Genomic DNA, 246153 nt, shown 5'->3' on the forward strand with positions numbered 1-246153 from the left:
TTTGAAAGGTCAGAGTTTTGATAGAATATGAGCATTTTATTTCTCCAGCAAGTACCTGTGAATAGTACAATATTTACAATATTGTGCTTTACATTTATGATTTGTCTAGAAATTTACCATAAAAGCATAGTTTTTAAAACTGCATTTTTTTAAATCAGTGGCACTCAATATATAGTTACTTTTATTGAAGTCTTCCTCATCTAAACCCAGTAAAACCAATTCTAAAACAGTCCGATCAGTGGGTCTTATGTTTATTAGTTGGAAATATTTTATCTTTTATCTAGAGTCCACACTTAGATATCCTATTTGAATGGGATGGTAATTAGATAACTAAAATTCTAGACCTAATTTTTTTAAAGAATCCAAGACAAACTAAACTTTACTAGGTACATACGCTTCTTGGTGAGTTACCATTCTCATTTTTTTTTCCTCTTGAAATGCTCAACATACCTTAAATTGTGCAAAATACTGGGAATAAAGAATGCCGAAGCTTTTTTTTTATATCGCTTACAGGTTAATCAGAGTATCTGAAAGGAATTCTTTTTATAAAAACATAATATTAGTTATTTGTTAAAAAGCATATAGATTTTAATTTTTGTTAGTTAGCCTATTATATTTCCTTTTTTAAAATAAAATATGTCCAAGAGAGCCAAAGTAGTTTTGGCATGTCTAAATCATAAAAGTTGTTCAGTAAGCCTATCCCAAGAATGTAGTAGAGTCAGTTAATCCAATTCTTGATAAACCAGTCTCCTCATTACACATTGTATATCGTGACAAACAACCAGAGCACCAGAGCCCCTTTTACTGTACCCACAGTCTTGCTTTTCCAGTTTGTAACACCCATTTTCCCAGGAGGTTTGCTTTGATGTCTTTATAAGTAGCAGTATGAGCAGTTTGAAGGCTAAGTCTTGGAAAGGTAACAATGGGATAACACCTTTCTAAAGGAAACACGTGTCTCAGCATCATTTGACCTGCCATGAACATGAGTTTAAAATGGCTTCCTGGCCTTTCTTTCATTGACCCCTACACTGAAACATAGGAAGACTCTTTTATCCCTAACCTAATACAGTTACCATTGGCCATGTCATCAGTGCCCATTGTTGTCATATAATTCCTAGTAATTTTTATTCTGAATCTGAAGAGAGGAGTCTAAAGGATACCCAATAGGGCTTTCCTATGCCTGTAATTTGAAAGTAACCTGAAATTTGTCCTTTTTAAAATTCTCTGTACTGTTTTTTATGTATGCTATAACATTCTTACATGTATCATTCTGTGATTAAATCTCCAGGTTACTGTAAATGATACCTAATTTCTAAAGAGCCACTTACATGACTTTAAGTAAGGGAATAAACTTTTTGTGTGCCGTTTTGTTGGACTGAAGTATTTTAAAAAGGGTAAGGTATAAAGAAGAGACAAAGTCCTGAACCTTTCAAAATGGAAAATTAATTTTGAACTTAAAAGTATGTTCCTATTGCTGATACTGTTTTTGCATAAATGAATAAATAGAAATAAAAACTTTTTCCAGAGCATTTTTTGACCTACTTATTTGTCATATTATCCAATGAAATGGTAGGGAGTTGGGTGAGTAGTGACAAGTTTTAGATACTTGAAATTCAGAACTATATATTGTTCAGTTTGTTAATCCGGTAAAGTTAGTTTATGAAAGGAAATTTTGCATCATTGTATTTTTATTCCTTTCTCTTATGGAATTAAGAGGTAAGTATCCATGAGAAAATAATCTCACAGTGTTAAGTTGGAAATAGTTAACAGTGGGTTTCAATGCAGTGCATCAACAGTGCAGTACCTAGTAGGAGTGTTCAAGAATCAGTTATGATTCTGCACGCCCATGGCCAGGGTTTCTCATTTTGGACTGTAGGTGTCCTCTGTCTACTGCACACATTGGGCCTAGTCTCTGTGACCCTTTTACTTCGGGGTATTGTAGTTGTCAATAGGGCATAGATTTTTTTCATACTGTATTTTTTTATGAGGAAGATTCATCACCTCTTCCAGTGCTCCAGTTCTCCTAGTTCTATAAGCTGAGGCCATTGGAGAGGAAATTTTCCTTGTTGGATACTCCTGTGCTCTACTTTAAACTGACTCATTACCAGAAAATTGATTTTGATAACAAGATCCTGCAAGATGAAAAAAAAAGACTTCTGAATGACCAAAGATAAAATTTTGGCATTTAAAGTAGAATAATTGGCAGATTAGTAGTCCTTAAATGTTCCTATGTATATATACACACATATGAACATACCATTATCCAGAAATACTTCATTAGCCCTGATCAAGCTAAAACTAAACTGCATGTAACAAGTTTCTTTAAACCTACTTGTTATTTTAAGCATATTTGCAGTTGAGGATTACTACAAAATTCTCGACACAAAACTACATCTTTGGGATTGTAAAAGAAATCTCATGTAACACATTTTATTTTGAAAAAGTTTCAAATTATGGTAAAATCAAGTGATTCCAAAAAGCTTGGTCACCCTTGTAAGAGGTATATTGTGCATACTTTTTTCTTTGCCAGAGAACATGGTACCTTTGTAATTGTTAGATATAATAATTCAATATCAATTAGCACCCTTAAACTGTGAGGATGTCATTGACTTTCAAAAATAAATACACAGCATTGTAAAACCCTTTTCCCTCTTCTCTAAAATTCTCTTGGTTGTCTTTAAAGGTAAACTCATAAAAATGGGCTGCCACATTGCTTAATTGTTTTGCCAGCTTTCATTGCTGTCATTTGAGGGTAATAAGGAGCAGTAGCAATAAGACAGCATGCTACTCGGCTTTTGCAAATATGGCAATAGAGAGGGTGGGGAACCATAAGGGAGGAAATGTGGCGGTGTTTTCCATTGACCAAGTCTTACAAATAGGCCCAGCTGTTGAGTATGATCATTTGGAATTCCTGAAACAACATCTAGATGAGGATTGCTCCTGTACATATTTTGATAACTGTAATCTAGTCCTTCCCAGCATTATGTGTAATATGTTTCTCTGTGTGTAACTGGATCTTTTTGAGTAATTCCTTACCACCCATCATCAAAGACTCTGAATTTTCCATCTGTAGACATACATTTGGTAGTAGAAAACAATAAACATAGAAGTTCAAACTAGAAACATGCATTCTTGAATGCTCGTGCAAATATTCAATCTGCATAGCAAAGAAATGAGGTAATTCTGCATTGCATTTAGAGTTAAAAACATCTGTCCAATATGGCTGTAGCTGTGGGCCAATCCCAAGCAAATGCAAAAAATGACCTCGATACAGAAGTTGAAACTACCACTGTACAGTTAAGTTCTATGTTAGCTATATTTTACTGTTTTAACTGGCCTGAAACTGGTTTCCATTTGAGTCTCTAGTTCATTTTCCCAAGATACACAGAGACTTTGCATCTTTTGTGCGCTTCTGTTAAAGCTGTGAGCCAGGAATATGCTTTTGCCCACTTAGAATTCCCAGATACCAATTTCACAATAGAACAAATTATTGAATGGCTGGGATATTGGGGTTATGAAAGTACTTTATAAATTTGCAGCAAAGGTAACATTTCAAGCAGTTTGGAAAGTTGGAGGTTTTATCCTTAAATTTTTTTTTTTTACATAGAAGTAGTGAAAGTACGTAATGGCTCTAATCATATCTATTGAATTTCCCAAAAAGAAAATGGATAGACACTATTCTGGCTCAATTTTGGGTGAAACTATTTCCTATAGAAGAAAAACGGGGTTGACACTCATCTGTTCTGGTTCAGAGAGATCAGTTATTTACAGTGAGCTGCTCTGCCCTTGGACACTTGATAAAATTTGTAATATATTCAACCCACCCCATTCCCCAGAATAAATCTGGCTGGACTAGTGAGAACGGAGAGAGATAATTAAAAATACAGAGCATTTTTTCTTTGTTTTAACTCAACCCTACCTAGTGTTTGAGCTGCTTCAGTATAAGTTAAATCTAAACAGTATTTAAACACTAGACCCACTAGAAGAGGAAAGTTTAATTCTGCACCACTTTTTCTGAACATGGCTTGGTTGCTGCTTATTATTATTGCCTCTGACAAAATAAAACACTATACTCACTACACAAGGTTATATCCATGATCAGATAGATCAGTCCTGTATCTGTTGGGGGCAAGTTTTCTCAATCGTATCAGTCTGCAAGGGAAGTCAAAGAACATCATCAGAACCATCGTCTAGGGTGCTTTTCAGAGACTCAGACTCCTGGGCCCCACTCTTGGATGCTCTTATTCTGTGGGCCTAGGATTAGTAATCTACATTTTTAGTAATCCCCTAAGGGGATTCTGATCTCTGCAATACTCACTTTGAGAAATACTGCCGCAGATGGCCATCTCTCAGTATATCATTTCAGGCTACCTTTAGTTTTGGGATAGCTAGGTTTGGAGAACAACCCTCTTAGGTCCATTTTCATTTTCTTATAATGGGTTTTGTTGGCTTAATTAGTCTTTTCCTTGCCAAGCTTTTGTGCCTAGGAGTTCCAGTTGTCCACAGGCAAGGGTGACTGATGAACAAATTCAAAAGTGGATCGAATGAACTCTGAAAGCCAAGACTTACGGCCAAAAACAAATGGTAAAGGGAGTGACTGCAGAACACGTGCTGGTTTCCAAGGCCATTTGCAGGCATGCCAAAGGCAAAGAACCAGGCACAGCTAGGAGGGTGCAGTATGCACATTGTGGAGGCAGAAATACCATTAGTTGCTTCCTGGAGGAAAGAACTATGTCTTTGGCCCACTTGACATTTTAATTTTACTGCCATTAATTTCAGAAGACTATGGTCTGTCATTGCTCCTTTTCCTGCCTTGTAATTAATGTTTCATTCTTAATGAGAATATTAATAACAAATCAATAACATAATATGTTAAATTCCAGAGAAATCTTGGGCATATTGCATACTGAGATCTGTATTGTGTTGGTGTGTGTATAGTTTAAAAAATTCACATATAATTTATGTAGAAAAGTATAAAATAAGTATACTTTTAAAAATATTTTTAAACACTATTTTTAGAGAGAGGAAGGGAGAGAGAGAAACATCAGTGTGTGGTTGCCTGTTGACTGACTCCTACGGGGGACCCAGCCTGCAACCCAGGCATGTGCCCTGACTGGGAATGGAACCAGTGACCCTTTGGTTTGCAGACTGCAACTCAGTCCACTGAGCTACACCAACCAGGGCTAAACTAAGTATACTTTTAAAAAAAGATTTTACTTATTTATTTTTAGATAGAGGGGGAAGGGAAGGAGAAAAAGAGGGAGAGAAACATCGATGTGTGGTTGCCTCTTTGTGTGCCCCCCATTGAGGACCTGACCTGCAACCCAGGTATGTGCCCTGACTGGGAATTGAACCAGCAACCCTGTGGTTTGCAGGCCCGTGCTCAATCCACTGAGCCACACCAGCCAGGGCTAATTTTAAAGAATAATAAAATAAATACCCAAAATAGCTTAAGGAATGGAACATTCATTTATTTATAAGTTTCCTACATGTCCTCTGTGAGTGTATCCTCTTTCTCCTCAATAAGAGGTAACCACTGAATTGAATTCTCATTTAATCATTCACTGAAATAATTTGTTGTTTCTTTTCACATTTGTTTCTTATGGCACTCTTTACCCAACCCTCCCCCTTTCCCTCCCTTCCTTCCTCCCCCCCCTTCCCCTTCCATTGCCTCACTTCCTTCCCTTAATTTTTTAATGCTGTTTCATGTTCACAGCAAACCAAGAGGAAGATAGAGATTTCCCATATAAGCCTTTCCCCCACACATAGCCTCCCTCATTATCAGCATCCGCCAACAACTGGGATGTTTGTTAAAATTGATTAACCTACAGTGACACATCATAATTACTCAAAGTCCATAGTTTGCTTTAGGGATTCCTCTTGGTGGTATGCATTCACTGGGTTTGAACAAATATATAGTGATGTGAATTCATCATTGTAGCATAATACAGAGTATTTTGAACTGTCCTATAAATTCTCTGGGCTTTACCTATTCATCCCTCCAACCCCACCCACAACCCCAACCCCTGGCAACTACTGATTTTTTTTACTGTCTTCATAGTTTCATCTTTTCTAGAATTTCATATAGTTGGAATTATACAGTATGTGTCCTTTTCAGATTGGCTTATTTAATTTAGTGTAATAGGCATTGAAGTTTCCTCTGTGTCCCTTCACGGCTTGCTAGCTCATTTCTTCTTAGTGCTGGAAAATATGGCACTATCTGCATGCACCAGTTTATCCGTTCACCTTCTGAGAGGCATCTTGGTTGCTTCCATGCTTTGGCAATTATGAATAAAGCTGTGATAAGCATCTGTGCGCAGGTGTTTGTGTGGACAGTTTTCAATTCGTTTGGGTAAAGAGTGCACTTGCTTGATTATATGGTAAAAGTATGTTTAGTCTTGACAGAAACTACCAAACTGTTTTTCAAACTGCCTGTGCCATTTTGCATTTCCACCAGCAATAAATGAGAGCCTCTGCTGCTCCATAGCCTTGCTGGCATTTCATGTTGTCAGTGTTCCAGATTGTGGCCATTGTAATAGGTATATAATGTTATTGTTTTAGTTTGCGTTTCCCTGATGACATATGATTTGGAGCATCTTTTCATAGGCCTATTTGCCATCTGTATATCTTCTTCGGAGAAGTGTATATTATGGTTTGGGGCCCATAATTAGGTTTTCTTATTGTTGAATTTTAAGAGTTCTTTGTATGTTTTGGATAACAGTTGTTTATCAGATGTGTCTTTTACGAATACTTTGTCCAAATCTGTGGCTTATTTCCTCATACTCTTGAAATTTTCTTTTGCAGAGCAAAAGTTTTTAATTTTAATAAAGTCCAGCTAATTGATTATTTCTTTCATAGACCATTCCTTCAGTGTTATATCTAAAAACTCATTGCCTTACCCAAGGTCATCTGGGTTTTCTCCTATGTTATCTTCTGGGAATTTACAGTTTTGCATTCTATGTTTAGGTCTGTGATCCATTTTGAGTCCATTTTTGTGAAAAGTATAACATCTGTGTCTAAATTAAATTTTTTTTTTGCATGTGGTGGTTCAGTTCCAGCCCCATACATTGAAGAGATGATCTTTGCTCCATTACCTGTTACATTGCCTTTGCTCTTTGTGGGTGTCTCTCTGGGCCTTATTCTGTTTAATTCATCTGTGTACTCTTTTCACTAATTCTACGTTGTCTGATTATTTAAAGTTTATAGTAAGTCTTGAAGTCGGATAGTATCAGTCCTCAAACTTTGTTCTTCTCCTTCGATACTATATTAGCTATTCTGGGTCTTTTGCATCTCCACATAAACTTTAGAATCAGTTTGTCAAAATCCACAATATAGCTGCTGGGATTCTAATAGAGATTGCATTGAGTCTACAGATAAAGTTGAGAAGAACTGACATCTTAATAATACTGAGTCTTCCTAACCATGAACATGGATTATTTTTCCATTTATGTAGTTCTAGGATTTTACTCATCAGAGTTCTGTAGGTTTTTTCATAGCTCTTGTACATATTTTGTTAGATTTATACCTAACTATTCCATTTGAGAGGCTGATATAAATGGTATTTTTTAAATTTCAGATTTCACTCTTTTATTATTGACGTATAGGAAAGCAGTTGACTTTTGTATATCACCTTGTATGCTGCAAACTTGATATAATTGCCTAGCAGTTTCAGGAAGTTTTTTTTTTAATTTGACTTTTTTTTTTGTATTTTCTACATAGATGATGATGTCATCTGTGAATAAAGGCAGTTTTATTTATACCTTTTTACATATAACTTTTTTTTCTTGTCTAAGTGCATTAGCAAAGACTTTCAATACTATTTTGATTTTTTACGTGGCTTTGAACTTTAAAAGGACTTGTACTGCAACTTGCATTGTTTGGCTGTACATTATGGGGCTCATCATGTTGACGTGGATACTGTTTTTATCTTCACTACTGTTTGTTGTATCTGTTGAGTATCCCATGGTTTATTCATCCATTCTCTTGCTGAGGGACCATTCAATTTTTTTCATTTTTAAATTCTAAATGTTTAACCATACCTTGTAAGACTTCACGGAGGCTTCCCTCTTGAGTCTTGACCACCAACATGCCATCCAGACTGAGGAAAACCTGAGGGCCATGTGAGCCCTGGCCATGGCCGTGTCAGTAACACAGGAAGCACCGAGGAGGCTGAGGTAATGCTGGTGGCTTGCATCATCACGGGATCAACTTCAACAAATGTCACCCAGGTTACTTTGGGAAAGTTGGTATGAGCATGACCGCTTAAAGAGGAACCAGAGCTTCTGCCCGACTGTCAACCTGGATAAACTGTGGACCTTGGTCATTGAGCAAACACGGGTAAATGCTGCCAAAAACAAAGCAGGAGCCACCCCCATCATTGATGTGGTGGGATCGGGCTACTACTGAGTCCTGGGAGAGGGAGGGCTCCCACAGCAGCCTGGCACTGTGAAGGCCAAATTCTTCAGCAGGAGAGCGGAGGAGATCAAGAGTGTTGGCGAGGCCTGTGTGCTGGTAGCTTGGAGCCACATGGAGGGAAGTTCTTTAAATTCTCACTTGTGCAAAGGAAATTCTGAATGTTTAAATTTTACTTACAGGTTGATTATTACAAACTATGCTGCTTTGGACATTGTTAAACACCTTTATGCCTGTGATCACTTTAGAACTCTTCTCAGGCTAGGCACTAGAATGTTGTTAAAAGAATGTGAACTTCCTGAGTAATCTTGGATAATTTTTTCTCTGAACTTCAGTTTCCCCTTATCCAAAACAATAATTCTAGTATTTACCTTATAAGGTCACTGTGAGATTAAATTTGGCAATATATCGACATGGTTAGCTTTCCATCCACCACTCTACCTATCTACCTTCCATAAAAGCCCACCCAGGCTTTTTTTTTTGCCCTTACATTTCAGTGACCAGAACTTTACAAACATTCCATGTACACACTGACCATGGCTTAGTAAATGGGTGGGATGCTGTATCCTGAGACATACAGTATTTCATACACTTTTCTTTGGCAACAGCAAGGAGCTCATTATTTTGAGGTCTCAGTACGTATTCTAGAATGGTTCTCTGTCTCTCTATGGGAGGGCCTTGATTGAATAGAGCACCCAGTACATGAAGGAAGTAACTGTGCATGGACCAGCATTCTCTAACACAGTTTTGATTCCCCCCACTCCAAAAATGCTCAGAGTGTCAGGATTTGTCATCTAGTTTTTTTATCACAAGAATATGCCTTGATATTTGTATAGTCCTTTAGGGTTTTCACAGCTAGCTACTTCACATGTATGACCTCATTGGACCTTCACCAACCCCTTTGAAGGATTGGGCACATCTAGGTTCAAGTATGAGTTCCCTAAATTTATACACGCTGACATTGGGAAAAATAAGAAGCTAGGACTTTACATAGCTGGGCCATTGCTTTTTTCTGCTATCTCATAAGAGAGAGTGGTCTCTCCAAATACAAAGATAGAAGTATTTTCACTATGCTCTGTTAAAGCTACTAACTAGGACCAGAATGTAAAATAGCCAGCTCAGCCTTTGATGGAGGAAAAGATGTCACTTAGAATGGGTTAAGCTAAGACTCACTCTGTGCCAGGTTTGTGCTAAATTGCATTAGGTAGCTCACCTCATTTAATCCTCACAACACCCAAATGAGGTTGGATACCATTCCTGATTTTACTCATGAGAACTCAGATGCTTCGAGTATAAAGTATCTCTCCCAATGTCACTGACTAGTTAGCTGCAAAATCAAGAGCCTGGCTACCTCCAGTCCTCTGTGATTGTCACTTAAGCCTCAATCCTACCTCATGCCACTCTCCATTGAATGTAGTAGTTTACATAGAACAGATCTGGTGGTGTGTTTGCCATATGTGTCCAAAAAAATGCATATATTCCTCTTTTGCAGAATCTTTAAAAAATTTGTCGAGGTGAAATTCACATAATTAACCATCCAGAAGTGAATAGTTCTGTGGCATTCAGTACATTCACAGTGTTTTGCAGATACCACCTATCTAGTTTAGAGACACTGCTATCATTCCAATACCCAGGTGGGCTTTAAAATCCCATATTGTGCTGCTTCTCTGCAATGACACCAGCATTTCCTGGCACAGGGTCTGTCACCTGGTAGCAGGCCACCCCCACGCATGGGCTCCGACGCCATGCTTGGCAGCACTCCTGAATGGACACTCCCCTTGCCCTGCTTCGGCCCTGATACCTGCCCTGGGCCACCTTGCCTCGCCCTTCTCTCCCTCTCAGCTGCTGGTGCAGAGCCTGCCTTGCTCTGTCCCAGGTAATTGTTTGAGCAGAACTGTTTGTTAAGGGAAGGGAAGAGAAAGAAGAAACAATGGTTTTATTTTTAGCTAGTTTCCCAAGTGAATTTTACAATTTTGTTAGTTGGTCATAAACCTTACTTTGAAGAACACTGAATGAGAGCAATGGAACCCAAATCCTTTGATGTTAGAAATTATTTGAGAATGTGATTTAGACTGTGCATTGATACACAGGTGAGAAATAGCTCATTATTTCCTTCAAAAAATGCTATCAGAGTAAGAAAAATAGGTTATATGAGATTAAATAGAATGTCCCAGATGTCAATAATGCACAGGATTGCATAAAAGAGCTGCAGTTACTGTCAATTTTCCTGAAAACTCCATAGAGGAGCTTTAGATGGATAATGCTAAGGTGTGACTTTAGGTGCCTGTTCTCATAAAACGTTTCTAAATCGGATTGTACAAGGGCCACCACATGCCCAGCCTCTACATGGCGAGGCCATCAAAAGAAATAGTAATTCACCATCTGGAAAACACAGAAGGAGTCCTAGTCTCTACTTAAGTCTTATGAAGAAGGACTACTGGAGAAGTTACATCGCATGACACGTAGTAAAAGCCTTCCATTACTCAGCTGTCGCGGTGTGACAGTCTTCCCCAAAACGCAGTGGGGTGAAACAGCGATCATGTGTTGCTGGTCACGTGTCTGTGGGTCACCTGCGTCTTGGCTGAGCTAGGAAAGACTGTTGGACTGGCCCTGCTCCATCTCACTCACCTCCTTCTGGAACCTGCAGGCCAGACAGTGGCCAAGACAGGGGTCACCTCAGGTCTAAGTCTCAGAACTGGCTCGCTTTATTCATCTCAGTCGTTTGGCCAAATCAAGTCCCATGGCCAACCCCCAAATTCAGGGGTGTTGAAATCTATTCTGCCCTTTTATTAGGCATGTCTGAAGAGTCACGCAGCAAAGCCAGTCAATAGTGGGAGAGTTGAAAGGACAAATACATCATCAGCCCTGAAGGCTGTCTCCTTCGTCATCAGCCGTCTCCTCCATCAGCCGTCTCCTTCTTGAAGGCTCCCCTCTTGAGGTCATCTGCTGTCCTCCAGATCTTTATCTTTCCCAAATTTTCTACCAAATAGTTCATTCACACTAGCAACATCGTCTCCTTTGGCACCCTCCTACCACTGTCCTGACTTATTCTCTCAGATTTCCCTTTTTCATTACATCTCTACCCTTTGCCTCATTACTCCAGCAGTGCCCAAGGGACCCAGACTGAACAGGCAAAACACCCATAGCGGGCAGGGGGGCAGCTGGTGAACGCTCTCACACTGCTGCTTCCTCCCTGCCTCAGGCCATTAGGAGCTGCTGGCATGTGTTGGGACTCCAGCATTCGCCTATCCAGATCAGAGCGGTGGAGGAAATACTGTAAATACTGTAAATGGCCTGGTAATTGTACCATATGTCACCCTAATAAACTTAACTGTCACTTCCAGACTAGGTTAGGTCCCCCTCAGGCTTCTGTATTCTGTGTCATGAAGAGCCAGCCTAACTAAATACTTACTTGTGGAAGTTCTAGCTGACTGCCTGTTTTGTCTCTCCCACTAAGCCGTGAGCTCTTCGTGGATGGGGTGTCTGCCTTCTTTCCCCCAATAGCCAATCCATTAACAAGAGCTGTCAGTCCTGGTCCAGTGCCCCGCCCACCCCGGCCATCGACATCCTGCCACTGTAACCGGCCTGATCTGAGGCCCTTCCATCTTGAGCCTGGATTACTGCTGCGGCCTCCTCAGCTGGTCCTGCTGCTGCCACTGTGCCCCCTGACAGTCTATATTCTCCACACAGTGGAAGAGTGACTTGAAAACTAGATAAAAGAGTATAAACTGTGTTTCTACTGTGCTCAGAATCCATCAGCAGGACCTTGTTCCTGGGATCTAACTCCTGATTCCAGTGGCGGACAGTAAATATTTAACAATCATCCCACTGGAAGGACCTCAATTTGTACTGGTGTGAAGGCTCTCATCTTCACCAGTTTCAAGTTTCTTTCTTTCCTCCTTCCTTCTCTATTTCTTTCCCTCCCTCCCCTCACTCCCTTCTTCCCTCTCCCCCTCCTTCCTTTCTTCTTTCCGTCCTCCCCCCCTTTTTTATTCTTTGCCTCCTCTAGAATTTGTATTCCATGACTGGAAGATCCATGTTTTGTCTTAGTCATTGCTTAGAAGTGTCAGGCCCATAATAGATAATAAAACTTGTTGAACAAATAATTGATTAATTGAATGGATGACCCATTCTTAATGCTGCCCTTCCAGCATTTAAGAACTGTCCAAAGCACAGCGTAGTTTTAAAATAACCAAGTCATGTTCAGCACTTTCAAGTTCACAAATCATGGCCTCACCCAGGGTCTCATATGACCCAGCACCATCCTGAGGAAGCCAGGGGAGGTGTTTGCCTCCTCACTTAACAAATGGTGAAACAAAGCCTGAGAGGGTGGCAGTGCCGGCCCAGGTCATGACAAAAGTGACAGTGTCTGTAGGATCTGACTTGCAGTCCAGCATTTTCCCTTGTGGTCACTAGTGACTCTTGGGCTCTCTCAGCAAGGAAGCCTAGTGGCTTTAGGGAGAGTTGTCCCAAGGAACAAGGAAGCAGGAGGTAGAACAGAAAGGGGAGAGGCTTAGGAGGGAGGCTTCTACCAGGCAGGCTGTGCCTCTCCTCAGGGCTGGTCCAATGGTGATTTCAGACCCCGCTCCCTTTCCTGTCATGAGGAGACCCACGCAGCCCCCTCCCAGACCAAGCACCCCACAGAGAGCGGGCTGGCTCCTACCATCCTGTCTTCTTAAACTTCTAGAGAAATGTACAGCAGAGATCACAAGCTATAGATCTTGGGGGCTGAATTCAGTCCCCATGTATGACTTAGCCCCTGTCGTGCTTAAAAAAATGGACCAATTAACAAAGCAGGAGATCCCACGTGGGTAGGTGGTTTCTCTTGGCAAACAGGAAACTGGCTATTATGCTCTGGGCTGACAGTGACCACCCTCTGAATCTGTCTGTCTGTGTGTGTTTGTGCGCTCACTGTTGCTTTCCTTATTGTTGAGAGATACACCTCTGGACCCACATTTCTCCCAAAAGGAGGAAAGCAAAATATATACGGCTTCATGATATTATTTTCTCATGACTGGTAGGCACAGCAGTCTGAGGACCTTGTTTAACATCAAATACACCCTTCCTTAGTCATCCCAGCCATTACACAAAGAAGGGTTTGAGAACTTCCATTCACATGAGGATCCTGGAGCTCATAAAGATTGAGAGGTTTTTCCAAGGTTTTGTAACTAATTATCAGTAGACATAAAACTTGAAGACAGTGTGTCACCCAGCACAGAAATCCATAGGAATTGCATCCGCAGCCATACGCCACCTTTGTGTACACCCCTATGGCTGTGCAGCTGGAGCTCACAGGCCTTATGTAATCTGACACATGACCATTAGGTGGCACCATAACCCAACAAAGGTTTCCAGGACAATGCCTTTGTGGAAATTGGTTTCTTCCGTGATTACAGGATTTTAAGTCAGAATGGTTTTTCCTCCCTTTCTTTCTTTCTTTTTAAAAAATGGTGTTTCAACACACAATTTAAAGTGGCTTTCGTGCCAGGCATAAAATGAAATTTGCCTTAATCCATCACCTAGGGAGAAAGTGTTTATGTGTCACAATTGACATCTGTTAAATTTTAAATGAAGTAAGCAAGCAATAAGAAGGTCTGAAATACATTCTTTGTTCAAGAAATCGTGCAGACACTGATCAGCTGCTCTGTACAATTAGGAATAAAAAAGCACCTTTTTTTCCTCCAACAACCAGTGCTGAAAGCCCCAGAGAGGAAAAAGGCAAAGGATGGATGGACTTGCACTCCATGAGGTTAACACTTCTGTTTCAAGTTCAGGCAAATTGGCTGGGCACAGCAGGGAAGGCTGTGCTGACAGCTCCATTGTACCTGCTTCTGCTCAGAAGGCTGAAAGGGAGCCCAGGCCTCCCCACTCCCCACCCGGTACCTGCTACTGTTTTTGCAAAACGTAAGAAAGTGTGAGGAGCTTCATCTAGAGCAAGCAGATCAGTTTTATCCATCACCATATAATTACGGTGAATTTATTCTTAAATCAAAATAAATTTGTTCTTTTGTGTGTCATACTAGCAAGGAATTTGGAACCCATCCCTCCAGAGTTAACCCTTGCTATTTACCATTTCAAGTTTCATCGTTAAAAAGAGAATGAGAGCAGGTATAATTCTGATATGCAGCTTAAATGTCAGTTAATAATTTGCTCCTTTTACAGATGCACTATCATCAGAAAGCTAAGCCTTGTCTGTAAGACCAAATATTGTAATGGTGGAATGGAGTATTTGGGATATGGGAATTTTTCAATAAACATTGGAATGGAAAGTCCTTTGGTTTCAACCCTTTATTCATTCTTTTCCCGACCCCTATTACTGTGTTAGGTGTCTGTAAGAGTACCAAGTCATGCTTCCCTCACAGCCACACACATCGCCCAGCAGCAGCCTTGCAAACCAGCTGAGCTGTGTGGAGGAGTTCTGGCAAATGGGAATGTGAGTGGAAGTGATAGGGCCACCGTGTGAGGCACCAGTGTGTATCCTCTATCTCCTCTTCCCCACCTTGAAATCCTGGAGGCGGTGTGCCCTAAATGGTGTCCCTCCAGGATGGCAGAGAGACCACGGGAAGCAAGGGCCCCTTTACCGACCTGCATTGGACATGTAACAAGAGAAACCTCTTTTGTTGTGTTGAGCTGTTGAGATGGCTTAACTTGTTGCTGCAGCAGAGCCTGTCCTCTCCAAGAAGGCAGGACCGTGCCTGTCTCTTCAGGGCCTGAGCACTGTGCATGCACTGGGCCTGGTCCATGGTTAGGGCTCAAAAAATGCTTGTTGGATACATGACTCACGACCATCTTTCTTCTGACTATTTGAAATACTTCAGTATCCTTGAATAAACCCTCTGGTCAGCTAATGTGAGGTAGGTGCTTGCAGTTTGCAACTAAGACATCTGTTTAACATAAGGCAGCCAAGAAATTGTTAACATTTCTCCCTCTCTGCCTGTCTCCTGTTCCAGAATCATCTTTTGAGTGGTGGTGGTTTTTACTGATAGATTACTACTCTTCTTTTCAATTTCCTCTTCTTTAGTTTTATGACATACTCATCGGTCAAAAATGTCCAAATGAAGTACACATAAGTATTTATTTTGTGTTTATTTTATTCAGGAAAGTGTTTTCAAATGTAATAAGGACTTTTGTATTTCAAAAGCATGATGAATTTATTGAAAATCATAAAATACATGTGGGCCAAAGGAGGAGGGGGAAAAGTACCTGTGATCTCCAATGCCCAGGGAAAATCACGGTGCATATCTTATTGTGTGGCGATAAAGACAGCATGATTTTTACAAAATGGTATCGCTGTGCACGTCATTTTAAAACCAGCTTTTTTCATTGAATATTTCTAAAACTCCCTGTCAGTAAACAAATTTCTATAACACTATTTCAATGGCTACATAATTTTCTGACTATCTGATATATTTTAAAATTTTCTCTATTAGTTAAACACCATGAACAGCTACCACTACCAGGTCTTTGTCCACATAGTATCCTTGTTGTTTCCCTAAGATAAATAAATGCCCAAACATGGAGTTTATGGGTCAGTGCACAGGTAGAGCTCAGAGACTGTTGATACATGATTCCAAGTCGCCTTCCGGAAAGCCACCACCAAATTATGCCACAGTGCTCGTTTCCCCATGTTCCTGCTGAGTGTTACAACTTTCAAAATATTTCCAGTGTAGTGAAATTAATTTGTCATAGTTTGTACGTTTCAATTGCTAATAAAGTTATTTGTAAAGCTGTTTTCATGTTTGTTGTAATAATTTTCTATTCATATGCTTACTATATTTTTCTACTGAGCTATTACTGTTTTATTGATTTATAAGGGCTTTTTGCATATTTTAGAGATTAATCCTTTGTTGTATATACTGCAAATAATACCTTTAATTTTTATTTACTTTTTAACTTCTTGTATATAGACATTTCTTTATTTTTTAGAGATTTATTTTTTTATTTATAGACAGAGGGGAAGGGAGGGAGAAAGAGAGGAAGAGAAAGATCAGTGTGTGGTTGCCCCTCACACACCCCCTACCAGGGACCTGGCCTGAAACCCAGGCAGGTGCCCTGACTGGGAATCGAAACAGTGACCTTTTGGTTCTGAAGCCATCACTCAATCTACTGTGCCACACCAGCCAGGGCTGACATTTCTTTAAAAATGTTATATAGTCAAATGTATCCAGCAGTCATTTTCTTTGTAGTTTCCACCCTCGGAGTCATGCTTAGTCAGGCCTTCCCCATGCTAAGATAACATAAATATTTATTTATATTTTGTCTAGTTGTATTGTGGTTTCATCTTTTCATTTAAATATTTAATCCACTTTGGAATTTGTTTCGGTATATTGGTTTTTAGTCAATTGTTCCCAGGCTATTTAGTTGTTTTATCTTTTCCCCACCTATTGTAATTGCCAATCGTAGTATATGGGAAATTTTGATTTCTGGTCCAATAATCTATTTTTTTTTCATTTCCTCATTGTTAATAAACTTCCTAAATTATAGTATTTGGGCATTATGTTTTATTATCTAGAAGAGCCTAGATAATTTTTTTTTAATTATGTTAGTTACTCTCTCAAATACGTTCTTCCTGTAAAACTTAAAAATCAATTTGTCCAGTTGAAAAAATTAAGTTCTCTTAAATGAGCACCCCGAGCACCCCGAGCCTTCTCACTCAGACGCGCAGTGCTTCCTGGCACTGCTTGTCTTCTCTGCATCTTGGGGCCAAGTTTTGTATTCCTGCTGTATTTGGTCCTAAGTATCGTACGATTTTTTTGTTGCCTCTGCAAAGGCAATATTATCCTCATTATGCTGTCTAATTTTTTATGTTCTTCCATTGTATGTATATACCACCAATGATTTTCCCATCCATTGTTGGTGGACAGGTGGACAATTTTCCCCTTTTGATTGTTGTGAGTAGTGCTTCCGTGAACATACGTGTACCTGTTGTTATTCGAGTTGCCGTGTTCATTTCTGAGGGGTATGTGTACCTAGGAGTGAAACTGCACGGTCATTTGGTAATTCTCTGTTCAGCCTTTTGAAGGACTTCAACTGTTTTCTATAGCACCTGAACCATTTTGTGTTCCTACCAGCAATGGATGAGTTCCAGTTTCTTCACATCCTCCCCACCGCTGGTAACTTTTCATTTTTTAATTATTGTCATCTTAGTGGGTGAGAAGTGGAGTTTTAATTTACATTTCCTTAATGACTAATGACGCTGATCTTCTTTTCATGTGTTTATGGGCTATTGTGTATCTTCTTTGGAGAAGTCTGTTGAAGTCCTTTGTCCATTTTATAAGGAATTACTTGTCTTTTTGTTATTGACAGGCTAGCTTTTTGACAGGAAAACAGTTAAAGTTGCTGTTTTACGTACACTACTTTCAAAATAAAAAACTGTAAGACTCAACACAAAATTACCCAAATGATAAAAATGTTTAAATGTTTGAGTGGCTAGTATATGTTAGGTATTGTTTGAATATTTTGCACATATTAATTCAATTCTAAAAACAATACCACAGGATAGGTACCATCAGTATCTCCATTTCAAAAATCAGGAATATGAATTTGGACAGAAAAGTCCTAATTCATACAACTGGTAAATGATAAAGTTAAAATTTGAACTCGGAAGGGTGACTCTAACCTCATCTCTGAATGACTCGGTGACTAAGAAAGATTTATTTTCTCATATAATAAGCTGACAGGTCAGCAGTACTGGCATTGATTGGTTTGGCAACAAAACATAATACAGGACTCAGGATTTTTTCGGGGCTCCCTAATATGAAAGGGGCATATCCTACATATCTTGCCTTTGCTTCAAGCTGGCCCCTTCATGGTCACCAAGTGGCTACAACATCTCTAAGAATCACATCCTTTCCCAGCAACATCCAAACGCCAGAAACAGGAGGCCTCTTTGGTTTCTTCTTCTTTTTAAAGTGAGGAAAACTTTCCTAGAGGTCCTTCTGACAGACTTCTCATTGGCCAGAATTGTGTCACATGCCCCATCTCAAACCAATCACTGACAAGAGCAACAGGATTACAGTTTTGGACATAGATGAATCAAGATTTCTATCCTGACTCTTCAGTGGGGACCAGCCTTCCAGAACTATCTGCTGCTCAATTCCTAAACAGAAGTATTTTTTGGATTATGTAGAAGGAGGAGGTAATGGCTCTTGGGCTGGTGACCAACAACTTCTGCCCCAATTATCATTTACCGTATTTTGTCGTGTATAATGAGCACCTACGATTTCAGTGCTGCACATGTATAACATGCATCCTTAGTACTACCCATGTATAATGTGCACCCTTATTTTTCCCTCAGAACTTTGTGCAGAAGAGTGTGCATTATAAACAGCAAAATATGGTACCTCTGTGAGGCCCCAGGTCGGTGACATCTTTTCTGCGGGGCTGTTGATTCCTTACCCTTGATTTCTTCTAAGCCCTCTCTCTGATTCCTTTTGGGCCACTAATGTGATACATACATGAGAATTTGAACTTCTGTTGCCCAGCTATCTGTAAGACCCTATCTGCCCACTTCCCTCCGTCTTATCTGTCCCCCCACAGACCACAGGGGCACATGTTCCTGTAGGCTGACCTATGCATGTTCATACTAATTGCAGATTTAAACTGTAAGCTCTGCCCTGACCTATGGGGTTTAGTTGGTTGGGTGTCATCTCACAAACTGAAAGGCCTCTGGTTTGATTCCCAGTTGGGGCACAGGCCTGGGTTGCGGGACAGGTTCCCGATTGTGAGCGTGTGAGAGGCTACCGATGGCCGTTTCTCTTGCACGTCGATATTTCTCTCCCCTTCTTCCCCTCCCCTCTCTCTAAAAATAAATAAATAAAATTAAAATAATAAACTGTAAGCCCCAATACTCATAAAATCCTAGCTCCCCTCTATAAAAATTCCCTAAAGACGTAGTTAATTTCACGTGCTTGTCAAATCTTATATCCAAAAGCAAAAGCCAATTTACCTTTGTCGAAACTAAAGCTAAACATAGTTCTTGGCTTCCAGGGGCACACACTGGTGTCCTCAGTAGCACCTCACAGAGGAGATGGCGTCAGGAGTTCCTTCGACATTTTTCAGTGTTGTTCAACTGTCCCGGCTAAAGAGAAATGGGCAGTGCTGCCTTCCACACTGTGTCGGTCGCAGGCAACCTCTCTCAACGGTCAAAGTAAAGCGACCCTGAGACAAACATGTGGCCATGTGTGTGCAATGGTCACCCTGCCTTCAATATCTCTGAATCTCTCAATTTTCATTGTCTGAACACTGCCCCTAAGCCCATTTTAATTATTTCTGATAATGAAAACAAAAAGCAAGTGCACTTCACATTAAAAAAAGATGAATTCCAATCACTTCAGAATTTGAGACAAATACCCGTAAACAGTGGTCACCCAAATCTACGTGATGACCCTTTAGCAACGACAGGATGAGGAAAACCCACTGTCCGTCCCATTTACTCCGGAGTGTAAGTGAGGTGCTGTGATGTAACGAGAGCAAAGTCAAGTTGTAAAGCTCTGTGGTCAGAGAAAGTGCCTTTCCTACTGAAGGAAGGATTCGAGCAGCGAGTGCGTGACCTTTTGTCCAGGATTCCAGAATTGGTAGAGGTTGAACTTAAAGACTTTATTTAAGGTCTCTTTCAAAAGACTCTAAGATGAGTCAGGAAAGACTATATTTATATTCTTACAGTGCTTTACAAATCATAAAATGCTTATAAAACATTTTATCTCACTTAAGCTTTAAACAACCCTGTCAGGTAAATTGAGTTTATTACTGTCATTTTATAGATGAAGAAATTGAGGTTAAGATAGAGGTTAAGTGATTTTTCCTAGGGTCCCACATTTAGGAAGTGAAAGGTCTTAGGAACTTTGGATCAGAGATAACTCCATAGTCAAGAGGAGGGTAGACCTGGGCTTGTCACTGTGGCTGAGGCATCCGTGTGGCCGAGCACACCGCCAGGCACAGAACAGTGGCTGCCCTGGACATGGCCCTCTCTCTACGCCCCAAGGCCGGTCCAAGCTGTGTGTCTTCAGGGCCCCGTATGGACTCTTTCTTGGTCTTGGTTTTGATGGATCAGAAGCTGTCCTGTCTCCCCAAAAGTGCAGTTTGTGAAGCCTCTGGTTTAAACATGCTTGGTGTTCCAGCCCATTTCTGGAGTATCCCTTTTTAAAGGCCCACATACAGATACTCCACCGAAGAGGCTGTTAGGTGGGCTCTGGGGCTGGGCCGAGGCGTGGGAGAAGGGGCTATTTCTGCTCAGCAGGGTCTTTGCCGCCATGCCCCGGGCTACTCCACCCAGTCCAAATTGTGTGAGAGCACAAAGGACAATACCCAGCTTGCTGGGGGAAAGAATGCTGGTGGAGGGGAAAGGATGTCCCGTTTCAACCCCCCCACAGCCCCCCGGCTCTGGCCTAGAAGGGAGGACAAATCCCCTTGTGTAAGGGCCTGGGAACTGAGCTTTCTTCCACACAGTTCTTCCTATCAGATTCTGCCCTATTCTGGTAATTCAATGGGAAATGAATCCACCCAGGAGTCCGGGCTGGCCCCCGAAAGGAAGGTAAACATAACAAAGAGAAAGTCATTGCCAATTTTAGAAAGCATGTGTTCACAGGAATAAACAGGAATACAGCCGAGTGGGAAAATGGGAGTTTCACCGTGCGCTATATCTAAAGAGCAATAGTCAAGCCAGAAATGTGCTTTATATCCTTTTCATTTGAGTTGGCCAATGGGGGTAAATGAGGGGTAATAAAGTATCCACAGATTGCTTCAAATATAATATCTCTAGGCTTTTAAAAAACCATTTGGTCTTGTTACTCCCAATGCCCCCAGGAGGTAGTTACATTTTCATTGAAGATTTTCCTCTCTCTGCCTAAAAATCTTTGAACACATAGCATGAGCTTTGGGCCTGTTGGAGAAACATTTTCTGACTCTGAGGACCAGAGGAAATGGATGCTCAGAGAGAAGTTAAGTGACTTGCCCAGGACTATGCAGCATGGAAACGTGAAGTCAGGCCCCTAGCCCAATCTCCTGACCCCGCCCGGTGTCTTCTGGCACGCCTGGATAAGACCCAGGCATGGAGAGGGGCCAGGCACCCCAATGCACAGCAGGGTAACATGTTGATGCTTATTTTTGTAATTATTTTTACCCCAAGGCCTTCTACCCCATTCAAACTACACTGAAGGCACCCGCTGTCCCAGAGGAGGGGTGCTAAGGCATTAAAGAAGAAGTAAGTGTTTTCTGTCCCCTACACCAAGGCTTTAGAGATGCAGGTGCTTAAACATCTGAGGTCTGAGGGAATTAAGGCCCAGAAACAGATTGAGAAGAATAAATGAGTTTACAAGAGCTGGTTCTTCTCACTCCAAAAAGTGGAGAAGAGAAGCTTAGGGCACGGGAGAGTTTGGATGCTAATATATCCCACTGAGGAAGGGGACTGTGCTGAGGGATGCAGGTTCAGAGAGACCTTGGAGATGGGGCAAGGATACAGAAGTGATCTCCATGGACCAGTGATGGAAAGCATGCGACAGCGAGGACATCTCAGGGGCAGACAGAGTGGGCAGTGATTAGGGACCAGGGGCCCCTGCACATGACTGCTCTTCCTTGCGTGCTCCATTACCCCGCAAGGCCCCTGGAATGTAGATACAATGCCAGGGTGATGGAGCCGAAGTACACTTTACAATCGCCACGTTTGTTGTTTAGAAATCATCAAACTGCAGCGATTTCATGTTGTAGGCTAATATCAGAGAAAACTCAGAACTGCCTGCAATTTAGTCTCTCACCCAGCAGAACAGGGGTTTGAAATGGAAATTAAATTTGGTCACAGTTCAACAAAGACACGTGGACTTCCTACGCCCCTGCTTGCAGGCTGCATGCTGTGTTCACTACACTTAATTGCCTCGACGCCAATCAGTTTTCGAGATGCCCGGTGGTTGAGATCAGAGTGTGGGAGGTCTCCAGGACATTCAGCTCTAATTAGAATGGATTCCCCTCCACGTCCTGCCATTTCAGACTTTCCTACAGTTTCCAGTATTCAGATGGAGCATGCGTGGAAGCAGGGATAATTCATTCCTCACAATTCAACCCAGTTTCAAGTCTTGTCTATGTCACAGGATTAGAGCAGCGATTTTCAACCATTTTCATCTCATGGCAGACATAAATTGTGCGACACACCAAAATATATAGTTTTCCCTGATCTGACATTAAAAATAGGTATAATTTTGGTTTATTCACACTGGACAGCTATTGTTGTCATTATTATTATTTTTTATTTGACAGTCTAAAGGAAAAGAAATCAGTGCCCCTGACTAAATATTGCATGTTTTCAAAATTCTTGTGGCACACTGGTGTGCCTTTTGCAGTACACCCAGTGAAAATCGCTGGCTTAGAGCCATGCAGGAGCCTACAAATCGTCACCTTCATTTTCTAAGTGGGTTGAGCTTTGCTCTAGGTAAGTGAGGGTGGAGAAGCTTGGTCCCCACTGCCTGAGAAATGGTAGCAAGGAAATTGCTGGTAAACTCATTAGCACTCACTCCTCTTGGCTTAGCCCCTGGGGTCATATGTGATGACAGGAATCTGGGAGTTGCTGAGGAAGTAAGTGTCAGAGGGGTCAGAAGCCATTGCCCTTCCACAAGAAGCTCTATTTAGGCACAGCACAGTGACTTGTACAGACAGGGGGACAAGGGCAATACTGTAGGGTAGTGGTTCTCAAACTGGGTGCCAAGGAACTCTAAGGTGCCTCAGTAAACATGTAGGAGCACTATAGGATAGTATAGATTGTTGAGGGAACTTCATTAACCACTGTCAGATACTGAATAAAACTTCTAGCTCAAAGGGAATGCACAGTTTTAACATTAGATCATGACATCATGTCTCTGTAAAGCTGGGTTTCAGATGGTTGCTACAATAAAAAAGCAAGCTTTATGCAAAATCTATTGGAATAGGAAATGACAGTGGAGGTATCCAATCTGAGTCCAAAGTGTAAGAAGTTGTGCAGCTCCCAGCAGCCTACACATGCCATTATTAAGAAATCGTGGTTATTTAAAAATGAAATAAAAATGCTGTCTTATTGCAATCTATATGTATTTCTTTTCAAATAGCTACTAGGTTGTTAAATTATTTGGCCCTAATTAATAAACACATCTGAGTATTTCTTTCAACCTGTAAGTGCCAGGAAAAATGACTGAGATGCTAAGGAAGCTGTGAACCAAGAAAATTTGGGAATCTCTGCCCTAGCAGATGAGCAGACTAAAAGGAACTTGGGTCCCCGGACGAATCACCCTGAACTGCTCGCTACCCTGGACAGTTATGCGAGAGTGAAACAAACTTCTGTTTTGTTCAAACCACTGTACTTATGGTCTCTATGTTACAGCAGTTTAGCCTGTTTCTTTGATGATGCAGCTTCTCCACCCTCATTTGCCTCAAACAAAACTCAACCCACTTTTAGAGTAAAGGTGAGGATTTATAGGCTCCTGCATTGCTCTAAGCCAGTGAGTTCCACCGGGTGTATTGCAAAAGGCACACCACTGTGCCTCAAAGAATTTTGAAAACATGCAATATTTAGTCAGGGGCACTGATTTCTTTCCCTGTACATTGTCAAATAAAAATAATAATGACAACAATAGCCATCTGGTGTGAATAAACCAGAATTACACCTGTGATACAGCAGGGCTCAGTAAACACTTGTTGATGATCACACAGCATTGGTTTCCTCCATTGTTTCGGATTTGGATTTGCTTCTGGAACAGCAGTAAAGTAAGAGGTAGGTTACGGAAAAATAAAAAATAGCAACAAGGAGCCATGGGAAATACATAAGAAAGAGCATTGGACGCTTTTTCATTATTTGACCTTCAAGTTGCTTAAATATAAGGTTCTTCATTTGTAAAATGGAATAATTTACCTACCTCGTATACCTATGGTGATGGTAGTTGGATAAGGTAATTACCATGAAAAATATCTTGAAAAGTATTATATGAATAATAGTAGTCTTTTCATTAGAGTAACTTCTATGAAAATACAAACCCAAGGGAGCTTCTTAAAAAGGGCTCATTGGAAGGAAGAAAAATCTGAATTAATGCGGAATACGAATAAAGTTCTTTTTTTTAAAAATTTAATTTTATTTGTCCAAAAGCAGTTCAGAGACATATTTGAACATGCCATTTAGAGGCTAAATTTTAACAAAGAATCACTTACCCCTTGAACATCAAATCCCAATCTGAGGAGCTTATGTGATTTGACTACCAATAAATTCATCAGGATCTCAAAAAATTTAATCCTCTTAAGTAGTTAAGCAATGATACATGTACTTTGTTGATGCCTTTCATTAATTAGAAACCTTTTTTTCTCCCTGTCAGTATCACTGCTAAACTCCAATCTGTCCCCTGTATGAGTTCTTATGATAGTACATCAGTAGGATTTGAATTAACAATAATTTTGCATAAATCAATCAAATCCAAGGAACCCAGTAAAGAACAATGTGAGAGGCAGCCCTGGAGTGAAATGCCTGCCGTGGACACAGGTCATCCAAAGCCCACCCAGCATGTGATCCCCTGGGCAACTTCCCCTTCTTGAGGGACTTTCCCTCATGTGGGGCCTTGGGAAGTAGGAACACAGCCAAGGAATAAGACTCTGCCGCTTGGGCACAGCTTCCCCTGCAGGCTCTGAAACCTGAGGCAAGCGAGGGGGTGTACCCCCATGTGCTGTGATACGGTGCTTTCCAGAGCTCCCTTGGTTCTGGGGCCCCGGCCTGCCATCAAGTCAGGGAGCCCCAGACATCCTTCCCATGACTCCCCTTTCTGTCTGAGACAGCCAGAATCAGTTTTTTAATTTTTATTAAATTTTTAAAAATTTATTAAGCAATAGTCTAATTAACATGATGCCTTTTTCTGAACAGATTTTTTAAAAATCCACAAATACTTTTTTTAGCTAATTTACACTGTTACCAGTACAGAGCGTTAAACAAGAAAGAAATCAGAGTGATTTTAGAAACATAGTCATTCCTGCCTCAGCCTAGAATTCCTGAGTTGGAGAGTTAACATGTACTCGGGGAAAGTCTGTGTTCTCCTAAAATGTAGCCATGTTTTTATCATTGATATACTATGCCTTTGTCATATTCTTCATCTGTGTGTGGCTGCAAAAATTATTTTAAAAAAGTTTCTGTTCCCACAGGAGAATTCCTCTGTGGAAATTTTTTTTATAGCCACAATCATGCTTCTGAGAATGTTTATCTCACTTTACTAAAACATCATGCAATCTGACCTCATGGGCATTCTCTATTCTGACACGTATAACTCTGAGAAAGAGCACCATCCATCTTGAGAGAAAAAGCACAAAGAAAATGTTTCTTTCCTAAATATACTTACTACTCAATTTACAGTGTGTCTGTAGTGGAGAAGGGGAGGAATGAATTTTTCTTGAAACTTTGAGAGGCTAGTTATTCAACACTGTCTATTTTAAATAAACTTTGTCATCTAAAATCATTCAGAATTTAGGTCTTTGGATGTTGACTTTCTCAGCCTGGGAGGTAAACCCAGAGGAAATGGATGCAACACTAAAGGCCACCCTTTGGTGATAATATTTGCTTTGAAGAAGACATGATAATTAGGGCTGCAATTCTGTCTTTTTGTGTACGGCATTATTTAGCTTACTTTCTTAATTTTTGATTCAGCTTTGTCTGTGCTGATCACCACATTCATTCAGTTCCCTCAGATCATCTGTTTCTCTCCATCTCTCTGCCGCAGTCTTGATCCAGGTTGCCAGCATCTCCGGCCCATATCAGCACAGCCTTTCATCTTCTTTCATTGCCTGCGTGCTCACTCGCAACCCCCATGCTCCAACCCATTTTCAGTAGCTAGAGAAATCTAAAAACACAAATCTGGTGACTTTATCTTCTGTCAAATATCATTCAATGACGTCTCATTGTTCTTAGGATGAAAACCAAAAATTTTAACAGGCTGAGAAGGCCAGTACTGTCACTTATTTTTAACATTAAAATCATGCCCAAGCCCTAATCTGTGTGGCTCAGTTGGTTGGAACGTCATCCCATAAACCAAAATGTTTCAGGTTCGATTCCTAGTCAGGGCACATACCTAGGTCGAAGTTCCAATCCCTAGTCAGGGCGCGTATGGGAGGCAACCAATTGATATTTCTCTCTCTTTCCCTTTTTCCTTTCCTCTTGCTCTAAAATCAATAAGCATATTTTTTACAAAAAAAATTATGCCTGAAAGATGAAAGAGTTTTATAGTTTATTATTTTAAACAAATTCACCAGAGCTAGATTTTGAAATTCATTACTTGCACTGGCCTCATCTTTCAATAGCTCTCTATCAACAAATAATCTGTCAAATTTCATACTTTTGACAAAGGACAAAAAAAACCTAAAATGGTGAAGCAACAGAAATGTCTGTTTTGATGGAAAGATGTTGAAGCTAAGCAAAATTGTTTAAGTTGGCAAAAATTAGAGCCAAGAAAAAAAGGAAGGAAACAGCCAAGCTCCATCCATCAAGCAGGGCCTGGGAAGTGCCCACATCCAAATTGGAACAGGCAGTCCTAAAAGTTGAAAAATTTGTAGGCGGCCCCTGGCTGGATATCTCAGTGGTTAGCATGTCATCCCAACATACCCAGGTTGCAGGTTTGATCTCTGGTCAGGACACAGATAAGAAGCAATGAAAGAATGTGTAAGTAAATGGAACAGATTGATGCCTCTCTCTCTCTCCTTCTCTCTCTCTCCCCCTTTCCCTTCCCCCTTCCTTCCTTTCTCTCTCTCTAAAAAAGTCAATAAATAAATTTTTTTAAATTTGTAGGCAAAATGCAACTTTGACCGATAGTTACCTTTTTTAAAGAGGAAGGGACACGTGTGTATCAGTGGGAAATAAAAACAAAATTATGTGATTTTAGAATAAAATTGTTCAGGCTGCAATAGCCTTCTCAGTGGGCAATTGGCTGTGCATCATCAAGAACGCTGGGTGCCAGAGGGATAGCTTTAATATCCGAAGCAAATAACAGCTCTGTTAGCCTCTGACTTCAGAAGAATTGGCCTTTGGGTTGATTTCCTCCAGAGTCCAAGCCTGCCAACAAGAAAGGACTCAGGCAAAACTCAGTTTATTTTTTTGCTTGCCTAGTGGTAGGGGATGGATCAAACGTGCAGATAGCCACCGCTTACTTTAAGTGATGGTTCAGGAGAGTGTAAAATGATGTGGCTGGACTTGCAAGTGCTTTCATCTGTCCTGGGGATGCATGCTTTACAGAGTGAATGACAATACCATTCTCTGGAGGAAAGGTTGGGAGACTGTTGCATATTAGGCACTTCGCATGTGCCCTACTATGTTCTGTATAATCTTGTTAAATTTTCACAATATAGCTATGCTTACTCCCATTTTTCAAATGGAGGGATGGAGTCCTAGAAAGAGAATAGACATCTGCTGTTTCCTACATGCTCAGCATCCTTCCCTCTTTGTCTGGTGCCAGCACCCTGGTTGTCTTTGAAGAACACACCTTCCCCAGTCTGGAAGGGCTGGCAGGAGGCTATTGCTCAGAGAATCGTGCTCTCTTCCAGCCAATCCTACACTCTTCCCAAAGAATCTCAATCTCAGTAAAGTACCACATGGATGGAAAATGGTTGGAACTCTCTCAGTCCTCTTCTAAGAACTGGTCTTCCGTTTTCCTTCTAGTACTTCCTTTCTGGCCTAAGTTGTCCAGAACCAGTGTGTATTGCTTGCAGTCAGAGAGCCGTGGCTGAAACAAGAGAGTCAGCAGCAAGCACTCATCCCCACTGCTAGTCCCCTTACTCTGTCTGCCTTCTCTCCTGCTGCCTGTGGTTATGGTGGTTAGGCACGGGTGCTTCATGCATGCAGGGCCTGGCCCTCTTTTCCACACAAAGAGAGGGAGGGAGGTTATGCATACCGTGTTCCCTGGGCATAGCAGCCCCGGCCCAAAGTTCGGAGTTTGTGTTTCTCAGTAAAGCTGCACAGCACACCAGCTGAGCTCCTGTCTCAGTGTGATGTGAAGGTGAAAAAATGATCTGGTAGTTCTCTGAATTGCTCCTGTGTCTGAAATGTCACCATGAGAATCACTAGCAGTGTGACTGTTTCTCAAAGTCCTTGCCCAGGAGCCTGAAGCTAGGGGTTTAACTCTTACGTGATAGTAGGGGTCTATTTAGTATCTGTTAATTATGTAATGCTTATATCATTCTTTTTAATGAAATGTCATTCATCAAATTAACTTATATACATTTGAGAATTAATAGTATAACCCTGTGGGATACATATTAAGAGACTTGAGTCCATGGACAATAAGACACGCAGATGGATTTTAGGATCTCTTTGTAAATCACTTCATGCCCCCTACAAAAAAAAAGCCATGTAGCCTACAGGTGGGGAACTACTGCATTCATCTGCACAGTATTTGTTGTGACATTCGGACTCATTTCCCAGGGAGCACAGGCCATGGAGAATCGTGCCCACACAGAGAAGTTGTGCTGAAATCTCCCCATTATAGAGACCCACTGAGGATGGCCCACAGGGGCTGGAATGTGGTTCCCTTTGAGAGGTGATCGACTTGAGGGATGGCTGTAAATTTTGCTGCTTTATGGTTTGTTTGTTGGTTGTTGTGTGTGTGTTTTTTTTTGAGCCAACTCTTTTTGAGAATGAGTGGTGGAAATGTAGTAAGTATTGATTTGGGGAACACTCAGTGTTCAGGAGATAAACACTACTTGTAAATCTTCCCTTCTTCCTTTACAAGTTTCCCGGCCAAAACATTCTAATTTGGTTATCTCTGCTTTTATGTATGGACAAAAAGCTGATCAAGCACTTATCTTTTGGAAGTTTTATTTTTTTCCTAGTCTTTTGTGATAGAAAAGTTTTTTTAACCTTTTTTTTAAGTTCCTTGTTGTCCCTGATTTGTTAGCAAAGGAATGGCCCGTGTGTTTCTAATATCGTGATCTAATGTGGCTCTCCCCTTTCCTGCATTATCATTAAGGCCTGTTGCCTAAGGTAAATAAAAGTGATGTCAGTATCATTAAAAAGCGTGATAACTGATAAATCAAAACACACGATACTCATCTTTTCTTGGACTTGAGTCAGTATTGATGTTGATACCACTTTCCAAAAGGCAGAATAGGGTTTGCCACATACAAGCTGTTAGACCTTGGGCAGGTCAGTCCCTTGCCCTAAGCCTTGGTTTGCTAATCCAGAAAATGGGGCTGTGGGGGTGAGAGGGAATGACTGATGGAAGGAAAAGTCTCGGCAGACAGCCTGGTATATGGTAAGTCCACCACCAAGGGTAGCCCTTTGTTGCTTTTTCTATGCAGAAGACTATCAGGCTTTGTGGGAGATTTTTATTAAAGCTTCAAGTTGATGACATGTTTAGCTTTTGCTATAATAAAAAATTAGTGCTTAACAAGATTATTCAGAGTATCTTTATTCATGAATAAATGAATAAATTCCCAACTGGAAACGGCCCAGTCCATCAACAGAAGCGCAGACACACCAGCCTATTCAAACGAAGGCGTACTGCTCAGCAAACAAAAGGAAGGAGCAACTTATCCACATAGCAACTGGGATGACTCTCAAAACCACTAAGCTGAGGGAAAAGAAGCCAGACACAAAAGAGGCCATAATTTATGATTTCACATAGTTGTGGCAAAATTAATCTATGGTAGGAAAGAAAAACAGAATAGTGGTCGCTTCTGGAAAGTGAGGGCAGGGAGTGGCTGCGAAAGAATTTGAGGGAGCATTCTGGAGTGATGGTAATGCTCTGTATTTGGACAGAGGTTTGGAATACCTTTGTCAGAATTCAATTAATGGCACACTCAAGGTTTGTGCATTTCGTTGAATGTGAATGTTACCTCAAAAGGAAAACAGGCACAAACAAACATAGGATGCTAGTTAATAATATATATGCCAAATATTTAAGAGAAAAGTGTACTTGTCTGCAACTTGGCAGTGCATCAAAAAATAGGATGGATGGATAGATGGACGGACGGACAGAAGGACTTATGGCTAGATATGTGATAAAGCAAATACAGCAAGTGGTTGAATGTAGAATTTGGGTGGAGAATATATGTGCAATCACTGTACAAAACTTTCAACCTCTTACTGGGTTGAAAATTTTCATAATGAAATGTTGGAAAACCAATTAGTATTTAAGTAGGAAAAATAACTTCAGACCCTGTGTAATGCTTTCATTCACTCAAAGAAAGAACTTTTAGTAGATTCCTACTATATGCCAGACTCCCCACCCCTCTTTCTCATAGACTGCCTGGTCAGCAGCCTCCCCAACCCCGAACCCGCTGTGCTGACCCACTGCCTTTCTCCTCCTCTCTCTCCACTGGCCCAGCCCATCTTTCAAGTGTCTGTTTTATTTCTACTACTTCCGAACAGCCCTCTGAGCCTGCTCCTGCCTGAGGAGTTCTGCCTCCCTTCTCAAGGTCTAGTCACTGATCCTGACCAAGTGGAGGAGGACCAGGCCAGGGCATAGGGTGGGAGACCAAGATTTGGACAAATCTGGGTATAAGTCATGGCCCATGCTGTTCCCTCTACCCCAAACACTCTTCTCTTCCCTCTCCACCCAGTCAATGTCTATTCTTTCTGATCTCAGATCAGCATCAAATTTCAGGGACACCTTCTCTGAGCTTCGTAATTAAATCCCAACCCTCCTATTTTCAGTTGTCACTGTTCTGAGGTCTGCCACATGGGACCATTGCTCACAGTGGTCCTTTTACCTCTGCTGGTGGAATTCTTTCCTCGAGTCTGTGTCCCCACCAGGAGGCAGGGGCTTGGTTTGGCTCACCACTGTCTCTCCAGTCCCTAGCAGAGTAGCTGGCTTAGAATAGACACTACTTAATGTTCACTGAAGGAAAGAAAAAGAAGGAGGGTATGGTGGCTATGAGAACTCACCCAGCTCATCTCCAAGCTCAGGGAGCATAGGTGGTCAAGGGCCCCTTCCCTGGGCTCTGAGGTCCAGCTTCACATTGGCATGCAGGTCACATCAATGACAAAGCACAGCAGGACACTAAGCCAGTCCTGTTCCTGGGAGATATGGGACCCCTGAGATGGTTAACTTTGTCTCACGGGCTCCTTAACAGAATTGGCAGAAGCTTCTTCAGGCCACACAGCAGTCTAGAATGTTTGCACCCAGACTTCCTTCCCTCTTTCTTCCACTTGGGTCAGACTTGCATCACCACATGACCATTATCCAAGTCTTTCCTAGTTCCCTCCCCATTTTCTCTAGCAGGGCATTTCCTCCAATACAACCCTTGCAAGGTGCACCTCATCTTGACATCTGCTTCTCAGAAGATCCACACTCACACACACAGAGGGAATGAATAAATGAGTAAGCAAGCCAGAACCGCTTTGGCCCAAAGTTACACCCTGACTGCCTAGTGCTGCCTGTGGCTGCTGAATTAGGCTGCTCCTGAGCTGCATGCTATTCATACTTTCACTACTTCAGTGTCTGGCCTCCATGATTAGCTCCCTGAAAGGTGAAGAAAGGGCCCATGTGTTTTGCGTAGTTTTCTCCTATCTCTCCAGGACAGGAAAGCAGCACGTATAATACCTTGCACACAAACAAAGCAAAGTCCTGGGCATTCAGCAAATAGCAACACAAATTATGAAGAGCAACGTTTTTCAGATTGGATGGTGACCCATTGCTGTGTCAGCTGAGTGTGTCTCAACCACCACTAAAAAAAAGGGAAAATGAATCAGACAGAACAGGTATCAGGATATGTCCCAGAAAGAAGGCATCCATTTTGTGTCCCCGAATGTTTTGTTTCAGTTTTGTACAGATACGTGTGTCTGTACCAGGTCATGGAGTGGAGTGTATTTCTTATGGGGGAGCATGGTACAAATGTTTAGAAAACTCTGGTCTACTGGGACCATCTAGTTAAGCTTTTCTCCAGGATATATCTGTCAACCAAAATGTTCCTTTCAAAAGGGATTTACTAATCAAGTTGGTAGAACAACTCTGAGCAAGCAACTGACTCTCATGGAGAGAAAATCTCAGTACACGACAGCCTGCTTGGAGATACATAGGAGTGAAGTATATGTACAGCTTTGTCTGTGTCATTAAATCTATTGAATGCAGGTTTTTTAAACCTATCTGAGTATTGAATGCCTCCTCCCTCTTTTATGTTCAATCACCCCAGAGCCTCTATGATTCTCTCCAGACTCAGCCATGGATAGACGCTGACCCAGCTCATTCTTCCCAGCTCTGCCCCTGCCCACCCAGTGGACTCCTTACTGCATTGTCCCTGTCGGGGTGGCCCTCCCCACCTTGGTGTCGGAAGCTCTCACTCAGACAGTGATTTTACATGCACCCCTTTCATATACTTGGAGATCTACACTGTGGGATTATGGACGTCAAATGGCTTTTTCTTATTATGCCTCCAAAGGCCTGCAGGATGCATTTGCAACTCTCTCTCCTGGCTTTTCCATGCCAAGTGCATTCATTTGCAAGGCAGCAGGCAGTCACCTGAATAACTCCTGGGCCATGAGGAGAAGGAAGTTAAGTGGCCCACACGGGGACTGAGCATATGACCTGGGCCTCATTCTTCATGCTAGGCTATACGGAGTTAAATACTCAGAAAGCTCTGCATCAAATGAAAAGCCATCCTATCAGCTCAACAGAAACCTGCTCCTCTCCTGTAATTCACAAGGGGATTAATCTGACTTACAGAACAATATGGGGGTCAGGAAGTCTTGATTCTAGACTGTGTCCTGGCTGTGCCCTGGGCCTTAAGGGTAAAATCAGTGTAAGTCTAAGTGATCAAATCAACACAGAACAGTAGAGGTAAAAGGGGCTTCAGAAGACTTAGTTCAAGTCTTTCACTGAACAGATAAACTGAAGCTCCGAGAGCCCAAGCAACTTTTACTAGTCCACACAGCACTGAAGTAGCACAGCACAGGTGGGAACTCACATGTCTGGCTCCTATTTCGTTCAGCCCACTTGTATCTGACAAGGCTGTCACCCTGAGAATCCTTCTATAGTAGTGTTTTCCAGAATGTAAGGTAATTATAGTAGAGAGGCAAACAGCATACATAGCTCATCTTAGAGGTTTTTAAATGGCCTCTAAAAAAAGACAGGAAACAATTACAGAAATTGTAATTGTTCAAAGCAGCAGTTGCATACTCTGGTATTTTAAGTGCTTCAGAAATCTTATTAGTGCCATATAAGTACATGATGCATTTCTCCCATCTCCCCTTGGCAAAGTTTCCCCTTAATTCCACATAAATGGCATTTGCATTATTGAGTGTTTGTTTAACCTTTCAATTTATCAAGACTTTTAGGTACAGTGGTTAGAAATCCAACTAAACCAGTTTGAACAAAAAGGGGACTTTATGACTCATATAAGTGGGAGTCCACTTACCATTGGATTCATAGACTTAAGATTGTAGTTTGGTCTCATACCCTTTCCAAACCCTGCACCCCTCTGTGTGGATGTGGCCTCATTTTCTCCTTCTAAAGATATGCTTTCTCCAGTTGGTTTGGAAGATATTTTCCAGCAGCCCACTCCCAGCTCCACCTCCAAAAATACGACTCTTTTTTTCTCTGCCTCTAAATAAAAAAATCCTAGGCAACAACTCTGATTGGCCTTGCTAAGGTCACTTGGCCACTTCAGACTAATCAATGGGACCAGGTGATTAAATTACTATTGAATGGTGGGGCCTAAGTCATGTGCCTACATCTACAGCCAGGACCTTCATCTCCTGGGATCAACTTCCCATTAGAATCTGATGATTAAGTCTGGAGAGAAGCATTCCCCAAATGAAGATATAAAGACAAATGTTAGTTGACTTGGAAAACTGAGATTATGCGTAAGAGACAAGTAACCTGTCTAAGTTCTAGAAATGATGTATTGTCTGCGACAAATATTTACTTGTTCACACTGTGTTCACAGGTCTGTATTTGCAAAAGTAATGCAAAACCATGGATCTAGAATTCCTACTCTCAACATTGTACCTGTAGCTAACTTTCAGCTGGACGTGTCCAAGTTGTATTATTCTGACCAATAAAACATAAATATGTGTTCACTCTGTGGTTCTTGGGAAAGCATCTACATTCCAGGTATAGGTATTGTTCCTCCCCTCTTCCTTCTTCTGATGGAAGATGGATGTGATATTTGGAGTGGTAGCAGCTACCTTGCAACCATGAGGGACAGCCCAAAAGACTTATGAGCTGCAAACTAGGACCAGCAACTATTGCCTTGCGGCTTTTTGGTATGTAAGAAAAACAACCCCTCTATTTGTTTAAATCACTAAAGTCAGATTGTCTGATACTTGCAGCCAAAATATTCCTGGTATAATGGGTAAATCAGATTCATATGTAGCCATAAGTAAAATCTTAAAAATTTATGGAATCTGCTATAGGTCTATGTCTCTGTTTTATTCTTTTTTTTAATTTTTGTGCCCGCCCCATCTCTGTTTTATTCTTAGATATTTTAGTTATTCATCCTTTCAAACTTTGGAGGAAGATGAAGAAGACACACTTCTTTTACCCAGAGAAAGCTTACAATTAATAGAGCTTAAAATTTAGGCCAATGTTTAACAAAGAATTTCTTCTCATGTTAATTCCCCAATGCTGTAATTAAGCCCATTTGCTTTTTATTTCATCCTCCGTAGAGCTCAAGAATGGCTAGTTACCATCTTTTTAAATAGGGAAGATGACTTAATTAAAATCTTCTTTTCTTTTCCATATCTGTGGTGTGTGTATGTGTGTGAGAGAGAGACAGAGATAGAGACAGAGACAGAGACAGAGAGTTTGTCTTCTCTGGTTAACATGAAATTTTTTTGAATTTATTCATAAATGTTTTTTTTCTAGCCTCTAATCTTTATGTGAGATTTGATCAAACAAAATGTTCAGTTAGAGAGTTTAAAATCTTGTGTGGTCATAAAGCTCTCTGGCCTAGCTGGGGAATAAAATGGTAACAATTTTTTAGTCCCTTGGTTCCCAAACCCTCCAGAGCTGGAGCCACACAGCCTCTCCTGGGTGATCAAGTCTTCATGTGTGCCACACTGGCTTCAAATTCTGGAATCAAGATTGTCCCTCAGCAGAGGAATCAGGCGCAACCTAGGCTCAGGGACACCTGACAGTGAAGAGAGTCTCCGCCATGCTCACTTTGGCCTTGCTGCCCTAGTTCACCTAACTCCCTGCATGGTCTTCAATTTCCCTTGCTAGAGGCATTTTCCCCATCTTGTTTTGACCCTCTTCTTCTGGTAACTGCTCTAGTTTTCCTGCTCCTCTTTTACTATCAATCCTTGTGGCTGTAGCGGAACACATTCCATCTTCAGCCTGAAGGGTGAACGTGTGACTCGGGCCTGGCCAATCAGAGCATCCCATCATCCTAGCCACAGTGATTGGTTCAGAGCTCGCCATGTGACCAAGTTAGGTGATTCAAAGCCAAAGACACTCAGTGATGGGACTTTTGTAAGAATGATTGGGAAAGCAAAGTCCTTTCCCCACAGAGGCTACTGAAAGAAGAAGATATGAGGCTGGCATTTCTGACAGCCATCCTGCCACCAAAAGGGACAAGCCCACAAGAACAGGGCCCACAAAAAGGCAGGAAGAGCTAATAGGAAAAGCCAGATCTTGAAGATACTGTTTGAGCCCTGGATCTAGCCTGGATCATTACTTTCCACTGACTTTCTTACTTCATGATCCAATACATTTCATTTTTTTGTGTAGGCCAATTTAAGTGAATTTCTTGTCCTAAACCCTAGTGTCTTCTGCCTGAGTCCCCAAATTTTGTTAAGATTAGACACCTTGTACTGCCGTGAATGTACCCCCCATCCAACCTTTCAACATCTTCCTTCTTAAGGACTGACCTACTGGACCTTCCTGAAACTCAGGCCTTAACCTGCTTGTCCCTTACAGAAATTAGCAGAGGCCTTTGTGTCCCACCCAGATCCCTGTGGCTCTCTCACTGGTTGCTGTTTACTGCTCACATGGCAACGCTGCCCTGAGAAATGCCCTTGGGAGACAGGAGTTGCCTCTCTGTGAGGTACCTGGGAGTTACAACCCCTCGCCTGGGACTGAGGCTAGACTTCACTGGAAACCATATCCTTGATAAGTTTCTCCTCCTTCCTTATTCTTTAAAAAATAATTTTCACAAGAATGCCTATTATAAGCTCTGCATCTAGGGAACCTGACCTATGACAAATTTTAATTTCCAAAGATGGCAACCACGATGTCTCTCAATCCACATGCCCTTCTTACAATATGACTTTCCTCCCATTAAATCTGCTGGATGTGTGAGTAAGAAAGAGTATCATGAAAGTGATGCCATGTGACTCTGAGTCTAGGTCATAAAAGGCAGGGGAGTTTCTGCCTTGTTCACAGGAACTGGTTCTAGAAAACTTCAGCCTTTGTGTGTGTGTGAGCACTCCCATTAGCCCATGAAGAGAGACTACTTGGAGAAGGGAGACAGGGGGTGGGGAAGAGGAGGGAAGATGGAGAAGGGAAAGGGAGGGAGAAAGGGAGGGGGGAAGGATGGAGAGAGAAAGTGAGTTCCTGATGAGTCCGGCTCCTCCAGCCTCCTGAGCCCAGCTTTAGCCACCATCTAGCTATAGCCCCATGAGAGACCCTGAGTCAGAACCACCAGTCAAGCCTTCCCAAACTCCTGATGCACAAAATCCATACGAGATTTAAAAAGTAATTGTCATGATTATTTTAAGCCAATACATTTTGGAGTGATTTGTTGCCCGGTGATAAAATCTGGATCACGACCTAAGATATCAATCTTTAGCCTTTATCCAAATGTACGCGATGGCCTGCTCTCCCCTCAGCCTGTTTGGCAGCCCTCACACGCAGTGTCTGTTGGTAGCCCTGTTGGCAAACATACTTGGAAAGGCTGCGGCTTTCCAGGTTTCCACCATCTGGAAATGGGGCAACACTGGCATTTGTGGGTTATCACTGTCATTCCACCAACACCCAGGAGGGTTTATGTATCAGGAATTGATGACACTCTACTTGCTGTGTGGTCAGACAGATGAGCCAGGGGCTGTATTTCCCCTCCTGAACACGTTTTACTTGTAATATTAATAATGCTTTCTGGGAAATTCCCAGCTGTTAGGCTTTAAAAATCTTGAAGCAGCCGTTAATCGTGTCTTGGTTTTGTTTAAATAAAAATGTTAATGAAAGTTTTTTCTGAGTGTCATAATGAGAACCAAAAATAGGAACTTGAAGGTGAGGTCAGTTCATGGTTCTCGAAAAGTGGCAGGGGTATGATTTGTCATTGTTCCCCGTGCGCCAAAGGGCTCTCTCTCCAAATCGTCTGAGGATTGATGAATGTTAATGTGCAAGTCCACAAAGTATGTGTGTGTGTGTGTGTGTGCGTGCCTGTGTTTTTAAAGGGCTTAGAGGTATTTTTCTTGCTTATTTCAACCAATATGTTTAAAACATGAAAATCAGCATCTAAAAAATATTGCCCTATTAAAAAACTGTATAGTCACAAAACGGGTGTCTACCCAGACAAAACACCACCTGAAATCTTTGGTTTACTTTTGTTTTGTTGTGGGGACTAGTAGGAAAGGCAGAAAGAAGATGGAGGGATTTTTGCTTCAGGTTATTAACTTTACACTTAAAACAGTCTGTATGCTACTTGGATTTTCAAGGTTTACCTTCACTACCCATTTGCCTATACACCTCTGTAGACCAGGAACTCAGCCGTGTGAGCTCTGGGGGAGGTGGGGGGAATCAATCTGGTGAGAGGGTCCTGCTGGAACAAACTATTACTGATCCTTTTCCTACTTTCCTTTGTTCCTTGCTGTTCTGGTTAGCTATCGCTGAATAACAAGTAACCCCAAAACTTAGGGGCTTAAAACAACAACCATTGTGTTTTTCCACAGTTTTTGTGGGTCAGGATTTTGGGAAGGCTAGGCTGGGTGGTTCTGGCTTGGTTATTGGAGGCAGTTTCAGTCAGTGAGGGGCTGGTATGGTCTGCGGCCAGCTGGGCATCCTTTTCTCTTTTCATGTGCTATCAGGTCCTCTCTGCGTGGGTGAGACTGGGCTTCCTCAAAACATGGTGGCCTCAGAGCGGCTGGGCTGCTTGCATAGTAGGTGCATGTTTCATGAGGGAATTCCAGCTATCTGAGTGGAAGCTGCATTGCCCTCTTAGCTACAGAAGTCACATGGCTTTATTTATGCCGAATCCTATTAATTACAAGTGTGTCATAAACTGCTCAGATTAAGGAGAGAGAAACTAGACTCACCTTTTGAACGGGAGAATGGCAAGGCCATGGAAGGGCATGTGGGGCAGGAGACAGGGTTGCAGGCCAGGCTGGAAAATACAGTAGCCACCCTGCTCATGCCGGGTTTCTTCAGTGTTCCCATAGATTCTGTGAACTACCTGAAAGCCTTGAACAATATTCTTTACACCTTAAGGTAATCAGAGCACACCTCTCAGGTATGCAGTAAGAACCCTGGCAGGCACACTCTTGAAGTTTACTTGTAAACTCGGTGTAGGAGAAAGACAAAAAGGGAGGTGGCTTTGGAACCAGTTTCCCTCTGTAAGATAATAAGATCACATAATGACTTTGAGAAGAAAGGAGAGGCAAGAATAAGATTGTGCTTGGTTATCTTTTGACTGCCGAGGTCCTGTCCTGCATGACTTAACTAGCTGTCTTTTCAAGAATGAATAACACTTGTAAAATATTGATAATTCCTTAATAACAGCATTAGCAAAGATGCTCGATACTAATGTCCGGAGAAGAAGGCAGATGTTTGAGTCTGGCCTATTGCCATCCCAGCTGTTGCTTAGCTGAGGATGGGCGCCAAAACCAGAATTTAGGCCAGTTAAAAGTCTCTCGTGCTTTCCCCCTGACTGTCCAGGCTGACAGTCTGTGTCTTGATACTGGGACCTGAAAACTGCAGGCAGGGCTGAGAGAAATGGCCTCGGTGGGGCCTGGGGGAGAGTCTATTCCAGAATCTCCGTTTTGGCGGAGCAGAGAGAGGACTGACACTGGGAAGGAGAAACGTGGGCCTGCAGACACTGACATTTAAACCCTCTAAATGCGTTTCAAAATGGGTTGGGGAGGACAAAATGAGCCAGGAAGAAAGAAAGAGCAAGCTTTGCAAGAAATATAATTAACCCGATATACAAGTATTAGCTCCTGGCATCAATGGTGCTATGGTCTGAATGTTTGTGTCCCTTCAAAATTCATATATTGAAATCCTAAACCCCAAGATGATTGTATTAGGAGTTGGAGCCTCTGGGGAGAGATTAAGTCACGAAGGTAGAGCCCTCAGTAATGAGATTAGTGCCGTTAAAAAAAAAAAGCTCCTAGAGCCCTGGCTGGTGTGGCTCTGTGGGTTGAGCGCTGGCCTGTGAGCTGATAGGTCACCAGTTCGATTCCTGGTCAGGGCACATGCCTAGGTTTCAGGCCAGGTCCCCAGTGGGGGGCGTGAGAGAAGCAACCACACACTGATGCTTCTCATCCTCTCTTTAGAGGGGGTAAAGGATCCTGGACAGGTCCCTTGACCTTTGTACTGTGGAAGGTTATATCATAGAAATGGTCATCTGGGAAGTGGGCCCTGGTCAGGGTAGGGAGGCGGCACAATCTGGGACTTCTCAGACTTCAGAACTATAAGACATAAATGTTCATTGTTTATAAGCCACTCAACCTATGGTATTTAATGTTGGCAGCCTGAATGGACTAAGACAAATGGCATTCACCTATTTACGCATTTATTCATTTCTTGATTTTATTCATTCATTCCTCGAATTACTTTAGAAGCCAGGGCATTCTGAGGAATGGAGAAATTACTGGATTCGAACTCTCGTATAGTTAGAGAAATAGGATTAAATGCTTACATATCAGGCAATGCAATTAAATCTCAGTTAACAAAACCTCTTGGAGGGAAGGTCCTTTAGGCAAAATCATATTTGGAAAGATTTTTTAAAAAGCAGGTATCTTGAGAAGTTGTTCATGCTGTAGAGCTGAACCATATGCTAACAGTTAAGGGGGAAATAACTCTTCACTGTTTAGAGTTTCTTCCTATACAGCATGGAGAGGGGTGCGACAAGGCCCTTATGTTTGCTTGCCAATCATCAAAGTCAACCATCAACTGACTAATACTCCCCTCTCATATCACACACATTTATCATGTTAGCACAGGAGGTACTCCAATGTGCCCAGAATACAACTTAACTCAGGTTTCTACACCATTTCAAAGGGGAATAGAGTATCAGAAACTTACTCCCAGTCAATTTCAGGGTTGGCTCCAGCTCCCCTAGAGCTGTGCCTGTTTGGGGGGCTCCCATTGTGACAAAGCTTTCTTGCTTTCTACTGACTTCAGAGAGTTGCTTTTTTAGATTTTTGTGTTGAGTTTATCTGTAGGAGAGGTGGTTCAATACCAGCTGCTTGACCATGCCAGGGTGGAATTCACCACCCTTCCTTTTGAATAAACTAGATGGGCAAGATATTGGCTTTCTCTTTCTCAGGGACTTACAGTGTTTACTCACTCCTACTTCTTCCTTTTTAAAGATTTTATTTATTTAATTTTAGACAGAGGGAGAGAAACATCAGTTGGTTGTCTCTTTCATGCCCTCAAGTGGGGAGCTGGCCCGAAACCCGGGCATGTGCCCTGACTGGGAATCAAACCAGTGACCTCTCAGTTCACAGGCTGATGCTCAATCCACTGAGCCAGGCTAGCCAGGGCTCACTCCTGCTTCTCCTCACATTTTTCTCCCTCCCTGGAGCCTGGGGTTATGTTACACATCCTGAAAAGTTGGGGAGATTTTTTCTGCTTCTTTATTTTTTTCTAAATTTGGAGTCCCTTTGGACATTTGAAACTCAAAAGTCTAAGCTTTTGAGCTCTCCAAGACTTTTCTTTGTCTTTCTGCTGGAACAACCATTCCCTGAGCTATGGATGTCAGATGGTTTAGTTGGGTCACTCATCAAATACAGGGGGAGAAATAACAGGAAATATTGGAATTGGAAAGAGTATCACCTAATATTTTAAAAAAATTATACCTCCATGTTAGACAACATCTGTGTTTTGTGATTATTTGGCTGTGGTTTAGTATGAGAGTCACTGAGTAGATCTGATATTTAAATCAATAGTTGCAGGTATTTATGCTTTCTTATTTCATTCATTTATTCATTCAAGCATGCTTTACTCATTAAAAAAACATTTAGAGAATGCCTTTTATTTGTCAGGCCCTGTGCTGAGTACTAATTATGGAATGAAAAGTTGTGCTTATTAAAGAAATTTCAGGTATCAGCAAACATTAAGGTGGGAGGCATCCTAGAATTAAATCTTACCTACTTTTTTTGAGCAAATGTGAAATGGTACTGCTATCATTATTTTTAAGTGTCTTGAGAGAGTGAAGAAAGCACAAAATCTGGAGTCAAAAAGCTGAAGTTTAAGTCCTGCTTCACCATTTATTAACAGCGACACCTTGAGCAAACCTCTTCGTTTATCTAAGCTCTAATTTCCTTTTCAATCAGTAAGTATTGAATGTTGCTGGAATGAAAGCTTTCTGAGATAGGAAAACTGCATGTTCCCTTCCTGCGGCATCACCATTCCTAGCATAGTGTTGGGACATAGCAGGCTTTCAAAACAATACTTTAAAATTAAATGAGTGAGTAAATAATAGCTCTTATTGCTTTTGTGATCACAGACTTTTCTAACTGGACATCTTGTGAATTGTGAAGGTTCCAGGTTACAGTGGGAAATGCTCCTCTAATTGGATGCTTCCTTTGTTCTTCCAGCTTCCACCCATGCTCATGATGCCTTCCAGAACGTCTGATGGACTTTATTAAATGCTATCAACCAGGATAGGCTAGGTTATGCTGCAGAAACAACTTGTAGTCGCAGTGGTTAGCAAACAAGTTGTTTCTTGTTTGTGTTCCATAATCCTTATAGGTTAGATGGAGGGCTCAGCTTCTTACAGCCGTTCATGGGTCTAGATTGATGAGTAGCACCACGTGTGATGTTGTTAGTGACCTTGCCAGAGGGAAGAGAGGGCTCTGGAGAATCTCATCCTATCAATTAAGTAATTGTTGTGAAATTGATGCCCGCCACTTCCGCTCAAAACTCATTGGCCAGAGCTAGTTTTATAGCCTCTTCGAACCACAAGGAGCCAAGGAGAACAATGCTACCCTCAGACCATATGGAGAAGATCAGAACTCTTGAAGGAATAGTGCTAATGATCACTGCAGCCCTGCCTTGTAAGGGAAATCATGAGCTGGTCCATTGAGGGCCCTCTAAGCACAGGCCTGATGCAAAATAGTTGGAAACATCTTTCCTACTCTTGGATCTTTTCACTGTCCCTCAGGGTACCAGGGCCCTACTCTCCATCTCAAGGGTTTACCAGCACCCTTAACTATTAAATGAGGGCTAAACTCCAGGAACAGGAGTTAGTTTTACTGAATGGTCCACAGGTTGTGCTTTGGCTGCTGTTGAGGGGAGTTCACTGCCCAATGTCAGTGGGAAGGACAAACACCATTTTCATGTCCTCTACTGAAGACTTACAGTGCTCCTCCTGGGCAAGTTCCAACAGTCGCTGTTCCATTGTCCACAGGGTTCCCAAGTGACATGGATGGATGGTTCTCCCTTGAGTGGAGAGAGGTGGGTGTCTCAGTTCTGACTCTGATCAGTCCTGTGATCAATTCCTCTGATCAATTGCTCCCTACTGACATAGCCCCTCTGTTCCTCCCAGCTCCCCTTGCTGCAGTCCCGCAGCTTTGATCTATTTTTAGAAGGTGTGTGTGTGGGGGGGACAGTGGGTGGGTAGGGGAAGGAAAGACGATATGATAGGGAACAATGGTTCTACTGATTCCGAATTTTTCCTTTCCTTTTTTATTTTACATTTGGACCTTGACTTTTGAAAATCCAAAAGCCAAGAATTTGACTTCTGTCCCTGGTATTACCATGAGGACACTCCCACATGGCAAACGATGTCTTCTCTGGCTATCTAAATTGCTGGGAAGAAGGTTGGTGCGGTGTGACAAGACATACAGTGGGGGACTGGAAATAGCAGAGGTGGAAGGAAAACCATATCAATTCATACATCAAAATATTAGCCCACCACTTATTTAATGATTTATCTGTGTAATTTTCTTTTTTGACGTCTGTGAAATACTTCAGTCTATAGGGCTCCTACATGTTCATGCACATACACTTCGTATCTTTGGTAATAAAGTCTGCTGGCAAATGCAAGTAACTAGATAGGTCCCATGAGTGGAATAACCAGTGAAAGGGGTGGATGTGGATGGCTTCTGGTAAAGCCAGAGGGTCCCTGGGGCTGCGTGAGGGAAACAAGGCTGCCGGGAGCAGTGCTTCACACCGTGTTCCCGAAAGTTCCGTCTCCCGTGGCTCTCTGCTTCAGAGAGCAAATTCTCTCTCAGCCACAGGAGGGCCCCACTCCCCTGGACTGCCCTTTTGACAGACTGGGAATTCAGAGGAAAAAATGAGGAGCAGGTTCAGGAGCAAAATAACAATAATTTTGTTTGTTTTTGGCAATGGATGAATGGAACATTGGGCAGCCACCCAACATTTCCTCAAATTGGTGATGTCTGCGGGTGGCATTCGCAGAGTATTAGTTTGGCTACACTTTGGACAAAAGCCCCTGGCCTTAGCCAGTCAACGAATACATGCATATAAAGTACCCTAACAACTGCCTGCTCCCACCCCAATTCACACTCCCACACTGCAGCGGCGGGGGGGGGGGGTGGTACAGGGCATGTGGGGACACCAGCACAAGTGTGCCCTGCTCCTCTGTGACCATGGTCTTTCCAGGGGTGCCTCAGGGAGGGCCGTGCCTGTCACAGCAAACACAGGGGAGGGGCTCCTCCCCAACCACTGGCTCTGGGGCACAGAGCTCTGGCCTTGGCCACCCCGTCTCCTTACGAGAATGAATGTTACCCTACGAGGGGCCAGCTTCCTGCAACCCATTTAGTATGGAGCAGCTGGCCAAACTGTGATCTCATTGTCGCTGGAAACCCACTTAAAATATTAACCGTGAAGATAAAAACGAATCATTCTTGTACCTCTGGGGCATATCTGAGTTTCCTTATCTCTCCTGTCAGCCCTGAAATGTTGCTGCTCCACTGCCCTGTCTGAGACCTGGGTTTTGTGGTCCCGTTCATAAACAGTTAGGACAATCGTTCTTCAGGGTCCGAAGCTTCTGATGGGCCTGTTTTCTACAAAAACTGTCTATAGAATAACAAGGAGACTGATTTATTTTAAGCTAAAATGGAGGGGAGGGCTCCAGGGTGTGGTAAAATTGCAGGATGGGGGCTGGAGGTTGGAAGAGGTGGGCAGCATAGGTTACCTGGGACTCTCCTTCCATCCAAGCCTCTGTGCAGCTAGGATGCAGCAAAAGTGTTCCGGAGGCTGGTGGCCATGGCCGTAATCATCTCCAGAGTGGGTGATGCTGCTGAGGCCAAGAGAGAGAACTATTCCAGTGGGGGACCCCTTTAACAGAGCTTTTACACAAATTGTACAGTCTGGCCACGGCTGCTGCTTACTGTTACCCAGGCTGGCTTAACTCCTCTCCATTCCACGGGGTGTGTGAGGAGAACCAGTTTCCCCATTAACTTGGGGTCTGTGTTTTATTGACCGGGAATACTGGGGATCCTGGTTCTGGGGCCATCTGTGACCTGTCGTGCTATAATAACTTGGTTTTCCCCGTGTTCGGCTCCCTCTCCAAGTACTTAGTGTTAAATCATAGCGGGAGGAAGTGTGAGCAGAGGAAAAACAGCACTATTACATGACCCCCGATGAGACCGCTGTGATAGAATTAAAAGCTGCCGCCCTAGGACATTCTAACAGATGACATTGTGAGGTTGCCAAGGTAACCCACCAGGATACAGTTCTAGCATCTTTGGGGTTGACGCTGGGTAGGGGAGGTCAGTCAGAGGTGAGGCCCAGCTGCCCAGGGTCAATCCCCTGACTGGCCAGTCCATGACAGCCAAGTGGAAAATCAAGGTTGGCCAATGCTTAACACAAATGAACCCAATGCTGGCTCCTCACTGGATATGCAACGAAGTGAAAGAGACTCAGAATACTACAATACTCCAGATAAGTGTTCAGTGTAGGTCACACAGAGCCTTAAAAGACCTAGATGCTAACAACTCATCCATTCATTCCATAAATGTTTATTGAACACCTACTGTGTACCAGGTAGGAAGTGTCAGAATTCCCAGGGGGAAAGGTTGAGCGTTCTAGAAAGCCCTAAAAAATGCAGACCCAAGCAGGGGGAAAAGGCATTTATGACATTTACAGACCATTAGTACTCAGAAAAATGTTGAGTGGAGGAAAGTGGAAACAATCAGAATAATTTATTAATCCCAAGGACCTGGCATTTAAAAAAAATTCTGTGCAAAATTTTACAGTGTTGAAATGGTTTGTTCCAAGGAAAAATCAACCTCTTGCCCCACCACAACCAATTTAGGCCGCCTTTCCTTTTTTTTTTCTGCTTATCTTTTGAAAACTGCTTCGTGGTTTGTTTGTTTTTTTTTTTTTAAACTGGTTAACACCTATAAATGTTATTTTCTTTCTTCAATGCAGATGCCATGCAAAGATCAGAAAGATTTCTGACGGGCCTGCCTTGCAACACTGGAGGCTTCAGGAAGATTAAAGATTCCTCCCTCTGGCCTCAAAGGTGGGCGTTCCAAACCCCTGATAGTGCCACCGGACACACGTCCCCACACACTGCTATTTGAACCTGGACTTGGGCTGTCACCTGGTCTTATTTTCTCCTAGGTGGCAGGCCAAGGGAGGGCAGAGATCCGGAGAGTGCTGGTGGGTGGTGGTGACTGCTGCCAGCAGGTGGCGGGGTAGGAAGGGTAAGGGGCAAAAAGCAAGAACAAAAACCCAGATTCTGGGAGGGGGAAGGAAAGAGAACTGGGAAGTGTGGAAAAAGAAACACATGGAAGAAAACCTCTGAGAAGCAATGGTAACAAGAAGAATTTCTGAAATGCAAATAGTCCTTCCTTACCTCCAGGGGAGGTGCTATTAGTACCAGAAGGACCTCCTTATAACACCTTTGGGGCTGAATCTAGCCCTCTGTGGACTAGACTGTGGACTCCCATGCCTAAGGCCCTCTCTATGGGCAGAAAAAGCACTTAATTAGATTATGTCTGCTGTCTGTTCCAGTCCCCTTATAATAATAACAACAACGTTAATAGCAAAGTTATAGAATGCTTCCTAAACACTTTACATACAAAATCCAGGAGGAAGTGGTATTTGAGAAATGAGGAAACAAGCCCAGAGAAGTTAAGTCTCTTACCCAAGTCACACAGGGAGTAAGTAGGGAGGCCAGGAGGCCAACCCTGCATGTCTGACAGTAGCGTCCCAGCTCCTAACCCCCACACTGTAACTTTGCTTTGTTTAAATAGTTCCAAGAAGAAAGAAATTTTATAATGCACTCACTGCCCCACATCTTCACTTTACTAAAGTAGCCCTGGCCTGGCACTTTATTTATATCATTTTCTTCTTGGGCAGCTTAGAAGTGCAGGGCAGGATGGTTCCCCAGATTTTCTCAAACCTTCTAGACACCCTAAATTGGTGGCATCGGGTGTGGCAAATAAACAGTGGCAATTATCCCTCTCCCTAAGCACTAACTCCCAAGGAATAAGTTAGGCAGCACCGGGGCCGGCAGGGATGGGCTCACCTGAGGAATGGGGAGGAGGAATGATCCTCAGTTAATGCCTCTCCCACCTTCTGGCCATAGTACCTTGGTAGCAGTCACCCTCCAGAATCCCAGCTCAAAATTTGAGGGATCCCAGTACCCCACGTGCGCTCTCAACACACACACACACACACACACACACACACACACACACACACAGCCTTGGTTAGAAGTAGAGAGGTGGGTACATGAGCTTGGGACCTCTGAGCCGAGGGCACCGAAGGGTTGATGGGTGGGTAGCGTGTGCCGCACGCGAATTGTCCACCGAGTGGAGGCAGAGGCGCGGCACAGAGCGTGCAGAGGGCGCGGGGCGGGCCGCTGCCCCCGCAGCGGCTGTTAGGGGCCGCACGGCTTCCCCCAAAGATGCAGCGCAGCATATTTTGTACATGAGTTCAGAGGAAGAGGAAGTGTAGCCGGCGGACGCGCGGCGGCGGCGGCGGCGGCGGAGGAGGCACCGGGAGCCAGTCGGAACTAGAGCTGGAGCGCGCCGGGCGCAAGGCGCAGCGCGCAGCGAGCGGGAGCGCGGCTGCGGAGGGCTCCGACGGACTCACGGATCGCGGGAGGAACGGACACACGAGAACGCCGCGCCGTCGCCACCCTCCATAGCCCGCCCCAACTGGTGCCCACGCCTTCTCCGCGCCGCCTCCTTTGCATGGCACAAACTTTCCTCCCGGGACGGAACACACTGTCTCAGGGAGCCGGCACCCACACCTTCTCCTGAGCTAGTCCGGAACGGTAGGTAGGCGCGCGGCAGGACTTGGGGTGTACGTGGCCCCTCCGTTTGGCCCTTTGGATCAGGACTCCTGTGGACAGGAGGAACCCTGCGTGGCGCCTCCCTGCAGGTTGCGGGAGCTGGAGAGTGTTTCCCAGGCTCCCGGGCTTCTGGAGAGCCCCTCCTCTAAACCTCTTTCCTTGCACCTCTGACCCGGTGTTGATGGGGTCGGGCCCGATCCATGGGACACAGCAGTCTTGGGCCAACTTTTTCGAGAAAAAAAATCATCCCTGGCGCGCTCTGGGGAGAGGCACCCCAGAGCAGTCTGCTGGGGGTCCCAGGGCTTTGCCGGCTCGGGGTGGGGGCTGGGGTGGCGCCTAAGAAGGAAGCGGAGGGGAAGCTTCCAGGCTACAGGTGGGTCTAGGACACTGCTGTAGGGGGTCCTCTGTAAATATGAGGCGGGAGCTGGCGACAGAGTCCAGGAGGGCACGAGGGTGGGGTGGAGGCGGCTCTGGCTGCCCTTAATGCGTGCGCCCTAGGAGGTAGCTTTGCTCTCTGGGCAGGAATGATGGATGAGTGGGAGCAGACGCGCGGCATGTTCAGAGGAAGCGCTGCAGCCACTGGAGGCTCAGAGACTCTGGGCGCGGGGAGTCCCCGGCGCTGAAAACGGGCATTCCCCCTTTGTAAGGGGGTTTCTTCCCTAGTCCTAACCTACTTAACCTAGGCTTGAGAGACTGCAGTGTGGGTCTGGGTCAGGGTGGGGCGGTGGCGGCTTATATTTCAGGAAACCCAGCAGTCAGGTGTGCAAACCCTCCTCCCGAGCCCGGGGCTCTTGCCCTTCACCTAGAGTGTCACTGTTTTTGGCAGCGAGAGCAGCGTGGAAGCCAAGGTGCTGGACCCAGGCGCGCTCCCTATTGCCTCCCTGTTGCATGCGCCGAGCTGCCTCCTGTGGTTGTGGGTAGTTCCCGGGGACGCTGGGGGTGTCAGTGAGTTTGTTATGGGGCTTATACACAAACAAACAAAAAGTATTTTTTCAAAAAGTCTGGCACAGATCCCTATATTTGAGTGGTTGCCCTGGTTTCCAGCAACAGTCTCTTCTTGTAATTGGTACAGCTGTTTTCAGATGCTGGGCTGGCAGTCAGACTAGGCGTCTTCCAGCCCCTGCCATTGTGTGTCATCTCAGGATAAGCAAGGCTCTGCCAGGAAGGAAGGCCAGTGTAATGTGAGCGACCTCTGGGCCTGTGGGTAGGGCTTGCTGTGCACCCCTCGTGCCCCTAGCCACCGGGATTCCTAATTTGTACCTCTCAACAGCTGAATTCCCTACTAAATTCAAGTGACCCCAGATGTCACCAAACCCCACAGAGGGATTAAGCAACAAGCTGTTTGGGGCTCTTGGTGCGTATGTGCACTAACCTCAGTGAAATCACTTTAACCTCAGAGGAGCTCTGCATCCTCTTTTGCCTTCAGTGGGGTTTCTGGCCTGAGAACTGGGAAGTCATCCTCTGGCTGCATTTGTAAAACAGGTCATTGGGTTGGTCTTTCTTTGTCTTTGGCTGCATGGACATGGGGCAAGTGGAAGTGGAGTGTTGTGCAGTGAGCTAATGGATTTGCTGCAGGAATTGAAAGACAACAAATTGGGGATACAAGCGAGTATGTCCTTTTTCTCCCTGTTGAAAAGGAATTTTTGGCTTACATTCAAATAATTGCTTTGTCTGTAGGGAAACAGGCAGAAAATCTTTGGCATGAGTGATGTGAGTTCCTGTAAAGCTACTCGTGTTCTTGCAATCTTCACTTTTCAGCAGAACCGAAATGATATGAGGCCACAGCTTGGTGGGCATGGCGCCTCGACAAATTTCTAATGTGGTGGGCTAAAGAAGGGGCACCGAGACTCTTTGCCCTGTCCATCTCATTTTAGAATATGTAGAAAAGTTGCAAAAGCTGTGACCATCCAAATACCCACACCAAGAGCCTGTAATTTTACTACGTTGGTTTAATTACATATCTCCCCATTGATTCATCCCTCTATTCATTGTTGGTCCCACTTACTGTTTTATTCATTTTAAAATAAATTGCAGACATTGAGACAGGTCACTTCTAAACATTTCAGCACCCATTTTATTTGTTAGAGTTTAATTGATGTTCATGATTTCCTTAAGGTAAGTTTTATAGACACATAGTAAAGCGCACACATCTTAAGAGTAACATTTGCATAATGTTTTGACAGATGCGTACACATGTCATGTATAACCCCAGTCTCTATCAATAAAGAGAATATTACCGTCACCCCAGAAAGTTCCTTCATTTCCATTTCCAGTCGGTGCCCGCCCCCACCCCATCAGTGGCAGCCGCTGCTCTGACTGTGTCTCACTCTAGTTTCCTTTAACCTGTTGTTGAACCTGATATACATGGAATTCTTCCAGCATTGTGTGAAGCTTCTTTCACTCAGCATGTTTTTGAGATTCACCCACGCTGAATGTTCAGTCCTTTGGTCTTTTTAATTGCTGAGTTATGTCCATGTTATGCTTACGCCACAGTTTGTTTATATAGCCCTCTGTTGATGGACACGTGACTTATTCCCAGTTTTGGGGGGTATTGTGAATGAAGCTGCTGTTAATGTTCACGTACAAGTCTTCCTAAGGATGTATGTTCTCATTTCATCTGTGTAAATGTCTAGGAATTGCTGGGTCATAGAACCTTCTAAGAAACTGCCAGACCTTTTCCCATGTGCTTATACCACTTAACATTCCCACCAGCAAAGAGTACCAGTATGAGATTCCAGATATTACAACCTTATTTTCCTAACCCCAAGTCAAGAGCATCGTTTGACTAGTATTCTTCTGGGGCCAGAAATCAGGACCAACGGAGACATTCTGGAACGTGTTTTCATAGGCGGAGGAGCTGCGAGAAACCCCCGACTCTGCCCGTATGTGGGTTTACACTTAAATCACTGCAGACGATCAGATGAATATTTTGTTTTTTAGAAATCTTCAGAAAAGGGAATTCCATAGGGGAATGTACACTTGGTTGTGGGAGAAGATCGACTGAGTGCATTCTACATACATAAAAATAACCCCCAAGCCCCACAGAATTCCACTAAACTTCTGCCAAGAAGCTCCTGGGGAGTTTCCAGCGCATAGGTCTGGTTGACGTGAACTTGATGGAGAGTCCCGTTGCATTTCACTGGCTTGGGCAGTTAGCTGTTGAAAGGGGTTGTACTTGCTTTGTGAGGAAGATCGGATTTGGCTTTTTGAAGGCTCGGAGAGCAGCTTTCCTGTTAAAGTGATTTGGCCTGTCAGTGAAAACCTGTCGTAGACAACCCCCCTGATCGTCCCTGCTGGGAAAATGGGCTGGTTCCTCTCAATTGCCCTCATTCCTCGACCCCTCTCTGTGGGCCAGCAGCTGAATCTGGGCCTGGCTGATCCAGGAAACATGAAGTGAGCCTCCCAGCCTGTGAGGAACCCCGGGGTGAAATTGTTACCTCTCTCCAAGGTGTCTCAGTGGGGCCCAAGCTTTGCGGATGGTATAGAGTCTGGAGACCTTGCCCTCTGGGGACTGTTTTCATCCATAGCCTGGTATGTGCTTGCCAGAGAGTAGGGGCACAATAAACATTGGCTGAACGATGCTCGTGACTCATGGTAGCCATCTAGGTGATGACTTCTCTGGAGGTGGACGGAGACCTCTGAGTGAGGAGACGTCAGGGCCCCCGATGGATTTTATTAGAAGTCACTTTCTTAGAGCCTGAGAAACAGCTTCAGAGGGATTGGGTGGAGGAAAACTTGGCCCACCGTAAACGTTCATTGTAGTAGCTCCATTCTTATTTTACTACAGATTTTGCTATTGTTATTAACAAAATAATAACTATAGCGGCCACTTGCCAAGTGCTTACTCTTGGCCAGGGACTGTCAGGCCCTTTACCTGCCGTACTCTCTGAATTTAATCCTCATGGGAGACCAGCACTATTATTATCTGCTCTTCAGCCTTGAGGAAACTGAAGTTTAGCGAGGTTATGTAACTTGCCCCAAGTTCACATTTTCGTGTTTCCCAGACCGGGGAGAGACTGTGGCATTCTGGTTTTGCAAATGTGTATTCTGTCTACAAGCACAGATGTCCAGATACGTGAAGCCATAGTATAACAGGACTGTAAACTAGGCAGACAGAGCAGAGTCCCAAGAAATGATAACATTGAATTGCTGTCTTTAGTCTTTTTCCATTGTGTTTTAAGCTTGCTGACTTTGGGGCAGCTGGGGCCTGTCTGGAGGCACTAATGTTGGTGACAATTTAAGATATTATTGGTTGATTACGATGGCAATTTTATTGTAGGAAATGAAAGACATTGCCAGCTGTTCGGTCTGGGTGTCTGTAGCTGAGCTGTCCAGTACAGTAGCCACTAGCTACCTGTGGCTATTTACATTTAAATGTAGATGAATGAAAAGGAAATAAAATTAAACATTTATTTCTGCAGTCTCGGTAGCCACCTTTCACGTGCTCAACATGGGGTCATTGGCTGCTGAATTTGAGCACACACATAGACTGTTTTCATCATCGCTGGAAGTTTGTTTGCACTGCTATTCTGTAGTAAGCGTTTCTCTTTTTTTCTGTCTGAGTAAGAATTGACAACACATTTGGCTAAGGCTTTTTTACTAACAGAGATAAATGTGGCCTGATTTTTCTTTTATGTTTACCTTTTAAAGGGTGTGTGTGTGTGATCTTTCCTCTCATTCACATTCTGTTTTTGACATAAATTTGAGGGTTTTTTTCCTCCTGAGCCCCCAAAAGGGGCTTTTGTTAATATCATTGCTATTTTACCAAGATGCTTTGTCTTAGAAGACCGGTCCAGCAGGCAAGCCATCGCCACTGCTTGAGCCCTGTTAATTCCTTGCTCTCCAAATAAGAATTCAGTTCAGCTTTTACATATGCATTTGTATGGCTTACTCCCTACCTGGGCTGAATTCAGGAAGAAAAATCGCTCTCAGCGGGGCCAGAACCAAAGAGCTAGAAAAATCAGGTCGCATTCTACGCGTAATGGCTACCTGCCAAGACTGAGATGGAGGAGATGCCATTTGGTACTTAACCGCCTCACTTTGGGGTGTTGCTGGTCTGGCCTGTCCCTATGGTGTCGGGAGTCCTGCACGGGGCTGCCAGCTTCTGTGTCTGGCTGCATGGGCCAGTGGGGAAGTGGCTTTCTCCTCTTCTGTGCTGTACACTATTCCAGAATCAGGCTCCGAGGCAAGCGGACGCCAGCCCTCAGGTGGGGAGCACCCGGACCAGCCACAGGTGGGAAGTCAACATCAGCTGTGTTTTGCTCAGCCTGTTTGCTGCTGACCAGCTTTTCAGCTCCCCTGTAAAATGATATTAGATGTTTCCACGCTTTTTCAACCAGGAAGCCAGCTGCACTTCACGGACAGCTTTCTTTGGCTTTTCCAACTAAACTCACTGTTTCCCATTGGCAGGCAGGCCCCTTCACTCTCAGCGTGTGCTCTTTGCGTGTGTTCTAGGGTGTGTGTGTGCGCGCGCGCATGCACGTGCGTGTGTGTTGAAACTCCCTGCACTGTATTTCACTCCGAGGAAACACTTTTTGAGGAACCACTCGAGTTTTATGGAATAGCCCCCACATTCTTCGGATTGGGAGGAATTGTTGTAATGGGCATTATCCATGAACTTGGGTGGAAAGAGATTTGGCGAATCACAGCCTCTGGGGAATGGAACTTGACCATGGCGTGGATCACCAGATTTCGGAAATATCAAGTACAAGGAATCGGACTGTTCCTTTAAACACTTTGTTAACTTAGAGACGTCTTTTTGGGATCTTTCTGGTGTTTTGAGACACTTTATAAGCACTGTTTTCAGTGTGGTGTAATTGTGGGTATAGGCAGGTTAAAAGGGATCTTCATGGTAGATAACAAGTCATGCCAGCAACAGTTAATATAACATATTTATATATATAATATAATATAATAATACATAATATAATAATATATCATTTATCATATAATATATAATGTAATGATTAACATTTATATTGCTTTTTCTATGTGTCTGAGCTCTTCTAAGCCCTGCTAACTATTACCTTATTTAGTCTTTATCCTGCTAGTAGATTCTGCAGCCGTGCCCATTTTAAAGTTGAGAAAACTGAGGTTACGTTGCTTCCTCGAGGGAGAGGCACTGGGACTTGAGCCCAGGCGATGTGGCTCCAGAGGCTTTGCGCCCACGCCCTGTGCTCTACAGTTAAGAAGGTGAACTTGAGAGTGACGGGCAAATCTTCCAAAGGCCCCTCTCCATCCTTCACCTGAGAGCATCCTTCCTACTCTGTGTGTGCCTGTGGGGTAGGGCACTGGGTGTAGCTGCTGGTGGGGGTGAAGGAGATGCCATGGCTGCATGGAGAAGTTTGCTGTCCGTGGCATTGCAGCCCGGCCCCTCCGGCTGCCCACCCACACCTCCACTGGGACGGGGTTGACACACCCAAAGCAAACTTCTGTCTGTTTCTCCCACAGCCAGCCCGTCTCAGAAGGTGGCCACCCCAGCCTTCCTGTTGCTCAGCTCACAAACCCTGGAGGAGTCTGGGATGCCCTCTTTTGTTCTAATGCCCTATTTCCAGTCCACCAATAAATCCCACTTTTTACCTTCAAAACATAGCCAGAATTTGCTGCTCACACCTCATCCTCATCTGGTCTCCCTCCCCATGACCAGCCATGGCCGGAGTGATCATGTCTTCCCCCCGCTGGAGACCCTCCAGGGGCTGCTGTCTCACTCAGGGCAAAGCCAAAATTTTTTTTAAATATGCTTGATTGATTATGACATTGCAGTTATCCCAATTTCCCTCCTTTGTCCCCTACAAAGTTTTCACCAGGCACAGCACGGCCCATACAATCTGCTTCCCACACCTCTCGCTTCACGTGCTGCCTACGGCCGCCACTTCACCAGGCAGGTCCTGGAATGTTCTGGTCGGTTTGCACTTGCCGCCACCTTGCCCGCTACAGCATCCCCCTTACTCCGTGGCTCCCTCTGGCAACTTCAGGATTTTGTTTAATGCCACCATCTGGGTGAAGCCTTCCCTGATCACCCATTAAAAAAATGCATCGCCTTCCTTCATACTTGCTATCCCTCCTCCCTGCCTTATTTTTCTGCAGTTGAACTTCATTTCTTAGTTTTGTTTATTGTCTGTTCGTTTGCTCTTGAAGGTAAGGTCCTTGAGGGCAGGGTTGTTATTATTACTTTTTTCTCTTGTTTCCCTTGGTGTCCCCGGCATTTAAGACAGGGCCTTGCATGCACTAAGTGCTCAGTAAAGGGGGGTGTGATGGTTTTCCTGTGTCAGCGTGGCCAGGCTGGGGTACCTAGTTTTTGGTCAAACATCAGTGTAGGTGTTGCTGTGGGGTATTTTTTTTTAGGTGTGATTAACATTTCAATCAGTAGACTGAGTAAAGTAAATTATCCTCTAGAATCTGGGTGGGCCTCATCCAGTCACTTGAGGGATGTGAGAAAAAACACTGAGGCCCCATGAGGATGAAGGAATTCCGCCTCTAAACTGCCTTGGGACTCAGCTCTGCAGCTTCCGCTCTTCCCAGAGTCTGTGGCCTGCTGGTCCGCCCTACAGATTTCCAGCTTGACAGTCCCCGCAGTGACACGAGCCAGTTCCTGAAAACAGTTCTGCCCCGCCTTCTCTCTGTATGGTTTCTGTATATAGACACCCCCGTGTCCCCACACACCCTGGCCTATAGGCTTTGTGTTTCTGGAAAACCCTAATACAGAGGGTCAAGATGGAAGGGAAGAGAGTGCCAGGTGGTGGGTCCAGTGGAGGTACAGGAATGGAGTGAAAGGGTGCCACGGGCTTAGTCCAGCCTGACTCCGCAGTGCAGAAAGGGGAGCAATGGGAGATGGGGCTGGGAAGGAGGGAGGTTGCGGTGAGGTTCAGGACTCCAGGCTGGCAGCAGATGTGACTTATGCTCTTTGAGCCGCTTGCGTAATGCAGACTGGTTAATCTGGCAGAAGCTGGTAGTAGGAGTCAGATGGATGGGGGCCCAGGGGCAGCTGGATGTGAGGAAGGCCTCTGACAGTCCTGAAATGGCGGGCTGGCCCGAGAAGGAAGTGGCGGAATTGAAAATGTCCACTAGCCCTTGGCACCTGGCCAGGTGAGTGTAAGGACAGGACGATGGCAGGAGCTGGCCGATCCCCTGCATTTTGAGCCTGGATATCATGAGGGCAGCGGTATGACCCACAGAAACAAGAAACACGGGGAGGAACAGGTCGGTTGGGCAAAACGTCGAGTTCTCCTTGGGGCAGGCGTGTTCATCTGGAAGTGCTGGGAAAGTTCCAGGTGAATGTGTTGAAACAGGCGCTTGTGTGTGTCCACCTAGACTTGGAGGGAAGATGAGCTGGGGGAGAGACTGGCGTTCTCGCCTACAGCAGGAGAGTGAGGCCGGTGAGGAAGGCTCCGAGAGCCCTGGGGGAGCTGGGGCGGCCATGCCACTTCTCTGAGCACACGCAGCAGCACCATGTATTGGAGGTTCCCAGACTCTGTACAAAGGCACCCCAAGGTGCTACAGGACACTCGCGGTGGGGGCAGGGACAGGGGCAGGGGATATTTTGCATTTCCGAAGGAAAGACAGTGGTACTTGATGTGTCGGACCCCACACTCACTACTAGCTTGAGGTAGTTCACAGTCCCAACATGAGACAGCAGCACGTTCCTGTGGAGGACATCATGTCTCTGCAAAGCTGGATTTTGGGGGGTTGCTAAGACAGCCAAGGTGGACCAGGCAATGGTGATTCCAAGGTTCAAGAAGTGGTTCAGTGCCCAGCGGAGGCATGCATCCCATGAGGGCATCGTCATGGTAACTTAAGAATGAGGGGGGAAAGTTTCTTTCAACTTCTGGGCTCTTTTTTTTTTTTTTTCCAAAAGGCTACTAAGTTGTTTGGACATAATTATTAAGTTGTTTGGATGTGACTGCTTCATAAGTAGAACTGTAGATATTGTTTTTTTGTCTAGGGAGTGCTGTGAAAAATGTGCTGAGACACTATGGGCGCCTTTTATAGGTCTAGTGCCACCAGAGAGTCTTGGAACCTTTGTCTGCTCTTGTTCTGGTTGTGATACAAGGACTGGAAGAAAGAGTCAGAGCCGGTACTGGAGGGTAGGGGAGCAAGAAAGGTCAGAAGGGCTGCTCTGAAAGGTCGTATTTCTTGTGAAATGAAGTTGTGAAGCAAATAATGGAAAATGTAAGCATTTGTGAGATCCAGGTAGCAGACACGTAGATGTCTTGTTTTTATCTGTATCCATATGCTGTCAGTGGCTTATAATGAAAATAATATTAAGAGAGCGACAGAAAGAGGGCTGGAGAGAGAAATGTAGGGGTGCACCTGTGTTTGGGAGGCAGCAGGGAGTCTGGGAAGGGAGCGTCTCAGCTACAGAGAGTCGGGAGTTGGGAAGGTGGGGAACCAAGAGGATCAGCAGGGCCACGTTCCTCTGGGCTGTGGTTCTCAGCCCTGGTTAAGAGGCTTACAAAAGATCCTGGGCCCCACTGAAGCCTGGGTGCTAGGAATTGGAGATGCTTAGGAATGGGGAAAAGACTGGCTTTGCTCCTAGGGAGTTGGCTCTCCACTCTGGCTGCCAGTTAGAATCACATAGAGGGCTTTAAGAAATACTGATGTGTAGTGTCCACCCCCAAATGCCTGGGCACCAGGACAATAAAACAGCTCTCCAGATGATTCCCGTAGTGCAACCAAGATTGAGAACCATTGTCACGGCCCAGAATTTCTCAAACGTGCCTGGGATTCTGACTTTTCTGAAGCACTTCTTGAAAAGTAGATTCTGACTCACAGGCCTGGGTGGGGCCTGAGTTCTGCATTTCTTGCAGGCTCCCAGGGATGGCAGTGCCACCCATCTGAGCACCACATTTTGAGTGGCAGGTTTTTAGTTGAGCGGGGTTGTGACACAGACTAGGAGGATGCAGAAAGGTTGTCTGCAGAAGAAATCCGCTGGGATGTGGGTGTGGGATGGGGGTGGGGTGGTAAGCAAGTGTTTTCTTTTGATAATGTAAATACCCTTTGTATTCCTTATCTTTTTCTGTGCAACAAATTACTCCCAAACTTGGCAGCCGAAAACAATAATAAACATGTTTTATCTCAGAGGGTTTCTGTGAGTTGGAAATCCAGAAGCAGCTTAGCTGGGTGGGTTCTAACTCAGGGTCTCTCATGAGGTTGTGGTTGAGATGTCGGCTGGGCCCTGACCAGGTAGCTCAGTTGGTTAGAGCGCAGACCTCATATGCCAACGCTGCAGGTTTGGCCCCAGTTAGGGCATGTATGAGAATCAACCAATGAATGCATAAATAAGTGGAACAGCAAATCAGCGTTTTCTCTCTCTCCCCCTTCCTCTCTCTCAAATCAATAAATAAAAATTAAAAAAATATATCAGTGGGCTGAAGGCTACTCTGGAGCTGAAGGATCTGCTTCCAGGTGGGTGCTGAGTTAGTACTGACTGTTGGCTGAGGCTTCAGTTCCCTGCCCTGGGGACTTCTCCATAGCGTTAACAGGGCTGCTCTCTGAGCAATCCGAGAGAATGCCAAGTAGACCCCACGTGTCTCCTGTAGCCTAGCCTTGGCCATCACCCTCTTCCTTTCTGCAATATCCCAATGGCTATACAGATGTAAGCCCTATTCAGTGCGGCGGGAATCTCTCATCAGTACCAGGAGGATTACTGAGGGCCGAGCTGTAATACCCTCTTCCTGTTTTCAACTAGGAAAATAATGCATGCACAACAGAAACCTTGAAAAATAGAGGAAACCATAAAAAGAACGTCATCCACAGTCTCGTGAACCAGAGGGAAGTTCTGTGAGCACTGTGGCCTGTGTCCTGCCAGTTAAAAAAAGAATGTGGATTTTTATATGGTTATACACGTAGACGTTTAAAAGTGGCCTCACACAACCATACGGTTTCAGAGAGATAGTTCTTTTATTTGACATCAAATCAGGAGCACTTTCAATAAATTTTAGTTATCCTTGGGTTTCTGTCTGAAATTTTGCTTGACACCATCTGATCAGTTGACTGAGTTGTGAAGTTTTCACTTACGTTTCTGGGTTGAGAGTGACAACCCTATTCTGTAAAATATTACCCGTCTGGATCATCAGTTCTTACTTTGGGTGACTGGATGATGTACTAAACGCACTCCCGTCTTCAAAGACAGGATTCGAGTGTAGAAATAAAAAAATGAGTTCGCCAGCTCATCCAGCATCGTTGCCCATAATTGCCCTGTCTCTGCTTGCTTGTCATGAGCTGTTGGCAATTGTTAAAATTAGTTTTACAGTTTGCCTCAGATTAGTGGCAAGTGTGCTAAATGAGGGCTCACTCTTAATGAAACTAATTTGTATTTGAAAATATAACTACATTTATTGCCCCCATTATTTAAATGTGTGCACGCTCGTTGATAAGAAAAAAATGAATCTTTAAACTCAGGTTTTTTTAAAACCTCGCTGAAAAATCATCTTTTAAGGAGGCAATCTTTTTTGAAGTGTTTGGTTTTTTTTTTTCAGTGTTTTATAGGCATCTTGGGAAGCATTTCAGAAACAAATTAGAAATCCTTTTAAAATTAAAAAAAATAAATTTCAACATTTAAAACGACACAGGACATTGTGCCCCGTTGCCGATCAGCTTTCTCTGAGGCCAGTCTGTGGCGGTGTGCTCTCTGTTTCTGTCACAGTAGTTCTCTCTGAATGCCCTGCACTCCGCCCAGATTTCCCGAGCAGCCAGCCTCGCTGCTCTGGGTGCATCTATCTGCTCGTTGCCTTTCTCCTCCTTCCACTTTGCATCTCCTTGAGGGCAGGGCCTGACCTCCCCCTTTTTGTATTTCCTAATTGAGCCCCTGACTCAAAGCAGACCTCACCAAATGCACGTTGAATGAATGACTGCATGAATTTGGAACATAAGTTCCCTCTCTCATAGAGCTGAAAATTTTTGCATGAAGCTGGTCTGCTACGTACCAAAGACATACCCCATTCTAGGTTTAATGCAAAAAGAACTGATTTTCCAGAATGTCACCATCTGAGGGGTCTTTGCTTCATGGCCATTTGCAACGTCTAATGTGCATCCTCTCATTGCGGTTGGGTCTCAGGACTTCCTGGTGATGACTTTATTTTCTTCCCTAGTCAGCATCCAGTTCCTAATTACTTTCAGCCAATTTCTGCCAGATGACTCTAAGTATATATTTTTTTAAGATTTATATATTTTATTAATGAAAGATTAACTTAAGTAATACAATTAAATTAATTAAATCAAGCATTAAATAAAATTTTAATTAATTAAGATTTTATTTATTAGGGAGAAAAAGAGGGAGAGAAACGTCAATGTACAATAGATACATTGATAGGTTGCCCCTCACACGCCCCCCAACCTGGGACCTGGCCTGCAACCCAGGCGTGTGCCCTGACCCAGAATTGATCTGGTGACCTTTCGGCTCACAGGCTGGCACTCAGTCCACTGAGTCACACCAGCCAGGGCCTAAGTATATTTGGCTCTTTTCCTACTGTCTTACCACAGGAATGGGAAAAGACCTCCTCTGTGTCCTCTGCCTTTTAAGACCTCATGGATGGTTTTTCTTGGTACCTTGATGCTACCAAGGTACCATGCCATACACATGGCTCCAGGGATGTCCCCTGGGAAGGCAAAGAGATAAAAAGAAGGAAATCATTTGACAAATGATTGTCAAATAATCAAAGCTTATCCAACAGTCAACTCACACATAAAACATATAACCTGACTCACAGTAGGTGTCGATGTGAAGTGACTATAGGAATTTGGAGGGGCAGAGCGGTAGGGGTTGGACGGGCCATGGAAAAGCACTGGGAACATTCCGTCACGCACAGGTGACTTTAGCATGTGTCCTTTACATAATAGACGACAACAACGAAAGGAGAAGTGACTGCGAGTGGCACTTCTGCTCACGTTTTCACTCACTGAGCTGACGCCGCAGAGCGAACCAGAGGCGGAGGGGCCAGTCTGTTGGTCCCCAAGAGGGTCTCATCCTCCACCATGCCTCTGGCGGGGTCAGCATCTGGCCACCCTGAGTGTGTAAAGGGACTTGTTCTTCATTGACAGGACCCTGCACGTACAATACCGCCCAGCAATCCCACTCCTAGGTGTCACCCTACAGAAAAAACTTAACGCCTCATAAAAACCTCTCCATGGAGGTTTATAGCCATTCTATTCATCCACGCAAACTGGAAACAACCTAGATATCCTCCCAAGGGTGAAGAGCTAAAACAGGGCCCCTCTCTGCAGGCCAGCCTCCCTGGGCACTTGACCAAGGAGGTGGCTGGCCGGGGTCATTTTGAGCAAACTTGGGGTGTGAGTTACAGATTGCATAATGAACCACCCTAAAACCCAGAGGCTTAAAACAGCAATACTGGTGTATTTTGCTCAGGAATCTTCTGTGTTGGCAGGTCTTGAAGGAAACAGCATGTCTCTGCTCCCAAAGTGGCTCCCTAAGTGGCTCCCTGGCCAGGCAGCTGGCAAGTTGGTGCTGGCTCTCGGTTCCTCTCCACATGGGCCTCTCCTTGGGGCTGCTTGGGCTTCCTCATGGCAGGGTGGCTGGGTTTCAAGAGTAGACGTCCCAAGATGCAGGCAGTGGGTGCTCCCAGTTCCCGGATCCAGAAACCGGTTCTGTCGCTCCGCCGTGCTCTGATGGTCCAGCAGTCATGGAGCCCAGGCTCCGAGGGGGTGATGTAGACCCCACCTGGGTAACAGCAGTGTCAGAGGGCTTGGGGACCACATTTAAAAACCATCCTGTTTATCATTTACCTTCTGCCTGACTAGCTAGAGGCTTTGACCCCTGAGGAAGATGTGCCCGAATGTTGTCGACAGGAGGGAGTGAGTGCAGCCACACCAGAAATCATCTTGCCTGTGTTGGGCAAGCCTGTTCCCCTCTCCCTTCCCACCTCTCAAAGGCCCAGACCCAGCTTTTGCCCCAAGCATCTTAGGAGATTCTCATGTGAGCATGATTTGGAAACCTCCTATAGTGAACAGTAAAGTTTATGAAACTCGACAATAATGTAAGGCACTATGATACAGTGTCCTATTTTCTCTCTTTTTGTAAGCTACATTTCTGTGACTTGTTTCAGCACAGTAGTGACTGAATATAGTGACTATATTCTTGGACTGATGTAAAAGTCTTTTCTGTTTCGACGGGGGTGGGTGTTGGGTAGAAGAATGAAAGAAGGAACTAAAAGGAACACAGGAGGGTCTTGGACACAAAAGAGTGAGAGGTGCTAATTCACACTCAGGTTTTGGTGGCCAGCAACTTCTTTGCATGTCTCCTTTTCCAGAGAGATCAGTGCTGTAAGAGCAGTTGCTTAACCAGGGTTGCACACACTCCAAAGAAATGAGTCTCTAACGTTTGAGATCCCACAGATTCACTGATATCACAGTTTTGTTACTGTTTGGTACTGTTTATCTTATCTCTGACTGATGGCATAAATGATTTGCCTAGGACTGCATCATATCCTTGAAACAAGCACAGTGCCCTTTGGAGGGAACTTGGCAGAGACCTCAAGTTTGGGACAGTTTGATTGAAACCTTAACTCAAAGTTTCAAATTGGGAGAGTCTTCCTAATGTTCCTTGGCACCCCTCCGCCTCCACCTGCCCCAGCCTTGCCTGAATCTTTCTTACTCATGTGGGTAACCCTCTCCTCCTTTTTTTCTGCTGTCAGGGAACCAGTCCGAAATAGAAGAAATTACTGTTAATCAGACTAAAGTGTTAGTGGCTACCTGGAGCTTAGTTTGTTGCCCTTTGTATGGAGGTTTTTGTAGTTTCCAAAGAGATGCTGTGATAGAGTGAGTCTGGTTTCAAAGCAATGAATCTCTAATGCTAGGACTTCCCTAACAGGATAACAAGAATGGGAGGATTTTTGAGGAAGAGGCTTCTTCTTGGAGATTCTCAAACACTCCATCCTTCTCAGGAAGTGAGTGACTTGGTGAGCCTCTGGGTTATTTTCAGTTCTGTTCTGGTGGTAACAGTGCTCATTTCACCAGGGCTACCTGGTCCCCAGTACTTAGGAACCTCCCCTCTCCATTTTCATTCTGCTTTGTCCAAGCAGATGCCAGCCGGCTTGCTTTCTAGCAGTTAAGTATGCAGCCTCTGTACAAATCAGCCATTAAATTTGCAGAAGTAGAGTATTTTACAAGTAATCAGTTCATGCAGATTGCACATAAATCATGTCTGCTCCGGCCCTTTGGACGCTAATGTTCCCTTATTAAGGCATAAGTAAGCCTTCCTGTTCTCATCCATCCTTCTAGACTTTTACTTACTGAAAAGTAGAGCCTGCTTGTCGCTTCGCCACCCTCTCCCCCCCCCTTTTCTGAGGTTCATTTTGTTTTTTCTGGACTTTGCCAAATTGCCTTAGGAAGCTGGGTACCTTGTGAATGGATGGAGCAAAAGGAAATTCTTATCTCCAAAAGGAAGCGGTTACCACGTTTCTGTTTGTGATATTCTTGGCCGGTGAAAATTTTTGTGAAATATGTTCTGATGGCAGCACCAGCACCCCGGGGAGGGGGAAGCGTCGGTCATGCGTGGCGGTGCACAACAGGAAAATACCTCCTCCCCACACCCCGAAGTCTGGGGAGGGGGAGGGAGAGGGGGTGACAAGTCGTTTTGTGAAAGTCATTCTGCCCGAATAAATAAACGAAGACCCTTCGTTTCCGCCCCCTGGAAGACGGAAAGCTCAGCCACCCTAGTATGCACGTTATTTTAACATTTCCCCATTTTCTTTTCAAACTGTGGCTATGCATCTTCACTCGAATACACACATAGATTTCTGCTTCCAGTTTCTCTAGCCCTGCTATTAGTGTTCAGCCAGTTTTTATGTCGGTCTAAAATGACTCTCTAAGAGTGTGGCAGCGTGGCATTATTCCTGGGGTTTGGTCTAAAAAAGAAAAAAGCGGGACCTGTAGACAAGGCCCATAAAAGTGCTGCCATCTCCTTTTGGACATGTTTCATGAATATAAACTCCTGTCTGAACAATTACTGTTGAGGGGAGAAAGGACTTTGGAGTTTGGAAATTGTAACAACAACTTATCATTTTCTCTTAGCAACCGCAGCGAAGGCGACACCTCTCTCTCTCCCTGTCTGTCTCCCTCTCTCTCTAAGATGGGCTGACACAATAATGCACTGTATGGCTCTTTAGATCCCATTTTTAAACCACACACACAGATCATAGTGGAACTGAGGCACTCGGAGGTAGGATTGTCCTCAGATAATGAAAAAGAGCTGTACAGCAGGTATGCTTTCGGTGACATTTTTTTAAAAAAATCACAGGATAGCTGGTAGTGATGTCTTGAGAGGAGAGGAGCCAGCCTGGGTGCAGAGCACAAGGTCGTCTGGTACGCGGGTCGTAGACACTCTAGTTACCGTAAAGGCTGAGGTCCTTAATGTGTCCTTCAGGGAAATTATGAGGTCTTTTTATGCTATGGTGTTTAAAAACAAAATCTCAAAAAACAAAATCACTCTCCAACTCCCTCCTCCTCCCCTTTTGCTGGCAGCTGCTGAGATGGGTTGCGGATTGAACAAGTTAGAGAAGCGTGATGACAGACGGCCTGGAAATATCTATTCGACTTTGAAGAGGCCTCAGGTGGAAACCAAGATAGATGTGTCCTATGAATACCGCTTCCTGGAGTTCACGACCCTGAGTGCTGGTGAGTACAGGCGCCCGCCCGGTGCTCCTGGTGCCGGGTGAGCTTGGGTCCCGCCTCACACTGCAGCCCCGCCCTGGGCAGGGTCTTCGGCTGAGGCTGCCTGATCAGTGTGGGGCAAGGGGGGACCCAACATGGACATACTGGGGAGGTGGGCAGGGTGGGCCTGTCCCAAGGGGACTGTTACAGAAATCCAGATTTTTGGGGGGAAAAGGGTTTCCCCCTTTCACAATTTAAAAGATAGTGACTAATTCAAATGATAATAAATTAAAACCATACATGAGCCAACTAGTACACCTGAGTGGGCTGAATTTGGCCTATGGGCCAACCTGTTTGCAGACCGAGGTTCATGCCAAGCACGTGGAAAGGGAAACCTGCCTTATCTAACACTGACACCGTCTGTCTGTCCAGCCAAGTTCACCTGCACACTCTTCCGCCGCCTTTCAAGGGTGCTTATCAATCTGGGCTTGGCTTTGCCTCGCCTGAGCCAGAGGGTTTCTGGGTAGCTGCCACCACCAGCATCCCACTGGTGCTGGGGTGACTGGCAAGTGGGGTGGTCCATGCTGTCATCCCAGAGCGTTTGCTGAACACTCATTGTGCATAGCACTCACTGTGCAGAGCATGGGGCTGGTGCTCTAGGGAGAAGGTTCCCTGGAGCTGCTCACCTGGTGACAGAGAAGACTCATACACATGGGGGAAAAAACTCAACACGCTGTTATTGTGAGTCGGAAAACACATAAAGTATGTTTTCAGAAGAGGAAAGGAGCATTCTTCCTTTTGGGGCAGCAGGGGTCGGGGGGCCTGGAAGTCGGGAGCAAAAACCAGGTGCTACAAAACTAAAGCATCTTAAGACACCTCCTCCCTGGGCTTTGAGTGTGTTTTAGGCTTCTAGTAACAGAAAGAGAATTCATGGGACAAGCCCTCATGTTCGCAGGTGTGCGTCCTGGCTCTGTTGTGGAGTAGCTGGGCCATGGCTGGGCCTGCAGCGTCCTCAGCTATCTGATGAGCAAGTGCATATCCACCTCCTAGGGCGGCTGTGATGATTAGAAGGGGCGAGCTCAATGTGTGGCACATAGTAGGGTCAGTGTGGCACGTAGTAGGGTATTACTGCCACTCCTCTTCCTCCTCCTGGACCACTCCTGCGGTGACCACTTACATGCTGAGCAAGGCTCCCGAGTCCAGAGAGAGATGCATATTGGGTGTCTCTGCGGGCACCTTCTGTGTACCCCTCCTAGTCCCCCAAACTGTACCCAGCTACTGCCTCATCAGATGGCTTTCTGCTGGCACCCGTGATGAGTAATGTTACCGCCATCCTCTTAAACAGCTGAACTTGACACCTTCGTCCTCTGTGACCAGGCCTCCTTAGCCACAGTTTCCATTCCGTCATGTCACCCATGCCCAGTAAAGCTGCTTCTGAAAATGCTTGGAATAGAGCTGATATAACACGAACAAATCCAAACACAAAATTATTTGGAGTGTCTGGTTACCCATCATTTATTTGTTCAGTGAATATTTGAGTGCTCATGACATCCTAGGCATTGTATTTAGAATGATTAAGGAAAAACACCACAAGCATGTATAGGAAGAAAGATGGGAAGGAAATATATGGAGATATTACAAATTGATTGTCAAGGTGCTGCAATTATGGAGCAATTGTTTGTATACATATACATGCGTCCGTGTGTGTGTGTGTGTGTGTGTGTGTGTGTGAATATACCTACATATATACATACAGCGCTGTGGTTTACTCCTTCTGTTACTGAGAAGACTGATGGGTGCCGACCCCCTGTCTTCTCACTGCGTCCTTGCCCGAGTTCCTTCCCTACCCTCCTCGTCTGTCTGTCTGTCCGTCCATCTGCCTCGCTGTGCCCCACTCACAGCACCCGCACTGTTTTCTGCGTTGTGCTCTTTTTGATTCAATTGTCTCTTTTTCTGATTATGAAATGAACTTATACCCATTATAAAATGTTAGGGAAACATTTTTAAAAATCCCAACCGACCTCCCTGCATTCAGCGCTTGTCCTAGCGTTCGCATCGCCCTTCTGCTCACGGCCCTGCCGTGGCCCCCTCACCCCCAGGGACCCTGGCTTCCCTCTGCCCTCCTTCTCCCGCTGTTGGTCCTGCGTGTCCTGCCGCTGTGCCTTGATGTTTCCAGAAGTCCCTGGGCCTCCTCGGGGCTTTGGCACTGCCTGTTGCCTCTGCCTGGAAGTCCTCCCAGGTATACCCTTCACTCAAACTCTTATCCCCCTTCTCTGTAGGAATTTTCCCTGACTTTTTAAAATTTCTGCCTAGCCCTGGCCAGTGTGGTTCAGTGGGTTGGAACATTGTCTTGTAGACTGAAAGGTTGCAAGTTCGAGCCCTGGTCAGGGCACTTGCAAGAAAGCAGCCAATCTATGTTTCTCTCTCACATTGATGTTTCTCCTCCTCTCTCTAAAAAGCAGTGAAAAAAAGAATAGAATTGCCATCTATCCTCCAATCCCCATGCCTTCCCCTCTTGATTTTCTCCACAGCACTTCTTACCATCTTACTTGCTGTATTTTGCTCATTGTTATCTGTCTCTCTGTTTGTTGTCTGCTTTCCTTCGAGAGGAGATAGAAGGCCTCCTAAGGAGCACAGTGCAGGGACCGTGTCTGTTTTATCCTCTGCTCCATCTCAGTCCTTAAAACAATGCCTGGCACACAGTAGACATTAATAAATATTTGTTAAATGAATACTCAATGTATATTTTTCTATCCTGCATTTTAGCAACTTATCATTTTATAGCGAGGCGTGCCTCCTGTTGTTCCATATGTTCCAAAAATATGATTTAATGGCTATACATGGTTTAATCATTCAGCATACCATAATTTATTTAGCAGTCCCCTTTCAGTGGATATTAGAGTTATTTTGGGCTTCGGGCTGTTATAAATAATGTTGTGATAAGCCAGGCTGGACATAAATATTTGTGCATATTTCTGATTATTTCCTTTGGAATTATTGAGTTGAAAGATAGGAATGTTAGAACTCTCAACAAATTGCTCTGTGGCCTTCTAGATAGGACCTGTTTGTGCCAAACACAAATCTGGGCAGGCTGAACCCTGTGGCTGGTTCCCCTGTGTGGATGAAGTGGAGGTTCCTGCTGGTGCTCAGGGCTTTTTGAGGCTTGGTCTGGCCCTTTGCAGACCCTCCCCCAACTGTCTCCAGGAGGACATGTGCTGTGGCCTTGGCCTTGTCTGCTTCCCCTCACCCCTTGCCTAGGACCCTCATTTCTCGGCTTCCTGATTAGCCCACGGCCTGCCCCACCCCCTCACTGCTCACCAGACTCCTGCTCCTTCTTGACATCCATCCTGTCAGGATTACTTTTTTCTGCATGCCAGTAGTTTGTCAGGATCATCCTGTGGCACTTTATTACATTATATATTACACTTGTGTTTCCTCGAGGGCTGAGACCAAGCCTGGCTCACCTCTCTGCTCTTCTTTCTCACTCACGCTTCCTGGCTGAGCACAGCGTGTCCGACTGGCCGGGTTCTAGTATGCCTGCAGAGTGAATGCCGCGGATACCGACTGGTTTCCCTGGCGGCCTCTCGAGTTCTTTTCCAGAAGTTCTAACGGGATCATTCGTTAATGCTCCAGAACGGAGCCAACGTTTGTGGGGAGCCTATGATGTGCCAAGTCCTACGATGGGGCATTATATTCCTGACCTGATTTTCCCCCTAACTTTTCAATGCTGTCGAAGTATAATTGAAGCACTGCAAGTATTTACAGGGTCAGCCTGCGAAACCACCGTCTCGTCAAGATGCAGAACCTTCCCTTTCCCCCAACGGTTTCCTCCTGCTCCTTTGCAGTCCCTCCTTTTTCCCTACCTTTCTGTTCCCAGACAACCAATCATCTGACCTCTGTCATGCCTTCTGCCACTGATTTTATTTTATAGAACTTGCTATAAATAGTCTGGCCTGGCTTCTTCCATTCAGCTTACTTATTTTGAGATTCATTTATGTTGTTCCGTGTGTCAGTAGTTCATTCCTGTTTTATCACTGAGTGGTATTCTCTTTTACGGAGGGACCAATTAGTTCATTCCTGTTCATCTGCTGATAAACATTTGGGCCGTTTTCCAGTTTTTTTGGTGTTTACAAATTAAATTGCTGTGGACATTTGTCTTTGTGTGGCTTCTGATGTCATTTCATGCTCATGTTACCCAGTGAGGTATGTGGGTTCCCTCATGTCTTTTTTGCTGTTGAGGGAACAGAAATTCAGAGAGAGTAAGAAGCTTTTTGAAAAATATAGTGCTGGGAAGTGACTAGGGCAGAATTTGAGCCTAGGCCTCTTGGGCATCAAAGCTCTTGGGCCTTATAAACTACAAACAAAGTGCTAGACAAATGGGCCCTAACACCAGTTAGAACATTCTTGATAGGAGACTTGTGTTATCATTGAGAGGAACATAAGAATATTCCTCTTCCATATGGTGGTGGCCACAGGAGATTTTTAAGTAGCACTTGATCTGCTTATTTTTCCCAGAGAAGATGCTCATCAGACTTTTAACAAATTGTAAGTTGGGGAGAGGGTGTTGGCCCAATTCCACCTGGTGGCTTAGACAGGAAGGGGACCATGTGCGCTTTTAAAACATCAAGATGACAGCACCGTTTTGTTTGTGCCTTGCTCAGAGCTCGTGCTGTTGTGGATGACACTGGAACCTGCAGCGTCACTTGCAGGGCTGGCAGAGGGGAAGAACAGCAGGAATCTCGCAGTGAAGCACATGAGCTGCCAAAAATCTCAATTCTGGGGGATGTGATTGGGCCTTATATTTGCAGTTAACGCTGGGCACCAAGGGATGAACCTGCCCTCTGGTGGGTTTCACCGCAGGTGGAGGCCCGTAAAGCGTTGCAATTTCTGCAGAACGGTGCCTTGTTTGTCCCGTCTTACCTGTGCGTTCTGCCAGTTTCTCTGCGCTAGGCCATTCAAACACCACCTGAAAGCCACCTGCGGCGGCTCCGTGAGAACCGGCTGCTCTTCGCATGTGCCCGCTGCCGGGGACAGTCGGCACAGTGAGTGGTCTGTTTAATGAGGCCAGTGCCCAGAGTTCAATCTTTGCTGAAACATTCCAGTCCGGCACTGACCAGTGCAGGACCCACCAGCCATATGGCTATTTAAGTGTCATAATTAACTAAAATTAAATAACATTTAAAATTCAGTTCTTCTGCCACACTAGCCACACTTGAGGTGCCCAGCAGCTGCCTGTGGCCGTGGCTGCCGTGCTGGGTGGTGCAGACAGAGAGCACTTCATCACTGCGGGACGTTCTGTTGGGCTGCTCCAGTCTGTTTTCAAGGGGGGACAATTCAGGTCCCTCCTGAGTCCTGAATCCACAGCTCTAATTCAGATTAATGTATTGTTTTTTATTATGGAAGTTTACCCTTGGGTTTTCTAGGGATCGTGAAAATCAGGTCATCGATACCACCAATATTTACTGAATGCCGATCTGGGGCCAGGGTGTCGAGTCCTACAGGACGTAAGGGGAACCAGACGGGAGGTTGATCCTGGCTGTCTGAGCTCGGCTGCCAGAACGTGTCACAGAGCGGGCGGCTCACACCACAGACGTTTGTTTTCTCAGAGCCAGAGGCAGAAAGAGTTGGAGGTAGAAAGGTCGAGATCAGGGGGCCAGCGCGGCGGGTTTCTGGTGAGGGCTGTCTTCCTGTCTTGCAGAAGGCCGCCTTCTTGCTGTGCCCTCGCAGGGCTGAGAGTGAGAACGAGAGAGAGGGAGCTCTCTACTGCCTCTTCTTACAAGGACTTTAATCCTATGAGATTAGAGTCCCCCCCCTTTATGACGCCCTTTAACTTAAATTGCTTCCTTTTTCCAAATACAGTCACATTGGAGGTTAGGGCTTTTACATTTGAATTTTGAAGGGACACGATTCAATGGCCTAGTCCACTTGTTTAGATTGGTTCAAAATCTCTTAAAAATGAAGAACCAGGTGATTGTAGTACTCAGTGCTAAAGTGCTGGTGATAGAGGGGACGTGGTAGCCCCCAGTCCTTTTGGAAGGGCGTGCGTGTCAAGGAAGGCTTGAGATCTGCAGGTGGATTTGGAGTGAGCTGGGCAGAAGAATGAGGGTGGAAGGAGATGATGTTTTGAGGTAAAAGGGAAAACCTATGGGAGGGACCGGAACCCAGAGACAAACCGTGCACATGGTCAGCTGGCAGCAATTTAGTTTGGTGAGAGTATGGCTTTTGAGAGAAGTAAGTGGGGGCCAGATGACTAAAGGTCTTAGGTCTTGGATTGAGGAGTCTAGGTTCTCTCAAGAGCACTGAGGTTTTTAAAGTGGGGAGAGGTGACTTGATCAAATTCATGTTCTGAAACGCCCGCTCTGGCTTTAGAATGAAGAAGGATGGAAACTATAACTGGGGGAAAGGAAACCATTTGGAAGCCATTGCCATCATCAGTCAAGAGAGGAAGGTATTCTCAGTTGAGTGCATTGCAGCCAGGACCAGAGAAGTGGGCTGGGTCAAGACAGACTAGGACTGGGTCCCAGGGTCTGATTGGCAGGTGAGGGAGAGTGGCTAGTAGAGGAGGACGTGGATTTGCCGCGCACCTGGTTGGCTGGCATGAGGGCCACACAGCTGAATACTCTCGATTCTGCTTTAAAGCATTTTCAAATAACATGGTCACTCAATCATCCAAGTAGCTTTGAGGTCCATAGGGAAGATACCATATTTCTCTCTCTCTCTCTCTCCCTCTCCCTCTCTTTTCCGAATGAAGAAATTGCCTTGACAGATAGTAAGTAGTAAGTGAGACCAGTGTTTGAACTCTCTTCACCCAGAATTCTTGTCCTGAACACAAAAGAGAGAGCTCCATGCCAACCTGTCAGGCCTATTGACGGGTTTTGACAGTATTGTCAGATTTGTTTAAATCGCTGTATAGAGGTATAACTTATCTGAAATAAACATGCCCATAGTAAGTGTGTGGTCTCATGAGTTTTGATCAGTGTAAACACCTGTGTAGCTACCCCACACTAAAGGTGCAGAATGTCTCCATCTCCCCTGAGTATTGCCATCCTTCTCCCCCAGCCCTTGCCCCAGACAGCCGCTGATCTGCTTCCCGTCCCTGTAGATTCGTTGTGCTGCTGTTAGGATAACAGGAATGAAGCACACAGGAGAGATTCTTCTGTGTCACACCTTCTGTTTAACTCAGCACAGTGCTCCTGTGAGTCACCCCTGCCGTTTCAGAGCCCGTTCCTTTTTGTTTCTGAGGAGTATTCTATTGTGTGGTTTTGCTACAGTTTGTTTAGTCACTCTCCTGTTGAACATTTGGGCTGTTTCCAGTTTGGGGCTATTATCAAACAAACTGCTATGAACATTCGTGAAGAAGCCTCGTGAGGACATATGTTTTCATTTCTGTTGAGTAAATATGCAAGAGCGGAATTGCCGGGTTGTTTGATAAGCGTGCGTTTACCTTTGTAAGAAACCACCCAGCTGATTTCCAAAGTAGTTGTACCATTCTACACTTCCAAAAATGTATGAGAGGTAGTAGCTTCGTTTTTTTGTATGTAATAATTAGAGTTACTGTTTATGCAGCACCTAGCATTGTATTAATTCATTTTATTTTTTTATTTTGTTTTTTTAAAGATTTTATTTATTTATTTTTAGAGAGGGAAGGGGAAGAGAGAGAGAGAGAGAGAGGGAGAGGGAGAGGGAGAGGGAGGGAGAGAAACATCAATGTGCGGTTGCTGGGGGCTGTGGCCTGCAACCCAGGCATGTGCCCTGACTGGGACTCAACCTGCGATGCTTTGGTTCACGGCCCGCGCTCAATCCACTGAGCTACACCAGCCAGGGCTGTATTAATTCATTTTAAACCAGCTCACAACAACCAGATGAGGCGGGTGGAGTCGCCTCCATAGTATATATAAATTGAGATCTTGAGTTTGGAGACGTTATGAAAGGCACTTGGCCTGGGCCTCCTGGCGGTTGGGTGTTTGCAGCACACACAGTCCTCTTACCGAGCAGAGGACCCTTCACTTGGGGCTCTCTTAGTCCCTGAACCTCCTGCCCACTGTGGTGAGTTTAATGGAAGGGCTCCGCTGTGAAAACGTTGAAAAGTAACTCATGCTTTATTGCATGTCTTCTTCAAGCTGGTTCCTCTCAAATTCCTGCTTGTAAAGCACTCCCATGACACGCGTTACCATTTCTAGGATCAGTTCTCATTGCCACATTTTTTAAATTCCCATCTTTGTGGTTTTCCTGTCTATGAGGTCTTTCAGAGCTGACCTCTGGGAATTTTTGTTTGGCATTTGCTGACCAGGCTCATACTGGGATTTTGGCTGCAAGCATTTTAGTCTTAAGCTCTGTATGTCCGTTTTGGGTGGTCATGATAATAACAGGGCGACATTCGTTCTTCGAAACGTGCACATTGTGCAACGGATCATTTCAGGGTCCAGTTGTTATTGAACTTCCAGCCTGGGCAACTGGACCCTAAACACAGCTGCAGAAGCAGTTGATAATCATTGTCTATGTAAGTTGCCCTTTTAATCTCTCTTCCCAATTAGGAAAAAAGACTAATATAAGAAGAAGGATCACAACTTACATTAATGTCTAAAAATTAACACATTGAGGTGTTTTGGGGCTAAGACCATGGGTGCCCAATGGCCAGTTATAAATCCTGGCACTGTGGATTTTATGGGTTGGGAAGGGGGCGTGGATAAGCAAGTTTAAACATAGCATCCGAAATAATGTTCACTTCCAGAGGAAAACTACAAGCCTTTAGGATGAATCCTTTCTTTGAAGGAATGGTTCTCCAACTTGAGGGTGATTCAGAATCATCTGGAGGACTCTTTGAGACCCAGAATCCCAGGCTTCAGCCCCAGAGTTTCTGATTCATGAGGTCTGGGGCAAGGCCTGAGGCTCTGCATTTGTAACGAGTTCCCAGGCGATGCTGATACTCCTGGTCTGGGGATCACGCTTTGAGAGCCTTCAAAGACTAGGTGGAGTGCAAATTTCTTTTATCTGAGTGGAAATAGAAGGGAAAAATGATACTGGTGTGTTCTTTCTTTTTAATTTTTGATTTTAGAGAGAGGGAAGGAGAAAGGGCAAGAAACAGCAATGTGAGAGAGAAACTTTGATTGTGTGCCTTACTCATGTGCCCCAGGGGACTGAACCTCCAACCCAGGCATGTGCCCTGACTGGGAATCAAACCAGCGACCCTTTGGTTTGTGGGAAAATGCCCAAACAACTGAGCCATACCAGCCAGGGCTGGCGCGAAATTTTTTTAAAGTATAAAATAAATTCAATAATTACTTTTACACCTAATTGTATGTTATGACCAACTCCCAATTTATTGCCATAAAGTAACTTATAATGAGTTTGGAACGACAGGCCATACTCCTTAAAAATACATACTGGTTGGCACAGTGATTCTCAAACTTTGCTTTAATGATTTCCATGCCCAGGCTGCACCCCAGACCAATTAAGCCAATCTTGGGGAAGGGACACAGACAGTATTTTTGAAACTACGGGTGATGCCAGCGTGCATCGTGGCTGAGAATGAGTGAGCGTGCGTTTGTGAAGGGCCAGGTGATTGGTATAAGTGTGGTACCCCAACTGGTTACCCTCAGGTGGGCTCTGTGCTGAGATTCTGTTTCCCGTCAGCCCCCGGGGCTGTGTGGATCTCCTGCAGGTCGCCCCCACACCCCAAAGGCTGCTTTCTTTCTCCTGCATGCCGAGAGTATGCGTGACATCGTGTTGGTTAGGATGCCTCGGTACAAACAGTTGTTCTCACACTTTAGCAGCATCTGAATCACTTGGTGGGCTTGTTAGGACACAGGTTGCTGAGCCCCTGCCCCTAGAATTTGTCATTTTGTAGGTCTGGGCTGGGGCACAGGGCTCTGCATTTCTAGCAGGTTCCCAGGCACCGTTGCCACTTGCTGTTGCTGTTACGGGGACCACGTTGAAAACCACTGGGTTAGACCCAGGGCAGTGGATGTCCTCCCGGCAGCCAAAATCATCCTCCTTATCTGAGTCTTCCATATCTCCACTGTCACTGAAACCCAGCTGTCCCCAGTGGTCACCCAACCCCCAGGGTGCCCTAAAACGTTACGTGCCTGTCTGTGAGGAAAGCCAGCATTTCTCAAGCTGGCTCCCTCCTATCCTTTCGTACCCTGATCTCCCAGCAGGGATCCCAGCAACCTGCTCACTGTTCCTGAAACGGAACCATGCATTCACTCCCCGCTGCCTTTGCATGTACTCTTCCCCATGTGGAGAGCTGCCATTCTTACCCACCCGCATGGTGTATCTGGGTCCTTGCTCTCCTTCACGGTCTAGGAAAAGCTTCTCTTCCTCCAGGCTCTCTTCTCTGAGAGCCCAGCCCCTGGGGATGGCCAGCCACTGCAGAGCGGGGCAGAGGAGGGCACAGGAGGGAAGGATGGATTTGGGGATGAGAGGTTGCATGCATGGAAACGAGTGTTGACTGGGAAGTTACTGGGCTCCTCTGAAGGAAGAGGAATGAGAGATGGGTCCATGGGACAGTTTCTTGCTGGCCAAGAAGTTTGTGGCCAGTCATCTGAGGTTTGCAGACAGCCCCTTCTTGGCCAGGACCTTCGTTATTGAGTATCTGTGTGCTTCCCAGTTGGCCAGGGCAGGAGGCCATGGCTCAGCTCACGGGCATTCAGAACTATGGCTTTGGCCAGCACACGTGGGGCATACATCCCCATATTGAGATGGACCTTGTTTTCAGTTACGTGGTCCGTCACCCTGTCTCTAACCACTCCACCTTAGAAGCAGGTCTGCCGGCTGTGGTTGGCCCTGACAGTCATGTGGTCCAGCCTCTTTCTTGGCTCCTTTTTGGAAGACTTTGCCTCAATTAGGTCTCCACCACCTCTGTTCCCTACACCACTTTTCTGTTCATTTGCACTGGCCCTGCCTGTCTGATCAGGCCCCATGGAGTGACATAGAGTTGGCAACCCAGCACAGGCATTAAGGGACTGAGCTTGAGTCGGTGCTGCGTCAGGGAGTTGGCTAGGAGTGCCACGCGGCTGCAGGTGCCTTCAGGTATGGGTTCCCCTTTACAAGGAAGCCCCGCGTAGGAAGCTATGGAAAAGAACCGGGGACATGGGGTGGTTATTTGAATGACAGAAAGATTGTTGGTTTAAAGTGGGTTTGACCATGGGGTTCCTTCAGATGGAGCCTCGAGTGCCCTGAAGTGTTTGTTTTGCCATCCGTAATGAGGTGTTTATCACCTCTCTCTAAATACGATACCTGCAGCTTTAGAACATAACAAATTCATCTGTAATATTTGCAGCTCTTCAGCAGAATTGAACATAAAGTCACTGATGTTGATGGCATTTTTTTTCAGGTAAAACAAACAAACCAATTTTAAAGCAAAATGTCAGGGGCCATGAAAGGGAGGTGTGGACAGACAAAAGGAAGCCCCAAGGTAGCCCATGAGGTTATAATGTCAGGCAGAGGGTCCCCCAAGTCTGAGTTGGAGGGGTGACTGTAAGCTCATCCCTGAGGGAGGACCCTCCGGCTGCAGCCCTTCATCTCCACAGCAGCAAGGCTGCTGCTCTGCCCACCTTGGCCTGCTGAGAATCACCCGCAGGGGACAAGGGTGATGAGCAACAGATTTGGATGATGAGGATAATGTTAACATTGTAACAGTAATGACAGTAGTAACAGCTAATGAGCCACATGCCATGATTAGTATAAGTTAATCCTCAGAGGATCCTGCTTTTACAGATGAGGAAATGAGGCTCAGAGAGGTTACCCAATGTGCCCACTGTCACACAGCAAATATGTGATGGGGCTGATCAGAGCCAAGACTTGCCTTCTCCAAATCCTTTGCTCTTATGCAATGTTGGCTGTACCACAGGTCTTTCAGGTACAGCTTTGAGGTTCAGTAGTCTCTGAACTGTCATTCCAAGACCCCAGCTGCGATGGTCTTCCCTTTGATAGAGCTCTGCTTTAGGGAGAACTTACCCATATGTTTGGTGAATTATAGGTTGTGGGCATGAGAACAGCAACTAAGCTTTGTGCTATATGGGTTGTCATGCAGCTTCATGTGCTTTCGCTCAAGTGATCCTTGAAGCTTCAGAGGTGTTTTTTCAGCCTTGTTTTGTGGATGGGGAGGCTCGGTCACATGGCAGACATGGTGTGGCCCTGTAAGGCAGACAGGGCCACACCATGAACTTGGGTCTTCCTTCTCCATGTGGCCTGTCCATCTCGCTGCTGCCCAGGCCCCTTGGGACCTGGGGGTTGGAAGCTACATTGAGATCATGCTGCCTATCACTTGTTGGGAACCACTTTCCTTATTTGCCAAGGTCAAGAAGATTGGCTAATGACCCAGTGGAGTACAGAGTTGGCTTCCATTTGTTGCTGGTTTTAAAATAGGGCTGTTTGACCTCTAGCTCAGACTGGAAGACCCAGTCTGAACTTGGGTACGTGTGGATGGCTGCCACTTACTCCCAGTTTTGTCAGTGCGCCAAGCTCAGAGTTTATCCTGCGCCGAATATAGACACCTCCTCTGCTGAAAATAGCGTGTGCTGTAGGGCATGAAAACATTTTTCTTTCCTAGAAAATCGCTCCTTGCTCCACTAGGTAGCATCGACCTCTGTGAAACCATCTGTTCTTCCAATACAATTCCCAGACTATTAGATTAAACAGTTTCTCCTATTTTCTTTCACTATTCATTAATAAACTGTATTGCAGAGTTCTGTATTATATAGAGAAGATGTGTGTATGTATGTATTTAATTTCAGTTTGGGCAATAGCGATTGTCGGGCACCGTGAATTTATCTGATTTCCTACCCCTGTTTCACTTTTGTTTTTAGTTTCTGTAACTGCTAAGAGTTGTTTTGTTTTTTAAGACTCATGAAAGGAAGTCAGTGGCACGACTTTTAAGTGGAGGTTCTGGGTTGGGACGTATGCCAAAACAGACCCTGTTTTTAAGCAGAAGAGGCAGAGTGGTAAGGAAATCGGTTCCCATAAAACATGCCTCACCACAGACAAATACCCTTTTACAGAGTTGGCGGGGATTTTCAAAGATAAATGAGATAATATGTGTGAAATGGCTTTAAGCTTTTCTGAGCAGAGCAGATACATACATCTCCTGTATTGTTGTTGCTTTTGATAATGCAGCCAAGTCTGCTGTTAGTGTTAATGTTACTGTTAAATATTCACTAATGGAGGTAATGAGATTAGATTTAAGAGGAAGGAAGGCATTCTTTGCATTCCTTTCTTAACGTAAAAAGTCATCTTGCCTTTTTCCCAGCTGCTCCAAATCCAGGCTGAGAAACAGCACTCAGGCTTGCGGGCTGAGCGGTGTGTGTTTGTGTGGGTGCACACGTGTGTGTTTAAGGAGTCAATTTCTGAGACTTAAGTCTGCCTGGATGTAGAACGACATTCCTTGATGATGACTGTTATCTGTCAAAGCAAAATCCAGTTATTTTTTTCTGCAGGGATTCATAAAAGCAGCCCTGTGGTAGTGGCAATAACTTTTCTCTAATTTGGTTAAAATGGAACAGAACACAAGCTAACGTTCTATGCGCCCTACTAATTATTACTAGTGATACTGCTTCAAAGAATGTTTGTGAAGAAGCTTTATCCAGTATTTTGTCCAGATTTCACCGATGCTTCGGAAGAAAGGAGGCCCGTTAAATTTTACCTGTGAAACATTTTACAAAGCAATTCTGGTGTGAAAATGTGGGTGACTCTGGCTTCCAGTTTCAGGTCATTGTCGTTACGTGCAGATATCCTGGACGTAAAGGATTCAGATCTCCTGATAAATAAAAAGTGTGTATGTCATCAGTACCTGCCACACTTAGTGGCAGCCGGGATTTTTTTTCCCCATCCTGTTGCATAAACATGCTTTTCAGATGCATACATATGACTCCGTAGGAGGAGGAGACATGAGTTTGACAGCCTTCTAGGGCCCTCTTAAAAAAGGAAGGGGATTATTTCAGTTGGGCATTTCAGGTGTAAATTCAGAGTGCTTGGTAAGCACCGTACGGAATGAGTATTGCTTTTGATGCAAGATTGGTAATATATCCCTGAGGGAACTGGCGTGCTGGGTGAGGTGGAATTCTTTAATGGAGAAAGCAGTCTTGCCTGACAGATTATACAGCAAAATTAATTCATTGGATATTTACTGAATACCTGCTCCTTTTCAGGCTCCAGCTGGGCGTGCACAGGTGAACGAGAAGGTGAGGTCTCTCAGTGTAGGAACCAGCAGCTGAAACATCCCCCTCGATTCTCTGTTATTAACATCCTAGCCCCGTGTCTCTTCTCCTGTATCTGGAAGCCCGCCCAGAGTGGGCACAGCCCTAACAGAGTCTGTGTTTTATCTTGGGAAAGCGTCTGCCTCCACTTTCCAGGATTTATCTTTGACCCAGCATGGCTGGAGATTTGTATACTGTTTGGCAGGCAGAGGAGAGCCCTGCAAGTCCTCGACCAACTCGGACCTCTGGGCCCACCAAATGGCAGCCTGGGAAATGCCCTGGGTTCGTGCCTCCATCAGACCAGCGTCCTGGGGGTCAGCGACTCATCTGGGCTGCTCCTGCCCACAGGCCGAGCTTTTGGGGACTCAGTGGGTGCATCTGGGATGCCCTGGGCATGTGCTCCCAGGCTTGCAGTCCCTCATGGCTTTCTTGGTGAGAAATGGTCTCTTTGGCTAGGGCGAGGCGTGAAGGGAGTTACTGCTGCTTCTTCCAACCGCCTGGGCTGGGGTGATGCCAGAAGCATGACTAGGGGCAGGGAGAAGGGTCTCCAGGGTTTCCTGGATTTCCTTGCTTTACCCCCCAAACGGGTGGCCCGACGGCTCCTTTTCTCACCACTGTTTCCTGACAATTTGGAAACTAAATTAAAGCAGAAACCTTTTCTTTTCTTTACTCAGTGGATTCTTTTTGTGATGCCATACAAGCGGATTCGACCAAAATAACTAAAATTTAAGAAAACACCTTTCCTCATAATGCCCTGCACGGTCCGTCCTCACAGCAAAGTGAGACATCACAGGTGGCTCCAGGCAGGCTCCAGGGCCCCAGAGAGCTGAGCCCACCGAGGTGGTGTTCTCCAGACTGGGAGGGATGTTGGCGCTCCAGACGGAGCTGGGATTTCGGAGCTAAGTTAACAGAGGCAAAAGCAACTTTAAACCTAACTTCGGCTTCATAGTCTGTGTTATTGAGCAGCATGGTTGGCACCCTCCACGGTGGCCCCCGATGAGCCCTGCCTCCCGGTGGTCACACCCTCGTGTGTGGGAGGACCTAATGACTTGCTTCTAGCGAATAGGGTTCAGCACAAGGGATGGGATGTCGCCTCCGAGGTTAGGTTACCAAAGATGGTGGCTTCCATCTTGGAGTCCGTGTTGCTCGCGCCCTCTGAGCGAAGCCAGCTGCCACGCTGCGAACTGCCCAGTGGACAGAGCCATGTGGCAAGGAACTTAGGGAGGCCTTTTGCTAACAGCTAGTGAGGAACTGGGCCCCTTCCCAGCAGCCCTTGGGACCTGAGTTCTGCCGGCACCCATGTGCTCGGGCTTGGAAGGAGGTCCTCCAGTGGGGCCTTGAGATCCCGTGGCCCCGATGCCACCTCGTGAGGGGCCTTGAGCCAGAGACTCCCAGCTAGGTGAGACCTGGATTCCGACTCACAGAAACTGAAGTATCAAATGTTTGTTGTTTTAAGCTGCTCACTTTGGGGGCAATTTGTTAAGCATCACTAGATAATGAATAAAGGCGGTTTACGTTAAGTGTCTTGCTTCTCTGAGAGGCAGCATTGTGGAGTGGTTGAGAGCACAGACTCGAGCCAGACTTTGAATTCTGGCCCTGCCCTTTGTTAGGGGTATGACCTTGGGAAAGTCACTTAACCTCCCTGTGCCTCCATTTCCTCATCTCTAAATGGGAAATGTAGCTTATGGCTTCCAATCTCTATCTTTTAGGAAGACTAGCTTGAAAGAGGTGGAAATGGGTTTTAATGGACACAAGTCAGAGTTTCTACCACAGTGAATATGAGGAAGTGGCTGTATTATTAGCTTTTGTGACTCAAGCCTCTTAAATTCCCAGACCACGTGGCTCCCATTTGGCTGAGGGCAATTTTCCAGAGAAGGGGCAGCCAACCCGTAGCACCTGGGGGACAGGGTCCTGGGTCCCTTCAAGGCCATTGACAAGAGTGATCCCTGGTGTGACCTGCTAGTATGAAAGCAAATGATCACTTCATTTTTACAACATTCCTGTCCTTTCTTGGATGACATGAGCCGCATCAATAGCATTTCTATTTGCAGGCCACAGGCCTTGTTGAGCAGAGTGCCTCTCTTCTCCAGGCTAAATTATAGCCTTCAAGAAAAGCCTTCTGCTTCGACCACAGTTATTCATCGCCCTGGATGCAAATCGCTAATCCGGGCTTCTCCCTACGAAAAAGATCTGTGACATTTAAACATATTGATGGGATGCAAATGCCCTGTGGTTATCCTTGCAAATGCCCCAGCAAGCACGATGGCCGAGGAGAAGTTGGAAGACGTGGGCATCCAGAGCTCTCTCTTCACCTTGGCAACCATTCTCCCCCAGATGCCAGCATCTGGTCAGCCCACCAGGAGGAAAGTTTGCGGCTCTTCTCACATGTCCCCCGTTCACTGTGGGTTGTATACTTGAAGATGATTAACGAGATTTTTTTACTCCTTTCTTTTACTTTCCTTTCCTCCCTTCCTGTCTTCCTTAAACGAGGTTCCTCTAATTCAACCCCCTACTTTAAAAACAAGCATCAAGTTTTTGTCTAGGGAAAGAATATATATACATATATATGCTCTTCTCAGTTTTTTAGAGTTTCATGTGTCTCCTTGCTGTTTCCACTTCGTCTGCTCTCTAGCAGGAAAATAAAATTGCATTCGATTGACATGCTCTCCCGCTGGGAACTCGAGATGTATTCCACCCTTTCTGTGTGTTCCTAGCTTTGATGAAATGGTGGGAACTCTCTGGCAACCTTAAATGAGATAGGCGCTGGCAGTTTATCCCGTATCAGGGAAGCGTATAATAATTTACTCATTTTTCCCCATTAAAGAAACACCGCGAGAGCTGGGGCAGCTGATGCCCTGTGAACGCCAGTGTGCTTTAATGGAGACGCCATTAATAATTTACCTTAATAGTGTAATAGTTGCCATTTTTGTGACCAAAAATTTGTTTCAACCCCTGCTTTGTGGATGAAAAGTAGGATCAATTAATATTGAGTGATGACAGCCTCCCTGCAGAGAGAAAATAGGAAATCTTGGTGTCGTCATCCGCCTTGTGACTGAAGAAATAGCTTTTCCTAATTGTACGGAACAGAGAAACCCAGGGGGATGTAATTCATTTCTCTCCAGCTTGCAATGTAAATTGAAAGTAAAGAAAAATAACCCCGCGCCAGAGTGGGGACGTGAACTCGACCCCTGAGCTACGTCTGAGTTGCAGGATTTGCTGGAAACAAGGGGACGGCTTTCCCCAGCACGGGGTCTCCTTTCACCCTGGCGTAGCTCCAGGTTCCTCTGATACTGCATGAGCAGCGCGTTTCTCTCTCTGCTCCCAGATCTTCTCACGGCTCATTCCTTCCCCGCCATCTGGGTCTCTGCTTCAGTGCCACCTCCTCGGAGAGGCCTCCTCTTACCCTCTGGCCTAGAACAGCCCCTCCCCTCGCCCCATCCACTCTCAACTTCCATTCCATGTGTTCCTTTCTTCCTGGAACTTGTCATTATCTGACATCATGCTCTGTTATCTTTGTTGTTGTTATTTATGGTGTCCCCCTACCATAACGTTAGTTCCACTTTGTCTTATTCACTGCTAAGTCCTCGGAATCTCAGTGCCGAGGGCGCTTGTTGAATGACTGAATGACTGATGTAAAAACTCCATCATACAGGATAATTTAAAGATCCTTGCATGTTCACACCAGCCTTCCTTAAAGGTATGTTGACTTCAGGCAGATAACACAATCTCCGTTGATCCTCTGAATGTGGTTTGGTGCCATTACCTTTGCACATCAGTGCCAATAGCCAGAAATCCCAGCGTGTAACCCATTCCATTGACAGCATTCCCAGACCTTCTGCAGCATGCTCTCTGAAGAAAGCTGTGCATCTTTACAGCAGTGATCACAGTTCCTTACTTGTTCAGTTTCTTCTCCCCTGCTGGATTTTAAGCACCATGAAGATAGAGGCCATTTCTATCTCATTAACTGCTCTATCCTCTGCATGTACCACCGAGCTGCATGAAGCTGCTTCTGGGCCTATGGAAAGATGTTGGAGGTTGGAACCAGCTAATGCCAGCAGGATGAAGTACTGCAAGCAGGAGCAGGAGGTCCCTTCCCCCTCCCCTGCCATCTGATCTCTGCCTAGAGCCGTCACTGGCAGGACCTGATAGGAAGTCAGCTAGCCCACAAGGAATGCAGAGTCCTAGCTCATGACAGCAACTAAAGGACCAGCCCAGTCCACACCTTCAGATTCTCAGCGTCCCTGCACCCTTGTGCACATTCTTGACGTAACAGAACAGCATTGTTTCTGCTTAACAACATGCAACTGTTCGTTATACAGTGCTTTTGCTCTTTCATCAAAGAGAGGAAACACGAAGTCAGGATGTCCTTCTGCAATGGTGTCTGTCTCTGGGTGACATGAATTATTTTTCTAGTTTAGTCTGTAGATATGGAATGGGGACAGTGGAGCAGGAAGAGGAGTCAGCATTGCTCAGATATGAATTAAATCTTTTCTATCTATCTCATTTTTCATTAATATTTACTCTTGAACATGGAAGTACCAAGGGGCACTCCAGAGGCTTCCCTGGGTTACATGTTTATAGCAGCATCTAATTTCCCTTGAGAATTGGGATCACTCACCCCAGCCGGTACACTAACCACCTTCTTTGCCTTTGCTTTTGCGTCATCCAAAGCGGCCAAGGGACAGCCTCAGCCTCCAGGTCGGTGAAACCATGGCTGTGTTCCTTGGTGGGAGCATTCCTCCCTTAGGAACCAAGACCTTCAGAGAGCAGATCAAAAGTTGTGGGGCCAGGACGCAAAAATTCCACTAGATTTACGAGGAGAGGAGCTGTTTCTGCCTCCATCCTTGATTGCTGGGACTGTATATGCTGGCTACAGAAGGGACAGAACTGATTCAGTTTATGTTCCTTGTCCTGAAAGAGTAAACTCCAACTTATCAGGATATTTGCCTTCCAACTTGCTGTACGGGGAATGTTGGACCAAAAAATGTTGCTTTTGTTTTTTTTCCAACAAAGTACACAATTTTGCAAGCACGGTGGTGGCTAAGGATCTTTTAACTTGAACATGACATTGCATGGTGAATCCATGGTTTAAAAACTGCATTGGATGGAAGCCTATTTTTGTCTTCACCTCTCCTTGAGTGCTTTCAAGTGGCCATCAGACACCCATAGTTGTCCCGTTCCTTGTTCCCGGCATCACTCGCCACCACAGGGCTGGCCAGCTTCCTGGGGGTGTGTGGGCCTCTCTCTCACGGCCCCAGGGTCGGCCTGTGTTTATCTTGCAGGGACGAGGGTCCACAGCAGCACGCACGAGTAATTAATCAGTGGCTATTTATCAGTCCGTCACCCTGCGTGTCAGGGAATATGCCGGCGGAGTGATTAAAAGCGTGGACTTCGGTGGGGCCAGGTCTGGGTCTGAGGCCTGTATACCTGGTGGGAGACCCATCTCTGTCATCTGCTCTGTGACCTCGAGTGAGTTACTCAGCTCCTCTGAGTCACAGATTCTTGTCTGTAAAATATCTATATGTTTGTTCCCTGGGGTGGTTGAACTGAATGAGGTCATCAGATAAAGCACTGGGCAGGCTCATAGATTAGGCTCAGTAAAGGGAAGCTCTTTTTATTTTACCAGTTGCAAAGAAGAGTCAAGTTGGAATTGTGGACGGGAGGTCCTGAGAGGATTTACTACCTAAGACAGGAATGATTTAAATGGTCCTTCCCTAACATGCACACTGAGGTAGTTTGTTCTGATCCCTGTCCAGGGCCCCATCCACCTGTCCGACAGTGGTTTACCATAGTGGGTGGGAAGGTGCGAGGCAGAGCAGTGTGAAACGTGGCACCGCCCAGGCCACGAGGACCACAGGCATCTTTTGGCCGAGGACAGCTCAGTGTTCATAGAGTGGGTCAGCCCAGAGGTAGGTGCAGGGCTCAAGACCCCTCGAAGATAGGGCAGGATTGAGAAAAGTAAGGGGACTTTGAGGAGAAGCTCCCCAACTGAGGTACAGGCCAGCTGGGTCAGGGAAAATCTTTATATTAATTAGAATACTTACAAGAATGCAGAGTGCTTTTGTGGATCTTATCTTATGTCATCATTTGATGATAAGGAACTCTTGAGTTTTACTCAGAGAACTTGGGGTTTATCCACAGGGGAGATAAGATGATCGGCTGTGGCAATCTGCATCTCTCAGCACCCCCAGTGACCTGGGGTCATCTGGCCCAGTTTGGGGACCTGACGTGGCTTACTCTGGCCGGCATTGGTGAACTCACTGTGCTGCAGGGTAGACAGGGCAATTGTGTTTCAAGCTGTTGATGTGTGTGTGCATGCACGCAGGAACACACTGGGAAATGGGTGTTATCCAGGAGGACATTTGTGGCCAACAGTGATTTCCCAGAAATGTTTAGAAGGGAGAGGAGCCTCTGAGGTCACCCCACCCAAGCGTGACCCTGTGCAGATGAGAAAACAGGCCATTGGTTGAGAAAGGGCTCCTCAGGGCCAGTCTGGCTGCTGGTCCCAGCCTCTGAGAGAACCCCCAGATTTCTTGCCGACTCCTGGTCTCACCGTGGCCCTGCGCTGGCCACATTTCTCAGCTTCGGATCGTTCACCACAGTGTTAATCACTTCAGCTTCAGACCTCCCGCCCTGTGTAATTAGAGACCAGTCTGTGGGCCTGTGAAGGTCATCATGCAGTGGGACAAAGCCTGTCTTTTTCAAACAGGAACTCACATTCGCCTGGAGTTGGAAACAGCAGAATTGTCTCTGCCTTGCTGAGGTTCCACGCCACCATAGTCAGGAAGGTGCTCCCTATCATTCCAGAACACTCCAGCTGAGTTCTCAACACCTCCCAGTCTGGTCTCCCTGCTGTACACTCGTCAGAAGTTCCTGTAAGCCTTTGGGCCTCTCCATGTTCTCCCTCCTCTTTCTGGACTTAAGTCGTTAGATTGGAGTCTTATTCTAAGAACTTTTGAAGGTTCTGATTTCTTCTCCACAAAAGAGGACTGGGACAGAGGCTCCTGGCTCCATACCTACTTGGGTAGGTGGCCACAGAGGCCACCTACATCTATTCTGTATTTAATGAATTCCTGACTTCATTTCTTGAGCCCCAGACTCTGTCACAGGAAGAGGGAAGGACAATTGCCTTGCTCAGTGGCTCTTTGCTCCAACACCTGTTGGGTTTTTTTTTTTAAGGCAAAATCCCAAATTTTATAAATAGTTATAACACTCTGTGAATTTCCCAGGATTGCCTTTTTAAAAGGATGGTTTTTTTTTCCTAAGCCACATCTTCAGACCTTTCAAATTCAAAGTACTAAAAGAATATTTAAAAATAAAAATTACTAATTTTTATGCATATTTTTGGATCAAATTTGTGACATGGCAGAGTTGTGCTTTTTTATGTGCTTTATACATTTTATAATTCTTAAGGAACTTGGAATAACCAATTTACAGTGCATTTGTGCTATTTGTAGAATTTTTTTGAAGTGATTTAAAATGGAAGCGTGGACATAGGTTCTGCCTCCAGTGTTGGCTAGCTGGGAAGGGCCAGTCAAGTCGCCTCCTTTCTCTCACCTCCTGTGTGTTCAGCACTTGACCCTGTACCAAGTCCTTACAGAGGCTCTGAATGTAAATTATCGCACCAGCCCTGCAAGGCAGGGACAATTCTTATCAACATTTTCCAGTAGGAAACCGAGGTGCAAAGACACAGCTTTTATGTCATGAGGCCAGGATTTGAGCCCAGGCTGTCTGACTTCTAAACCCACGATGGTAACCTCTATGCCTGCTGTCCCCTCCCTCTGCTTAAAACAGGCTGTGATGTGTGACCCAGTTCTGCTTTTAAAAATACTTTACGGTGGCGTATAGGCATTATAGGCCTCCATTTACAATGACACATTACCTGTCTTTGTGGTTTCTTTAAAAACAGTGTTTTGATCAGAAATTTAGTACTTGAGTATAACTTGTTCGTAAAAGAAAATAAGGCATATTGAAATGGTTTGTTTTATTGTATGGTTTCTAGGGAAAGACGTGAAAATTAGGGATCACTTGCAGTTTTATGTTGTAGGTGCAGCACATATGAAACATCAAAACACTTTTTGCTTGCTGGACCATACTTTAGCTTTGAACAACTCTGTGAGGTAGGTTGGACAGATATTGAGTGTAGTTACAATTGCTTTAAAGTCCTTATTTGTTCATTCAAAACTTGTCATTCACTTGGGATCAGTAATCAGTGATTGTCTTTTCTTAAGAATGAGTCACATTTGTAACCACAGTTTGGAATAATCTTGGATTGTATGTATCCTGGACATTGTCACGGTTATATTGTGGTGACTCTGGATTCTATTATATTCAGATGAGTGTCGATTTTTAAAATAATTTGTTTTAGCAGGCAATTTACTAGACTGGACATCAGCTGCCAACTCTGTCTCTTAGGTGGCGGATCAGAGCTCACTTAGCCTTGTTTGGGCTGATTGGAGAGTATCTCATGCACGCGTGGTTCAGTGGTCAGCCAGAGACTCGAACAGCTTATACACAGAATTTGAGGCTCTCCTTCTCTGGCTCTCTCCTTTCTTGGATTCCCCCTTTACATTCCAGCAGCTGACATAACCCTGGATTCTATCTCCTGTTTCTCCAAGCCAGGAGGGCTGTGGGCTTCTGAGTTTCAGCTGCCCTTACTGTACAGAGTCTAGGACTTGACCTTGGGCTAAAAGCCGGAAATAATAAATGTAGGCACTGAGGGATCGTGTCCCTGAGCTTGTTCATAATGACTGAATGCAAGTTTCTGGTCTGTAGTCTGGTCCCCTTTCTTTTCTGTACTTCCTATTTATTAATATGGATGGCTTAGCAATTGGCTCAGGGAAATTTCTTTTTCTCTTAAATGCCATTGAAAACTTACCTGAGGCCCTCCCGCTGATGTTGATAAACCAATCATTACCAGAGGACAGGCGCTGTGGTGTGCAGTGGAGAGAGGGCTACACTGCATTTTTAGTCTCTGATAGATCCAGGTTCAAATTTCACTCCCCTTCTTGCTAATCCACTGATCCTGAGCAAGTTACGTAACCTTTCTGAGCCCACAACAACTCGGGGTCATCGTCAGGGTGAGATGAGATAAAGTATGGGAGTGCCCGGTACAGAGTAAACCTTTAGGAAATGTCTTTGTGTCAACAGAAGGAGTCCTTGGGGGTTATTTTCTGTGATTCGCTGGTCCGTCTTCCCATGGGATCAGCCTTGGCTCTGTGTCCAGTCCGAGTTGATGTGGAAGGAGGAAAAAAGAAGAAACTTCATGTTCAAGGTGACAAGCATCTGCCAAGTCCAAGGCCATTCTCCTTGGAAGTCTTGGAGGGACCCTAGACTCATCTGTGTGCCCTGAGCTCTGGTCTTCTCCTCCTTTCTCTCTGTGGACATTGTTCTTCCATGCTCCCTGGAACAACATTTTGGGAGTCGTGCTTCTTCTAGGCACCAGGCTTTTGGTGAAGGATCTGCCTTTGCAGTGCATCTTAGCTTGGCTTGTTCTCTCCATTCCTAGGACCAGTGCCCCAAGTCTGTCCTGCCTGGGTGAGTGTAACATCTTTGCAGCTGGTTACTTACAACTCTTGTTATTGTGAAATAATCATAATAATGATACTATTTTGGAGATTTTGATAACAGTGACAATGACAGAATGACAAGAGGCAACTCATATAGCATTTACTATATGCCAGGCATTGTTCAAAATCCTTGACATATATCAATTCATTTAGTCCTCTAACATTCAGTGAACTTTGTAGTCTGATTATACCCATTTTAAACAGTTAGGCCCCTAACAGTGAGAAAACAGTTAGGCCCCTAGCTCTAGAAGCTGTGTCCTTGACCACTTCACTAAACAGCAAGGTTTTTTTTCCCCCTCACATGTCACCCAGGCATGTACCTGTGGGGGTAGGGATGCTGTTATTCTTGTACTTATTTGGACCTGGAGTAGGCAAGGAACTCAAGGATTGCTAGTGGCCTGTTGCCAAAGGAAACTCCACCTTCGTGGCCTGCTGTCGGATGTGGTTCAGGCAGGCTGAGCGGTGGGAGAAGGGGCCCGCCTTTTGCCAGTGTGGAGATGGCTGCACGCCCGCCTCCATGGGTCAGCCACAGGAAGGGGAAGCACTTGTACCGTTTTCTGGCTGTGCCTAATTATGTGGCATTTTCTGTCTCCATTATAAAGATTTAATTGCTCTATTGTACTTGGGTATCGGGGCCTCTTATAGGTCATCTTTTACGATTGGTGATAATTGGCTCAGCTTGAATTGGCTCCAGCTAGTCACAGTTGCTTTATCATTTTTAATCTGAGATCTGATTTCAGCCTTATCTTTTTTTCTGAGTATTTTAACTCCAAATGCTGAGTTGTATGTGAGGCAATGCTTCAGCCTCTTTCTCTGCCCCATCACTCTACTTGGGCTGACTCAGGCATTAAGCATCTAATTTAATCATAGTAAAGATATGAAAAAATATCTGAGAGGGTTTTAGTGGCTTGGGAGTGAAAATACCAGGAAAGGGGAGAGACGTGTCCCTCTTGTTCTATTAGAGCTGTTAGGATCTGAGGCTGGGTCACAGGGTGGGGAGTATTCAGCGGTGTGGGATGTAGACAGACGGCATGTAAAGGACCCTTGCTTATCTACCAGAGACTCTAGACAGAACACCATATATCAGACATTAATGGCAGTAAGGATTTTGAAAATTCTGAAGATAAGTTTCCAAATGAAAAAGATAAAAAGCTTGTCGCCTGAAAGGGAATGAGGTATGAACCACATAAATTAAGCCGACAGGATTTCTAGAAAGCAAAAAGTGTGCTGAGGCATTACCAACTGCAGAATATAAATATATCTCACCCAGTTATCACTCTGGGGTCTGAAGTCTTCATATTGATATTTCTGTGCTTTGAGTAAGCACTTCCTGAATGCTCTAGTCTTTGGGTCTGGCAGGCTTGATTTATGAAGAAAAGATGACCGTAATGAATGGGAATGGTTTGCTGAGGAATTAATTTGGGGTTACTAAGAGTGAGCCTGCTTCTGGTATTGCTGACCAATGGGCATGGTGGGGAGTAAGACGCCCTGTGCTGTGGATTCACTCCCTGCTCTGGCTGCCCAGGCTGTTTGCTATGAACAGTTCTCGTCCATTTCTTCCTTTAGTCCTTCCTTCTTTCCTCCCTTCCTTTCCTTCCTTCAACTGATCTTTGTTTCTGTTTGCTTTTTCCTCTTGAAGTGTTTGTGTTCATGAACCACTGCTAGCTTTGGGAATCTCTGGCTTCCCTTTGTAACACCGTACCATTTGTCTCTTTTGGTGACTTATCATTGTGCTTTTCTCTGTCCCACTCTTAGCTCAGGCATTCCCGGGATTCAGGTCTTGTCCTCCTTCTCTTACAGAAGCTCAGCCTGGGGCGGACATGTGCCTGGCGTGCTGAGGGATGGGACGCAGTCAGTGTGTCTGGATCCAAGTAGATAAGGAAAGATGGGCAGCGAGGTCAGGGGGAGCAGGGGCCAGTCCTACCTGTGAGGAGTGTGACTTTTCCTCTGACTGACGTGTTATCCATTACAGCCATCTGAGCAGGGCTGTAGCTGTGTACTGTACTGGATGGTTCTGTTTGGGAGCTGTGTGGCCTCTGCATACGTGAGGCATCACTGACCTTTTTTTCTTCACCTGCACAAGTTCAAAGATCAAGCTGCTGTCATTTCTTGCTGTCCCCCTCCCTGCCATTTCCAATGCCCACTATCCACTAGATTTTTCTTTCCAGCATCATTCTATTCCTCCCTCAGTCACGTTCCTCCCATGGCTCCCTTACCTAGACCTTTAGCTCAGAAGTGGACTGGGGTAGTGACTTCTTCTACCCGAAACTCCTGCTCCCCCTTGTTGTGTGCATCTCACCTTACAATGAAATTCTGCTCTTAACACATTTTTCTCTGCACCAACAAGGTAAGAATTGGCCTGGGGTCTGTCATTTTGTTTTCCCTCCTCGTTGGCCATCCATCGTTTAATCCCAATGGTCTCGCTTTTATCCTCCCATCCCCCTTTCTCTGCAGGGTGATTACTGCATCTTGCCCTGTGTTAGGCACTCACTGTCTAGAAAGAACTAGACACATACTGTTTCACTTCTCTTTTGCTGTGTCACACACTATAAACAATACCTTATTTCTCATAAGTCTGTGGGTTGGCTGGGCTCAGCAGGGTGGTTCTTCTGCTCCATGTGGTGCCAACTGAAGTCACTCACATGGCTGCATCAGCTGAAGCTTAAAAGCCATTGCAAGAGCAAAGCAGACAAGGTATAGAGTGGCTGAAAATGAGTTTCAGGGGGGACATGGGATTGTGGACCACTGTGTATGCTGTGTTCAAGGGCTCGGATTCCAAAACTGGACCTTGGGGAACCATCAGAGAATTCAGAGCATGAGTGACATGGGATGATGGGTGTTTATAAATGGCTTATTCATGGGACAGTGAGCTAAGTTCTGTTCTTGCCTTTCTGTCTCTGAAGAAACATCTAAGCACTGGGAGAACCAGCTTTGGAACACCATCATGGGGGCCTTGAGAGCCTTTCCTTCCTCCCTTGCTTGCCTTTCTCACCTCTTAGAGAGTTCGTGTTTCTTTTTGAAGGGCATGATTCTCTTACTTTTATAAACCAGTCTTTTCCTTCTCTTTACACCTTGCTTTTCCCTCTCCAGCCATAAACTCATTTTTCCTTGGAAAATAGGGCTCCAGAATTGCAAAATGCAGACATGCCCACTCAGCCTTCTGCGCAAGATGGAGGGAAATGAAGAAGACGAGTGGCACCTCATGCATCTGCCCTCTCTCTCCCTCCACACCATACACTGTGTGTGTGCATGTGTGATTCAACTTTGGCGCTCTCATGACTCTAAAACTGTTAGCATGCACAGTTGACATGGGGTGCTAAACTGCACCACTCATCAGATTGTACAGTTTTATTAAAAAGAAGCAAATTACTCTGTACTTGTATTAAGCAGAGGAGGGGGAAGAGGAAGACAGCCTTTCTTTTATGTCATTGTTAAGTTTGGAACAGTATCAGATTTTGCTTTGTTTTGTTTAATCATGGATAGCCTGTGTGTGTGTGTGTGTGTGTGTGTGTGTGTGTGTGTGTGTCCCTCTGAGCGATCATCCCCTGGTGTGGACATTTTTCCCCGCAGCTCAGGGAACTGCCCTGATGAAAGCTTTCAGCAATCAGAAGGATAAAAATTGAACACATTCTTCAGGATTCCTTTCATTGTTCTGCCTTACATGTTCATTTTCTCAACAACAACAAAGCCCCGTGGAGTAGTAAGACTTTCATACCTCAAAGTGATGTCCTTGAATACTCGCCTTCTATTATTTGCAAGGTGACTGCTAAAAATCCCAGAATATTCCAAAGATATTGGTTGTGTTTGCTGGGGCTTCTTTCCTTTTCTCCATACTGGGACTCTTTGCTTCCAAATCATCCCTCTTCCCTTGTGTGAATCTTTAAAAATGATTATAATAAATTGTGGCAATGGGAAGCAACATAGGAGAATAGAGAGGTGGTTAGAATAAGAATCAGGGGACCTTAGATACAATCTTCTCTCTAAAATTAACTTGCATGTCACTGACTATGTCTGAACCTCAGTTTCCCCCTTGTAAATAGGGGCAGGCAAGCTTATTCAGTAAAGGGAAAGATAGTAAATATTAATATTTGGGGCTCTGTGGACAAGGTAGTCTCTCTCATACCTACTCAGCACTACCCTTACAGTGCAAAAAAGCATCCGTGGGCAATATGTAAATGAATGGGTGTGACTGTGTTCCTGGACTTGGCCTGCAGGTCGTAGTTCGCCCACCTGGAGTCTAAAGGATCTGAGTAATAAATACGGCCCTATTTTCTCCCCATAGATTTATAAGGGGAAAATGAAATATTGCAGTGAAAGCACTTTGAAAATTATAAAGGGAGTTCTGCTTCTGGATAAGATTGAGTAGCTTGAGGTAAACTAATGACCCCAAGAACAACAAGAAACACCATGTGAAACACACACACACACACACACACACACACACACACACACACACATCGTTCTGAGAGGAGTTGAAACAATGGAGACATCAGGAAGGGGAGAATGAGGAGGTAAGCTGAGGATCTGTAGCTACTTTATCTCTGAGAGTGTTTCTGGTTCCCAGTGCTGGCAAGGCACAGGAAATACAGGCTCAGGAAAAGAGACACCAGCAGAGCTTTTGGTGGTCTCATGAGACTAGACTGGGAAGACAAAGTTGGAGACTCAAGGAGCCTCAATACACAGGCAGTTTTCCCCTCAAGACAGTGGTTAAATTCTGAAGCTGCATGGGCTGAAGGGTTCAAAGGCTAATCAGAAAGCTTCTGAAAAGGAGAAGGAGTGTTCAGCAGTCTTGGTGCTGAGGAGATCAAGATTAAAGTTCAGGGACTGCTTTTGAGGGGTTTGGGGGCATGGGGGCATGGTGAACACAGCGGACTCTCAGTTGAAAGCCTTGGTGGGCTAAGTCCTAAGAACAGCAGTAAACCAGGAGTGGTTTGAGTCTTGTACCAGCAGCTCACTGGTTCAGGTGATCAACCCTATCCCCACCCCAACTCCATCTGCCTAGCAGAAGAAAGGGACAGTCATCTTTTGAGAAAGATAACTTGACCAGAAATTTCTTTAATTTTTTATACATGATATTTGGTATTAACAAAAAATTATTAGGCATGCCACTTTAGCAAAGAAAGAGAAAAATAAATTATAGAAATAGGCTTATAGTGACCCAAAATTAACAGAATTAGATTCAGCAAAAATATTTAGAACAGCTATGATTAATATGTTCAGGAAAAAATTTTTAAATGGAGAAAATAGATGAAAGGCTGGAAAATTTCAATAGCGAATTGGAATCTATAAAGAAAAATCAAATGGGCATTCTATTTGTGGAAGAAAACCTGAAATTAAAAACTGAATAGAATGGTGTTTAGTTTCAGGAGTCATATATAGCAGAAGAGAAAGAATAGTGTATTGGGTAAAGCTTAATGGAAATTATTCAAATTGCATTGCAGAGAGTTAAATATGGAGCATGCAGGAAAGAACATAGGGACAAGTGAGACACCACAAAAAAAATCTTAGGTATGTGTGATTGGATTCTTGGACAGGACAGAGTGGGACAAAAGCAGTATTTGAAAAGATAATGGCTAAGAATTTCCCCAAACTTGTGAGAGACATCAACTCACAGATTCAAGAAGTTGTACAAACCCCAAGCATAATAAACACAAAGAAAGAACACAGAGTGCTGAGTGGATAAAGTTGTGCTTTAAAAACAAACAATATACTGGCACTGTAGATCACTGTTGCTGGTGAGTGAGACCTATTACGAGGTGAGCCACCAGCCTCAGGCTTCATGTACTTACTTTTCTGAGCCCATTCCTCCAGCCAAGACTGATTTACTCTTCGTCTCCTGCATTTTCCTGCTTCTCTACTTTTGTCAAGTTCAGCGCATAACACCAGCCCTTGGCCTTTCTCACTTCCAGGCACCCTTACCTTTGGCCTTAGCATTGTCATTGTTAACATCATCAAGACAGTTTAAAGGTTAAACAAGGGCTGTATCCATTAAGGTGGTATATTAGTTTTCTAGGGCTGCTGTAGCAAACTACCCTAGGCATGGCAGTGTAGAGCAACAGAAACGTCTTCTGTCATAGTTCCAGAGGGCAGATGTCTGAAGTGAAGCTGTCAGCAGGACCACACTCCCTCTAGAGTCTCTAGGGTGAGAATTTACACCTTACCTCTTTCAGCTTCTGGCTGCTGCCAGCATTCCTTGGCTTACAGTTGCATAGCTGCATCTCTCTGTGCTCTGTCTTCACGTTGCCTTCTGCTCTGTGTGCCTGCCTTCTCTTCTGTGTGTCTGGCTCAAAACTCCTTCTGCCTGTCTCTTCTAAGGATGAATGAGATTGCATGTAGGGCCCACCTGGACCATCCAGGAAAATTCCTTCTCTCAGGATCCTTAACTTAACCACGTTTGTTGCCATACAAGGTGATATTCAGAAGTTTTGGGGATGAGGATGTGGACATATCTTTGGAGGGGGCCACCATTGAGCCCATGAAAGGTGGTGGTGATGTTATAATGACAGTGCTTAAAAATGATAGTACAGGCCAAGAACTGTGCTAAGTGCATTGAGTGCATTATCTCATTTAGTCCTCCTACCAACTCCTTAAATAGATGCCATCCTTACCACCATTGTAGACATGAAAACTCTCAGGCTTAGAGAGCTAAGTACTTGCCAAGGTCACCTTGAACTTACCAAGTGCTGGAGCCAGAATTTGAACCCAAGTGTTGGGGCTTTGGAGCTGCTTTCATTAGCTGGCATGAGTCAGTAAGTTGGACTTATGGCTGGACTGCTGGCAACAGCTGGCTTTTGAACCTTGAGCCGTGGATGGTCCTTTCTAGATCTAAAATTCTCTCTCTGGTCCTATGAATTTTTGTTAGGAAAAAATAATTCAAATCTGGATTACTAAGAGTAAAACAAATTTTAATCTGATGGATAATGGAGAGAATTTGCTTACACTGCTTATCAATGAAGCAGATGTGAGTTTACTGTTGTGAGTTTTGATATTTGCTGATGGTGGAGGTGCTCTGGAAGGAAAAATTACTTCTGGACTCACAGGCCAAATCTATACTATCTGAGTGGGTTGAAGTAATTACTCAGGGTTTTAGACTCTGCCTGCCAGATAATTGAGGTAAACAGGGTTATTAAGTTGAAGTAGCTAGGTAATTGGGTCTGCCCCCTTTGATAATGTAAACACGGTCATATTGTGTAATTGTGTAATTGGCTGAAAGGGCTCTATTCTTTCTCTCCAAACATCTGCTATTGTCTGTGGCCTGGCCATTGGGTTACTGTGTGTTAGATTATTACAGACAAACCCTGGGTACTTAGCTTGGGTTTTCCAGTGAAAAATACATACATACATATGTGTATATTTATGTATATATTTTTAAATAAAAAATTGGAACATAGGGAGTATTCTGAAGTTTAATTATTGTATAATTCATGTATGAGTTTTTAAGGAAATATGTGCCTCCAGGGTAAATCACCCTATAGTCAGTCTATTGGGGGAGATTGGCTCCCCTTTATAAGAGTTCTTTTTCTTGAGCTGTACCCTGATGTCTGTATTTGAAGTGCCCAGGAAACCCGTTAGAGCAGAGCTTATTCCTCATCAAAGATGGTCAAAGGACAGTTGGACTCAATTCTTTAGGTTCTACCTAAACCTCACCCGATGGGGCCCATGTTGTGGTTTTGCTATTGGGTCGCAGACCTTAGCTTCATCCCTCCTATTCCCAGCCAGCGCTGGCCCGAGCTGTCACTGCACCTGGGCTGCCACGAGGGCCCCCGGGGCCTCCCTCTCTGTCTCGCTTTCTGAATGACTGAATTTTGGAAACCGAGACCTCTCCGTTTTACCGTGGGGCCAAGCCTGCTTTATCCATCATTACGTTTAAGAAGTCTGTTCATCCTAGAGTGGGGGCTGCCGTATGAAGGGTAAGAAGTTCTGGGGAAGTGGGCGGGAGGGAGCAGACCACATCACAGCTGTGGTGGCCACATGGCTCCCATGTTCTGAAACCATGTGATTCTAAAGTCTGTTTTCTGACTGTAGTCCTTACATCCTGAACTTTGGCTCAGAAAATGAGGCTCCAGCGATGTCTGCTCACATGACTCTCCCGTTAGTTATCTGTGTAACAGGCCCCTGATACGATGTTTCTGCCGTGGCCAAAGGGGGAGAACATTTAGGCTAAGAAAACATACTCCCCACGCAGTCTGTGATGGGGATAGGGGGGTTTGGTCCTGGCCAATGGCGCTGGTTGTTGACTTCACTGCTCCAGTTATTCTAGTCCCGGCTTCACTCTGCTTGCCCAGGTGTGGTTCGAAGAGCAGGAAGGCCATTCAGGCAGAACCAGCTCAGAGAATTCAGATGAACACTCTGCTTGAGCCTCCTGAAGTCTTCCCTGTGGGCTCTGTGTTTATTTATAAGCTGGATTGGCCTGGAAGAAGAAAAAAGAGGAGAAGAATTTGTTTCTAAAACGAAAACCAAATATCGTTAATATGCAAGTTCTCCATGTACAACACATCCTGCTAAGCCTTTAATAAATGTACAAATGTCACGGTAAGACATGGAAGATAGAATCACACCCCCAAAAAGAGAAATTGAGACAATTTTGCTGTTTTTCAGGGCCAGAATAATCTATATAGTTTACGCCTTCCGAAATGTATAGCTTATATTCTGCATTATCTGATTTTATGTAGTATTCATGTGTGATGTCTGGATCACCTCTAAAACTCATAAAAATGCAGACCAGGGCTGTGTCCACACAGCGTTGAAATGATCCAACTATTTGGAAAATTCATGCTGTCAAAGACATCTTGGCTTTAGTTATCTGAGAAGAAAAAAGATCACATTTAATTTTCTTAGTTTTTCATTTTAGTCTGCAAGTATTAAATAGCTGGAAGTTAAAGAAACCAAAAAATGGTAAACCTCTTTCAAAACCTATTTTATATGTGTATATATCTATATATATATATATCTATAGGTGTGGTATATATATATATCTATAGGTATCTATAGGTTTACCTATATATATAAAGTATATATCTATACTATCTATAGATAGTATCTATATATATATATAGATATATATATCTCATAGAGTTTACTTTTCCCTAGCATTTAAACAAGTTATAACAGCTGTAATTTCTATAATAATATACTTATTTTTAATCTTTTTTTCTATATCATGATGACATTGGAAAGGTCATTAAAGCTATATGGGATAGCTAGCTCTTCAGGCAAGAGAATTGTGAGCATGGACTACAATTTTTTAAGAAAAATTTAAAGAAAATTTTGGATATATACTTGAGTTCAGTTTTTAATTTTTAGTCTTTTGACATACAGGAAAATGAAAACTAGTCTTTTACTCGGCCAAAGGAGCCTTCAGTAAGACTACATCTATCTGAAATACCTTGTGGACATTACTTAGTCTTTTCTCGTCTGTTAAGACTATTTCATTCAGCAGAAACCAAGTAGTGCTGGTTTGCAACTGTGGAGAATTCATGAATCTGAGCGTTATATTTTAAATTTATTTTTTGGATTTTTGTTCTAATCTGGGAGGAAAAAAAGATGGACAAATTCACTCTGTGTGTGTGTAAAATATGAGTAACTATGGCCTGAAAAACTCTCAAAAGGAAACTAAAGTGCATGGACAGTAGCCATGAGCTAGAGAATTATTTTGGCTTCTTTGTGCTTTCTGTTTTTTTCGCACATGTCTGAGTTTTACTTACTGGAATTTGACATCTAAATAGGGGGCTGTTACTATGATATGTAAATAGAATGTATGGGTCGAAATGCTTGTCATTAGGGATGTTGAAAGGACAATTTACGATTCACGAAGACGGAGAAGCTCAATAAAGATGCATATTGAAGGGCCGGTGAAATAGGAAAGCTATAGATAGCTGGGCTCCTTGCAGATGAACAGAATTAATGACAAGTGAAAGGAAAGTCCACTTCCCCAGTGGAAAAAGAATGTTTTCCAAATGTCAGCAATACTTTCAGAGGCAATACTTCCCCCTTCCCTCCGCTCTAGCTTGGGCTGAGGACCGTACTGCCTGAGGAGCGCCCTGAGGAGCGTAACTGAGTTTGAACAATGCAGCGGGACGCACGCTAGATCAATTTAACGCCACCCCTGCCCCCACTGGACTGTGCGAGCCCTTACTGGCCAGGCACTTTGGTTTCTTTTTATCTTCCTGGCACCTAGTGCAAGCCAGGTATGTGGTAGGTGCTTAATAAATGTCTATTGCATTAAATCTTAATGGCAAAAATTCTTCTTATTTTTTGTACAAATTATTTGTATCTTCCCCACCCCGCTATAAGATCAATACATGAGTTTAATTTCTGTTTCAGGCAGTATTTACCATTTTCCATCAGAGGGATTAAAAAAGTATTAAAATTTTATTATTTAAAATTCACAGAACTTGCCCTGGCTGGCGTAGTTCAGTGGATTGAGCGTGGGCTGCGAACCAAAGCATCGCAGGTTCGATTCCCAGTCAGGGCACATGCCTGGGTTGCAGGCCACGGCCCCCAGCAACCGCGCATTGATGTTTCTCCCTCTCTCTCTCTCTCCCTCCCTTCCCTCTCTAAAAATAAATAAATAAAATCTTTAAAAAAATTCACAGAACTAAATAGTTGTGTGGGTTTTTTTGTTTGTTTTATTTTGTTTTTGTTTTGGTAAGTGTGTAATTCTTGTAGTTCTGAAGTTTGAGCTTAAAACCGCTTTGAGAGTTTTGGAGTACCTTTTATGTTATAAAAGAAGGAATAATGATAACTGACATTTTTGAGCACTTGCTATGTCTTAGGCACTTAACCCTTTTGGTTTCTATATAGATCTCCTCAGGTGAGTACTGTTACTGTCCCTTTTGATACTTGGGGATACAAAGGCACGGAGAGATTAAGTAACTCGCCCAACATCACCTGGCGAGGTGCCAAGCCAGGATTTGCACCCAGAATGCCCCACTTCAGAGTCTGCACTCCTAACCACTACGTAAACTGCCTCTCGGGATGGACCTTCCTGTGTGGAACGTTTGTTGAAGGGAATGATGTTACCCAGACAGGCCGGTGTCTTGGGGGAAGAGACGTTGTGCATCTGTGCAGGAGCCGTAAGTCGTCTGTGCCAGTAGGGTCCAGGAAACAAATGCGGCGAACTGTGAAAGACTGAAGGGCCAGTTTCCCTGTCCGCTACCAGAGAGTCTCACGTATCCTTGCTGAAGTTCTTATCAAACTGGCATCGGTTACATTTTGTAAAGTTTTTATCAATGCACGATACAGAGAGTGTTTCATTTTTCTGATAGAAGTGGTTCTTGAAACAGTTGACATCTCTGTGTCAGCCAGACATGACTCCAGGCCAGCAGCTCTCAGAGTACGGTCTGGGGGCCCCTGGGAGTTTCTGAAGGCAAAACTGTTTTCAAAGTAATACTAAGCTCTTTATTTGCCGTGTTCACTCTTACTCTCTCACAAGCGCACAGTGGAGTTTTCTGGAGGCTGCATGGTGTACGGTGGCATCGTGGCCAGTTAATGTGTGCTTGGATATCCTTGTTTTAAAACTATATTAGTTTAAAATTTTCTAATATAATAAGTAATCGATAGATACAATTTACGTAAGCAAAGCTCTTAGGGTGACCACAAGAATTTTTAAGAGCGAAAGGCAGTTCTGAGATTTTTCTTTCTGTTTGATCACTAGAGGGGGTTTACCATTTTTTAAAAATAATAACCTTACTCCAAATGTATCTGAGTTTGCCATCCCTTTCCAAGGTATAAGTATTTGGGTAAGATGAACTCTGCCTTAGAAAGATAAAACATTCTCCCCTTTGTACTTCCTGGCATTTTTTTAGGGTGCTCTCAATGCCCTGAACAACTTGTTTGCTAAAAGGAAGAGTCTTCCTTCTACCGTAGGTCCCCAAAGATTGGGTCTTCATTCTCACTTGCAGAGCATTATTTTCGAAAGAACAGCCCTAGTTACTGTAATTGTTAATGAGGCAGCCTGCTGAGTGCTCGAATCCATTTTTCTGTGTGATCAAAACTAAGCTGCATTCTTTCTTCGCAACGTTTTATCCGACTCTGCTTGGAGGTTTGAAGAATTAGCTGTTCATTGATGAAGTGTCCTTAATCAGTTCATATCACATTACAATGTAAAGTTTCTCTCACATTCAGCAGAGGACTTGATTTTCATTTGCTCTCTGCGATCACAGAGCAGTAAGTGGAGTCCCAGGAAATTTCAAGAAGAGGAATGATAATGCAGGGGCGGGGGTGGGGGGAGGATATGGAGGTAGTGAGGGATGCTGAGCTAATTGATTAGTTTAGAACCTTCTGATTTCCATAAGGCATGGAGGAGCCCAATTTGTATTTCTCCTCCTTGGCATGATATTCTCACAGATTGTCTGATGTTTCATTATCATCTTGACAGAACAGCTGATGCAGAATTCTGTCAAATAGGATCTCCATTGTGTTTTTGCCATGTGCACGCATTACTTCATGATTAGATTATTTTGACTCTATTAGTTGATTATCTGAGAGCTGGAAGACTGAACTCAGAGGAGAGTGTATCTCCCTGGATCCTGAATTTTGGGAGCCACTGGTCCTTTGAATCCAGTGGAGATGTGACTCCCCTAATGCTAATATATTGGGCTTTGGGGATCTATAAATGACTCGTGTTAATGTTCTCTCCTAATAAAACTTTTGGGCAGAATGCTTCTTTATTCAAAATTTTCCTAATCCTTACATATGGCCAGCTTTATTGTTTTCTGGCTGTCGGCACTGCTTCTTCACCCGGTTCCAGCGTGAATTTCCACGCTTGCCATCCTGTTTGTTTTTTTTTTCTTTTTCTTCTTTTTCTGCTTATAAGACTCTGTTTATGGAGTCTCTTCCTCTGCTCTAAGTGTGAGGATTTTCACATACACATGAAAAGCTCGGGCGAGCAAATTGTGTTCATTTGCCAAATAAGCCTCTGGTGTCCCCCACATGCTAAATGGAACATCATTCCCCGAAGTGATAGTTAAAGAAAATCAGCACGGAGAAAGTTTTTCTCACAAATGCGCACCACCTCACAAACGGGGCGGGTCCCATGTGTCTGTTTCTGCAGCTGTTGGCTAATCCCAGCAGTGTCCAGCTCCCGAGGGCAAGGAGGCCTCGAAGGCTTGCAGGTCTCGGTAACAGACACCCAGACAAAGCCTGGTGCTGGATGGGAGGCTTTGCTGGCTGTCAGTCTTCATTTGTCAGCCTGCCTCCCCTTGCCTTTGGAAGACCCCTGGGGTCTTTTTTTTTAATCATCACCTGAGGATATGTTTATTGATTTTAGAGAGAGAGGAAGGGGGGGAGAGAGAGAGGAAAAACAACATCAGTTGGTGTTGAACCTACAACCTAGGTATGTGCCTTGACTGGGAATTGAACCTGCAGCTTTTTGGTGCACAGGATGACACTCCTGCCAACTGGGCCACCTGGCCACGGCAGACCCAGTAATCTTAATGGGAGACAACCTGGTGCAGGGGAAGAGATGATTTTGCCATCTTGTCCTTCCCAGTAATTGACTCTGTATTTGCTTTATCTTTTTTTTAAACCATGTATTTATTTGCCAAATATTTATCGAATTCTAGTTATTAGCTACGCAAAGAGGAGGCTAGTTATAGGCAGAGCAGAATGAACCACATAAAACTCCTGCCTTCCCAGGAGAGAGACACTAAAAAAGTTATGTTAACATGAGAGTGCTACATGGTGCCTTGAACAGGGAGGGAGGAGGTTGAAGAAGTCTCTTTTAGAAAGACTTGTGAAGGGTGAGCAGAAATTCCGTAAGCAGAGAATGAGGGGAAGAGGAGAAGGGAGAGGTTGGGATCTTGTGTAAGTGTGTCTGCATCATTGCCCCATTTCTGCTGCCAGGCAGACATTACTAATCAGTTGAGAACAATTTCCTGGGGAGCTCCCCCTTGGCCTGTCATTTTCAAAACATGGCCCTCGCAGTCTCTCACACAATCGTTCTCACACTTGAGTGAGCAAAAGGAGTGAATGGCCCTAGTTGTTGAAATGCAGATGGACAGAATAGTAGATCTGGGGTATAGGCTGGGAGTCCGCATTTCTCTTTTTTAAATTATATTTTATTGATTATGCTCTTACCAGTGTCCCAATTTTTCCCCATTTGCCCCCCTCCACCCAGCATCCCCCACTGCCTCAGACAATCCCCACACCATTGTTCATGTCCATGGGTCATGTGTATAAGTTTTTTGGCTACTCCCTTTCCTATACTGTACTGTACATCCCCATGGCTATTCTGTAACTACCTGTTTGTACTTCTTAATCCTCTCACCTCTTCACCCATTCCCTCACACCTCCCTCCAATCTGGCAACTATCAAAATGTTCTCTTTATCCTTGATTCTGTCTCTGTTCTTTGTTTACTTTGTTTTTTAGACTCAGTTGTTGATAGATAAGTATTTATTGCCATTTTATTGTTCATAGTGTTGATCTTTTTCTTAAATAAGTCCCTTTAATGTTTCATATAATAATCATTTGGTGGTGATAGACTCCTTTAGTTTTTTCTTATTTGGGAAGCTTTTCGTCTGCCCTTTGATTCTAAATGATAGTTTTACTGGGTAGAGCAATCTTAGCTATTGGTCTCTGCTTTTCATGACTTTGAATATTTCTTGCCACTCCCTTCTAGCCTGGAAAGTTTCTTTTGAGAAATCAGCTGACAGTCTTATGGGAATTCTCCTGTAGATAACTAATTGCTTTTCTCTCTCTGCTTTTAAGATTCTCTCTTTATCTTTAACCTTTAACATTTTAATTATAATGTGTCTTAGAGTGGTCCTCTTTGCATCCATCTTGTTTGGTACTCTCTATGTTTCCTGGACTTGCATGTCTATTTCCTTCACCAAATTAGGGAAGTTTTCTTCCATTATTTTTTTCAAATAGATTTCCAATTTCTTGCTCTTTCTCTACTCTTTCTGGCACCACTATGATATAAATGTTGGATATCTCTAAGTTGTCCCAGAGGCTGCTTACACTGTCCTCATTTTTTTTTTCTGCTTGTTCTGATTGGTTGTTTTTTGCTTTTTTATATTCCACGTCATTGATTTGATTCTTGGCTTCATGAACTCTGTAAATTGTTCTTTATTTCAACTAGTGAATCCTTCATTTCTGACTGGATCTTTTTTATGCTGGTCCTCACTAATTTCCTTGAGCATCCTTATAACCCATATTTTGAACTCTGCATCTGATAGATTGCTTATCTCCTTTTTGTTTAGTCCTTTTTTTTGAGTTTTGATCTGTTCTTTGATTTGGGCCATGTTTCTTTGTCTCCTTATTTTGGCAGCCTCCCTGTGTTTGTTTCTATGTGTTATGTAGAGCTGCTGTAACTCCCTATCTTGGTAGCCTGGCCTAATATAGTAGGTGTCCTTCCTGTAGGGTCCAGTGGCACAGCCTCCCTTATGACCCAAGCTGGGTACTCGAGGTGTGACCTCCATATGGGCTGAGTACTCCCTCCTCTTGTAGTTGAGCTTTGATTGCTGTTGGTAGGTCAATGGGAGGGATTTATCCAGGCCAGTTAGCTGCAAAGACTGTCTTTGACCACTGACCACCAACATCTGCCCTCTGTGGAGGATCAGCTGTGCAGGGGCAGGGTGGTGGTGCTCTATACACCCAGTGGTCTGTAGCTGTCCACTGGGTGTGCTGGCTGTGGGGTTTCTTGGGTTGCGCAAACCAAGGTCAGCCCCCACCTGTGTTTTCCTTGGGGCTGTCCCACCTGAACTATAAAGAAATCTGAGATGCTGCTACTTGTGCTGGGCTTTGAGATTCCCAGGCAAAGCCAAGCTGTGAATGAATCTAGGCTGGCTGGTGCTAGAGCCAGGCCTGGGGCCACTTAGCTAGAGGTATGAGTGCTGGGGGCTCACTGAGGCCAGCTGTTGCTTGTTTGAAAGGATTTAGGAAGTTGTGAAGTGTGAGCCAAGACCAGCCATTCACATGGAAAAGTCTCTGTTAACACCTTGGACAGGTCCATAAGTTGGAAGGGATGAAGTCTCAGGGGAGCTCCAGGGCGGGGCAAACAGCATTGGCCAGTGTGATGGAGTCTCAGATATGGCACCTGCCTGCTGACTCTGTGGCTCTATAGGGGAGGGTTCAGAAAAGGGACAATGACCTCTGCCCACATTTCTGTCTGGGAGGAAGCTGTCCCCAGCTCTCACCATGATGCCAGACACTTCAGTTCCTCCCTGTATGTCACTGGTAGCTTTCAAGCTGCAACCCCAGTGTTGGGACTCAGAGGGTGTGAGTCTGAGTCAGTCTGTGTGTGAGTTCTTTAAGAGGAACTGTGTGAAACTCCAGAAGTTTCTTCCACTGACTCAATCCTTGCTGGGTTTTGCAGCCAGAAGTTATGGGACTTTTCTTCTTGGAGCTGGAACCCTGGGCTGGGGGGCCTGTTGTGAGGCTGGGACTCCTCACTCCCAAGATATCCCTCCTGAATTTTTATTTTTAATATATTTTTACTATATATTTTTTCCATTACCATTTAGTGTCCTTATACCCCTCTCTTCTCCCCCAAATTTGTATCTACCACGTGTCAGTGTGGGACCAGCCCATTCCACATCTGCACCCCTCCTACCAGTATGGACGGATGTGTTTCTTTAATTCCATAGTTGTCAGACTTCCATCCAACTCGATTTCTGATGGTTCTGAGTGATGGTTATTCTATCATTTAGTTATAATTTTGATGTGGTTGTGTGAGGAGGCGAGCTGTGTTTACTATGCCTCCATTTGACTGGAAATCCATATCCTACAACTTCCTATGGGTAACAATTATCTCATGCCCCTGAAGTCTGCATTTTTAGGCAAACATGCTCTTCTGAGCCCCCAGGTGATCCTGATGCCAGTACTATACTCAGCAACTGTGCGGAAAAATAGTTTTCTTGCAGTTGATCTCCTGTGATTTACACAGGCGTCCATTCCTGGAAAATTCAGTGTATATTAAACTGTGCAAAATTATTTTTTGTTTAAATGTAAAGCAAAGTGAAAGTCTAGTCTTACATAATTATAGACAGACTTTTCGTCTTCAGACAACATCCAGTGGGATTTTCCAATATTATGTCAGACTCGAGACGTTTCTTTGTGAGGCTGCCCTGTGTATTGTAGGTGTCACGTTGGCTTGGCCTTCACCCACAGCAGTGACCTCCCAATCATTGTGGCAACTAATAGTTCCACCCCCAAGTTTCCAAAATGTACTCCAGGAGGCACTACCATTCCCTGTGAGAACCACTGGGCCAGGTGATGGGACCTTGGGGTTTTTGGCAGGGGAAAAGTGGGCCAGCCTTGTGTTTTAGCCAGATGGCTCCTCTGTTGGTGTGGAAAGTGCATAGAGGGCAGCTTAGACATAGGCATGGTCACTAGGAAACAACAGGCAACAGGGGGCTGCCTTAGTCTGAGAGGGTAGCTGGGGAGAGGAAGGAGACTCAGAAAGAGAGTTCAAGAGAGAGAGACTTGACAGCAGCCAGTTGGATGTAGAGATGAGGGAGAGGGAGGTGTCTGTTGTTTTTCAGAATTCAGGCTTGGCTGTCCTCAGTCGTGATGCTTCTGTGAACCTCGGAGCAAGTGTTGGAACGATGGCAATGTTTTGTTCTGAACATCTTGAGTTTCAGTTGCCTATGGGATTTGCAGATGGAGATTTTTCTGAACCAACTGCTGATGTGGGCCTGGAGCTCAGGAGATGGAGACTTAGGAGTGAGTGCGGGACACATGGAATCGACAGGAGGGAAACTGTGGTGGAGCCTCGGAGTGGATGAAGTGTGGTTCACGTTGGTAATTCCTCCTAGGCCAGTTAGGAGAGGGAGTCAGGGAACATGGGCAGCCTTGGCCCTGCTGACTTTGAGACCATGACTCTGTAGTGATTCTCTCCAGCGGTGCCCAAATCCAGGCAGGGAGAAGCCTTGGTTTCCCCTTTTTGTAAAATGAGTGTCCCTTCCAGCTCTAAAGTTCCAATGATGTTTTTGAATTGCCAAGAAAAATATATTAGACATGAACACAAGGAATCTATGGTCTAAATTTGAATAGATGGGGGGAAAAAAGATGTCTTGGTAGTTTTAGAGGGACTATTCTGAAGGCCAAGTATACAACCTGTTGCCACAGATGGAAACCCAACCCAAAGCATTTATTTATCTTAGGGGTAAGTGGCATCACCTTTAACTCCATCTTTAGAGGGAGTTTAATATATAAAGATATTAGCCTAGTCCTTTTGAAATATGCCATGTAACCCAGAAGCCTTGAAGTTTTGATCTCAGACAATTTAAAAACTTTTAGGCAATGAAAAGACAAACAAATTGCAATATATGTAACAAATCAAGGACTAATATCCATTTTATAGAAAATCTTACTGCAAATCAGTAAGAAAAAGATAAGCTGGGTTATGGAAAAATGGGCAGCAGGAATCTTAGCTAGAGAGTAAGAAATATACAATTACTTATTTACATATTTTATATGAAAAGATTCTCACCTCAGTACTGATTACAGAAATTTGGAATAAAGCAACAGGATTAGTTGTTACATGTTGGATTAGTAATGTGGAGAAATAGGCATGGTCTCACTCCGTAGATTGCACTATGAACTGGTAAGATCAATATGTAGGGCAATTTGGCATTTCCTACCAAATCTTAAGCCTGTAAAGTTATATGGACATAGGTTTTAGAAAAGCATTAAAAGTGATTATCATGCCCTGGCTGGTGTGGCTCAGTTGGTTGGAACATCATCTGGTAACCAGAAGGTTGTGGGTTCGATTTCCCATGTGGCATGTACCACCAGTCTCTGGTCTGAGCACGTATGGGGAGCAATAGATCGATGTTTCTCTCGCATCAGTGTTTCTCCCTCTCCCTTCTGCTCTCTCTAAAAGCTATGAAGAAATGCCCTCGGGTGAGGATTTTTAAGAAATGATTACCATTAGGGGAGCAGAGGTGAGAGGACACGCACACCGGGTGTTAGTCGTGCTCTTTGTAGAGGTCTGCCATGACACCCTGTTAACCTGGCTTTGACTTTTGTCCTCTGCCTCCTCCCTCTGCCAGAGGTGTCCAACCTTTGGGCATCGCTGGGCCACACTGGAAGACGAGTTGTCCTGGGCCACACATTAAATACATTGGGACATGTAATCACAAGAAAAATCTCATGTTTTAAGTAAATTTATGATTTTGTATTGGGCCGCATTCACAGCCAGCCTGGGCTGTGCAGCCCGCGGGCCACAGGGTGGACACCCCTGAGTGGTCCAAAAGTCCAGGGCTATGGAGGGAGTCAGTAACACGTCATTTGCATTTGCTCACCTGAGTCACAGCAGGCCCAGAATAGAAATGTTTTTGAATATCACCATTAAAACTTTAATTAGAAAATTGAATTTACTTTTAAACAGTTGTTTTATTTTCAGAGGTCTTATCTTGAAATTCAGCAAGTCTGGTTTTACGGTGGCTATTTATCATCACCATGTAGCTATTCTTACTTTTGTGGCTCTCCCATTACGGACTTCAGTAAACGTGTTGTGCACATTCATGCTGCATTTTTTTCCCCAATCATGATTACAGTGTCAAGTTCAACTGAGAAAATAAACATTCCATTTTTTAAAAATTCATTGAAGAAATCAATATTCCATTTTTTAAAAGGTTTCGTTGTGGTTAGCCTTCCAAGGAAAACACTAATCCTAACAGTTGACTGTGGGTGGAACCTAAACAAAAAACATCAGGAGGATGCGTCTTGGGTTTGTATCTCCAACCCAGAGTTCTTCTGGCCTGCACACCTTGTATCCAAACATTCACCTAACTTTTCCTCTCAGATGTCCCAGAAGCCCCTGGCAATCACCACAACCAAACCAGGCACTAAATATCACCCCCATCCATTTAAGTCCCCACAAACTTTACACCTAGGAGCTGTTTTTATTTCCAGCTCGCTCTTCCTCCTTCCAGCCATTTCTTTGGTTTTGTTTTCTTATTGGGAAAGAAAGAAGAAAAAGACATGAATAGAGTTTCCTAAGAAGGTAATAGAAGACCAAATAACATGTTCTCTGATTGATGTAGAACAGATACTAGGTTGGTTTCTTTAGCATTTGTTAAACCATTTGTTCTAATCCTGGGTTAAGAGGACCTGTCCTGTCTCAGGAGCAGTTAGAGACAGGTCGGGACGCCTACCTCTTGGTGTGTGATGAAACCAGTTGCCTGTGTGAGTCACCTAAGGCAGCATGGATATGGAGATACGAACCTGAACAGGCTGCTGGCAGATGTCAGGTCCTGCAGCATCATAGTGCAGTGGGAGAACTCTGGGAGGGGTGTCCTGAGCCCTGGGGGAGTAGAGGCCTCCTGTCCCCAACCTGCCTGCCTTCCTTCTCTGAGGCTGCTCCCACTGTGTGCCTGGGTGTGGCCAGGACCTATCTGTTCAGCTGCCTTTCTTTGCTGTCCCTGAGGACAACCTTTTAGGGCTTTTTTTCCCCTTTCATTTTAAATGTTAGACCTGAATGCTCCCTGGTAGAGTTGCAGGCAGGGCTGGACTGAGGTGGGAGGAGAATTTAGTGTATGAACTTATGTTGGTGGCAGTTAGAGAAATTTAGGGAGTGTGGGTGAGGATGGAAAGTGAAGAGGCTGAAGTTACCCCTGAGTTTATGCCTTTTTCATAGAAATATTTTCTGTTTGCATATTTTACTTTATAAATTTGGGATGGATTTTAAGATGAGCATAGAGTGTGGTCAGGGTGAAGGTGACCTATTCCTGTCCCATCTCCTGCTTGGCATCTTCCTCATTTCCATGCCCCCCCTTACCTGCCTTTTCTTGGTGTGCTGTGTGCTGAAGGCTCTAAACGTATTCTCACCTATTCCACCTCTTTCCTCATTCTCCTTCACTCTTCACATTTCCTTCACTCTCTTGCTCCTTTTGGAATGTGGCATATGTACCTCACTGGGGCCTTCTGCTCTCCTTCTCCTCAGAGCACTATTTCCTAGAGCTGGCTCTCTAGGCTTCTCCAGGCCCACTGTACCCTCACCCCCTTCCTCCTCATACCCCATTCTCTATGCATTACAGAGTCTGTAGTAGAGTCTGGTGCAAATCATGGAGATAGTAACCCCTCGACATGTCTTTTGCCTCAGTTATTTTTACAAGTCTTTATGTTCTAGACCCACTTTTGGTTCACATTCAGAAATGAATAGAAGTTACACCAGTATTTAAAAGCGGGTCACAGCACCCTGGCCGGGTATCTCAGTTGGTTGAAGCATCATCCTGTACACCAAAAGGTTGTGGGCTTAATTCCAGGTCCAGGCACATGTTTAGGTTGTAGATTAGATCCCTGGTCAGGGTGTGTACATGAGGCAACCAATTGATGTGTCTCTCTCTCTCCTTTACCCACCTCTCAAATCAACAAAAACATATCCTTGGGTGAGGATTTAAAAAATAAAATAAATAAAAGAGGGTCACAGGAAGAAAAATGCTGGCCTGTGGCTTAGGCTGAGAAATTAGAGTCATATGTGAAAACTAAATATTGATGTAGAGCTGGAGTGGATTCAGACACAAGGATCAGCTTACAACATGAAGATCTGTCGTGCTTGGTAACAAGTTAGGAGGTGATTAGGGTTATTAATAATAATAACATTGACAATAATGATTTTAGCAGCTCCCACATAGAGAAGAGTATGGGTTCCAGGCCCACTTTTAGTGCTTTATGTGCATTATCTCACTTAATCTTCATGACAGCCCAGTGAGAGAAACATGACTTTCATCCAACATAGACAAAATCGAGGCCGTCATGGAAGGGCTCATAACTCACTCGAAGTGGTGCTGTTAGTAGGGGGTGGCATTGAGATTTGAACCCAGGTAATCTCTCTTTAGAGCCAGAACCTTGGCCAGTACACCCTCCTCTCTTGCCTGAGCCAGATTTAATACACCACCAGCTTTTGACTTTATAATTCAATACCAGATTTTGTTTTCTAATATTTGCCTGGCAGGATCTACATCATTTAAATTCAGACAAATTATGCTGCAGTTGTAACAAAGCAATAATGATACTCACTTCTTACTGATATGTGGAAATCCAGAATATCACAAAGCCCCCCCCCACCCCCACTAGAGGAACCAAGCAAGGAAGTACAGAAAGGGAGACAGCTTTGTTAAGTGGAAACATTAAGACTGCACGGATGCATTTATTAAGTGCATGAGGCAGAATTTGCATTTCTGGAATGTAACATAAATCATCCGGAAAATCAGTACAAAGCACTTGCAGGGACTCAACAAAACAGACTGAAGGTCGGTCCACTGTCTGTTGATATTTCTGATCTGAATAAATCCCAGCCGGGATGCCTGCTGGCTGGTTGCCTCCAGCAGCTCTTTCCAGTTTTGCCCAGAGCAGCGAGTTACAGCCGAGGTTCTGTGCTCAAGATTCCCTGTGTGGCTTGGGAGGTGTGATTCAGGATGGTGTTTGGACATGCCACCTGAGTCAGGGCAGAAAGAAGTGCTGAACCCACGTTCTCCAGAGAGGTAAACACGTTAGAGGCTGGTGTGATGGTGTTACTAGAAATTCTCCAAGATCAGGCTTTTCAGCGTCTCAGGGACCCAAGCATCACACATGAAGGCAGTAAGAAGTTTCGCCTTCCCCCTCCAGTTTGGCATGGTGACAAGTAAAAAGAAAAGATTTAATATGCTTGAAGGAAAGTTACTCATTTAATCCCATGCTGTAAATATTTTGGCAGCTTTTCCCCAGCCCTTGGCGTTACAGGTTTAGTTTGGGAAAAGAAGTGACTTTACTCGTAGCTGTAGCTAAAGGATGCTTTGTAAAGAATTAAATTGGCTCCTTCATAAAGGTAGGAAAAGGATTATGTTCTTTTGGACTGAAATGAATTAACAATAAAGAAGTTTAAATAAATACATTTAAAACAAAAGGTTCTAGAACAGGACCGTCCAATAGAAATGTCATGTGAGGCATAGATATATTTTAAATTTTTTAATTAACCACATAAACATTTTAAATAGGTAAATTAATGTTTACTATATATTTAATTTAACCCAGTATATTCAAAGTATTATTTCAACATATAATCAATAAAACATTCTCTTTTTTAAGATTTTATTTATTTATTTTTAGAGAGGGAAGGGAGGGAGAAAGAGAGAGAGAGAAACATCAATGTGCAGTTGCTGGGGGTCATGGCTTACAACCCAGGCATGTGCCCTGACTGGGAATGGAACCTGCGACACTTTGGTTCACAGCCCATCCTTAATCCACTGAGCTACGCCAGTCAGGGCTAAATAAAACATTCTTATTGAGATAGCTTACATTCTTTTCTTCCAAAGTCTTTGAAATCTTGTGTGTATTTCACACTTTTAGTGTATCTCAATTCACACTAGCCACATTTCAAGTGAAAAAGAGGAAAGAGACAGGGAGGGGAGGAGGAGGAAGGAGATGTTAGAGAAAACCTAACGATTCCTTGTAAGCACCTAGATGCCTGTCAGATCCTCGTGGGCAGTCTCCAAGTTCAAGCTTCCTGGTGGCTCATTTCAATGCGTTCTCACTGGCCAAGTCCAAAAAGTCCCATGTTCTGCCTGGTTAAAATTCATCTTTCCCGTTCAGTGCCAACTGTCATTGATAAATGACATTTTTCTGAGTGTAAATACATATTTTTTTAACCACATTTCTTCTCTGTTGTATTGTTCTAAAGAATCCCTTGGCCATTCGTTCTCACTTAACTTTTCTACTGATCTCATTCTCAAGCTTTTCTTCCCTTCTGCTAAAATCACTGGGAAGGCAGCTTGGAGGGACATACAAGGTCTGTACAGAAAGCATCCAGCTGTGTAATGTACAAAATAGAGGCATTTACTGAAGAAGATACAAGAACATTGTACATAGGACAATGACACCTCAGTCCCCTTCAAAAGTAGGCACCTTGGGACCTCACACAGTTCTCCCAGTCGCCATCAGCTATCCCATTGTACTTTCTTGAATCTCATCAATGGCCTGAAATCTCCTCCCTTTCAAAGGTGATTTTAGTTTTGGGAAAAGCCAGAAGTCACAGGGCACCGAATGTGGGTTGTAAGGGGCTGAGTCACCTGCACGAGATGGGACGTGTGAGTGGGTGCGTTGTTTGATGAAGCTGCCAATCACCAGTTGCCCATAGCTGCAGCCTTCTGAATTATCCTAATAGTTTCTGTGGAGGAATGTTGAAGCTTAATGCAAAATTTGAGTAGATTCACTGCTCTACTCCCTCAGTCATTTTGAATGTGATGGCCACACAGTACACATGCTCACTCAATGGCATCTACTACCCACTGACTAGCACAGCGAAGTCATCATTGTTCACGCATGTGCATTCTAGTCCACTCTCCTTGGCTGCCAGGTTACATCTATGCCACACAAACCTTCCTTGTTACATTAATAATGGCTGGGCTTTTTCTGCACATGCCTCATATATGCATGCATAGATGCTAAAAATCATAGGGATGACTGTTTTTACAGTAGGAACCAAAATGCCTCTTAAAGTCGGCTTCCCAATGCATCTTAGACCATCCCCCGCCCCCATTCTCTTAGATGGGCAAAAAATAAACCGGAGAGTACTGATGACAATTTTGCATGCAAATTGGTAGCAGAGCCTGGTGATGTTCAACTTGGATGTATGATTTTCTGTTTCCATGCACCAATTTGGGAGGTTGCACATGAACGCAGTAATTGTTCATGCAGAGCTGGAAATGCAGGTGCGGAAGCCTTTTTAGAGCACGAGGACTGTCTGGCCCTGTTCTCCTTTGAGCTCTGTTGAACCTTTTGTGATGTCCTACACACAAGAACATTATTTGTTAAAACGCATTCACATGTGGAACTTCTTGTAAGCCTTGTGAGAGGTTTATGTGACTGTGCCACTGAATACGTGGTGTGTCTCTGCTGTAGCAAGAAAAAGGAGAAGCCACTGATGCAGACTTGCTGGTGTGTCTGGGGTAGTGCCTTTGGACCAACCAATGGACTTCCTTTGTGGGTGGAAGTTGTGCTAAGCCCCGAGAGAGTGAAATTCATTCTGGCATACACTCTTGGAATTAGTCTTGCACGTGGTGAATTTCATAACGATCTCCACAGTCCATTATTTTATATTATTATATTCTAACATTTTAAAACCTTCTTCTAACTAAAGACTGTTGATATACCAAAGTGAAACTCTGTTATACAGTTGAAACCTGATAATAATAACTCAGGATAAAAAGAAATAGTAATATTTTCTTGTGTCCTGTGTACATGCCCAGCTGAAGTGTGCTCATGCCCTTGGGGCATGATAATTTCTGGGTAATGGCTTTTTTTCCCCATTTTATGCTGTTTGGGATTTAGATTCCCAGTCTCTTCCTGCATACCACCACAGTCTCTTTTTTGTTATTTGACCATCTCTGAAAACTGAAATTTTTACATCTTCCTTTACTTTCATTGTCTTATCAACCTTGGATTTTTTCCACTGGCAGATTTTCACATGTGTTAATTGTGGTGACTCTTAGCAGCTTCTTTTTTCTTCTTGCTGCTCTTGCAACCCCTGCTCACACCAGAGGGGTAGAGAAAGGAAAGATGGTGAAATGGAGGTGAGGTGTCCTCTCTTCTTGGGTAGCGGACGTAACAGGTTAGGTGGGAGGTGCAGGTGGGAGGTGCAGCTGACACTGTTGGTTAAAAGTTTTCCTGGTGATAGATGGTAGTGGTGGTTGCACAATATTGAAAATATACTAAATGCCATCAAATCATACATTAAATTGATTAATATGGCCCATTTTATGATATCTATATTTTGATTCCATTAAAAAATAAGGGTTTCCAAGTTCCCACTGAGTTTTATGCTGTTTGATGGTTTTCTAGAAACAGTTATGGTTCTTTCTCCTCGCCTGGCTGATATACTTTGGAGTCCACAGTGTGTGGGACCTTGAGGTTCACTGTCCCCCAGAGTAGCTGTGGGTGGCGGTTTGCATTGAGTTTTCTTTGATATGATGATCTGAGCCTCGACCATATTGGTGGAGAACTTCCTTTAACCGTGAATGTTATAAGCCTTCTTCCAGGTGCTCTGGGTCATCTAGCTTGTTGGTGAATCAACCAGGCATGGGCTCTGGCCTGGTGGAACTTACTTATTGGGAAAGACAGAAAAAGGAGAAGTAAATCAGTAATTTGTGTAATTAAAAATTGTGATAGATGCTATGAAACAAATGATTGGTAAGTAATGGTATAGAGTAGTGCTGTCCAATGGAAAGGTACCACCAGCCACACACGTAATTTCTGATTTTCTAGTAGCCACATTGACACAGGAGAAATTAGCCCTAGCTGGGTGACTCGGTTGGTTGAAGTGTCATCCCATACACCAAAAGGTTGCGGGTTTGATCCCCTGTCAGGGCACATACCCATATGGGAGAAAGAACCCATAACAGGTTGTGGGTTTGATAGGAGGCAGCTGATCAATGTTTCTCTCACATCTCTCTCCCTCCCTCTCTCTCTCCCTCCCTCCCTCTCTCTCTCTCTCTCTCTCTCTCTCTCTCTCTCTTTCTTTCTCTCTCTCTCTCCCTCTCCCCGACCCCCTAAAAATCAGTGAATATATCCTCAGGTGAGGATTAAACTTTAAAAAGGTGAAATTAATTTTAATATTTTATTTAATCCTAATATATCCAAAATATTGTCATTTGAATGTGTTATCCATGTAAAATAAACTTCTTATTTAGATATTTTACATCTTTTTATCATGCTGAGTTGTTGAAATCTGGTGTGTATTTTACACTCCAGGCACACTTAGTTCGGACTAGCCATATTTCAAGGGTTGAATATTTTCAGTGCTGATGTCTTTTATACAGAGTCTTGAGACTTTATCAGAGAAATCTATATAGGGTCCCATTTACATTCTGAATAGTTTCATTTCCATATTGTTTGTACATACTCATTAGTGGCTAGTCTTTGATGCAATCAGCTTATTGTCGTACTCTCAGAATCAAAAGAGAACTCCCAGGAGCGGTAGCTATCGTGCTATCGTTCTGTCGTGCTCAATTAGGAAAATAGCACAAAATATGGAAAACTAGCTTCCCTTCTGATTTACACTAAGCTCTTCTTGGATTTGGGGTGGACAAGTTTGGTTAGAAATCCTGAATACTTGGTGATTTCTTGTCTTTTCTATAAAGAGTACTTTTTACTGTGTAAAATATTTTGTTAATACTCTGGGTTCTGTTTCAAGCTGGTTGCTTTAAATATTTGGGTACCCCCACTATGAAACCTAAGCCACACAGCGCCTGGCATTTCTTGAAAAGTTTCCTTGATGAATCTTAGCCTCTGTCTTCTGTGATAAAATGGACTGGTGAGATGAGCAAAAATGCCATCATTTGGGTTTGATCACTGGACATGGTCAATAGGAATTACTCAGGCATCTCCTTGAAAACACCAGTGAATTTTTGACAATACAATATTGTGTGTGTATCCTTCAGTGACTCATGCGTGACCCTTTGAAATGACTAGCAAACCAATAACAACCTGACTCCTCCCCACTCCCCTTCACACACATGCACCCACACACCACACATGCCTCATGGCAGCCTGGCAGTCTGATGCTTCACATCATCGGTGGCCTGGTGGCCTGCTTCTTAACAACTCGTTTGGTGAGGCATCTGTTGTATTGTCAATTTTTCCCTGGCTTCCCTGGAGAATCCTAGGTTTATATAAGCCCGAAGTATAGCCTTTAGCCTTACTGAGATATCCCTTTTTGAGTTTCTCCATGATCTAGAATTGTTAAGAATTGTGTTTTATGAAAGCAGATTGGTAGTCGTCAGGGGCTGGGAGGAGAGGGGATGGGGAATAACTGCTTAATGGGTGCGGGGATGGGGTTTCCTTTCAGGGGGATGGGAATGTTTTAGAGCTAGTTGAGGTGATGGTGGCACATTGTGAACGTACTAAATGCCACTGAAACAGTCACTTTAAGATTACTAATTTTATGTTATGTGAATTTCACTCCAATTTTAAAAATAAAAAAGAATAAATAGTATTTTAATGGAGTGGTCTCCTAGCCTGGATGTATGTATCCTTTTTAAGTTTCAGAAACATGAATTTACTTAATAAATAGATGACATAAATCTGAAATTGAGAACTTCTGAAATGAAAGTTTTGTTCCATAGATTTAGAAATGACACAGAAGACAAGGGCTGTGAGCATCCTTTTAAAAACTGAATCCCTATTCCTTCCTGATACAGTGAAAAACCCCACATTGAAAAATGATTGATTTTAGTGTTTCTGCTAAATTGGATCTACTGCAATACCCAGGCAAATTGATGTTATAGAAATAGTGGCCTTCAGGAAACTTTAAATTTTGTTTTGGCTGAACAATGTCATTATCAGCTTCACCTGTGAGGGAAATTACCAGCCGGCGATGCTGTCTCTCTCTACACTCCTTGGTATTGATAGGTCCATTAGTGGTTGTAATTAGAAAAGCAAAGCCGGACTTTGATAACTGAGCTAGAATCACTGATCTCTGGACACAGTGATGGGAGCTGCTGTGTAGTCCAGCATGCCGTTGCCTGCTGTAGCGAGCGGGGTGTCCTGTGCTGTTGCTGGGTGCAGCGTTTTCTTTCTGGTGCTGGAGGCTGGTACTTTCCCACTAATAAAGTTCGAAGCAGCAAAGACATTGCTTTGGCTCTTCTGCAAATGTCTGAAGGGCTTTGTTCCTAGGGAATAAATGGGGCTGTGGAATGTTTTTGCTAAACAAAACATTGTCATAGCAAAAGCAAAATCTACTTTATCCCAGGAGTGTTAAGAAATGTGTGTGTTTTCCTTCTTTTTTAATTCCTTTCTTTCTTTTCCTTTTCCCCCCCTCTTCCTGGAATATGGTTTATTTATATGAAGTTATTTTCTGGAAGAAAAACAAAGCATTAACTTCAAAAATATCTTTGGACTCTCATGCCACCCAAAACACCTTCCAGCATACCTTACTATTTTGAGTGGCAGAAAATAAAAGATTTCCAAGGGTTTCAAAATATTATGTGCTTCTAAATGCTTTGTTCATCTCTACATCAGTATGAAAAAGGGAGGAATTAGAAAATAGAGGCTGATGTCAAATACCTACAGATGTGTTCTTGAGAAGACTTTGTTGTATGTTGTGATGATGTGGTGATGAATGGATCGCAGGCTCTTCAATACGTGACTGTTGCTCACACTGTGTCTCAACTATGCCGAGATCAGAAATAGGAAGAGTGCGGGGTCATCCATCTCTCCACTCTTATCAAATGCCCCCTCCAGGCTCTGCAGCCTACCAGGTCATGGCTTTGGGCCACATGGGGTTGAAAATAAAATGGAAATTGCTTGCCACATTTAAAGGGGAGTTTCTATGAGGATCAAGATTTCTGACTTCTTGAAGGTAAGAATTAGAAATTAAGGCACCATTGAGCACGTGTGCCCATTGGCATTAACCAGGCTGGAAGGACAAGATGCTGCCCCCTTGGTGAGGTGGGGCTTTGGTGTTTATTGTACTTCCTTATCCACCTGGCCCCTGGAAACCCCTGTTCTGGCTTTGAGATCTGCACCAGACTCTCTCCTAGTTCATGAGATAAGGCTGGTGGGAGAAGCCAGCTGGAGAACTGGGCTTCGCACAGCAGTAGCATGAAGTTCCTGTCTAGGACGAAGAGAGGGCCCCCTGCGTGGGAGCACAGGGGTGTCCAGCCTGGACCCTGGGCTTGTAGCCTGACCACTGTGGGTGAAGACTGTGGAACATGGTGGTCTGGACGGTGGAGAGACCAGTATGATCTTCAAGTAGACACCGAGCCCTAACAGTGGTGTTTCCTCAGACAGGGAAGTAACGCCAGCCAAGACGACCTTGTCAGTGTCCCCCATCTTCAGCATACGAAGAATTATAATTAGAAACTTTAACTTACGATGGGGTGACTTCTGTGGTTCAGTCCTGGAGTGGGGTCCTAGTGAAAGCTCAGGAAGCCAGAGTAACTTCAAATAACTCCCAACATTTTCCTTTTAGCTGTCTGCTAGGAAGACGGAAACCCACAGACACTTCTCTCTCCCCATCCCACAAACATCTCTTTCCTGGGACTCCCCTGGACAGCCCCCTGCACTTCTGGGGACAGTCACAGCAGGCAGAATCTCTTCTCCTGCCTGGGATAGGCGGAAGGTTGGGACTCTTGGACAGCAGAGATTTTTATCATCCATCCTGGCAACAGCTCATTTCTTGTTTTCTCTTTCCCTGTCTGCACCTGTTCACACATGGGGCTGTTCCACGCTCCCATTTCCGCTCTGGTTTGGGGCAACTCTTTCAGGTCACATTGAAAACATTTATTATGTTTTTCCAGGGCCACTTTTAACTTAGAAGTTCGTGTCTTAGTGTTGAACTTAAAATAACAAAATCATTGCATTTTAAAGTTGGAAGCTCCTTTCAAGTGGGAATTATATGACTTGCCCAAGGTTACATAATTTATAAATGAAATCAGGCAAATATTACAAAACAAAAATAATGGAGAGGTAACTCTGGTGGGTGGGGTGAGAAACAGACCAAGAATTTATAATTGGCATGTCCGTCCAAACAAATACGTCATCCCTTCGTTTATTTTTTTAGTAATAATCTTTGGGGGGTTGGTCATGTAAGAACTAGGTTTTTTTTAAGGTTAACATTCAAATAGCATCATGAAATCAAGGCCTTTAATCATGTTTTTGCTCATTTTTTTATTGCAATAAGATTATTGAGATTCAATTTTTTTAAACCTTGAGTCTAAACTTACTTTGACAGTATGCATACCAAAAATTAAAGCCTTAAACTGCTCAGTTTTGATGGGAGATGTATCTTTAGATTTTAAGATTAAAAGGTAGAAGGTATTGTTTTATTTAGGGAGCATTTAACTATAAAATGGTTGACTGACTGCGATTTCCAGTGCCCTGGTTTGGAGTGTGGAGGGTGAGGGGTGTGGAGGTGGGTGGGAAGGATTTAATGGCCTCAGTGTTGTGCTGTCATCTCCCACAGCTGACCGGTCCTCCCCCACCCCCGGCCAGCTCCCCTTTGGCCACTGCCAGCACCACTGCCTGGAGTAGCTTTGAGTTTTATCAGTCGCACACCCATCATTGCATTTGATTCTCACAACCACTCTGTGATGGAATATAGGCTCATGTCATTATCTCCGTTTTATACGAGGAAACCAAGTGCTCACGAGCCCCAGATTAATGCCAGTGAGGAATGTAGCTGATACTAAAGTCCCAAGTTTCCTCAACACATTGACTCCTTTTATTTTTTATTATACTGTGATGAGTAAGAGGAAACGTATATAAATGATTAACAACTTAGTAAAGCTTCATTTTATTACAGCAGTAAGGATTTAAACTATGCAGAACATTTACAAAATATTGAACTATAGAGACCAGCTGGGTTTGACGTCTCAGATTTGAGGACTCACAGAGGCTCTTTCAGTCTAGTTTTATAAAAAAAAAAAAAAAGAGGGATCCTCAGTGGATTGAGTGTGGGCTGCGAACCAAAGTGTCGCAGGTTCGATTCCCAGCCAGGGCACATGCCAGGCTTGCAAGCCACAGCCCCCAGCAACCGCACATTGATGTTTCTCTCTCTCTCTCTCTCTCCCTCCCTTCCCTCTCTAAAAAATAAATAAATCTTTAAAAAAAAAAAGAGGGATCTTAGTGCTGTGTAGTATTTTTAGGTCTGGTCATGACCGTGAAATTACCCTACTAGAAAGGTTTACACCTCTACCAAGAGTTCATTCTTTTTTTCCAATGAAACATCCATGCCACACGCAATCATGCCCTTTTGTTTGAGTTGCTTTGTAATCTCTTGACAGCAGAGGAAACCCAGCCCTGGTTCCCTGGGCACAGCCTGCACTCAGACCTGCTCTTGTCATTTGCAGGCCCTGGGACAGGCCTGGAGGAGATGCGGGGCCTGGGCCAGCTCCAGGGCGAGGCCACTGAGGCAGTGTGTTTCAATAGACGAGATCAGCAACGGTGCCATTCGGAGCCATGCTGGAGCTTGAGAGGGAAGCAGAAACCCATACTGATCCTATCTCTTGTCCAATGTCAAAATTACAACTTTCAGTGTTTTGCTTATTATGGACTTTGTGCATTCATTTTAACTTTTTGACATATTGCATGAAATATTTACTAATTGTGGTTTGTGAGCTTTTGATGCCCCTAAATTTCGCAGCTCTGGCAAGTGTCTCCTCACTTACCTCAGCCTAGTCTCTGTCCCACCTCGGGCCTCAGGACGCACACAAAGGGGACAACGTCCACCTGGCCACAGGCTGGGGAAGAGGTCTGCACAGGCTCCCCCAGTGGGCCCAGGGCTGTCAGGGAGGGGAATTCCAAGGGTGTGGCTGTGAGAAGTGGGGGTGTGGCTCACAGGTGGACAGGTGCCCTTAGGTCCCCTGTTCCTTGCTCATGGAGAGGAGAGTGGCTGGAGGAGGGCCGAAGCAGAACCCTCTGGAGAGCAGTGCTCAGCCTCAGACTCTCTTGGAGGGCTTGGGAAGACTCGGAGGGCTTGGATTCCGGAGCAGTAGGTCTGGGGTGGGGCGCAGGAGTCTCCATGTCTAACGCATTCTCCCGTGCTGTGGCCTGAGGAGCACCCTTGGTAGACACCTGCTCTAAAACATGGGGTTCAAGATGGGGGGACCCTTTTACCTGATGGGTTTCTGTGCATGGGAATCATGAGGCAGCTCAGCATCCTTTTCCAGACTGACTTCTAGGTTTTTATCTAGAATGTATCCTTCAAGGGAAAGAGTGCAGACTTTTCTGCTTTCCTGGCCAGTCTTTGTCACTGTTATTGATGGAGGTCTCTCTGGGATGCTGGACACTTGAGTTAGTGAATCATTGCTATAGATTTTGTTTTCCCGTACATTTCTTGCATGATGTATGGGAATGAGAGCTACAGCGTCTGATGTTAAGTAGTATTCCTAAGTACTTCTCGCTCTTGTTTTTGAGTTTGTTTTAAAATGACATTATTTTTTAAAGTACATTAAAAATTTTAAGTAATATTGTTTTTACCTATAAAGGAGAAAATTAAAATGTCTCATGATTCTTCCACCTGAATGATCCCTGTTGATGAAAATAGTATTGTAAGTACAAGATAAAACAAAAACCACCTTTCCATCTTCCCTTCTCTACTCCAATCCCTCTCTCCAGTGTTTCTCTGCTTTTTTCCAGAAAAAAAATATATTTATGTCTATCCTTCTAAGAGTATCATATGATAATACTGTTAGATGCCTTGCTTCCTAAGTTAGTAGTTTATCTTGGGCACATTTCCATCAACAAATAACAGACTTACCTTAATCTTCCTAAATGGGCCATAGGACTGATTCATCGCTGGGATGTCCCAGAGTTTACCCAGCCCTCCAATGAAGAGCTCTCTGGTTCCAGGCTTTTGCTGCATGAACCACCCTGTGGTGAATATCTTTGTTGATAGTATCTTCAGAAACATTTTATTAGTCCAGCTGTCGTCGGTGTGATGCCTAGTAGTGGGGTGGTCAGACAAAGGCTATGTGCCCTTTTAGCTTTGAGGGCATCACTGTCCAGAAAGGTTCCCCGAGATCAGCATGCCTGTTTGCCTGTTTCCTTAGGATCCTTGCCCACAGTGGATAGCACACAAGTGAAAAGGAAAAAATCTGTATTCCAATAACAATGAAATACAAAACAACCAGGAATAATTGTTTAATATTCATGTGAAGAAAACTTCAATATGCACCTGAGGAACCCCAAAGAAGTCTTGAATAAACAAAAATTATGCCATGTTCTTGGATGGGTACTCAAAGCCTGATGAAAATATTCATTCTTCTTCCATTAAGCTATAATGTGAACATGATCCAATAAAAATATCAACAAGATTGTTATTGGAGGGGGAATTTGGTGAGCTGATTTTAAAAAGTATTTGAAAAAACAAGTAAGAATAGACAGGAATATTCAGAAAGTAAACAGGAAGATAAGAAGAGTCAGGAAATAGCTTAAGCAGATATTAAAGCATAATATGAAACTAAAATTGTTAAAATGGATGAATGGATCATAGCCATAAACTTAAATATATTCAGGGATGTACTATGTGATAAAGATGACATCTCAAATTAATGAGGAAAAATGTGTAAACCTTGGGGGAAATATTTTAATTCATATTGCATACATTCCAAATGGATCAAAAATTTATACGTAAAAAAGGAAATACGCACTACAAGATATCACAGGAGAATTATCTTATAATTCTAGTTCTTTCTGCTCTGACATGAAACTCAGAAGCCATTGAAGACAAGATTGATAAATTCAACTTCATAGAAAATTCTTCATAGCAAAACCCCACCTTCTGCAAAGTTAAAAGACAACAAATCGAGGAAAGATATTTGCAACTGGTATCACAAATAAGAACTATATTTCCTAATATATAAAGAGGTTTTACACACCAAGAGAAAAGGCCTATAAACCAGTAGAAACTAGGCAAAGATTATGAACAATTAACAGAAAAGAACACAGGTAGCATTTAAACGTGAAATATTCAATTGGAAACACAAATTACATAATAAGAGAACTATAAATCGACACCTCACTGTGAGATTAGCCAGTGATTGTGTATCACTGATGAGAGGTAGATTTATCTGAGCAACCCTCAGCAATTCCACACCGAGGAATTTGCTTTTCAGAGGTATTATATGAGCGATAGTTTTCATTGTGGCATTAGTTATAAAAGCAAAAGTATGAATAAATTCTGGTACATCGTACTGTGATACACTGTGCATCTGTAAAAAGAACAAGGAAGAGTTCTCTTTACTATTGTTGAATGGACTCTAAGAAAGCTGTGCTGGTAGTTGATAAAAGTGATTAAAAACCAAGTGCATTAATGTTATGCTACCAATTGTGTAAAAAGGGAGGGAGATAATGTAGACTTCTTGACTTTGTGTGTGAATTCAGTCATTGTCAACATGTGTGTAAGAAAATGGACAATACTGATTGCCTGAAGGGAAAAGGCCTGGGAGGCAGGGGCTAAGGCTGGGATACAGTTTTCACTGTATATATGCTTGTGCCTTTTGAATGTTGAATTTTGTTTGGTTTCTTAAATTTTTTCAATTCAAAAAATGTAAAATAATTCAGTAAGTGAAAAATATTTGTTTTGGCACATGTGGTTCTAATGTTTAGTTAATTTGGGTATCTTTTCAAATAGTGATTCGATTTTTATGATTTTTTTAGTCAATTGCCTATTCATATATTTTGCCCATTTTTCTTTGCTTTTTGGAGGGGAGTGGTTTCTTTGCAAATCAAGAAAACCACCATTTTGTTATAAATATCACGGAAATTATTTTCCAGTTTGTCTTTTGAGCTTGTTACTGCTGCTTTTGCCACCCGGCAATTTTATATTTCCTCACAGTTCTTGTCATCTCCTCCTTCCTCTTCTTTTCTTTCTTTTTATTTTTTTGAGGGAGTAGAAATGGGTTTTTCAGTATAACTCTTAGAAAATTGACTCTAGGCTTACCAATTGCCAATGTCTCTGGATGAGCTGGAAAATAGCCAGCTGCTTAGAAGTTCTCTTTGAAGACAGTAGTGAAGACAGGAACGAACTCGTTTTACCAAGGGGTGACCGACAGGCTCTCTGGAAGGGCCAGGGCAGACGGACTGGGGTGGGGTGGGGTAAGGCAGGCGGTTCTGGTGTGTGTCTGATGGACCTTTCCTCTCTCCACTCCAGCCGAGCTCCCGCGGTCCTCAGCAGTGAGGCTGGCCTCCCTGCGAGACCTGCCCGCCCAGCTCCTGGACCTGTACCAGCAGGGCTTCCTGCTGGTGGCCCTGCACCCTTTTGTGCAACCAACCCACAAGCAGGAGAAGACACCCCTTGAGCACATCTTCAGGGCCATCCTGATCAAGAAAACCGACAGGTAAGGCCTCTGAGGTTGGCACCAGGAGGTGGCCAATGTATATTGTCAGGGCCTCTGCCCTCTGACAGGTAAGACGTTAAGATGGACAGCCAGAGAAGTCTCCTTGTGTCCTGTCCACGCCTGACTGCATGAGTAGAGCATCCCCTCTTACACCCTTTCCCCCTTTAACTTAATGGATTAAACTCAGCTGGAAGAATGTCTCTTCTGAAGAGGTGCACTTGCAGAATGACACAGCCAATTAAAGTATAATACTACAGCCAGAAATGCATGGCTACACAACACACTCATTTTTTAAAAAGCTACGTACAAACTTAATGTCTTTCCCCAAACTCTAGAAATACTTGACCATTTTGACCCTACCGTAAGTTCTGCTACCCACTTTGGAGGAAAACCAAAATCCACCTGAATCTAGTGCTATAATTGATTTGGTCTTGATTTTGATTTTCTAGGTTTCGAGGGTGTTTTTCAGGATAGCTTGCTCAATGGAATGCTTACTTACTCTTACTGTATTTTTATTGGGTCTAATAAGGAAAAGAGAGACTAATGTTGGTATCTCAAAAGGAGCTATAAATAATGGTCTTAAATAATTTTTAAACAGGGAAGGTGGGATAGAAAATACGGTATGTTTTTGCTGCTGCTGTAAAAATAAGAATTGAAACAAAGTCTGGCAGAGGAAAATAGATCTGTCCTTTGACCTTCTATCATGGGAGGATGACAACATGGGCCATATTTTAAAAACAGGGAGAGTGCAGCATGACTCCTTGCTTTTCTCTCTTTTTACAAGTTGCTTTGCCAGGTAGACAACAAACCCTGGGCTTTTGAGCCCAGGAGGGACAGCTAGAGGCAGGAGGCCGTGTGACTGACTACCTGGGCTCCTTCTTCCTGGCAAGCTGAGTTCTTCATTTCTTCATGGCTGACCGAGCTCTGGGGCTCTGAGTCCGAGTTGACATGCACTAGAGTCTGAAGTGAAAGATAGCATGAGCCTTTGCTCATGTGCGGATTCACCACGGTATTTGTAGAATGAAACTTTTTCCTTAACATCTACCTTTCTGACGTATTTGTTTCTTTATGTTGATGGGCTGTGGATCACTATCTGGGTCAATCCCAAGAGGAAGTTGTTTGGAAGTGGTTTCAGGTTCCACTGACACAATGAGACATACATGATGACTAGAGGTCACATTCATTGAGCACTTACTGTATGCTAGGCCTTATCAGTGTCATTATCCTCATAATCAGCCCACGAAATGGATATGATTTTTGTTTCCATTTTAAAAGTGAGGAAGCTAAGATCCAGACTTGGAGGTATTTGTCTAGGTCATTAATGAGCCTCCTTTCTAGAAGAGGAAAATGGGTCAACATATTAAGAAGGATGAGAGATAGGTGTGCAGGCAGGTTTTCAAGAAAGAGAAGGTGGCATTCTCCTTGCATTTAAGTTCGCTCAAGACCAGAGTGCCCAGATTACCGGCCTGGATGACCTTAATGAAGATTCTAACTCCTGGATGAACAGATACAAGAAGGAAATTCCTTGGATAACTTCGGGTGGGTCTTCTTTGAAACTGCACTCCCCCACCTTGTTTTTTTTTCAGAAGTTGCAAAAGCTTGGTAATTTACTAAGGGTGGTGATGAGAATGGCAATATGCCATTCTTATTGCAAAAATGACCAAGAGAATTTACACCACTTTCATTTCCTGTTAGTAGCGTGTGGGAGGAGCAGCTGGTGATAGTGGGAAAGCAGGCATTCATTATGCAGTGTCATTTTAAAGCACAGGCACTCTGTCTCCTAGGAAATGCAGTAACCATGTTTTTGCATCGTGGAGAAAATATTCCATACTATTAAAATTAAACAATCAAAAAACCCCACAATAGAACCTTTTCTGTAGAGAGTTTAAGTAGTAGAAACAAAACAAATCTTCCGTGATTAATTTTTAATACAGACAGTTATGATATTTTTCACAAAGCCTGCCAGAATTCTGACAGCTTTAGATGCTATTAAATGAAATGATTTCATTGTCCAAGAGGAAATTAATGCCTGCCTAATATTTCATAAATAGGCCATATTGAAAGAGGTGCAGATACTTTCTAGATTACTGTCAGTCCAGATCAAGTTCATTAGCAAGAATCACCATGAGATGACTTGGATATTAAGTTTAATGTGTTTGAAAGGTGAATGTAAAGTTTTTGGCAAGTAACTAGGCTTTAGGGTATACAGCAAGACCAGGAAAAAGAACAGAACCCTACAAGCTTACATTTATTCATTCACTCACTCATTCATCCATTCACAAACACTTACTGAGCTTGTATTCTTTATAAATGACATACCAGGAGCTCTACTTTATGGGAGGATAGAGAGTGCAGATGGAAGTTTTGCCTGGGCCTGGAGCCTACCTTCCAGGCACCTATAGTTTAACTAAGAAAATAAGACAGTGCACTCCAGGCCATGGGAGTGTGGGAAAAGGAGAAGTTACTTCCTGCTGGAAAGGAAACTAAAGAAATGTTTCCGGAGGAAGTAGCTTTTAATTTGGACCTGGTGTTAGGGGCAAACATAGGGATAATGCACATGAGGTGAGAGGATTTTATTTGTCTTATAATGAAATGTTTTCTAGTGGAATTTGAGTAATTTGAGAGCATCATTGACAGTTTAATTGGATTATTAATGAGTCATTCCCAAAGCTCAGTGCAGTAACATTCCTCTGAACCCTCTATCATTTTGACAAATTTCACTTAAATTCATGAAAAATTGCCTGATCTTTTCTTTTGAAAATTCTTTTGAAATGTCATTATGGGATGCATGGCAGGCCAAATCACACATCCAGCTATAAATCGTTAATCCTAAGTGTGTTGAATTTAAAGTCAGTTACTTTGAAAACTGACTCCAGATGAATAGAATAGCTGAATGAGATACTTTATAAGCAAGTAGAGAGTCTACTGCCTTCTCTCTAGTCTTTCTTCAGAACACGTAGTGATTTTCACAGACAATATTGTTGCATTCACTCCAAATTCTAAATACAGTTGTCCTTCATTTTGGGGGGCAGTTTTCCTTAGAATGAGTTGCCAGAGATCTCAAAACGTGATGACTAAGAGAAGTCAGTTATTAAAATGTCACTTATGGTGTTTGATGAGTGTGGGCTTAATTCTAGGTCATTCTATGGCTGTAGACGTAAGTACAAAAATGCTTTGTGCTGAGTAATTTTTCAGCTGTTGAATTGTCATTGTTCACACACAGAGCTAGTTGGAGGTGCCAGGGATGTGTTTTTCATCACTAATAAGTTGAAGTCATATGAGTTCAGGTCCCCTAGAATAATACCCCTTGGGTGGTATGGAGGATCAGGATATTTGTGAATTCTGTCCACATTTTGGCCTAGGGTCTGGAGGTGGGGCACACAGAGGAACTGCAGCTAATGGAAGGGGTAGGATTCTGAATCCCCGTTTCGAGGTGGAAAAGTGCATATAATCAAAACTGCCCTTGAAAATTTCTTTAATTGCCCGTGATATGTAATATGATGGCATCTCTACCTGACTGATGCATGTTTTCCTTCCCAGCTAGATCAGATTGGTGTTTCCAGCAATGAGTCCCTTGGGGAAGTAGTTGGTTCGGGTTTACTGTGAGTGTTCATTAGAATCACACCGAGGGTGCTGAGATGCTTGCACCTAGAGAGGTGTGTGTGGGAACTGAGATTGAGAAAACAGGATCTCCACGCCTCCCATCTCACATCCATTCTGGGGCACATCTGCCTGCTGAGGAGAATAACTGGCACTGTTTTAAGTGGTAAACGTTCCTCCCTTTCAGTTAGATTTTTCTAAGATAAGCATGTGCTATAGCTTCGCTATGCAAAGATGATTCTAAAGAGCAGCCAGATCACAAGAAACTTATCTACTGGGGGGGGGGGGTGTAAAATATATGTGCAAATTAAGTGAATGTCCAGCCAGATCTGTGGGTCTCTGTTCTCACCTCTCACCTGGAATTTGTTAATGGAGGTTCCCTAGAGGGGGAGGCTCTGAAGTCTAATTTGCTCTGTGTCTGGAATGATGGGTAGATTTTTGAATGGGGGCACAAGTGGTGAGAAGGGTCCCCCAGGCGGGCAGACTGGCCTAGGGGAGCTGGGGCCTGGGAAAGCAGACCGAGGATGATATGGGGCGACTGGCGCACGAGGTGCAGAGGAAAATGGGGAGAAGCACGGGGCCTGGGTCAGGAGGCCTCTGACGGCTGAGCAGAGGAGTTTGAACTTCATGCTGAAGGCCATGGGGAGCCAGTGCAATATATTATTTTTTGTAGAGGAACAGCCACTAGAGGAGCTGAGTTTTCAAAAGCTTAAGAGGGAAAGCATAAGAGGGGAAGAAAATGGAAGCTGAGAAAACGTGGCGATAGTTGTAGTGGGAGAGGATCTGTGACGAGAGTAGGTTGTAGTAAGACGATCAGGAAGATAGATGTGAGATTTCCCATAGAAGGAAAAACTGGATTTAACGTTTAGGAATTTAATGTGAGGAAGGAGATGTGTCTGGTGGGGTTTTACCAGAAGCAGACCCTGATAGGATCCTTAAAGAAATGCTTCCAGGAGGAATCAGGAGTGAGGACATGGGATAGAGGGGGAGGAAGGTACCAGGGTTCAGTGTCAGCCTCAGCCTGATCCTGGGGGAAGTGGTGAGTGCACCTTGAGGCTGGGCAACTGGCTTTCACCCTCCTGTACCTGAGAGCCATTTCCCATGAGCTGCTCCAGACACTTAACAGGTCTGTAGCACATCCAGGTGGAGCAGTGCCAATAGCCAAAGATGACCTCAAGTCATGCAAAGGCCGAGGGTACACACAGAACCGGGAGGGGGACTCTGAGGGCATTTGGGTGGAACATGGACAGCATCTACCACAAGAGAAGCGTGGACAGCATTGGTTTGGTTGTATCATGTTTGTGGCAGTTGCTGTCAGTAGGATGTCCACTGGGAGGTGTCCACAGGGCACTCAGGAACCAGGAGAGAAGTCTGAGCTGTGTGAGGCTATGGTGAGCCCTTGAGGACCAGCCCACTTCAGTGTCACTGACTGAGCCCAGGCTGTGGTGGTCCTTGCTTTCTATCCCAGATACCTCCGGTGATTCTTAGAGATGCAGTGCCTTGCCGAGAGCTGTGCTGAGTTGCTCTGTTCCAAATTGACCATATGCTGGGAGTCGGAGAAGTTTTTGTTCTCTGACTGTATCAGCAAGCTGTGCTCTCGAGTACTAGGAGCAGCACAGATTGCGGAGTGAGTCAGCTCTGGCCACCCAGTGTCAGGTGATGCAGAGAGAGACATTTCTTCTGGCTTTTTGCTGTTTTATTTCCAGGAAAGCAAATCTCAGAGAGTGCTCAGCTTTACTGCTTGTTTCCCTTCTGGGGGATTAGGAATATGAAATCCTGAAGACGCTGCCTTTATTCTAAGACAAGGCTTGCAGACTCAGGTGCCGAGAGGGGCCAGGCTTCTTGAGTGGGGACTCCTGGACGTTGGAGGGCCAAGGCCTACCTCTGCCCCCTTGTTGCTAAGTATTGCCAGATCTTGTACTTTTTTCAAGAAAAGCCAGAAATCTGGATTTTATGTGAAAACTGGCCTTTTTAAGTCATTACCTCACTTTTCCAAAATAATGTTGTGTATCTTCAGTTCACCCCACTGGCTGCCATCTTGCAACCTTGACGATTTCTGACACTTGCGCTGGTGGAGCTGATTTCCTGCCCTTTGCACAACCTGTTCTCCCTTCCACACAAGGCACTCATCGGTCTTCTCAGCTGCTCTTGCACTTGCTTCTTCATGGGCTGCCCACCTCCTCTCCCCCTTGCTAAATCTCCTTTCCTCTTTGGATTCCCATTGCTTACTCCAGGTGTTAAGGTGCCAGGTGCTAAGTAGATATTGCTCTACTTAGCAATTCTATTGCTCGATAGAATTTTACTATTCTATTCCACATTGAATGGAATAAAACCGTGCTCTGGATTTTGCTACCATCATTCATTAAAAGACCATACATTATGGTCAGGTGGATCTGATTTTGGTTTACATAGTTACAAGTACCCTGAGTACACCTTTTTTTTAATCTTTACCCAAGATATGTTTATTGATTTTAGAGAGAGAGGAAGGGGGGGGAGAGAGAGAAACATCCATGTGAAAGAGAAACATCAATTAGTTGCCTCCCTCATGTGCCCCGACTGGGGATTGAACCCGCATCCTAGTTATGTGCCCTGAGCAGGGGTTGGACCTGCAGCATTTTTGTGTACAGGACGATGCCCCAACCAACTGAGCCAGCCGGCCAGGGCCTGAAGTGTGTCTTGATAATATAGTCATACAGCATGGACCCAAGTGATGGGACCATATCCACACAGGCACACACGTTCCTCTCCTTGCCCAAATAACAGTGATTTGCCTCAAAGTATGTTATTTTTCACTTTTTTTTCTTTTTAAAAATCATCCAAAGGATGGCCTTTAAAGGAAAGCAAATCTTTGTGGATCTTAAGTGGAGTACAAATGCATTACATCGCCTATATGATAGCCCACAAGATAGTACGAACATTTTCTTTGGCATTTGAAAAGGGCAAAGCAGGGAAAGTACAAAATTATATTGGAACTAAAATGAAAATTCTTTCAAAACTCGTAGTCGAAAGTGTCCTCTTTAAGTGGTTTTTGTGTCTCTTCATGTCTAATTTCTACCAATTACCTTGACTCTTGGGAGAGCTATAGGGGCTTCTGAAAAGAGGTTTCATAATTAAACGAAATACACAGGGGGTGGCAGCGCCTACCGGGGTGTGCCCTAGAAAATGCTCAGACGCAAGGCTGGGCTCAGCCCTGGAGCGTGCTGATTGTTGGGATCACACATGGGGAAGGAAAGTAATGCTGGGCTTAGCAGTGATTGACATGTGTTACTGCGGTGGAGAAACTGCAGCAGCTGGTTAATTCCCAGGGAGCAGAAATCGAGGAAGGTGGATTCTAAGTTCTTTTCTTAAATCAGAGCAGGGAATGAGAAGGTGTTGTTTTAGCATGGAGGTCTTTATTTTGGATTTATATATAGGAAGGACCCCACTCTTTTCTGGCAACTGTCCCTCCTCGCTGGAGGTATCATCCTCAGTTTTCTCAAGCTTCCCTAGGGTTTGGAGAACTTGATTAGCTCTCTGGGCCGCCACCCTCCCTGCCCCCAACGCGTGCACACACGCACACACATGCAGAGCTGTCCAGCCTCACCAAAGACTACCTTAATGTATTCCTCCTATTTTCCCATCTCACATGGAGTGACACTCTTTTCTGGTGTGTTGGAGTTTCAGGATTCACTGTTAATTATTGTGTTTGCACTTTCCAATGTAATATGCCAGCGTAAAGCCACATTCTCTTGGGGAAAGAGAGGTTGTTTTTTTTTCAACCCACACCCCTAAACAGCTTGCCTGGTTATTGTTATTCTCTTTCTCCAAGGTGGTGGCAGCGGCCTTTATCCCCGGTTCAGAGAAGGAGAGTCATGTATCGTTTGCCTGAAACCTTATTCCTCCCCAGCCCCAGCCTGTCCTTGATTGCCTGCGTCTTTCCCCATGTTTGATTGTTTATTTATTTATTTTGGTTCCTCAGAGAGAGCATTAGCAAACTAGTGATGCCAGTCTTTCCCCAGAAGTAGCTCGGAGTGGCAGAGAACAGTGAGCAGGGTCCCCAACCGAACGCAGAAACATGGCCCAGAGTTTCTTTGAAATTTCCTATTGATCTTAAAACGTATGCAAGTGCTACGGTGCTGTGAAATGTCTGTATTTGTTTTATCGTAAAATAGATAGAAGCCCCTTCCTCCCATGCATACTACCTTTACACAGAAGTGGACTCTCTAGGAAGATTCGTTTCCGTGGCATTGCAGGTGGACTCTAGGGACACGTACTATTTTGAGGTCCTTATGCACACAACGTAGGTAATTTGGTTGTAAACAGCTTTACTACAGTGTTGGGTGTTTCTGTTGACACAGCTGTCCCATGTTAAAGTTAGGAACTCAGACCGTCTTACTTTAAATATTCTGGCAAAGTCTTTTCTGTCTTGTCTTTGTCAGTCAGAGGCAACTTGGGTTGTGCGTGTTTTTCGAGCCCAGAAAGATGTAATGGGTGTTTCCACGTGGCAGGTCCTAGAAAAGACTAGTACTACTTGAATTTTTATATTTTCAGCTAGGAATGAAATAACTTTTGGATCCATATAAGTACATTATTAGTGGTTTCAATGTCTTGAGTTTTTGATACAATGATTATCTCTATAATCTAGCTATTTTCTATAATTTTTAAGTGGTTGAAATATAGAACCATTTCACAAAGAGGTAAATGCCGTAAATAGGATTTAGTGGAGTACGTCATTTCATTTGCTTCCTATTCATCAACTTCTAGTTGGAACTTAAAATGGCCACAAAGACTTTACACACCAAATTAGTGACTTGCATTCATACAACACCTGTTTTCTGAGGGTCTGAGAGCGCTTTTGCTTCATTCCTTACGTGTTAAGTGTTATACCTTATTCTGCATCCTCATGATGGTTGTTTCTGTTAATATTTGTCGAAAACATTATTAGGCATTCATCAGAGGTTCAGACTTACACTGTTTTGTAGGCTGAAAGGTACCATTATCTTCCCTTATGTGGGGACATTCCATTCTATATCCCAGGAAAATTAGACTGAAAAAGTGATTAATGACTTCTCAGTACTGAAGTGTGGGGGAGGGGTGAGTGAGACTGTGTGGTGGGTATGTGGCTTACGTTCCCTCTTGAGACTCATGGCTCAGAAATACTCCATGTTTCAGCTCAGGGTCCCAGGAGCTAGAAGGGTCCCCAGAGAATTCCCAGAATCCTCTGGGCTTTTCAGCATCCCCGGTCCCTATGGTAGCCTGTGGGACCATAGGCCAAACTGGTTTCAGAACATAGGGCTGCCACTGCAAATTATTCAGAACAGACGGCTCTATTCAGCAGGTTGGCTGAGTCTTGTCAGTTTTTGCACTAGACTGATTCTGTGCAAATGATGCTTCTAAGGCCATTAGTGCGTCATTTTCCTTCTGTTCCCTAAAGACAAAATCAAAATGTGTTTATTAGGTGTCTTTGTCTTGTGTGTCCTGAGGTTGTAGCCTTTGTCAGAGATAATGAGATGAGCACAAGCCCTGGCTCTAGGAAGACTTACAAACATACCCGACTTGTTAAAACTTTTATTCTCAAACTCGTTGAAATTTTCATTTTCAAACTTCTATAGGTTAAGACCCCCAAACTCTGAGTAGTGGCCTGGATCTTAACTAGAAACAAAAAGCCCACTTTTCTTGTAAAGAACATTGATATGTTGGCAGGCACTTCCTAATATGATTTATCAGTTATGGTAATAGTCAGAATTGCTACCCTTGACTTATTGCTGTGGCTAATGAGAGTTCTTGCTCACTACTTCATGATGTACATTATCTTTACTCCTAAAAGCTGTGAGAAAGAAAACGAGCCTCAGAGTGATGACCTGTCCAGACTCACACTTTTGATGAGTGGAGGAGCCAGGATTCACATCAGGATCTGTCTACTTCTAGTACTGTTCCTCTTTACTTTCTTAACCATTAGGCTGCGAGTTAGAGTAGGATTTCGCAGCTGACATAGTTTTTCACATTTGACATTTGGGGCTGGATAAGTCGTTGTGTGGGGGGTTGTCTGTGCATTGTAGGATACTTACTTAACAGCATCCCTGGCCTTTACTCACTAGAGGCCAAGCAAACATCCCTCCTCCCCGCCTCTGCATTTGTGACAATCAGAAATGTCTCCAGACATTAGCCAGTGTCTCCCGACAGGCAGAACTGTCCCCACTTGAGAACCATGGGGGTAGAGTTGAGACGTGAGGTTGAGGGGGTCTAACTTTATTTTCTTCCATTTATTACATTAATCTAAGTGCCCTTGATTGAAATGCCACCTTTATTATAGTTGGATTTACATATATATATATATACACACCCTACCAGTGGTCCCCAACTGTTTTGGCTCCTGGGACTGGTTTCCTGGAAGGCAATTTTTTCCCAGATGGAGGTAGGGGGATGGTTTCAGGATGATTCAAACGCATTGCATTCAAGCTCACCCCCTGCTGTGCAAACTGGTTCCTGACAGGCCCGCACCAATACTGGTCCCAGGCCCAGAGGTTGGGGACTCCTGCCTTAATCTATTCCTTATTCTTTATTGTTCCTTTATTTGTTTACTGATTTTTGTGCTAATACCATGCTATTTTGATTGCAGTAAGTCTGTAGTGTATATTACAGGGCACTAGTCTTTTTTTCCTAGATCTTGGCTACTTTTGCACATTAGTTTTTCCGTATAAAGTCTGAAGTGATTTTCTTCAGTTCCCAGTAAACTCTATTAAAATTGCAACTTTATCTGCATACTAATTTAATTTCAACCATGTGTTTTCAAGAGTATAGAATTCAATATTATTGTTGGAGGTAAGTTTTTATTACAGAGCTTTGTGGTCATACTGAAAATTCTATATACTATTTACACCAGTTGTCAAAGTGAGGTGGACCTACCCTTGTTGAAGGAGAATTGAGGTTTCTACCTGTACTGAAAACTAGGAGAGGAACTGTACGTCACTGATATGTAACATTCAGTTAGACACTAGCATGTAACATTCAGTCTGAAGGCGGTGCCTGCCTGGGTGCAGATGTCCGAGCTCACCTGTCCACATGGAGCAGGAGGGGTCCTGGGGGAGGCTGAGTTCAGAGGAACACTTTGAATCCGAACTCGGTGAAGTGGATTTGCAGGATATTCTTTTGTAGCTTTAACTAAATGAACTCTCATGAAATATACAAATGACATAAAATTTTTCTGTAAAGTGATTGCAGATTGAGGAGAACACCAGTACTATAAATGTAAAATCCACTCCTCTCTCTCTCACACACACTGAAAATTGCCACACTGACCCATCTCCAGCTGTTCATAAGGGCTTTATTAGTGAGAGCTAAAAAAAAAATCAATGCCTCCCTATTCAGATCAGACAGATAACCAAAGAACCTTGGACTCATCAAGAAGACATTTTGAAATGTGGACTTATTTCCACTCTTGTTAACAGTGGGTCTTACTTCAAGTGTATATGATGCCTTGAAATACTAGTTATTAATAATATGGAGTTACTGAGATTATACTTTTTAAATATCACTTACTTCATCTCTATGATCTTTTAGAACTTCTGTTTCATATGTATTGTGTTATAACGTGGAAAATGCTGGTACAGTAATACTTGGTTTCTACTGATGGGGTGTGTGATCAAAGAATTTGGAGACCACTGATCCACGAAGTTTCTTGGTCACACTGACAGTTCCTGAGGCAGGTAGAGTCCTGCTACTCAAAGTACACTTCATGTACCAGCAGGCGCCCTCAGGGAGCGCCCTAGAAATGCAGATTCCCAGGTCCCCCAGACCTGCTAAATCAGAATCTTCATTTTCACAAGATCTCAGGTGACGTCTGTGTGGACATTAAAGTTTAAAACAGAATTATAGCTGTCCTGTTCTATTAGGTTGCTACTTGCCACATGTAGCTATTTAAATGTAAATTAATTAAAATTAAACAAAAGTAAAAATCCAGTACCTGAGCTGCTCTCGCCACATTTTGGGTGTTCAGCAGCAACATGCAGGTGGTGGCCGCTATAATGGGCTGTGCAGATGCAGAACATTTCCATCCTCTGACTCAACTGAAGGGTGTAGGTGGGAGGATCTAGAGAAGAAGGAAAGGGTAAGCAGACATCAGTTAGGACACGTGCATTAAACACAGATAGGAGAAGAGGCTTCCTGTCACTCAACTGGACGTGGCCCCTGAGAGAGTCTTGTGAAGAGAGTTCCTGTGTGGAGCTCTCACTGTTATTTTCGTGACTTTTCTGAATCAAAAACACATCAGGCAGACCTGCTTTTATTCAGTGTTATGTTTGTGATAAAATATGATTTATGTACAAATACTAATATTAGTTCTTTCCATATCTTTCAAAGTAAATGAGGGGCCTCACAGGATTCCAGAGAAAGCAAGATCTTGACCCAAGTCTCGTTCCTTATAGTTGTTCTCTTTTCGGGAGTTCAGATTGGTGAGGGTTGAACCTTTCCCAGGTACATTGTACAGGGACACTGGGATAAAGCTGGTTTGTTTTCCTCTTGCCTTTTAAGGCTCATGGCAAACTCATTGTGCTCTGCAGTCACTGAAGTTTTATCTCTCGGGGAGCCGGTCCTAGCTGTAAACAGCAAGACAGGATGTGGCAAGATTTCTCTAGAATAAAGAACAGTTGGTACGGTGTAGTTAGATGCCCGTGGTGACTTGCACCCATTTGGCAATGCTCTGCTCCCTAAGAGAGTGTGTGGTTAGGGTGTCATTTGCACATCTTTCCCCATACTTTCCAGAATGTTCCCAGTTAATACCAAACCCTTCTCAACAGACCTAGTGAATGCCTGTTGATGAATGAGGAAGGGAAATCAGAAGAAAGGGCAGTGAACCCCTCAATGGGTTAATCTTCTACTTCCTACTTCAGAACTCTCCTGATGTACTGTATAGTTAGGTGCTTTATTTAAAGGTTTACTAAGATTTGTTTTCTTGACTATGTTTTCTTTAAGTATTTTCTAAGCTTCATTATTGGGGGTAACTTTTGACTGCAGCAGCCTCATTTTTTTTTGGTAGATTTGGTAGATTTTTTTTTGGTTCATTTTGCAAAGAAGAGGTCATAAAAATTCCCTGAAACCATCTCCCTGTTGTTCTGAGAGCATCTTTGGGAGGCAGCTGTTTATTCCCCTTTCTCCCTCTGCATCCCAACCACCACCAACTGCAGAAAGAAGAAATACCTAAAATCTCTCTCTCATTCATCCTCTCCCTTTACAGAAATCTTAGCTCTTGTTTCTGCTCTCCTAAAATATGCTTTCCCTCTTCCTACATCATATATAGTGCCGCTTTAATCTTACTGAAATCTCTACTTTAGTCTCTTCTTTATCTCAGACTATCCATGACTTCCCTTTACCTCAAAATGAAGTCCAGTCCCATCCGGTAGCAACACCCACCCATCCTTTCTTTCTAACCTCGTTTCTTACTTTTCTGCTCTAGCTACTGCACAACCACAATCTCAGATTCATCCTAACAATGAATTCACCCATACAGTCACTAGGCTGATGTTTACTAATGCAGCTGAACTGTATAATAAGCAACCTGCACCTTCACGGGTCTTTCACCAAACTGACCTGCTTATTTCCAGCGTCTAACCCATGCTACATCTAGATCCTGACTAATTTTTGTTCTTGGCGCCTGCAATGTCCTTTGATCCATTGTCCCATCACTAATTTCCACACAGCTTCTGAAACTGCGCTTATAGGCTCCTTATTTTTTTTTTAAATTTCTCTGGTCCCTGACAATGGAAATAACTGAACTCTCCTAGCACTTTTGTTTATATAGCAATTATCTTTCCTTAGACTACAAGTTTCTAAAGAGGAGACTCTAACTCAATGCCTTATATGTGCTCAGTGATCAAGAAGGTGATGAATAGATGAATAAATAGATATTTTTGTTGTTGTTGGTTTTACACAAGCTAGTGAAACCAGAGAAGGCTTCTTTTTCTTTTATCGACAGATCTTTTTCAGATCTGTAGATAATTCTCCCTCCCTGACAGCCCCCCTTAAGTAAAAAAGAAAGCCATTCTGATCATTATACTTGAGCCTGGGGTTGCCTTGGGGGAATATCTTAACATTTCTTCCTGTTTCCCAGAGATAGAGAATTTGTTTCTGTAATTTGGCAATATTTTTTTTTAGTTGGAGAAGAGCCTAGTTATCTAAATCTGTGTTTGTTACTATTTTTTTTCTGATTACTCCTAAATGAAACAAAAATAGTCTTATTGATATCTGCACATTCTCTCTCTATTCTGTTAATAACTCAAGTTCAAACTATGCTTAGCATCCTGGGAAAAAGAAGATGTTTAAACTCATGGTTTTTGAAGCTGTCTAAGTGCTGTGTGAGTTGAAGTGATATCTATTACATGTTTATTATTTGAAAGTAATGTTATGATGTTTCTCTCCAATGTTTATTATTTAAAAACATAGTTTATAATAGTTTTTCCACAGGCATTTGTTTTTTAGGAGCCTGATCTCACATCTACCATGAGACCAAAATGGGTGTTCAACTTGGCTTTTGTCAAAATAATTTGAGGTTCAACCTTTTTGCCTGCAATAATTTTAAATATTAAAGTGCTCCTAAGCATTGCAATCTTTGTCTGCAGACATGTTCTTGGCTTACTAAGTGGCTATGACCGGCCACTGTGACTGCAGACCGGGCTGTGGGAATGTCCCGGCCAGGGTCTGGTTGGATCGTGGGAGAGCACCAGGGGAAAGAATCTGCTGAGTCACCGCAGGGAATGAAATTTCTGGGTTGGGTTTAAAGGTTAATTATTCTGATTATGACACAAGTAGATACTATCTGTTCGCTTTTACCTCTCCCCTGACATTCAGCCTTCTCTGACTGCTATGGTAGCTTTGGGTGTGTAACCCAGAGGCTGGAGACCGAGGGCTCAGAGGTCAGATGCAGTCTCAAACATGTTGGCCTACATAACATTGTTTGGAGCCAAAATTTGACAGTGATGGCTGACATTAAAACACAATTTAATGACTTTAGCCCTGGCTGGTGTGGCTCAGTGGATTGAATACAGGCCTTCGAACCAAAGGGTCACTGGTTCAATTCCCAGTCAGGGCATGTGCCTAGGTTGTGGCCAGGTCCCCAGTAGGGGACACGTGAGAGGCAACCACATATTGATGTTTCTCTCCCTCTCTTTCTCCCTCCTTTCCCCTCTGTCTAAAAATAAATAAAATCCTTTAAAAAACCACCCACATAATTTAATGACTCCCTTTAAAAAACATTAAGAAGATTTGGCAACCCTGGCCTGGAATTCCTGGTACAGGCTGAGATGTACACTGCCCAGTTTGCTGTGGTTTGCACTGTTCTCCTTGTCTCCCCAATGTCACAGTGACTTGGCACTTGACAGTGCACATCACTCCTGCCCTGTGACTTTCCTTGCAGAGGAGGCAGGTTTCTCTGCAGCCACCCTGCTGTCAGAGATGGGAAAGTGAGAGGGCGCCTGACACTGACTGCGTTTGAGGGGAAACAGGAGAGAGCATATTCCTGTGTGCACACGAAGACCAGTCGGTCCTGTATCTTTTACTGAGAACAAAGTGTTTAGGTTATGTGTTCTGGTCAAAAACTATCTTCTTCCACTCACTGTTCGTGGGCCTTTAGGTTTGCTTCCCTCAGTTGACCTTAGGACCAGCTTCCCGGGGAGGGACCGCATGACTCTTGGCACAAGTGAGGGGTGTAATGAGCGGGGATCTCCAGTACAGCTCTGGGTTTGCACACAGTTCTCATTACCGTTGATGTTCGCATATGAGTAATCAGGTCAGTGTGACACTGAGCAGGTGGTCTTTGTTACGGTCTTAACGCTGACATCTGTGGCCAGGTGTGCTGCCCTCTGAGGCGCTTTAGCACGTGGGCTCTTTGCTCTCCTACCCTACCCTTAGGAAAGGTGTGTGCACACATGCTCGGTATCTCACTCTGCTTTTACAGGTTTGTTTGACAAGCACTTATTTCAATTTTCTACTTACTCGCATTTTGGCCCAAGTCCCATTCTGTAAGGTGTCAAACAAGCAAGGACTGTTTGGGGTGATGACAAAGTTCTGGAAGTGGATAGTGGTGATGGTTGCACGACATTGTGAATCTACTTAATGACCTGGAATTCCACCCATAGAAATGGTTAAAGCAGTAAGTGTTTTGTAAAAAAAAGTGAAAATAAGTTGGAAATATCTTTTAGTTTTTCCAACCAAAAGCAGCATAGAAAAAGTCTCTATCTTATGTTTCCTTTATCTTTGCTTCTTTCTTTGGAGGTTTGTCTTTCTCCGAGGGCACAGGAGCCTGCAGACTGGTCTCGACCAGTCATTCTTACTGGGTTTTCTCCTTTTCATGACTTGTTCAGTCACCTCCCAAGGAAAATCAGAGTGGCAGTTACAACATGCCCTCCCTAGGCAATGACTCTTCACTCTGATGGCACATTAGAATCACGGGGGAGTTTCCAAAGACCCTTTGCCCTGGATGTACTTTACACCAATTAAAGCAGAATTTGTGAGACCTCCCCATGGGATCCCAAGGCTGGTGCAGCCAGGGCAAGAATGCCTGCTCTGTGGGAAGCCCTGTCTGGTTCACAGAACACAGGGATTGCTTGCTGGATTGTGCCAGTGCCTAGTGTTGGGGTGCATCAAAGGAGGTTACTCTTTTCTCCCCCAGACCCAGTTATTTCAGTCCTTGACCTCATGTGATTTGAGAGGTCACATATGAGAATTATAGTCACACAGGGGTGTAGGTTAGTTTAAAACTAGAAATACTGACTCAGAGAAGAAATACTATAGACCAGGGGTGTCAAATTAATTTTCACCGGGGGCCACATCAGCCTTGCAGTTGCTTTGAAAGGGTTGAATGTAATTTCAGGACTGTATAAATATAACTACTCCTTAACTAGGGGAGAGGAGCTCAGCACTGCCGCCAGGTAGAAACAAGGTGCCGAGCTGGATAAAACAAGGTGGAGGGCTGGATTCGGCCCATGGGCCTTGTGTTTGCCACCTGTGCTGTAGAATCAGAACAAACACAGCCCAGCTAGGTAGCTCAGTTGGTTGGAGCGTGGTCCTGAGGTGCCAGGGTGGCCGGTTCCAACCCCGGTCGGGGCACAGGCAAGAGTCACCCAGTGAGTGCGTGGATGGTGGAACAGCAAGTCGATGTTTCTCTCTCTCTCCCCCCTCTCCTGTCTGTCTCTAAAAAAATGAATAAAAATAAAAACAAACAAATGCACAAATCTCCCCAGTATATTATGGCTTTTCTTCTTTCATTTTGAAAAACTGAATTCTGTTTGGGGATCATTTTAGATTCAACAGAAAAGTTACAAAGGAATTATAGAGAATTTCCATACACCCTTCACTGAGTTTCCCCATCATTAATATTTTACATTGCCATGGTACATTTGTCAAAACTAAGAAACTGACATTGGTTCATCACTATTAACTAAATAGTGGGTTTTATTTGCATTTCATCAGTTTTTCTATTAATCTTCTCTTTCAGCTTCTGGATGCAAAACAGGGCACCACACTGCATTCATCGTCATGTTATGATGGCTTTTTAAAATTTGATGGGCTCTGAGGTCCTGGCTGCTTCTCCAGTGTCCTGAGCAGCCAGGACTAGTGTGTTCTGGGCTTTGTTAGCACAATGTTTCTGCTCTCTAGGCCAGCAGTGCTCAACCTTTCCCAAATCATGGCACACATAAACTAATTACTAAAATGGGGGAGGGGGGTAGTGATTTACAAAGGGGATAAATGGTAATGAAAAACATGCAGTAAAAAAATTAAATAAATAAAATTCTACAGCACACCCCCAAAAATACATCTTTTGCTGAGCTGACCAAGAAAAACAGGCATAATTTTGGTTCATTCACACTGGATGGCTGCTGTTGTGTTGGCTGTTGTCATTTTTTTATTTGACAGTCTAAGGGAAAAGAGGTCAGTGCCCCTGACTAAATAGTCAGGTACTGCATGCTTTAAGAATCCTTGCGGCACCCCAGTGGGCCATGGCACACCAGTTGAAAGCTGCTACTCGAAGCATTGAACTCATTTCGTCTTACTCATGCTTGGCTTCCAGGACATTGTGCGTCTGCTCAGTGACATCCTTCTATTCCCTCTTCCTTTCAGAAAGTCCCTCTGGAACGGCTGGAAGTAAACCCCTCTCGACTCTCCCAAGCTGCGTACAAGTGAGGGCCCCAAGATATGAGATGAGTCAGAACTCTTTTTAGTTAATTTTTCCCTTGGCTCTTCCTAAGAAATGACCCAGCAGTGTGAAGATGATTTTATTCTTCAAGGGGCCACACTGTTCTGAGGTGGATCCTTATCCTCAGGGCCCGGCTGGATCGTCTGGTTCTGGGCCTGCACCTGGCCGCCTGCGGGAGGGGAGGCCTGTTCTGAGCAGGAAGCTGTCTTGTTTTCCTCCTCAGCAACTATTATTCATTTTCTGGGCTGTGTAACAAATGTCCACAAACTCAGTGGCTCAAAACAGCATACAGTTATCATCCCAAAGTTTCTGTCATGTCTCTGGGTGCTCTGCGTCAGGTCTCTCGGGCTGCATTCCAGGCATTGGCTTGGCCTGGGGTCTCACTCAGAGGCTGGACTGGGGAAAGCTCTGCTTCCCTGCTCCCTCGGGTGGTTGGTGGAATTCATTTTCTTGCAGTTGCAGGACCGAGGCTCCTGTTTCTTTTTCTTTCCTTTTTTTAAAATAGATTTTATTTTTTTTATTTTTAGAGAGAGGGGAAGGGAGGGAGAAAGAGAGGGAGAGAAACATCAGTGTGTGGTTACCTCTTGCGCACCCCCTACCTGGGACCTGGCCCACAACCCAGGCATGTGCCCTGACTGGGAATCGAACCAACAACCTTTGATTCATAGGCCTGCGCTCAGTCCACTGAGCCACACCAGCCAGGGCCAGACTCCTGTTTCTTGCTGACTGTTGTCCAGGGGCTACCCATAGCTCCTTGCCACATACCCTCTCACAACATGGCAGGTTCTTCGAGGCCAGCAAGGGGAGTCTCTAGCTCCAGGCTCACAGCATAATGTAACCCTGGGAGTGACATCCCATCCCCTTTGTTGCGTTCTGTTGATTGGAAGCAAGTCTCAGGACCTTCCCCCTCTCAGTGGGAAGAATTGTACAAAGGCTTGAACTCTAGGAAGTGGGGATCACTGGGGGTCCCCTCAGGGTGGGTTCGCCACAATAACCGCCCTTACCCCTATAGTGCCGAGGAGCCCAGAAACTCCTTCTAGCAGCCCTGCAGGCAGTCCTTTGCTTGTGTTTGATGCTGTTTTTCACAGGGTTTGTGGCAGGGGGAGGGTTCTGTGTGACTGTGCCCTCCACCCAGCACTGGCCCAGCACCCTCACAAGGGCGCTGACTTCAAAGGCTTGGGCAGCCAGCAGCTCTTCTGAGAGGATTTCGAAGTCTTTGCCACCTCCTCTCCCCTCACACACTCTTTGGTGTTACTATCCCTTCATTTCAAACAGTGGAGGTAATTCCTAAAGGCAACGGGAGACTTGTTGGTTGCTCATCTATTGCTCCAATGTGCATCGGATTTGCTTTTTCAAGAGACCAGAGACTGAGATACGATTTTTCATGTTTCATCTAGAAAACTTACAACAATGCTGATTTTTGTTGCTGTTTTATACCTCTTTCAGTTCAGTTGTAACCGAGATAGTTATCTGACAGGGTGCCCCAGGGCTATCTTTCTTCCTATAGAATTCTCGTTCCAGAAGCAAAGAAGGTCATTGTTACATCCTGTACTAATGGAGATCTCTCACAAGTCTGGGTGTGAGTTGCTTAAACACAGACTCTTCCCTCCATTCATTGGATGGGTGTTTAACCAAGTAAATCCAGTCTTGACTTACTTAAAATGATCACTGTTTTTCAACCCAGTCTTTTAAAATCCCAGTGGGTATTTATAAATAACCTCCTGGAGTCCGATGTGAGTCTCGGTGTGACAGAGCAGCTGGGATTTCCCATCTTAGACCTCTCTGCCTCCCACGCCTCTCCTTGTGGTTTGGGACCCCACACAAAACATCTGATGGTATGTCATGGCCAAGTCTTCCCTTTCGAAAGTCTGGAATCTTCTGCCTTAGTTCCTCTTAGTATGCCTTTTGTTTGGAGGGGGTGGGATAAAAAACATAGGGGGAAAATGAGAACAGGAACCTAGTCTTTGATGAAGTTTTCAAGGCAAGAAGAGTGGAGCGCAGAATTGGCTTATTCTTTTGGAATTAGTTTATCCCAGTTTGAGCAGTTTGGAATCAGTTTATTCTTTTATATTTCGAAAGTATGTGCCTGAGTCTCTACTCCTGAAAAGATATGTTAGGAGGAATAATAAAATCAGAATATGCCCTTGCTGTTTGCTCACCCAATCACAGTTGCACACCTGGGGAAAACCAAAGCCCCTTTAATATTTTCACTTTTGAGTTTCATGTAAATCATACCCAGATGGTTAATAGTAGCATGAATTGCTTTGAATGATATATAGGAAGCTTAGAAATTCATTTAAAAGTATTATAGCACATACGCACGTGAAACTTTTCAGTGGGATATATGTATCTCAGGAGTTCAGTATGAAAATGCTCACTTCTTAAGAATTTTCTGGCCACATTTGCTCTCACAGAGGCTGGCCTAGTGGAGCCCCTGGTAAGTGGACTTCTCAGCCTCTCAGCCAGTGGAGAGTGGCTGTGCATGTGGTGTGAGTCGTGGACAGAGCCCAGGGCCTGGGTCTCTTAAGTCCCACTCCCCATGAAGAGACAGTGTGTTCTGTCGACCCTTAACTACAGCCCTACTTCCCGTTGCCTTACACCTGCCTGGGCCAAGGAATCACCAGCCATGTGGCTTTCAGGAGTTCCTAGACCCAAGTTAGTGTCATACAGGTGCTCCTGAAAGGGATGGTGGAAGTGGCAGAATGTCCTTCTCTTGAGGACTTGCCTCTGGTTCTGAGTGTGCACAGCATTGCACCATGCGCATGTCCACATGGTGAGAAAGGCAGAGAGAACCACCCCCCACCCCCGCTGTGTGGGGCAATGGCAGGGGCATGCTCAACACCTCTGCACTGGCCGGAAGGCTGCAGGGGTTTCCCTCAGCCATCCAGTTGCTTTTTAATCCTCACCCGAGGACATTTTATTTTCATTGCTTTTAGAGAAAGCGGAAAGGAGAGAAGTAGGGAGAGAGAAACAGAAACAAAGAGAGAAACATCAATTGTTTGCCTTCTCGTATGTACCCTGACTAGGGATCGAACCCACAACCTTTCAGTCCACGGGACAGTGGCTCCAGCCAATGGAGCCACACCAGCCAGAGCCTCAGCCATCACTTTTTTCCCAGAATTTCTACTTCAGTGGCCTTATAGTCTTTTCTTAATGCATCTTTAATTTTGATAGATTTTGCCAGATTGCCCTCTATAGGGAGTGAATGCTTTAAAAGTCTTAAATATTTTTAAATTTCCTAAGTGATGAATATATGAATATATTCTCTTCAGAAAAAGTGGGAAAAATTAGAGATACAGGGAAAGAGACAGAGCTAATGTATTAAAGATACATTACTGGAGACTGCGTGTGTGTTGTTGAATGTGTAAGCTGCATACTGTGCTCACCCCTTCATTCTAAAACGATGTCTTTGATTTGATGGCTTGTCTGGGAGGCCTTACTGTGATGTGATCTCTCTATATGATTTGAGTTGTTTACCATAAATTATTTTTCAGCTGTGCACTTTTGGCATGTATTTGCAGGAAATAATGTAGGGTTTTAGTAAACACCTACACCTTTTTTTTCTTAATATTGTGAAAACGGTAATCTTTGCCTGTGTGTTTTTCCTTTCTCTTCAGATCCCAGAAAGCCGATCTTCACAATGAAGCCTACGTCTTGGAGTTAGATTGCTGTTCCTCCTTACTTCACCTGACGGACCAAAAAATCATCCCGGAGTTCATTAAGAAGGTGAGCCCTGCCGTCAGGGTACAGTTGCAAAGGTCCTGTCCCCCGAGAGAACAGGCAAGGGGCTGGCTCCGGGTAGGTCAGCCATACCCTCTGCGGGCTGGGCTGGAGCCAGGCGTCTTCTGACCCGGGCTGACCCCACGGGGATGCAGCTCCCTCCCACACATTGCTGAGGCTGAAGCTGACTCTGAAGGGATGTGGCTTCCCCTTCCTCCCCGGCTGGCAGGACCCTGGACCCTGCCTTTTAAGGCTGGAGTGACGTTAACGGCTGCCAGGCCTGCAGCCCCTCTGCTATGATTCCCCTCAAATCCTTGAGGTGGTGTAAACCCCCCCAACATCCCACCTTCCACTCACCCTGGGGGTCTCCATGGCCACCAGTCCCCTTCCTTTCTTAGCATAGGAGTGCACCAGAGTCCTGTGGCTGCTGGCATGCAGTTGAATCAGGGAATCCCCTAGTTGCAGGGGATTCCTTCTCTGCTCAGAAGCGGGTCTGGTTTGAATTCCTCTTCGTGCCGTGTGAGGTTTCCTCCCAATCGCAGAGTGCGCTTGATGATGGCATTTACTGCAGAAGGACTGCCCTTGCCCAAATGGGGCTCAGTTCATTGCTTCATGCTTATCTTGTTCTCCCACACCCAGTCTTCCACAAGAACTGGCCATTGCCCACCCTGCAGAGGTGATTATGATTTGTTTGAGATCCAGTCGGTCAACTAGTGAATTCACTAATAACTGTGTTGGCTATTTCTAACTTTGGGCCAGAAATTGGCCTTGGTGCTCGGATACAGAGGACAAAGTAGGCGTGGTCCCTGCCCCTCTGCCCTCCCAAAAGGCAGGTAAACCCTGAAAGGGGTGTCACGAGGACCTGGGGCTGAGACGAAAGGGTGAGGAAGGGTTCCCTGGTGCTGGGCTGGGCAGATGGGGGGCTCTCCAGACAGAGGGAGCAGCTTGTGCCAGGGCCCGAGGCAGGAGGGAGCGGAGGGAGTCAGCAGATCAGAGGGTCTTGGGGAAGACAGGGAGCGTGTGTTAGGGGTGGGAGAAGGGGCCAGGACTGGCTGTAAAGCAGTGGGAGGCTGTTGAGAGGAATTTTGCAGCAGAGTAAAATAATTAGATTGTCCCTTTACACACCAGTGATTCTTTTTTTGTTGTTCTCTTCCTGCTTCCCTTCCTTCGACATTTATTGAGTGATCCGGCTTTACAAGGCCCTGGGAATAACCACTCATGCATGGGAGGGGCCAAGGCTGAGGACCAGGAATCACATGATCTCTTAGGTCAAAATTTCTGGTAATTTTACTAGGATGGTGCAGACTCTTTCTACTCTGGTAAAATTCAGATTATTACCTAGAAAATGAGGGGAAAGAAATTTTTGTTCACATATGTATAAGCCTGAGAACACGAGTGTTTGCGCAAAGTCCTATAGATGTCTGTTTAAATAGGACTGTCCTCTTCTGATTGCTGCAAGTAAAGTGTTCTGATAAACTTGGGTAGGGACGTTTGAGGGGTGGGATTTATGCTGTGATCTGAGTACTGGGGGAAAAGTCATTTGGGAAATGGTTTTGTAATTAAGACTGGGATGCTTGTATGATTTGAGGGTAAGTGGGTAAGAAGAGGGCATGAGGCTCTGGCCATACTATCAAATGTGCTCTTTTCAAAACATGTGCTTTAGTGCTTTGGTCTTTACCAAGCCTGACCATCGCGTGGCTGCCCCATTGCATGTTGCCCTTATCAGGTTTTAAGGAGACAGTGTCCTGATTAGCAGGCACTCAGATGCTGTGTGGGTCTCTCGTGTCTGAAGTGTATCTCTGATGGGCAGCTCTCCAACAGAGGAGGAGAGAACATCAGAGGTATGCTTTATATACCCCGAAGGGTGAACCAGTTTCTATTTAAGACTTTAACTCTTATCGCACTGGTCTTTTTCCCCCACAGTAAGTGTGTGTGCACAGCAGTATCTGATGGTTCATTCCATAATTAGTTAGATGAGCCATTGACTCCTGCTGATTCTGTTTGTTATTAACGTTTTAAAAATTAGACACTTTAAACCTTTTAAATTGATTTGAGAGAGAGAGAGAAGAAGATGGAGAGAGAAAGACAGACAGACAGACATTGATTTGTTCCACTTATTTATGCATTCATTGTGATTCTTGTCTGTGCCCTGACCGAGGATCGAACCTGCAACCTTGGTGTATTGGGACGATGCTCTAACCAACTGAGCTACCTGGTGAGGGCCAAGAATTATATACTTTAAAGCCTACCATGTCATCCTGTACCTACCGTATACCTAGTTTTCCAGTAAAAACTATTGGATCCAGACAGACTAGACAACTTGCCCAGTAGAGCAATCCTGAGATTTCTGACCCAGAGTTTGTCTCCAGATGTGTATGCTGGAGCCTCTCATCTCTGTTCTTGTCCATAGAGAGGTGGTTCGTGGTCAGGGTCAGCAAGGGAGGACAGGCCTCCCGCCTTGCAACCCAGGTGTGCTGAAGTCGCCCCACCATTCGCCCCTGCACTCTCACGGCCGAGGGCTGGCCCTGGAAGTCTCCAGCATTTGTGGACTGTCAGTGCTGGCTGCGGCTTCAGTTTCTAGGCCAGTGTCCATGACAACCAGGAGAAGAGAGACAAATGGGCCCCCTTTCCTCTGCTCCTCTTTTCTGTCATTGGACAGGATTTCTGGAGAAAACACCTCCTCAGCGTGCAAAGAGCAGAGGGGAGCCCAAAGCTCCTCTGTACGGGCGACAGCTGTTCCAGCTGATGGCAGAATTTTACAGGTTGTAAATTTTTCTGTCATCACACAGGTAGATGACCACAGGAGCTTCCTGGGAAGAAATACACTAAACACCATTTGTGTTTTTTCAGTGAATACTTGATGAATAGGTTGGTCCCCATGTATGTATATGGTGGTGGCACTTGTTAATTGCCATTCACTTAGGCCAAGATGAAGCTGTGTCACTGGCGGCTACAGCTTGCAGTCATTACTTTTTATCTGGGTCATTATTTTGTGTGAAATAATGGCTCCTGTTTCTCTGACAAGTACATCTGTCTTACGATGAGTTGGTAATTAACTCATTTTGTCATTGTACCATCACACAGGATAAGCTTATGTTCTCTGCATATTAGAATTAAACTCCAAGTGATTAGAATTTTTTTTCCTTAAGAACAATGCCCCAGTATTATTTTTCCACCAAATGTTTTAAATTAGAACCTTTGGATAGAGAACATGGATAGAAGGAGGGGAAGGCGATTTCATTCTTTTCCACAATTAGGAAAAATAAAGTCGTTTGTATCTGTGTCGTGTAAAATTAGCTGGAGATGCCATAATTTACAGCCCCTCTACATCACGATTTTCACAGGCGGCGAAGGGAGATGTAAAAAGATGCTCTGGTTCCTTTTCACAGTGGACTAAGGATTTCTCTGTGCACTTTGGCTGCTCAAATTAAATCTGGGCTACTGCATTGTGTTTTCCCCTCTTGGATCCTGCTGTGCTCCTTCCAACCAGCCCCTTATGCAAATGACTTATTGCGGACCACAGAACATTTGAAATTCAGATTTATGGGTAGACTTGGAGAGGGTGTTTTCCAAGTCCTGGAACCGAATGCTCTAGGGATGAGGAGCTGAGAGGCTGCGGGAGCGCCACGGTGTCGGCTCTGCTCCTTTGCGACAAAGGTTCAGCTGCCAGGTACTTCTGGAGCTTGGCTTGCATGGCTGGTGGGTTTGTGGGGCCCCCTGGAATTTCCTATTCTTCAGAGTTCCCAGTGGATTTTAAAGGAGACAGGGATATGGAATAAAGAGGCTACAGGTTCATTTTCAAATTACTTTACAGTCTTTGGAGCATCTTGGGAAAGCGCTTATGTGTTTGGAAAGCACTTTAAAGTTTTCAGTCATTGCACACATTTTCTGGTTTGTGCCTCACAATAATTCCATTCAAAAGGCCGTCCTGGCAGTGGTATCTCCCTTCTGCACAGGTGGAAGCTAAGCTGGGAGGAGACAAGGGCTTTGCTCAGCGGCTGGGGCAGATAGATGACGGAGCCTGGGCTGGTCCTTCCACAGCGGAGATGCCAGTGGGCGGTAACTGGACTTGGGCAGCACTGGAGGGTTCTGTGGCCAGGTGGCCGGGTGGCCTGTGGGGAGGTTTGGGAGAGGTGTGGTGCGGAATGAGGACTCTGAAAAAGCAAAGGATAGACTCTTGTGGAAATGGAGGGGCGAGGTGGATAGTGCTGTTCCTGGTGTGGTCAGGAGCATGAGGTAAAGGTTCAAGGCCGAGAAAGAGTCAAGTCCTGCTTGGCTGGAGTGCGAGATGGACGAAAGGAGAAGGAAGACTGTTCTGGGCAGGGTTCTATCGATTCCATGAAACAGGAACTCTCCTCAAGCCAGCTTAGGTGAATCAGGCAGGAAATGGCTTGGAGCCCTAGACTCCAGCGGCAGGAATTTCCCTGGGGCAGCAGTATAGAAAAGCCAAAAGATAAATAAATGAATCAATAAAGATTGATCTCTCTGGCTGCATTATATACTGCTGGCCCCTACGTATATATCTATAAGTTTATTTGAATTTTAGATGGAACTTTACACCCCAGAGGGACTCCCCCATGGGCCAGGCAGGCCCTGTGCTAAAGGGCTCCACACCTACTGTCCTCTTGACCCTCATCTCACTCCTCCGAAGGCATATTTCCACTTTACAGGGGAACAGACCGAGGCACAGGGAAGCGATGCAGTCTGCCCTGAGTTACACCCAGGAAAGGCACACCTGGGATCTGAACCCAGCCTGTCTGACCCAGAGGCCACATTTGTGACCAAGGGGCCATGCTCTCTCGTCTTCATAGCCCTTGAAGACTGAGAGTGGGGCGTCCCAGCCAAGAGGCCGGGTTGGGCACGGGAGACAGATGGGAGCAACTGGGTCTGGTATGTGGGGACAGATTTGAAGCACCTCCCCTCAGCGGAGGCTGGGGCTCAAGGCCTCATTGCTTACGGGAGAAGGTCGCACTCCCTGCCATTGTCCAGGCCAGGTGGGGGCCTTTGCCATCAGCTCTGGGCTCTGTCCCTTAGGTTCACTCTCTGTTATGATGGCGGGGTGGCACTGACCTGCATGATCGACTTAGAACTAGGTGCATTTTATCTCGCCCTGGACCATGGAGCCTTTGGAATGAAGACAGTTAAGGGAACCACTACCGTGTCCTCTGGGGGTGTCCCACTGTATGGTCAGAAACTCAGTGACCTTGCTTAAACTAGATGCATTGTCCATTACAGAACCAAGTGATTTTACTTATACCATGACCTCTAAAGAAAGGAACTTGACAAATTTTAAAAATCTCATTGGCTTGCCCTTGCTGGGTGGCTCAGTTGATTGGAGTGTCCTGCTGTGTACCAAAAGGTTGCAGGTTCAGTTCCTGGTCAGTTTCCATACAGGAAGGAACTGATCTATGTTTCTCTCATATATTGGTGTTCCTCTCTCTCTCTCTCCCTCTCTCTCTCTCCCCCTCTCTCTCCTTCTCTCTCTCTCTCTCTCCCTCCCCTCCCCTTCCTCTCCCTCTCATCAGTAAAAAGCATATCCTCAAGTGAGGATTAAAAAAAAAAACCTCATTGGCTCCCTTTAATGAAACAAAAGATCCCCAACCCCCAGGATTATGAAACTTTGCCTGTGGTATATAAATAACTTATCAGTTATTTGATTGATTGCTGAGTATTCCAAGCCCTGTTACTACGAGTGCAGTGCGGAGAATCTAATTTAATTAGTGCAAATTCAGAGTGAAAGGAAAATTACGTTTAGAAGGCTTCCTTTTCCTCGCTGCACCCCCGTCTCCTCCCAAACCAGGAGAATCATGACATTTCTAAAAGGCACAGCTGGGTGGGAGGAGGCCCCACGGTGTGCGATTCCAGCAGGGAGTGTGCCCTCAGTGTGGAAGAACATGGGCCGGGGGCCCGGCAGAGGAGAGGTGAGGGTGAGGAGTGAGGCACTCTTCGGGGACAGGGCGTCCTGGTCACTGTTGTGTCTCCAGAACCCAATAAACATTTGTGAGTGAACAAATTAAGAGAGGAGTGCAGAGGGGGAACCATTCGGATTGTGTGTCACAGAAGGGGAGAAGCCTGAGATGACACCCAGGTGACTGATGTGTGAGGTGTGGTCCTTCGTGAGGATAGGGAACACCGTGTGAGGAGCCATTGGGAGCAGAGTGGTGATGAGATTGGTAAGGGGCTTGTTGGGACTCAGGGAACAGTGGGATACTCAAGGGAACATTCCAGAAGGCAGTCGTGGTTGTTGGGCTGGAGCTCAGGAGGAGGCTAAGAGTGGAGATGTGATTGAGGGGCAGACGCAGAGGCCCACGGGGGCAGGCAGGTAGCAGCAGTGAGGGAGTGGCTCGGGCGGGCACCTGGGTGGCACGTGGCCTTCTCTAGGGGGGCAGCCCCTGACTAACCATCAGCTCATTGTTGCCTGGTAGGAATATGGCCCCAGTATCACAAGAACTTCTGTTGTCTGGTTCACTAGTTGGCTTCCTTTGTTTTAGAGAGGTTGATAAAGGTTTTATTTTCTTATTGTGAAGCCTCTTGGTTTCTCAATGTAAACAGATAGATCATTTTTAAAAAATGTAAGGCCTCAAATTATCTGTGGCAAAGAAAGGGCCAGGTTTTGTTTGTTTACTCATTTGTTTGGTTTTCCAATCCATAAAGGAGTAATACTTTTGTAAAATATAATTAAAATATGGCAGCCATGCCGAATAGGTAGGAAGGTGCCTAAATGCTTACTTTAACTTTCTGTACCTGTCTTGTCCTGGACTGGTAACAGAATGTCTGTGGACCTGCAGTGGGCCAAGGACCGCATTTTTCGGAGGCACCGGTGAGCTGGCCAAGCCATGGGACAGGACGAACTCATGATGTGACTCACCGTGCTTGCTAAGCGGGGAGAGGAGAGCACTCTGGCTGGAGCTCTGGAGAGCACCCGGAGCAGGGAGCAGGAGAACAAGAAAGAATTTTACAAAGCAGGGGAGCAAGGAGAGAGCCTGAATGTTATAGAGTCTGAGGGAAGAGATGAAAACAGTATCAAAGCAGGGAAGAGGTCAAGTTGGAGCCCACTGGGCAGCTGGCCCAATGGTTTGGCCACTGATACATCTTGCAGGAGCAATTTGCATGGGGTGGAAGAGGCGGAGGCCTCCCTGTGTGGGTTTGAGAGTACACAAGTTGAGGAGAGAGAGGGTATGGTGGCTAAGACAAGAGTACAGGTGAAAGGAAGTTTTGTTTTGAATAGGAGATCTGAGCCCCTTTAAAAGTTGAAAGGAACCAGTAGGGAGGGGGAAGTTAATAAAAGTTAGAAGTGATAGAAGGGTGAGCGCACACGACTGGCCTGAGCTGTGTGGGTGGAACTGGTCGCCCTTCCCACCCCCCACCCCACCCCCCCACCCCCCCACCAAGCTGGGGGAGGAAGTGGGAGGATGTTACAGGCTTGGAGTTCACAGCAGGAGGGAAAACTGGGCGATCTGCTGTCTGGAGGTCTCTGTTTTCTTACAAAGTTTCTCTCTGGCCCCAGCCTCTCTTGATCCTCTGCCCTCTCCTATTTTCATTGGCTGGCGATCTTCCTGGTCTGTCCAGGGAGGTTAGTTGGAGTGAATTAGAGCCCAAGGAGAGGGAGGTGGTCATATGCTTGTCTTGATTACTCTCCCAAAATGCGACAAATTCTTGTGTGCCCTTCCCCCACCTCCCTGCGGGAATCTAAGACCCAGAAGCTCTTTGTCGACAGTTAAGCTACCTAAGCTCAGGCGGTAGCGTCCTGGTGGAGAGGCAGGCATTGGATAGGTTTATGAACTGGAGCAAGGCAGGTCACCAGGGTTATTCACGGATTGGATGGCGGCCTGTGGGGAGGGAGAGAGGGAACCAGGCTGGTTTGCCTTGTGTAGCTGGAGAAATGGGGGCTTCTGCTGAGATGACGAAGCCTGAGGAACAAGCCCTTGTTTCTATGTCCCAGGAGCCTGGGCCAGAGACCCGGCTGGCAAATGGTCATAGAAACCATGGTCATGGACAAAAATCGCTGAGGAAGGAACAGAGAGTGAGAAGGAAGAGGACCTCAGACGGAGCTCTGGGAAATTCTAGCACTTACTGTTGTGCAGAGAAAAGAGGCAGAAAGTAACCATCTAGGGAGGCCTGAGGGAAACGCAGAGGGTGCTGGTGACGGAGGCCGAGGGAAGCGTTCCAGCCCGGGAGGGGCCGTCAGCCCTGCGGGTGGCTAAAAATCAGGAACAGGCCCCTTGGTGGTGGTGTGGCCATGAGCGTGAGGTCATTGGCAGCCTCTGTGGAAGCTATTTTGGTGGCCTCCCCCCTCTTAAGTACATATTTTTGTGAGACCTGATCCAGAATGTCTTTGGGTTATAACAACAAACTACGGCCCTTTCCCCCATAGAACTCGGGTGTTTCTGGGTTATTTGTAGGATGGTTCTGAGTTGTTCTTTTTATATTTCCACTTGCAAATTTAAGGTGTTCTTTCCCCTCCTAACCATAGGCTCGCTGAACTATCTTCATTATCCTCTGTAGTGTAATTTTTTATTAAGTGACTAAATTTTAATCTCCGATTAGGGGATAAGAACGTGCCTACGTAAAGTATTGCAATTTTATGTGATGTTTAGCATCCAGAGCACATATCACATGAAGTAACAGTAATAAAAGAACTTGTAGTTAAATAAGAAAAAAAGAACGAACTTGGGATTCCTAAAAATGGCCTTTAGACGTACACAGAACAGAGTGGCCTGTCGTTGGCTCCGTGGGCAGCTGGTGGCTGTCGGGCCTGCGTTCCTCTGTGGTCTCCACAGAGAAGTTGCCCCAAATCCAAGAAATGAGAAACTCTTCTAGAGGTTGATAGAACAGTCAAAAGCCCGGAAGAGAAAGAGAAAGTAAGCAGGCAGGAGGTGGCAGGCCTGTGCCCATGAATGCTTTATCCTGGGGAGGAGTGAGACCTGGGCACAGCTCTCTCTTCTCGGGAGCCTTTCCCCACTCCTGGGTGGCATTTGGCACGTTGGGAAGGCTACGGTCTCCTCCGTACCCTCCTTGTCCGGAGGAGGTTGGTGGTGCCCAGGTTCGGTTACTCTGCCTGAGGCCAGGTGTTGGGGTTGGCTGTCAGCCAGCCCGGGCCTCCTACAGCCCAGGGACAAGTGTCTGCTTCTCCAGGACACAGCTGTGGCAGGGGGCGCCTGAGATGTGCCTCGCTCCCACAGTCATTGAAACAGGCCCCAGAAGGAGCCTGGCCATGGACAAGGTGAGGTAACACCAGGTGCTGGGTGCTGTTGCCTCAGAGCCGTGCTGACAGCAGACAGTGCTGGGCATTTCTGGCTGAGGGTGAAACTGCAGGGATGAAGAGCAAGAGTACCCTCCTTCCAGGCCAGGGCTGCTCGATAAGTGTCCTCCCTGCCGTGCACCGAGGAAGAAGAAGTGGTGTAGCCCAGTGTGTTTGGGAAGTGTGGGTGTTGCAAGCCTCCTGGGGGTCATGATGCTTCTTAAAAAAGTCAAAGCTCTGAAAAGGCCTGCTGGAAGAAATCTGCTTACTTTAACTCACTCGGCATTTCTCAGTTATGACTGAAGTGCTTTCCCCTCGCTTCTCCTCCTCCTCAAATACCTGTGTATACCATGAAGCATCCTTTGGAAAGTGTACCAAGTCAGTGAGGAACCCACTGACCATGAACAATCACAGGCCATGGGTGTGTGGTCAGCACTGGGTTCCTCTTTTCACAGTGGGTTCCTGGTACTGACTCTCTCCAACCACCGTATTTTGCCATGTATAAGGTGCACTTTTTTGCCCAAATTTTTGTGGGAAAAATAAGGATGCGCATTATACATCGATATAATGACTACATACCACGGATACAATAGTGGGTATACTGATCCCATATATAAAGCTCACAAAATATGCGTACCAATTATACACGGCAAAATACAGAAGACAGAGTTTCCATAGGCTCACATGAATCAAGTGCTTTTATTGTATTTTATTGGTTCCGTTAAAACAGATCTTTCCACCCAGACACTTGCTGTAAGTGTGTTTTCTAATCCTCACCCAAATCTCTAATGGAGGGGAGATTTGGAGCAGGGCAATTTAAAACTCCCTCCTCCCTTTTGTGCCCCCACAAAGACATGTGCTTGGTGCCTGTCATTCTTCCTGCCTCTTTAATAACAGACATCACAGTCCTCCACCACAGTCAGCAAAAACGAGGTCACTGGATTCGCTGACGGCTGTGGCATCGCAGATAGCGTTTGCGCTGCTGTGTTGGTCGGTCTCAGCTCAGCAGACCCTCCTCTCTGGAAAGGACGGGCTTCCTGGGCCGCCCCTCCCCCAACTTCTTCTGCCACAGTTATTAATCAGATCTTCAAATACACCGGTTTCCCCAGCTTTGATTTTTTCATTCTTTCATCTCCTCTATAGTCTCTGATCAAAAGTGACATTTTATTTCTTAACCCCACTGAAATATAATTTCAACCACCTCTGTAATTTTAAGTTTTTAGCAGCCATGTTAAAAAAGTAAAAACAGAGGTGAAATTAATTTCAGTAATGTATTTAAATTAACCCGATATATCCAAAATATTACTTTTTCAACATGTAATGAAATACTGTACATTTTTTTAATAAACTAAGTCTTTGAAATCTGGTATATAATTTATACTATTATCACATCTTAATTCACATGCTAAATTTTCAGCAGTTAAGGTGACATATACTATAAAATAAAGTTATATTTAAAAACAAATATTTTATACTTCTTCAGTTTTTTAATTTACATATGATTTTATATTAACTAAAATTTAGTAAAATTAAAAATTCCGCTCCTTAGTCTCTCCAGCCACATCGTACGCGCGGTTGCCAATGTGGATGGATAGTGGCTACCTACCGTCTTGGGCAACGTGGTCTGTAGGATTCACTCACTTAAACAATTTCAGTTTCCCATGTTTTCTGAGTGGATACAAAACACTTGTGATTTGCCCTGGCCAGGGCGTGTGCTGGGGGCAGCCAGTCAGCATTTCTCTCTCCCATCAACGTGTGTGTGTCTCTCTCTCAAATCAATAAACATATCCTCGGGTGAGGATTAAAAAATATATATATTTGTGATTATGAGTCTTGTCAGCCACAGGAAGCAGGGAGCAGTATATAGCTTATATTGGATAACCAAAGCAAATTTTCCCCACGGAAAACTCCGGACAACCGTTTGGGGCCAAAACTTTACTGTATAACTTTTTAAGAATATACTTGAAATAACTAAGTTTCTGTTTTAAAAATTATTAATTTAGTCATACATGCATAGTTTGCAATATCTAAAAATATATATAAATTTGGAAATAATGCTTTTTTTCCCCGTGTTTCCATTTCATGAAACCATGTTATTCCTACACTCTGCAGGCATCTTTGCCTTCACTGTCTTTAGCGTCACCAGAGTGACTTTGGGGGGCATGTGACAACGGTCTCAAGCTCATCATATTTAATTTCCTCCAAATTGGTCAGAATTTGGTGCTTTTAAAATTAATGAATGATGCCATCTCTAAAAACTCTGTCGTAAGTCATAAGTACTCATTCATTTACCATTAGGACTGGTGTTATCCAGCTCCTGTGTGAATGAGAAATCTCCCTAATGCAACCACTTGCGCTGCACTGCTCTTTAGAAACAGAACAATCTCATGCTATTGAAGATAACATAAGTAATAGGAGACTGCATGAATCACGAGTGTACAGCTCAGTGAATCAGTGCAAAATGAATGCCCCTGAGTCACGAGCACCCAGGGCAAGAAATGGAAGAAGGGCTCAAAGCCTCCCCTGTGGCCTCGACCATCCCTTCCCCCTGCCACCCCAAAGGCGGCCACTGTCTAATTTCTAACGGCAAAGGTTGGCTGCATCCTGTTTTGAACTTTATATAAGTGGAATTTCTTATAAGTGGCTTCTTTTGCTCAACATTCTCTGTGAGATTCATTTGTGTCCCTGTAGCTTGTTTATTTTCATTTGCCTATAGAATTCCCACATTCTTTGTAAAAGCAATCTTAAAGTAAGAAGTACTAGAACTATCCCGGAGAAACTTTGTCGAGCATATGATTGCCAAACCACCATGCTGTACACCTGAAACTAATACACAATAATAATATTGAATGTCAAGTATAATTGAAAAATAAAATGTAAAAAAAGCAGATTGCTTATAGCAGCACCCCCAAATTTTGTTTCGTGCTGCAGGACTTATTTTGAATTTTTGTGAAATGCATTTTCCTCCTTTTTGAAAATTAAGTCCATCGATGCCTTCAGGAAACATCCCGGACTGCCTTCGGTTAGTGTGTTTTCCTTGGTAAGCATTTTGCTGTTCAGTACGAAGTGACAGGGTCCTTGCATTGTGAGAGACTTTGTGAAAGTCTGTAAGTATATAAAGTGATGCCCTGTCTTCTGAGCAGTGATAGTTGGGTGGTAAAAGCCCAGGAGACAGTGGAGTCCAGGAGCTTAGCGTGTGGTGATTACGGACTGTGCATTCCCCACCCAGCTTACCCTCAGCCAGGTCAGCACGTGGAGGTTCTTGAATATGGGCTACTGGCAGGTGGGGTCGTTTTGATGGGTCTTCTTCCCCCAGATATCTGCTTGGCTAACTCCTTCACTCCCTTCAAATCCTTGTGCAAATTTACCTTCTCAGCACACCTGCCCACACTGCCCACCCATATTTAAAAAAACACCTTATCCCTTGCCACTTCCCATCCTAGTAATTCCCTTTTCTCTGTTTCTCTATTATCTGTAGCTTTTTTCACCTGCTAAGAAACTTTACTATTTTTACTTAGTTATTATGTTTATGGTTTCCTGTCTCTTTTTTCCATGCTGAGAAGAGTATAGGTCACATAGTAGAAGCTCAGTGAAAACTTACGGGGTGAAGGAGTGGCAGCCCGTGGGGCTCCGGGGCTCGAAAAGCATCAGGATTGTGTGGGAACAGATGCTCCCAGAGGTGAAGCAATGAAGATCAGGTGGATGGGCACTCACACCTCTTCTTTCCCTGTAACTTGCATGCAGAAGCTCTTTCAGAGGGTTTGGAGGGTGTTTGGACCTTATTGTGTAAACCCTCCCTGGAAGTGACCTGAAGGATTATATGCCCCCTTTCTGCTTCATGCTTCCCAGCAGACCTGTTGGCAAATATGGGATGTGCTGTTATCACCAGGAAATGTTCTCAAATGGCATGCATGCATCATGTGTGTGTACGTACACACGTATGTGTGCACGTATGTCTATATGTGTGCATGTCTGTGTTTTTAGGAGATGGAGCATGTCTGAGTGCTCCTTAGTACTGTCAGGGAACACATGTGGCAGTTGACGGGCTCGTGGGTTTACAGCACAGGTTGAACCTCCCCATCTGTGTTGTTCAGAGGTGCTGAACATCCCCGCTCAGTGAGACCTCCTTCCCGTCTGCAGAGCTTGCCTGGCATCCAGCACAGATAATGAATGTGGGAACTTGGATTAACCTGGCGGCACGGAGAGGGCGGGGTGTCTCCTCGGAGAAGTGGAGTTTATCCTAGCAGGCAGTTAGGCTGCCAGCTGTATCTGCTCCGCAAACTGGAAGGTTTCACTTTTTCTCCTCGAAATTATCTGCAGTCTTTTCTGAGGGTGTGGAGAGCCAGGTGACAGGATTACAGCCCGGTTAAGGTTTCCCCCCTCCTGCCTTGGGGAGCATCCCCACTCAGGGAGCGAGCAGATCCCATCAGGATCGGTCAGCAGTGCTGAAGCTGGTGAGGGGGTGGGAGGAGCGGGGGTGGGGAGCTCTTGGACCCAAAGTACTCAATCACTGAAACTGACTTGCCCCCTCAAGGAGAAATCTGGAACTTTAAGAGCCCAATTCCAGAATTTTCTCCTGATTCCAGTAAAAGAAACCTGCTACTTAATTAATAACTCGGGACTTGGTAGTCGTTCAGGCAGGGCACAAAATCCTGCCGGAATTGTTGATTTTCTTCCTGTGAAATGAGGCTTTTGCACATTGATAATCTGTAATATTCTCTGTTTCTGTGGTCGACCCTGGCTTTTCAATTATTTCTCCCTCATTATCCAAAGGCTTATTTTATTTATTTTGTGATTGTGACATGCTGAATTTTACTGCCATATGTCTTCATTTTATGAATTTTTCTGGGCACATCTTAACATTCCTTGTGCTCTTTGTTTGGTAAATCAATGTTTGTTGATTGATAACCACTTTTGTCTTTCCCCTTAAGTAATCATTGTAATTGGGGCTCAAGATAAGGGCTGTCATTTTTTACAAGCTTTTTTAAAGGTTAAAAGCAAACGCTGCCTTCTGATACTCCAGTGGAAAAAAATCTGTGGTGAGGAAAATCTAAACATAAAATGATTCATTTGTTGGATCACTTCTCACTGCTGAAGTGTTTAAAAGACTGAAAAACAAGATAGATCACCATTATATAAGTGGTGCTGAAATCTACCAGCCTAAGCAATAAGAGAAAATAGATTAAACCAGAGTTTCTGCTGTAACTAATGACTTCCCAATCTATGTCTTCATTCTGTTAGCCCTGTAGCAGTAGCATGCCCAGGTGTTGAAAGGTATCCAGGCAGGATGGGTAGTAGGATGTTATTGTTTGTGGTGAGGGGGGAATGTTACCAATGGGAGTGGCAGGGATGTTACATTATGTGAGTTTAAGGTGTACAACAAGAAGATTTGATAAGCCCACACACTGTGAAATGATTACTACATTAAGTCTGGTTAACATATCCATAGTTACCATTTTTTTGTGGTGAGACTATTAGCATGTACTCTCTTAGCCAATTTCAGTTATATAATACAGAATACATCACTGTTAACTGTAGTCACCACGGAGCACGTCATACCCCAGAACATCCTGTAACTGGAAAGTTGTGCCCCTCGACTGACACCGCCCGTTTCCTCTGATTCCTAGTCCCTGGGAACCACTATCTATTCTTTCTGCGAGTTTGACTTTTTTAGATTCCACATGTAAGTTATATCATACAGTACTTGTCTTTCTCTGTCGGACTTTTTTTCCTTTTGCTAATGCCCTCCAGGTCTATCCATGTTGTGGCAGATGGCAGGATTTCCTTCTTTGCAGCGGCTGAATAATATTCCATCGTGAACCTATACCACATTTTCTTTAAGTAGGGATGGGACTGTCGGCAGTGATGGGGCATGATGAAGCAGAAGGCAGTCCAAGAAGCTTGTATAAACAAACTCCTTCTGAGAGAAAAAGGTTGAGATGCAGAGGGTACAGGGAGTAGAAGTCAGAAGAAGAATGCTTGAAAAGATAGAAAAACTTTTAAAGAACATGCATAAATCTATTCCTGGTAGAAATAAAGTTAGTTTTTCATGGAACTCTTCTTCATTATTCAGTTGGTGTGGAAACTTTATTTCGATGACTTCCCTGTTTTGAAAGAGAGAGGCAGTTGCTGCTCTGACTTCTGAGACACTCCCCAGAGGGCAATGGAAGGTTCTCTTTGTGGCACCTAAAGAATAACACCAGTGGATTTTTTCCCCCTAAGCCTCAAGCCCAGGATCCCTGTGACCCTTCCTGACTCTGACGGTGCCAGGGAATGTGGGCATCATTCTGTGTCGCTCTTGAATAGTAAAACATCATCATTAATTCATGGGCTGCACATTTGTAACTTGTCACAAACAATGACTGAGCTTCTGCTGGTTTGCCTACAGGATCGCTCAGCCAATGAATAATGCAGGGCACCCCGCGGGGGCAGGCCTCCCCTCGGGGTACCTGCTCCCTCCAGCAGTTTTGGATGCATCATCACAAACCAGAGGCTAATTACAGCTTGCTCTCACCTCTTTATTAAAGCGTGCCCCTAAAGGCCCATTCCTTGAAAGTGCTCGTGTTGTCCTCGTTTGCATTTGTGCATATTTAAGAGGGCTGCTAACTGCACCCTTTATAAAGGGTGGCGAGTTTTACTCTAAGGAATCACTGCTGTCTGGTGTCTTCCCATAGGTATGAATTAGTGAGAATTACTGTATTTTAAAAGGATCGCTGTTGCTGTGTAACGAACCACTGCAGAACATTGTGGTTTACAACATTCATTTACTCTGCTCACAGCTTTGAATTTGGGAAGGACCTGATAGAGACAGCTGATCTCTGCGGCACATGGGAGCAGCCAGGGTGACTTGTCAGTGGCTGGGGGACCCACTGTCAGGATGACACACTCACGTGGCTGCCTGTGGGCCTCTCCACGAACTGCCTGGGCTTCCTCCTGACGTGATGGCTGGGTTCTCAGAGCAGGCATCTCAAGAGAACAAGGCGGAAGTTCATGGAATTTTTACAACCAGGCCTCCAAAGTCACATCGCATCCTTTTACCCTTACTCATTGGTGGAGGCTGGCACTGGTTCAAATAGAGACGTAGACTCCACTCTTGGTGACGTAGTGACAAGCTTCTAGCAGACGGGTTGTTGAAAAATATTGCTATGGCCATCTGTGGAAAATACAATTCTGCCTCATACATGAATTCAGAGCGTGCTCTGTTCATTCACAGGTCTTTCTGCTAGGAGAGGACAGGCGGGGCTAATATGGAACACATAAAAAAAAACAAAAACAAAGGCAAGAAGTGGAAAGAGAAGTTGAGTATTGCATTTAAGGGTTATTGGGCATTGAATCGGGTCCTTAGGTGAATTCTTAACAGTTGTAACTGCAAAGACCCCACCACCACCACCACCAACAACAAAAAACCCTCTTTGTTACTTAAAGAGATCACATATCTTCATGGGATCTGAAACTCTCTTTAAATCATTTTCATCTTCCAGAAAAACCATTTCGGGGTTCTCCGGGGTATTTATAAAAGAACAATAAAACGTTCATTCTTTGCATATTGTAATGAAAACCATCCCAAGTACTGAGTTGAACTGCCCCGTTTACCACTGGGGTTTCGAATGCCATTAGGACCGCATTATATTTTGCTTGGTCTGGAGTCATGAGAATAGAAAAGGGTTTTTTAACCAAGGGTTAAAACCAGGATAGCATTGGTCCAACTGCACCATCTCAACATTTTGTTCAAGTGCCTTTCATTATTGTTTTGGAAGCCTATGTAAATCAGGGGATGGTGGGAAAAAAAAGTCACGAATACTGGATGTTAAAGCAGTGTGGTGTGAAGGGAAACATCTGTTCCTGGTTAAAGTTCTTCAAACTTGTGTTCTTTTACTTCAGTCATTTAAACTGTGGTGCTGAGATTTGAGTTCCATGAAGACTCTAAAACTGGTTTTCCAGAACATTCACCAGGAGTCTTAATAAACCCTTGGGGTTCTTTGCTCCGGGCTTGTAATTCCAGGGTCACTGGAATTAGCAAAGTATAAAATTGGGGTTGTCAACCTCAGCAGCTCCAGGATTCCGGATTCTTTCTGTTTTTTTTTTTTTCTCTTTGCTCGCTCCTTCTTCCCTCCCTCCCTCCCTCCCTCCTTTCTTTCTTTCCTTCTTTCTTTCCTTCTTTCCTTCTTTCCTTCTTTCCTTCCTTCCTTCCTTCCTTCCTTCCTTCCTTCCTTCCTTCTTTCTTTCTTTCTTTCTTTCTTTCTTTCTTTCTTTCTTTCTTTCTTTCTTTTCTTTCTTTCTTTGAAATACAGTGTTTTATCTCAGGTAGTACCTTTATGGAAGAAGGCCTAGTGGAATGCCCAGTTGTGAGGTGTTTTTTTACCTTGATATGAAATACTGATATTAACAAATTGTTGCTGCATAGTTCCTTTTTCCTGAGGGGAAGATTGACCTGGTTTGCCAGGAGATGGACTGAAAACCCAAGGGCTGCAAATAAGTTGAACAGTGTTGATTTCTTGAGATGTACTCTTGGACCTGCAACCCCCTAATTTCTCTGGGCCTCAGTTTTCTTCTCTGTTAAAATACTGCAAGTAGCAAGTGATGTGTGGGTTTTCAAAATCTCAAATGAGTGTATTTATTTGCGAAACATTACTGGCCCCAGATGGATTATTTCATGAAATTATAGACTCATAGAAGTTTCTACTTAGAAGTAACCTCAGATTCTGCAAATTTAATCTCCTACCTATTCATTCCTTTATTAAACATTTATTGAGTACTTACTAGAGGTGCCAGGAACTGCTTCAGAGGGTGATGATGTAGCAGGGAAGAAAGTGGACAGTATTCCTAGCCTAACAGGGATCTTGTTCAACTGGGAAAGATAAATAAGAAGTGAGTTTAAAAAATGTGACGATATGGGACATGATGAAAATGAAACAAAGAGATGCTGAAATGTGACCAGGTGACCATTTTTTAGACTAGAAATTCAGGGAAGGCCTTAAATGGGACCCTGGTAACAAGGGGAAAACAGCTATGGGGACACTTAGTGAAACAACGTCCCAAACAGAGGTTGCTACAAAGTGCTAAGGTCCCCAGATGGGAACAAAATTGAATGGCAAAGAACACAAAGGCTATCAAGGTGGAGGGGAATGAACCAAGTGTGGAGTAGGACTCCCCAAGGGGGAGGACAAGGTCACTGCCTAGGGGTAGATGGGAAGATTGTGGGTCAGTAGGGTGTCCACTGATGGAAGACCTTGAGCCTTCCTTGTGACCCTGAGTGGACGGGATGGATTTGACATTTGTGGGAGGAGCTGGGCAGAGAGAGCACAGCAGGAGAGTGATGAGAGAAGTGGATCACATACCGGACAGAGAAGGATGAGAGAGAACGGTCATCTGCCTATTTTTTAAAACAGCTTTCACTGCTGGTCATGTTTACCTGGGGGGCCCTAGGTCTCCATTTGCTTGGACAGTTCTGGCTCAGGCCTGTCTTCACAGCCTAATTGATTATTAACAGTTTCACCTTTTGCTTTCAAAAGTGTCCTTGTTTGGACGATCAGCCAGCAGCAGCTGAACACAGCAGAACCCTGTGGCATACCACCTTTTAGTCAACAGATTGCTTGCCATCTCTGCTTTTGGTCTCCCGTCTCCCTCTCACATCCTTTCCCATGGCAAGGCGGGGCTCTTGGTGACCTCTCCCACGAGCTCTGTGGTGACTCCCAGGCCTCCAGCCACTCTCCTTCCCTCCGGTCTGCTCACTTCTGTCACCACCCCCACCTCTCACCTGATTCATACCACATCCTGTGGACAGATTCATTTCCCTTGGAATAGGCCTGGTTATGTCACTGCCGCTCAGAAACCATGATGGCATCTCATCATCTATGGAATAAAATATCCAGACTTTAAAGATTCAGCACTCTTGAAGATCTGGCCCTGGTATTTCACAGAATAGCATGAGTATAGGACATACTCTAATGGCTGTAGTACACTGAGCAGTGTAATAGCTAGAAATATGGACTCTAGAACCAGACTGCTGGGTTGGGCTCCTACCTGCCATCTACTGCTAGCTGTGTGAACTTGGGCACATTTTGCAACCTTTCTGTGCCTCGGAGTTCTGATCTGTTACATAGGGATAAAAAAGAATACTTACTTACATGGTTATTATAGGAATTAAATGCATTAATCCCTGTAAAGCCCTTAAAACGGTGTTTGGCACAAGGTGAACTTGCAGTAAATTTAAGCTGTTGTGACTGTGGATTTTAGTTGCAGGCACATTGAAATTTTCTCTTTACTTAATTATGACACTTTCTTACCTCTTTGCCTTTGTTAGCCTTGTGGGAATCCTCCCTTCACATCATTTCTGGAATTGTAGATTTCACCTGTGGGCAGGGTTATCTCACCAACTGTGGGTCTGGGGAGCCACAGGACAACACGCTGTGAGGTCCGGCACACATTCTGTGACTTTCCCACAAGACTGTGACAAGAGCCTCTGTGAATGCTTTGCCGGCATACTGTCCCGAGATTTAATTTATCCATTTCCTTTGTGGGCGTGCACTGACATTCGTGGAAGCCTGGGTTCTTGCAGACTTGTGGGCCATGGGAGGTGCTCCTGGAAGGTCTTTTCCCCTTAGTGCTCCTGCCTGGGTGATGGCAGCTCCCTTAGGCTGAGGTCTTGGCTTTTGCTCTTAGGATCCTGATCTGAGCACAGGCCACCACATAACCTGCTAAACTCCCCTGATAGGCTTCTGCCGAGAGAGTTTAGGGATCTGAAGCGTCAGTGAAAATCTGCCAGAGGGGATGACACTCGTCTGCTGCGGCACATTCTCTTTCCATTGTGCCCCTCTTGGTCTGGGCGCACTCCTATTGTGTTGAGCCACTCTGTGGAGGGGAATGGTTGGGAGTTGGACATTGATTCCAGAAAATAGTCTTTTTAAGTTGATTGATTTGAGAAAGAAAGAAAGAAAAAAACACACATTGATCTGTTGCATTCATTGGTTGATTCTTATATGTTCCCTGATCAGGAATAGGCCCCACAACCTTGGTGTATCAGGATGATGCTCCAACCAGGTGAGCTACCTGGCCAGAGCCTGTATATATAACAGCCTTTAAAAACTATCTTCAGTGCTATCTCAGTAAAGGTAGGGGGAAATATTTTGAGCAGACCTGATGGACATAATAAACAAAGATGGGCATAATAAGCACACAGAGGTGTGAAGTGGTTAGTGGACCGCTATGTGTCTGCAGACAAAATTACCTGGAGCACGGAGGCAGGAACCACTTGGACCAAAATATAAGGGGGACAGGGGGCAAAAGTAAGTTTGCAGATGTTTATATGGAAAATAATATGATAATAAATAAATAATAATAGAAGAATAAACTCTGTTTTTGCATACTCACATCTAAAAACCTACTTTTTTCCACCACTGTATATCAACATTATGGTGATATGGATTTACTTGGTTAGTTTTATTTGACTTAAATATTAGTTGCCTTATATAATGCTTGGCTTATGTTTTCTTCATTTTAGTACATGTGGGTCCTGAAAAAATTTCAGATTTTATTTCACATGATAATGTATCTACATGATAGATATTTAAATATTTGTTTGGTCCCAAAATTTTGCTTTGTTCCCACAGTGTGGCTGTATAATTTCCATGGGAACCACCCTGCCCTTGGCCAGAGCTGATTGGCCAAGAAGTAAATAACTGACCTAACTTGAGCCAATCAGAAGCCTTCCCTGGGATTTTTTGGCTGTGGGTAACCAGGCAGTTTAGGCCATTTTATCTTCAGTAACTAAGCTGTAAGCAAAATACCCAAAAGTTGGCAATGACCATATTTTCTTAGACACAGAGAAAATTGTTTCTGGATGAGAAGAATGATACTAACAAATAAAGAAAAGTAGTGACAGAATTTGGGAGTAATTTTCTGCAGATGCTTGTTCCAGGTCTTCCTGAGGTACAGGTCTGGCCCTGCTCTGCTGGCCACTTGGTTGCTGTCAGGTACCATTGGGTTATTCCTCACAGATAATAGGCCCTTCCTTTCTTGTTCACCTTGTTTGCATTTTTTATTTAGACTTTTGACACAAGCTGGAGTATCCTGGTTGGTTCATTTTCAGGGGGCACTAAGAGCTAGTTGAAGATCTTTGGGCAGTGGGAGTTGAATGGCACCCCCTCTCAGTCACACTATCTTATACACTACCTTTTTACTGAATTGTGAAATTATAGGCACAATCTAAGTGAAAGAACTGAGTCAATTAACACAGAGTTGAGGGCAAATAAGACTTCTTTTGTTAGAAATGCCTGCCCTGAACAGAACCACCAAAGGATGGGTTCACTGTCTGCTCCCACCAAAAAAATGGACCCCGCCTCTTCCTTTTGTTTTAAGGGAGTTTACAGTTTTCCCAGTTCTTTCAGCATTTCCTGAACTCCAAATCACCCTTAATAGCAGGGAAGAATAAAGGAGTACCTCTTCCCCAAACGCCGGCCCTGCCCATCAGTAGTCCCTCAAACTGAACATGGACAGTTTGATAAGGATGGACCATATTAACTCTTTAGAGTTTCTCAGTTCCCCCTTGAGTCAGACTGACACATATTCAATCCAAGAGGTCAGAGACACTGCCTGCTTGGCTCACTATTGATTTCCCTTAGTAGGTATTGAGTAAGTAGTTGTAGAATGAATTAATGAGTGTTATGTCCCCATTTTATAGATGAGGAAACTGAGGCTCGGGTAAATCAATTTGACTAGTAACATAGCTAGTGAGTGGCAGAGCTGGATCTGAAGCCGTAGGTCTCAATCTCCTTGCCCAGAGCTCATTCAAAGACCTCTCAGTCTTTAGAAGAGAAAACCACACCACCAGATGGTCTACATGCTCTTTCCTTGTGGCCCCAGATGGAGCTAAACACCCAGCAGTGCTTGACAAAGCTTTCAATTCCTGCAGCTAAGTGTTAACACATCAGAACTAAAGGCAGCTTCAGAGTTGAGCTAAAACCCATGTTATTTTTGAACTTTCCTTTTTCAGAAAGCTGTACAAAAGTTTAGGTGACAAAGGATGGGAAGGGTTGTGTGCGTATGATAAAATATTCACCGTAAAGACTCATGTATAACTGTGTAACCCAGAGCAGCAGTTTTGTGCCTGCTCTTGGCATACAGAACATGCCTCTGTTTGTAGGTTCTCTGTATGTGTGTCATGGATCCCCAAACACTTTAAAATGTCAGTAGTCACAGAACAGTGGCCTAAGAGTTATGAGGGAGGGTCAGAGGGAGCAGTGGTCTGGGCTAGGGTTTATTTGGAACCTGTGTGTGTGTGAGGTTTGGTCTTGACCCTTTATTATATGCCTCTGAAATCATTGTTAAAAACTCTTCCTATCACTAAGTATTTTATGTTTTATTACGCTTTATAGCTACACTGTCCAATAGAACTTTTTGTGATGAATGAAATGTTCCATGTCTGTGCTGTCCAGTACGTAGCCACTAGCCACAAGCTGAAGACCTGAAGTGTGGCTAGCGTGACTGAGGAATTTGTTTTTAAATTTTATTTAAACTCAAACAGCCAAGCTTGGCTAATGACTACCAAAGTGGACAGCCCAGCTCTGTAGCTTTAGAAAGTCAGTAAGTTTCTGAGTCCCAGCATTAATTAGCTCATCAGTGATAGGAATTCCATGAAGTTTATCAGAAAGTTAGAAACTGCCTAAACCTCATAGATACGAAGTCTACCAATTAAAGATTTAACTTCCCCAGCCCCAAAAGGTGGTGGGGAAATTTCCTTCACCTGGGCAGCAATGATGGGTGCCAGCCTTCTCGCTGCACTTCAGCCTGCCCTCTGGCACCTGGAGTCAATACGAGAGTAAGTCCTACCGGTTTTGTTTCTGTTTGGGTACGTGCTCTCCCAGTGCCTTATGAGAACTTTTAGGCATCTCTTCATTTCATGCCAAGTCAGGTGTGTAGTGAGGGACCTCCATCAGCCTGCCCTGTGCTACCTTGTTCCCCTCACTCCCTTTACCTGCCTTCCTCCTGGACAGTCGAGTTCTCCAGAGAAACAGAACTGATAGGATTATAGTTAGCCCTTTGTATCTTTACATTCCACATCTGTAGGTTCAAACAACCACGGACTGAAAATATTTGGGAAAAAAAGTGTTATTCGTTGCTGACGTGTACTGTGTAGCGAGGCCTACGATGGTTGCATCTCTGCTGACCACATGCAGACTTTTGGGGTTATTATTTCCTAAACAATGCAGTGTAACAACTGTTTACATAGCATTTACACTGTATTAGGTATTATAAGTAATCTAGAGATGATTTAAAGTATCCAGGGGGTTGTCCCTAGGTTACATGCAAATGTTATATCACTTTATATAAGGGACGTGAGCATCTGTGGATTTTGTTATCAACGAGTTCTTGAAATCAGTTCCCCACAGATGCAGAGGGATGACTGCATCTGTCTGTCTGTCTAGCTGTCTCTCTCTCAAGATATATAATATATAATCTCTATATAATTCATATATTAAGATATATATTAAGATACATAATATATAATCTGTATAATTAATATATATTTATATATAAATATGTATACATCTTGAGAGAGATTGAAATTTATGTACTGTAAGGAACTGGCTCATGCAGTTGTGCTAGCTGGCACGTCCAAAGTCTGTAGGGCCATCTCGCAGGCTAGAGGTTCAGATAAAAGTGACGTCGCAGTGCTGAGTCTAAAGGGTGGAAACTCAGGCCGCTTTCCCGGGCTGCTGTCTGGAGGCAGGATTCCCTCTTCTGTGGGGAACCTCAGTCTGTGCTCGTAAGCCCTTTAGTTGATTGGGTGAGGTCACCCACAGTATGGAGGGTAATGTGCTTTGCTTCAAGTAAATGGAGAGTAGATGTTAATCACCACTAAAAATATCTTTCCAGCAACATCTAGACTAGAGTTGAACAAACACGTAGTAACCATGATTTAGCCAAGTTGACACACAAAATGACCCACAACACCTTCTTTGTTAGATTCAGACAAAATGGTGTTACAGCGTCTGTGACTCTTCACCTATACCATATAGTATGACCTGTGGGCATTCCCATTCCCATCGATCCATCAGCAGGAGTCTCTTCTGCTTCTTTTCCTGTGTTACGTGTAGCTTTCATTTCTGCTAAACCCGGCTCATGTCCCGTTTTTCCCCTGCTGGTTTCACCCTGACTGGTACATGTGCTCTAAGACACGAATACATGGACTGACTGGTCTAGTATATATCTGCACTTACCATTAGCAGCATGGTATTCACTTTGAAAGCAGAGTAACAGACAATATGTTCTAGACTTTCTGGGACTATCCCAGAAAATACCCTGTTGTTATTTTGAATAAAAATGATTCTTTAAATATAACCAAAAAATGATATTTTTAAACAATGCATTGAGAGATTTTATAGAAATAAACTTTATTGAACAATCTTTTTCACATTGTGAGATTCCGGAATTTAGGTTGGGAAAATATCGTTAACTTCAAATTTGTTCTTACTCATTATAGAGCCATTGAATGGGGTCTTGGATCCATCAAAAGTGGCCTTCTTAAATATTTGGTGCCTAAACCAGCAATTATTACTTCTCTCAGTTTTGTGAGTGGGGCAGTTACTAAATGCAGCAGAAATGAGAAGAAGGTGGGTGAGGGTGTAGCTCAATTTAAACTGGTGTCCAGCTGGGCCTCTTGGCGCAGGTTGGGTTATAGAAAGTGGAAAGAGTGGTGTTATTGAAGGAGCTTCAGGCTGGATTTAGGCTGCTCAGAGTCATTCCAGGCTTTCCCTGTGATGCCCTCTGGGACTTTTGACCAGTTTCCTCTTCTGTAAGGTATTGTTTTGAGGCCTAAGGTCATGCATATTAAAGTTCTCTGCAGAAGAGTTGTACAGTGTTAGCAGTCGTTATTTTAACTAATCACAGTTAGAGAAACTTTGTGGGGAATTTTGTAACCAAGGTGACCTGGGTGTTCACGATTTGATTTTCCATGTCGATTTGACTCGATGCTCATGAAGACCTGGTGTAGCTTGAAGTAACGGTGGCAACCAACAGCAAATGTTGAGCACCTAGAGTAAAGTGAACTCAGGTGTACGGAGAAAGGGACAGAGATTCCAGAAACATGTGGGGGGGAGGGGTTAAATCTGTCAGGATGTGGCAAGTGGACACATGGGATCAGAGAAAAGGAAGGGCTAAGGAAAATGCCAGTTTGAGAGATGAGGTTGATGGTGGACCCCATCAGCTAGGGTCACTAGTCGTGTATGTCAGCCCCAGAGAAGAATCAGGGATGTGGGCTTCAGATTTGGAAATAGTCAACATATGTCTAGTGGCTACACCCGGGTGAGTACGGGAGGTCACCATGGGCAGAGGATGAACCCCTTCAAACACCACCTGATCCCCGCCATGACCATGCACTTGAGACTCACTCAGTAAAGGTTGTGAATGAACAAGGAACAAATGAGTGAATGGGACACACAGGGCTCCGTGGGACAAAGACAGTCAAATGACTTTATGAAAAAGAGAGGAGGAAGTGCTTCCACTAGAGTAAGGCAGAAAAACAGAAGTGGCAAGCCCCCCATGGTTTATCCAAATACCGATATTTATAGACTCTAAATGCAGCTCTTCTGGTTAAACAGGACAGCTCACCATTTCTGGTAAACAGTCTGGCAGCCTGTATCAAGCCCTTGTAAAGTTAATACCCCTTGACCCATTAATTCCATTTCTAGGAATCCACCCAAAGACACTAAGCAGAGCTGTGGACAAAGATTTATGCAGAAAGACGTTTCATATTCCCAAGACGTGAACTTCCCTGGAAGGCTTGGGGTGGAGTGAGGACAATTTAACTCCGGCATATTTTTTTAACTTTGGCCTACTTTAAGAAGTTTTGATGCTGTTCAGTGCTATAGTGCAGGATGCAACATTTCCATTAATGTTTAAGATAAAAGACGATGAGCAAAGAAATCTTGTAACTTGCCCCCGACCCACCCCCCTTTCCTCTGCTCTTGGAGTTGCCTTAGTGGGAAAGTTGGGGCCATGCTGGCCTGCAGGATAAAGAGAGAGACTTTGTTGGCATTCGTGTTACGGCCCTTGTGGCTTCTGGTTTGACCTCATGTTGGGACATTGCTGGTTTCTCATGTCACGTTCCAGAAATATTTTGAGAAGTTTCTTGAGAACATCAGGATGTTGTCCACCATCAAGCCTTTGCCCATCACGACCCTTCCTTCTGTCGACATTGCCCTTCTCCAATCCTTTCACCTATCTGGTGCACTCCTGCTCACCCTGCAAAGCCTCCTGTGGATTCGGTCCCCAAACAGATTTTGTCTGGCACGGTGTTTGGGGGGAAAATTGAATTACAATGGTTAAGGTGAGGCATAAACACTCCAGTTCTGCCACACTCCCCTCTTCTCCCCATGGTACTACACCATTTCATGTGTTATAGCCCTGACCTTTTGTGAAAAAATTTTCTCAGTCTCCCCTCAGTCGGACATAATCACTTTCATCCCTGTCATTTGTGTACTTTTATAGCCATTACTGCATTTATCTTATCACTTGGTATGAGAAGTCTGTCACATCCTATGAGAGATTTTTGGAATATGTATTCTTTTTTTAATTTTAAAGGTCACATGCATGTTCATTAGATAAAGTTTGAAAACTTAGACACAAATAGAAAGGTTACACAGCCATCATAATTCTGTGTCTATGAAGTTTAGGATCTTCATTCTTTAGATGACATTATAATATAAGCATTATTGTGCCACCATCTTCATGTAATTATTGTTAAAGCCTCTTTACGATACTTGGCTGCCTCTTCTTGAGAACCAGGCGCCTGTTGTGTATAACCAGCACAGAAGCGCAGTGTCGGTCTGGGCCAGTGTAGGGACTTAGTAAATGTTTGTTGAACTCTGGAGCTGAAACATCAGTCTCCAATCCTACCTTCAAGGAGCTCATCCTGGGAGAGGAGCCATGCATCTTTGCTCATTGTTTAATGTGTTCATTTGTTGACTCAACAAATACATCTTGAGCACCCACTCCATGTGCCAGACACCAGTCTGCACTGGGGCACAGCGGCACACAAAACCCTGCTTCATGGAACGTGTGTTCTCGAGCGGCGACTTCCAACCTTTTCCTCTCATGGTGACAGAGGCTCAAAGTCTGCAGCACACACAAAATACATTTTTGCTGATTTGACAAAAATAGGTATAATCTTGATTGATTTACCAAAATTAATGTAATTACCTACCCTTTTTTTTTGCTCCAAAGTGACTTTTTAAAAAACCAGGTGCCTATACTTGTAATATAAGGATTTCTGGTACCAAGAATTAACCAGTCAGACACGAACTTATTAGGTAATGCGACCAATAAGATGCAGCTCGATTATCTGATGTATACATTTTTTGTTCAAGATAGGGCATTCACACTGGGTGTCTATTGTTGTATTGGCTGTTATCATTTTTTTATTTGACAATCTAAGGGAAAAGAGGTCAGTGCCCCTGACTAAATAGTCAGGTACTGTATGTTTTAAAAATTCTTGTGGCACACCAGTTGAAAATTGCTGTTCCAGAGAAGTAATTCTCAGACTTCAGAGTGTGCTGGAATCACCTGGAGAACTTGCTAAAACATGAATCTCCGGGCCCCACCCTCAGACTTTCTGATTCAGCGGGGCCTGAGAACTTGCATTTCTAACAAGTTCCAGGGGGATGCTGATGCTGCTGGTATGGGACCACACTTTGAGAACCCTGGGCACAGAGGACAAGTTTGCAGCACAGTAGGGCAAAGGGATATGGGGGGAGGGCACATGTTTTATTTATGTCAAAGCCTCTCGGATTCTTCAAGCCCCAGGGAGGAAGGAGATGGTAGGAGAAATGCCCTGTGCCCAGAGTGTCCTCCTCGCTCTGCATGACTGTCAGGCATCTCTGCAGGGCCACGGAAGCCTGGGACTGATAGGAGAGACGGGAGAGCAATAATGCTGGCCACGAGTACCTTCTGTGTGCCCGTCCTTCGGCACACTTGCCATACATAATCTTGTCTTCAGAGCAGCTGCAAGGAAAGTATGGTTACCCTCATTTTATAGATGAGAAAACTGAGGCCCAGAGAACTTAGGTAACATTCTGGTTCCCCAACCAGTGAGTCATGTATTGGGTTCCAAGCTAGGCCTTTCTGCCCTCAAATGCTGTGACTCAAGTTGAGACTGACCTGTAGTTGAGCCCTCAGCGGGACCAGTTCTTAAATGTTTCAGTGGTCATAGTTGTGTTCTTGGTGGTGAGCCACCAGTAGCAGGGGCTATGCACCTGTTCCTCAAGCCAGCAGAAATGGAGAGGCTCAGACTTGCAGTTTATTAGGGAGGATGTCAAACTGAAGTCTAGTGGGGCTTGAGAGCTGAGACACAGGTCTGCAGTTTGGGTGGAAATAGCTGTACCTAGAAATTGATGATACTTTTTTTCAAATTTAGAAATTTGTGGAAGTTCAGTTGTAGTTTACTTTTGCTCCAGGTTTTAATGCATTGGGAATTTGCATAATGTGTTTAAAAGTAAATGAAAAGCCAATCTTCTCAAACCCTTCTGAAGAAGAGTAGGCTGGCTGGCGGCATGATTGCACAAACAGTTAAGACTAGAGAAAAGGCAGGTCACTGCACCGCAGAGGGAATTTGGGAAGTTAGTGCTGAAGCAGCCCAGTTCCCAGGCTCTGACACATTTCAGAATGCTGCCTTGGCCCTGGCCAGGTAGCTTGGTTGGAGCATTGTCCTGATACACCACTGTTGCAGGTTTGATCCCCGGTCAGGGCACAGACAAGAAGCAACCAATGAATACATAAATACGTAGAACAAAAAAATTCTCTCTCTCGAGCCCTGGCTAGTGTAGCTCAGTGGATTGAGCGCAGGCTGTGAACCAAGATGTTGCCAGTTCGATTCCTAGTCAGGGCACATGCCTGGGTTGTGGGTCAGGTCCCCAGTGGGGGCCACGTGAGAGGCAACCGCACATTGATGTTTCTCTCTCTCTTTCTCCCTCCCTTCCCGCTCCCTAAAAATAAATAAATAAAATCTTAAAAAAAACCTCTCTCTCTCTCACAAACCAATAAATTTAAAGCCTGTCAACTCCCTGGATTATTTCACTTTAGCTTCATGTAGAAGGACTTTCAAAGATTTGTGCTTTAGCAAATGCTGTCAAGGGTTAAGAATATATAAGTGGCGTAAGAAAAAATGTCTCCTCATTTTCTATGAAACGAAAGAAGACACATTTGCTCTGTACCTCTACAAGAGTCATACAATAAGTTTCTCTATTCCTCACTAGCAAATTATGCTTCTTTTTTATTGACTGTGTATGTTCCCTCATTTCATTTGTGTATGTTCCTTCATTTCATTTGAGGACAGTAAAATCCATTGTCTTTCCCCTTTTGCCCGTGTTACCAGGAATCTCAGAGCTATTATTTGTATGCGGTAGCTTCCCTTAGCCTTAGGTTCTTTGGTATAATTATCTCCCCACTCTTTTGTTACTTGTGTAACACAAGTTTTATAAGCTTTCCAAAATAATTTATAAAAGTAGGTGGATATCACAGATTAATGAGTAAAAAATGAGTTTTCAGAATGGAAGGATGACTTTAAGGTTTTTTTAAAGTTTTGAAGAGTGAATTGAGCTAACCATGAGCATATGTGTGAACACACACATGTCCAAAAACATGTATGTACTTAGTGTCTTGATGTATCCCCTTAGAATCTTGTGGTTAAGAGAATGAGCTTGGGTCTGAGCCAGACCTTGCTTTGAACACTGGCTGCTCCCTGCTTGCTTCAGGATTTAATGTGTCTCAGTGTCCTCATCTGAAATGGAGATACAACAATACCATGCATAGTCATTGAAGAATTACAACAATTTATAAAAGTGCCTAATGCAGAGCCAGGCACTGCAGTCAGTGGTAATTACTACTTTACTGTTATCACTATTGTTGTGTCCAGCACAGGCTAGACTTTATAGAAAGCCTGGACTGTGCATCGGCAACTGCCCCAGATTGTTTTCTAGAGTATACAGTGCTGAACTAAAGTGCCCTTCTGCTGCAAGTTTGGGCGGTTCATCCAAGGAGGGCTGCCAGGGCTTGCTTCTCCCTTACAGAGAGCAGCTCCATGCTGGTTTCTCAAATGACAGGAGATGATCACCGCAGAGACTCAAGATCGTCCAAGGTCATCCACTTAGGGGCTGGTGACTAAACTTACCCCGGCTCGGAGGTCTCTACCTCCTGACCTGTTTGAGTGTCCTTGCTCAGAAAGTCCCCTAACGTTCATCTTCTAGTTTTGCCTGGCTTTTGCTTGATTGTATTAAGCTATTACTTTCCTTCCTCCCACCCCCCACCTCATGTATGACTGCCACATTCAGTTGCTTGGGGGAATTTTATAGGGAGAGGAGAGTTAAAATGCCAGGGTCCTCTGTGTGGCCATTACGCCCCCGTTTTGCGTGCTCAGGAACTGAGATGGAAAGTACCCATTACCTAGACTGGGTGGTGAGCTGCAAAATCAAAATCACGAGTGTGCTGAGTGATGCCTGCGGGCCAGGCGTGGTCTTGGGGCTCCTCCAGCTTTGCCTGGGACTGAGAGTACCACTGAGTAGGTGTCCATCACACGTTCCCCTCTTGCGGGAACGTGCGCATCAGCTTTCGCACCGTGCTAATTTTCCCCACCTCTGCCCTTCGCTGCCAAAACAATTGTTTAAAAGAGGAAGCTCTTTGGGTTATAAAATGTCATCTGGTACTTAGTATATGGTTATGCAGAATACTGGCTTGTACAGTAGCTTGATTGGCAGGAAGTAGGTGATTCATCAGAAAGGAAAAAAAAAAAAAGAAAAAAGAAACTCTTGCCAAATGAACTTCCTCTTTCAAACTCTCTTTGTACTAGCTCATCTTTTTATAACCTTTTTCTAGCCTCTTAGGAAAAAAAATAAGTAGTAAAGACTAGTGCAGTGTTTCAAAGAGAGGTAATCCCAGTCCCTTACAGCCCAATGCGTTGTTTTTCTGTAGTTAGAATAAGGCCCGTGCCCTGTCCCTGGGTCCGGCCGGCGTGGGAGTGGGTACTGCCTTGAGGACACGGGGCCTCTGCTGGCTGGACATAGTTCATGTTCACACTGAAATATCCTCCAGGCCCGTTGCGGGTTGTTTTGGGTGTTGCACATCGTCCCCCATTTGGTCGAGCATCCCATTCACGTGGTTCCCTTCATCTGTTTGCCTGACAGATCCAGGAGGCTGCAAGTCGGGGCCTGAAATTCGTCGGTGTCATACCGCAGTACCACTGCCCCGGGAACTCAGCAGGCAGCAGTCCCCAGGTGGAGGCCAGAGATGGGAGAGCCGAACCTGGCGGGGGTGGGGATGAGAAGAACCCAGGTGCTCCGGCAGGGGTGGATGGAAGCCCGGAGCCAAACCAGCGCCCAGGAGGGGAGGCACCCCTGGCCGAACAACCCAGCTTGCCTCTGGAAGAAGGGGACGGTGCAGAGTTTTCCAAGACCCTGGACGGACCGGATGGTGACCTGTGTGAAGTGCGTGAGGAAACACTCTCGGGAAGTAAGTATGTCAGCACAGGGACTTGTGACCCACGGGAGGAGAGGCTTACAGCTTTTTAGTAATCCCTCTGGCATTTTAGGAAAAAGAAATGGAATTAGAGTGTGGAGACAGCCATCTGTCAAATAGGGGGAACTTTATCAAGCACTTTTCGGGGCCTCCTGACTGTTTACGTACTGAAGTTGTCACTTCTGAGGAGCACAGAACCGCATCAGTTTGGCTTGCAGTTGCTCCAAAATGTCACGTTTGAAGTAGATTCTAGAATGCGAGTTATTTCACGCCCCTCGCTCTCGCACTGCCCTTGAGTTACCCGGCTCTAGCACAGGAAGTGCTAACGTGCTGGTTCGGGTGCAGAACGGACGCGCCACTTGTGGTTCACTGGCTTTGAGTGTCTGCCTGAAGAAAGAAATGCAGAGAGCCAGTTGAGGCCAGATTGTGCGGGAAGCTGGTGATTCAACTCACTAGGCTGTAAACAACCAGATTTCAGGGAGCTTCGTGTAGTTGATTGACCAGCACCACGGCGAGAACACTCGGCCAAGGATGTGTGAATCCTCTTAATCACGTCATAACGGCCAGCAGAGCATGCGCTTTAGGCTGGGGATTTCACGTATCAGCACAACTGCGGTGATAGCAGCTGACCTTTATTAATACTTCCGGGTACCAGGCCCTGTGCCAATAAACATTTTATATGACCGATCCCTTTATTTTCCCTATAGCCCTAGGGTTTGGGTGAGCTCTTGTATCATTGCCCATTTCACAGCTGAGTAAACTGAGGTTCAGAGAGTAAAACTCTTTGTCTGGGCTGAAAATTGGCAGATCAGGCACGTGACCCCAGGCAGGCTTAGCCACCATCCCAGTTCACCTCTCTACCTGGGCTTTCCTGTATAACACTCTGTTAGGCCAAAAAGATATACTGAGAACCTCAGTTTTTAGAGAGTGACATTTCTCTTTATTTCCCCCACAATTCCCTGTCCTCGTCTTTCTCCAGGAGATCTAGCATCCAGCCATTTCTTGAGAGCCATGTATGACCGAATATGAGCTGTATGGCCTCTTCTAGTCTTTGGAAGATGAATTACTGATAAAACTGCCAGAGGGAGACCCCCGGGCCATAGGAGACCTTTCTCTTTTGCCTTCCTGGGTCATTTCCCTGGTTAATGTTATGATGTATTTACTAATTCTTGAAATTAGCCTTAAATAAATGAAGAACAGTTCATACTTTGAGAATAGAAAAGAAGGTGAAATGAGGGTTTTTTTTGGTTATGACAATAGTTTCTCTTTTTAATTGGTTTTAGACAGAGAGAAACATCAATTTTTGTTGTTCCACTTATTCATGCATTCATTGGTTGATCCTTGTATGTGCCCTGACCAGGGATCGAACCCACACCCTTGATGTATCAGGATGATGCCCTAACCAACTGAGCCATCAGGCCAGGCTTGTCAGTACTTCCTGAAAAGGAAATCTTAGAGCGGATCATCCAGGGGACTTACTTGCGAAGTTGATTTAGAGAGAGATGGGTGCTGCCTCAGTTCTTGGATACATTAGGATTACCGTTTCACATGGCCTGGGTCCCTCTTAAATATGCTCTGAAGTAGAGCTCTTCATTTAGGGGGTTTTTCGCTGTTTGAGGGAGACTTCTGCTCCCTCCCGAGTAGCTAAGAGCCCAGTTAGACCCTGTGTGTACCTCCTAATGAATGCCCAAGTCTCGTTCCAGAAACTTCCCTCTGCTCATCACTGCCGGGCTGTGTGTGAGCGCCCTGAATCCTGAGAAGGCAGGCAGGCCTCCTGGAGGCTCTTCTCTACAATCCAGGAGCTTGAGGGGGTGAGGGTTCAGGGCATGCATTGACACACCCAGGAGAAAGGGGCAGGAGCTGTGGAGGGGCAGGTAGCGCAGTGGTTAGGAACCCAGACTCTGTTTACATGCCAGCCTGCTATCTTCTTGCTAGATAGTCATCTGGCCAAGGTGCCCTTCTGTGCATCAGGGTTACCCTGTGAAATAGGGATAGGACAATCCTTCCTTGCTGAAAGGTTAAAGGAGATGTACATATAAAGCACTTAGCACTGCTTGACTCATGAGTGTGAGCTCTTATTATTGGGGTACAGTCCTGGCCACTGACTTTGGCTTCTACATGGAACCCTGACTTGGAGAAAGGAGGCAGTTAATACTGAGGTTCCCCTGTGCCAGAATCCACTTTTCTCCAAGACTTTTTCCAGATGCCCTGCCTTCTGTGGTCAACCCCAGGGGGAGTTAATTGAGGAGATTTGTCCGAGGACCCACCCTTCCCCTTCTGCTGCCCTGTGACTGTTTACCTTCCCCATCACTCATCAAACACACAGAGACCCCTGGACACCCACATGTCTTGGCCTGTGTCTCGTTTCCTTGAGTCCCTGTTCTCTAGCATAAAACTAATTTCGGCTGCGGAATACGGGTTCACGCGTGTCAGGAGGTGGTCCACCCAGCAGTGGGTGAGCATTTTAGCTGTGGAGGACATTATAGCACTGCCCCCTCCCCTTCCCCCACCCCCGATGTCACTAGGTGGGCAGCTGGCTACTGTCTGCACACAAAGCTGGCCCTGATCCTTCTGCTGCCGATCCTCTGAAATGTAGTATTACCTTGTTTCTCTTTTTGTAGACTAAACGAGCCTTTGGATTTTTTTTCATCAGTGAACGAGCACCCAGGGGTTCCTAGTGCCTGTGCCTGGCCTTGTGGTGGAAGGGCAGACAATGGCCACGATGGCGGCAGCCTCTCTGTGACCTGAGTTCCGCCCATGTGTCGCCCTGACTGCACACACAGCAGCTCTGTGACGGAAGATACTGCTGTTGTGCCCATTTCCATGCCCTCGTACAGTTCAAGTTCATCTCGCAGCTTCACTGTTCAGCCTCCCTGGAGACCAGAGGTCCAGGGACCCTGTCCGCTCTGGCCATGGCCCTCATCTGACTGCAGCCTCTCTCCTAATCTTTTTCCTGGGAAATCTTATCACTTCCTTGCACCACACTGCACCCCCCACGAGCACCACCCTTCATGAGCAACCATCCCCCCACCACCAAGTTTCCCCTCTCTGCTGGCTTGCTCAGATTTCTGCTTGCCTTTCTCTCAGGGACCCCTAAGGAGGGTGAAGTGTTTTTACTTTTCCTTCTGCCAGGTGGGCTTAAATAGGCAATCACAGCAAGACAATTTTAAAATGTCCTGAGGGAGCCTCCCTCCTTTCCCCCTCTTTCTCCTCGTTTAATTTATTTCCTTTATAGGAGGCCTAGGGGAGCCAGTTGGGGGCTGCGGCTGCTCAGGTAGGGCTGCCAGCGAATTCTTCATCCGGAAACAGGGCCGGTCGCCCCTTCCCCTCCCTGTTCCCACAGGCTCCAGGGAGCAGCGGCTCTGGCCCAGAGGTTGTGCTCCTCTTGCCCACTCGGGCCCCTGGGAGGCCCATCATGTGGTTTTCTTCTCTTCCTGCACATTGACTTTGACTTCCCGGTCCAGGGGAATCTCCTGTTGGTCTGGTGGCCTCGCTGTGCAGAGATCACCTGAGCTGGCACGGCGACCGCCCCGTGTCTCGCTGCCCCAGGATGCTTCCCTTTTCCTTTCTCACGCTCCCCTACCCCATGACTGGTCCCTTGGGGGGCATTTCTGTCCCTGGGGAGCGTGTTTTCTTCATGTGTAACCAACAGGCTGGGTGGGGAAGGCCACTGCAGGGAGGTTAGGATAGCGTCACCAGATGTCCAACTGTCACTTCCCACCTTCCTGTCCTGCCCATCCCTCTGCGTCTCTGTGGCTGCAACTTTGGTCACAGAAACAAGGAGGGTGGACATGTTCTCTCTGTCACCAAAATAATAGTAAAATGTCTCCAAAGCCCTGCCCTTCCTACCCTGTACCCACTCACTTAAAATGCTTAGAAACAGCAGCCTGAAACCCGAGCCAGCGATCTCAGGGGAGCTTTTGGCCGCGGGCACTTTAGTGAGTAGGCCACCCTGGTGCGCAGCTCAGTGTGGGTGGGGAAAGAGGAGGTACCCTCCTGAGTCTGGCTTTTCCAATGCGTGGCCGCCTTCCCTCCCCGAGCCCTCAGGATAGTTCTACCCCGTGGGTCTGCCCCCGTCCCAGTCTGCCACCTGCCACTGTCTTTCTGGCCTTCCAGTCCATTAACAAACAGCTATCGAACTCCCACCCATGGTCATCAGCTCCTGCTCCCTGTGTACTGATGAAATTAGCCTCTTGTTAGATTTAGGAGACAGCCCGGGCTTTGGGGTTTGAAAGACTCTTGGCTTTGCCACTTACCAGCTTGTGATTTCTGGGGGAATCCATTTAAGGCTTCTGGGTGCAGAACTGGTGGAGATTGGGAGAGTCACATGAGACAGGGAAGGTGAGGGGCTCTTGTCGATACAGCGCGCGTGCCTGTGGCTGCTGAGATCCTTACCAGCCGGTTCCCATGGAGCGCCGTGCATGCACTGGTTCCCAACTTTCCCCTGGGCAAACAGGCCTCAGCCAGGCCCAGAGGGACCTGCTATTCGTCCCTGAGCCCGATTGAAGCCTGAAGCAGCCTTCTCCCAGATCCAGCAATCCGGACGGGCCCAAGGCCCTCTGTCCTCTCTTCTCACCATGGTGCCCACAGTCCAGTCTTCCCAATGCAAACCATTACAGTTGTTTTATTTTTTTAATCCTCACCTGAGGACATGTTTTTATTGATTTTTAGGGAGAGAGAAACACTGATGTGAGAGAGCTATATCGATTGGTTGCCTCCTGTATGTACCCCAACTGGGAATTCAACCCTCAACCTTCTGGTGTACAGGGACGATGCTCCAACCAACTGAGCCACCCGGCCAGGGCAGAGATACAAGACAGTGGTGATGCTTCTGCGGTGCTCTGCCCTCCCAGGTCTTCAGCCACTCTCAGAACATTCTCAGAAGCAATGACTTCCCCCCTCCTTTGGGACTTTCTGTCCCATGTCTGGAAATATCTTCCATCTGGGGTCATGACAGAGTCACAGCGCAGCTGAGAAAATTTAAACAAACTTGGGGCTTCTTTCTGGAATCCCTGGTGCCTGCTCATGTGTGTTGGAGAATCAGAATATTAAAACATCAAAGAACATCATTCAGGGCCGGTTTCTCTTGGCTGGTTTCCACGTAAGTGGAGAGAGGATGGGGGCCAAGGAGACAGTGGGACAGAGGGGTTTACTAAAGGGTTACGCATTTTAAATCAGGTTTCTCCCAATATTTCATTACTACTAATACTTTGGAGGCTCGTGATTCCAACAGTATTTCCTTTCCTTCCTGAAAAATGTATTTCTGTCTCTGGCTGCGGTCCTGTAGCCCGGGGAGGGCCCAGGCGGGAAGGTGGGGGCGCTGTCAGCACCGCACACTTACCTGGTGTGAGAGTCCCCCCTCCTCCCTTCACACTACCCCGCACTCTCACTTCTTGCTTTGGCCTTCCCCTTTCTCTGTTTCATTACGCACTTGGTAAAGTTGTGTTTTGTCTTGCCATGTGTGTGAGGGATCCTGGGTGACCAAGGGTTGGCATGTACTTTTGGACTTTGGCCACTTCCATATTCCCCACTCACTTCTTCTACGGAAAGCCTGTGACTGATTGTTCTTTTTTTCTTTTTCTGTGTATCTGTGCTGGACTGTAGCAGACTGTAGCAGACTGTGGTGACTGGTGCTCTGGCCCACCTCGGAGTCACCTGAGACCAGCTTTCTCAGCCCACAGGTGTCCCCCGGAATGGGAACATGCCCAGCAGGCCCAGAATTAGTGCCTCAAGGGTGGCCCTCAGTCCCCGAGGATAAAGGCCCCGGTTTCCTTGCCCCTTGGTGAGGCAGCTTGGTGTGTGTGTTCTCCACAGCATCTCAGGGAGGCTGAGTCCCAATGGCCAGGGGGTAACCCTCTCAGTAACGCCACCCTTCACTGGTTCTCATCGCCCCCCTATTTCCCACCTCTCCCCTCTCACTCTGTTTCCTGGGATCACTCCCCAAATAAACTACATACCAGGGTCTGCTTTTGACCAAATCCAAATGAAATCAAGGAGTTATTAAAGCATTGCTTATCTTCTTGCCTTGGTAGCTATGGCTGTTATTTGAACCCCTGGCACTTAGAGCTGGAAAATACCTGATTACGTAGTTCACATCCTATCCCCACCCCAGCTCCAGTCCATTACTTGATTCCCCTCCATTACAAGCCTTGCTTTACATGACCCTGTCCCCTAAGTGCATGTTTCAAAGTCACGAAGTAGTTTAGTGACCGCCAGCTCTGTACACCAAGACCTGGTTTCTTGTGTGAAAGTGCTTGCTGGCTGGACGTGGCTTCCCGAGTCAGGGAAGTGGACTGAGAAAGGGAATTCGGGGTGGGGATAATGAACAGGCCAGAGTCGGTTGCTTGAAATCCAGGTGGCCCCTTGTGAAGATGGGCACCTTCCTTTTCTAATTGGTTCAAGCCAATGGGTTGCTGGAAATGGCCCCCCTTCCCCATAGCTTAAATCGGCTGATGACAGAGGCTCGTGGCCCCGCATTGCTCCCCAGAGACCCCAGCTGCTGCTCACTCACATGGGGCTGGGAGAAGACTTCCTTTGTCCTGAATACAGTTCCTGTGCGGGATAATTTTAGATGTTACATGGATGGACATATTTGGTATTAATGTGCCTCATCACTGCCTCCTGTTTATAGCAAGTGGTAGTTGTTCCCCTCATGATATGGAAGCAGTTTTCTTTTTCTTTTTAAGATTTTATTTATTTATTTTTTAGAGAGGGAAGGGAGGGAGAAAGAGAGAGAGAGAGAGAAACATCAATGTGCGGTTGCTGGGGACTGTGGCCTGCAACCCAGGCATGTGCCCTGACTGGGAATCGAACCTGCAACACCTTGGTTCGCAGCCCATGCTCAATCCACTGAGCTACGCCAGCCAGGGCTGGAAGCAGTTTTCTTTTAAAATGCATTTATTTAAATAAAGGAAAGCGAGTCCATTTATTTGGATAGTAGAGAAATTATGAAATGCTGAAATAGCAGATGCAGCATCCCAGAGCGTGGGTGCAGGCCAGGTGTCTCCTGCAGGGAGCATGGGTGTGTGCTGTCTTTTTCACTAATGTCAGCCATTGTGTATGACCTTTACAATATTTCTTTGAAACAGTGGTGGGGATTTTCTTATTGAAACAGATATTTTTGGAAACCAAAGCATATTCCTGAGTAGCCTGTGTAAGCAGAGCTTTTTAAGCTAGGTGAACTCTGACTAACTAAACCAGTAACACAGAAATAGACCTCCATCCAGACTTAGGTTGGGATCCCAGGTATTTGCTCTCGGAGGCCAGTACCGCTCACTCGTGGCCGGCAGCACGTACGGCGGGCGTGGGTCAGCTGCTGGCTGGTGGTGACTATTGATTTTTGAAGAACTGAGCTATAAATGAAGGAACAGAAAGTCCAGCGCCCCCCTGCCAGTGTCTGCCGGCCTGGCTGAGCAGACCGACCACTCCAGGAAGGAACCCTCGTTTACGGGAACATATTTATTTTTACATATCAATGATGTATTTTTGATGTACTTGATTAAGTATTATGGGTTCGGCCCCAGGAAACACCACTGCAGCTTATAAATAGTGAGTTCAGGGGCGTACAAGGTTCCTGGAATTACAGCAGTATTTCGTGCTTTTATGTGCCTGTGTACATCTACTATTTTTTTTTGAAGACCAGCTCTCACCCAAGTATGTCTGCTTTTTCTTTCAAAACACCGTTGTCTGAATTTCTAGGACTGTCTACTCTGTCCTTTCAAAACCTAACTGTACAAATTAATCCCAGATAAGAGCCGTTCATTCTGCGCCAGATTCAAAACTTAAGTCCTCCACTTGAAGTTCAGCCTTTGAGGCCCGTGTCACTTTTAAGCCACTCTTTTTTTTAAAGATTTTATTTATTTATTTTTAGAGATGGGAAGGGAGGGAGAAAGAGAGAGAAAGAAACATCAATGTGTGGTTGCCTCTCAGGTGGCCCTCACTGGGGTCCTGGCCCACAACCCAGGCCTGTGCTCTGACTGGGAATTGAACCTGCGATGCTTTGGTTCGCAGCCCGCACTCAATCCACTGAGCTATACCAGCCAGGGCCTAAGCCACTCTTAACTTTCTACTCAGAATCAGGTTTTATTATTTGTCCGCAGTGTACGCTCAGAGATTCCACCTGTGATCTCATTGCTTCAGGCTGCTAAGAGATTCCACTAGACCCGATGAGGAGATTCACCGCTGTTGAAACTCTTGTCTCCCTACCCCCTTTACCAATCCCAACAGAAATGGAGATCTTCGCCCTTTTCAACAAACCGAGGAGCCACCAGGAGTGCCGGCAGTACTACCCTGTCACCATCCCTCTGCGGGTGTCCACGAACGGCCAGGCGGTGAGCGGCTTGGATGCCAACTGGCTGGAGCACATGAGCGACCACTTCCGGAAAGGAGGCGTGCTGGTGAACGCCGTCTTCCACCTCGCCATGGTCAATGGTATGGCATTCGCAGCCCTGGGGCGGCCCTTAGGCATTCTGCTTCTCGTTCTTGTCATCTCAGCCCATCTCCGGAGCCTGGGCCGTTCAGAAAGCTCCGCAGCTAATAAACATGCCGCATTTGATTTCTAATTAACACATCTTGAGGAGTTTTCCATAAAGCCCACCGCCTATGCTTTCTAAACCTCTCTGGGGGTCAGCCAGGTATCTTCTAAAATGACAGAGAGAGAGGAGTGATTCTGTGTCAGCGCTGGTGGTCTTGATCTCTGTTGCTTTTCCAGGCTTTGAAGAAGATGAGTCCCGGGTTTTGTTAATTACCCCCTGGGATCATGCCTCTCCGAAAGTGCAAATTGTTCGTAGACGCTGTTACAGTTCGAAGTAGCAGTAGCAGCACCTTGGAATTAACAGCAGAGACGTGAACTGAACAGCCCGGTTGCTGTAAGCTCCATGGGGACACACATTGTTCCTGGGTCTCTGGCATGCAGTGCTCCCTCCCCAATAAAGGGTTATCTCATGGGATACCAACATTGTTGTCAGCTTCTCAAAGGCAGAGAGAAAGTGGGGAACTGTGTCAGGCAAAGAGGGGTTTTCAGGTCACCACAAAGGCAGGCGGTGTCACTAGGGTGCTTCCCATCTGGGAGGCAATTTGGGGAGCGGGGCCAGCAAGCCGGCATGTGTGGACCCTGGGGGCTGCCAGTCACCAGGGTTCCTAAGTGAGAGAATCGTCACACCAGACTTGGCAATCCGAGCGCCACGGGGCAGGGCATGTCACCAGCACAGTGTCTTGGTTGTTGGGTAATTGTCTAAGAATTTGCTGAGTCAGGAACAGAGTTTGTATTCTACATTATGTGCAACCCTTGAAATGCCAGCAAACATTTCAAGGCTTGAGATGTGTAGAAGAGACTTCAGTCTCAATCCTGAATGTACCTTCTGTAAAGCATCCAAAGCCTTAGAACACTGCGTAGCACAGACAGGTCTAAGCTTGGATGCCGTCCATTGTTGTCGTACTAGCTAAATATTGATTCCTGCTGTTAATGTGATGGGAGGGCAGCAGCAGGCACGGTGCGGCACAGTGGGCCATGGCCACTTGTGGAATGGGTGTGTGACACTAAGACTACGTCCTGAGCAGCAGCGGTCCAGTGTTGTAGCCACGCATGGCTGATGACCAACTGAAATGTGGCTAGAAGAACCGAGAAGTGAATTTTAGAATGTAATTATCATTAGTGTGAGTTTCAGTGACTGTATGTGGCTAGTGGCTGGTGTATTGGACAGTACAGTCCTAGAGCATCCATTTCATTAACATAACTAAGAGAGTGCATTCGGTTCTCTGGCAGCAAGGCTGGTAACCTCCCTGTACACAAGGAGGCCTTCCATGGGAGCCTGCAAAGTTCCCTGAAGCTAGAGAATGTCCCCATCTGTTTTGAGAGACACCAGAAGTGAACACGAGGGGCATCAGCCTGGGGGCAGTGTTCTCGGCCCTGATGCATCGGCACTTGGGGAACCCAGGGAAGAGCTCTCCCCCTCCTGCTTCCTGCAGGGACACCCCATCTCCCAGCCTGCACTGTGGTAACGTCAGCTCCTCTCATCTCCTCTTGGTGCCCACAAAGGCTTTCTGTGGCCGTGCATAGTTTTAAATTTCTCCTTGGGGAACTGATGGTTAGTTGTGCTAACATCCTAAGGATGCACAGGGAGTCACTGAAGGTAGCAGCTATGCAGACAGCCACTGGCAATTCCCACCCTTAGGAGGATCGGGGGGTCAAAAGGGCAGTTTTCTCTCTGGCCTCACTGCTCAAGTCTGTCAGGAGCAAGCTGAACCCCGCTGAGGTCGCCTTGGAAGTTGGCAATGGCGTTTACTGTCTCTCTAGCTGTCATGGCTTTGGCAACCCAGGCAGAGTCTCCTCCACTTCTCCTTACCCCATTCTTTGACCTTGAATCCAACAACACAGATAATTTATACAGCTTTTTTTCCCAGATTTGACTCGGGGCAGGGGTTGAAATGCTGTTAGATCCTCCCTTGGCTTTAGCTGCGTTAAATCCAGCCTTCCAGCCTTGAAGGCAGATAGAACACGGAATTTCCCCTGGCCGGCACGGTGGTGAAATCCCACACAGCCTGGGACGTCTCCACAGCAGGGCTGCCCACGTCGAGGGCCCTGCAGGAGCTGCACGACTGTCTCCGGGACACCGGGGAAATCCTCGGCACAAAATTAACTTGAACCCGCTCAAAATTCAAGCCCTTCTCACCCTGTGTGTTTCTGACGGGGGAGAGAGCATGGCGTGGGAATGCTTAGTGGGTTTGGGCGTTTGTGCTCTGGAAAAGCCCAAGGTTTCCTTTGGCCAGGGATGAAATATGCACATGTTCTTTTCCCAGAATTGGAAAAAAAAATAAAAAAGCAAGCTAATCATAATTAGAAGAGGAACCTGTTTCTAAGAAGATAATTAGTGTCCTTACAAATAAACACGGCAGAGCCAGAAGCCCATCTTTAAGCTGTTTACCATCTGGAAAAGCACCCGTCTCGACTTCCATGGGTCTTTGTGCTCCAGAATATTCCCCACAGAGCCATAAAACTTGGGAGAACTTTGTCCTGTGAATGAGGGGATGTTTGAGCCTGAACTATTCAGTTAAGACTCCAGCTTCTGTCTTCGAGGCTTTAATCCCGGGGCCTGGAAAGTCTTGCGTGGTGCTCAAGTTTGGGCTTCTGTTCACAGTGTCCAGGGCTCCTCCCGGGAAGTGACCGGCTGACTCGGCTGGGGAGGCCCAGCCCTGGCGCCCTGGCGAGCCAAGGCCCCAGGGAAAGCGCAGCGTGAGGATGGTCACGGCCACCCAGCAGTGTCTATGTGTTGTTGCCACTCTAAGCCGCTCAAACATAGCAACTCATTCACTCCCCACAATGCAGTGAAGGGGGCACTGCTGTCCCTGCATCAGAGCTGTGCATGCTGAGGCACAGAGAGATCAAATCATTGCCGAGGCAAGAAAGTGGCAGGGAGGAAGGAGGGTGTAGGCAGGGAAAAGGGACATGGGGAGGAGAGAAAAGGGGTGGCCGTGTTGGTGAGGAGTCAAAGCCCCCAACAGGGCCTTGGGTGGCCCTGGAGGAGGGAGGGCAGCTCCAGGGCCACCCTCAGAGAAGCAGTGGGACCAGGGTAGCCGGACGGCAGTGTGGATGAGTCCCATGGCTGGTCAGATGGCAGAGCAGACACTCCAGCCAGTGCGACAAAGGCCAGAATCTGCACTCCTAGAGGGCGGAAGAGGCCAGGAGGGAGACCTGCTGAGCCAGCTGCTGAGGGGTCGGCAGGTACCAGAGGTCAGGGATCGGGATGAGGTGGAGCAGTTGCCCACTGTCTGGAGGTTTACCCAGGAACCTGATTTTGCACCAGGGGCTCCTGGCCCCGCAGAATCCCTACTGCCGTCACCAGCCACCGCGGCTGCTGCACCACCACTGCTCCTTGCCCTGCCCTGACCCTTGTCCTTACTCTCTGTTTCTTTTATTCTCCCCTCACCCTGTCCTTGTCCCCACCTCACTCTGCCCTCACTGTACTCTCCTTGCCCTGTCCTGGCTCTCCCTCTACCCTGACCATGACCCTGAACCTGCCCTCCCTGTCTCCTAGCCCCGAAGTCCTTCCCTTCCTGGCAGTATCATCTTTATCCAGCCCAGGTTCAAATGTCTTCATTGTTTCAAAAACATCCTTTGCAGCACGTTGTCCACACCAGAAGTGACTCCCATGACATGTACTGCAGATGGTGACCATGTCCTCACTTGTTTTTTACTTGGAAGAGTCATTTTTTTTTATGACCCTGTTTGTTTGATGTAACACTCGCCTCTCACCCTGCTGAGTGTCCTGTTTTCTGGACGTGTCTGGTCAGGGCCTCACGGAGACACTGAGCTTGCCTACCCTTCTTTTCTTCTTCTTACCCCCTCTGGCCTCTGTTTCCTAGGAGGCGGAGTTGAGTTGTAAGGCCTTGATACATCAAGCCCTTATGTTCTGAAACAATTCCAGATGGTGGTGTGATCTACACATGTCACGTCGGGAGACACCCCATACCTAGGTGTCTCCGTTCCTACCCTTTTAAAGATTGTCTTCCTGGCGACTCTCCCTGATGCCCCAGCCCCAGCTATATTCAAGCATCTCTTGGTATTTATACCACCTTTTTTGACACCTGGCATAACCTACATGACTTTATATTTGCAAAGTATACATGTCAAAAACAGGTACATGTTTCACATGAAACATGTGTAGAGACATACCTTTCATACTGACATACTTTCACACCCTTGGACAGGCCCTGCGTCCTGTTCATCTTAGTGCCCAGTGCCTGTACACCAGGCCCTGTATACAGAAGGTGATCAATAAAGGTTTCTGGGTGTTGCTCAGCCACGCTGCTGTTGTGGTGTGCATCACCAGGAACCACAGATCTGGGGGATCAAAGAGCTAGGGGTGGAGGGAATGGGCAGGGGAGGGAATAAGAATAAGGTAGTTCCAGGTGCTTCCAGTAGCTGCTCCCTGGACCCCTGCCACCTCCAGGAGTGCTCGTCCTGGTGGTTACAGCCATGGCTTCGCTCTCTGAGGAGCCAAGCAAACGATGTAGGGGAAGGTTTCACTTACACCATTAAATGAATTTTCTCTTGTATCCATAGCACAGGGTTAAGTAAACTTTTTATTGTAGTGTAGAGCAGAGGTACAGAAAGGATGTAGCTGAGTGGGTTTCACGAGGTGCACAATCCATGCACCCGGCACCCAGAGCAGGAAATGCAACATACAAGCCCCCTCGGAAACCCTCCCCAGCCCCCTCGTGGTCCCTAAGTCCCGGGGTGACCGCAGTCCTGACATGAAACACCACAGGTTGGTTTTAAACTATTTTCCTAGTTTCATTGAGATATAGTTGATATGTAACATTGTATTAGTTTAAGTTATACAACATAATGATTTGATATATGTGTGTATTATGAATGATTACCACAATAAGCTCAGTTAACATCTGTCACCAAACGTGGCTACAGATTTTTTTCTTCTGATGACAGCCTTTAAAATCGTCTTAGCAGCATTCAAATACACACAATACAATATCGTTCACCACAGTCACCGTGCTGCACATTACAGCCCCCGGACTGACTCATCTTTCAGCGGGAAGTTCGAGGCCTTGACGCCTCCAGCAGCTTCCCCCCCTTCCTTCCACTGCAGGCAACCACCAACCTCATCCTTGTTTCTAGGAGCTGGGCTTTTTAGATTCCACAAGGAAGTGACATCACACAGTATTTGTCTTTCTCTGACTTACCTCACTTAGCATAATGGCCTCAAGGTCCAGCCATGTCATCTCAAGTGGCAAGACTTCCTTCTTTTTTGTGGCTGAATAACATTTCATTGTATGTATCGCATTTTCTGTATCCATTGAGACACCAGTGAACACATAAGTTGTTTCCAGGTCTTGGCTGTTGTGAAAAATGCTTCAGTGAACAGGTGGGTGCAGAAACCTTTTTGGGGTGATGATTTCACTTCCTTTAGACATATGTCCAGAAGTGGAATTGCTGATACTTCCATTTTTTAAAATTTTTTGAGAAATCTCCATGCAGTTTTCTATAATGAATGCATCAGTTTACATCCCCACCAATAATGCACAGGGGTTCCTTTTTCTCCACAGCCTGCCAACACTTGTTGTCTCTTGTCTTTTTTGTGATGCCATTCCAGCAGGTGTGAGGTGACGTCTCATTGTGGCTTTGATTGTAGATTTGAACTTGAAATGAATGGAGTGTGCCCTTCTCACCTGGCTTCTTCCACTCGTTACGTTTGTGAGATTCATCCACATTCACATGGAATTGCAGATCATTCTTCTCATTGCTGTACACTGTCCCTCGCGTGGATATATCTAACTTAATTCATTTACCATGAATTAAGTTATATTTTTATTTGTTTTTTGTTTTTTGTTTTTTTTTTTGCTCCATGGAGGAGGGCATGGCATCTGCACAGATTTGGCCCCAAACGGAAGTCCCAAGGCCATCTCACTGTGGCCACACTGAGATGCCACCCAGACAGGGAGTGTCGCGTCCCCATTAGACAGCACCTGCTGCCAAGGCGAGGCACCTAGGCTGACCCTGGCCCACGCCCGCTCAGGCAGCAGCCCCGGGGCACGTCGTCGTGGCTGCTCAGTGCACACCTGGCCGCTGTTGAAAGAGTAGAGGCTTTAACATCCAGCCCCATCTGAGATCCACATTGGCCCTGACCTTCCACCGAGTATGGATAAGTGGTTTAACTTCGGCAGCCTCTGTTTTCTCAGCCACTGAGAGGGAATGCCACACTTTGCGGGGGGTGGGGGGACTCAGTGAGAAACCACAAACTGCGCCTGGTCCAGTGCCTCTCATACGGAGGCGACGAATCAGAGCATGTCTTTCCCATCTGTCAGTTCAATGGCACTTGCAGGCTAGCCCTTTCTGGAACTGAAAAGGAGTAATTTCTCCCCTAGATTTTTCACTATTTCAAACTGTGAATGCAGGAAGGAAGGAAGGCTAAGAGCGGCGGCAAGGGCTGGAGAATAGGGGAAGGCAGCAAACCTGCTTGCTCTTTTGATAATGTCAGCAGATTAGCTGCAGTGTGATTGGGAAGCAACGTGGCACCGAGACCCGGGATTGGCTGATCAGTGTTTACATTTGCAGTGGGGCTCAAGGTTGGTATGACAACACATGCAATTATGGTCCTGGTGCTGGCGCGTGCCATGCCTGGAACCGAGGTGGTGCTGTGAGCACCGTGCAGTGCCTGATGGGGAGAGGGGGCTTTCAGAGAGCCAAGGAAATCTGTCACGCCAGCCACCCCAGTGTGGACAACTGGGTCCAAGCTAGCTGGTTAAAAGGCGCACAGTAACACTTTTTTTCCAGACCACATACATTAACCACTTGTCATGGAGTGCAGGTTTCTGGCCAGACTTTGGGGAAGCGTAGCACCTAGGGTGAGCCTGAAGGTTAGCTTGCTAGACGGACTCTTAATGTCTCAGAGGCTACAGGGGAAGAGCTGTTGCCTCATAGAATTTACCTCTTGGGCTAATAGGGCAAATCTCTTTTTTCCCACATCCTTCTTGTAAATCACAAGCTTAGAGTGTTAAGGTGGCCTTTAGCCAAAAGCCTGGCATCAAATATTTATACAATACCAGAGCAAATAGCTTTCTGTGCACAGTAGGGAAGCTGCTTTACTTTTATAAAAAATGCAGTGATAATGGAGTGTTTTCCATAGATGGAGGGCGATTTAACCTTTTACACAGGGAGCCTTCACGGTAAGATCTATTTATACCCAGCTCGGTGCACATTACAGTGGGGCTGAGCCAGAGGGCAGTGAGAAGACAGGAGTGGACAAGGCCGTCAAAACAGGGGGCAGTTTAAAAGCCCGGCTGTCTGCTCTCTGTGGTTCATTGACTTTTTTGCTGTTACAGATGACCAAATTTTGACAGCCATTCCAAACTGGCTTTGGAGTTAAGTAGGTGAGTCGGCACTCTGGATTTGAGATAGCGGAGCAGTGGGCTGAGAGGCTGGAAGGCAGACACTGGGCAAGGAGGCTGGGAGATACAGGCCTGGTTGGTTCCTACTTCATGCCCCTGAGTGCGGCCATCCCTCTCCCCACTGACCACACAGCGCTTGTCCCAGGCACACTACTGGGAAGGAAGGAGGGGCAACCAGGCAGGGATGGGAAAGAAAGTCTGGGTGAGCTGCAGTGTCTTCTTCTGCCTTCTCCTGCCTCAACTCTGCAGTACAGTGCCACGGGCAGGCGAAATACCATCATATTGTTCGTGTCCAGTTGGGCACTTGAGTACTTAAAGCACATGGTGGGCACATTTAAAAGGCTGGGAGGTTTTCCTTTGAGGAGATCTGTAGGTAGAGACTTTGGAAATTGGATATAACGGGTTTCTGTAGAAGCCTAGAGGGAATTTGTGCAGGGTCGATATAATCCCAAAGGAATCATCGAGTATCTTTTGGTCCCGTGCATCCCCAAGTCAGTACTTGGGACAGCTTTGTTGCAAGGGGGTTTGTTCCATAGGTCACACTTACTGTAGCAGCGGCTCCAGCTGGGCCGGAACTCTCAGAGTGAGCTGGACTATGGTCCGTGCTTATCCTGGACCCCAAAATACTTGTAATGCAGTTAGGCTGAAGCGCAGCTCTGTTCTTCCCTGGTCACCTTTGTAAAATGTCTCTTAGGAGGTCATTGAACAAACCCTTGGGGAACACTTTTTAGCAGAGCAGATGAGAGGCAAGCTTAGAACTTTTGCTAAGGCTGTTTGATAACAGACTCTCAGGATGGGAAACAAAACACTGGAGCATGGTATCGATGAACCCACAGGGATCTTACTTGAAATGGAGTATCATCTTGTCAGATAGAAATAATATCAGGATGAGACTGCTGTGCTCCAGGAATGGCCTTCACAGCCATGGTTTGTTGAGCTGGTCAGGTCTATCATTCTGGAATAGTCAGGAATGTTCCCAGGCTAAGCAAAGTACACTGGTCTCATGTTTCTTTAGTTTAGGTTGGGCATTGTATCAGTCAGTTATGACTGTGATAATGCTGTGTAACAAGAGCTTATTGAGCTCATTGGCTTAAAACAGTAATAATTTATTCTCACATATTTGCAGGTTGGCTGGAGCACCCCCACTGAGGCAGTGATCTCAGCTGGGCTTGCTCACAGGCCTGACCTAAGCTGACCTAAGCTAAGCTTCACTGGGGCAGCTCTGCTCCTCCTGTCTTTCATCATCCTGGAACCAGCCAGCCAGCTGGGGCATGTCCTCTCAAAGTGGTGGCAGACACAGAGAGATCAGGCTCAACCACACACACAAACTCTTTTCAAGCTCCTGTTTGCATCACACCTGTTAGTATCCCATTAGCCAAGCAAGTCACATGCATAAGCCCCTAGTTGGCTGGTCTCCCCAGCAGTCATCTTAGTCTTGACTTTATTCTAATGATTCTGCTACTGTCAAGAGGGAGGGGGGATTCTCTGTCCACCACTGCATCCCACAGGTGAGAGACCAAGTCCCCAAAAGGGGTCACATCACTTCTGTTGATAAAGCATGGACTCAAACCACCTGCTTCTAAGTCCAGTCCTCTTTCCCATAATCTCTAATGTAAATGAATCTAGGGCATTAGGAGTCATTAACAAACGAAAAAAGCAGAAAGCTCCCCCCTTAATGTCTTCTGCAGGGTTGGGGACCCTGTTCTAATTTTCTTTATGCTGTCGTTGCCCAAGGCATCCTTGAATCGTGCTGTATGTGGAAGGTACATTTGTTGAATTGTACAGAACTCAGAACGTGGTACCCTGACTAAAGCAATGCCCAAGGAAACGTTTTCAGTGATAAATCATTTGGGAAAACTCTCCCTTCCCCCCAGTTCCACCTCTTGACAAGAGCTGCCTGTCGTGTTATCTGCACAGCAGCCTGCATCCTGTGAACTTCCAGGAACCAGCGCATCCAGAATCCGTCTGACAAGCTCAGATCTGGTGTGTTGTATCTATCCCCCCTTAAAAAAAAATCTCCCACCTAAATATAGTTTTCTTCTAAAAACTGTCTGTAAATGACTGTGTTTGGCCCTGCACAAGTTCTCCCCAGTACATCCTGATGTTGGAGCGTGAAAAGGAAGGTAGACGCGTGAAATCAAATAGTGATTGCTAACAATGAAATTTGGGCTCATAAAATCAAGGATATTATTCAGAACTGAGAGGTAAATTAGTCTCATTCATTCTGATGGGGCTAGACTCTATGGCTGTGTGTGCCTTCTTTAATTAACATGCTGAAAAGATGTTCTGATTGGGATTATTAATGAATGCAGTGAAAATTTTTCCTGCTTGTAAGGCTTCTGTCACAGACCATTTACAGAAAATTCCCCCCCTCCCCTCCTTTCTCTTTTTTTCCACAGATTCCTTACACAGCTTGACAGATGGAGTATTCATCTTTGAAGCTGTTTCCACAGAAGATAGCAAAACCATGCAGGGCTACGACGCTATTGTTGTGGAACAATGGACCGTCCTGGAAGTAAGTGTGGGATTGGCAGGGGTGCTCCTTTTGTTTGGATGGTGATTGTTTGATTCACTTGCTGGATCTCTCTGTGGTTGCTGCTCAGCTGGGGCTTCCCTCTGAAAGGCAGCTTGACCCGGGTAGCCCCTGCGAGGACCCCTTTCGTCCTTCCTTGCTCCTCCTTGACCATGTTGGGGGATGGGCCCCACGATTCCCTTTCTGTAGGGAAAACACACAGTGTGCACGGGACCCTTCGGTGGAAAAAGATTCATCTTCCATTTATTTGCAAATTCTGTAAACTCTTAAGTGACAGAAACGAGGCAAACACACAACTTTGTGGCCTCTCTAGTACTGAGAGCAACATCGTTAGCAGAGCTAGGCCCTGGCTGCCTGTGCCAGGCGTCCTCCGGAGAGTATACGCACACATGCCCACGTAATCCTCACGGTAAGCCTATGAGGTAGGTAGGTACTGCAGTTGCTCCTGTTTTACAGGTGAGGAACTGAGGCACAGAGAGGTCAGGTCCCTAGCCTAAGGTTACTCATTAAAAGCTGAAGGGTGTCTTTGAGAAATGTCCACCCAATAGGCCACCATATTGCGGTGGGCAGGGTAGTTCCTCAAACCGTGTTTTTCTGGGACATTGGAAGAGCTGATTTGTTTCTGAGACTCTCCGGTGTATACTTGAAAGGCACTTCTCCAGCTATGGAAGCATGGACTCTTTATCAGGCTCTCCTCTTGTCCACTGCTGCAGCAAAGGGGACGTAAAGGGTTAAGCTGTGGAAACCACAGGACTGATTCCTGAATGCCCTCCCAGCAGGCCCTGGGAGAACACTGGGGCGGTGTCACTCTTCGGGGCCCCTGCCAAACCCTGCTCTGTGCCTGAAGTAAGGAAGAGGTGGGTGCAGTTCTGTGAGGAGTGTGGGGCCACAGCGCCCACTGGGTCAGATAGCGGCTAACACGTGCTCACCTGGCTCTCATGCCCTTGGGAAGCACAGCCTGAAGGGGTGCCCCTCACCTGGTTGCTGGGATGGGGCGCCCCGCGGGCACAGTTACTCAGCCTTTCAGCTGCAGCAGTGAAGTGGGGAGCAGGGCTGTCGGGGGCAAGCCTGCATCTGAGCAGTGATGGGGAAATAACTGCTTGCCAGTGTGACAGCAAGAGAGTAGAAAGAAAAGCTGCACCAGTCAGAAACAGGGATTCCGAAAACACAGCATCCAGGGCCCCGCTACAGTCGGGCAAGGAGTCCCAGGAGCATACTTGTGTGGAGTGAGGACAAGAAGGAACCAGGTGATGGATGACCCGGTTTGCGATCAGGACCCACCTGTTACTCCCTCTGACCTCGGTCCCTCCCAGTGGGCCCCCACCTGGAAATGGGGTGCAAAGGAAGTGAGGCTCAGTCTAAAATGCACAGTCCAACAAGGGCAGCTCCTGCCCCCTCTTGGGACCCTAAACTTCTTCAACTAGAAGGTGGGATGGTGCTGCTCATCCAGCCCACCGCATGGGGCAGAGCGAAGCCTCCAGATGGTGGTGAAATATGAAATAATATCGAGGCTCTTGAGGGCCCCACAAATAGGATCAGCTCTCCATTTGCTCTTCACCCTTAGTTACAACAGCCAGCCACGCGCGCCGGCACCAGCACAGATGTATGTGTGGAAGCGACAGGCAGGCCGCAGGGCTGTGTGTGAACTCGCGTTGTCTGCCTGTTGCCATCGCTATTAGGAGGCGTGGTGGTTTCCTCAAGATGACTTGATGGCAGGGATCCAAAGGTCATCTGAGAAAGTGGTTCTCAAAGGGTGGTCCCAGGCCCAGCAGCGTCAGCCCCACCTGGGAAGTTGTTCCAAAGGCAGATTCTTGGGGCTCGCCTGGGTCTCCTGATTCAGAAACCCTGGGGTGTGCTTTCACAGTGCGCCAGGGGACTCTGACACACAGTGAGTTCTAAGAACCAGTGTCTGAAAGAGCAGTACAGGTGCCTCTCACGCCAGGTGTCTGTGGGGAAGGGGCGAGGGAAAGGGCTCCTCCATGATTTGCCTTCCTCAGCCTTTGAAACCAGCTGTGACCTGGGTGAGGAGCTGGAATGAATGAATGCTGTGTCATGTTTGTGGGAAAGAGATACAAATGAGGACATTTGCTTTTTTAATTGGAAGAGGTCAATCTTATGGGTTAAGAAGTTAGATCAGAAAGGATGAACATTTATTTAGAAAGTTTTGTTGGATTTGCAGATGGGTTTTCATTAGGTTTGTTAATTTTATTTCTTTGTCAGATGTTTGAACTTTTCCCTCTTGACCTCTTGTATATTTGTGTGTTTATCTAGCCGGTGATACTAGTTTTGGGTCTTGTCATCCGTTGTCCCGTGTCTCCACCCCTGCCAACACACACATACACTCACATACTCACACACACACACACTTCAGGAATGCTTTCACTTTTCCCCAGGGATCTTTGGAAATGAAATAGGATGTTGAAGACCTGTGATAAGCCCAGGGGTGTGCACAGGCTTACAGAGCCAATTCTGTGTGTCTCTTCCCAAGTCCGTATTCAGTGACAAATTCGGTCAGATTGGTAGCTTGAAACTGCCCGTGGTGGAAGAATTCTACGATAGGAATTGGCAAACGCTAGAAGTTAGAGTGTTTCCCCCCAGAAAGCCAGTTGTCATCCTTCACCAGCATCCACTGGATGGGCCTTTATATTCATCACATTTCAAATTATAATGTACAGGTGTGGCTGGCAGCTAGCTATGCAGAAACAGATTTTTTTAACTCCCCCGATAGTGATGACAAGTGAATTGATGGTTTTGGTGGTGTTGCTCACCAGTCTCCCCTGCTCAAGTCTTCAGTGGAAGGAGACAGCTGTCCCTTTTAGCAGCATCAGCCTCACAAGGGAAAAGGGAGAGGTGATCTCTTTGGGGCAGACTATGCCCCTGTGGGCTTCCCCTCCTCTTTGCACCTGGTGTAGGCAGCCTTCAGGGATCAGCTCAGATGTCACCTCCTCCTGGAAGCCTTTCAAACCCCTTCAGGGTTAAAGATCCTTCCACTGTGTTCCCATAATTCTTGGCACATAAGCCTGTTGGGCTCCTACTGTACTCATTTTTAATATCCACTTTCCTCCCATCACTCTGAGTTTCTTGGCCCGGGGATGTTCATCTTTGTTCTTCAAGGCACCCAGTGATAACTTCCTGAATTGGTTCAGTACAGGAGTAGGCAAATGTTCTCAAAATTGAGCTTGGACCAGAATCACCTAGAGAGTTTTTCAAAATGCAGGTAGATACCCAGGCTTGATTTCCAGAGTTTCCTGTTCTGCCCACTTTGAGAATCCGGCCTTAGAGGAACCACGTGTACGCAGCTGGGGTAGCTGGCAGCACAGCCCGGAAGCGTCTGGTCCAGGGCAGGTTTGCCCACAGCTCAGCTCTTTGAAGAGGCACTGCCAGACCTCCCGCTCTGACCCACACTCAGCTCCTCTTCTGCGTGCCCCTCCAGGTGTGTGGACCTTGGTCCACCTCTCTCACCTGCCACTCTTAAGACCCAGCTACTTCCTCTCTTCCTTCCCCTTTGCCCTGTGGGAAAGGTCTTTCCTGTTCAAGCCCTGGGCAGGTTCCTCATAGCTTGTGGTTGACCCTGTTTTTCTGGCAACCACTGTCCTCCCAGGCCACCCCGTGAACTCTTCAGCGGTAACCACAAAACATCTCTGACCAGCTGCCTGTCTTGTCTCACAGGTGGCACTGACTCATCCCTTTCCTGCCCCTTTCCCCCCCATCAGTGTTAATATTCTCAGCACTGGGTGCAGAGGTGCCATTCCAGTTCAGCCACCTCGCCCTGGCTTCCCTCTCTGTACACATACACACACACACACACACACTTTCACAAGAGAACCTGCCTCACTCTTCACAGCTCTGCACACGGTGGTATATGTTGGAAAGAGAATGTCGATTCTAGAGCCTGGCCTGGGTGTGCCTCCTGGCTCTCTTACTCCCCGCTGAGTCACTAAGTGCATGAAAAGTAAACTGCCCCATCTTTGTGATCCCATTTTTCAACCGTGTACATGGGAACACCAGTAACGACCTCTCATAGCTGATGAGAATTTAAAGAGATAATACATGAAAAAGTGGTGAACATAGTACTTGACATGTAGTAAGTACCGCTTCCTTTCATTGGTCATCTGGTATCATCAGTTAGAAAGAGCCTTTCCCCGTTGCCTTGATCTTGTTCTGAAAGCACAGAGGCGGTTGGGCTAGGGAAAGTGTGGAGTCAAATGCAAATAATTGCGTTTTTCTCCGTTGGAAACCTACAGCCTAAAATTAAAGGCAGTTGTGAATAGGATAAAAGTCCACCCATAGGGCATTTATAATGGGCATTTTGAATACATTCTTTGAGTTACAGTCTAGAGCGTGAGCAGGAAGGGTCCTTCCTTGAAAGGAAAGGGAAATGGCACACGGATGAATAGACAAAGAGCGAGAGTCCGAGAGGCAGGGACGGGGACCCTCTTCTCTCTGAGTCCACACCCCCTCGGGCCCGACAGCCCCGCAGCGTTTGCGGACACCGTTGGGGCCCCTGGAGCCCCAGAGCCTTCTCCATCTCCGTTCCCTGGGAGGCCTCCAGGTTCACCAGTGCTGCTTGCAAAACGTGCTTCCCAAGCGGAGCCTGAGACGGCAGACAGAGCGGCAAAAGCAACTTCAGCTCTAGCTGATGCAGTTGGTATGGTGGCTGGTGGGTAAATTGAAAAGTCAATTAAACAGAGCCAAAGAAAATCATATCCATTTCTTACACACTGTCTCTTACCGTAAACTGCGGAAATACACACCCGGTTGCCAGTCTTATTAAGTCTGGGGTCTGCCAGTTGGAACCCTGCTTCAGCTTTCTGGAAGAAGCCACACCCAGAGTGTACTGTCACCAACAGCCAATGTCAGGAAAGGGGTCTGGCTGCAGAACTTCTGTTTTCAGCTCTCTTTCCCAGTTCCCCCTCGCCCTGCACCTAATTCAGCCATAGTTCTTGCTTTTAAGCAAGTGCCCTTTGTCAAGTCTCTTCAAAGCATTGTACTTACTTCTCTGTAAAACAACCTCTTTTGTACTTGCTGTCAGCTGGGTGAATTTAAAATTAAGACACATAATTGTCATAGTGGATCTAACTGACCCAAATGGTCTGAGAACACAGAAGACTCGCCGTGATATGCTCAGCGGCTGAGATCGGAAGGGCATGAGCATCCCAGAGAGCAGCCTGCTACCTGTGCAGACTTGGTCTCCCCAAGGCGGGGCTTGGGCTTCGGCTGGTGCACTGGAGACTGGACTGGCTTTGGGGCATCTGCCAGAGATTTCGTTACATGAGGTGCTGTGTGGGCAGCTCTCTCCAGCCTCGACCTGTGTGTTCCATCTGTCGTTGAGTTGATGCCCAGCTCACCGCATCCTATTAGTTTCTGCCCATTCCTGGGGTCTGCTGAGACATTTTTTGATCATCCCACATTTGGAGGGAGCATCCCAGCTTTAGCTTCTCCAAAGGTTCTGTGTGTGGGGTGGCAACTGTCCTGTCCTATGTGAAGCAGACTGGGTGGAGGACATGGCCCTTTGGCATGCTGTGGGACTCCCTCCTACAGTCCCCAGTGCTGCCCAGCCCTCTCTGCAGAGGTTACAGGTGACCCTACTGTTCCATCTAACGTGTCGCCCTCTTATCCCTCAAGGACTCAGGAGAGGCTTGGTAAGATGCATTTCTGTAATTGAAACTCACTCTGGGGCATACCCCCACCCAGCCTGTGCCACGACCTTGCCCAACAACACACTAGGTCTTACTTGGTTCTTCATGAACTTCTGCAGGCTGATGGGGAGCAGCCTCTTACTGCCAAGGGCTTCAAACCATTTCTTTAACAATCGGCACTTGGATCTGCCGGGGAGTAATTTCGATGTCTATGGTATCTAGAATTCACCACCACCTGCTCTGACAAGGGAGCCAATATTTGTTCTTTTTAAACCATCTGGCATTTTTTTTCCCTTGCCACAGTTTCTCCAAGATATTTATTTTGGTTCTGAGATCATAGCCTTTAGTGCCAAACACAGCAGTTCTCTGCCTTCTTCCTGCGATACAGACTCTCCTGTGATGGATCACCGCTGTGGAAAGTCCAGGGCTGAAGACCCAGCCGCTTCCAGGATGTAACTCCACCCCTTCACCTGCCCAGAGTGAATCAGAACGCAGAGGAGGTCTGCAGCCCGTCCGGCCTCAGGGCCTTCTAGCAGCTCTCTCAGGGCTTCCACGCTGCTCAGATTCCTTGTGTCCCCCCTCAGCTTTGATGATGACGCACCGGTGTGCCAAATGGTGTGGCTGAGCACCTCTTCCTCTACGTGTCGTTCATTTAGGCTTGATGGGTTTAAAATTGGAGGTTTGCTTTGCAGAGCAGGTGGCCAACCCCTATTAAAAATGACAAATGCTCATCCTAGCCACGACTCAGCAAGCCCACACCTCACGTCCATCTCTTATAGAGAAACACTCTTTGTTCATGGGAAGGCGCATACTAGGACAGCATTTCAGTAACAGAAAGAAAGGAGACAATGTGTATGTCCATCAGTAGGGGAGTGATTACATAAGGGATGGCACGTTCTTATTAGGGATGCAGCCATTCTGTATGTTCTGACCAAGGAACTCCAGGAAACGTTGTTCATTAAAAAACACAGGTTGCATAAAGACACCGTGGTGGTTAAGTTTCTGTGTCAGTCTGGCTAGGCTGCTGTACTCAGGGGTTCAGTCACATACCGTGTATATAGGCATATAGGCGTGGGTATATCTGTATCTGTATCTCTGTTTCGATCTGTGTCCATCTTACTGGTTCTGTTTCTCAGGAGAACCCTGACTGATGCAGGTTTACACAGTCTGATACCAGTAATGGGGAGGGGGGACCTTGCAAAAACTGTATGATGTGTTTTCTGTGGACATATGTAAATGCAGGAAAACAGCTTGGACGGGAACCCGTCGATCTGATAATGGTGGTTACGTGGGACTTGGAATGGAAGGGTGGGAGGTAGCTTTATCGGAATTATTTTCATTTTTATACAGAAAAGAGTCATTTTACTTAGGTAACTAATAATTAAGTTTTCTAAGATAACTAGTCATGTCTCACCATATTTTTTCATCTCTCGGGCTTTAGACATACAGTGACCTTTGAATAATGCAGGAGTTGGGGGTGCCGACCATCCACACAGTTGAAAGTCTGAGGATAACTTAGGTCCACCCTCCACATACACGGATTCCCAGCCACAGATCAAAAATACCGTTGACCGATGGGCAGCAATGGGTTTGAACTGCCTAGGTCCACATACATACTTACTTTTTCCTGGAAAAAGAAAGTAAAGTAGGAATTGAGTAATTCTACTTTCTATTGTCTTCAATATATTTTTTCATACAATTTCTTGCTTTGAACATAATTTTAAGAGGTGTGGGTGTGTGCCTACCCTGAAGCTCCTTCTAGGCTCGCCCTACCTCCCCCTGTTTTGGGTTTGCCTCCCCAGTGCCGCCGTCCCTGGCGGGTCAGGTACCTGCCACTCTTCTGACCTGGTTAATCCACACCCATCAGTCCCTGCAGACTCACCCGTTCCCTTGGCTGCCTCCTACTTTTCCCTGGAGTCCCACTTCCCCTGGAGCCTGCTTGCCGGCCAGCCATTCTTACTGGGGCCCATATTGAACTTTGCCCTGAAGTTTTTTTTTTTTTTTTAGTTGTTACCCTGTTGTTTTTATGTAACAAGTTTAATCAAAAAATTAATACAAATGTTCTCTTTGGATGGAATTTTCCTTTTTTTGAGATCCTTTTTCTTCTTGTCCTAGAAAGTATCTCCAGTGCCCTTTGGCTGTTAAGAACTTGGGGGAGGACTGTTAAGAACTGTTGAGAAATTGGTCACAAAACAATTTCAAAGTTTGGAAAGTCTGCGTTCCCCCTATAGTCGCTCCTCTTTTCCAGAATGTTGGAGTTTGTATTTAAAAACAGTGGCCTCACTGAGCGCGGGCTGCGAACCAAAGTGTCACAGGTTCGATTCCCAGTCAGGGCACATGCCTGGGTTGCAGGCCATGACCCCCAGCAACCGCACATTGATGTTTCTCTCTCTTTCTCTTTCTCCCTCCCTTCCCTCTCTAAAAAAATAAATAAATAAAATCTTAAAAAAATAAAAACAAAAATAGTGACCTCAAAATTCACTGTCAGGTCATTGGGTCCTGATTTCTGATCTGAGTCTTGGATCCTCTGCTGGGGCAGTGGAACCCTGGATGGATGGCTGTCTCTCTTTCACCTTTTTCAGACAGAATTTTTCCCTCTGCTTTTTTGTTTAGGCTTCCGGGTCCTGAAGTGTTGTGTGGATTGCGGGGGTGGCAGGACAGAGATGATGGACCAGGACCCGCCCTCCAGCTTGCCCAAGGAGGGTGGCTGGCCTTCTGTGGAAGATAATGTAGGAGTAAAAGTAAATGAAGGTGGAAGGGATCAGAGGGCACAAAACAGAGAACCCTCGGAACTGGGAAATCCCAGAGGGTCAGCAAAAGTGACCTGCTCTTTCCTGCCCTGGGACAAGAACACCAAGGGGTGTTTGCTGCGGCCCCTGCCCTCAAGGAGCATCCCGGTGGGAGGAAGACTTCCTGCAGAATGAGTAGCAAGGTGTTCAGTGCTGGGGGGTGCCGGACCTACCAGAAGGGCCCTGGGGGAAAACGGGAGCTGACTAAGACCTGCTCCAGCAGCGGGAAGGGGGGGATTGGGAGGAGACTTCCTGTGGGTGGGAAGTGGCAGGAGCAGAGGCAGACCAGAAGAGAAAGCATGTCTTTTCATTTTGTTCACAATTAGAATGTGTAATGGATAATGCCACTGTTCTTACAGATCTCTTGGGCCCCTTTTTACCAATGTGCTTTCCCTTCCAGTGGTCAGCACCTGAGCGTCTCTGCTGACACCCCCCCACCTCTGGCTACAGGAGCCTGATCTGTGCTCAGGCAAGGAGCAGCAGAGGTGCCTGGGTGTTTGCAGCCCCCCAGGGTGGGCCTTGTCCCTGACACAGGAGGCAGGGAGGCATGAAGCCCAGCTCCCCTGCCCCAGGTGGGGACACCTCTGAGCACAACCTACCCTCCAGAGCTCCCCGAGGGGTGAGGCTGAGCGCCTGTTCACGGGGTGTTGCATAAACCTGAGTCCTTGCTGGGCTGCTTCTGCCTATTGTTGGGTTTCCTCCCCAGCTGCTCACCCGGGGCACTGCCTTCATATGTTACCTGCACCTAAACCTTCTTCTGGGGGTCTGCTTCTGGGAAACCTGTCCTACGATGGAATGTCTTTAAAGAAAATTTCATGTGAGGATAATGTTGCAAACTGAGAGAAATCATTGTGTTTTCCTTGGGTCCCTTTGGCAGGGCTGAGTCACAGACCCGTGTCACTGTCAAGGATTGTGACTGGCCGGTGCTGGAGAGGGTGTCAGCTAGGAAGGGGGTCCTAGGCTGCCGAGTGGCTCTGGCTTCGGCAGCCAATGGTTTTGCACCAAATGGGACTAGCATGTCAGGGGATGCTCCCAGAGGTATTTTAAAGCAGCGGTCCCCAACCTTTTTGACACCAGGGACCCGTTTCAGGGAAGAAAGAGGAGCAGGGGGAGGCAGAGCTCAAATGAGCTTCACTTGCCCACTGTGGATGGCGGGTGTCTAAATTAGACAGAACTAATGTTTGTGCCAAGCGCCCCACTACTTAAAAAAAAAGGAAAAGAGACCTTGAAAATTTCTTCCCTAATCCAGCTCCTTGTTTGACTAGATTTCCTTGACTTCTTAAACCCTTTCCAGTCCCACTTGCTATTAGTTTATCAATGTTGAATCAAAACCAGCCCAATAAAACGTAATAGGGATACATTTAACTATCAAAAAATCAATTGCATTTAAGTTCCAAAAAATCAATACATGCAGAATGGAGAATGCCTGACTTGACAGCAGTTCTAATGGAAAAGAATTTAATACAGTTAACAGTGTGCCTGCCACTCCCCTGCAAACGCTTCTCACGCCCCAGGCTATGACAAAGCGGGATTTCGGGGTCCCGCCCCGTGCTACTTGTGCCTCCATTTCGGTTCTCGTCTGCCTCTGCTGAGCCCCTTCTCTGCCTAGTGTCTTCTCCGTGCAGATTGATTGCTGCCTCTCCTGGCCCAGCTCTTTGTGGGATCCTCTTTGACACCATAAGCCAAATTTGTTCTCCCTTCCTCCTGGCCCTTAGCATGTCCCACCTTACTTGAGAGTCATTTAATTTTTAAAATTGCCGTACAAACCCCTTGAGACGAGGACTCGCTATTCCTAATGTTCATGTTGCCTTGATCCCAATTAGTTTCTTCTGTGTTACAAGTTTTCTGCAGACATTGGTTGAGAATGTGGAGCGACATCAGGTTACTCCCACTCATAAGAGATGACTGGCCAAGTTAAACACGCACACAGGAGGCACTTACCCTCTGTTCTTCAGTCCGGTGCCAGCTGACTCGGAATCTGATGGCCTGCCCCAACCGCCCTGTTTGATGAGAGACAGACGGGCTTGGAGGGGCAGTGACAGAGGGTACATATGCTTGAAGTGGTTGAAGACAATAGGGCATGTTTGTTTTGCAGGAGAGAAAAACAAGGGCAATCATGTAGCTGGTTCCATGTCTTTAAAGGGCTGACTTCTCATAAAGGAGGTAGACTTGTGTTCTCCTTGATTGAGGAGGAAAACCTCGGTCTGTTTGGAGAGCTCCTTTGGAGCCAATCAGCAGTGGAAGTGCTGGAGCCTGTGGCTGGCCACTCCCCGGCACGAGTGTGGTTCAGATGTTCAGTCACTGTCCCAGGAGTGATGTGGGTGGTCTTCCTGCTTTGGGCAGTGGTCCTCAGACCTCACTGAGGCTCAGAATCACCTGGGGATGTGTTAAAAATACACATTCCCTAGAGATTCCATATCAGTAGCTATGTCTGGAAGTGGAAATTAGGGATCTGCCTATAAAAGTTTCAGCCAGCCCAGGAACCACTGGACTGGGAGACCGCCGGGGTCCCTTCCAGCTTTAACAGTCTGGGGTGCACGGGTGACCATTGCTTTTAAGTCGGGGGTCTCCTTGAGGCAGAATTCTTAAACATCCTGTTTAGCTGAGGTGGAAACGGGTGTCTCTTTACTTTTGTCAGTTGGCAAGTTAGACCTCAGACTGCTGAAGAGCTAATCTAATGAGGCCAAAAGGTCTGTTCTTTTTATAAAAGTGATGTGTGGACAGTTCCTCAAATTGTTAAACATAGTTACAGTGTGACCCAGCAGTTCCACTCCCGGGCATGCAACATGGGTTTGAACTACACAGGTCCACTTACACACAGATTGTTTCTATAAATACTGTAAGTATATTCTCTCTTCCTTATGATTTCTTAATAGCATTTTCTTTTCTCTAGCTTATTTTATTATAAGGCTACAGTATATAATACATACAACATACAAAATATATTTTAATTATGTATGTTATCAGTAATGTTAAGTTTTAGGGGAGTCAAAAATTATACTGGATTTCGACTGTTCAAAGGGTCGGCTCTCCTAAAGCCCAGTGCTGTTTAAGGGTCAGCTGTACATCCAGGAGAAGTATAAACGTATGTCTACATGAAAACCTGTACATGAGTCTTCGTAGCAGTGTTCTTCATGACAACCAGAAGGTAGACACAATCTAGATGTCCACCAAGTGGTCAATAAACAAACAGAGGTGGTCTGCCCATACAATGGAACATTATTTGGCAGCAAAAAGGAACAAACTCCTGGTACTTACTACAACATAAATGAACCTTGAACACTTGCTAAAATAGAAGAAACCAGTCACAAAAGGCTGCATATTAAATGATTCCATTTATCTGAAATGTCCACATTAGGCAAATTGTAGAAATAGAAGGTAGGTTGCTGATTGCCCAGAGGTGGCGGGGGAAAGAGAAGAAGTGTGACTGCTAATGGACGTGAAGAATTTGGGGTGATGATGAAAACGTCCTGAATTTAGGCCATGGTGATGGTTGTACAACTGTGTGAATATATTAACAACCATTGAATTGTGTACTTTAAATGGAGGAAATTTTAGGTGCTTCAGTTATATCTTAATAAAGATATTTGTAAAAAGTGATACCCGTGAAGGTAGTTTAGAAAACACAAATGAGGAAAAGGAAGCAAAACTCATCCTACTCTCCCCACTGAGAAAACAGCTATGTAACAACATAACATCTTCATGTATATTCTTCTTGGGTGTGTCCTGTCTACTTCTGCATATTGTTTCACAAAATGGGATCATACTACTCATACTGTTTTCTGTTTCAGCCCTTTCAGTGGCTGCAGAGTATTTCCATATATGAACAATTATATTTTACTTCATTAGTTTTCTACGATGAATTTTATTTTTTTCTATTGATGGATTTTAGATGGTTTCTATTTTCTTGCTTTTGTAAACCATAAATAGTCTTTAGCTTGGTCATTGTACTTCATATCACTTTTTGATTTAAAGGTTCACACATTTTCAAGCTGGCTAATTTTTATCCCTTTGAAACAAATTTTACTTTGGATTTCTCCTTGAAAGTCCTTGATGCTGGTCAGAAGGGGACCACTGGGCAGGAAGGTGAGGAGCGGGGTTCATCACAATGACTTTGCCCTATTTAAAACTTACTTGGACCACCAGACTCCGCAGAGTCACCTTCCCAGGTGAAGACAAGGTCACTTGGAAGAGGCAGGTAGACTTGCCCCTATTGCGTGGTAGCTGGATGTTGTGTCTTCCATCTTGTATCAGTTAGTTTTTACTACATAACAAACCACCCAGTCTTTATAGCCTTAAATGACTATTTCTTTAGCTCATGATTCTTGGAGTTAGCCGAGCAGTTTTTCTGCACTAAAGCTGCTTAGCTGATCTCTCCTGGGCTCTCTCCTGCATCAGCTGATGGCTGGGCGATCCAGGGTGACGGCACTCACATGGCTGGCTGCTGGCTGGGACGACAGGGCCTTGCACATCTTGACACTCAGTGGGCTAGCCCAGCCTTCTTCATGGGATGGCAGTCACAGGGTTCCCAAGGGCCCCAATGTGCTAATTTATTTCATGCCTCAATTTGCGTCATATTTTTCATAACCCATTGACCAAAGAAAGTCACAAAATCAAGCTCAGATTCAAGAGGTGGAGAAGTAGACACTGCCCTTTGCTAGGATGATCTGCAACACACTGCAAAGGCCCAGATGCAGAGAGTGGACAGATTTGGGTATGGCCAGTTTAATGACTTACCAGGTAACCTTTGCTAAAACATAAAGTAGCCTTAGTAGCTGATGACCAGTGTATGTCTCTCTGCATTTAATTTTCATGCATGAATATATTTTCAACTTCCATGTACAGAATGCCCCCAAGAATGTTATCAAAGTACCCTGATAGATCAACTCAAATTTTTATTGGTAAACTTACATCTCATCAATGTTGGATGTGATTTGCAGTAATTTTGATAAGACTGGGAATAAAAGATGGTGGTGGCAGAACCTACCCAAAAATGCAAGATTGGATGCATGCATTTATTCACTCAACAACTATTTACTGAGCACTTATTTTGTGCCAGGCACTTCCCTAGAAGCCGGGGACTCTGCAAAATTAATTCCTTGCCTTTGTAGAACTTGCATTCCAGTGAAGGAAAGAGCAATAAATAGATAAACAAATCAGTCCCAAATAGGATTGATATGATGAAGCGATAGAGTAGGAAAAGAGGACAGTTTTCCAGAGGACCACAGATAGAGCTGGCTGATCTCTCTGAGACCCTTTCAATTTTCTTGACTTTGGCTTTCTCTTTCTTCATCAGCTCCTCCTTTGGTGGGTTCCAGTCCAGATGCTGATGGACACCCCCGGGGTGTATCTGTTGCAGACTGGTGGATTTATCTCTAGACTGTCGTGGATTAGGGGGGAGCCAGCAAGAATGGAGGGACTCGTGGTGAGGCGGAGCACTGAGCACAGGGCTTTGACATGTCCTGAAGGTTGCATATTCCTTTTGGCAGTTCCCAGCATCTCAAAAGCCCTATTAGAAACACACCGATCAGGAACAGGCTCCTCAGAGAACATGCTGTGGGATTAGTGCAACGTAATTTGGCTTGAGGGAGAGGGGAGCAGGAGGAAGGTTGAGTTAGAATTGTGGTAACCATAGCAACAAGATGCGGACAATTGGGTCACAACGAGGAGGATATTGACTGAAGGCGTTATTGACCAAATGCCAGTACGGGACTGTGGCACCTTGAATTTACCAGGTGGAGAATGTCCGGGAGAGAAAACCAGTTGTGCTGAGCATCCCACAGAGTCGCAGTTCTTACCCACTTGCTTTTCCGAACGAACCCGAGGCCAGTACAGCCCAGCACACAGTGCTTTAGGTGGCTCTGTCTATTGCTAGCTTGCATGGTGACAGTGGAATAACCCTTTAACTTCTGTTTCTCCTTCTGTTAAGATTTCGAACCAACCTCTATTCAGAGACATCTTCTGGGTTAGCATTTTTATAAGGTGACAGGAATCTGCTGTAGATGAAAGTGATTAATTCGGATGTAGTTTTAATGTCTAGAGCTTTTGCTGACAAACTTCCAGTCCCCTACTCCAAAGTGAATATCTTTTAATTATACACTGTGGGAAAGCTCTTTTTAAATCCTCTCATTTCTAGGTAGGAGATAAGGTAAAAAAAAAAACAGGAAGAAGAAAGGAAGGTTAAAAATATGATCCTTCATCCACCTCCAATTACCTGAGGAGAAAGTAATATGGTGGCAAATCCCATTTACTCCCGAAACCTAATTTCCTCACTCATCAAAACAAGTGGGAGGCACTTGGCAAGTCCCTGGATGGAGAAAATGTTTCGTGTTTAATTGTTATCAAACAAAGCTGTTTCCAAGTCTGCCAACGAGGACACGCTCACCCCTGACGCATTCAGCGTGTGTGTAAAATGTCATCTTCTGGAGGATGCAAGCCTTGCACTGTCTCTCTATGAGGTCCCTGCTGAGCAGCCCACAGGATGTAACAGCTTTGAGTTGCTTAACTATTTGCGCTCAGAACTGCAGAAGCATCTGTCCCAGCCACCACTCACTGAACCCCCACACGCCCTGCCTCATTACCTCCAGCGGAATCTGAGCCCTGTGCTGTATAACACACCTCTCCGGTGGGCCGCGCTGTGCCCAGGCAGGCGCATGTCCGCAGCCAGGTCTCATAATATGTTTAGCATGCCATCTCCTGTCCCTTGGCCCCACCAACTCCTTTCCCCTTTCTGTCTCTCGGGTATGTGACTTCAGAGACACTGCTCGTACCAGGACCAATTACCCACCCCCACTTTTTGAGACTCCAGGAGAGTGTTATCTTGCATATGCAGGTTCGGTTTTCCTGCCAGCTGGGTGTCCGTGGTACTGTAGGAGAAGCCAGGGCGGCCTCTCGAGCTAGGATGTTCTTCCCCAGTGCAGGGTTTTATCTGTCCCTCCCAGGGTAGGCTGGGGGCAGTGCCGGGCCTCGCTGCAGGTTATCATAAATTAGACTTTAGGGCTCCAGATGTAATGCGAGGTCACAGAGTGGCTGGCATGGGGGAAATGAGGGCTAGGTGTGCCAGCTCGGCGTGCGGAGAAAGATTAGCAACACTGAATTCCATTCAGCAGTAGCCATTACGTTTTATTTCGCTCAGATCGGACCAAGGTGACTTTCACTGTGATTTTCCTCCTAGGGATTTGCCTAGGCATTTGGCTCTTCCTAGAATAGCAATATATCCGTTAGCTCCTTCTATGGACTAAAGCACCTCCAAAGCTGAGTGAAGTAAAATAACAGTCTTTATTGTTGCTAGCGACAGGTCAGCCGGGTGATGCTGCTGACCCGGCCTAGGCTTGACTGACCTCCGCGGGGCTCATTCAGGCTTCTGCAGTCGCTGACGGGCTGACTGGCGGCTACCTGGTCCAAGGTGACATCTCTCACGTCTGCTCCTTGGGGCCACTTGTCTCTAGTCATCCAACAGGCCAGCCTGGGACGGTCCTGTCATAGCATGGGCCAATAGAAGCAGCAAGGTCCTTGGAGACCTAGGTTCAGAACTCAACTCCCACAAGGTCATGTCTATTACATTCTGCTGGTTAGAGCAGGTCACAGGACCAGCCTGGACTCTCCCTGTTCAGCAGTGTAGCTGCCACGTCATGTTGTGAAGAGGCCCAGACATGGGGAGGTAATCGCCGAGGCCATTTTTGCAGACAGTGTGTCTCAAATAATAACGCTTTTGTTGGGCTCTCAAAGGGCTGCCGAATTTGTTGCCCCTCGCGCGCGGAGGAGACAATCAGGCAGTGATGTGAATTAACCGCAGGGGTGGGCAAAGAGTGCTGGAACAGAAGCCTTCTCTGCGCCGCATGTATTTTCATCTGCCCCCTTTTCCACATCTGAGAACTAAGCTTTTATTTTTTAACGTATGCTCTTTGAACATCGTGAAAGCCAAAGTTGTCTAAAATGAGACCGACTGCTTTCTTACACTCTATTATGTTGGCCTAATTACATATCAGCAAAATGTTTTTCTGGGGCATTGTGTGTAAAACAAAGGGGAAAACAACATCTCCAGCCAGCCCAGCATCCTTGCCCCTCCCACGGGATGGTGGAGGCAGTGGTCCTCTGGGAGGGAGGGAGGCCTGGGGGAGGGGGAGGGCCAGGGAGGCAGGGCCCCCAGGCCGCCTTGGTCTCTGAGAGATTTGCCCTGTCCCCAGAGAGAAGGGAGAAGCAAGTCATTCCTTCCTCTCTCCTTCCTTCCACCACACTTCACGGTGCCTCCCATCTGATGGGAGAGCTGTATGCTTACTCTCTCCTGGGGCTGGAGAAGAGGCTCACTCATCCTTGCTTCCCACGTGCCCAGCACAGAGCTAGGGTGTTTAACTGTGGAGATCCGTCAATGAATAGTGGCACTGAGTAGGTGTTGCCTCGCAGGGGTGTCCATGCAGCCCAGGATGCCTGCGGCCCAACACAAAATCGTAAATTTACTTAAAACATGATGAGATTTTTTTCTGATTACATGTCACAATGTATTTAATACGTGGCCCAGAGACGCCAAAAGGTTGGACACCCTCTGCGATACTGAAGGACTTGCTGAGTGTTCTGCAGGCCTGCGCTGGGGTCCCAGCAGCCACTTTCTGCCTGATAAATAGACATGGAGTGTTCCTTCTTTCCAGCTTGGCCTTCTCCTCCCACCCCACCTTTGGATCTCTTGTTTGTATCACCGGAGGGCGTGACCGTTGTCTCCCCGCTGTGCCGTTGTGGCAGGGTCTCTGCGGAACCTGGGCACAGTCGAGACAAACCCCAGATTTCCTGAGACTGTGTGTACACACCCTGTCTGATCCTCACGACTGGCCACTGCTCAGAAGTGTCCTAGCTGTGGTTTCCCGAGACCGCACTGTCCCCTCCAGGGATGGTTTTTCAGGCGTCCTGTGTCTTGCCCTCTTGGGATATTTAATGACATGGACCTTCTTAAACCCGTTTTGCAGCCAGGGCTGCTCCAGAGCTGATTCCCCCCCCCTCCCCCCCCCATTCGGTGAGTGTTTTTATTCAGCTTCTGCTCACTGCTCAGCCACCTCTCGCCTCCGGGTCTTTATCTTCCTAACCTGCTCCTGGCTTTAGGCTGTGCATTAGTTTTCTACTGCTGCTGTAACAAATTACAGACTCAGTGGCTTAAAACAACACAAATTTATTCTCTTACAGTTCTGGAGGCCAGAAATCCAAAATGGGTTGTAAGAGATTAAAATCAGAGTGTTGGCAGAACTGCGTTCTTTTTGGAGGCTTTAGGGGAGACTCTGTTCCTGACTTCTCAGTTTGTAGAGGCCGTCCAGCTCAAAGCCAGCCCCTCTGACCTCTGCTCCCACCCTCACACCTGCTGCCTCAGACCCTCTTCCTGCCACTCTCTTCTGACTGCCCTCCTCAGTACATTTCGCCCACCTGGATAATCTCCCATCTCTAGGTCCTTAACGTAATCCCATCTGCCAGATCCCTTTTACCATGGAAGGTAGCGTTCCCAAGCTCCAGAGGTTAGGACATAGACATATTTTGGGGAGTGAGGGGCATTATTCAATTCCACCACCCAGCTGGGCTCCTGAGCCTTCCCACAGTCCCTCAGGCTCAACACATGTGCAGTGGGGCTCATCCCCTCCCACTGCCCTCCCGTCCTGCCTGCCTTCATGTGCAATCCACCGTTATTCAGGCCCCCAGGCCATTGTGTGGGTAAAACATAATTTATTTAACAAGTTCAGCATTGATGGACAGCTGGGTGCTCTTCACTGGTTTGCTGTTGCAACAATTTCCCAGTGACTAGCTTTGTACATTTGCCTTTTTTTTAATATATATACAGAGGATCGAGTCCCAGAAGTGAGATCGTTTGGTCAAAGGGTAAATGTCTAGTTGTCACCCCTTATCTGTGGGGGATACATTCCAAATCCCCAGGTAGATCCTGGGACTGCAGGTAGAGCCAGGCCCTGTATATGCTATGTGTTTTCCTATGCATACATACTTGTGATAAAGTATAATTTATACATGAGGTGCAGTAAGAGACTAACAATAATGAATAACGAAAACAGAACAATTGTAACAGTATATTGCAATAAAAGGTATGTGAGTGTGGGGTCTTTCTCTGGCAACTCAGTGGCTACTATGTGATAACAGGCAGGCAGCGCCCACGGCGAGGATGGGGTGGGCAGAGGGGACGGCTGGTGCCCGGGAGGGACCGAGCGGGACAGCGCAAGGTTTCCTCACACTCCTTGACGCAGAGCACAGCATAACACATATGAATTGTTTATTTCTGGACTTTTCGATTTCATATTGTCAGACCTGGGTTGACCATTGGTAACTGAAACTGCGGGAAGCGAAACCACAGAGAAGGAAAGGGACTTGATTAGGTGCAGCTTTCAGGGATCCTGTCCGCCTGTTCCCCATGCGGCTGCGTCAGTTTGCAGAGCGCTGGCTTCCCCGCTGCCCGTCCCCCGAGTGCTTGTCCGACCTTGGGGGTTCCACCAATGTGAGGGATTTGCAGTTGCTTTTCTCTTGTGGTGAGATTTGCCCCCCCCCCCACATGCTTAATGGCCATTTGACTTTCCTTTTCTATCAGTCTCTTCCTGCGCTTGTCCATTTCCACATGTGGATTACTGGATATTTCTCCTTATCCATTTTAGGGGCACTTTGCTGTTTGTAACGTGAGCTGCAAACGTTTTCCCCGTTTTGTCATGTTGTCTTTTGACTTTGCATAGTTTGCTGTCTTGTGGAACGGTTTTTAGTATCACCACCGCGTTTCTTATTTTTTACTTTATGGCTTCTGGGTTCTGAGTTAGAAAGGGCTTCCAGTAGGCCCTTTAAAATTTAAGATAATAAAGTTGTATGGAATGTGGGTGATGGGACACAGGCATATATTTCTTCTCTCTTTTGAAAAATCCCAGTGCAGTGATACTAACTACAGGAATGGTAGATAGGCAGAGCGATGGTAGAGTCCATTGTCGTTACTCATGGATTCCATGTTTGCAAATCCCACTTTCTCAGATTTATTTGTAATCCCCAGAGCAACGCCCCCCGTGCCCTCACAGGCACCTGCGGCTGTGTGAGGAGGGGCAGAACATGGAGTCGCCAGTGTGCGCATCCCCAGCTAAGGGGTCAGGCTGCTTGCTTTGTTTCAGCTCATATTATAAACAAGTGCCCCTTTGGTGGTCTCTTAGTGCCATGTGTTTCACATTTTTGTGCTTCTTGTTTTGGTGATCTTGCTGCTTGAAGTGACCACAGGCATAGGGCTGAAGTGCTCGCTAGTGGTCCAGGTATGTGCTTGAGAGGGCACATATTTGTGTTAGGTAAGCTGTGGTCAGCCCTGAGTGAGCAGTGCTGTCAGCTGGGAGTTCCGAGTTAATGAACCAACAATGGGTATTAAACACGGTGCCTTTGAACAGAAACACACACGAAACAAGTGTCTGCGCTGATCAGGTGATGAAGATGTTGTGCTCAGAGGCTCGCAGGGGCCTGGCCCTGTATTTCCCCCTGGAAGCAGCGGTTCAGTATTGGGCAATTCAGGGTTTGTGGCAACATCCTAGAACATATGAAAATTGACTGTCGTTAGGTAGATGACAGAGATTAGATAGCCAAACGAATGAAAAGATTGAAAGGAGACGAGGCAGAAGATGAGAAATTTTAACAAATGTTTGGAAGATGGAAAGTGCATGGAGGAATGCTAATTGATTTCTTGAAGTGGAGGAAGCTACAGCCATTCTGTCTCGAAAAACCTGAGAAAAAGCTCTGGTCTTCAAAGTGTAAATCACCGTGGGGTGGTGGGAAGTGAGCTGAGGAGCTGCAAACAAGGCCTTGGTGTAAAGCCCTGATATAGTGTGGTCAGATCCCTTGCCCCCACCTCTGCCGCATGTGACCTGGTAATGATAGTGATCCTGCAGGGATCAGAAAAACCCGCTTAAAATAAAGGGATAAAATATATGTTGCCATGAAACAAAAACAAGGTGCTATTAAAAAAAAACAGTTAAAAGCCAAGAAAGAGCTTTTGGGTCTTTTGGGGCAGCAAGGAATTTAAAGACATAATTAAAAAGGCTGTAAAATGAAGTGTATCTTCCAGAAGGTAAAATGAAAAGACAGAGTAAGAAAATATGTGGGAAGGGAATAAAATATCAACTCTACATTTTGACTAATAGGAGGTCAAGAAAGAAAGAAAACAGAAAATGGAAGAGATATATGTAATCAATGGGAAAAAAAGAACACTTTTCAGAACTGAAGAGCAAGAATCCTCACATTGCAAAACTATCAAGTGTATGGCCCTTCAAGTAAAAAAGACCCACACCAAGCCACATTATGAAATTCTGGAACTTCATGGGGAAAAATACCCTAAAAGCAACATACCAGGTTATATTCCAAGTATTAATAATTAAATACTGCAAGAGCAATTCTGCCCATCTAGAAGCTAGTGGAACAAAATTTTAATGGAAAAATAGATTTCAGCCCAGACGCCTGTACCCAAACTGTTAGTTAAGGGTGAAGACAAAGACTGTTTTAGGAATGCAAGACTTCAAATGACTTTCAGGACACCATTCCTAAGGAGCGTCTGCAGGATGTGCTCCAGCAAAAAAGAGGAGGGAACTAAGAAAGAAAGAAAAAAAAAACAACACCAGCCATAGACAGTAGTAGAGGGAGAACTCAGTCATAGAAAGTGTCCAGACCAGCTTGGAGCAAGGCTCTAGGAAGCTCCAGAAATGATGTTTCCAGTGTGGGGAAAAAATAGAACCAATATATTTAGGCGTGTGAGAGTTATAGATAGGTATAAAATAGAGGTGTTGTAACACGTGGGATAAATTAGTGATAGGTTCTTGTACAACTAGGCAAATAAAAAAAACAAACCTGAGGTCACGATTCCAAGAAAAAGAAAAAGTTATATAAAAAGGAAGTTATGGTCACAGTGCATTACTTAACCAGCTTAAGTTGAGCAATATTTGCAAAGTCCTAACACCATAAATACCTACTTTTGATTTAATTAAAAGTACCTCCTGACCATTTGGGGCATGAAGAAAGAGGAAGTAAGAAATGTGTTGGGAATGATAAGTCTTTATTTCCCATAGTAGGAAATCAAAAGATATCTAAAATTGATAAGTACAGAAACGGTTGTATAAATGTACCCTGCCAATAGTGTTGAGCATCAGTGTTTTGGTAGCAATTTACCAAAGACGCACAGGTGTTTTTTGCAGCGCTATTCCCTCAGGGGTCCTCCCAGTGAGAGCCTGGGGCCCAGCCTGGTGGCTGTGAGGGACAGAGGCGAACAGTCCCCAGCCGCCATTTCGAGGTAGAGAGACCGTCCCAGAGCTGGTCCCACACACGTCAGATACGAGCAAGTGAATTCCTCCCCTCATGTACAGTCACAAATAAGGACTCGAGTCTTCTCTTGTAAACGCTGCTTCTCTCCCAGACTGCTCCCACAGGTTGAAATGGGAGAAGAGGGAAGAGCAAACCGACATTCAGGATGCAAACTTTCTCATTGGACCAACGGGTTAACTGCTCATTATTTCCCTGTGTGGAGCATCTTTCAAAAAATAACCAAAAGACAAATGCATTTCTTCCTAAACCACACTCCATTGTCACAGTTTTTGGACCGTCAGGGAAGCTTGGACTGGATGCCTTTTTTTGTTGTTGTTCATTTGCAAACACCAGAGAATGATAGGGAACAAAGGGGAAAAAAGAGCCATAAACACAAATGAATTCCTTTTATACAAGTTGGAGAACCACAGGACACGCTCCTTTTTTATTTTTTTTTAACACTCCAGGTGTGGTGGGAGATTATGTATCCACACAGGAGAGTGGAGAGTTAATTAAAATTTTTGCTCCTACTCCCGGAAAGCAGTGTCTTTTCATTCGATAAGCAGGCTGGCTTTGGAGTGCTGTTTGTGCTCCTCTGTCCTCGCTGGAGTGTCACAGAAAAGCAGATCAAAGGGAACCTTCCCTCCATATAGGTTTCCTATCATCTTCCTCAACTAATGGACTTGAAAGCGTCCTCCGCCGACTGCATGGGGCTCATGTCCTATTTTAGAAACGCCACCTTACTGTGTTGATCGCATGCGAGTCTGCTTTGATAGACGCTGTGGAAAACCACACGGAACGTTAATTACATCAAGACCAGCCCCGATAGTGGGAGGAGTGGGAGGGTCTGGCGGAGTGTAACACCTCACCCCCTGCCATGTGTATTTTTGTTTTCAACTCTCCATGCGACAGCCAGATACTACACTTGCGACTGAACCCTCAGCTCTCATGAGCAACGTGGTTTTTGTGTTTTCCCTTTTCCTTTCAGTCTTTATGAATCTGTACCCTCTGGCTCATATCCCCTACCCAGAGGGGGAAAATTGGGAGAAATCCTGCTGTCTTTCTTTTTAAGATAGTGACAAAATGCAATAAAATAGAGCAAAAACGAAGCCGCCCCTGACGAGGCCTGTCTGAGCAGCAGGTCAGGCGGCAGTGGAGGGTGGCCACTGTCTTGTCGCTCTGGGTGCCGGCAGAGAAAACCTGGCTGGGGCACAGTCACCAATAAAAGGACTATATTCTGCCATTCAGGGCTTTGTGAGACGCCAAAGCTTGTCCTGGTTGCCATGGCTACTGTCTGATTGTGGCGGGTTTGTCACAGTGCTTGATAAAGTGGGAAGGTTATTCTTGATAGGCTCAAGTAATCATAACCTCGCAAAGCTTGAGAGAGTGGATTTAACATTCCCCACCCCCTCTCTAAATCAGAAATGCCAGGGTGGGGGCGGGGTTCTCAGGACAAAGCAGCCACAGCAGGTGCCCAGCACGAGGGCTACTGGCCTGAGCAGATCTGGAAGGGAGGTCCCCATGTATCCGGGGGACCAGGCAGAAGGAGGGGTTGCTAGGTCATTTGCTGCCACCTGGCCTGAATGGTGCTTCAAGGGACAGGACTAGAATAAGGTCCCTCCTGACCCTCTCCCTTAAGTAAATTGGTTACACCTGTGCCGCTCTCTCCTCCTTTCCTCCCTTAACTCCCTTAGCTTCCCCCCTCCTTTAACTTCCTTTTCTCTCCTTCCTTCCCCTCTCCTCCCTTCTTTTCTCCCACCCCTCTCTCTTCCTGCCTTCCATTCCCTTTTAACAGAACTGATCCTTTAGAAGTCCCTCTTCTCTTTCTCCTCACATGTGGAATGACGGAACAGTTAAGATCTGCCTGACAGCTGATGGACACTGGCCACAGCGTCACAGACTCTGTCCGATCAGCAGAGACCTAATTGATTATCAAGGCAGAGCTTCTCAGACTTAGCTGCCTCAGAAGTCCTGGGAGGATTCTTTAAACCGATTCCCAGGTCCCACCCCCAGAGTATCTGGTCTGGTTGGTCTGGGTAGAGTCCCAAGACTCTGCATCAGTGACAAGTTCCCAGCTGTTGCTGATGCTGCTGGCTCAGGGAGCACACTTCGAGCACCACTGATACAGGCCAAGGCTTACTTGATACAGTTGAAGAAACCAAGGCTCTCGCAGGATAAATTTATTGCCGGCTGTCCAAGTGACTTGGTAGCCATGCTGGGATGGGTGCTCAGTAACAGGACCTATAAAACTCATTTGAGCCCTGATTAGTGTGGCTCAGTGGGTTGGGCATCATCTCGAAAACTAAAGGTCGCTGGTTTGATTCCCAGTCAGGGCACATGCCCAGCTTGCAGGCTGGTCCCCAGCTGGGGCATGTGCGAGAGGCAACTGATCAATGTTTCTCCCTCACATCAGTGTCTCTTTCCCTCTATTTCCCCCTCCCTCTGTAAGTAAGTCAATAAATAAATATCTCTGGAGCCCATTTGAAAAGCCAGGGCTGGTTGTTCCCTCACCTCTCTTCCACTCCTTCCACTCCTCTAGCCCAGAGCAGCCAGACGAGCTGGTTCTGTTCCCCGAAGGCCCCCAGCAGGCCAGCCACTCACCACAGGGGGCCCCTCTGCAAGGTGCCACTGCCCAGTTAAGCCCACCCTCCTCGGTGATCTAAGCCCAGCTGGCCTTTAATTTGTATCTCCTGGGGTTCTCCCCTGGAATGCCCAGGGCCCAGCCCTGAGCCTGGGAAGCCTGCCATGGGCAGGGTTTGCTCCCTTCCTCTCTTGCTGACCTTGGAAGCCTCATGGCCCTGCTGACGGGCCATTTTGTATTTTGGTTTCTGGCGTGTCTGTGCCGCTGCCGATGCTGGACCGCGACCTCCAGCACCAGGATAGCGCCCTCACTCGCTGTGCGCCCACCATGGCTTCAAACGCCAGCAGAATGAACACGCGTGGCTGCCTCAGTTGCAAGGAATCTGGACACACGTTCACGGTGTTCAGAAGCCAACCTGCCAGAGATGGGGAGGCCAGTGTAAACACAGGATTGGGGAGGTGGTGGGAGGGCCGCACTTGCAGTGTTAGCGAGGACCCCGGGAGAAGAAATCAGGCCTGATGCAGGGAGCAGGCGTGCTCTGGAGCCCGTGCCGTGGCCTCACACTGGGGCTCCTCCCTGAGGGAGCCGGACTGAGTCTTTAATTCAAAGGCAAGTGTTGGGCCGGTCTCCTGCCTCCCATGCCGATTTGAAATAAAACATGGGCGAGCATTCATTTACCACTTTACAGCAGGCAGCGTGACACGGGCGAAGCTCCGTGTGTGTGCGCGTGCACGTGCATGCCTGGCCGTCGTGGCTGGATGCAAATGACTCGATCATTTGTCAACTGTAACTTCGCTCCCCACGACACGCTCCCACATCGTGCGAAGCAGTGTGTTGTCTGTGCCCTGAATCTGTCTTCAAGGCCAGGCGACAGTGCTGCATCCGTGAACCAAGAATAAGCAAAATTAATGGGCCGGTCCTTTGGCTTCGATTCCTTGCCACACAGACGGGGATGGGGCCAGGAGAGGCCCCAGGTGGGCAGTTTGGCTCTGAGCTCCTTAAGCACGTCAGAGCCAGGGCCTCCAAGCTGAGGGACACCCCACCCCTTTCTGCTCTGTCAAGTGGGTGGGTTGAACGGCCCCTCTCAGTCACTTGGGTGCCAGCCTGAGGCGGCAGCATCCCTGACAGTGGCCTTTCTCCCTTAGGGTGTCGAGGTGCAGACGGACTACGTGCCCCTGCTGAACTCGCTAGCAGCCTACGGCTGGCAGCTCACCTGCGTGCTCCCAACTCCCGTCGTCAAGACTAACAGGTACAGCAACCATCTTTATGATTATTGAAGACTTACCTGGTGCTAGGCGCTGTTCCCAGTAAGCGCTTCGTGTACGTAGCTTGTTTAATCCTGAGACAAGCCCGTGAGGCTGGTGTGGCTCCATGAACTCTCCAGCTGGGACGTGGCAGAGCTGGGATTCAGGTTCCTAACCCCCCTCGCCCAGAGCTCTCACACCTGCACCCTCTTCCCACGTGGGGAGCCCTGGCCGGTGGATGGCTACAGCCCAGCCTGTCAAAGCTGGGCGAGCCGTCTGGACTGAGAAGGCCCACAGCTGTCAGAAGGGCTTCATTTGCAAAAGAAATTCAGCACCTACTGTGTGCCCTGTGCCAGGCTAAGTAGGAACTTGCTATATAGGATCTCATTTAGTTCTTGAAAATCCTATGAGGTGGATATTTAAAAATTAAACTCATTTTATGGTGGAGGACAGTGTGGCCAGGGAGGTGGAAGGACTTGTCCGAGATTATGACGAGCCAGCAGCCCCCCAAAGAAGAGGTAAAGTCTCGGAGTTGTGGCCCTGGCTGGTGGCAGTTCTGACGATTTCACATTCGTTGTGGTTTGTCCACCCTGAGCTCTGCCCACCGTCGCTTGAGCACACCGGCTGGTCTCAGTCAGTCCCATGCTAAAAGGCCTTCCCCCCAGGTTTGCTATCTAAAGTAGTCCTCCTGACTATCCTGTAAGCATAGATATGATTCCCAATTTACAGATGAGGAAACTGAGGCTCCGAGAGGCTCAGTCACACACCTGAGGCCACACCACCACTAAGTGGCAGAACCTGGGACTAGAACCTCAGTCGGAGAATTAAGGGTTCCTTCTCCTACACCAGGCCGCCTCTCTGCCCGCCTATAGGGGTGCCCCTCCCGTGGGCCTCGGTGCTCTGCCCACCCCAAGTCCTGCTGCATCCCCATCTCTGCAGGATGACGAACAGCCTGGGGCAAGGCTGATGATCTGGGGAGGTGGTAGGGCAGCACGGCCCCAGAGGCCAGGCTGAGAGTGGAGGATGGCGGTGACAATCAGTGCCTTTCCCGGGTCCCTCTGCAAGCCCAAGATGGAAGGACTCCTGATCCGGAACCCAGAGGACAAGAATCACTATGAGAATGTCTTTGAACGTGAAGCCCCAGCTGGTTCTGAGCAAAGCCCAGGGTGCAAGGAGGCCTCTGTCCATCTGTCTCAGCGAGTAACACCTGCCAAATAATTCTCCCTAATCCCCCACTTGCCCTGTGCCTTAAAGGTCCCCTCGTGGTGGAGTGGGAGAGTGCCCTGAACCAGGCACATCCGAGCTTGAATCTCAGTTGCGTGCTCTCGAACCTGCTCCTTAAGCAAGCTTTCACCTCCCATCTGTACAGGTGTCTGTCGCAGTCCTGGGAACGAACGCCGTGGGGAGGCCTAGATGAGGCGTTGTGTGTGGCCTCACCTAGCCCTGAATACCACAGGAAATACTAGTCCTCTCCCTCCTTACCCTCTGCCACCCATGTGGGGACCCTTGCCTCAGCAGAGAAGACTGTCACAAAACAGAGGTTTAAGAATGTGATCAGAGGGTGGGGACAGGGGGTGGTGGGAAATAATGACCCCTGCTTTACTTGACAGTATTTTATCATCCCTAAAGGCGGCTCCGCAGGGGCCTGCCTTCCTGGAAGAAAAGCGCACACACTGGGCCGTAAAGACGAGTGGGGCCCCTGAGCAGCCCCTCGGCGGCTTGGGTAATGCCACTGCCTGCCTCGCTGGCCGCCTTCATCTGTGTGCCCGCGGGAGCGACGTGGCCCTGCTGCTCAGGGGGCAGGTGAATTGGGCTGTCACTGGGACCCGTGCGAGGCCAACCCTCTATCTGCTGGGCTCAAGGGGGCTGCTGGGCTCAAGGGGGCTGCTGGGCAGAGCTCTTCCCCCCAGGTCCTCATCTTCCTGCCCATCCCGGCTGACCGGACCCCCCAGGGCCTCGTTCCCAAAGACAGACTGGGGAGAGGCCTGCCAGCCACCCCTTCGAGAGTCACTAAAGAAGCCAGTTTGTCATCATTTGGCCAGGATGCTGGCTGTTATTTCACACCAAGGGGAGAGAGTTTCTAGCTGTGAAGCTGACTTTGCAGGGACACCCACCATGCTTTTGGTGGACCCCTGAGGTGCTAGCCCCCCAGGAGCAAGGGCGGATGGCCTGGGGTGGGAGACCCGGGAGTGGGGTGGGGGCGCTTCTTGATTCCAACCTCTCGCTGTTCGGTGGCAGCTCTGCTTCCTGTGCGTGGTCAGCCTTGGTGAAGTGAGGGGCTGCCGCGTCTGTGAGGTGTGGGGCTCCCCAGGTCCGACCTAACTCACTCTCAGCAATGCGTGTCTTACAGGGAGGGGAATGTATCCACCAAGCAGATTGTCTTTCTTCAGAGACCATGTCTACCTCAGAAAATCAAGAAGAAGGAGTCGAGGGTAAGTCACCTTGATGGCCTCCCTTGCGTCTCTTTAGCAGGGCTTCACCATCAAGTGCATTTGTCTGCGGCAGTCGGGTGGGCAGCCTGCCCCGACTGCCAGCAGCTCTGAGCCCAAGGGCACCTGAGCCCCTTGGCAAACTGCATCTGGCCTGAAGCTGCCAGAGTGGGACAGATGAGGGCACTGGAGGGCCTTGTCTGCCAGTGTCCCGCTGCTGGCCAGGCCAGGAGAGCGGAGGAGAGAGGTTCTTCTGCACATGCCAGCCTGCCAGATATTCCCGCTGGGCTAGAAATAGGGGCATGAAGTCAGCTGCATTCTGACGGGAAGCGCTTGGGGCGGGGGCTGGAGCTCAGGCCCAGTATCCGTATCTGCATCTCATTACCGGCTGGCTGGAGCTCCCGCCCGCCTGTCACCTCCCTCAGGACGTCAGGAGTCTGGTGACCTTGGCACCCAGACCCTGCTAGAGCTCCTTTTTGACAGGCCCCTACCCGAAAGCCTCTGAGTGACAGCGGCCGGTCTAGACAAGGCCAGCCTCTGCCTGCAGCAGCGAGTCCTCAGGTCAGAGTGCCCTGCGGGTTGCCCAGGTCCTCTTCCCCTCACTGGTTGTTTCAGGAACCATCCAGGAAACTCGGTTGCACTGAGAGGTGGTGGCCATTCTCAGAACACTCCCCACGTTTGGTGATGTCCAGCCCAGGTCCTCTTCCCTTGTGTCTGGTGATTCTGATGTTTCACACCTCATGCATTGTTGCCAGTGGGTGCTGTTCCCATGGACCAGTGGCTCAGGCGAGTCAAGGGTGTCACCTGGAACCAGCTCTGCCTACCTTTGATGGCCAAGACCATGCTCTCCCACAAGCCTGCTGGGCCTGCTCTCTCCTGACCCTTGGCACCAACCCTGCGCTCCCAGACCTGGCTTCTCGTGTTCTGTGGACACAGAGCCCGGACAGGAGCACCACACGAGTGAACAGATTGGAACAGCCCCTCACCAGCCAACAAATCCAGGGGGAACCCATTTGTGGGGTGAACGCCAAGGCAATGGCACCGTGAAGCCAGATGGGGTGGAGTGCAGAGGACAGTCTCTCTCCAAGCTCTGATGCACTAATGTGACAGGTGACAGCAGCAGAGAACCAGAAGGCAACTGCCAAATCCGCCATTAACCACCAGGAGCAGTCAGCCGCCGGCTGGAAGATGGATCAGCCGGGGCTGCTGTCAGTTGCGACTTAGCCATAGGCGCCAGGGGACTCTGCATGTTCACAGAGTGACATTCAACAACAGTGCAGGCACGGTCTCCATCAGACATCAAAATAAACCCTCTTTTGCCTTTAAGGGGGCAGGGGTTGAGGGGAGTGCTGCCTTTTCTGGGCTGCTGTCCGGGTTGTGGTGCTGATGGATTCCACAGCAAAGACCCTCAGCTTGATGTTGCTTCAGGCCATGCATCCCGGAACGTGATGGCCATCGGAAACTGGGGTGGGTGGGTAGGTTTTTGAGGTAGAGCTTAAAAGCTGGTGCAAGAAAGTAGAAGGACTTTCCTTGGGGAAAATCCAAAGAGGACGGTAGTCATTTATTTTCTGGTCAGTGGAAACTTCCAGTCCTAATCAACTACGCAAATATGGGCTGGCCGCTTTCTCCTTGAAAGTGCTTATGTATCCCCTACTCATTCCTCAGGTTGGCTGGTGCTGAGCACTTGTTCTTGGTGTGATCTAGAGAGATCACCCACTCGTGGAGTCCCAGAGAGGGGACTTTTAAGCAGATACCTTGTCTCTGTCTCCTCATCCCTGTCATTTGCTCCTCAGTGGACTCAGGTGGGCGTTCTGCTCCCACAAGGTCTGCACACCCCCGTGATGGTGGCAGTAACCCCATCCAGTCCTGATGGTGCCTGAGCTGCCTGCAGTCCTGACACTCTCGGCTGCCTCTTCCTCTTGAAGCACCTTTTTCTCTTGGCTCCATCCGCACTCTCCTGGATTTCCACCAGGTTCCTCAGGGTTCAGACCTGGCCCTGTTTCTCCCCTCACTCTCTTACCACTTCCTTAGAAGTCTCTTTCATCCCCAGAGTTAGAAAATCTCACTCACCACCTCTGGGTCATGACTCTTGTGTCTGCAGCTCTTGCTTCTCCCCTGAGGCCCAGCGCACCTGCCCAGTCACTGCTCAGCAGTCTCAGGGCAACTCGTGACTTTGCCCCTCCCCTACACCTGGCCCACCTCCCCTTACCTAGAGAAGTGGACCACCACCAACCCAGAGACACCCGCCCACCTAGGGGCCATCCTTGACTCTGCCCATCTCCTTCCCCTTATCAGTCAGTCCTTGAGGCATGTCTGCTTGAGGCCCTAGAATCTCCAGAGTCCTCTGCTCCTCTTCCCCCTCACTTGCCTCAGCTACTTCTGTCTCTGGATGACAGGTCTCCCTTCCAATGTGTTCTCTGCTCAGAGCCAAAGTGAGCTTTTGAAAAAGCCAATGGAATCGTGTCACCTACTGCTTAAAACGGCCCTAAAGCCTTGTTTTAAGATAAAGATGGAGCCCTGGCCAGGCGACTCAGTTGGCTGGAGCATCATCCTAATATACCAGGGTTGCAGGTTGGATCCCCAGTCAGGGCACCTGCAGGAATCAACCAATGAATGCATAGTGAGTGGAACAACAAGTCAATGTTTCTCTCTCTCTCCCTTCCTTCCTTCCTTCCTCCCTCCCTCCCTCCCTCCCTCCCTCTCTCTCTCGAATCAATTTTTTTAAAAAAAGATAAAGGTGGAAATCTGTAATGTGGTCCCCAGGTCACTGTGTGAGCCGTCCCCACGTTCTTGCTTTCCGGCTCTGTCGGCCTAGCCTTCCGTGCCTCTCCTGCCTCAGGGCCTTTGCTTTGGCTGTTCCCTCTGCCCAGGACACTCTCTTCCATTGTATTTCCTCGGGACTGTGTGATGCCTCGGGAAGAGCCACACTCCTCTCCCCCAGAGCTCTCCTCTAGTTATTTGCGCTCATTCTCTTATCCTGTCCTGGTAGATTCAGTCCATGAGGGTCTGTTGTGTGCCCAGTACCCAGCTTTTAGGTGGCACTCAACAAATATTTGTTGAATCACCAAATGAGGAATCAAAATTCTGAGCCTGGGACATACCTGTTGTGGCCACCATTAAAGGTTAAGAAAAGAAGTCCCAAGACTGACACACCAGGGAGGAAGCGTATTTAGTTGCCTTCTCATCAGCGACGTGGACCAAAGTCTCTAATGAAGGCTTGCCAGCATTTGAAAGAATCCTCTTGGTGTGTGAGCATGGCTGTCAGGGCAAACCTGAAACTCCTTCGAAGGTGATAGGAGGTTTCTCTGACACTCAAGGTCTTCCTTCCAGCTAACCTAGCTGAAGTGGGGCCAGATAACGGACAGTTTTTAAGATGTGTGAATTAAATCCATCAGTCCCTGCTGACACGGAATTCTGGTCACACACTGCTGGAAAGGGAAGGCCGTTTTCCATTCCCGCAGTTGTTCCTGACATGGACAGCTATTTGGAATCTCCCTTAGTGTGGGCCCTGGCAGCACGCCCAAGTGCCCAGACACCCTGCTCAGGAAGACCGGCATCGGCGGCGCGACCAGCAGGCTGCTGGTTGCGTTCAGAGACTCCCTTTGGTGCTGCCCCAGATACCCAGCCTGTCCTCCAGGCGGGACCGCCTGCCTTTAAGTGTAGATGTGACCAGCCTCCTCTTGGAACCTGTCACTGTCCCAGGGGTGCCACTTCCCTGCCTCTCCTCTTCTTGCTTTCTGAGATGTCATCTTTTTGAGCTCTGGGATCTGGAGCAATTTTTTGTTCTTTGTGAGAGACCGTGACTGTCCCCAGCTTAAAGCAGGAAGAGAAGCCTGGGTGGTGAAGGGGGCAGGTGTGGAGATGGAAGAGAGGGAGACAGAGGAAGCCCTTCCGTGGATGATGGCACGGCTGGCGGCAGGGGGAGGCCTGGAGGCTGGGGGAGGCCTGAGGTATAAGGGGTGTGCTTGTTTCCCAGCTATTTCTCACACAGCGGAAGGGCCCAGGTGCCTTTCCTAGCTTGGTGGCCCTTAGACTGTGGTCCCTGGACCAGCAGCGTCAGCCTCGGCTGGAGCTCATTGGAAATGCAGTCTCCCCGACCCCTACCCTGAGGCCCACCCCGAGGCCCACTGCGTCCGATGGGGTGAGTGATTTGGCTGAGGGGGCCAGCCCTCCTGGTGATCCTGACGCCCACTCCAGTCTGAGAGCTGGTGTCTTAATTTAGTCGGCCCTTTCCCGGCTCACCTGTGGACCTCCGTCCACATTTTATCACTATTGATTTTTTAAAAATGGGCCTGTCAGGGAGCCTTCAGTGTACATACTTATTTCTAATAAACCGAACCAAAGCATCTTTAATGGCAGTTAAATCTGGACTTCCATTAGCTGGCCACCGGGCCTAATGAATCCAGCGCCTGGCCCAGCAGACGCGCCCGGACGTGACCAAGTCAGAGAGCTGAGGCGCTCGCGCCTTGGGCCGAGCCACCCAAGCTGGGTTGCCTCTCCCTTTGCTTCCGCTCCTCTCTTCTCTCTAAGGCAAGAGTCAAGGCCCTTCACCCACCAAGAACGAGAGTCTGGAAGGGTAGTGTGGAGCCATAGACAGCTGGCCTTGGATCCTAGCTCTGCTCTGTCCTAGCTGTGTGCCTTCAGGCAAGTTAACTCTCCGAACCTACACGCTCCGCTGTGAAATGGCTCTCACAGTGCCTCTTCAGAGTATGGCTTCGGGGATTTGGAGAAACGGGAAGCCTTGTCTCTGTGGGAGACACATAGTAGGCACCTTGGTTGTGTTCGTTCCTCCTAGGCAGCTATTCTACAGGCGGTCGGCCTTTGCAACTTGGAACACTTAGCTTTTAGATTATACACACCCTGAGTTTTGGCCGCTGCTACTTGCCTGCTTCATGGGAATGTCCCCACGAAGGAGAGGAGGAGGGAAGGGGCAGACTCGGGTCAGAGCCTCCTGGGGGCCTGGCTACAGCTTGGCGACGGCTGCAGTGGGATCGGGGGACCCAGACAGCGTGGGGGTCCACGATGGCACTGCCAACCTCTCTGAGGACACAGAAAACAGTGCAATCCTAGGAGGGATTTGGCCTGGCAGATTTTTCTGTTTTTACTCTGAAAGACATTAAACATTGGCTGCAGTAGTGCCCATCCAGCTCAGCTCTGACATTCCTGAATCGTCCTCTGCCCAGCAGGCCACGCGGGTTCCTGGAGAAAGTGGCCCTTTCCACAGGCTGTGTCCTTCTGTTGTATTATATCAGGAGGTCAACAAAGTGTGGTCTTCTTCTGTAAACTGGATATGGCCGGGTGTCCGGAGGAACCACAGGCCTTCTGTTGTTGATGCAGCAAGAGCAGCCCCCAAGACAGTGTCTGGGTTTGTGTTAGTGAGTAACTCGTGTGGAGGACAGAATCTGGCACAGGTGGAAGCTGCTTGGTCGTGTAGCCCCCAACTGCAGGGAGCGCTGTTCTCACCCACTCCTGTGGACGGGCCCCTGGGGTGTGCACTGCAGAGGCAACTGTTTTAGAGAAGAGGCACTTGAGACTTGGAGAGATTAATAACTTGCCCGGGGACAGAAAGCTATCAAGTACCAGAACCGGGATTTGAACCGGCAGCTCAGCTGCTGTACTATATAGTGCTTTGATGCTTTAGCATTTAGGACTTTACAGCCAAAGCAATCTCACCGCTTATTTTAGCAAAAGGAAAACTTCCTCCATCGTCCCTGATAGCCAGCTGCCTCTCAGAGTAAGCAAAGCTTAACTGGTGTTTTTCTTAAAGCAAGTAAAAATGCAGAAGCTGTATTTGGGGACATGGATTTCCCTTTAAGGCTCTTCCATTTGGGCTGGAGTTGTAATGCAGTGGCAGCTGCTGCCTGTGACTGGGCAGCAGTTACAAACCATGATTCTTGTGCCCCAGAGTCACAGGGGGTTGGTGTCACCCAAGAGCCACAGAGGGTTGGCATCAGAGGCGGTGGCAGGGCCTCTGAAGCCCCAAGTCGGCGTCCTGCACTCGTGGCTACGGAGCTGAGTGCCCGCTTCAGCCTAGGCTGAAGTGGGCACCACTGGGGTGGGCATCTGAGGTGCCCCTTTGCCTGTAGAGGAGTTCCACTGTTGGAAACCTGTGGCTTAGGTGGAAGCAGCTCAAACCATTTCCAAAGGGAACTCTGTCAGCTATAGTATGAGAGAGAGAATCCTCAAAAAGGAGTGTCTGGGCAAAACCCTTCTAACACCGTAGGTGAACTCCTTTGGGGACTTGGGGGGAAGGGGGGTGGGTGAGGATAAGATAAATGTGAAATCATAGCCTCGACGTGCATTTTGCTCCTCTTTATCTTTGATGGGACATTCATACTTACCAGCCTTGTCCAAAGGTGCTCAACCCAAGAACCCTATGATGCGTTCAATCTCAGAACCTGGGGAGTGTTTAGGCAAATCTGTTACTTGGGGAAATAGATTTCTGCTATGGAAAATTCTGCAAAGGTGGCAGATTTTTAAAAAATTTACATAGCACATTTTTGGTGTTTCCTAGCAAGGCACTCGGTTATTTACAATGTGCTGCAGCCTTAAGAGATCCATCGTTTTCCACCAATGGCGAGGTTGCAATCCTGGGCTCCCCTCCCCAGCCCAGCGGGAAGCTGTCGGAACCCAGGGCTCCCCTGGCTTTTGTTTCAATCACAGAACATCTGAGATTTGAGTCCATATTTGGCAAAACCAGTGTGGTGTGACTCAAGTAGAAAGAAATGACCGTGGTGGGAACTTGAACTAAACTCCTGGGTGTACGTACCATGAGTCAGTGAGCCACACCTGCAGGTCGGCCATGCCTCGTGAGTCTCTCCTTCTGGGTGAGACCCTGCAGTGGGGGCCCTGACTGGCCCCCATCTGCCCACCCCTCGCTCCTCTGGGGTTCTCTCGTGTTCTCTGTGCCTTCACCACTCTGTGCCCGGCATGCCCTGAAGGTCCCATGGCTGCCATCTTCCCAAGCATACATCACACAGCTGTCTGGCACCAGACTCTGACCCAGTCCACCCAGAGTGTACTGACCCCGCCCTGAGCTCGGAGGTGGAGGCCATCCTGGGGATACTGGTCCCCACTAGGCTGACAGAAGTCAGAGGGGCTTTTGCTCAGGAAGACTGGGGAGACACTGGATGTTTAGGGAGTGGAAGGGAAAAGCTGCAGTTCTTTGAGTCGTTAACCCACAGAATGCATTCCTCATTTATAAAGACAGGGACCCATGTCTTCGAATCTTCCAAGGTGTATTTTCTAACAACCTTCAGTGTTTCCACGTCTTCTCAAGCTCATTTGCCCAGATGTATTCCAGGCACACAGGCTGCTAAACTGTCTTCCTCGGAGACAGTTCACGTAGTAGTCAACAGACTCAGCAGGACTTCGAACGTTTTCCACTCTTTTTCTTCCTTCAATTAATTTCTCTTCTTGGAGATCAACCAGAAATAACGTGCAGATGCCCCCGTCCCTCCTCATTAAACCCTAAGCTGTGTTTTGACTAAAAACAGGACTGGGTCACCCTGAAGCACAGTGTGGCCGGCATGGGGGGCGCTGCCATCCTCCCCATGATGGATCCCACAGACGGGCTCTGAGCGCCTGCTCTGTGCCGTGCCCCAGGGACGAAGGAGGCCAGATGGCTCCCCCGGCCTAATGGAACTCACATCTGATGTCAATAATGGTGACGGCCACATATCTGGTATATTATGTGCCGGGCGCAGTGCTTAAACCCACGACATGAATTATCACATCATCGAAACCACATACATACCCTGTAAGGCAGGGCTCGACACACCGCAGCCCAGGGGCCGAGGGCAGCCCGCCGCCTGTTTCTGTAGATGAAGTGTTGCTGGAGCACAGTCACGCTAGTCTGTTTCCGTGTTGCCTGGGACTGCCTTTCTGCCGCTGTGGTAGAGCTCGGGGGTTGCCGCAGAGACCACGAGGACTGCAAAGCCAACATAAAATATCATCTGACTTGTAGAGAAACACTTAACTGGCCGTGCTTTCACAGAAAATCAAGTCTCTAACCTTGGTTCTAGTTAGCGTTACCGTCCCCACTGTATAAATGAGGACACTGAGGCCGAGGAGTGAGGCCGGTGAGTGGTGGAGTTGGGACTCTTCATGCACGGTCTCACCCCACAGCCCTGATACGTCTGATCTTGTGTGGCTCAGCTACGGACTGCACGACCTGTCTCTTCTCAGGGCCTCTGTGATGTCCCTGCTGTGTGGGGAAACGTTGGTGGCAGGTCGAGTTCCCTGGGAAGCAGGGTCTGAGATAGGTTTGGATGGTGGAGGTTTTTGGGACTGGGGCGGTCCCCTTAGGACACACCTGTGGGGACAGCAGGGCACAGAAGCCGGCCAGAGAGTTGAGCTGTGACACTGTCTCAGCGGTGGCCTCAGCCAACCCTCCGGGCACCTCTGGAGCTGGGATGTCCTTTCAGAGTTGTCCCTAGTTGGGACAAGGAGGCATGGGCTGCCGTGCCCCACCTGGACCAGCCCTTCGCTGTAGATTGCCCCAGGAGGTGGTGGGGGCTGTCAGCAGACCACAGTCCCACAGCTGGGACATAAAGCCCGCCAGCACAGGGGGACCTGGGCACCCCACAGTTGGTGCCCTTCTCACTCAGGTGAGGGAATCCCGGCCCAGGGCTTGGTAACCCATAGCCAGCTGGGAGCCCTGGTGCTTGGGAGGGGCAGGCCCCATGTCCCCTCCCCGTGCTGGTGGTCCAGATGATAGGCTTTCAGGACCTCCCTTTCCAGACTTTTAGTTGGGGCCAGTTGAAAGAAGTACTCCTTGGCCCCCACAACACCCTAAAATCCATCCACCTCTAAAATACACGCACACCATGGGCCACACCAGTGACGGCATCAGGCTGATTCTCGTGGAGGGTGTGATGTGTTTGGGCTGTGGTTGAAATTTGCCCTGCCCCTGGGGTGCTGGGAATTGTGTCTTGCTCTGGAGAAGTGACGTGGGTGAGAAGTTCCAGTGAAGCTCTGGGTCATGGAGACTGCATTTATTTATCCCCATCCTCTCTGATGTTCAGTTTCAGTGGCGATTCTCCAGAGAAGACGTGCACAGCAGGCAGATGAGGAAATCCAAAGGGAAACTCAGTGCCAGAGACAAGCGACAAGCAGAAGAGAATGACAAGAATTTAGAAGACCAGTTTTCCAAGGCCAGAGATGTGGGCAACTGTGTGCCGAGCCGGCAGCAGGACGACGGAGCCGGGGAGGAGATGAAGGCCCCCGCCCAAGAGGTCATGGGAGAACAGCTGTGTCCTGATGGCCGGCTCTCTGTGGAGGGCGGGGCCGTGCAGAACGGTCCTGCGGGCCACTGCGGGGCCCCGGCCGGGGGCTGTGAGGGGCACTCAGGTCCTGCCGAGGATGCCAGGGAGGGAGGTGCTGAGGAAGTGACTGCAGAGACAGCAGAAGACAACTGAGTCTCAGCAGCTGGCGCTGAAGCCAGATATGCTGGCCAACCAGAGGCACTGTGCTGGCAGCCAGGCCGGGGCTGCTTTGCCCTGGTGTCCTGCGTTACCCTCTGGCTTGGCTTGACCTCTCCTTGTGAGCTCACATAGGCCCGCCAAGGGCCAGCTCCCTGACAGTGTTGGTTTCTGCACATCCATTTGAAATGTGTTGTAATGCCCCAGTGTTAGAATGCAAGAGGTCAGGTTATTTCTTCTAAACCTCAGGGCTGAAGGCCCAGCCTTGGCTCCACCACTCCTCAGTGGGAGGGTCTGGACCATTCAGTGCCTGTGTCCGCCCCCTAGGGCCTCCAGGGAGCATCTGGGTCAAGTCCATGGGCCTCCCAAGCTACAAACCAAGACTGTGTGTTTTCATTCCCACACTCTGCCGGGACAGGGTCCATCCTCACTGTTCTCTGCAGTGGCCCCCGGTGAAGGTAACAGCCCCTGGAGTCCTGTCAGCTGCTCTTCACCCGAACCCCCAGACCCTGCTGCTTTGGCAAAGAAAATGACATTAGAGCAGGGAGGTGCCCCACCCCGAGCTTTTCTCAAAGCGTTCCCATAGATGCTGGTAATCTGGAAGTAATTCTGTTTGTGCACCTGCCCTTGCAGAATGTCCGAGAAAGTATTCTGTGTTAGCATTAATGCCAAATTTTTTTTAAGGTTTTGTATTCAGCACATCATGTGAACTCACGTTCTTTCTGTCATTTCGGGGCACCCCAGTTAGTTGGGCGCCCTCGTCGTGTGCTATTTTAATCAGTGTATTATTGGCCAAGTTGATTCCCATGTATGCTACCACGTGTTTATATTGTCCAGAAAGTATCGTTAAGGCTTTAAGTAGATACAACTGGTGTCTTGACCAAAACAACAGCCTGTCTCTTCCTTGTTTAGTTACTTAAAGCAATAAATCATCTATGAGTTAGAGCATTGTGAGGACTGGGTGTTCATTGTGTCGCAACAAGAAAGTCCCAACCTGATGTCCCAAGGACTCCGTCTGGCATCCCTCAGGCACGTTTCCTAAGTCACAACTCCTGGCACGTGATGACCTGAGAGAAAATGAAGCTCCCGTGTGCAAGAAGAGAGCCGGCTGAGCACACTGTGCGTTCTTGTCACGTGTAGAGAGAAGGCAGACTGGGATGCAGGTGCTGCCGGGTACGCCGGGGGCACAGCCCCCTCCCATTGCTGGGGGTGAGAGCAGCCAGTACCTTTTGAAAACAAACAATAGCCCCACACTGAGCTTTTAAGTAAATTATTTAATGAGGCAAGTCTTTTCCCGTTTGCAAGTCTGCTAAGATAGAACACATTTGTTGCACGTTTTTATAGGGCAGAATTGAAGACCCTTGTACAGAAGCATCATGCAGGCGCTTCCGTCCTGATGGTGGGGCAGACGTCCCCACCCAACCCCACTGCTGACCTAGAAAGGTTGAAGGCTCTCTGTTCAAAAATAACGCTTAAAATGGCATTTTTCCATAATTAGACTCAGGAATATCTATGCGGCATCTTGATTTAATAAAAATGTTATCTCTTAGCCCGTATCTTAGAGGATCACAGCTTTTTTTAAAAAAAATATGCTAGTTAGCAGCAGGCTGGGACAGAAACGACACTCATCTTTCACAACTTTGAAAAGCCTGTGATCCCAGGCTGAGTCCCCCAGGGCTGGGCTTACACCACTCAGCGTTGGGTACATTTTTCAATAATTAAATGACATTTATGTTGGCTGAATGTGTCATGGGAAAAAAAAATTAAAGGTGACTTCAGCTCATTTGAATTCCTCAGGAAATTGGGGCCTACAGCCAAACTAACAAATAATTCCTGAAGATCTTGGTTTTTTCCTCTCACTTCTCCACACCCCTGCTGATAGTTGGCAAAATGTCCATCTACTGCAGGCGGTTCTCAAATTGGCTGCATGAATGGATCACTGGAGATTTAAAACCCAATACCTGGGCCCCACCCCAGAGACTCGGAAGTGCTGCTCTGGGCTGGGTATCGGGACTGGTAACCCCTCCCTGACCCGGGGATTCTAAGGTGCAGCCAAAGGTGAGACCCACTGGCCACAGGCCTGCTACAAATCCAGTCACAGCTTGTTCCTTGTGAAATGCAATGCTTTAATGAAAGGTAAATACCTGAGCCCCTAACATCCAATCCTAACACCCTGCATGTGCATTGCAAATGCATTGCAAATTCCTGAAGGAAATTTTAATTTCCTGTGACTGGTGACAGTTGTGTGGGTCATCGTTGGCATGGACAGGGCCTCAGTGACCAGTGAAGGTTGCAAAGACTTGCAGTGTTTCCAAGAGGCGGCTCGTGCACGTGGTGGTTAGTCTTTGGGGCTGCAGGCATGACAGGGGGTCTTGTAGGGACAGGGAGTTCTGCAGGGGTGATCAGGTGACTGAAGTGGTGACCTAGGTCACTGTGATAGGCCTTGCTACCACCACTGGGCAGCCCAACAGGGCATTCCAGGGGGTCTGAAGCACCGAGATTCAGGAAGAGGCCAAGGCCAGTTCATGGAGGCCACTGAGAGATGGACATGGAGGGTTTTGGTAGTTCTGAGGCCCAGCCATTTGTCTGTGAAAGGTGGTTTCTGGAGAGAGAAATGTCTAGGAAAAGAGATGCTCCTATGAAACTGGCTGAATTTGGAGTCTTTCACTAGGAATGGTTTCAAGACCTGCTCTTCACCTTCAGAGGATCCGGAGTGGGGTGTGGGCAGAGGTTGGCATCACTCCAGGGCACTCGGGGCAGGGGCAGGATGCTTATGGAATCTGCTTGAAGAAACACTGTTGCTCCACTTTCCGGCGCACACAGCCACGGGTCGAAGTGGTGAGCACGGAGAGCCTGCAGACGCCCGCGCCAGTGAAGCGGGAAGGCTGTTCTAGGTCGGGCTCGTGGAGCGGAAAAGCCCGGCCAGGCTTCGGGATCAGACAGAGCTGGTTAGAACGCTCACCTTGCACAACCTACAAATGTAACTTCAGGTTCATGTCTTCACACCTCCAAGCATCAACTGCCTCTGTGTGAAGTGAGGCTAAAGACACCCACCTCATCGAATTTTTGTGAGGATTAATAAGGCATGGTCAAGCGCTTGGTCCGTGGAGAGCGGCTCTCCAGGTAGCAGTTAATCATGATGCCGGCAGGTAATAAATGTGGCGGAGACCCACAGTGCTCATACCCATGGGCTCCTGTGCTGCCCAGGCCCTCTTGCAATCTGGGGCCACGTGACAGGGTTCTGCCCCATGGGACATAAGCAGATGTGACGTAAGCTGGTTCTGAGCCTGACCTTTAAAAATACCCCAGGCAGCCCTGGCCCTCTCTTCATCTCCAACGCCCTTGGCATAGTTCGAGATGGACCACAGCATGAGGGATAAGTAAACCTTCACTGTGATAAACCTCTGGGATTCTGAGGATTACCTATTACTGAAGCATAGAATTCCCCGTGCTGACTAACAGACATGCTGTAATGTTCACAAAAATCTTTGTTAGTGGTTTATAAGTAACAATCCTTGCCTGAACATTTTTATATCTCCCAACTGATCATATTTCACTGGAATTATGCGTGATGGGACAAACTTCAAGAAAAAAAAACATTAAGAGATATTCTGTTTCATTTCTTATGAAGCACATTTTATCAGAACTCTAAACATATTAATTATGGCCTTTACTAAACCACAAAACATCTTTCAAGAATAGCTCTCAGATGTAGCAATGCTTATTAGTAGGAATATGTTGACCCAAAATCCATCAGTTATGAAACACATTTTGGTTGGGCCCATACCCAGTGCAGGGCGTGCTGGCCCTAGGGGAGCTGGACTCAGCCCGGCTGTCCTGCCGAAGCTCACAGCCCCGTGCAGGCCAACAGCGGCAGCTGGGACTAACAGTGAAGCCCTGAAAGGGTTGGTCAGAGAGGGGGACGTGGAAAGGAGGACTGGGGTACAGGCAGGCAGCCTGGGGACAGCTCAGCGCTGCCTCCCCACTTGTTTCAGCGGTCCTGCTTCCAGCAGCCCTCGTACTGGTTGGTGCCGGAGCCAACTGCGTGAGCGGTGCAGGGCGTGCCTCTGGTCATTAGCACTCTGACCTCGAGGTGACCTGCCAAACGACTGATGCTGCTTCCCAGGAGTCTGGGTTTCCTGTACCTGGCTCCTAGAGTTTGGAACAAGGAAGCATGTGAAATTTAGCTCTAAGTACAAGACCTGACAAGCCTTTGGCCGGGATTTCTGAGGTGGCTGTCGCCAGAGAAGGAAGCAAAGCAATGTTCACCACAGGTTCCTGTTGATAATGATCATTTCTGCGGCCAGACTGAAAAAACTGACTCTGGTTACAGACAGCTGGTTCTCCGAGCCTGGCAGATATTGGCTTCCCCAGCCCTGCAAGACACTGTGGGGTGGCGCTTCCCTCCAGCAGAGGAAGCCAGGCCACGTGGGAAACTGTGGTTTTATGTGGGCAAAGGGGATTGGATCCTTCACTATACAGATATATAGCGTTCTTATTGTTTGTTTGTTTTAAACAATGAATGTTAACGCCTCAGACACTTCTGGAGGCTGAGAAGTCCAAGATCAAGACAGACAGATTTGGTATCTGGTAACAACCTGCTTCCTGATTTCATAGGTGGCCATTTCCCCCTTGTGTCCTTACATGGCAGAAAAAGGCAACAGATACATAATTTTTAATGCCTCCACCACTGGGCTCAGTGCTGGGAAGACAGCAATGAACGAGACAAACACAATCCTGGTTCCCTTGGAGCTCACAACTGACACCGAGTAGCTGCCCCGGTAGTTATACTGTGATGAGAGCTGTGGAGAAGCGCAGGAGGCCATGAAGGCAGAACAGAGGCTGTAACCTGCTTACGGAAGGCTTGCTGGAGGACGTCAGAGCTGGGCTGAGAGCTGAGCGCCGGGTGGGCAGCCCATGGGGAGGCAGCGTGAGGAACAGTGAGGAGCGCAGGCTGTAGAGCCAGTCTCCCTAGCTGGAATCCAGGCTCTACCACTTAGCAGGCGTGTGGCTTTGGGCAAGGTACTTATCCCCTTTGTGCCTCAGTTGCCTCGCCTATAAAATGGGGGTAAGAGTTGTGAGAATTAAAGGAGTTAGTACACACAAGATGCTTCAAGAATCGCTAGCATACAGGAAGAGCTACATAAGTGTTGGTGATGGGGAAGGGCAGGAATTAAAAAGGGAAGGATCTGAAGAAAGACGCTTTTTATGTTCAAGTCACTGGAAGAAATCCATTAAGGCAGCTTTGTAGTGGGTGTGGCAGGGTGTGGAGCAAAGTAGCAGGGAAGACTCAGAGATGAGACAGGGCCAGATGCAGGAGGGCCTGGGAAACAAGGTAAGGATTCCCGTCCTCCTGGTAGAGTAATGGGTAGAGTAATAACCAATTTCCCATTGATTATTTTTAAAGGGGAAGTGACGTAAGGTCTGTATTTTTGTAAAAGATCTCTGTTGCTGAATGAGCAAGTTGGTGTCCGGGGGCCCACAGGGAGTGCAGAGGTGCAAGCTAGCAGGCCAGGGCTTTAGTCCAGGTGCGAGTGCTGGTGGGTTGCACCTCCGTGGAGAGGGAGAGGACAGATCTGATGATAATTTAGGAGCTAAAATTGACTGAATTTTGCAACTGACTGGAGTAAGGGAGATACTGAATCTACCAGCCACACCAGAAAGAGGTGAGCACTGTCCTCACCAAAGGCATTTCCTCAGAGAAACAAATACCCCAGTGATACTGTTGCTTGGAGATTTTCTAAAACCAGTATTGTGGGTTATTTTTCAGAACTTGAATAATTCAACATTATTTTACTAGAACATAAGTCTTGATAACTTCCTTAAGACTCTAAGAACTAAGTCTTTCACTTTTGGCGGGAGTTGCTGGGCAGCACGGTGGGGCAGTGCCCTGGGATAGGCGTGCACCGTACAAAGGAAACGTGTCTGTCTTGGGTCCGAGGAACAGAACCTGAGTTCTGCCCCCAAAACATTTTTTCATGGTGATGCTGGCAATTGCCTCTTCCGTGGTGGGGAGGGTTTAGGAACAAGCCCATGGTGGAGTCTACGCCAAGTCCTCCACAAGGACAGGAAGACCAGTCCCGGAGGTCTGGCTTTGTCACTCCCCAGCTGTGTGAGCTGGGGCAAGCCATCTAACCCCAGCGTCTGCTCTCCCGCACAGGTACGACGGGACAGCATCGCTCACCCCGCCCACTTCCCTGAATTGTTGGGGAATGATTTGATGAGACATAAAACAAAGTACATGTCAAACGCCAAGTAATGCTGTAACGTTCAATTGATAATAGCATTCCAAGCAAAATCTAGACCACCAATGAATGCAGGTAACTCCAGAGGAAGTATTTCCTATCACTCTTCCTTTCTAACTCTCCCTGTGAAAGTGAACTTATATCACTATGCAGTAACATCTGTCTGTGTTTAAATAATCTAGAAATGAAAAAAAAGTGTGTGGGGGATATAGAATATACTAACAAGCTAGAGTAATTAAAACAATGTGATATGAGAGCCACAATAAATAAGGAGACCTATGGAACAGAGAGTGTAGAGGGGAAAAGCCCACTTGTAGGTGAGAATTTAGTGTGTGGTAAAGGAGACACTTCAAATCGCTGGGGAAAGTGCAGAACATTTGACAAATGGTGCTGGGCACCTGGAAAGCCGTGTGGGAAAACGCCAGATCCCTATCCCCATCAAGCACAAAAATAAATCCCCAGTGGATAAAAGACCTGGAAAACTACCAAAAGAAAATACATCTATAAAAGCCAAGGGAAAAGACTAATATGCTTGATTATATATGAGTTTAAACTAGTATAAGTTAAAACAAACAGAATTCAGTGACAAGTAACAAAGAGAAAAAAATATTTGCAGTATGTGTAACACGGGATTAGCATTCATTTCACTTTATAAAGAGTTACAAATCAGTCAGACATCGAAGTGGATATAAAAATGAACAAAAACACCATTCTCAAAAGAAGAGAAATGGCTAAACCACTTTAGGTAAAAAAAAAATGCTAGGGAGAAATCAGGAAATTAATTTTTTTTACATCATCTTTTCACCCAACAGACTAGGAAAAATCACTTAAGGACTTAGAATCTCTAATTTTGCCGGAAGGTAGGGAAATGAGTACTTTCACATTGTATTGGAATACAAATTGACAGGGCATTTTATAGGGTAATTTGGCAATACTAGCCAAATTTTGAGTTTCTTTATGTATTGAAATTTAGAGAGAGGGAAGAAGGGAAGGGGGGAGGGAGAGATTTTTGTTGTTCCCTCATTTATGCATTCATTGGTTGATTCTTGCATGTGCCCTGACCGGAGATCAAACCCAGAGCCTTGGTGTACTGGGATGATGCTCTAACCAACCGAGCTACCCAGCCAGGGCAATACTAATCAATTTTTGATCCAGAAGTGACACATCTAGAAACTCAACAGGAATACAACACAGATATTATATGAACAAGTGTGTTCACTGCAATACTGTTTGTAATAGCCCCAAACTGGGAACAATCTGTCCTAAGTGTTCCTCACAGAGATATGGTTAAGTACATTATGGTACATTATTTGGAGTGCTAAAAGAGCAAAACCAATGAGCACACATACCTGTGTATGTAAACAAGATTAATACACTGTTAAATGTCAAAAGGCTACCTAGCAAGCTCTTAATACAGAAGTTCATCCTAGGGGAGAGACCAGGGCGGGGAACAGAGGACTTCTGCATGTAGTGTACATATTTTTATTGTGATTATTTTTGTTGTTCAAGTAGTTGTCTCCATTTCCCCACCACCACTTTCTGCCCCTCTACCCACCCACCCCCTCAATCCTACCCCTCTTTGGCTTTGTCCATGGGTCCTTTATAAATGTCCCTTGATGAGCCTTTCCCCTTTTTTCCCGTTATCTCCCTCCCCGCACCCCCCAACCCGGCTCTGGTTACTGTCAGTTTGTTCTCTATTTCAATGTCTCTGGTTATGCTTTGCTTGTTTGTTTTGTTGATTAGGTTCCACTTAAAGGTGAGATCGTATGGTATTTGCCTTTCACTGTCTGGCTTATTTCACTTAGCATAATGCTCTCCAGATCCGTGCATGTTGTCATGAAGGGTAGGAGCTCCTTTCTTTCTGCTGCATAGTATTCCATTGTGTAAATGTACCAGTTTTTTGATCCCTTTACGGATGTGCACTCAGGTTGCTTCCAGCACTTGGCTATTGTAAGCTGTGCTGCTATGAACATTGGGGAGCACAGTTTCTTCTGAACTGTTGTTTCAGGATTCTTAGGGTATAATCCCAGCAGTGAAATTGCCAGATCAACAGGCAGTTTTATTGTTAGTTTTTTTACAATCATATTTATCAAGTAATTAAAAAGAACAAAGGAACAGACAGAATTTTAGTAGGCTCACATATAGCAAAATGGGACTTGGGGTGAGATGGGAGAGACTAATGGGCACCGTCAGGGTTTTCTAATAACTCAGAGCAGACCGATCAAGATGTCTCCCCACAACTGGGCAAGTCTGGGATCCTGAGCACAAACCATGTTACAATGCACACGTCCCCCTGGTGGCGGGTTCATAGGTAGCTTTATATGTCATCACCATGCTTGCTGCATATGTGCACGTTAGCAGAGAGTGTGTTATAGACAGGACATCTATTTCTCTAAGATCAAAACAGTATATCTGAGTTTCATTTAAAATAAAATTAAATAACAGCTCTCAGGTTAAATTATCAGCATGTGATCATCTGCAATAACCAGGAATAAAGGAAATTGCTGTTTTCCATTCAAAAAGAAAAAGACCTCAGACACTGGGCCCTGTTGACAATCACTGCATGCACGCATGCACACACGCATGCCGCTACGCCTCCCATTACCACAAGGTTCCCCAGCACTGTCTCCAGAGCATGAAGACACCCCCTCCCCCCGCCCCTCCCACCGGCAACCCACAGGACAGCAGCCCTCCAGCGACTCGCCCAGATGTCCACCTTTCACAGCCTCCCTTTCCACCAGTGAGAGCTGCAAAAAGACGTGTTTTCCCCAGAGCGTTTTTACTTTCAACCTTGTTGAAACATTCTCAGTATTCAATATACTTCGTTGTAGAAGATGGCTTTTATCACTTTTTAGCCTCATAAAAGAGTTCCCCAAAGTATTTAACGTGCTCCTCAAGATAACCTTTGTCTTCCACTGTCCTAACTCTGATTTCTAGCAGTGACTGCACGTCGTAGATGTTCAATAAATGACAGTTAACAAGTTTATTGTCCTCCAGAAAAGGTCGTCTCCTCCCCAACGGAAGTCCCACGGAATGCCTCCTGAGAGTTTGTCATACAGTCAGTCTATTCTTGCCCGTCTTAAAAAACAGCAACTGTGCTTTAGTTAATAGTACTGTGTCAACTTAACTGTACTGTTAATTTCTGAGTTTTCATAAATACACCACCTTACACAGCTATGTAAAGGGTATATGGGAACACTGTCCTCTTTGCAAGTCTATAAATCTAAAATTATTTCAAAATAAAAGGTATAAAAAACAAATTTTTAAACAGGAGCAAAAAAAATGGAGTCCTCTTACCACTTCTCTTTCCAGCTACTATCCCATTTTTCTTCTTCCCTTGATACAAGAGTAAAATTATTTGACACTATTACCTATATTCAGTCATTACAACTTATTTCCTCCCAGCTGTTCTTAAACTCACTCTAATGTTTTCACTCTTAACATCCATCGTATCAAGATCACCAATGACCTTCCAGTTGCTAAATAGCAGAACTCATGTCTCCTGTGCTAGCAGCAGCAATGACACAGCTGACTAGACATTCTTCCTTGAGACACCTTCTTTGTGTGGCTTCCTGACACTGCACTGAACTTCTTTCCCTCCTTCCTGTTTATTAGAGCACTTCTTGCAACTCTAATAGCCCCACCCGCTTTCACGACTCAGTACGGACCACTAACCCAGCAGGGGCAACCTGAAACGAGGTGAACGTCAAAAACTGACCATAAGGGACAAAAAAAATCGATGCATAAAAGCCATGAATTCATAGTGATACTTTAAAAAATCTGCCCATCTTTGGAGGTTACCAGGGCACCAACTCATAGCAGGCTAATTGATTTTTCAAAAGGGCGAGAATCAAGCATCGATCCTGCCTTTCCTGTTCATACCCATCTCAGGGCAAAGTCAATGAGAGAGCGTTCTCTACAGAACAATCACAGGTAATACATGCAGGAAAATGATAGAAATGGACAACTAATCCTTAATAAAATGGTAGGTATAGGCCATGATTGACAGCTGCTAAAATAACTAGGCGAAAGGTTGACAGCTTTGTATTGGATGGATCAGGCTGACAAAAGCTGAACCCACTGATCAACCTTAATAACACTACAAGTGAGACACAGACATGATGTGCCTCCTCACGTGTGAAACAGGAAGTACACAACACTTACAATGCACTCGTGCGAAAAAAAAATCTTGAATCTGAATCTAAATGAGCTCTAGGTCTAACTACCAGTTTACATGACACTGAGGACAGAGGGTGATGCTAAATGACATGCTGAGGGTAAAGTAAGCGGGGTCAAAACGGGAGAAAGTCTTTAGGGACAAATGACCCAAGCTTCTTTGACAAACATATGATGGCGGCAGAGTGATGTGTGTGTGTGAGCAGTGGAAAGAAGTGCCATTGCATAAAAGGAAGTGCGACGTGTGGACTTTGAGGCAGTGGGGAAAACACGCAGGAAGGTCTTCGTTGATTCTAAGGAGTCAATGTTACTTGTGCCAAGGGTGACGCCGGCCCCGTGGTCGTGTTCAGTGATGTATCTGCTGGAGATACAAGCCGAATAGCAGGTGCAATGATGTGATTTCTAGGAGCTGCTTCAACAGATACCAGGCAAGCCCAGAGAAGTTGACCGGAGACTAAATGAAACGTCACACTGTTGACAATCACTGAGGGTGGGGTAATGGATACACAGGAGCTCATTTTGCCGTCTTCTGTACTTCAGTGTATTTGAAAACTTTCCTAAGATTTCTTTTTTAAACTAAGAGCTACTGACTAAAGCCAGGGTCCCAGGGATCAACATCCTGATCTCCGACTGGATGTCCACCTTCAGACACCCTGTTGGTGAGGAAGGGCTCTGGGCCTCCCAGAAAGCCCCTCTGATGGTGGACTACTCAGGAAAAGACCAGGTATTGATCCATTTTCTGGTGAGCACTGGTGCTCATACTAACTGCCAAAATTTGAGGAAGACTCCTATGTCAGCTTAGACGATCTCTTGAGCATGTGAAGGTGTCTCACGTCACAAGAAGAATCATCTTTTTGTACACTCATAGGCTCAGAAGAATCCTTAAGCATTCCTTCAGTACAGCTCATCAGCTCCACGCAGGCCCATTCACCCACGTAAGAAATGTTATCAAGTACCCAGTCTGTGCCAGGCATGGTGCTGAACAAAATGGGGCCCTACCCACATGAGGGTTATAGGTTAGTGAACTAAACCTGAGCCATCCAACCTCTTAAAATTCTTTCGGCATAGGACAAAGAATAGCATATTAATCACACACTCAGGCAGCGTTCTGCCAAGTACTGTACATGTATTATCGTATTTCAACCTCGTAACAGCCTGATGGGGTAGGAAGTATCATCTGCAGGTGCAAGTGTGTACACATGCATGTGTAATTACACATTGAGGCACAATGCAGTTAAGTGACTTATTACAGATCATCTCCCTAGTGAGTGGCAGAGCTGAGATTTGAACCCAGGCAGCCTGGCTTGGGGGCTCTCTCCAGTCTACATTCTCAGGCACCACAATACAAATTCCAAGGCGCCCTGGCTGGAGTTAGCACAATGTGAGTACCAAAGAGACCTTGACTATCCTGGTAAGCAAGAGCAACAGGACACTCTCGGCCAGCAGACCAGAAACACTGTTCAGCACTAAGCCCCGGAAACGGAGCTGGAATGAACTATAGTTCACGTGATGATCACGACCTGGTCCATCCCAGCAGTTTTCAGATGATGACAGTGAGTCACTAGCAGGGTGGAGGGCAGAGCTGGGATCTCCAGGACGAGTGGCCCTTGCTCTGTGACAATGGCAGGTGCACAGGCCATGGTGTTGGGTGGATGGAGACAGTGGGCACTGAAGACGCTCACCTGGCACCTCCACTCCCTACACAGGAAGGCCTGCGGAGCCACTTTCTCCACATCTTGTGTCTCCTCCCTCGCCAGCTGCCTTTGCCCAGGCGGCAGAAGAGCCTCGCTACTCCGATGTCCCTGAATCACATTGTGCTTTGCTTCCATGCTCTCAAGTACCCAGCACTACAGCCCAGCCCTCAGCCTGGACGCTTTGGGGTCAAGTGACGAGTCAGGGCTCCTCAGAGCGGCCAGAGGTTTTCACATTCCCCTCACCTCTGAAACGCCAATGCTCACTGCCTGGAGTGGATGCTGACACTCCCATCAGGTCAATGGCCCCTCTTCCTTCCCACTGAATTCATATCAGGAAGTGAACCTAGAGGGCGTCATGCTAAGTGAAATAGGTCAGACAGAGAACAAATACCACATGATTTCACTTATATGTGGAATCTAAAAAACAAAATAAATGAAGAGAAACAGACTGATAAATACAGAGAACAAACTGATGGTTGCCAGATGGGAGGGGGAGGATGGGGGGCTGGGGGAAAAAGGTGAGGGGATTAAGCAGTATAAATCGGCAGTCACAAAATACTCACGGGACATAAAGTGCAGCATAGGGAATAGGGGGGATTACTTTGTAAATTACACAACTGTCTAACCACTGTGCTATACATCTGAGACATAAAAAGATATTAAATGTCAACTGTAATCGAAAAAAACAAACGAAAGAAATAGCTGACAAACGATCTCTGCTTAAAACCTGACAAAATTCAAAACCGGGCAGAGGCTGGAACGGCAATGCCGGCCATCGTCAGGCCCGTGAGTCAGCGGCTGCTGAAGCTCTGGGTCCCCGTGAGGCCCGCAGCCAGAGCCCGGGGGCAACCTGTCTTCCCTCGGCAGCTCAAGGACAGGGTCTCCCCCGCTGGAGCTCCTGGGTCCCCAGCACCGATCTGTCCTTCTTCCGGACTCCCTGCATCCTCACAGCGTTCTCCACGCAGGCAGCCTTCAGCCTAGGACTGCTTGTCAAGAAAGGATGGCCTGGCCTGGCCTTGACCCAGAGATTTCTTTTGGATTTTTAAAAGTCTAAACAAGGGTAAGAACTACCGTCTGCTTTTCTA

At 45.9% G+C, this 246153-nt stretch overlaps 1 protein-coding gene and 1 pseudogene across 1 annotated transcript; both read left to right on the forward strand.

Moving 5' to 3' along the window:
- Positions 1 to 8086: 8086 nt before the first annotated feature.
- LOC123830407 lies at positions 8087 to 47616 on the forward strand (annotated as a pseudogene).
- On the forward strand, positions 47431 to 233898 carry RFTN1 (raftlin, lipid raft linker 1). Its single transcript, XM_045856862.1, has 10 exons — positions 47431 to 47745; positions 64240 to 64392; positions 123712 to 123898; positions 145280 to 145388; positions 176796 to 177120; positions 185353 to 185556; positions 195429 to 195544; positions 221004 to 221107; positions 223453 to 223534; positions 232558 to 233898. The coding sequence occupies exons 2-10, from the start codon at positions 64248 to 64250 to the stop codon at positions 232948 to 232950; spliced, it is 1665 nt and encodes a 554-aa protein (XP_045712818.1). The 5' UTR covers positions 47431 to 47745; positions 64240 to 64247; the 3' UTR covers positions 232951 to 233898.
- Positions 233899 to 246153: the final 12255 nt, after the last annotated feature.

This window comes from Phyllostomus hastatus, unplaced genomic scaffold, assembly GCF_019186645.2.
Source record: "Phyllostomus hastatus isolate PE091 unplaced genomic scaffold, TTU_PhHast_1.1 phas_scaffold_129, whole genome shotgun sequence".
Lineage (NCBI taxonomy): Eukaryota > Metazoa > Chordata > Mammalia > Chiroptera > Phyllostomidae > Phyllostomus > Phyllostomus hastatus.

Coding starts and splice junctions, on each gene's coding strand:
- RFTN1 (XM_045856862.1), top strand. CDS start 64,248: ATGGGTTGCGGATTGAACAAGTTAGAGAAGCGTGATGACAGACGGCCT. Junction 195,545..221,003: donor AACAATGGACCGTCCTGGAA/GTAAGTGTGGGA, acceptor TTTCTCCCTTAG/GGTGTCGAGGTGCAGACGGA. Junction 223,535..232,557: donor TCAAGAAGAAGGAGTCGAGG/GTAAGTCACCTT, acceptor TCTGATGTTCAG/TTTCAGTGGCGATTCTCCAG.